The sequence below is a fragment of the Periplaneta americana genome, chromosome 3, assembly GCF_040183065.1.
Source record: "Periplaneta americana isolate PAMFEO1 chromosome 3, P.americana_PAMFEO1_priV1, whole genome shotgun sequence".
Lineage (NCBI taxonomy): Eukaryota > Metazoa > Arthropoda > Insecta > Blattodea > Blattidae > Periplaneta > Periplaneta americana.
In genome coordinates, this window is record NC_091119.1 from 69,950,538 (window position 1) to 70,238,895 (window position 288,358).

At 35.9% G+C, this 288,358-nt stretch overlaps 5 protein-coding genes and 2 long non-coding RNA genes across 13 annotated transcripts; 3 read left to right on the forward strand and 4 right to left on the reverse strand.

Moving 5' to 3' along the window:
- Window positions 1-326: 326 nt before the first annotated feature.
- On the reverse strand, window positions 327-88,535 carry LOC138696147 (structure-specific endonuclease subunit SLX4-like). Of its 7 annotated transcripts, none has more exons than XM_069820710.1 (11): window positions 88,261-88,531; window positions 80,541-80,997; window positions 67,194-68,115; window positions 56,656-56,878; window positions 46,967-47,166; window positions 34,582-34,740; window positions 29,982-32,615; window positions 24,515-24,837; window positions 12,928-13,013; window positions 4,813-4,985; window positions 327-600 (listed from the first exon to the last, which is right to left on the reverse strand). In XM_069820710.1, the coding sequence occupies exons 2-11, from the start codon at window positions 80,723-80,725 to the stop codon at window positions 433-435; spliced, it is 5,073 nt and encodes a 1,690-aa protein (XP_069676811.1). In that variant the 5' UTR covers window positions 80,726-80,997; window positions 88,261-88,531; the 3' UTR covers window positions 327-432. The 7 variants fall into 7 exon arrangements, with proteins under 7 accessions (XP_069676811.1, XP_069676813.1, XP_069676810.1 ...); XM_069820712.1 differs by having other exon boundaries at window positions 56,665-56,878; window positions 87,966-88,530; XM_069820709.1 differs by having other exon boundaries at window positions 87,966-88,530.
- A 57-nt stretch (window positions 88,536-88,592) lies between these two features.
- Window positions 88,593-91,300, forward strand: LOC138696148 (fibroblast growth factor receptor substrate 2). Its single transcript, XM_069820717.1, has 3 exons — window positions 88,593-88,752; window positions 88,928-88,995; window positions 89,080-91,300. The coding sequence occupies exons 2-3, from the start codon at window positions 88,939-88,941 to the stop codon at window positions 90,628-90,630; spliced, it is 1,608 nt and encodes a 535-aa protein (XP_069676818.1). The 5' UTR covers window positions 88,593-88,752; window positions 88,928-88,938; the 3' UTR covers window positions 90,631-91,300.
- A 17,343-nt stretch (window positions 91,301-108,643) lies between these two features.
- On the reverse strand, window positions 108,644-111,387 carry LOC138696149 (uncharacterized). Its single transcript, XR_011331258.1, has 2 exons — window positions 111,339-111,387; window positions 108,644-110,933 (listed from the first exon to the last, which is right to left on the reverse strand). It is a non-coding gene; the product is annotated as an uncharacterized lncRNA (long non-coding RNA).
- Window positions 111,388-119,954: 8,567 nt separating this feature from the next.
- Window positions 119,955-123,973, reverse strand: LOC138696150 (uncharacterized). Its single transcript, XR_011331259.1, has 4 exons — window positions 123,818-123,973; window positions 123,256-123,373; window positions 122,671-122,800; window positions 119,955-121,579 (listed from the first exon to the last, which is right to left on the reverse strand). It is a non-coding gene; the product is annotated as an uncharacterized lncRNA (long non-coding RNA).
- Window positions 123,974-140,602: 16,629 nt separating this feature from the next.
- Window positions 140,603-185,471, forward strand: LOC138696151 (serine/arginine-rich splicing factor 7-like). Its single transcript, XM_069820718.1, has 6 exons — window positions 140,603-140,757; window positions 140,879-140,942; window positions 149,789-149,942; window positions 153,220-153,414; window positions 154,603-154,893; window positions 184,537-185,471. Exons 2-6 carry the CDS (start codon window positions 140,885-140,887, stop codon window positions 184,589-184,591), a joined length of 753 nt encoding a protein of 250 aa, XP_069676819.1. The 5' UTR covers window positions 140,603-140,757; window positions 140,879-140,884; the 3' UTR covers window positions 184,592-185,471.
- Window positions 185,472-227,249: 41,778 nt separating this feature from the next.
- Window positions 227,250-260,287, forward strand: LOC138696152 (chitotriosidase-1-like). Its single transcript, XM_069820720.1, has 9 exons — window positions 227,250-227,407; window positions 233,433-233,624; window positions 242,262-242,359; window positions 242,436-242,567; window positions 246,548-246,675; window positions 253,225-253,327; window positions 255,382-255,567; window positions 256,850-256,963; window positions 260,016-260,287. The coding sequence occupies exons 1-9, from the start codon at window positions 227,335-227,337 to the stop codon at window positions 260,145-260,147; spliced, it is 1,158 nt and encodes a 385-aa protein (XP_069676821.1). The 5' UTR covers window positions 227,250-227,334; the 3' UTR covers window positions 260,148-260,287.
- A 9,226-nt stretch (window positions 260,288-269,513) lies between these two features.
- LOC138697113 (uncharacterized) lies at window positions 269,514-274,460 on the reverse strand. Its single transcript, XM_069822700.1, has 2 exons — window positions 274,028-274,460; window positions 269,514-270,264 (listed from the first exon to the last, which is right to left on the reverse strand). Exons 1-2 carry the CDS (start codon window positions 274,167-274,169, stop codon window positions 269,624-269,626), a joined length of 783 nt encoding a protein of 260 aa, XP_069678801.1. The 5' UTR covers window positions 274,170-274,460; the 3' UTR covers window positions 269,514-269,623.
- Between the last annotated feature and the right edge of the window lie 13,898 nt (window positions 274,461-288,358).

Sequence of the window (288,358 nt, forward strand, 5' to 3'; positions counted from 1 at the left end):
ACCAGATCTGAACCTAGGCCCACTTGTTTCACAGTCAGACATGTCCACAGCAGTGGACACAATAAGTATTTAAAATTGGAATATAATATAATTATGATCTATGTAGTAAACAACTTATTCTTTAAGACAAAATGCTTGCATTGCAGCATTAGCATACTTCAAATGTAGTCACATAGGTGACATTAAGAATGAAGTTTATTTTTATACTAATACGTAAGAAAATAAAAAAATTAATAATTTGTAAATGTGTTACTGCTTAGAATTGCATTGTGTAAATTTGTTATGATAAAGGGAAGAGGGGGAACAAAGTACTGGATGCTTTAAAAAACGAGATATAAAAGTATATTTATTTCATGAGCATAAAATTATATCTTATATATACAGAAATCAGTTGTTTTAAAATTATGGAGCCACATTAGTAGCTACTGCAAATCAATTACTAGAATAACTGCTATTTGCTGGTGAACTAGACGTTGATTTGCTACCAATTACATTTCCCTTTCTCTTTTTCTTCCTGGAAGCATTTTGCTTTTTAGCATCTCGTTTCTGCTTTTTCTTCTGCCTATTCCTTTGTCCTTGAGAAGAACGGAATGTAATGCACTGTAAATGAGGAAAATTCAACAGGTTAGTAATGACAGAAGAAATACACAATTAGTATTGGTAATGTTATGGTAATGCTCTCCTTCTCCTATATTGATCCTAAAGGAAACCATAATTCTTTACACACTGCCTGAATTTTGTTGTGTAACATCTATATTCGACTTACATCAAAAGAAAAAATTAAGGGGTTTGGTGGAACAGAAATTACTCTGACATTATTCATCTTCAATTGCCATTAAAATGTTTACATCATATATGATAAACTCAACAATTTGAATGAGTCCACCCATATGCATAAGGGGAGTCCACATACATATATACGTACATAATTTACTTTTGGAAGAATTTATTATAATCCATGAGGGGTTGCAATTTACTTAAAAAAATGTTATTCAATTGTGTTTTGACATGGACATGAAAGAGACGCAATCACAATACATGTGGGCTATTCCACACAAAATAGGAGAATGACAATTCTTTATATTTTATTTTAAATTGAAAGGTATGCTCATACAGAATGCAAAAAATTACTAATTTATTTATTACTGATAATTTTCATATTATAAGTATACTGTGTTAGGGTAACTTTGAAAATAAATAATAGAAACCGAAACAGTATTAGTAGTATCTATTGCCCAGGCACTTGGAAGTTCTCCATTCGCCTTCTAGCTTCCCAGTATAATTTAGAGTCCGAATCCAAAAGATTTGATGCCAAAGCTGGACATTTTCGTAAATGTTCTTGATTCATCAAAGAGTCTTCTAGGTTATACAGGATGCATTTTGGTGAACCAAAAATTCCAATTTTAAATAGGTGTGCTGCTAAACAGATATGAAATTTTGCTACTGCTTCATATCGAGGAGAATCAAGTATATGTTCTTTTTCAGTGAGCAATACTGACCAAGATTTATTATTACTAAAACCCGGATTTCTAAGCAAAATGCATATACTTTTCCACACTTTTAAAGGTAAGCAGAAAGGTTATACTTCGTAAGACACACCTAAATAAGCAGTTTTAACTGTCTGTTAGTGCTTATAAATGCTTATATTGCAGGAAAACGTTTTTGCTTACTTTACGATTTTTAATTAAAAAAGCATATTTTACTCAAAACTGTAATTTTAAAAGTGCATATTTCACTCTTTTATCACTGATTCCCTGTTTTTTATTGGCTAATAAAAAATTAACTTCAGTCGAATGCGTAAGAAAACAATGCTAGGGTATGACCCAGGATGTTGTGAAATAATACTGCGTAGTTCTAATTAGGAGAGAACCTTGGGATGTCCCGCCAAGCTTCTGCACCTAGGCAAGTCAATTGATTATCGCACTTATCACATTATCGGAATAATGTCATGTGCATAGATGGTGAATCCCCGAGTTCCAAGCTGCAGTGTGCAAGTTGTGCAAAACACGTTGGTTCAATAAGGTGTGTGAGATTGCTCGCTGTTGTAGTTAAGGAATGCCACCCACAAAAACCTCTCAATCAGCATTCTTACGCAAATGCGTAAATGAGTTTGGAAGTAATATTTTCAGTGAGGACGACAGTGTCTTATTTTGTTTGGTGTGTGAAAAGAGTGTTTCTACAAAGAAAAAATATGACATTGTGCAGCATATTAATACACCGTGGCATGAAGAGAGGTTTAAGAATAAATATAAGTTAAACCAGCAACTGATTAAAGCAATGTGGGTGAACAATCGAGTTCTAGTGATACATTTTTCAAAGACTTGTGTTTAGGATTAGCGGGTTCCGACATTCCATTGTGGAAATTGAATAATGTGCAGCTTTGGGTATTTTTAGAAAAACACACAAACAAAAGGGTGCCGGACAAATCTACATTGCGCAAAAACTGTATGCCACAGTGTTTTCAAGAAGTCATTTTTAATATTCGGGATAAACTGAAGCACAAAAACATACGGATTTCTATTGCTGAAATCACAGATGCAATGGGACAGTGCGTATGTAGTGCTGTAGTTGGTGCTATGAAAGCAGGAAACAGATAATTTCTTCTTAATATACAAATACTTGACCGAGTAAATCATTCCACTGTTGCAAAATTTCTCAACAATTCATTACTTTACTTGTGGCCAGAAGGGGTTCGGTTTCCATGTATTCAATTTTGCTTATTTTGGTGGTTATTTTCACCATTTTTCGTGCTTATTTGCTTGCTTATTTTACTGTTTGATTGTGCTTAGAAATCCGGGCTTTAATTATTACTGTTTTCTTGAAATTTCTTTGGAATTTTGATTTTAAATTGTGTTTGTATGAACAATTTGGCACTGTGATATCTTTTTCAAGGGTACTTGTAATATTTTAGTTCCTTTCTTTGCCAAACAATGTGCAATCTCATTGCCCATAATACCACAATGGGCAGGGATCCATTGGAGATACAGGTTTTTATTTTGTTGTGCCAGTATGTATATGGATGATTGAATTTCTGCGATTTTGGAATTTATAGGAATATTGATTGAAGCTATGGCTTGGATTGCTGAAATTGAGTTGCTAAACATAACAGCATTTTTGAACATATTAATCTGATAAATAAGTTGTTGTAATGCCCTGTTGATTGCTGCAATTTCTCCATCAAAGTGAGTAGAAGAACTCCCTGTAGACAAATAAAAACTGAATAATTTGGAATATATTCCAGCCCCAGCTGGTTCATCATTTTGATATTTGGCCGTCTGTATAAATGTGTAACCAATCTGTGTCAGGGTAGAATGTATTTATAGTTTCAAAAGCAATCTGTTTTAATTCAAGTGTAGACGATTCTTCTCTCTTCAAATCCTTAATTAAATTCGTATCATAATCATATTGTCATATTGTAATGGTGATTTAGGTAACAGAAACGTTTCTGGTTTTAAATTAAAATTAAATATACCTCTTATAGAAACCGAAATAATATTAATCAAAAAGCTTTTCACTGGCAGTTTTAAAAAAAATCACTTCATTTTAAGGAGTTGACACTGTAAGTAACTTAAAATCATAATTTTGCAGTCACTTTAAAAATCTGAAAAAGTTTATAACAATGCTCTACATTTGAAGCCTGCATCCGAACAAGGGTCTATGTTATATTAAAGTGGTTCCGAGATAAATGCATTTGAACCAGGACACGAAAACATCAGTCATGCGACCAAAGTCCACAACAAATACCCTTATTTGGCTGCACATTCATAATAAGTTTTCGAGTTTAATGGCTTGAAAAAGAATGTCTGTAGTAGACCTAATAACAAATGTTTGTTATCTCTATACTATTTACCTTTATTATGTTCAAATTAATTCTAAACGAATATACTTAATGAATGTTACAGTACACGCATGAAGCCAAAAAAAAAATAAATAAATAAATAAAAAATAATAATAATAAATAACTGTACTCCTACCACAGCAAATTGTAACAATTTAACGAAAAGAATGTGTCTTTCATCTTATTGATACAGCTTACATTATTATCATATCTCATACCCAGAGGCATCATTTAGGAGGACTGAGGGTGAAATTTTCTCCCTAAGTTCAAAATAAAAAAATAATTGAGTAGTATTACTAAAATGTGAGAACTGTACTTTAATACTAAAATATTCCACTTTAATAAATGCTTAAGGAATAAGACAAGCTTAATGACTTTGCTCAATGAAACCAAGACATTACTCATACATTAGTTGTTTGTTACCTATAGTAAATAAAATTGTTGTTTAGTCAACTGTTCGAAGACAGGTTTGAACCTCATAAGTGGCACCAATAAGGCATCACTCATCAGGCAAGTAAGCCAGGATATAATGGAGTAGGGTGGCCAGTTCCTTTCTCCCTTCAATGCATGCATCACTGACTAGATACATATTACATTAATCAGACTTCAAATGTATGCAAACAATAATGTTCTTCCTCTGACGCATATTGTCAAGTGAGATGTACTGCCTGATAAGTGATAATAGATGTACATATCAGACAACCAGACAGAACCTTAATCAGATGTTAAAATACAATTATCATATTTAACTGAAATTAAAATTTATTTATCAATAAAATTGTGTGCCTTCATTTGTTCGCACCTACACGATATTAACAGCAAGTGCATGTAAATTATGTATCGTATAAGTAAGATAAAGAGTTAAAACTAGGTCTACGCATGAAAACTGGAAATTTACTGTAAAATAGGAGTAAGCTTCACTATAATATATATATATATATATATGAGACAGAGAGAAGTATACTTTTCCTTACTTGTTCATCAAGGTAATCCATCAACTGGTCTATTTTGAATTTGAAATTGTTTGCTTTCAAACTGGAATGCAACTCTTCTAACCAAATTGGCTCATAAAGCAGAACTTTCTGATAAATTTCCGGATCAGATGTGATGAAATTGTGGACTACAGATGGCAAATGATCTGATGATGCTAAAAAATAATTACAATATGTGTATCACTGGTAATGTAACATACAACAAAGGCAATGTAAAGTATATATTTTTACAGTTCACCTGGCCAAACAGAGAGAAGGTTGATAAAAATTATATTATTATCATCATCATCATCATCATCAATAGCAGTTATCTTACAATATTGGGATTATATGCACCACAAGATGGAAGAAATGAAGGGATAATTTCTATGAATAACTATATTATGAGGAAAAAGAAATCAATAAAAATGATTATCTCTTGTTGATGGGTGATATGAATGCAAAAAATTTGTACCATAACAATATCAAACATCATTGGAACAAATGGAGAAGCCACAGTTAAGAATAACGCAAAAAAAAAAAAAAAAAAAAAAAAAAAAAAAAAAAAAAAAAAAACCTTCTGTTTGAAAATAATGAACAGTTTCTTCAAATATAAAGAAATCCATAAATGTACACGGAGCTCAAGAGGGACATAATCAATAATAAATTGACTATGTCATAGCAAATAAATTTTCCATTATGTACAAAACTGTCATTCCAACAAGATAGAAGAACAAGAAAAACAATCTGAGAATGTAATTATAAAAACAAGATTAACAACAATAATAAGTCTCAGGAACATTACAAAACTAAGTTACATAAAGACGAAAAAATAAACTGGCTATACAATAATTTAATTTACCTAACTACTAGTCTAACTTGACTAAGTATATTTAACAAAATGTAATAATTTTAAATAATGAAACAAGAACATAAATATAATTTAAATATACAGTCTGATCCGTTTGGGTATGAATAATATTAATTTATTATTATAAAGCTATTACGATAGTAGGAACAATTTCTTGCTGGTTATATTATGATTAAAAGATGGGAGTTTCTATATATGACAATCATATGCATAATCTGAAAGGACAAATGAAAATTGTAGATGATTAAAATGGCTACTAAAAATCAACAGCAGGCACAATGTGTTCTTTGGTATGCTAAATTTGAGAGCATTAAAAGAGTTCAAAGGAATTTCAACTTGAGTATGGTGTGCGTAACGTACCTAAATATGATTCCATAATGTTGTGGTATCGAACATATGTAGAAACAGGTTAACCCGAACTCCCCAGATCTAACCTCTCCTGACTCCTTCGTGTGGGATTTTTCCGACTTTTTTTAACCAATTCATTATTTGGAAGAACAATGTATAATTATTAGAGGGCAGATCTGTGTGCAGTTTGAAAACGAAACAGGTTAGACGTGATATGAGCAATAGGAACAAAGTCCAAGCATACGATGCAAGCAGTAGCAACACAGTCCATGCATACTAACCTGGACAACACACACAGTTCTGCTCTCTAATAATTATTACGGATAACGCAAATTATCAATTCAGTAATAAGATTCTGAACACCTCATCCAGAAAAAACGAACTTCAAGAATGGTACAATAAAAAGGAATTAATTTCTCACAACCATAAATTAAATCTGAATTGTTCCAACATGTACTGACATTCAAAAGACAGCAAAGAATGTATGAACTGGACTAATTTGCTAATGAAAGAGATCTCCAAATAATATGATTACTCTGTACCACTGTCAATGAGCCTGTGTGGGCTCAAGTAAAGTGTCAAGTTGCCAGGAGAAACAGTACATTTAAAATTGTGGACACTGAAAGACTTGTTCACAGAGGACTTGTCATTGTAATGCAAGGACAAGCCTATGTAAAACACGCAGAACAATTACAGGAAGACAATTTCGTAAAAGAGATAAGATGGGACGACATTTCAGAACCAATTATAATAAATTTAAAAGGCAGTGACACAGAGGACGAAAGCAATGCAGTTAGTTACAATGATGACAGTAATGAGACATGGAGTCCCTATTGTCCGCGAAACTTATCTGGGTAGTTAAAAGAGAGAGACGTGGGGAGCAGAGAGGTAGCTTCTAGAGGCAGCGGGGTAGGAGAGGGGAGGACAGTCTATGAGACAGGTAAAATACATTTGCTTGCTTATTGCTTACTGCGAAAGATACCTAAGCAAGAATAAAGACGTGTATATAGTATTTGTGGACCTAGAAAAAGAGTTTCACAGAGTGGATTGAAATAAACTGATGGGGATCCTAAAGAAAATTGGCGTGGGTTGGAAACAGAGGAGGCTGTTCAGTAATCTTTATATGAAACGAGTCAAAGTCAAGATATGAGAAGAAATGTCAGAAGGAAGTGAAATAGGGAGAGGAGTACAAGGATGTCCTTTATAACCTATCCTGTTCAACATCTACTTGGAGAATTTAGTGAAAAACTGTTTTCAGAACATGGGAGAAGTTATAGTAGGAGGAAGAAGAATAAATTGTATAAGATTTGCTGATAATATGGCGTTGTTAGCAGAAGAGGAGACGATACTAAAGGATATGCTACCAGAGCTAAATGACAGCTGTGAGCATTATGGAATGAAGATAAATGCCAACAATGTTAATGTTAATGTTATGTTTTATTAATGGTGCTTGCTACTGCTGAGATTATATCAGCGTTGCTGGTGTGCCAGAATTTTGTCCCGCAGTAGTTCTTTTACATGCCAGTAATTCTACTGACATAAGCCTATCGCATTTAAGCACACTTAAGTGCCATCCACCTGGCCCGGGATCGAACCCGCAACCTCAGGCATAGAAGGCCAGTACTATACCAACTCCACCAACCGGGCCGACTAAATGCCAACAAGATGAAGACCATGGTCATAGGAAGAAAAATACAGAAGGTAAATTTGCGAATTTTAAATGAAGCAGTAGAGCAAGTGGACAGCTTCAGATACTTGGAGGATGTACTATAAGCAGTAACATGAGCTGCTGCCAAGAAATCAAAAGGAGAATAGCAATGGGAAAGGAAGCTTTTAATAGATAGATATTTATTTGTCATCAACATTTATATCAGTTATGGTGTACCACAACTTACGTATATGGGTTTCATTATAACTTTCTATTACATATACCTACAATTAGCATGCAATCCTGACAGCCTGTTAAACTAATAACTCTTCTACTCTCGTTATTAACTTAACTCCAAACAGTCAATTCCTTCCTACTGATCTTAAATGTCCACCATCTGTTCGTTAAAGCAAGCTTTTAATAGAAAAGGAGCATCTTCTGCAGAACTCTGAAAAAAGAACTAAGAGGCTAGGGAAGTGCTCTATGTGGAGTGTAGCATTGTATGGGGGCAGAAACATGGTCATTACGACAAAGTGAAGGGAAGTGACTAAAAGCATTTCAAATGTGGATATGGATAAGGATGGTGTATGAAGTGGACAGACAGAGCAAAAAACGATGCTGTGTTGGAAAGAGCGGATGAAGAAAGAATGATGCTGAAACTGATTAGAAAGAGGAAAAAGAATTGGCTGGGTCATTGGTTCAGAAGAAACTGCTTTCTGAAAGATGCACTGGAAGGAATGGTGAACAGGAGAAGAGTTCAGGGCAAAGAAGATGTCAGATGATAGACGACATTAAGATATATGGATCATATGAGGAGACAAACAGGAAGGCAGAAAATAGAAAAGACTGGAGAATGCTGCCCTTGGGCAGAACACTATGAATGAATGTACACAGACGAAGACGAATGCGATTTATTTATATTTTTGTGGATCCATACACCTTCATATCCAATGGAATGCAATGAAAATAAATACCGAACGATGTTTTTGTAACTGTACATATAACTGCAGCATAGACGGTCAGGTAGCTACGGGGCAGCGAGAGAGCACTAGGAGACCCAGCTGCCTAGATAAGTTGCGCGAACAGTAGCAGTCCCTCTGGAGTAATCATGGTCAAGTATGTTTATTTTATATATTCCCATTAACAGATTAATACAATAACTTATAAACTACATGACTCATTACATCATTAGAGATGCTGTCATACAACAAAACAGGGAACTGATTTCTCTCTCCCTGCATATCTCTGTCTTTCTCTTGCACGAAACAGCAATATTACAACAATGCAGCAATCTACTATTGATTTTCATGATATACAGCATATAACTGGAATTATATCAACTTTAACTGTAAACTGCTATTAGGCCTATCTCTACAAATAATTTCTATTAGAACTGATTTTTATTTATATGCATTAAAGTTTAGAACATTTCCACTAGGAACAGAAATTATCACATCTTAAATAGTACTAGTATTTAGAATGAGGTTTGTCGTAATCAGTACTTCGAAAATGTGTCCTTTTTTTTTGCTTTTAAAATTATGGTAACCCTACCTTAAAGAAAACTAAATAATGAATGTAAATAAAACTTAAAGTGATGGTGATTATTGTTGATGTTTATCCCATAATCAACTAGAAGAGAGTTTTCTTTTTGTAACAACTTCGAAGAGGTTCTGTGACAAGTCTTCTTTCTTGAGATGAAGGCATTGTGTGGCATGCTGAAATAAGACCTGTCATTATTGACAGTTAATGCAAAAGAATTTTGTTCCTTCTAAATGTTCATACGTCTTATATGTCCAATTAATATTGTAGTTTTTTGTCTCAACTGTCTGCCTGTTTCACTAGCTTCTTCATTTTTCTTTCCATGTGTCAAAAGAATCTGCTTGAATTGTAATGATATATTTAATTCTGAACAAATAATTTGAGAGGTGATGTCTTTTATGACATGACAATTGTTCGCTGCTTTAGAGCTCTAAACTATTAAACAGAATCCATCTCAATGATACATTCCATAGATATTGAACATTTATGGATAGCTTCTAGACATACGCTGAAATCAAAGCAATCACTTGAAATTATTTTGGTGACTATTTTGAAAATCCTATTGGAGTGACCGCGACTTTTTTCATGCCTCTGATCTGTCAATCTGCTGACACCAAATGATTAAGATGCTATCAATATATTCTGGATGACATGACTATGTTAGGAGGAAATCCACAATGATTAGGGAAAACACGGGAATTTTATTTGAAGCAAGTAAACAGGTTTGAAAGTAAATCCCGAATAGACAAAGTAGATTATGTCTCGTGACTAGAATATTGTACGAAATGGAAATATAAAAACTGGAAATTTATCCTTTGAAGAGGTGGAAAAATTCAAATATCTTGGAGCAACAATAACAAATATAAATGATAAGCGGGAGGAAATTAAATACAAAATAAATATGGGAAATGCGTGTTATTATTCGGTTGAGAAGCTTTCATCATCCAGTCTGCTCTCAAAAAAGCTGAAAGTTAGAATTTATAAAACAATTATATTACCGGTTCTTCTGTATGGTTGCGAAACTTGGACTCTCACTTTGAGAGAGGAACAGAGGTTAAGGGTGTTTGATAATAAGGTGCTTAGGAAAATATTTGGGGCTATGAGAGATGAAGTTACAAGAGAATGGAGAAAGTTACATAATGCAGATCTGCATGCATTTTATTCTTCACCTGACAATTAGGAACATTAAATCCAGAAGATTGAGATGAGCAGGGCATGTAGAATGTATAGGTGAATCCAGAAATGCATATAGAGTGTTAGTTGGGAGGCCAGAGGGAATAAGACCTATGGGAAAGCCAAGATGTAGATGGAGGATAATATTAAAATGGATTTGAGGGAGGTGGGATATGATGGTAGAGATTGGATTAATATTGCACTGGATAGGGATCGATGGTGGACTTATGTGAGGGCAGCAATGAACCTCCGGGTTCCTTAGAAGCCATAAGTAAGTAAGTAAGTACGTAATATATTTTACCATCAATATTATTGATGTTTTGTATATTAAATATGGCCACAGGTTTGGAGTAATGATCAGCATGTCTGATTGCAAAACTAGTAGGCCTGGGATCGAATCCTGGTTGAGATTATTTCCGGGGTTTTCTTTCAACCCATTAAAAGCAAATGCTGGATACTTTTCGGCATCAGACTCTGGGTTCATTTTACTGTCATTATCATCTTCATCTACCCTGCCTACTTCCATACTAATATGTCATCCTACCATATGGGGCTAACAGAATCAAAACTAATGTGTGCCCCAACCTTAGGGCTAACAGAATCCAACCTAATGTGTGTCCCAACCTTAGAACAGGATTCTTCATCACAATCGCCAAAAAAAAAAAAAAAAAAAGTAGGCAGAGGTGCAAATGCTACAGAAATCTTTAAGTATAATTTTGCCTTCAAAAACCTTCATTTTTAAGTCTTTACATTTCATTTTTTCATTAAGTGTGAATGAACTCAACCCATGACTCTCACAAATATCCAGATGTATAAAAGACCAGATGGTAATTTCTTACTGCTATAATTATATTACTATATATACGCAAATACTCCGTGCATATCTTTTCTGGAATTTAATGAAGTAAAATTGGGTGCGTGCATTATTTTAAATAAGGTTGGTGTTGTCCAGCCTTGCGCCTCGGTTTGTGTGGTGTCAGTAGCATGTTAGAAATGAAGTGTGAACCATGTGTTAAGAATGGCTACAAGTTCTCATTATCACTCGTCCATGGCTAAAGAAGAGCTTAGCATTAATGAAGATGCAGAGAACATTAGAAACTGCGCAGCTGGAAGGAAGTATGTCAGTGAAAGTTGTATTCGTGACTGGTGAAAAAAACCAACACGACTTCTAAAAATAAACTGTAATCACCAGGCATTTCACGGCCAAAAAGCAAAGCACCCAAACTTCGATGATGATGAATAGAGGTAAGGGAGCACGTAGTACTGACATTAATATTTAATTGCACATATTAACATTAAATTGATGAAAATTGTAATTCACATTTTTTTTTTTTTTTTTTTTTTTTTTGTAAGGTAGAGTTCCAGATGCTTCTGAAACAGCATGTGTAGATTATGACATCTTTCTTAAAATCATCATCATTATCATCCGTCACGAATTAGGGCCCATCTAGCAGTCTTCTAAAGAGTCTTCCTAATCGTCGATGTCCTCTGGGTTGATATTACATCATCATTTTGGAGATTCTTGAATTGTCCATTCGTTTTACATGGTGTAGCCAATTTAGTTTGTATCTGTTTATTTTTTCTTCTACTGACTCTACTGTTGTTCTGTATGGTTGTGAAACTTGGACTCTCACTTTGAGAGAGGAACAGAGATTAAGGATGTTTGAGAATAAGGTTCTTAGGAAAATATTTGGGGCTAAGAGGGATGAAGTTACAGGAGAATGGAGAAAGTTACACAACGCAGAGCTGCACACATTGTATACTTCACCTGACATAATTAGGAATATAAAATCCAGACGTTTGAGGTGGGCAGGAATGTAGCACGTATGGGTGAATCCAGAAATGCATATAGAGTGTTAGTTGGGAGGCCGGAGGGAAAAAGACCTTTGGGGAGGCCAAGACGTAGATGGGAAGATAATATTAAAATGGATTTGAGGGAGGTAGGATATGATGGTAGAGACTGGATTAATCTTGCTCAGGATAGGGACCAATGGCGGGCTTAAGTGAGGGCGCCAATGAACCTCCGGGTTCCTTAAAAGCCAGTAAGTAAGTACTGACTCTACTTCTAATTGTTTCAATATTTCTTCATTCCTTTTTCGATCTAAAAGAGTAGGCCTATATCCTGCTGTCCGTCTGAGAAATTTCATTTCCGTTGCTTTGATTCTACTCATATCTCTTTTCCTTAATGTCCAAATCTCACTTTCGTATAAAAGGGAGGGTAATGCTAGAGTATTATATATTTTTATTCTTGTGGATTTTTGTACTAATTTAGCTTCTAATGTATTATTTATTATTCCTAAAATTTGTGTAAATTTGGTGATTTCTTAAAATAAATTGATATTTTATTTAGTTTTGGATTATATCATTATGAAGGGTTAATTTCTTGTAAATAAAACACAAATTACAGCCTTTTTTTCTCTCTCTCTTAAAATTAGGATGTGTAGATTATTTGATGGCGCCGAGTATTCACATATATACAGTGTATGTTTTTCGTACATCTTTCTCATGTATTTCTATTATGTTAAGAATTAATACAAACCATTCTGAGACAAAGGAATATCTGATTGACTACAAATGTCTTCACACATCAATTCTTCTATAACACCAACTGCACCACTTGATGAGCTGGAAAGAAATGAAAACATAAACAATATTAAAGTTTTGTACATTATATATTTCACGAAATAACAAGTAAAGCAAGACTTATTCAAAATGGAAAACACTCCAACACTCTATCCTTGCACCCTACAACTATTATAGGAATAGATGATGACTAGCTAAAGTGAATGTTTCTACAGGAGCATTAAAAAAAACAGCAGTATTTTTAAATGCAAATATCTTCCTACATATTGTATTTATATGAACGATTTTGGTATCATGCAACATCAGAGACCTGGGATTTTTTTTATTCAAATTACATTTTCAATGTCTGATCCTTCTGTGCCGAACACCTTTTGCAGAGTGTACCAAAGTTTGTTTATTACTAAACCTAGTATTTCTTCAGAGATGTAACAGCGTTTTTCAGATCTTTAATCATGTGTGAATTATTCCTGTATGTATCATTCAAGAAAAGCCAGAGGAAATTATCTCAAGGATTAAAGTATGTTGATACAGCAGCCAGGATCATTCACATCCATCAAATTGTTGAGGATAACAATTGGAGAGTATTCCGTAATGAAAAGGTTCATTCAAGTTATGCAAGACATCCCTGTATGTGGGCTTGCTCCATCTTGTTTGAAAAATGCTTTTCCCATATTTATTTCCATACCTAAAAACACAGTCACTGAATTACAGACAGTGCAGTGCAATAATTGTATCATTCAAGAAGAACAGTCCAATGACTCCAGCTAACGAAACAGTGTACCACACTATACATTTTTGAGGATGTAAAGGCACCTCAATAACTGAATGTGAAATCTCAAAGCCTCAGATATGTATATTTTGTTTATCTCTTAGAGCTCTAAATCAACTACATGAATGGAACACATAAAATTTGATGACACTCAACTTAAGCAAAAGTAACTACCATATATTTTCACTTGGTAAAAAAGAACGAGAATTTAATATCCAATACAATGGCCAACACCTTCCTAGAACTTATGAATCCAAATATCTTGGGAGTTATTTTCGATAGTAAGTTAACATGGAGCAACCACTTGAAATATATTTCTGAAAAAGCTTGTAAAAGATTCTCCCTTCTGGAAAGACTAGCAGGAAAGAAATGGGGATGCTCTAGAATTATTTTGAACACTACATACAAAATGTTTATACAGCCAGTGCTGACATACTGCGAAGAAATTTTAATTACTTCACCTTTCTTAAACGAAATAGAATATGTTCAAAACCAAGCTCTGAGGCTCATTACTGGTGAAATCAAAACAACTCCAATAGATTCTATGAGATTCCTCACTGATATTAACAGCATCAAAATGACAATAGAAGAAAAAGCACGATCCAATATGAAAAACTTATCAGATTACCAGGAAACAATTGGCATTCATACAGTCCTCTCTGTAGATTAAAAATTCAAAAAAGTTTCATATCCATAGTTCAAGAATTAAAACAGAAAATCAACATCCCGAATTTAAAAGAAACTTACGAATTAAACCAAACCCTTTAACTCTATTAAATATAGAGCATAATCTAAATTTAACAGAAGAAATACTGAAATCAGAAGTAAACACTGAAATAATGAAACAATTGTCTTTAGAGACAATTAATATTAAATACCCTCCACATAACTGACTTCACTTATACACCGACGGATTCTTGATCTCCAGGGAACAAGGTGCAGCTGCAGGTGTTACGTGCTGTCTCTTCTCACTTTATCTATCTTCATAGTGTATCCAGCTATTTGCTGACAACACGTGTTCCACTATGTTTCATTATGAATTTCCTCTTACAAATGATGGGTAAAAAGCACGATGCTTGTTGTATATTTCAGCAGCCACATTCCAAAGATGAGGTGTATTCAATATGTATTGGAGAGAATTGTCCAAGGTTACAAAGTTTGCAGATTTTAGATTAGTTCTATGGATGTTTGTGACAGGGCAGTTTAAGAGGATATGTTCCAAATCTTCATTGTTATTGTTGCACCAGCAACAACTACTAGAGATATTGTTTTAACGTATCGAAGTACATATGATATTTCCATGCAGACATTCTGTGTCATCATACGATGAAAGAGTAATGGAATGGTACGTTAAAACAATATATATGATATGCGTAAATCACATCGTGATTTAAGACGGCACTTATTCCGTCGGATCCCGGCCAACTAGTCACTCATAACGAGTGAACCTCAGCACATGTGTGGACTTCGGTCCTACGTTCATAGACATCTATGACGTAGTACAGAGGGCAGCCACTAGAGGGAACCCAAGAGTTGGAGTTTAATCTGAGACGATTCTGTCCGACGCCGGGGTGGTATCCGGTGTGGCTTAGTGGATAAACCATCAGCATGTACAGCTGAAAACCCTGGTTCAAATCCCGGTGCCGGAGAGAATTTTTCTCCGTTCCATTACTCTTTCATCGAACAACTACTAGAGTCAACAAGATTAAAACGGTGAAGATACTTCTGAGTGATAATATGGCCTGTCCTGGCTCTTGCTAAGAAAGTTTGTATGTGTCTGGGAATGTTGCGGAACATTTGTAAATCATTAGGTTTCTTTTGAATGTTTTGAAGTGCTTGGCCTTTATCAGAATAAAGCCATAATTCGACCCATAAATTTGTGAACCCATTAGTGCATAAAGTTGGATTATGTATTTCAAAGAATTTTTTTCGTAAAAATTTGCTGTTTAGCATCAGTTGAACACATATTAAGCAATAAAACTTTTTACTTTTTTCTTGTTTGAGAAATACAGGCCATCCGAAAAATCGGACGCTATGCACACTGATCAGTTACATTGCTGTTTCTTGTTTTAGGTATTTTATACAATAAGATCCCTTTAATCACTCAAAATCACTTCTTGCCACGTATTTAATTTACTTTAGGTAACAATTGTCATATATTTATTACTGGTTGTGGTATTCTGTGAAACATTTACGGTGAAGAGATATCTTACATTTGCAACATATAAATTTGGGTTTGTCCTTGCACTTAGCTACATCTTCTCTTTGAACCAGTGGTTCAGTCCATATAACCACACATCCTTAATATTCGTAGGTGCACTTTTTCCTTGACATGTTGGTTGTCCGTATGCTTTTAGCAGTGCTATTTAAAAAAAAAAAAAAACGTCGAAATTGTTGAAGTTTTTTCCAGTATTTTGTTTCCTGTAGGGTAACCACGCATTTACTACACTGTCGTCCGAGATGTATGCGAATATTGGCTATCATAATTTCTTCTGACCATTCTGGATCTGTATGAAGTCACATACTAATCGATCTAATGTACTCCTACCATTCCTTTGTTGTTCGAAGAAAATAGTATAGGCTGAAAAATGGAAACTTTACATTATTTTTCACTTCACCATCTAGATTTAGTGGATATAGACATGTTTTCAAAGTTGGTGGCTGCTGTAACAACGCTGTTACCATTCTTTCGAACAATAAGGACGTTATTACAGGTTCTGAAGTTATGTGAATCTGCCACTTTTTGTCTTGAATTCTGAGAGGACAGTTTTCAGTTCTGTTTTCCTGTCAAGTTCCCGTAGTGCAAATCCCTTTTTTCAGCGAACTGCATAAACAATTTCACAGATGTAAAGTAGTTATCAAGAAGGCACTTTATATGCTCCATGATCGGGAATTCCAACTGCAGCATTGATTAGGAAGCGAGATCTGGGCTGTAGGGTGGATGTTGAAATACCTCCCAGCAGAAGAGCTGTTATGCACTGAGCCGTAAAAGGTTGAGCGATTACCATCTTTCTTATACCTCAACAAATTCCTATCCGATCAGTATTTTCACAGCATCAGAGAGGAGAGAGGTGCAGGTGGTTGTCACACAATGGTTCCGATCCCGTAGCGCAAATCCCTTTTTTCATCGAGATGCATAAAGAATTTCACAGATGTAAAGTAGTTATCAAAAAGGCACTTTATATCTTCCATGCTCGGGAATTCCAACCGTATTGATTAGGGAACGAGATCTGGGCTGTAGGGTGGATGTTGACACACCTCCAGGCAGAAGAGCTGTTATGCACAGAGCCGTAAGAGGTTGAGCGATTACCATCTTTCTTACACCTCAACAAACTCCTGTCTGGTCAGCATTTCCAAAGTGTCAGGGAGGAGAGAGGTGCAGGCGGCTGTCACACATTGGTTCCGATCTCAGACGACAAACTTCTATGACACAGGCGTATAAAAGTTGATCCCACGGAAAAATGGCTCAAAAGTTGCTTTATCTGTTCCAATAAATCTTTCCGTGAAAGAAATTGTTTCTTTCCCTAAACGACCCCAGGGAAACTTACTTTCTGGACGTGCCTCATATTGAAAAAACACCATCACTGTCCTTACAAGCAGTCAGTAATTCACAAGCACTAATAAGCATTTTTCTGCCAAGCTGATTGACATTGGCTTCGTGTTCATCAGATTTGTGGCTGTCTGTATGTGTCCAACCCATCGTCTGGTGAGATAACATAATAAAATATGAGCTCCTCTTATGCAATTTTGTCTTTATTTTCAATTATTTCAATATCTCGTTCACATTTAGGCTGAAAAATGGGTAACGAAAATATCATAACAGCATTCATATTACAACTTCCATTGTAACTGTATCCAGAGCATAGTGTCCGTTTTTTCGGACGCTGACATTTACACTTCGTTAACAACAAACCTTTTAACAGAATGGAGATTTTTATGTGCTGGTTCAATAATGGAAGTATTAACAACAGTATAAACCTAGTATCAAAAAATGACAATGTTATAAGATATATTAATTTATAAATTTAATTACCCCTTGCGCACAACATCGTACTGCTTGGTTGCTATCTTAACAATATGTGTTCTCTAACACTGAAAATTCAAGCTGAAAAGCAGAAACTGCTAAAATCAATATAGCTACTACATTGAGGAAGTAATATAGCATATTTTAAACAAATTAGCTCGAGCACTGTAAGCTGTACAACAAAATTCTTTTGTATCGATTTTTCGGACACTATGCACTAATGGGTTAAATGAGAATTAACTGCAGAATATGTGCAGGTTAAAGAAGTTGTTTGCATAGGTTTGGGCCCCAAAGATGTTGCCTGTTTAGCAATATTATCTACAATCTCATTTCCAGTAATGCCGCAATGACTAGGTATCCATCTTCTCACTTTACAGATCTCTTGGATATGGAACAAGTTTTGATGGAGAAATCATTGCAATAAGTGAAAGTATCAGGAATCTTCAATTCCACATCAATAAATTTCAAGAAATGGATTCGGAACACCTCAAAATCTGTGCTTCATTGGCTGGTCATGATAATATTGGAGTGCAAGAGGTCAAACGCCTGGCATTAGAAAACAACATCAATAAATTTAAAAATGCAGTTATATTGTCAAACTCCAAAGCAGCTATTCTATCAATAGTCCCTAGACACACACCTTCATCTCAAACAGCACAAATAACTAAAATGCTCTCTCAATTAATAGCACTCCATAAAAGAACTGGATTCCAATAGATACCACTCCATTGTGGAATCCTGGAAAATGAGAATGCAGATGCTTTAGCAAAGAAGGGCAGCACTGCTACTTACAGACCTGTTACTAAATCTACGTATTACTCTGTAAAAAGATTTATTAAATCTACATACTTAGACTTCAACAAACAAAATTTGATAACAATCTCAAGGGAAAAAATGGAACTCTCTGCATCAAAATCCACAGTTAATTCCCGATTTACCACGAAAATCGTCTGTAGCTGCATTTAGATTGGCAACATGACTGTTTGGCCAAACACCTGCATAGAATTGGAATATATCAGTCCCCTAACTGCCCATTGTGCAACTCAAACCAAGAAATGGATTCGGAACACCTCAAAATCTGTGCTTCAGTGACTGACCATGATAATATCTTTGAAAAATATTGACCATGATAATATCTTTGAAAAATATTGGAGTGTAAGAGGTCAAATGACTTTATTGTCAAACGCCTGGCATTAGAAAACAACAGTAACATATTTTGTTTATTAAAGTAGCTATTTAGGTGAACATTAGCCTTATCACAAAATCAAATGTGTCTTTTGATGCAGTATTCTCCTCCATAAAATAAATTGACTAAATGATTCACAAGAGAGAACACTTCTTTGTTTTTTTCATTTCCAGTTAGTGCTTGCCTCAATATAACTTTATATAGAACACTTTTTAAGTCTTTTCGGAATATTTTTAAAGTGAATGATTGTTTTAATCAAACAGTTGCTACAGACACTTGAAAGATTTTTCAGGACTACCAGTAGGTGCTTGCAGTATGCGTGCAATGTTTTGAGATGTTCTAATGAACTTCAGCTTGGCAACAAAATTGTTTTTTTGTTATCCAAGACGGAATCAGTTTCTTCCAATTTCTTCACTGATCTTTCAATTGTCGATTGTCATGAAACTTTTATGCATTGAAATTTCACTCTAAACTCACGTTGTATCACAAGACTTCCACATTGATGAAAACATTTTACATATAACGCTCTCAGTTCGATAGTGCACGCCATTTTGTTTACTAGCAGTTGTTGAATGTGTCAATGTTACACAATCGAAACTTCAATGTCTAGGTGCAATGAATAGAAATGTATTGGCGTTTAATAATTGAATAGTAAATTGAACTGTTGTGTTATGAATTTGTGAACTGTGATAGATCTACTTATCGGAGAGCAATATTCATGTAACAATAAACTGTGATATTATTATGGGAGAGGAGTGAATAATTATTGCGTTTGGTGTTGTGAATTATGTGAGAGTAAATATTTATCAGTACAATCTACAAAATTAATTGTGCTATGTGTTGCCATCTGATTCGGAAGGAACTGGCGTGTTGTCTGATAGCAACTAAGTTATTCATGTAAGTTCTATGATTTTGATTTAGCCTAATTATCTTAACCTGCTATCATCATATTCAAAATATAATATACAGTATGCTATTAATAAAATAGGCTAATATGTTGACAATAATTAAATAGTGAAACATTTTTTTTACTAATGGTGACTATTTTACTATTCTTCACCTGAAATAATTAGGAACATTAAATCCAGACATTTGAAATGGGCAGGGCATGTAGCATGTATAGGCAAATCCAGAAATGTATATAGTGTGTTAGTTGGGAGGCCGGAGGGAAAAAGATCTTTGGGGAGGCTGAGACATAGATGGGAGGATAATATTAAAATGGATTTGAGAGAGGTGAGTTATGATGATAGAGACTGGATTAATCTCGCACAGGATAGGGACCGATGGCGGGCTTATGTGAGGGCGGCAATGAACCTCCGGGTTCCTTAAAAGCCATTTGTAAGTTGTAAGTAATTGTGCATACTTGACTTCGTCATTCATCACATCAAACCAGTCGTGTAGAGACCATTTATCAAAAGAGTCATTGTCATTATCCGCCATAGGAGAACTCAATCATAATAATGATTAATGAATAATTTATAACTTCATATTTGTATTTATAATTTACAATTTTTTTACTTCTACCATAATTATATTTATTAGGTCTATATTATTTTTAAATGCACGTCCATTTTCAATACTGACCTGCTTATACTGTGCTGTGCGTTACCACGCCCAAAAATGTTACGCATGAACGAACCACCAATAATATATCACAAACGACCACATGCATTAGTTGATACAGAATAGCAGTGCTCGATGCACCTATGCAACACAATGAAGAAATGAATATGGAACATCTTAAAAGATATGCAGCTGTAGAGAAAGAATATAACTTGGTGCAAAAGTATTGGAGTGCAAGAAGATTAATGGCATCATTGCCAAATGTCTAGGCATTGAACATGCACACACTTTGTAATGTTAAGTGAGGAGTTTATTAAAATTATTATCAAATACGTTTTATTGTTATCATCATTAACATTATGTATGTATGTAATGCTCAACCAGATAGATTCAACATCATTTAGTTCCTGGCACACCAGTACAAAGTCCCCATAGGGGATTTAAAATTTACAAATTTTTTACAAACATTTAAATGTTTCCAATTCATAATAGAATTTTCCTCATTACAAATGACACACTGAGATGATGGTAAAATACCCAGTTTATATAAATTTCCACCGGGCATTCATGTCCTGTGGCAATCCTTATGGCAGCTACAGTCTCTTTACAGGCATGATCAGGAAGTATCTCGACTTGTCAACAAGACCAGCTCATTTCTTGCCATCACTCTTTATTTGAAGATCTGAGAGAAACTCATTCTTAAATGAGTGGTTAACTAATCGTTTCAAGTTGTGATACAAAAGTTGGGAGGTCGTCCGTAACAATATTTCAGTTCCTTTTTTTGCTAGGGAGTCCGCAATCTCATTCCCTGAAATACCAACATGCGAAGGTATCCACTGGAGGACAATGACGACTTCTAATACTTTGAGTGAGGCAAGGGATTTTCTGATCTCGACAACTCTTGATGTTACACGATGACGGAGAGATGCCACTGCTAAAATGGCAGATTGAGAGTCACAGAGAATGACAACATGACTGTGGCAAGTCAGTCTTCCAAGCAATTGCTTTAAGACAAGGTTTATGGCCTCCAATTTGCCATCGAAGTGCGACTGATACTGCTCTAGCGACTTGTAGAAGCTAAAGGCTTTACTGTAGGTTCATTAACATAATTAATAACAAAATATTATCATTATGTGCTCCAACATTTATTTGACATCAGTTTCATCAACGAAATAGTTATGGATTGTGCAAATTTGTGAACTGTGAGGGAAGGGGAGGGGATGGTGGGTGGTTAGTAAATGTACAGTATGTGCTTTGAAACTGGGCTCACCACTTCGAAAATTGTATGCTGTGGCTCATTAGCCCGAAGTAGTTGGTCATTACTGATGTAAAAGATCTACGAAATTATATTTATAACCTTGAATCAGAGTGGGTAGAAGAGAAAGTGACGCAACTTCCTCTAGTTCAATGGTTTGTCGCCAAGTGGCACTAGCTGTGTTCTTCGACTGCAGTTTCAGAATCGCTATTCGAACGAATGCAAAAGGTTTTAAAAATAACCATTAGATAAAAATGTAATGTAGAGTACTTTATCACAATATTTTACTTATTTAAAAAATGTTGTTGTTGTCTAGTGTCTTGCATTTGGTAATGAAGCCATTAGCAGTCGTGCTTTCCAATACTTTTGAACTGTAGTTTCTTCTGATCTTAATGCTTCACAGGTCTTCATTCATTTCTGCTGGATCGTTACACAGGACACATATGGGTGAAGCTGAGATACTTGTTAGACAGTCATGATTTGTCAATAGTCTGAAAGCTGCAACTGCTGTTTTCCTTGGTCTCTGGGGGATTATATCTGGGTTGGAAAGTAGTGTAATCCATTTTTTGTCTTTAGCATTTGATTCTATTTCTTGTAGGTATGAATGAGAAAATTTTGTAGTGATCAAGCGTTTTATTGAGGAAATGTTTAATTGTGAGCTATATAATACATCTCTGAATAGTGAATATAATAATTAACTGAAAATTGGAACATTATGCAGGTTTCAACCAGAAATACGCAAAAAAGAAATACAGCTTCGCAAAAATGAACATTTTATGGGATAATAAAATAAGCATTGCTATGAAATTATGTTTTTTATACACAAGAAAGAATGTAATATAATAAAGGAGACACTTCATTTTCACCAATAGTTTTTATCTACTATTTACTCATTAGTTGCAGTTGTATCTGGTTTATACGTAATTCAGGGGGAACAAAAAATATTACTGCAACTCAGACTTACAAATTAAGCTTCAATATTATATCTATGATAATGCAAGTTCCGATCTTTTGAAATATCTAGGTTATTTTGTGTTCTATAAAATTAAAACAATTTAGTAGCACTGTATTAAGTAGCTGTATGCTACTTATTGGAGAATATTAAATTAACGACTTTTCCATGAGACCTATTACTTTCTCATATGGTTGATCAGAAATCTCTTATGATGTGAAAACGTAATAAACAAATGTAATAAAATTGTAAATCAGATTAAGCTGTAACCTACATACAAAGCAGCATTATACTGTATTTTTGTTACTGAAATAACCTTTTCGTTAATTACGACTGAAGTGCTATTATTAAAAATAAAATAATCAATAATTAAACATGTATATTTAATGAAGTAGAAGCTAGGTGCTTGGGTTCAATTAGGGATTCACAATTAGCATTTGCATACAGCACATTTTTTAACTGGCCCAGAGACAGAAAAATATTCAGATGTAGAAAGTCTATGGTGATCGTCACAAGATAATCATTTTCTAATTCCGAAATGTCGCTCTAGAGTATCCTGGTTAAATTTTTTTCTGTCAGAATATATTTAAATCTGCTATCCCACAAGAATGAATATATTTTGTGAGTGCTCTGAATTGGCACTCTAAATAATTCAAGTGTTCTTTCTTAGGCAAATGTGCTCTTTGTATTGCCAATTACGTGTAATATATTTTCTAAAATCGTGTAATGCTAGAATCCTTTGTACAGGGCACAGGAGGGAGTCTTTGAGTTCATTGTATCTGCAAGGCCTTTCATTCACCTTGTGAATTTTTTGTATTTTCACTTCCCTCGAACCCATCACAGTTCATGGCTCTAAAAATGTATTGATTTTGAAAACTCGCACTAAACATCTGAAATGCTGGTCTGGCGTTCATTCACTGGAAGAGATGACAGTCAAAGTAACTAGACAATTTTGGACATCCAGGTGTGGTGTAATGGCACATACATGCACACAAGCGCAAGATCAGCTAAGGTGTTGTTCTGATTTTCGGGTGTCATGTCCAATTCTTTTTTTTTACTTGGTTATTTAACGATGCTGTATCAACTATTGGGTTATATAGCGTCAATGGAATTGGTCATAGTCAGATGGTATTTGGTAAGGGTGCATTGTTATGAGAAAGGATTGAGTGGAGATTTTCTCTTCTTTTAATTTTTTAAGGTATCAAGGCAAGTTCGGGAAAATATGTGGCATGGCATCCAGTTTTGGTTACCAGTTCTTCCGTGGAAGTCCTACCTCCTCTTTACCGTCAATAATAAATTTATCGGCTCTTACTATCAAAACCGTAAAAAAATGGATGTTACAGATATAAGAACGAGCATACAATTTTCTGTCTCTGTAGAATTGCTCTACACCACTTCTGAAAAATAGCCTAGCCTTTGGGTGGAAAAAAGAAACGTCTTACTTCCTTACAGATTATATAACTGGATTTACACCAAGAACAAAAAATTAGGCATATTACTACTCGCTCACATAAACGGCACAATAAAAATCACCCGAACACCATAAGAAATATCTCCTTAATTCCATACCAGAGCGAGTTCTACCTGCTCTGTCCACAGTATTAAGAGGAAAACTGAAGTCTTAAAACTATTGCCACGTCAATGTTTCGCTCAGTTGCCATGGCGACACTAGGGGGTTTAAAAGTCCCATTAGACTCTTGCCGAGTTACCACACTTTCTATTCTAAATGCTCTGCTTGAATGTTCTATGTGTCACATTTTAAATTACATTTGTCTGTAATGTGTGTATGCTTACCTTTCCTGTGACGACAACTCATCAGATTCTGATTCTGCATCACTTTTAAAGTCTGTCTGCTTTCCTTTGTCTGACAAAGTACAAGTGTCTCTAGTATTTTTCTTTGCTGGACTGGCTGAAAGCCTTTTGGTTGGACTCTTCGGAATGTGGATACCAGATTCTGGTTTTTTGAAGACAGAGGATCCTTCCTCTGAGTCCTCTACTGCGTCATCTGATTCACTAGCTGTAATGTATGGATGCAGCTGATCATATATATATCTCAGCATTTTCTTTGCTTGTTTCTTTGTCAGTGATGGCTTCAAACCAAATTTCCTAAGCTCTTTCTGTAAAAAGAAAGAAAGAGGAGAACATTCTTGATAATTTATACTCTTATGTATGTTAACATGTCTGATGTCCGATAAATGCATCTTGTGAGAAGTTTCTATGTATTACTACTAATATGACAAGGTTACTCTTAGTGGGTGTATTGTTACTAACAAGCGAAGTCCAGAGGTTTAGATACTGATTTTGTTGAACTTTCATGAGGTCAACCTACATAGAAGGTAAAACAATATCCATCCGAAAATTCTGTCTAGCAGGCGTTCATTTTGAATCTCCTTGTAGCTCTTATAAGATGTAAAGTAAGATGTGTAGCTATGTCGGTCCAGTAATGTAGTGGATAAGGAGCCGAACTACTAATCATAAGATTGATGGTGCAAGCATACCTGTTACCAATATGACAGTCCGTTTTTATTAAACTTTTAATTTTTTTTACTGCCATTTTTTCTTTCAATACAAGACTACTCCAGAAAAGAAGAGTTCCAGAATTTTTTCGAACAATCCATTCTAACAGGTTCTGTATAAATAAGGGAGAGAGAGAGATGCTGAGAACTGCTAGTTCTGTGATAAGTAAATCAACAGTTAAGAAGCATGATGGCAGCAAGTCAAGGACACGCTGAAGACAGAGCTTCAATGAGTGGTGAGCAATTGAAGACCTTCCTGGAATAAGGATGTAACCAACAAAACTAAAAATTTTCAGGAGAAGGAAAATAATTTCAGAGGTCTATTTCATTATATTTATTAGCACAATCATTTGACTAATGAAACATACAAGTTTATTCAGTTATTGAATGCAATAATTTGATAGAAATTAATGCTTTAAAATTACATTTTCTGCCTAAATCACAATAATTTGATGTTATATTCTTTTTCCGGGGAGCTCTTCAATTAGAAACCAGTGGTGACAAAAGGAATGATAAAACAAGATATTATGGATGATATGGAAATATGATCCAATCAGAGGTATTTCTTAACTCTTTATAATATATTACTTTCATTTCATATGTTCAAAAAAGGTTTTCTGCACAACTTGCACTTATTTGATATTGTAAGGATTCCTACAGTGAAACGAATATAAGAATAAAAAAAATAAAGATATTTAAAAAATATAAAAAAAAACATTATGGTGAGAGGAAGATTCGAACATCAGTCCAGCATTCTCTCCACTATGCTACAAAACCACTCCTAACTTGTAAGGACTGTAAGGAAATTCAAAAGCTAATAACTCGAAAATTAGGGCATATTCGACAAGATTTTCAGATAGGTATTGTTTTTCCATTTGTGTAAACGGACCTCACGAAAATTCAACATAATTGGTGTCTGGAATACTGTAAGCTGCCTTGTAAGCTGCCATTATATCTGAGGTTCGTAGGTTAAAATCTGAGGGCAATGGACTTCTATACTTACTTACTGGCTTTTAAGGAACCCGAAGGTTCATTGCCACCCTCATATAAGCCCGCCATAGGTCCCTATCGTGAGCAAGATCAATCCAGTCTCTATCATCATATCCCACCTCCCTCAAATCCATTTTAATATTATCTTCCCATCTACGCCTCGGCCTCCCCAAAGGTCTTCTGCCCTCAGGCCTCCCAACTAACACTCTATATGCATTTCTGGATTCGCCCATACGTGCTACATGTCCTGCCCATCTCAAACGTCTGGATTTAATGTTCCTAATTATGTCAGGTGAAGAGTACAATGCGTGCAGTTCTGCATTGTGTAACTTTCTCCATTCTCCTGTAACTTCATCCCTTTTAGCCCCAAATATTTTCCTAAGCACCTTATTCTCAAACACCCTTAACCTATGTTCCTCTCTCAAAGTGAGAGTCCAAGTTTCACAACCATAAAGAACAACTGGTAATACGAGGGGGATCCAGGAAATAACGACCGTTCGCACATACCCGCCGCGCAGCTGACTCCCCTTCCTTGTTTGAAGGTCAACTGGCTTCCTTAACATGTGTTCTCATAATGTTGTGAGTACTGGTTGCAACAAGTCGCCATTGTGCATTTTGTGTTACTTCAAAATGAACGACGTGATTGATAATCCCGCAGACTGTGAGGTGAGGAGTGTGATTCGATTTTTGAATGCCCGACATCTGAAACCTGCAGAAATTTACCGGCAATTGAAAGAAGTGTATGGTGATACTGTAATGAATGAAAGAAATGTGAGAAAATGGTGCGAAATGTTCAACAATGGGCGAACAAATGTCCACGATGAAACTCGCACCATTTTCTCACATTTCTTTCATCATTACAGTATCACCATACACTTCTTTCAATTGCCGGTAAATTTCTGCAGGTTTCAAATGTCGGGCATTCAAAAATCGAATCACACTCCTCACCTCACAGTCGGCGGGATTATCAATCACGTCGTTCATTTTGAAGTAACACAAAATGCACAATGGCGACTTATTGCAACCAGTACTCACAACATTATGAGAACACATGTTAAGGAAGCCAGTTGACCTTCAAACAAGGAAAGGGAGTCAGTTGCGTGGCGGGTATGCGCGAACGGTCGTTATTTCCTGGATCCCCCTCGTATAACTGTTTTATAAATTCTAACGTTCAGATTTTTTGACAGCAGACTGGGTGATAAAAGCTTCTCAACCGAATAATAACAGGCATTTCCCATATTTATTCTGTGTTTAATTTCCTCCCGAGTATCATTTATATTTGTTACTGTTGCTCCCAGGTATTTGAATTTTTCCACCTCTTCAAAGGATAAATTTCCATTTTTTATATTTCCATTTCATACAATATTCTTGTCACGAGACGTAATCATATTCTTTGTCTTTTCGGGATTTACTTCCAAACCTATCTCTTTATTTGCTTCAAGTAAAATTCCCGTGTTTTCCCTAATTGTTTGTGGATTTTCTCCTAACATATTCACGTCATCTGCATAGACAAACAGCTGATGTAACCCATTCAATTACAAACCCTCTCTGTTATCCTGGACTTTCCTAATGGCATACTCTAGAGCAAAGTTAAAAAGTAAAGGTGATAATGCATCTCCTTGCTTTAGCCCACAGTGAATTGGAAATGCATCTGACAGAAATTGACCTATACAGACTCTGCTGCACGTTTCACTGAGACACATTTTAATTAATCGAACTAGTTTCTTGGGAATACCAAATTCAATAAGAATATCATATAAAACTTCTCTCTTAATAACCTTAATGGACTTCTATAGATGTTAAAAATCATTCACAAGGAAAGTAGAGTTAGATGTCCCATAATATGGATTTTCAGACATAAAGAACCCCGTCCTAGACAAAATTTACAAGTAATTTCTTATCCATATTAAAATTCAACTCTGTCAGTCATCATCAGCTGTCTTTTTTTTTTAACCAATGCCACCAAGTTGTCTTTTCGACATTTCTGGTCTTCTCTCCTGGCATTGGCTTAGTTGTAACCCACTTCTGAGGTTGGGGCGCTTGGAAGGTGGGGTTACATTACCTCGATGATATGATAGGATGATTATGATTATGATGTGCCAGGAGAGGTCTTAAATCTAAACTTAACCTAAATTCCAGACCACAGACGAATACAGGAATAATCCCCTTTACGGAAAAATTCCTGTGCTCTAACCGGGAATTGAATCTGGGCCTCATGAACTATATCCAGAACCTCTGACCACTAGACCATGAGGCTGGTCTCAGCTGTCTTCTTATCACTGGACATGATGAATTTTACCTTACAGGTATCCACTTCTCACAAGGGAAGCTTGCTAATGGCAAACAGAATATTTTAAACATTGAATAACAGATTGAAACTAACTAGGATATAGGCAGAGATGACTGATCAGCCATTTCTACAAAAAATACCTTTTTAAAAGAGTGTCAACATTAGTATTCCAAACTACACATCAATTGCAGTTAGTATTTCGTCAGGAGACCTTCTGAGTGTTTCCACTTTATTTATTTTTATTTACTGATAAGAATATTTCTGAGATAAACACAAGTTTTCTAAGCAAAAAAATACAATCTTCTTTTTCTAAATGTCATGATTAAAATTTAAATAATTAAACTAATACGAGGGTTGGGGTATAAGTCATGGCAACTATTTTTTTTTGTGAGAATTCGAGCGTGAGTGGAAAATGTGAAATATACAGATGAAAGGACAAGGAATGGACGAAATGTATGGACATTTAACAACACGCCAACATTTTGCTTCTCATGTTTATTATGGTTGTTGCCATAACATTACAGGGTTCCTGTGCCAGAATCATTACAGCACACATACCCGTTCTAAAGGCCCTCAAAGTAGCAACTCATATTGCGACTGTCTGGTATGGAAGGGCATTATTTCCGACAGCTTCTACCAACCAACTGTGACATTCTCTGGCATTCCTCCCACAGAAAACGGCTATTTTGATATACAAGCATTGTTTAACACGAGTTACATCCATCCTGCACAGTGCTACACTGACAACTGATTTAACATTACTCTTTGTTCTATTACAGACAAGCACAGACCTATCTTGTGTTGTTATAACATGCCCTTACCTTTGAAAAAAAAAATAGTTGCCATAACTTATGCCCCAACCCTCATATCAGACAAAATAGGCTGATGTCTTTCTTGTCAAGCATTTTGCATAGGAAACCAATCAGACTTTTTTTTCTTTTCTTTGCATAAATCATTCCAATAAGAGAAAACGGAAATCCCTCATCTTTCATACCTTACTGCAATTATTATCTATCTGTTCATAGGAACTTCATTATTGTGAATAGATGGCAAAGTGAACTCGGGCCAATTACACAAATCCACTGTGCTGCCTCTATAACATACTGTAGTATGACATGGATGAGAAATGACAGGCAAACATTTCCTGTAGTTCTCTCTTTTAGGATAGGTCTTTTAAATGACGTGTAGTAAATCTATGACACGAGTCTTTCAGCTTTATCTCCCTTCCAAAGGAAGAAGTGCTAAGTATTTCTACTGCCCTTAGAAATTTATCACCCTCAGCTAGCTTTGAAATCACGAATCTTAGGTCTAATGGCAGGCATGATAACCACTACAGAATGGATTTATTTATACATTACTTTCGATCTCACTCCACCTATCCCTCATTTCCTCGCCTGCTTTTAAAGTTAGTACAGTATAAGCTTCCCCCCAAAAATTATCTGCTAATAATTGGCGTTTTACATACCTTTAATTGTGGTGTTTTCATTGCGCTGTAGTTTGCAGGTGGGGTGACTTGTTCTGAATATCTACATCCCTTCTGATTCTGTGTTGGTGTTCTGACATTCGTGTCATTGTCACAGTTTGTTTGTGCTACTTCTCCTAAAGATGAATTCATTGCAGGAGCATTTTCATCCCTCCAAAGTATAGATTCATTTAGATATGCTAATAAGGAATCTTCTAACCCAGGCTCCAGCGCAGAACTTCTCTGGATATTGGAAGACTTTTCCCTACAATTTGAAACTTTATTCAATTTATCATTTTTGGATCTTTTATATGAAAATGACTGACTTGAGCTTCGTTTTTTAAGGGGAGATTTCTGAGCAGGAGCCAAGAGCCTATTATTTTCCACTTTTGATGGACTTCTGACTGTCAGAGACTTTTTTGTCGAAATTAGATCTGATAGGCACTGTGAAAATATTTGTGGCTCAGCTGCACTGCACATTTCATCATATTCATCCCAATCATTATTTCTATATATTTTATCAGATTTTTCGTCTTTCTTCTTCTCTCTGATCACAGTGTGTTCTTCCGAAGAGCAATGTTTTATTTCCACTGTATTTCCATTTTCAGAAGTAATTTTTCTTTTGCTTCTAGTAATGCTTTCGGGCACTTCTTCAGCAATATTTTTAGAACTGTAACATTCTAATCCATCTTCTTTAGCCTTTATTGAATTCTGAGTTAAATCTGACTCACTGCTTGTTTGAGTTAAATCCAAGACTTCAACTTCATCATCAAGTATTCTGGATGTATCAAGTTCATCAATAGGCAAAATTTTCTCAGAAGACAACTGAAATATCTCATCTCCTACCTTCTCCCTACATACTTTCTTGTTACTGAAATTACAGTCATCATTTGCAGAATCATTTCCAGAGTGTCTTCTTTTCAAGTCCATTGTTTCTTCATCACGATTTCCACTTTCTGTTTTAGTGGAGTCTGATATTAAACTTTCAAGAAAGTCAAACCTATTAAACGATGATTCAGAATTAATACTCGTCTCTCTTATTAATTCTCCTGGTTCATTATGTACATCAAACGTGATTGTCTCAGCATTTTCAGTATCGGCGCATAAAATATCTTCTAGCGATTCATCTTTTACTGGCGTTGATATTTCAGAAAAGGTCAGAGATTTATTTTTCATTGGGGTTGAAATTTCTGAAAATTTTGGAGATTTTTTTGGTGTTGATTTATTCTTTACTGGAGTTGATATTTCTGAAAATGTTGGAGATTTTTCTGGTGTTGATTTTGATTTATTCTTTACTGGAGTTGGTATTTCTGAAAATGTTGGCGATTTTTCTGGTGTTGATTTTGATTTAATTTTTACTGGAGTTGATATTTCTGAAAACGGAGATTTTTCTGGTGTTGATTTATTCTTTACTGGAGTTGATATTTCTGTACATGTGGGAGATATTTTTGACATGACTGTATCTTCAGTACCATAATTTTCCTCACAAATTAAATTACTTTCAAGCTGCAGATGTTGACTTTTGTGTAAATTATTCAAAGAATTCGTGCAACTGTCACTTTCTTTGCAATTAGTAACTTCAAAAGACAACTCTTTACTCTTTTGCACCCTTGGAGATGGATGACTGTAATTTTTGGAAGTAGATGCGATTGAGAATTTAACTGCATTCTTAGTCTGTGAGACAGATTGCGTCTGCGAAGGATTTTCTATCATATGTAAAAGTAAATCCATGTTACTTTTGTTTTCTTGTGATAATTTTTCCAAGTCATGACATTCATCAGTTTGTTCCATATTATCTAAAAATAAGTCTGGTGACACATTCCTACAGAATTTTAATTCTTTAGATTTTTGGAATTGTGAATTATTGGGACTTACAGTCTGAGTGGAACATGAGCCATTTTCAAGAAACTCTGCTGACAAATTTCGGGAAACAGTTGTTTCTTTCATGATCATTTGTTCTGGGGAAGGGACTGTGGAAGAATACTTCTGCGAAGAAGTATTCTTTCGTCTTCTGACATTCTTATGAGGCGTCCATTCCTGAGACGAAGATTTAGGACTCATGTCTTTCTTCTTGCTAAGTCTTCCTCTTACACTACTTACAACTTTGAGATGCTCTAAAAGCTCTGTAACTCTGTACCTTTGAGCTAGTCTCCTTACACGCAAAAAGTCTTCTTCATCAAGATGAAGAATCTTACTACTAAGACCACAGTATAAAAACTGAAGAAAAGCTAGCGCTGCTTTGTGCGAAACATCAATCCACAACAACATATCTGAAACTCTTTTACAGTTTTCAAGAGGCATCTCAGAGACAACGTCATTTAGTATTGCTTTACAACGAACATACAGCACCAGTTTATGAGCTGGTATCTCTATATCTTTCTCTACGTGGATTGTTAGATCACTCATGATCTTCTTATTCAGAATTGATTTCCAATCACTAATAAGTGTTTCTGCAATGGAATTCTTATCTTTACCAACATTTTCATCTGCCAACACACCATGTGGTGCACTGTAGCTTATAGATTGCTTCAATTTGATGCCTTTATCTTTTGCAGCAGTAGTCTTCAATCGAGGCTCTTGGTCTCTCAGTCCAGGTGAATAAGATTCTTGCAGAATAGGTGCTGCATGAGTTTTTTCCTGTAAATAGTTAAAAACAATCTTAAAAGATGCTATGCTCAACTATACTTGATTGAATGATTTCACTTTCATATATAATATTTTTATTTTTCATTGTTTGGTACACTCCTTTAACACTTGTATAATCACTGATTAAAGTTATAACTTCTTTACTGAGTTAATATTGTAACAATTACCTGGCAGACTAGTTCAATGTGGTGTCCGTCAAGCCTAGACTTCTTCAGTTGAAGTTATTTTGTTTTTAGTTTCTCATTATATGAAGAATTTAGTTGATTATAATAACGATTTTCTAGTGTTAATATGACAAACTAAGTGGTATATTATCTAGTTGACTAGTTTTGACTTTCGTTTCACTCATCCTCTGAATTAGTGAGGTTCTCATTTCTTCAGTTGTTTTGCTGGGAGGTGCATTTGTGTTTGTTAATGTGGAGTCAAATAGGGTGTGTGTTCTGAAATTTAATTAAGTTATGTGTTGAAGATGTGTATACATCACATTAACATACGAAAACAGAAACGTACATAAGATCGCATCTTCATTCAGAAAATTAAATGACAACATTGCATACAGAACACAAAACATGCTACAAAAATATCTCAACACACAAACAAGACAAACAAACAAGTATAATCTAACAGGAGTACTGTATTCAAATTAATATGCAACAGTTGTAACAATTTCTACATTGGACAGACTGGGAGATTATTTCAAACATGAAGCCATAACAGAACAACTTCACATATGCAGAACACATCACAAATACCAACCACAGATACAGCTACACAAAAACAGACATGGAAATTCTACACATTCAACCAAAAAACCAAAAATTAAATACACTAGAGCAGTACGAAATATACAGACACATAAAAACACACCCACAACACATCCTCAACACACAACTAAATTTCGGAACACACACTCAATTTGACCCCACACTACCAAACACAAATGCACCCCGCAACAAAACAATTGAAGAAACTGGGAGAAGCGAGAACCTCACCAGTTCTCAGGATGACTGAAACAAAAGTCGAAACTAGTCAACTAGATAATATTTTCAGATTAACACTAGAAAATCGTTATTATAATTAACTACATACTTAAGTGATGCAAGGTGTTAGAAGTGTGTAATCAAGATGTATAATAAAGAGAAAATACTGATACTGAAAAAATTTGATTTCGAGATTTTCAAGGGAGAAAATATACGTTTTCAGCCAGCATTCTTCACATCCTGCCATCTGTATATGTACAGTGACAATATTTGACAAATTTTGTTTAGTCAGTATCTATGAGTCAATTCATCTGGGAATGATGTACATAAAATAAATTTTACTAAAAGATAAGTGGTTCTTCATTTGAAATGAATAACAAAAAATGTTAATTTCTTAAAAACTAGTTCAAATTGTTTTCTTCTTAAGTTTTACAAAAGTCAAATTTTTGTACAATAGGCTACATCTGCGTGAGTACGACCATTGCCTTAGTGAGAGTACAGTAGCTGTCTGGTTTAGCTTTTGTTGCGTAGTATACATGATCTCCATGAAAGGAAAATAGGCAAAAATTGGAAGAATAGGGAGTCCCAGTCATGTCATTCAAATTAAAAATGCAAGATTGGGAGACGAAAATTTCACAGAAACTGTATTCTTGGGGTAACTGACGTGGTAACAAATAAGCTGAAGACAGATGTCCCAGCAATAAAAACAGCAAATGACGAAAGAAATAGCATAGAGACTAAGAAAATCCATCTAAAATTTCACTTGCACTTGCCAGAATAGGAACAGTGCAGAAACAAGATGTTACTTGGTTAACAATGTACCAAATCTTCATTCATCAGTCAAATTATTCCTTTATTGAACAAATGTATGAGTGAATTACAATCAATTTTTAATTGATATAAGATTGGAATTGTAAACGAACACATAGTATATACTGTACATGTGTAGAATATTTAGCAGGTTAATTTATACTTACTGGAGTTTCATTTCTCCCCGGTATTTGTGACAGATGTTTCAGTTTATCACCAGCTTTTACCTTGCATGGTGAAATGAATTTGGAAAGATCACTGACATAATATGAATCGCCCTCCTTTTCCAAATCCGCAAATGAAACCATATCCCACAGCATGTGAGTCTGTATATGCACAAAAAACAATAATAATAATAATAATAATAATAATAATAATAATAATAATAAATTAAGAGCTTAAGGCAATAATAACAGTGAAATTTTAAGTCATACTACAATATCATATAATTTTTTACTTAAAGGCCCCCTCTGATATATTTCAATTGGAGGATGTCAGAAAGAATGTATAAAATTAATTAACGAGAAAAAAATCCGAACTCTCTGCATGGTCTAGTTCCCGAGAAATCCCCGAGTTTTATGCATGTCTTATTTGATTGTGATGTCATGCTTGCCCATTGTCGAGTTACTGTTATTGCTTAACACATTTCTTATAGCTTCTTCCATGTTTCTCACTTCCAAAATGTATAGATATTATAATTATTATAACTAGAGACGAGAATTCCATGCAAATGTATGTTTTTACAGGAACTTAGAACATAGCTCAAACTTAGAACTTATCCATTTCATTACTTTCTGGTTCCAAATATGTGTACTTTTTCCGTGCATATTTTCATGTTTTGGCCTTTTTGGGGATAAAAACATGCATAATGCATATTTAGACAATTTTTAGCTTAATCATGCATATAATATACATTATATTCAGTTTAAATGCATGTTTTAAGGGGTTTTGAGTGGACACCTCAGTTTCTCGATTTTTAAGACCCTCATTTTAGCTTCACCAATCAGAACTGAAAAGGAAAAGAAAATAAAACTAAATAACAGAAAAAGGTTCATTCAAGTTTGCACCCATACTTTCTTGCGATGTAGAGAAGCCATTCTCTACCTATAAAAACATATTAACTGACAAGTGCAGGAACCTCATAGAAACAAATTTAGAAATCCTGTTTTTTGTTAACTGTGAAAAAAAAAAATAAATAAATAAAATAAAATAAAATAAAAATAAAAAATAAATAAAATAAGAAATTTGGAACGAAAATGAAAGTGCATATTTTTATGTATTTTTCGCTTGATCGTGCATGTTTCATAGTTTGATAGAGCATGAATGCATGCATATTTTCGGATTTTATAGTCTCTAATTATAACTAAGAAGTGTGGGAACAATGAAAGAGTTAACTTTCCATTGCATGTCATATATCTGACAGATACTCTTCTCCAAAGAACAACAACAGCAGCAGCAACAGCAATAAAAAAAAAATAATAATAATACTAAACCAACTTGTTCCTATAGCCAAAATAATCCACTTCTTTATCAGGAACCCTTATAAAGTTAACATAATATTCTCCATCATATTCAAGATACTCTTTTCTGATTCTGCTCACGACACAGGTAGGAATCTCCCCCCCCCCCCTCAGAGGAGTTCAAGAATTCATCCAATACACAAATTTTCTCTATGCTGCATAACAAAAATGTCTGTTTATGTTTTTAATTAAATTTTTTAGAAATCAATATTGCCCTCACAATCATTAATTTGATTAGTAGTATTTAAAGTGTCTAAATTCAACACAATTGTTTCGAACAAATCATGGGACGTTGTGTACTCTGCACTACTACTTACATTTTTTTTATTATTTCACTTTCGTGACAACAACGACATTCCTCGTTTGTTGATATTATTTCGCACTGACCACACTGACACCATATGCCTATGGCTTTTGAATCTACATTATCAAATCTTTATTATTATCTTTTTTTGCTTTTCTGCAGTTCGAACTTGAATGGCTTAATCCCAGATTGACTGGCGTGAATTGAGGCAATACAGCAGATACAAGTCACTGAATAGAAATGTTAATTGTATACACTTGAATCAAGTTGGGCAAACATAACATCATACACTTCAAAGATATATACACACAGCTGAAACTTCATCTCTAATTATTCCAGTAATCTGCAATTTCACCATTATTCACAGGAAAATGGAGACTACTGTAATAAACAATATTATCAATACATGATTTTTCATCAGAGTGGTCTTTTAATTGAAAATGACACTGAAATAGGCAAAAAAATAACAAAGGTGAGATGAGGATGACAGTGAAGTGGTGGTAGTGGAAGCAGAGAGAGAGCAAGGACACTGGTGGCAATGGAGGGGATGATGGCAGAGGGGATAGGCAGGAATCATTGTGACATGAAGGTGGTGCTGGTGATGTAATACAGTAATTATACATGTAACATAAAAATGTAAAAGTGACTTCAAACACCTTGCGCATATTTTTACACGTGTTTAATATTAGTTTTTGTTCTAAGTGCCTAAAAATTAAGATCTTCAGAAATCACACAATGCACCATGTATGAGAAAAATCCTCTATCAAAGGTATTGTTTGCAATATGTAAAGTCCGTTTTAATTTTTGCATAATAATCAATTATAATTTAGTATAGGATTATTAATGTGGTGTGATACTGAGTGATTTATTTTGTACAGTTTTCAATATACCTGATTTTTAAACAATTTTCTTCTGAATGTTTCAACAATTTTTTTTTTAATAAATTTACTGAGGATTTATTCAATGCCATATTTAATATACGGAGTGCTTCAGAATTCAACCAAACAAATTTAAGAGGTTGTGTGGGGCCCTAGGTAGTATTTTGAAATAAGGAAACTACAGGTCTGCGGGTTCAGAGTTGAGGCAGCTAATGGCGTGAAATATTTTTTGGACCAGTATGCCACTGACTGAATCTGCACATGGCATAGTGGTACATTTGAAAATGTGTCGAATACAATATTGCTATGTCTTTGTAACACAATCAGTAAACACTGAAGGTGGTTTCTATCAGAGGATAAGATTGAACGTTCAAACTTCAGCAGGTACTTCTTTTAACTTAGGTTATGTAACTTTAAACTTGTTTTGTAACATTGAAAAGCCAGCTCTAGTTATTTTGTAATGTACATAATAATGGCAATAATTGTTCAGAAGGGTGAAGAAATGTCATATTTTTAGAAATGGATATCAATTACTCTGGACAAATTATGAATTCCATGCAACTTAAACATTAAAATGGGACAAAAAAGCATGAAAATAATAACACAGAATGCAAAAAGTCATGAATTCGTCACCTTCACAACCAAAGGCCAGCATGTTTCCAACAAATACCTAACTGAGCTCCATAGAAGTCCAATACAACTGACTTGTTCTCAAGTGAACTGTAATGAACCAATAGGGCATGCTGAATAAAAAAAAAAAGAAAAATCTATATATATATATATATATATATATATATATATATATATATATATATATATGTATCATTTGAACTGGTAATGGAAATTATGGGAAAACGACTGAATGGACTTTAATGAATGACCCGTTATTTTGTAGCTTGGCATCCAAGGATTTTCAGAAAAATAGTAACTTTCAGTGAAGCGTTAGTTTTCCTACATAATTTTCCTATTTTCCAAAATTCATCCTTCGTCAGTTTTGAGAACTAAGTGCATTTCAGAATAAAACAAAACACACACTACAATAAACAATAGGCTATTACACGAAGGCCATGACCTGCAGGATTGCTGGCATATTTAGAGCTCAAATTCAATTGGTTAGTAAAAGCTTCAAGGTTTACTAAAAATAATTCAAAGGTCTGATTCTGCGGTGTGTAATTTTCTGAGTACAGCTGTGTATTGGATATTAATATCTACAAATCTTGATGTGGTTTGATGACATTATTACCATTAGAAATTAATATTATCATAGTTAATGCCATGATGTGACTATTTTTAATTAATTATACATATTAATGCTATATTAATGATATGAAAGTGAAACGTTTTGAGATTATATAAGTAAGTTAGATGTAGAAATATATGAAATTAGATCTTCATTTCTATAATTTATTGAGTGGCGGCTATGTACAAAAGTTACGTAAGATAATAATATTGTTATTAAAAATGAAATATTTTACAGTTATTAATCAAGTGGTGTTGTGTCTTTTTTATATATTTAATGGCGGTGTGGTGTAGATATTTATATGCGTCATTCTCTTCAGTATTGATTGACTCGAGAGAGCACAAAAATTACAGTTCCTAAGGAAAGACCAAAAGGTATTACTTACTCATAAAATAAGAGGCCTACAAAATTTTGTAGTCTCTTGATCATTGCAGCAAGATCTCTTAGTAGGATAAAATGATTTTACTCTGTACATTTCAAGCTCTCCATGCAGCAGCTATACAAAGACGCTATGTCTATGGTTCGAAACTGTAACAAACCTGACATTTTCTTAACTTTCGCCTACAATCCACATTGACCTGAAATAGCTATTGCTTTACTCCCACATGAAAAACCCACTCATCGTCCTGACATTGTTACTTGCGTTTTCGCGTTGAAACTCAAAAACTGAAGGTGGATAGGTTCAAGAAAAAGTATTTGGCATAAAGAAAACCATTCAGAGGGAATATATTTCACTATTATGGAAGCAAATAACTTTCAAAATGTCTGGTATTCTTCATTGAAAATAAATATGAAAAATTTTTATTTGAACGTCTAATGGACTTAGTTTGCAGCATTTGCTGCATAAGCTACTAGTCAGAGCCATCTTCCGTTACAAACTGGAGCATGGTTTGGCAACTGAGTCATTCCACGTCAAATCGCACAAAATTATACAAATTTTGACCTTCATATTTCTGATTGCGTTTATATTTTTTTTACCAACTCTATGGGTCTCATAAACCAACAAGTGTATTTTTATTTCCTCCTAAGTCCACATGTTTTTAAAATATTACATGTTAAAAATTCGTTAAAAATGTCGCACAATGCAACATTTAAAGCGTCATATTTCTGACGATATTGATGTTAAAATTTTTTTTTTAATGCATTTAAAAGCTTAAAGTACTGTCTTTTATTAAATATTTACTAACTAATTTTAATATAATTATTTCAAATATTTTCTTATAATTCAATTTTTAAAACATATACATCAATGTGAAATAGCCCTATTAAAAATCTAAAAAAATGCCTACTAGGTGCACTGAAGTATTCTTAATAATTCCAGAAAAAATCAGAATGGGATCTCCAATAGTTTAATGGAAATTTAATTACTTATGACAGAATGTGTAGCGGTCGGCGCAGCAGCAGTGGACGGGAAGCGATAAAGCGCGCTAAGAGGTTTATCGGCGCTGGATAACTGACTGAACGTTGCAACATTACACCCAGTACAGATCAAGTTACTCGAGGAAACACTGCTAATTTACTTATTATGATATCTTCAAATAATTGTACATTATGCTTTTCAAATGTTTCTTTTCATTCACATTTTAAATTTTCATTCACCTACCTTCTTTCTTGAAAGAAAATTGTTTTACTAAATCTTCAGTTTTTGACAACGGAATGAAAGAATATAATTTTAATGTACCAGTTATTGGTTTTAGATTATGGTATCTGGCCTGCAAATTTTCAGTGTGGTTTTTGTGCTTATTGAATGGACAAAATATAAATGACACGTTAGAAATGTTTTTTGTGACTAATCAAACAATTTTTTTTTTGTGTTGTTATAGGGAAAAAAAATGTTAAAAAAATGTTATGTTTTATTTAACGACGCTCACAACTGCAGAGGTTATATCAGCGTCACCGGATGTGCTGGAATTTTGTCCCGCAGGAGTGCTTTTACATGCCAGTAAATCTACTGACATGAGCCTGTCGCATTTAAGCACACTTAAATGCCATCGACCTGGCCCGGGATCGAACCCGCAACCTTGGGCATAGAAGGCCAGCGCTATACCAACTCGCCAACCAGGTCGACTTGTTATAGGATCTTGTACAGGCTAACTCTGCAAGTCTTGTAACAGTATCTCCAATGCCAACACATGGACCTTTACCATGCGACATTGCAAAGAAATGTCATTCAGCACTAATTCCATAATCGTCTTCATGTAAGCAATTATTTTTTAAATTCTTTTTTTTTTTGTATTGTGAACTTGATCCATTAGAAAAGTAGATGATTTTTTTTTCATATCGTTGAATTCTTGCTTTAAGAAATTGATTGCTTTGGATTGAAAAAAGTGAAAGGCATCGGTGTCATGTTTCATGGTTTCTGAGATGACATTACTTTTTTAACGAATTTCTGTATCTCCTTTGAAATATACTACGAAAGGATTTATTTATTTAAATATACAGAATAAAGAATATAATTACAAATAAGAGAAATAGAAATAAAATAATACAATCAATTTAAAAAAAGGAGATGCAGTAGTATTAACAAAATTTGAGACCGAATGAGCAGCGCTCGTGTTCGGTCACAGTTCAGATATAATATTAATAGGCCTATAAGAGAATATAAGATAAAATAAAGTAGGAAGTAAAATTAAAATTGTACTGTATTGTGGCTTGGCATATGTTCCAATGCACACCTTGTATTAAATCTTGTATTACAAATGAATAATTTTCAGAAAAGTCTGCAATAACTATGTAATTTTCAGGTTGTACTTTCTTTGCATTCCATCAAAAATAAAATATGGCTGACTTTTGAATGGATGATGATGCATCTTCTACATGAAAAACTTAACATGCTAGGGAGCCTTTTACTTTTGAAACTTTTCACGGGGGTATCGTTTTGTTGTATCTTTCTTTTCTTGATAGGGGATTCTATTGACATCAAACTCTTGTTTAATTCCTCAATATTACTGATTTCTAGCACTGTATCCATAGAACTGCTAGAAGAAATACTGGGATAATCACTTTCTCTGTCTGCACTTTCATTTGATTCATGTTTATTAATATCACAAGAACTACCGGCTTCACATATAATTTCACCTGACCTATGCGGAAATTGATTGATTTTTATGGAACAAATCACATATTTGCACACTCAAAGACTCCTTTAAATTGAGCTTTATCAATAAGTCGCGACTTACGCGTCTTAGTGTACTTTTCTTTTTAAAAGCGTGATTAGGAAGGTAAATGGATTTAAACACTTGTTATATATTATGCGATCTTTACCATTACTCGTGTTGTATAGAAGTCACGTCACTGCGCGAAATTCAAACCCAAACTGATTATTTTTCTCTCATGCCATCTGTTTACTGCCATAAAGTTTACTGCCTTGCCCAGTCTTGCTATCATCAAACACTTGGCTATATTACAGTATAAACTGTGAAGGGCTTCCCCCTGAGCTGACAATAATAAAATAATTTTAGATAAGATATTTACTGTTCCTTAAGGTATTAATCACTTGATGATTAGTATGGTAACATCAGATGCAACGGGAAATTTCCACGGGCAGCCTTCTAGCCTATGGCTGCAAGCAGTTCATTAGCTAGGCATCGCGAGCGTGTGCATGCCTCCGGAAAATAAATTGATACAAATGTATGGGTGCCGATCCCATATTTATAAATGCAGTAGTTTACAGATAATACATCAGCGAACAAGTCTATATTTTTTTCAGATTTTTAACTTGGCTATTTAATATAATAATTTTGCTTTGAAAAAGAAATGATTAAAAAAATAGGCCAAATTTTAAATTTATTTGTGATAGGCCTAAAGTAATAAAAAGTGTTGTATTTCGTCTTTCCAATGCGCCAAACCGCAAATCTCAATTATATGTAGACACAAAGTTCCAAGCGAGTTTATGTAACAGTGCGCGCATAATTTGCGTAACTTCAAATATTCATAACTACACAAATAATTAATAATTATGAAAATAAAAAAATATGGGTCTCCTTATTTGATGTCTGGAATTCATGAAAAAAATTCGATCATTTCCGAGAAGGTCGTGTTTTATTGCTGTGCGATTTGACGTGGAATGACCCAACTCTGAGTGGAGGCGAAATAAAGGCATGACGTTTGATGTTTTAGTGCTTTGATTTGTTGTCACATGTACATTTTCAACATTAATTGATACAAAACTAAGTGCATATGATCAAGATTCAGTGTATTTATGTACGTACTTTATTACGGAATCCGACATGGTGTTTTATTTGAGTTTCAGAATACCGCGTAAGTACTTGCATATGGTCACTTATAACTTAAAAAAATTAAAAGCATACGTGTTTTTTTATTGATGGTACAAGGGAAAATAAATAAATACTTAAAGAAATGTTATTTGTACCAAAAATACTGTAAATAAAATAACGATGTATTTTCGCAGTACCCTATTCCAATCAATTAACCATTATGCGGGTAGTAAATTGACAATGTTTTGCCGCTTTATGTTGTTTCACCTTTGACATGAAAGGTCTAGATATCATATACATTTTAATTTCATGTGATTATCTGTCGTGCTTTTCTATAAATATTTCAGATGCCCAGGACACTAGTTTTAGTTTCAACCTCACCAGTCACCATAACAATACTGTTATCCTAAATTATTTGTTACAAATTTTCTAAAATATAATTTTAAATAGGCAAAGGCCAAGTATAAATATCTATGAAAAAATGAAGAAACATACTTTCAACATAATAAGTAACAAAACACATCATTATCTATTAAGTATGTGCCAATTGGCGTAAACTCGGTGAACTTTAAATCCTGTAAATACGAAGTGAAAAGAAACATGTTTATAACTAATTTATTACAAAAGAAATAAACAAATCTTGAAAACCAACAAAAGTGAATGCATGCATCTACAAATATAGACAGTTCTGACGTATAGCAGGCATTCCGAATCTTCAACAAAACTGCAACATTTATGGGATCACAAAACAGCTGTTTACAATGAACTTGAAAATCAACAGCGTAACTTTATTGATATAGCAGGCAAGACCCAACAATTTGGCTAGAATTCTGATACACCACAAACCACAAGTAAGACTATAAACATATAGTTTGTACAATATTTAGGCCTAATATTTAGAAGAATTTTTCAATCATTTTGTCATTAATAATAACCGTAAAAATTGCCAAAGACTGCAGCCATATTTTCATTTATTGTCTTGTTTTTATCGCCAACAAGCACTTAGTTTATAATACATCAACAATAAACGTTTGGTACAACCACGAACATAATTCCATCGACACACACTTATATTGTAACATTAATTTACATTGAAAATCGACATTAGCACAAACACGTGTTCTGGATAGTAGTCCTCCATTTGACAGTTAATTACAGTGTTGCCGACACATGGCTCTGGCTTGTAACTGGAGAAGGCTCTGCCCTAGTATAATATGTATTTCGGTTGCTCAAAAAAGAAAGAATTCAGAGATCTCATCAATATAATAAAAAACAGTAGAATGTATTGGGATTTAAAGAACTATCACAGTGGGACTCCAACGTACTACATTTTGAGCTGGGGGCTGATGTGTTACCACAGCTTCATGCCAAAAATTCTCTTCTAAAATAGGCACAATAAGGAAAATGAATGAGGGTAAACAAAAAGAGTGCAGGGGCATACTGTCTTATTATTTGCCGGAAATTTTACAGATTCCGTAGAAGCTAAATCTTGAAAACATGGTTGATTATTTCTTAACAGCTGGGCTTCATCCAATCTGTTATAAGGTCCGAAATCATCCCATGCCATTTCAGAGTCCTATTTCATTTTAATATTGAACTGTGACTATTAAACATAAACAACTTTAAGAACTGGTAACTCAGATATTTTTCGTCAAAGACCATGGGTTCTCTATTTCAAATTGTTTGTCTACAACCAGATAAATTTCTTCGGTTGAATTCTGAAACACCCTTTATATTTCATGTCATCAATATGCATACAAGTTATGGTGTACCTTCACATTTCTATATTCTAATTTATATTAACATCTGATTACTCTTATTACAGATACTGTCTTGTAAGTAATGTCGGCTTTGGAACAGAATTTAAGTGGATTGTGTTGTAACAATAAATTAACCTAATCTTCAAATTAAAGGTCATTATCTAATGGTGTTTAGTCACCTTTGAGCTAGAATTGTTATCCCACGATGGAACCAGTTTCTGGTTTTTGATGAGAAGAATTCAGTGATACCCATTTCAATGGTTTTCAAGTTTTGGACATTTCTTCCACACAGGAAGTGGGCCATGGATCGAAACAGATGGTAATTGGAAGATACAAGATCAAAGTTATATGACGGATGTGGCAGCAGTCCAAATTTTTTTTCAATTCCTTGATTTTTTCTAGGGTTGTTCGAGCAGTATGGGTTCTCACATTGTTCTGTTGCAAGAATTCTATTTCGATTAACTAATACTGGGTACCTCTCTTTCAAAACTTCATGAACTCGTTCTAAGTGTTGAGAATAAAGATCCACACTGACTGCACGTCCATTTGGAAAAAAACTCCAAGTGAATCCACCTTCAAAATTCCACCAGACACATAATATTACTTTGGAGCCGAACTGGTTTTGTCTAACATTCAATAACTTTGACAGTGATAAGCTGACGACAGATATCCATCTGTGTCAATTCATGAGGAACAGATCTACAAGTTCTGTATGATTACTAAGTGCGTTAATGTGGCAATATGTTGTATCTTTTGAAGAACCAAGTTCTGACAACCTATGAGTACTTTTTTTTTTATTTTCTTTCAAAACTACGTGTATTCTCAATATTCCATACCTTATGTCTTCCAGGATGTTGTATATCTTTAATGTCTACTTCTTCATTATTGAAAAACTGGAATCATCGTTATATTACATGCTCACTAACGACACCTTCACTCTCGCCTTCACATATTCTTTGAGCTGTGGCATCAGTTTTATAATCTTGTTTCCTTTAGTACATTAAAAAGCCTCATCTCACTTTATAACATCCATTTTATGTTCTTTGCATTAACAATTGACAACTGTCACATGCTCACAAAATGCAATAATAATCGTAACTGGAGCCTGGATTTTATGTAATATGAAAATAAGAAATATGTAGCTAAAAATGGCAAAATATGTAGATAAGTAATAAATAAAAAATATGTAATTTAAAATTTAAGCTTTATTAGATATACTTTTGCACACTGAAAAAAAATTACAGATGCACATGTGATTCAACCTCATTTAATTATTGTTTGGAAGCGCAATAAATAATTAAATATTTTTCCATATTTTCTGCAGACATTGACTGTCTCGTCAACAGCAACCCATACATAGGAATCACCAAATTCAACCTAATCGTTTCCTTGTGTCAGTGTAGCAGGAGTTCAAATAATTTTTCCAGAGTGTTGATTCATCTGGAATATTGAAGTTGCAATATTTGCGTAAGAATGTTTGAAACTTTGGCACTCCAAGTTTATACCATGGTATGTTTACAGCAACCACTGCCATGCATAAATCTTTATTAATTTCACTGGTAGAAGACGAAGAAGGTTCCAGCATCACTTGTGTACGAAGAATTTGTTTTTTCGACAGAGCAAGTTTTTTATTTGGACATGAAGTTCAGTTTTTAAATGCGTTTGTCACACACTTTGCATAGCACGATTTTTCTGTCATTAGTAAAGGCATTGCCAATTGAAATACAGTCTTTTTAACTTGGATGCGAGTGCCATAGCAGTAGACTAGCTAGTTGTATCACCTGATGTCACAATAAGTTTCTCAAGAAACTACTGTTTTCTTTCAGAGCAACTGATTGGGGGTGTTTGTGCCAAACTGTCACACCCACAGGGTAATTTTCACTCTTTCCTTCACCGCGGTAGTAGTACAATGACCCGACCCACCCTTTGCATTGGTATATGTTCCTACTTTACCGTTACTTCTTAAGGGATACACAAAATGTTAGCATGGCAAAAGGATGTCCATTTTTTGACAGAATATGTTATTCATTCATTCATTCATTCATTCATAGGTTCTGACCAAGGGTAGGTCTTTCACTGAAAACCCAGAATTCTCCAGTCTTTCCTATTTTCTGCCTTCCTCTTTGTCTCCTCATATGATCCATATATCTTAATATCATCTATCAGTTGATATCTTCTTATGCCACGAACTCTTCTCCCATTTACCATTCCTTCCATATGTTATTATTTTCAATTATTAAATTATTTTTATGCATTAGAGATAAAGGGACAAGCTTTATAAACAATTTTAAAACGTCTAACTTATGAATTAAGTCGAGGGAAAAATTGGTGAAAAAAAAATTAGACTCTTTCAAAATATCTAATATATGCCAAAATATTATTATGCACCAAATTATGTAAAAATATGTAACTTAAAACTTCGGAATAATGATCCCTTTGGTGTTATTCGCTGACATTTCAGCTTTTCTTATAGTTACATATATCTACAGAAACAGAATATGTAATTACATAAAATCCGGGCTCTACTCATAACAATGTATATACTGTGTATGTAACTATCACTTCTAAAATCTTTCGATTCTGAATTGCTTAAGTAACTTATATAAATCAATGGTCATATTTCTTCCACTTACCTTGCTTTGATACTTATGTAGCTTCGGAGTTACGTCAATGATACTGTGATTTGTTTCACTGTTCGAAGACGAATCTGTTACAGAATGTGATTTATTCTCATCTTCCATAAGAATGATGGCAACTTTCTCTGTTACAAGTCTCTCCCTGTCTTCCTTAGTTCTGCTCATGAGTGGTGGAACATAATTCTTGTTTTTGCTACCTGAAATACAGAAGATGTTACATAATACATAAACTATACCAACAAGGAAACTATCAGTGAGCCCAAGTCAAAATCTACTTAAGACAAATATACAAAATTAGCTGATCATACTACTGCTGGCTGGTTGCTTGCTGATACCCTGCTTGTTGAAGCTCTCTCATTCGCTATCTTGCATCCCAGGTCTGTTCTGTGTAATGCTGTGTACTGTAGTAAACATTCTCTATCCATCACCGAGTCCTGTTGACTACAGAGTACATAATTTGGAGAGGTATAAATGTTGAGTTTGTGTAGATTTGCAGACACAAGTCCTGCATACAGTCTGAAAAGTGTAATGGCATTTGTTCTGGTACAGTCTGGAAAAAGATTCTTCTCTTTAAGGAGAAGATTTCACCTTATGTTTTCAACTTCTTTGTAAATTTCACTGTTTATTTTTTGTTGAATGGTTTTATTAATAAGTAATTTTGAGGAGTGAAATGGTAATTTGTTGTAGCTAGTCTGCTGCATTTTGTGCCATTTTTGGCCAATTAAGACTGTTCATTGCCTTGTACACCACAATGTGAGAGAATCCACTGCAGTGTTAATTTCTTCAGTAAGTTCTGCTGATGAATTTCTATAAAGCATCTGCTTGTAGGGTTGCTGACTGTGACTGCTTGTATACCTGATGTATAGTTACTTAACAATAACAGCATTGTTGAAAGTTTTAAAGTGGTCAAAGAGCTATTTTAGGGCTGAGTCAATGGCTTCCAATTCGCCATCAAAGTGTGTGGAGTTTATGCTAGAGATATGTATGAACAAAATAATCTGCTAGATATTCCTGCACCTGTAGGGTGACCAGACATCCTCTTTTGTCCAGACATGTCCTCCTTTCTAAGCCTTTGTCCGGGTCTGGAAGATTTAAAAAAATCAAGAAATGTTCTCCTTTTCGTAACTTGTACGCCTGATATTTTGAAATTATCTGATTTCATGTCTTCCTCAAGCAATTTGCCTGTTGGTAGCAGCAGCATCAACAGAATATACTCTTTATCAACAACCATATTTCTCTTTGCTCCTACTTGTTATGGTCGTTGCTTTCATATGTAGCTAACTGTAAAATCATTTTACATTATTAAGTTTTATTATAATTATTTTGTAATAAAAGATATATTAATATACTTTTAAGTATGATATAAGCCTAAATCTGTACTGTAAATATTTTGTAATAAAATAGATATTGACGTAATTTAAAATATAATAAGCCTAAATCTAAATACATACTCCTGGTTGAGTGTTAGAGAAGGCCGTATGGCCTTAACTCTGCCAGGTTAAATAAATCATTATTATTATTATTATTATTATATTTTCTGTCTTCTTTTTTCGAACAATGTACTCCTTTTTGAAGCATTTTGTGCCCTCTTTTTTATCAATGTGAATCTGGTCACCTTGTGCACCTGCATAATTGTTAGGCCAGGTTCACATGAGCAGAATGTTAGCAGAATGGTGGCCCTGCGTGGAGACCGCATCATTTTCTTAGGCACACTAATTTAAATGTAACAATTCACACAGGACAAAAAATTTATGGCAGCGGAACATCTCTGCATGTCAGCCGCATCGCCCATAGCGGAATGTAGGCTGCACAGTGATTGGATGTTTGCTATGGAGTATTGCACCGTATTGCATCAATCACATGAGTGAACTTGGCAGTTGGGTAGCGAGTGTTCAGACGACATATCACTAAGGAGTGAATTTTTATGTACTAAAAATGCAATTTATTTATTTTTATGTGGTAAAAATACAAAAATATAGTCAAAACATTGAAAATATGTAGCAAGGATTTGGCTCAAGTACTTCCTCTTTTATAAAAGAAAGGTAGACTAAATTCTATTACAGTAGAATCCCTCTTAACTTGCACCAAAGGGACCAGGCTAGTTCCGGATACGAGATTTTGTCAGATAATTGAATAAATACTAGTATGTAAAAAAAAAAAAAAAAAAAAAAAAATTTCGTATTTCATGGTGCCAAATGTTGAAATTGCAGCCATGTGAAGCTTATTTCTCTATCACTTGCTTATAACTGAATAAACATAAAAACTGGGTGGGTTTTCCTTATTAAGACACATCACACAAAACACACAATTCTAGGTTCGAATATTCACTGAAAATGAAAGATCGTGCGAACTTCCTAATGTGGCAACACTGACGGCCCAGACTGTGGCAATCTGACAGCTTTAAATTTTTTTTTTTGTCCAGCCAAAAGTGCCGTTGTTTTGGTATTGCCGGTTATTTGGGTGCTGGTTACGAGGAATTTTACTGTATTCACCAAAAATTGGAAGACATTAGTTGCTGGTAGTTTCAATACAGGGTGCAGTATTTACAAGAAATGCCATCTCCAAATTCTCGAATTTTAAATGTATGTGATTATGATGAGCCTCATACCGGGTCATTCCATGAAATGAAGGACAATAGCACTGATTTTAAAATAATAATTTTATCTGAAACTTCCATATTTCCTTGAAGTACATTAAGTGAACTTTCACAGCATTAATATACAGAGCAATAAAATTACAAATGATTCATCTGGTTTTAAGTGGCTGCATAAAGAAAAATATAACACTTAGAATAATGTATGGCACATCAAAGTAAACAGAAACTGTCCACGTTTCGGACACACCTTCACAAGTGTTCGATGTGGCTTCCATTGGAGTTCGTCCCATATGCACAGTAGCATATCCCTGGTAATAGTCGTAAATGCATCTGTAATGCAATCCTTGAGCTCAACCAAAGTTGCTCGTAGTGGTGACACATACACTGTATCGTTTACACACCCCCAGAGAAAAAAAATCACAGACCGTTAGGTTGGGGGATCTAGGAGGCCACTGTAACAACGCTATGTCATCTTCCGCGCATTGCCCAATTCAACAGCAAGGGAGTTGTGTGTTCAGGTAGTGACGCACTTCAGTGTGCCAATGGGGCAGCACCTCATCAAGCTGGAATATGAAGTTATTGAAATGCTCAGTTACTTGAGGAAACAACCATAGCTGCAGCATATCGAGGAATGACATACGGGTCACAGTTGTCTCCATGAAAAAAAAAAAAAAAAAAAAAAAAAAAAAAAAAAAAAAAAAAAAAAAACGGGCCTACACTTTTGATTTAGATACTCCAGCAAACACATTCACTTTTGGAAAATCTCGTTCATGTTGCACTGTCAAACGTGGTTTTCAGATGTGTACATTATGGCGATTAACTTTACCACTCAAGTGAAATGTGGCCTCGTCACTGAACACCAGAAGGTCCTCAAAACCATCATTCTCCTCCATAGCAACCTGGATGGAATTACAAAATTCATATTGTTTGACGAGGTCTTCCGGTTTCAGCTTTTGCAGTAACTGTATGTGGTACGGTTTCATTCACAATCGGGTTCGTAAAATTTTCCACGCAGTCGGTTGTAGAATATCAAGTTCCTGACTGACGTGGTATGTTGATTTCTGAGGGCTGCGAATGAAACTCGCCCTCATTCGCTCCATTGTTTCATTAGAAACACTTAGGCATCTACTGTTTTTACCTTTACTCACGGTACCAGTTGCCTTAAACTGACAATGCCATCACAGAATGCTTTAGCAAACCTGGCAGTGAAGTTCCAGGGTCTATATGTGCCAGAGTTACAGCAATGGAAAAGTCAACTTTCAGAGTTTTTTTCGATTCATGATTAGTACGAACATATTGCATTCATAGTTTTCGCAAATATTTGACTTAAAACCTGACGAATCAATTGTAATTGTCCTGTATTTTCTTCTGGAAATGCGTTATTCTTGAATTTTCCCGCAAGTTAGTTTAGTCATTAATAGTGCTTGCTGCACCTGTTTACATACAACTCTTTCAGTGTACAAATTGTCTGGATTGGACTTTTATATTATATACATATTATTACAAACAGAGAGACAGTGGTATAAGGTAAGTTATGATATGTTTAGACTTGAATATTACTTGTCCATTTTGCTTACAAGGAGAGTTAAATACAACCATGTGTTGCGTAACGTGAGTTACGAAAATAATCTCTTTCTTTTTATAGATGTGTTAATAATAATATTTATCTCTTAAACTGTTTAGTCCTCTTAATATTCATCCTTATCTTCAATCATAGCTAAAAAAATGCATTGTTGGTATTACACAAGAGTCTACTTTGAAATCTGAAAATGTGTAACGTGAGTTACGCACATGTAATGTTGGTTACGACATGTAGATGAAATTTTCCTTAAATACTGTACTGCAATTAATGAGATGTTAAAATTCTATAAATTAGAAAGCAAGAAACAAAATTACTTCCACTGTGTGTCAGCCACTAAGTTTTTAGGTTTCACCTAACGTCTGCCTTTGAGTTTGCTTCAATGCTTCATAGCAAACTCAATAAAATTTAAGTATGATGTTTAAAAGTGCCCCCAATCATAAAAGGGATAGATCTAACACAAGTACACTGCATTAAGTTACCATATATATGAAGAAAAATTTGCTACCTTTTTTTTAAGCAAGGATATGATTATCAGACAGGTATCAGCCCTTTGACTTCATGTCTGTTTCTAAGAATTCTTTGGTGCATGGTACAGACACTGATGAGTCAGCAGATAGAGTTTCTTTCAAGGAAAGGGGTGAATTATTGTCTATGGATATTGAAATAGGAACTTTTTTATTAGTCAAATTTGATGATAGTATAACCCAAGTTTCAGAAATGTTGCGAAGTTCTGAAGATGAAGTTAAAATAATGTGTCTCAAGCGTGCTGCAGTTAGGGTTGCTTTTTAAAATCAATGAAGAAGACATACAGTATCATATGTGAAAATGAACCAGATTTTATCCACGCTATCTACAGCAGCTGTTGAAATGAAAGGGGAAAGAATGTTTATAAATTCGATAAGAAAATTGATATTAAAGAAGTGTAATTGGATTTATATTACATGTAACATCTTTGAATTTAATGAATCAGATGGCCTAAACCTCTCCAGGCGTAAATAATAAGAGTTTCATAAAAATTAAGACCTTCAGTATATTAGTATGTATTTAAAATTTCACGTAAGTAACCGAACATCACCCCACCCTCTTCCAACACTTTTGTTGGCAGCACGCTGATCGGAGCAGCATCAAAATTCTTTGTTGTATTGAAAATTGTGTGGAAATTGCTCAATTTCGTCAGCTATGACGCCAGTGAGTGTGTGCGTGAGTGTGAGTGGTAGATGAAGGGAGGAGGAGGGGATATCTTTCTCTCTCTCTCTCTCTCTCTCTCTCTCTCTCTCAGCACATAGTTAATCCTGTCAAAGAGCACCAAGGAAGCTGATAGGCTTGAAGTCCCCATCCAACAGATGAATAACTATCAACAGTGATATTCCACGTCACAGGATGCCAGCCTTGCAGTATTTAAGGAGCAAAAGGTCACAAACACTCACACCGTCAATTTCACTTATATATTTGCACCTTCCAAAACTTAAGCAATTTTACACTTCGTTTTTACATATCCACTGTGTTTTTAAATGATTTGGAATTTGTTTTTAGCATATGTAATTTGAACCTGCTACTGAATTCAGTTTTTTTGCAAATGGCCCACACCTCCCTGACTATTTTGCAGAGATTTCTAGTTTTTTTTTAATGTGACAAAATATCTTACATTTACAGATATGAGAGTCTAATCATTTTTATAACAATCGCCTTTCGGTAAATCTTAAATGACCTCAATCGTTTGTACATTGTTTCTAATTTATTCACAACAAATGCAGAACTTTCAAAATGCTTGCCATAATATGTTACGGCATTTAGCTGTGTTACTATGTGTAGAGAAGAAAGAGGAATTTCGGAATTTTCCAATCAATTTTTCAAGGTGTTTTAATGAATACTTTTTCTCATTTGGCACTAATCTATCCATGTTGGCACAAACAGGATTCGGATATTTTTCTCGCAGTCTGTGTTGAGCATGAACCACACATGCAACGTGTATTATTTTTGAAAGCTTACTGAAAGATCTTTGGCTGCTTTTTTCATTTAGGCCTATATGGCACCATCTGTAACGATCAAAAATTAAATTGCTATGTTTTACATCCTTTGGCAATAGTACATGCATAGTTTCATTGAAGAGCCTAGCAATTATGATATGATTTTCTGCATATAGTTCTTTACACATTAGCAAGAGTGAATGTTATCAAGCATTTTCATCAATTTTCAGCACACTGATAACGTTTCCTATTTTCCTACACTACAATGGTGGTTTCGTTAATACAACCTTTTTTTTTTTTTTTTAATTTTCACAAAATGGTCTAATTTCTTTTGTCAAGTTTCTTCGTAGCATTTTGGGAGATAGTTCTTTCATAATGTCGATTCATCAGGAAGATCAATATCAATGTACTTATTTGGGAACCTAACTTCTGTGTTATTTAATTTCTTAAGTGAGATGTCAGCTGCAACAAATAATTTACACAAATCTAAACACTTTGACTGCAATTCGTTTGAAGAAGATGATTCATCACTTAGAACATGTCGCAAACTCACAGCAGCAGTGTGCTTATTTCCAGCCAAATGTTGGGTTATTTGAGAACACTGATCGACTTTTACTCTTTTACCACATGGCTGGCAAACAATACCTTCCCATCGGTGGTTGTATTTATTGAAGTTAGTATTCATTAAATTTAGGTACATGTAAACATGTAACAATTAAAACAAATATACATGTACTACAATGAAATGAATGCAAAGAAAAATAAGATAGTAATAAGTCAAATTCTACTTTCTTGTCATACCAATTTACCTGAAACACATAAAACAATTAGGGAGAATACCCCTAATCCGTAAATCTGACACAGTTCTTTCCCTTTCATCCAAGCTTGTGAAGAACTCAAAATCTTCCACTGCAAAATTATTTTCAATTCGGTGACAATCTCTGGCCCATACAAATTGTGTAAAAAACAACACGCCTTAGTGACATCAATAGCAAAATCCACATTCACATTCTTAGCTCAATGGAACACGTGCCATTTGTTAAGATAGTATTCCAAAGGTACATTCAATATACCTAAGAGCCTGCGGCAAATGGTAGTTGCAGTCTGAGTACACTAATGCTGCATGGCAGAGCATCCATGGTGGCTGGCCACCTCAAAAAATCTTTCCTTCCGTCTTTCTTCCACTCATGTGGCAGCAGAACAATGTGGCAGCCACACGGCCATTTCATTTTTAGTTCCAGATGGTGATGAAAACACAGTCAAAGTGTGCAAACAAACCTTTCTTTGCCATTATTTTTTTTTTAAGTAGGTTATTTTATGACGCTTTATCAACATCTTAGGTTATTTAGCGTCTGAATGAGATGAAGGTGATAGTGCCGATGAAATGAGTCCGGGGTCCAGCACCGAAAGTTACCCAGCATTTGCTCATATTGGGTTGAGGGAAAACCCCGGAAAAAACCTCAACCAGGTAACTTGCCCCAACCGGGAATCGAACCCGGGCCACCTGGTTTCGCAGCCAGACGCGCTGACCGTTACTCCACAGGTGTGGACTCTTTGCCATTACAAAAGGGTTGTGGAGACTTATATTCACTACAAAAAGCTTGACAAAGCCACATATTCAGAACAGCAAGGAAACAAAGGTCATAATGCAAAGTACACAAATGAAGATGTTGATCGTGTTTTTTTCACATGTGGATTCCATTCCACAATAAGAGGCATATATATAGTCATGCAAGAACCGGCAAGCAGTACTTAAGCCAAGATCGGACAGTACGACTGATAAATGCCTTCAATGAAAAATATCCAGATAATCAAGTCTCTATTCTATTTACATGCTTTTAAGGACAAGTTTCCAAATCTGTCTTTCCATTAACCAAGAAGTGACACTTGCACCACATCTAATAGGTCAACTGTGTCAATTAAAAATAACAAGACTATTCATGGAAATTGGAGCTTCACTATCACAAAGCCAATAGTGCAAAATCAAAGATGAAGGAAGATCACATCAACTCTCAACTTCTCACAAGTAACATCTGCACATTGAGCACAGACCTCCAGTAAGTAAGTATTATCTATTTCAACATAGGCACATAGACACATAGCACTATGTACTATTTATGGCAGCTCTCCTGCTACGATTTTAGTATACACATGGGTGACAACGTAGTTTCATGATCTTATAGAACTACCAGTTCTGTTCGAAGTTATAATCTAAAGAAATTCATTATAATGTGGCTAGGTTTTACTTTCAGAATGAATTGTTGTTGTAATATGGGTTTAAATGATTCAATTATCATTTCGTTAACCACTGCAGCTTTATGGAACAAATTAACAGCAATCAAAGCTCTATTGTGCACTAATAAAGCATTTCCAGCATGTTCATCTTGGCAGGGATGTCAAGAAAAATGCTCCTTCAACATAAACCACACACACAAGTCTACACACTGCATAAGTCATCATGAGACTTCAGCAAACTATATTTTCTCTGTCCTTTTAGAGTTCCATATATATTTGAATCCTCAAAAAGATGCCATGCATGGAAAGTATTACATTATTGATGATCACTGAACTGAACTGAACTGAATTGAATTTGCGGGAGGCAGGCACTATGGCCCAGCACTGTGACCTGTTACGGTCTATTGTGCTAACCCTCAAGCTAGGCACATTCCCATACCCACTACACTAAGGTTCGCTGCATACCCAGGTGTCGAGCAGGCAACCCTCCTCGTCCCTAGGCCAGCCCCCTCCATGCATCACCAGCCAGCGATCGGGGAATGCTATGGAATGATGACGAAATGAAGAAATGGAGATGGAATGATGTAAATGCCTAAAATGGGGAAAAACGGGAGAACCTCGAGAAAAACCCCAACTGCGATCTCGTCCGCCACAAGTGTCACTATGGATTTTTTATTGAAAAATCCTAGACCTGACCGGGACTCGAACCCGGGCTGCCTGCATGACAGGTCAGAGGTCTGACCACTCAACCACCGCATTGATGATGATGATTATTATTATTATTATTATTATTATTATTATTATTATTATTATTATTATTATTATGAGAATGATGAGATTGATGATGGTGATAAAAATGGAAAAGGAGAACATAATGAATGGTATCACACAGACATACATACTGAATTTCCGTCTGATGAAAGGTGGTGGACATGGATGAAGACTAACTATACTATGTTGAAAATTAGCGAATTGGTAATAAGAATGAGGAATGATGATATTAGGGTATTTTCAAAACAAGGTAAGAAAGAGGAAAAAATGTGTTGCACTATTTTCTGTGAAGTCTGACTAATGTAATATATAGCTAATTGGCAATGTATGCATTGGAGGGGGAAAGGAACTGGCCAACCTACCCCATTATCTCCTGGCCTAGTTGCCTCATAAGTGGAGCCTTCCTGGTATCACTTATGAGGTTCAGACCTGTCTTCAGACAGTTGACTAAACAACAACAATAACTATAACTATTTTCTGAGACACTCGCTATCTCTTCCTATATCATCACAATCTAGTATTAATTTATGCTTACCTCCTTTACTTTTGGGATTGGTAGTAACTGGAAATGATGGACGGGAGCTAGTGAAACCAAATCTTTCCAACATTGTTGTCTGCCGTTCTACAACTTCATCACCAAGGCCAGCTTCTATCAAGCATTCATCATTCTGTAGCTGCACGTGTTCTTCTGCTTCTTGTATTGATGCTGACAGTGCCAATGCAAGCTGCAAGTTTGGATCGTTGCCACTATTCACAGTCTGGAAACAAAAGACAAAGTATTAAACTATTCATTTCTTTATACAAATTTGGCTTTCAGGCATAGCTACCTGTAAAGCCAACCTGAACAATTTCAAGAGAAAAATTATTCCAGGGCCAGGAAACAAACCCGGAACCTTTAGCTGAGTGTGCCAACACTCTACCAACTGAGCTACCCAGGATCTATACCAGACCCCGACTCAATTATTCCCCTTATATCCGCATAGTGAATTGACAGAACATCAGAGCCTAGCATTAAGTGCACACTTTCTGTGATTTAATTTTGTGGTTTTCTGTTAACAAATAGTACCAGATTTTTATAATACACTGTTCAGGATTACTCATTCCCAATAGTGACTGGATTTCTTGACAATCTCAGTCTGTTAATATTAGAGAAAAATTCGCTCCGGCACCGGGGACCGAACCCAGGTCTTGGTTCTACGTACCAAGCGCTTTCACCATTGAGCTAAGCCGAAGTCCAATCCATAGCACCGGATCGAACTCCCCTCCTCTAGTGTTTTTCCCTTTGTGGCCTGACTCCAAGTTGGGCATGTATGTTGACATTTTATTAAGTCAACTGCCATTATACAAGGAGTGCACTCAGTTGAGTGACTTGGTGGCCGGGATTCCACAGTAATATGTTAATATGCACAGTAATCTGTACAGAAATATGCACTGTTGCGAGAAGAATTGACTAAATATTATTATTTTATTGGTCCTACAGAATATATCTGTTATGGTAACAATTAATACGAGGCGCATCCAGAAAGTAAGTTTCCCGATTTTTTCCCCTTGAAAGTAAACGTAATTAGCCGTGTCAATTGCGCTTGCGTAACAGATCTATGATGTATCAATCATATGCCAGCCGGACAGATCCCGCCTGGTGCCAGTACCGTGGCAGCAGTGGTCCGAAATGGAAGCTCTTATTCCTTCTCCCACCGCCTGCGAGGTTCGGTCGGTGATAAAGTTCTTTAATGCACAAAGCACTGTGCCAATTGAAATTCATCGGCAGCTCTGTCAGGTCTATGGTCTGAACATCATGAGTAAGCAGATGATGCGTCGCTGGTGTAGGCAGTTTTCCGAAGGTCGTCAAAGTGTCCATGATGAAGAGCGCAGTGGGCGACTGTCCCTCATCAATGATGATCGTGTTGAGCTGGTGCGGCAGTGCATTATGGAGAACCGTCGCTTCATGATTATGGAGCTGAGCAGCCATTTTCCGCAGATATCGCGATCCTTGTTGCATGAGATTGTCACTAAGCACTTGCTGTTCAAAAAAGTGTGTGCCAGGTGGGTGCCAAAAAACCTGACACCCGAACACAAAATGCAACGTTTAGGAGCAGCACTGACATTTCTGCAACAGTATCACGATGACGGCGACGAGTTCCTCGACAGGATCGTCACGGGCGATGTGACTTGGATTTCGCACTTTACCACGGAAACCAAGCAGCAGTCAATGCATTGGCGGCATAGTGGATCTCCAGTCAGGACGAAATTCAAACAGATGCTGTCGGTATGGAAAGTGATGTGCACGGTGTTCTGGGACAGGAAGGGCATTTTGCTCATTGACTTCCTTCCAAGAGGTGAAACAGTGAACGCTGACCGTTACTGTGAAACACTGCGAAAATTGCGACGTGCCATTCAAAACTAGAAGCGTGGAATGTTTACTGCAGATGTTGTGCTCCTCCATGACAATGCTCGTCCACATACGGCTCGGCGCACAGCAGCTGTTTTGACGGAATTTGGCTGGGAGTTGTTTCATCACCCACCCTACAGTCCTGATCTTGCTCCCAGCGATTTTCACATTTTCTTGCACCTCAAGAAATTCCTGTCCTCCGGTGAGCGTTCTGGCAATGACGAAGAGCTGAAGATGTCTGTCACACGCTGGTTCCATTCACAGGCGGCAGAGTTCTACAACAGAGGGATACAAAAGTTGATCCCACAATATGACAAGTGTCTCAATTCTGATGGTGGCTATGTTGAAAAATAGCTGAAACATAGCTGTACCTGTTGCCAATAAATGTTTTCCTGAAAGTGTGTGTTTTTAAAAAAAAATAGGGAAACTTACTTTCTGGATGCGCCTCATATTAGAGGAGAAAAATTCGCTCTGGCACCGGGGATCGAACCTGGGTCCTTGGTTCTACGTACCAAGCACTTTCACCATTGAGCTACACTGAAGTCCAATCCACAGCACTGGATCGAACTCCCCTCCTCCAGTGTTTTTTCCCTTTGTGGCCTGAGTCCAAGTTGGGCATGTATGTTGACATTTTATTAAGTCAACTGCCATTATAAAAGGAGCACACTCAGTTTAGTGACTTGGTGGCCGGGATTCCACAGTAATATGCACAGTAATCTGTACAGAAATATGCACTGTTGCGAGAAGAATTTACTAAAGATTATTATTGGACATCGGCGTAGCTCAATGGTAAGAGTGCTTGGTAGGCAGAGCCGGGTTCGATTCCCAGTGCCGGAGCGAATTTTTCTCCTCTAATATTGTTACCATAACAGATATATTCTGTAGGACTAATAAAATAATCTTTAGTAAAAAGATCTCAGTCTGGTCGAACAGGATCCTGTGCTCATTTTCTATGCTGTTGAGCCACGGCGAATTTTTCAGTGTAATGTAGTTTGAGGAGTCTCATGCCTTCTTTCAGTCTGTTGTCTATAGTGCGACCAGTCTGCCCATGTATGTTTGTCTGCATTCACATGGGATCTTGTAGATTCCTGGTGTTCTGAAGCCCTGGTTGTCTTTTACTGGGTGTAGCTGGCTCTTAATAGTGTTGAGTGGTTTGTGGGTTGTTTTGACATCATGTTTCTGAATTGAATTAGAAATGAACAACTTCAATAGGGATGGTGGCCTGCAACTCAGCAAAGCATGAATCCTGGCCTTGAACAAACTAAAGCACTCAGGAGATCCTACACTGAGTACCGAGGACCAGCACCTAGCTCAGCCAGCCGTCCGCCAACATCACAAGTGGAACCCTGGTAGGGGCGGAGCTTATGAGCACACACAATTCTTAGCCCCAGATTGGTCCCACCACTAGCCAATCCCACATCATCTGACTGAACCATTTTATATATAAGGTGAGATTCAGACAACGGTATCATCAGTTCTCTGATGATGGCTACAGAGTCAGTAGCCAAAAGCTTGGAGTATTCCACAACTTTAACTTGGCTGATAGCCTGTGAATCCATCATTATGAATCAATCCCGAGAAAGCCTGAAGTCATACATTTAACTCTTCTTTCCTTAAAAGCTCTTACAACACCCAATTCCTCGATTTAATTTTGGCCACAAAGTGAGGTTCATTGTATAAATTATAAACCCCTCTATTATACAGTTTTCTCCAGTATATTTTTTTAGTTGGTTATTTAACGACTCTGTATCAACTACGTGATTATTTAGTGTCAATGAGATTGGTGACAGCGAGATGAGGCAGAGGATTCGCCATAGTTTACCTGGCATTTACCTTACAGTTGGGGAAAACCTCGGAAAAAACCCAAACAGGTAATCAGCCCAAGCGGGGATCGAACCTATGCCCAAGTGCAACTTCAGACCAGCAGGCAAGCACCTTAACCGACTGAGCCACGCCGGTGGCTCTCCAGTCTAAAATATCTGTATTGATACCTGTATTCTACATCTTTCTCAAACTTTTCTTTTCAACATTTTAAATTTGTTCCCATTCATTTTTGTTTTTCCATGTCTCATAGGCTTAAACTGTAATAGGTATAATTAAAGTTTTACTTTTATACATATGTAAGGTTGCTTTTTTAAAAGTTGATTTGCTCTTTAATATACTTGATAATGCAAAACATTTCCTTTTTTAAATGGGCATTAATTTCTTCTTTTACATTACTGTCACGTGTAATCAAAGTTTCTAGATAGTTTTATAACTATTCACTTTTTCCAATGTGTCTATACCAAATTTTTTATTTTATTATTCACATTTAAGTCGCGAGTGAACACAAAATATTTGGTTTTGTCAATATTTACTTTAAAACCAGTTTCCTGTGAAGCATTGTATAACACTAAAATGAGCATTTGAATTTAAATTTTCATCTAGTAAAACTGTATCACCTGCATACACTAATATATTAATTTTGTTCTCCAATTTTGTATCAAATTGGAAGCCTTTATGATGTGAATTATTTTTTTCAATAACTGTATTAAACAAAATAAGCGACGTGGGTGTCCCTATTTGACTACCGGAATAACATTGAAATTACTGGATAAGCAAGTCTATATTTTAACAGTACATAAAAAGAGAAGTGGTGACGGGATTTTTCTCGTTGCCAAACTTCCAAAACAGCCCCGAGGTTCACTCAGCCTCCTATAAAATTGAGTACCGGGTCTTTCCCGGGGGTAAAAGGCAGTCAGAGCGTGGTGCCGACCACACCACCTCATTCTAGTGCCGAGGTCATGGAAAGCATGGGGCTCTACCTCCATGTCCCCCCCCCCCCCCGAAGTGCCTTCATGGTGTGTGACGGGGATACCTTTTACATAAAAAGAGATCTACCAAATTCCAGAATATCATGCAGGAAGCAATGAACAAACTACACGAATGGGGCACTGATAACCTCATGACCATAAACAATGAAAAACTAATTACAAGATGTTCTCCCTTGGCTGGAAGGAAAGGAACATAGATCTTAAATATAATGGAAATCAGCTAAAGAAAACATATAACTCAAAATACTTAGGAATCATATTTGGCATCAAACTCTCATGGAACAAACCAGAAATGGCATGTAAGATGCATCCAAAAGATTTAATATTCTTAAGAGATTATGTAACACTAAATGGAGCTGCTCAATAAAAACCCTCTGTACCACCTGTAACACATATGTAAAACCAGTAATGCAGTATTGTGGAGAAATTCTCATCACCTCACCAGCCAACCTAGAAAAATTTGAGAAGATGCAAGACCAGGCACGAGAGTTATAACTGAAGGGTAAAATCAACCCAGTTGAGGTCATGCAAACTCTAACAAAAATTTATTCCATGAACTTAAAGTTACAATAATAAGCAATGTGAAAAACTGCCGAGACTTCCTGAAACCAAATGGAAACATAGGAATGTACCACCTAACAAACTACGCACACAAACAAGAATATAGGGAAAGTGTCAGAATTGTCGAAACATACGAAGTCAGCAAATACAGAGAACCCTTACTGCCTAAAGAAAAACCACTTGAATATGTCAATGTCCAGCATCATTTGGAGTTCATCAACAAAAATTCTGGAACCAATCCTGACACTCTAAAATCTTTAGCCCTAGAAACAATTCATAGCAGATATCCATCTAATGAGTGGCTATATATTTACACAGATGGCTCCCTAACAGACTTTCAAACTGGAGCAGAAGATGGTGGATCATGTCTAATCTTCTCATTCTAATGTCATGCAGAATCTCACACAACCAACATTGATGAAGAAATACTTGCTATAAATTCACCCCTAAGACACTTAACCTACTACACAGACAAGTTCAACAAAGATTCCAGAGCTGCCATTCAATCAATCTTAAATGCAACATTCACGGAAACAAAAGAATGCTGTCAAATCATCTCTCATCTCCAGACCATAGGTAAACAATTGCTATACAGTAGATACCATCACGTTCACCATTGTGACTGAGGGGTTAGTGAGTCTAACTCTGAACCCAGCGGGCCTGGGTTCGATTCCCGGTTGGGACAAGTTGCCTGGGTGAGGTTTTTTTGGGGTTTTTCTCTCACTCGTATGGATGAATATCAGGTAACTTTATACCGCGATTGGAACCCCACTCATCTTCGCCACTTCCTGTCCTTCCCTATCATCCTTTCATTCATCATCCCGTTACTTCTTCTGATTTTCAGATCGCTCTACAGGCAGCCCTCCAAAGCTGCTGGCTCTCTCGACCGGCCTCCGTGGATTGTATTCAAGTGATGATGGATAGTTTCTGCAACAGAACCCAGGGCAGACCTTCTCAGGGGAGGACTTCCACCTCGGACCGTTACGGGAGCTTGGAGGAGGGGTTGCCAAAGCAGGAGTGGTACATGAACTCTGTTGGCTATAGGGACTGGTCATTAAGAGGGTCAAATGGTTAGGTCGGTGCACATAGAGGATTGATGGGCACGCAACTCATCCCATATCGGGGGGGGGGGGGAGGTGTACAATAGACTTCAGGTCATAGTGCGTGGGATGTTCCCTCGCTCCCTCTTAACAAGAAAAAAAAAAAAAAAAGATACCATCACATGCAATATCATAGGGAATGATAAAGCAGTCTATATTGCAGAAAGAGGCTCAAACATTCTCCAAACTCAACATAGGACCATCCCATATTCTGCAATCAAACAACATATAAGAAAAACAAGTAAAGTTCTCAACGAAAGCAGAATTGCAGACACAATGCAGCATAAAAAATGAAAATCACCCTAGAGAACCAAGAACATTTCAACACCAAGAGAAGAACTGCAGTTGCCATGACTGCCTTGCATGCCATCTCAACAAACTTAAAATTCTGCCATCACCACTATGTCCTATGCAGCAACAATGAGGAAATGGATGAGAAACATCTACAAGTCTGTACTGCAGTGTCTTGAGAAGGTAACATTGTTTGCAAAAACTGGAAGACTAGACTGCTAATGGCTTCACTGCCAAATGCAGTGCATTAGACACCAACCAACCACCCACCCAACCCAACCATAATTTAATGGTTGTCTAATGGCAGATCTTTGGATTTATTCTACTAATCTTTTGGTATCCCTGTAAAGCTTCAGCAAAGTCTTTAACTCTTGGTAGATATGATTTAATTTCGGACACACAAATTGAAGATATTTGTCCATTATTAATTTTAAAATTTGAATTCATCATGTACATTTTCACCAGGTTTATTAACTTCTGGGAGATGTCAAATTCTTCCATTCTAAAGGTAATCTCTATAAATGTTATCTAAAAACATACTGAAAATGAATGAACAGCATATGTACATTTTGTGCTAATACTTTTTTATTTCTTGGATGAAACAGGATTGAACATGTAACCATTTGAAATCAATGGAATTCGCACTAATAACTACAATGATCAAAGGCACTTGAAGAAGATAATGAGGTGGAGAGTAAGCAGAAAAGCAAGAGGAAATGAGGCACATAACATCTTAGGTATTACAAAAAGGCGTATGTGAAGAAATGAAAATAGCAGAAGTAACTCAGATAAAAATAGGAGTATTTGCCAAAAGTCATGTGCTCAATGACATCACAATCAACACAGAAGGTCCAAAGGAACATACTTATAGAGCCCACTCTGACATCCTGCAGGCAATAATGCACAGTAGACTATACTGGACAGGATTGTTGGTATCCCAAAAAGTGACTTTATTCTGGATATCTCAGTCGAAACATAGGTCACATACAGGGTTTTTCAGTTAGTTCCCAGCATGTGAAGGTGAAACTACATCACGCACATGGAAAATTCTCAGTAGCTATGTCTCATACATTCAATCATTGCAATATTTCTTTAAAAAGCGTGTAATATGGCTGAGTTTGGATGATCTTTATAACATTAATATTGTATGTTCATATACGAATCTTACATATTATGCAGTCTACTTGTCAAATTCAAAGGCTATTTGCAGAAACAGTTCTTGGTGTGAAGGTTCCAGTTCGTGAAAAAAGGGTTTTGATGGAAAAAAACCGTTAGACGACAATGACTTGGAAAATTCCCCTTAAAAAGTCTATTGGACAGTTGCCCATCATGCAGAAATTTCTAGTTTTTCTGTGCATAGAGCTACAAAGTTGTTGAAAATCAAATCATACAAAATCATTGTGTCTCATCATAAGCTACAACTGGGCGATCCTGGAAAATGGCATTTTTTTTTTTTTATATTGTGAATGAGTTGTGAATAACGTGCATGATGGAGAAATAGACCCATACCATATTTTCTTCTATAACAAGGCTTAGTTCCTTCTCTATGGCTATGTAAATTCACAAAATTACCGCTACTGGTTCACTGAGAAATCAGATAATATTCACAAGGTTTCGCTATATGACAAGAAAGAAAGTTGCTATATGGTATGCCATGAGTGAGAAAATACTTGTTGTGCCATTTTTTTTTCAATACACAATTGGTGCTGATAGATATATGAATCTGATTTTACACGCCCTTTTTCAAGAGGTGACAGACACAGAATCAAATTACACATTTTTTTTAACACAATTCTGCCAACTCTCATACAGCAAACGTTTTCTTATAAAAAATTAATCGTGTTCCAGGACAGAATCTAAGCTAAAGTTACAGGACAAACTGACGGACCTTACAAGATCTGAAGCATAATATCCATCAGAAGATTGCCTCTATTTCTAGACGGAAACTAGACTTTATGATGGATGCCAAAAATATAAAGAAAAGGACATGTTCTTGGTTAAATTGAGTGACTGTAGGTTAGCATTCACCAATAGTACAGCAGGTATCAAACGAATCACACTATTTATATGGAGTGCGTTCACTGATCAGCATCAGCATCATCCGCATCGCATGCACGTATGCACCGAATTTTCTGGTACAGGTGCAATGGATGACGGCACACTTATTACAATTATTAAAAATTATGAAGAATTATTTAATCTAAAACACATAGCTTACAGAAATCATCAACATAGGGTTGAAGAGATAGGAGAATAATGAAGCAATTACTAAAAGTGTTTTATTTCTAAACCTCACAAAGCTGAGGCTCTTCGGAGAGGACATACAGTGTAATATATTGTTGGTTACATACAGAACTGATAATAACTAGCCCTACAAATTTATTTGATTATTATAATCTTGATTATTTTCACAATTGTCAACATCTTAACTGCTGACAACAATAATCTGTGAAAATAATTACAATAATAATTAAGATTATAATCAAATGACTCTGTAAGGGTCTAGATAAAAATAAAACATTTTTAAAATTCATGCGGTTGCTTCATTATTGCTCCAATCTATTCCTATAGATTGTTCCTATGTTGATGATTGCTATAATCTGCTGTTTTTTCTTCATAATTTTGAACAATTGTGATAAGCATATCGTCATCCATTGCACCAGTCAGCTTGCCAGTGAGAAATCCTGTAATTGAAGAACAAAATGCAAATGCATGATTCTTGTGATATCATTCACCAACCAAAATTCGGCTATGACGTCATCAGCAAGTGCAGAAAGAGTTGCTCTGCCAAGGAGATTCTGTCTGCATTATCCAAGAGGCGCTTCTTGTGATGCGCGCCAGTGAAGGCATATCTATTTAAAATAATGAAAATGCGATTCATGCAGCTCTTGCAGCATGTGTGGATCAGTGAATGCTTACCTTATATAGCACATTACGAGTATAAACCCATCATATCACATAGTGTACCATTGCTATGCATACAAAAGTCGCCAAGAAAACAGACCACTATAGACTGAGACATCCGGTATATGATGTATATGATTCAGTATGCAACCAAAGAGATGGCAGTCCAATGTTCTCAGATGCAGACTGTATGGTGGATGTCTGCAGAAGACTTTCTGTGCAGATATGTGCAGTGAGGTAATGCACTATCATGAGAAATGAAGTTTTCCCTACTCTAAATGTCTAACATGTAATGCAGTTATTGTATTTATGTCAAAATGTTCCAAAAACCTAAACCTACATCATGTATTGACTAATAACAAACGTCCAGAGAAAGAAATAAAAATAGTTTTCCATCATAGTTACACATGATCTCACTTTGCAGATTTTTGTGTAGAGGTAATCAAGGAATATTCCTGAAAATATTATAGAAATAAGTTGAACTTTCTATCACCATAAATTCGTGTGTAACTCTTTCTTCGAGCATTACTCTGACCTCTAAGTGATCCTAACAAATTTAAAGACTGAAAAGCAAAGAGGAGATTTGTTTAACCAAAATGGATATTACTACATTAGTGACTGAAATATATGTTGTTGTTGTTTTCTAATGCCAGGTGTTTGGCAATAAAGTCATTTGACCTCTTGCACTCCAATATTTTTCAAAGATATTGTCATGGTCAGCCACTGAAGCACAGATTTTGAGGTGTTCTGAATCCAGACTGAAATATATACCGTGTAGTTAAATGAGCGTTATGAACGAACGAACCTGGAGTCCGATATCCAATGCTTGGAAGAGTAGAAAAACTGGGAAAGATTATTGTAACTAAATCATACTTTTTATTTCAGAGAATACTTCATTTAAAATATTAATTTTGGGGATTTCTGAAAAGATAAAATATCTTTTCCCTGAAGTTTTAAAAGGTGTTCTTTAGTGGAAAGGTGAAGGAGGACAGTGGATTTGTAATCTGACTCTTACCTTTCGTGAAACAGATTTCTTCACTTGCTGAGCTGTAGGTACACCTGGCAGACCCAAAGCTTTTCTCTCTGCTATTTGTCGTTTTTGCAATTCAACAGCATTCAGAAGCTGTCGTGTTGTTATATTGTGTCTGGTTGCACATGCTTTCGTGTGCATTAGTTGTTTTTCATTACTGTTTAAGATTTTAAAGCATAAAGGACAAGTGAAGTGTTCTCTAGTCTCATCATTTTCACCACCACACACATTATCACAAGATTTATTAGTTCTGTCACCACAAGGTGAACTGTTATTGCATAAAGGAATGTTGGAATTGTTAATTTCATTCTCGCAAGCACTTCTACTGGAATTACTTGTTACATCACATACATTGGAGACAGACTTAATAGTATTTTGATCCCAGACCAGGCTATTGCAATCATTGGTTGAACTGCACACTTTTGAAACAGGCTGTATACTATTATCAGAATTGGAACACTCTACTTTTTCCAATAGCTCATTGTTTTTTATTTTAACACAATCGTTACTATCCCTCCTTCTCTTTGAACAGCGAACTGCACATTCTCTGCCATTTACATATTCCTTTTCACATTCCTGTAAAGATATGTCGTTTGTGTATAATGAATTTTCAACATTTTTTTCAAGTAACAATTCACCTATACTGTCACATGATTTTCCATGAAATTCAGAGACTGAGAGACGTTCATGTGTTATTGGAGTAATAATCTCTTTGTTTTCACAACTCTCCGCTTCCTGTAGAAGGGGCATGAATGATTCTGCAACAGTAACTTCAGATTGTCTACTCAATGCTAGACTTTCATAATTTTCCAACAAATCATCCTTATTGCTATGAGACTCCTGAGAAGTGTCATCTTGTCCACTATCGATTGTAATTTCTAGGATTTTCTTCTCAAATCTTGAGCGTCTGAAAATAAATGTACGTACATATGTATACCAGCAAAGCATGGGTAGGAATTACAAAGTAAACAATTATATTATGCAGAGAAAGCTAATCTTACCATAACAGAGCTCGAGCAGCAATTTTCTCCCAACATAAGTAATGGTGAATTTGCTGACATACATCATCAAATACAAGCCATCGTTTCTGCAGTACTGAACAAAATTGCTGACTCACATCTTCCATTAACTACACCCAATGCTATCAAAAGGATTATTAGAAAAAAGCTTCTGATGGTGACAAAATTACTAGTGGATCCTAAAAAGTATACATAAAAATGTTTTAACATACTTTACTAAACTGTTAAAGTGTCTCCAGCTTTGCCATTTCCCAATATGCTGGAAAATGTCCATTGTTATTCTGACACTCAAACCCAGGAAAGACCGCTCACAAGTCTTAAAATATAGGCCAATCAATCTTCTCAGCGTTCTAGGTAAAAGTTACGAGAGAATAATCCTCGAGAGACTATTAAATGAAACCCAAAATGTAATACCATTACAACAGTATGCATTCCTTCCTGTCGATCAACAACAATTCAACTGTTACGAGTAACTCAAGATATCACTGCAGGATTTAATAAGAAAGCAAGCACAGTGGTCCTATTACTTGAAGTTCAAAAAGCCTTTGACAAAGTGTAGCATGACTGCTTACTTTGTAAGTTATTATAATTCAACTTCTCCCGTTCTATGTTAAAAATCCTTCATAATTACTTAGTCATCAGATCATTCCATGTTAAAGTTCACAGTGTCCTTTCCTCAACTACTGAAAATATTATAGCAGGCATACCTCAAGGATTAGTTCTTGGACCCATATTATACAACCTGTATACAACAGATCTGTATTTCAAAATCACCTTTTCTGTTCTCTTGCCTTATTTGCAGATGATATTCTTTACAATAGAAACAGGAATCCATATTGTGCAATCTATACACTTAGAGGTATGTTATTGTAATAGAAAAATGGTTTAAAAAATGGCGGATTGTTATAAACTCAAAAATCTAGTGTTATTACCTTCTCCAGACAAAAAACACACACAATGTACTGAGTTCATGGATTACAACATTTCACATTCAGATACTGTGAAATACTTAGACATCATTTTTTATTGCAAGCTAACATGAAGGCAACACATTAACCCTTGAGAGCTCGCGCACGGTCTTTTCGACCGGGTGTGATAAACGTTTAGCTTCTGCTTCAAGGTCACTTGAGTTCTGCCGCTCACCCCTTCAGTACCTTTCATTCGACTCTTCCAGAATAAGATGTGATTGTTGTCATGCACTTTGCTATTGGTCAATTTGATTTGAAACTGTTGTTATACAGACCTGGTCGTTTCAACCGTGTGCGAGTCATTACGCAACTTCATATTGTTTCACTTGGTGTATAAGTATAATGTAGTTTTTTCTTGTATTTATAACTTTTCACATATACGTACGTTTTTGTCAGTGTAATACTTTATTTTCACTACTGATCCCCATACATTGCCGTGTAGAAATATGGATGAAGAGGGAGAAAGGATAAGGAACCTTATTGATAGTGTAGAAAAGGAAATGGCCCGGGAAGAAGAAACAAGAAGGGAAGCTGGTGCAGTCAGAAGACAATTGTTCCGTGAAGAAGAAATTATCAGACCAATTGATAGCATTGAATCGGACGTTGAAGAAGAAGATATGGTTGAAGAAATCGATCATAACACAGACTTGCTCAATCAGCAGATGAGGAAGTAGACCTTGTTCCAGGTCCAGTTTATACAGGGAAAGATGGAGTAACAACATGGGAAATGCACTGTCCACCACGTAACAGACGTGTTGGCGAACGTAATATAGTAAGGTTTATACCTGGTGTAAAACAGGTAGTAAGGAGCGCATCGACTCCATTCCAGTGTTGGAAGTTATTTTTTACTGACACTATCATTGATGAAATTGTGAGACATACAAATGAAAAAATTGAAAAAGTGCGTCCAAATTACAGCTGCCCAAGAGATGCACACAATACAACGAAAACTGAAATGGAAGCTTTTATAGGACTTTTATATGGCTGGAGTTTTGAGAGCATCTCATCTGAACCTGTTCGACCTTTGGTCTGCTGATGGGACAGGTGTTCCTTATTTCAGAACTTGTATGAACCGGATACGATTCAAGTTCCTGGTGATAGTTTTAAGATTTGATGATTCAAATACTCGACAAGAGAGCAGAAGTGTTGGTAAGCTTGCTCCTATTCGATCTCTCTTTGAGCAAATTGTTCAAAAATGCTCCGAGAATTTTACTGTTAGCGAATACGTCACTATCGACGAGATGTTGGAATCTTTTAGGGGAAGGTGCAGTTTCAAACAATTCATAAAAACAAAACCGGCAAGATATGGAATAAAGGTATTCTCTCTGGCATGTGCAAAAACCTTTTATACACTGAATATGGAAGTCTACGCTGGTAAGCAGCCTGAAGGGCCTTACCAAGTTGATAACTCTGCTAAATGTGTTGTGAACAGGATGGTGCAGCCAATCAGTGGATCCAGGAGAAATGTCACCACTGACAACTGGTTCACTTCAGTGCCGCTTGTTGATGAACTTCTAACAACTCACAAGTTAACATTAGTTGGAACGCTGAGAAAAAATAAGAGGGAGGTGCCCCCTTTATTTTTGCAAAGTCGTTCAATGGAAAATAGCAGTGTTTTCGGGTTCACCAAGGACAAGATCCTTCTGTCCTACTGTCCGAAAAAGAAGAAGGTGGTGTTGCTGTTATCCACCATGCATCATACCGATGAAATTGATCGAGACTCTGAAGAATCTAGAAAACCTTACATGTTGACATTTTATAATTCAACGAAAGGAGGGGTGGACATGGTGGACGAGTACAAGGCTAGGTATTCAGTTGCAAGAACCAGTAACTGCTGGCCTCTAACTCTGTTCTTTACACTACTGAACATAGCAGTCATCAATAGTTTCATTATACTGAAACACAATATTCGCCAATTTGACATGTTTCGAAGAAAATTCCTACAGACACTCAGCAAGGAGTTGTCTAGAAATTATCTACTTGAAAGACTGCAACTAGAAAATCTGCCGAGGCAAATGAAGAGAAACATCAGAGAAATTACTGGAACTGCCGAAGAAAGAAATCCACCTCCATCTGGAGAAGATGAGGGTCCAGGAAGGTGCCATCTCTGCGATTGGAAGAAAAATCGTAAGTCTAAGACGAGGTGTAATGTATGCCGCCACTTCATCTGCAAAGAACATACACAGTCAACTTGTACTTTTTGTGCTAATCCTGAAGAAAGTGCCGATGGTGTTAGTCATGAAGATATGTAATACATGTGAGGTCATGTGACTAAGTGAGTTCATCTTCTAATATTATTTTCTTCCATGTTTGTTGAATTTAGGCCTATTTCACACCGATAATGACTATAATGAATAGGACAAGTGGAAATACCGTCATATTTTTGTGTTACTCCTATACCAGGCCATGACGTTGATGAAAATATTTAACATATAATGTGATTTATATATTTTTCACAGTATAAAGAACACTCAAGGTTACTTGGATATTGGCATGTTCATCTTCTTTTTAATACATAATAACAGTGATGTTAATGAATAAAATACAGTTAAATAATGTTTTTGTAACTTTTGTGCTAACAGATATTAGCAAAAAAATATAGATTCCGCCATGACGTAAAGTTTAGAGGCGCGAGCTCTCAAGGGTTAAATATATCACCAACAAAGCAACTGCAGCTATGGTTCAACTACATTCATTGTTAAAGTCACCTTTCCTTAGTGTTCAGCAAAAAGTTACTATATGCAGAATGATCATACAACCACATCTGTTATGCAATTTCAGCCTGGGGATTTGTTGCTAAAACAAATATGAGGAAACTTCAGACTCTACAAAATAAGGTGGCTCGTATTATATACAGTGGTGACTACTCTGTTAGTAATGTCAGATACATGAAGACTTCAACCTTCCATCAGTTATGCAAGTACTGTACAAATTGGCTAGAGTGACCTACATATTTTGTGCATGCTCAAGTAACAATGCACTTATATGTGACAGTGTACATCCACCACTAATGAAGAGGACCCCCAGTGTAAGAAAGCCGCACCATCTAATCTACTACAACAGTGTGCTTCATACTGAGGAATTTTCAAGGAACATTTAATTTTTTTCAACATAATTAAGTTCCTCTATAATTTTTGTATTCAAGTACCTCCTTTCTTCTGGTCTTACAGAAGTAAGGAAAGCGTTATGAAGAGACATAGTTCCACTATTTATTATACAGAGGCGAAGGGTCATAAGATTATTATTTCAGTATCAGGTCCTACAATGAATGGATGGAACTGTAATCCAATTTAGAGTGGCCAATCTGTTATAGTAGGCTTATGTGATCAGGGACATAACCGACCAGTGATTAAGAATTCTTGATAAACAGATTCTCAGAGCCAACCATCTTGTTTTAGAAAGATTTATTAACTTTAGATGTCTAACTCTCATAAATGGCTGTAAATCCTTCAGAATATTTTGTCGTTCAGGACTTCGGCACAAAATATGTAAGAATAAAACAATAGTAATGTTGAGTAATGACTCAACATTTTTAGAAAGACATTCTAATGCAGCACTGACAAACAAATTAGGATAATAGAAAATGGACTCAACAACAACTGCATTATTTTCGTGAAGAAGAGATACATAAACATTGTGCCCACTCATCATGCCATAGGCATTATCGTCATTAACCAATAACGTTTCCAATCGACAAATCATATGCTACTTTGACAACAATATTTAAACACACAGGGAAGATTTTCAGTTTTGCAATTTTAATTTTCAAATAGTGTAAGAGAAAAGTTTATCGTGACTAACAGACTTGGTCATAATACATGGATTTTTGTCATTTCTTATAACTTTACTTTAATCAATCAAAACAGAAAATACTTTCTCTTTCAACATGTTCATATTTATTTGTCTGGCTGCTCTAATGATTACATTAAATAATACGTTACTGCAAATGACAAACTTTGACATTTATTAATTGAATAAACATAATATTACAATAGAATATGCATAACATTATTATACAAAAGGAAATTTAAAAAATTCACAAATTCTCTTTTCTTTAAAACTACCAAGTCATCACTACTGTCCGTGTTTCTAGAATGTTTTATAAATTAAATTCTCCTTTGTTTTTGTACTTATAATTTTTTATTTTCTCATCCAATGAAATATACATTCAACATGCATCTGTTGCAGAGCTTCTAAATCCAACATTGAAATATTTTCTGAAAATGTGCCGAAAGTGTGAGGGCTTAACATTTTTCTCAACAGGTGTTTTAGACTGATACATTCACCAAATATTCTTGATGTTAAGATCTGAATCTAGGTACTGCACTTCTAGAAAAGTCTTATTCCTGCAATAGTTATTTTCTGTTACATTAAATTTATTAATAAAATCAATTACAGACTGCTTCTTTGTCTCATAAAGCTTTATTTTTCTAACCCCCTACCCTTCTTCATTAAGCATTTCACCTGACTCACAATGTTGATGGGAAACAATGCCTCTAAAGTCGTAAGGTATCTAAAACAGCTTTAGTACAATACAACAAAATAACCTTTTACTAAAAATGCACTCGAATTGCTGCATATTTTGAGGTAGTTGCTTTTGCACCTAACCCAACATTTCACTGTTCATTCTAATGGAGATATTACCAATTTTGGCATTCAGCTCTTCACAGATCAATGGGGAAAGATGAAGATATAGTAAATTCGGCATTAACGTATTTTGAGGAATAAATGGATTTAGATTACTTTGAAACTAGATGATGCAGTACTTTGTTAAATAGACGCCTAGAAAATTGTAAAGAAATTTTAATCCTTGTGACAAAGTTATGTGGATCTATAAATACTTTAACCTCTGTAGAAATCTGTCACCAAAACTACCTTCGGGAGGGAGGTGGCCTAGATTTAGGCAGACACTGTGGAGTTCGTTAAACCTTTTTTCCTAAGGGTTAAGTTTTAATGAGATTTTCAGGGTATGTCTAAAATATATTGAGAAGTAAGGGCACTAAGTTTCGAGTTTCTATGATGAAAAGTTTTAAATAATTTTTTATTTTAAAAATTTTGGGAGTTAGTCTGATCCCAATTTTTTAAGAAAATATTAACTGAAATTTATGGGCTTTAGATATTTTTCAAAGTAAAGTCAGGTAAACAATTCCAGGTATTTATCTTTTTCATATACGAAGTTGCATCACAGACATTCAATTTTGAGTTCTGGCGTATTAAATTCATTTACATTTTAAATTAAAAAAATTGTAAATCTGATATTATTGACTTTCTTTTTTTAAAAACAATGATAATTTTGACAGATTTGAAAACGGGTCCAACACTTCTTTCGCAAATGTACTCTGTTTCAATTAGTAGGATGAGCTGACCTTTCGTGAACATGCCATCCCCTCTATAATATGCAAGATGATCTTCTTGTGACATAGAAAATGCCTTCTCCAAATATCATGCATTCTTCCATGATAGCCCGACATCAATTTGTGATGGAAAATTTAGAGCATTAAAAATCCACTGCAACAACTATGTCTCATAATTGGGTGAGTAATAGTATTTACTTTATATATAAAAATAACTCGATGTAATATTGAATGAAAATACTTTTAAAATATTGATAAACAATTTTATAATCTAGGACATAAAAAATACATATTTTAAAGTTTTTTTGGCACCTACAAACCCGTTAGCTAGTCATAACTCTAATTACTATAATTTCGAGGATAAGAAATCAACTAAATATGGTGTTATAAAACATTTTATGTCATATCAAATAAATTCTTATTTATTATCAGATTTTACATATAATTTATTTCTGAACTTAACATAAATTATACGCGATTGAAGGAATTTAACATTTTCTTTTATTTCAACTAACAACTGCTTTATACCCAAACATTTTTTTTTATAATTCCATAGTTACTGATCTACAGAAAATAAAGTTTCGCACTTTGAAGGAGAATCGTTAATTTTTCTTTGCAGTATTGGACGAAGGAGGCTAGGTTGACACCATTGCAGGCCATGTGATCACATCACTTCCAACTGCAAAACCTAAATGTAAAGATCTCTCTATTGGCAATGCTGCCTGATTTGCTGTCCTCTTCTTCCTTGTGGATCTGTAACAATCTGAGTTCAATGTTTGCCTTCAAACTTTGCTCGTCTCTCAGTGATGAAGTATGAATAATTTTATTTCCTTCGGCAAGCTAATCTTTCCATTCAAAGTAGCACTTGAATGGATTGTTAGTTCATAATTGAGGCAGTGGTGGTCTATTTCTTCATTCGATCTGAGTGACTCCGGCTTCACCAGTTTCTCCAATGCTTCGTTGCTGCTTAAATTTTTTTGAGCTCCAGATTCTGCTTCAGGAAATAACACGCTAACTACATCAAGTATTTCATTCTGATCTCGTACCATTTCTTCCTGTTTCACTCTTTTATTTTCCTTATAATCTTTTAGCTTTGGGAGAGATCTGCATTTGATATACAAGTCCTCTTTATCTATTTTTTTCACATTTTCTTTTATAACTTTCATAATATAGCCTTATCATGGTTCATCGTTCCAACATTTACATGCTTGTTCAGTTCATTCGGGTTTCTATAGACTTTTATTCTTTCCCTTCTAGTTCAAGTTGGGGATAGATTACATCAAGAAACTGAAGCGACTGGTGCATTGTGAAATTTCCCCCACAACTGAAACATGCAATTCTCTGAATTTACCATTTCACCCTTATCGAATTCATGCCCTTTCAATTCAGCTTTAAAAACATATCCAAATGTTTTCCCACCATAAAATTGTTGTTTTGGGAGGTTCTCGGTTTTCTTAAATACTATTTTATACACAAATCTCTCACTTGAGCTTAATTTATGATTAGGATCTCAAACGGTTGTCTACTACATTTCTAAACTCACAGATTACAAAGCCAAGAGCTGTATATTATTTCCACGTTCATGTGAATTATGACAATTGGTGATAAAGCCATATGTAATTAGAGGCCTTTATTTTCAAATACAAACTTCAGGAACTTCAGGTCTTTTTCTCTTCCACTCCTTTCTGAGAGGCACAAACAGCAAACTGCTTCAATTTTTAATTAAGATTTATCTTATTTTTATTAACACTTTGGACCTCTGGTGACTGCTTCTAGAAATAACATGCCAACTATATCAAATATTTTATTCTGATCTCGTACCATTTCTTTCTGCTTCACTCTTTTTTTTTTTCCTCACGTTGTTTTAGCTCTGGAAGAAGTCTGTGTTTGGTAAACAAGTTCCCTTTATCCATTTTCCTCACACTTTCTTATATGACTTTCATAAATCCATCATGGTGCATATTCCGTTTATATATACATGTGTCAATTCCTAACATAATCTCTAACAGTGGCGTATGCAGAATTGTGTCAAACCCTCCCTTCCCAGTCATTATTCAAATTGTTTAAATTTACATTATCGGTATTTAAAATTTTGTTTTTATTATTATTATTATTATTATTTAAAATTTGAACTGTCAAATGCACAAAGTGTTAAACGAACGTTTCACAATAAAGTCAGAGCTCAAAACTAACAAATGGGTGAAAATTTGCTTTTAAATTATTTTATATGTAAGTTTTTGCGTGATTTAGTTATTTTTATCTTAATGATTATTTGATTTGTAATTTGTTCGCAGTAATAACTTTTGTAAACTTATGGAAATTTGATTTGATAATTTTGATTTATTTATTGCTCTTAAAATGAGTTTAAAATCGACAATACACAATATTTAACATCTGCACTGGAGAACTGTCAAAAGAACCTTTTCAATATATTTCATAAGTTAAATTTCATATAGTGTTGGCTTCATTTTATTACAAGGTCAGTATTATGCGGTAGGCCTCTCTATAATAAAGATAGCATTGTTATAATTCGAACTTGCCACAGCACTAAGCACAGGGATTATATTGAAAGAGAGGTACAAGGTCTATGCCTTATGTCGATGTAGATTTTGTTACAGTGAAAAATTAGAGAAAGGAAAATGATTATGGATAAAAAAATATTCAAATCTAAATATGTAATTTCTTTTTAAAGTTCAAGTGGTGCTTCAAACCCAGTTACCCGCTCCCTTGCATACGTCCCTGACCTTTAGTATGTTACATTATTTATTAATATTCTTACATTAAGTTAATATGTATTTAAATTAGCGATACAACTCCCATTCTATTAAAGTACTTTCAATGTCACATAATTTGTAAAAACAAATCATTCTATTTTATAACAAGTGCCAACAATTGATTGTATTAATAGGCCTAACCCAAAAATACATCATAGCCTATCTGAAAACATTTGAGAGTTAGCAGTAATACTAGGAAAATAATTACAGTAAAAGCCCAACGTAGTGTGTTCTGATTTGCCACAGGGAAGTATGTCTACCCAATAAAAATAAAAATAAAAAAATATACTATACATTTAGTAGAAATGAACCTTTAAAAAAATCAGTGTAAAAGATAATACTGCATAGAGCTTTTCTGCAATATAAAGTGCTGCATCAGCAAGTATATGGACAGCCCTTAGTGGACAATTACCTTTTCTTTGGGGTTGTAAAACTGCATTCCAAGAGACTGTGCAGGCATAACAGGAAACAATTTGTGCCTTAACAAGTCATGAATGCATGTTTATATTAGTTTTCTCACATCTTGCAAAGTGAAAGTTATACTGTACTGTGTTTTAGTCTGTATCACACGTTCTGAGTGTTAAGTTGTTCAGTTTCAGTATGTGTCATACGTTCTGAGTCTTAATTAAGACTTAACGCTTAATTAAATTTAATTAAACATTAAGAGCAGTAATGTCGCAAAAATAAAAAGCATATTTAGTGAGTGAAGCTTAAAATAATTGATTGTGTAAAAAGAGGAGAAACAAAGGCAAACTTGTCACAGGAATGAAGCATTCCAGAAAGTACAGGTGAATCTATTGAGCCGTGCCTACTACCACGGCCGTTTACCTAGTACGTCACTTCATCCGTCAGACGCTCTCAGACGTCACAAAATAGATAGCGCTATCAATCCCTTCATTTGTTCTTTCCAAATAATCCTATTGGCAGGGTCATTACGTCTCACGAGGATAGAGGGGGAGAGAGTTTACCTGTTTTAACGGAGATACACGGAACGTCACTTGGGTTCCGGTACGCGGCAGATACACGTAACAAGATTTAGGCTCTCGTATGAGGGAGATATTCGGAAACACTTGGCTCAGATTCAAGCTCTCGTACGCAACAGAAACTTTTGACAAGACTTAGCATTTTGGTATGCGGCAGATATAGACAACGTGACTCGGGCTTTGTACGTGCTGGAGATAGATCAGTGGAGTAGTTATATTGCGTCGTGTGTGTTTGGGATTTTAGTGGATCGTAGTTTGATATATCGCTTGCTAGTGATACGTCTTGGGGGCAAGTTTTAGTATTTGCATCGAGTAACATATTTGTGAGATATATGTGTTTGAGGTAAATTGTATTGGGAATTATGTAAGGAGATATGATTTGAAATGTGAGTTCATGTTCCGAGACGGTTAGAGTGATAAGGCAGCGATTACGGTCTCACATATGGTTTTAATGTTTTCCCTGCTCCATTTTGATTGTTGCTTTCCTTTGCCGCTATTCTCTTATCATGTGCGTCGAGTTTAGTTGCTATTTAAATGATCCTTGAAATTGGAATTATCGTCCGTTACTTATTACGTGCATCTGTCTCCATCCCTCTCTCTCTCTCCGTTGGGTATTTATTTTTGTAAAGTGCAGAGATTTGTGTTAGTGCTATTTGCACAGTTTATGTGAGCAATATGTGCAATGGGTAATGTATAGTGATCTGCCATGTAATGCCTTATGCTGGGTAGAGATTGTCTCTTATTGAGTGTACATGTATTTTTAGTTTGGTTAGTCAGACTGAGTGGTATCTATGGTCGAATGGATCATGTATTAAGTTAATGTGCTGGCTGGGTGTTGTGTTCAGATTCATACTCAGATAGTTAATATATATATATATATAGAGAAAGTGGTTCATGAACATATGGTTAATAGGTTAGTCACTGATGGTCGAGAGACGGCCATATTAGATGGTTTTATCACTTATAAGTGTGTTGGCCTCAGCCTTGTGATACTTACATGATTTACATATCCTGGGGATATCATTTCAGATTAGTTTGTCCTATTTTCACTCATCTATTTCATGTTTATTGTTATTTCATTTTTCATTTATGTACATTGTTACTTATTATTGTTAATTATATTTGTTTTACAAATTCACACTATTCATTTCTAAAAGTCTTCCACTGCGCACACCCAATCCTTTCAATGTGCCGTCCACCTGGCGAAAGCAGCCAATATAAGAAAGATAAAGAGGAGGAGTGGATGATCGTACCACCGCCCCTTAACACTATCATAAATGTTATATGGAATGAACATAGTGATCAAAATGAAGGAAATGGCTATGAAGATAGCAGTGATGAAAATATGAAAATGTTGTAGAAGAGAGAGACAATAGAGTATTACTGAAGTGATATTTCATCTAAATAATGTAATGTCTTGGTTGCAAAAGCAAAGTGAACCAAACAGTGTTCATCTCCTCCATCTTGCTAATAACGCAGAGAAGAAATTAAGTGATTTGGTCCACCAAACAAAACTTACGGACTTTTTTAATTCAGTGTAAAATCAGGATTGTTTATAAACAGTGAAGTGAACTATTGCTAAAAACAATACAATAATGAGTTTTATGGAATAAACTGCATAACTGGTGAGTGTTTTGTTTATATTACAGTACATATTACATTATTTAAATTCATGTATAGTGTTACAGTGCATTAAATTACCAGCTTTACCCATCTCCATGTGACTTGTCATTTCCTTAACACATGGACTAATCACTTCTGATATATTGCGATTCAGCTATAATGCGGGGTTAAATATGTCCCCCAACAACAGCGATATTTCAGGCTTTTACTGTATGTTTAGAGTGATACAACATACTAGCCTATCTTGAATTTTTTCAATATACCACAGATCCAGAAACACGGGCCATAAAGTTTTGAGTTACATAACCTGCCACAGCTTGGTAACAGATCCAAGAAATTGGTTCCACTTTACTCCATTTCATGTGTAAATTCATAATAACATTTACAATGGCTATTATGTATGGGGCAGAAACAATCCATTTTACTAATTAGCAAATGAAGTTACTACAATTTCAAAATTGTTTTGGTTACTTTAGAAAACCTCCAATTACACATATTTATACGCGAATGTTCACAATAACATCCTATAATTCAATCTCTTTTCCTCCAAGCTCCTTACAAATAAGAAAAACTCAAACAAAAACATAATTGAATTAAAACAAATTTACTACCTTGTGAAAGAACACGAGACAGGGCTGAAAAGGTCATCAACATCGCAGTTCTTCTTGCTGTTTCTTTCTTGTTCACTATCCTGCGTCTTAAATTTGTTTTTGCTTGACAGTTTGTTTCTTGTTTTAAGGAGTGAATGGGACCCTTGCTTATTTGGCTTTAAATCAACATTATTTGGTTCCATCATGTAACATAATTAAAACACAGGACACAAAAGAGTATGGTAACTAATAATATTTAATCTCTATTAGACATGGCTAAAATTCCACACACATTTCATCCAGTAGACTACATTAGTGTGATTCCATATCCTTTTTCTCTTCAATTAATTTCTCAATTGTTTCTCCTCTTTGTTTTAACACTACTGACATTAAACCCTTTCTATCCAGTTCCTCTTCTGTTGCAGCAAATTTCCCTTTCTTCACAGATTCTAAGAGAGTTTGGGCAGGACTGGAATAGCTGCAAATAAAAGGTTGTATGACATAAAACAGTTTCATAAAAGTGGCAGAAAATTCTGGTAATTCTTTACAATTGCGTTACCAAATAAGACAGATATACATCCATACCCAGCGATCAGCCAAAATTCCTATATGCAAGACATATCAAAAGCCAACCGTTAAAGTTGATAATTAGGTACAGCAATTAACAATCATGACATTATGATGATAGCCAACTGCAACTAAGTATACAATGTCGCCAACATATGGGCATGATGTTTATCTGTAGCGTTGTTGCTAACACAAATTTGGTTTTTTATCTCTCCCTCTGTCATTCTTAATATTACTGAGAGATAGCAACACTGTTTGAGACAGGTATGGTTTGATGAGATATATTAGTGTCAATTAGACGCACTGTTAGTGTTAAGGTTAGACAGGGTTTGATGAGGGGATACATTAGCGACAAGTAGGCACACTGTCAGTGACAAGGTTAGGTAGGGCTTTGTGAGGAATATATTAGCAACTATTTTTTTTTAGTTGGTTATTTAAAGACGCTGTATCAACTACTAGGTTATTTAGCGTCGAGATTGGTGATAGCGAGATGAGGCCGAGGATTCGCCATAGATTACCTTGCATTCACATTACTGTTGGGGAAAACCTCAGAAAAAACCCAACCAGGTAATCAGCCCATGTTATGTCTATTATTCCTTTGATATATAACTTAATATTTTCGTTTCTCAAATTAGTCCATTTCCCATGTCATATTTCTCCATTTTGCTGTGATAAAGTGTTACATCTTCGAAAACAATAATTTTCTTTTACTGCATAAAAAATTCCCCCTTATACTCTGTAAAACTTGCACTTGACTAATTCAATGATTTCTTAAAGAATGCATGCAGCATTGGCATGATTTTCCCGGACCCAAAAAAACAATGCATTTTTGACTGAGAGTGGGTTTTTGTTTTTTAAACTTGCATAAAAAAGTGTTCTAATAAAGCTGCAAGTGATATAAAATGCCTAAGTATTATTTCTTAAATATTTAGTTGAACAATCCACCAAAAATTCTTAGCATTTACAGAATAGTAGCCAATGCAGCCAGAATCATGAATAATGTATATTATGATGAATACAAATACCAGAAATAATAACTATTGTTATAATTGTGAACTATAATCGTTACTGACATGATCTAACCCAGAGGTAATCAGCACAGAGCACGCTGGGGCTAGTCTCTGTTACCCGCGGAAAATGCAGTGCACTAGGGAGCACTCCGTAGCTGCTAGCGGGTATGTTCTCTATCTCTCCCTGTTGCACGACAGTGCACACGGAACAGCACCGCATACCCTTTGCACATTTCAGCGAGTGGTGAAGACCACTGATCTAACCTATATAAACGGCTACTAAATATGTATTTATACATTTTATTCACGGTTATGTAGTTGTTTAAGTTTATTAACTTAAATGGTGCAAAGTGAAAACTAATTTCATATTATTTTAACTTCTCAATGGTATCCATAAATCAGATTTCTCTTTTGTGAATTTGTGATATGCTATTAACTTGTTTGAATTTATGTGCAAAAAAAATTCGAGTATCTAGGAGCAAGTATATGAGTTCATTCATAGTGTTCTGCCCAGGGGCAGGTCTTTCACTGCAAACCCAATATTTTCTAGTCTTTCCTATTTTCTGCCTTCCTCTTAGCCTCTGCATATTATCCATATATCTTAATGTCATCTATCATCTGATATCTTCTTCTGCCCCAAACTCTTCTCCCATTCACCATTCCTATAGTGCATCCTTCACAGGGCAGTTTCTTCTCAACAAGTGACCCAGCCAATTCTTTTCTCTTTCTGATCAGTTTCAGCTTCGTATGACTTGAGGCTTTCCCGGCGTTTGATGTAGAATAAGTCTTCTTGGGTTCTCAGCCGGGTGAGATGGAGAGTTGCTTCCAAACTTTCGATGGCTAGCTCTGCCATCTTCTTCAGGGAATGAAGTGATATGGGATCATGTCTGGCCGGTATATATGCAATAGTAGGGCTTCCCGTTGTGGGCCAATCAGGAGCTAGTTCCTAGTCCCGACCGCCAGGCGCATTCTGGTTGGTGGAAGCAGTGGCCAATCAGGAGCTAGTTGCTGGTCCCGACTGTCTGCCGTGTGCTGGTGGTCTAAGCATATTGATGGCAGGTTTCCATGCCGTACTCAGCTGTAGACCCCCGTCTCTGTTGAAATTATTGCCATCTAGCTGGATTTCGATGGCTTCCTTGATAACCAAGTCCCAGTAACATGTCTTGTCCAAGATGGTGGTGGCGCCGAAATCTATCTTGTGACCCATTTCTAGGCTGTGTTGGGCTACTGCAGACTTATCGGGGTAATACAGTCTTATGCTGCGTTGATGTTCCTTGCAGCGTTCCATAATGGTGCATCCCGTCTGCCCGATGTAGCATTTCCCACACTCACAAGGAATTTTGTAGATACCAAGTGTCCTAAGACCAAGGTTGTCCTTCACTGGTCTCAGCAAGTTCTGGGTCTTTGTGGGCAGCTTATCGATGGTCTTAATCCCGTGTTTTCTTAGCAGTCTGCTAATCTTGCCCGAGATGGAGCCATAGAACGTGATGTATGCCATGCCCTTCATCTCCTCTTGTTCCTCGGCGGGTGGTTTGTCCGAAAAGGCCCTTCTAAGGGACAAACCGACTTCCCTGTTGCCAAAGTTGTTCTGTTGGAACATCTTACGTAGGTGACGGATCTCAGAAGGGAGACTCTCTTTGTCTGTAATCCCTCTCGCAGAAGAGTCGACAGGACCATTCGTTTCTGTGCCGGGTGGTGGTGGCTGCGTCCATTCAGGTATAGATCGGTATGCGTAGGTTTCCTGTATATGCTGTGATCCAGTGTGCCATCCGACTTCCTAGAGATGAGAATGTCTAAGAAGGGGAGACATCCGTCTTTTTCCACTTCTTTCGTGAACTGGATGTTTGGGTGGATATAGTTCAGGTATTCTTGGAATTCCTGAAGTTTTGCTTCTCCATGAGGCCAAATCACCAAAGTGTCATCTACATAGCAGTAGAAGTGAGCTGGTTTCACTTCACATCACTTCATTCCTTGAAGAAGATGGCAGAGCTAGCCATCGAAAGCTTGGAAGCAAATCTCCAACTCACCTGGCTTAGAAACCGAGAAGACTTATTCTACAGTTTCAGCTTCGTTCTTTCTTCACTCACTTTTTCTAACACAACTTCGTTTCTTATCCTGACTGTCCATTTCGCATGCTCCATCCTTCTATCCACATTTCAAATGTTTCTAGTCACTTCTCTTCACTTCGCTGTAATTTCCATGTTTGTGCCCCATACAATACCACATTTCACAAAAAGCACTTCACTATTCTTTTCCTTTTCTTTCTCCAGAGGTCCGCAGAAGGTGCTACTTAAGTACTAAAACATGATATAAACTAGAGACAGCTATTTTAGCACACTGTCATATCTCTCTAAACGATTCTTGCTATCACTATGAAGTATGAAGGTTGGTTTCAAACTCTTCCCTCTTATAGGTAGAACCCCACTTTGACTCTAACAAAGCAGGGGAGGGGAACCCCAGGACTCTGCACCTGTACTCCAGCAGAGGTAATCAGATAAATCCCCTGGAATAAATTGAATGAGGGAATCTCCTTGAAGGAATTCCCAGATTCAGTTCTCAGTGGAATCCCCTTACTATGAAATAGCCTATGGTTTGTTAAAGTAAAACCTACTTTGGGTTTGGGTAGACCTATAAAATTTAGAAGTGTATATATATATATATGTTTAACCAAACACTAAAATCCGCTAAACTGGAGAATTTGCTGTGGTAGCTTTGAACTGTGCCGTTACGGTTACGACCAAATTTAACTGACTACACAATGTCGCCAACATAAGGACATGATGTTGAACTGCGGTGTTGTTAGAAGGAGAATTTTTTTTTCTTTCTACCTCCATTCTGAAATTACTGAGACATAGCAGCACTGTTAGCAACAAGATGTATTTGCGTAAATATTGCGTGTAGATTATGTTTCTTAAATGAGAGGCTCGCTACAGGAACAGTTTTGCTGTGGTTCATGCACGGACCTCTCATGCAGTGGCAGCCTGATCCTTACTTCAATTTATTTTCGTGTGTTCATTCCAGATCAAATCAAGAGGATTCCTTCTTGCTCCAGATACACATCTTCCATATTCGAAGGTTAGATTTGGTTAGTTTAGGTTTTTATTAACCAAGTCAGTGCATACGCAGACAGCCAAGATGATCATGTCTGTCGTGGCCTTTATGATAGTTTTTGTTTCGTAATATTCATAAATAATAATATGATGAAAGCGGTGAATAATTTAATGGCCGCTAAATGTTTTCTTCGTAAAGGATGAGGTATTTTCTCTAGACCACAAATAAAACGGCAACGTGGTCATAATTATGTACTTAATGCTTTGGGGAACATTAACCGGAAATTTACTTTCCTTCATTTTAATGATAGGACTATTCCCTAAAACATACCTTTTCCCCCCCCCCCCTTTATTTCAGTGTGATAACTTACTTTATGATATTACTGCCTCTGCATTTTCTTTTGGTGCATTCAAAACACTGCCGTTGTACTGCACAAACCTTGCACTTGACAATGAAGTGAATTATTTAAGAATATAGTCGCGAATTTTACTACCACCATTTCGATTGTCTTTTATGTGACACGACTCGGTACGGCCCGGTGACAAGTGGCCAGCAAGCAACGTCGACTGCTAATGTTGGTGTGCTGTGCGTATTATCCAGTTGTTCCCTAAAAATTAATTTTTACCAACATTTTTACGAGGATAAATGTAAAAAATGGTAATTTTTTCTAAAACCCAAAAACTCTCGACAGATGGTTTTAAAAAAAAACCTGGGTTTCTGTCAACCCTGCATGCATGTTACCATAGTCGATTCTCTTTTGATTGACATGGCTTGGTACAGCCTTGTAACTGGCGAGCATAGCTGCCACTTGTTCCATCAAACCTAACCTATGGCTAATTCTCGATCTTAATACGAAAACTCGCTATCTCCATCTACCAAAAAGCTAACATGCAAGGCATGTGATCCTGCTTCTCCACCAGCTACCACTTTCATAGCAACTTTCCAACTTCTTTTTCGTGCAAAATTGATGTCGGCACTCAATTTTTCTCTTGTTTATGCTATATAGCCTATGACTCGACTAGAAGAAAACTACATAAAAAAATTCGTATCTTACCATGATAACGCAATAGTACACATTTTGAGGAAAATACTTTAACAGAAGTATTCTTTTCCGATTATGAATGTAATAATTCCTTTATCAAAGCATTGAGCTTCTTATAGGGTATTGCACATTTCTACTAGCCTAGTTTCATAAATGGAACTTATCTGTTTACATCATCTTATTCTAATCCCGACAGTGAATTTGAGATAATATGTACTCAGACATCTTGAAGTCATTTGATTAATAAAATTATATCTTCTCTCACTATTCAAATTGGCAGTACCAGTAATTATTTTTTTAGTAGGTTATTTTACGACGCTTTATCAACAGCTTAGGTTATTTAGCGTCTGAATGAGATGAAGGTGATAATGCCGGTGAGATGAGTCCAGGGTCCAGCACAGAAAGTTACCCAGCATTTGCCCATATTGGGTTGAGGGAAAACCCCGGAAAAAACCTCAACCAGGTAACTTGCCCCGACCGGGAATCGAACCCAGGCCACTTGGTTTCGCGGCCAGACGCGCTAGCCGTTACTCCACAGGTGTGGACAGTACTTATTTTATTTTAGTGATAATGTACATGGAAATAATTAAAGACATAGTGAACGACATAATAAACGTTGAGAACGTCATAGAAAGTAAATAAAAACAGTTTTAATTGAGGCAAATATTATACACCGCCAAAAAAAAAAAAGTCGAGAAAGTGTGGGTGCAAGGTTCCAGGGCGAACATAACCTAAACTATCCTGACTTCCAGAGAGTGAAGGGTAGTCTAAAGCAACTGTATTCAATCTATGGTACGTGTACCTCTGGGGGTACGCGGGGTTGTCTCAAGTGGTATGTATCCCACTGATTACTTATGTAAAAATGCTGACATATTTTATTATACTTGTTGATAAATTGCTTTGTATTATAGTTTCTTTTGCAATATCAACTCTTGTTTTTCCTTACAGTTTACGTAGTAAGTCATTACTGTTATTATTGCATCAACAACTGTATAATAATAATAATAATAATAATAATAATAATAATGATAATGATAATAATAATAATAATTTATTTTTAGTACATTATAGTCTTTCGTTAATTTTTATATAATTGCAATGCAGTTTGAAGGTATAAATATATTTTGGGGGTACGCTAGCAAAAAAGATTGAATACCACTAGTCTAAAGCATAGGTGGATGGAAATCACACAAGGTAGAGAATAGTGGATACGAACGGTAGCGCTAAGTAAATAATTACGAAATCGACTTCTGGATGCTGATCTAGAAACGAATTTAGGGGAGAATCTTAAAGACTGGTAAGTTATTTACGAGGTGTCAAATGCGCATACTATAGGGAGTGGGTGACGGGAACCGCCCGCTACACAGTTCTTTCAGATTATAGGAGATTTTATTTCTCCTAAAAATACAGAGTTATCGAAATATTTTACCTTTTTAAGAATAGAGGCATATTTTCCACCTTGCCTTAAAATATACTGTACGTTACAGCTAGGTTACGAATGAAAAAAAAAAGTACCCTTTTTAATGTTGTATGAGTGTTATAACCTGTCACAGATTTGTATATGCAAGGTCTATAACCGGAGTACGAAGAGAACTACCTCAGCGCTAGTTTAGCCGTTATTTCTTTACAGTGGGCCTACACTGTTTGTGCTGTAAAGGTTGTGTATTATAGTGATATAAAGTAGTTGTGCAGGCCTATACTCGAATTTATCAATTAATAAACATTTTAAGTGATAGGCCTACAAATGTATTATTAAGTAAACTGAATTATACATACTGAAAAATTAATCCATACACTGTCCCGATAGCAAGAACACCCAATGCAAAATAATTTCGTGTCCTATGTGCTACAGTGCCCTTCGTGCGTCTTGGTTTTGGAATACGTTCCGCCATTCTATTTTTTTTTTTCTGCACTTCAGCTGTCTTAAGTGATGTGGACGTTACATTAACATTGTTATAATAGCTGTTACCACAACCGACTTTCGGTTTTCTTAAATTTTGTCAAAGAACTGTGATTTTTTTTTATTGACAGAGAAATATTATTTCCCAATTCACAATAAGCTAACACATACACATAACAATACTTTCTTCCTTCTTCGTGAATAGCGCCATCTAAACCATAGAGTCATAGACAAATAACACACTACCAACGCATGGGCACCAATATTACAGAAACTCTTTTTTGTGGAGGATTATTTGTCTTTCATAAATTGGTGTTGCTGTGTATATAACTATAATAATGCTATTAACTCATTAAAGTTAATGCGTAATACTACATTTTTGGGACTATATAAGCAATATTTATATAGTAATACTTTAAAAATGTATATTGTAATTAATTTATGTTGTAGCTAATGTTATAAATGTAAGTTTGATTGTTAATATTCTCATAATTGTTTACAGCTGTTCGACAGATGACATTCGGGAAACTTGATTGGTTGTCTGCAATTGGCTACCATCTTTGTCCAGTTTGTTGTTGTTGCTGATGTTTGTGCGTCATTTAATATCCGGCAGTAGTAATTACATGCAATAAATATGGAAATGGATCGGATATGTATACTCTGGTATGTGTAAACTGAGTATTTTAAGTATTAAGTACGTTTAATAAGTATGCTATTAGATAATACAATTTCAAAGGGAGTGTTTAGAGTTGCCCGGATGTTATTTTATTAACATTCCAAATTCAGATATGCGATTGTAGCTCAACATTTCATTGTTCTTTTTTTGATTCACTTGCAGAACACAGCACAATGGGGTGTATTTCCAGCAAGACAGATATTAATGACCTTCATTCTAACATCTTCCAGGTAGGATGATAATATTATTTGTGAAAGAAGCTTATGATAGGCTATTTGAAAGAATCTCTTTTAATTATCGTTATTTGTTATTAGGTGATGAATGTTGATGAACTAGGGAATCGGCTGAGTCCAGGACAATTGGAAATAACTGAAACAGACCTAGTCCTATATCAGCGAAAGAAGGCACCAGTAAAATGGCCATTACGATGTCTACGTCGTTACGGGTTCGATGCAGAATTGTTTAGTTTTGAGTCTGGCCGTCGTTGTCCAACAGGTCCAGGCATATATGCTTTTCGTTGTCAGCGAGCAGAACAATTATTTAACCTCCTACAGACTCACATTCAGGTTCGTAACAATAGTGGCGAAGACGCCGTCTCTCGAGAGTTTCCAATACCTACAGCCCCAGTTGCGTCTCGTATAAGTGCTACTGGGGATGCTAATTATCTAGAACCCTCAACATTATGGTCAGGCATTCGAGTTAATGCTCCGAATAATATCCGCTTAACCCAAAATGGAGGTGGGCCTACAAGAGTGGGAAGTGTTGGGAGCAGTAGCAATGGTCCTATGAGTCCTCAGGGAACTGCATCACCCTCTCCACCGCCTGCCACCATCCCAGCTGCTCCATCTCTGCCTGTAGCGGGTAGTAACAATCCTAATATGTATTACGCCAACGAGGAATTATTTTTACCATCAAATACTGTAGCAGTTGCAGCAACATCAGAATCTAATGAAAGCAGTATACAGCAACAGAATCAGCGACCATTCTGGCAACCGTATCTTAATAGTGAAACTGTTCCTGGTACAGTAGCACCCCCTGTTCCAGTGGACGTTGGGAACAAACCATGTCGACATAGTGTTGGAAGTGGTGATGGAATCACAACAAACGTCTCTGCTGAAACCACAACTTGTGCTCAGACTTTTACAACGTCTTCTTACATTAATGTAGATCTCAATACAGGACCTTTGTCTCCAACATATAGTCTCGATGGAGAGTCAACCTATGCCCGTCTTGAACTGACAAATGACTCCCAACAGTGTCACCTGTATATGAACGTCATCCCTGGCCCTGAAAATGGTGCATCAGCAGCTCCGGATAAACCGTCCACCAACATCCGGCCTAAACCGGCACTGCCTTGTTTTGGCATGCAGCAGCAAGAATGGGAAGTAGAAGAACCACGTCACTGTTACGCGAATTTAGAACCAGGTGAAATTGAAGTGATGAGAAGCCATCTTCCAAAGAGGTTACCGTGTGGAGACAGAGTGCCTCCTCTTCCATTGCTGTCATCGACATCTCAATCACAACAGAATCCATTGACGTCTCCACCAGGAATGCTTCGGACAGTGAATTACATTGTGTTGGACCTAGACCAAAACAAAACAGACTCCACAGGTAATGCCAGTTCTTCTCAGCAGCCTACTTCTCCTGTGGGCTCTGTACCTCCTTCCACGCTCTCTCTTCCACCAGAATCGCCAAGTCGAGCGACAGATGGTTATGCAACAATTGATTTTGATAAGACAGTGGCTCTCTCACATTCAGTGAATCCAAATGTAGACAACGATAGTGAAGGTTCTCGTAAGACCAGACACAACTCTACTATCAATGACCTTGTTAGTCCCTCCACAAGACTCAGCTCTTCTGAGTGAAGGGAATGTTTCACCATGACGCAACAAAGACTGATTTTTTGGTAAAAATATGTAACTAACTGTAAGCAAGTTTGGCAGCAGAGTTTTTCTTTCGACTGCAATGTTGTGAATTTTGTTTCACTCCCATTGCAAAATACACATCGAACTGTTTATAATGTACAGTTAGTACTTTTGCATGTTCCCTCAATTGTATATAATAACCAAAGCTGAGGGAGATATTAGAATACTGTGCAATTATTAGTCTGTTAACACAGACGGAAAATAGATTTTTAAATTTATTGTTTTAAAGATATTATTTGTAAATAGTAATTATTATATGTTGACAAATGCGTGCCTGACATATATTTTGTGTGATTAAGTATATACACATAGTAGAATAAAATAAAAGATATATTGTATAATCATACAATTTATTTTACCTAATTTACCTTTGGTTTCCTGCAAAATGAAGAAAGTGAGCAGGTTTAACTAACATTTTGGTGCTTCCCCATGTAGGCTTAATATGTCTTTATCAGTTTAAAGCATCAATTGTCAAGAGGTAATTTAGATCAAAATCATGGATTCAGAAATTAATTTCAGTGGGAACATTTTATGAACCGAGAATAATTTGTGCTATTTGTTTACAAATAAATGGTTAAATGTGTTGGTGAATAATGCAGCTAACTATGCCTAAGTGCGAAATTGTTTTACAAATTTTGTCTCTCATGAGTATTAAATTTGATTTTGCTATAATATGATCTTGATTATTGGTGTATATGGGATGCTAGTGTGGGTACGATACCCAATGAAGTCTCCGGTGCCAAATTATTGTTTTAACTTGTAATAATTTTATTCTCCTTTCCATATCCTATCAGTGCACATCTCATGATTGTATGAAGTGTTTCACATTCTTCCTTCTATTACATAAATGGTTTAGAATTTCGTCAGGTAGCTTTTTTAATTGCCTTGTTTCGTATTTTAAAGTATTAATTACTTGCCAGTTTTTCTCTTCTAAAAGAAATAGCGAAAACTTATTTTCTGTACTTTGCTTGCTGAAATAATAACTTTGGTAGATCCTTTGAAGGTGATGAGAGAAAGTTTCAGAACATCAAAATCCTATTCATTACAGGGTTTTATTTGTGGTACCGGTATCAATTCTCCAGTGTAACATTTTTATAGAACAGAATATGCAGAGTAAGCCTATAATGTGCTGCATATGTCTTGGGAAAAGCTTGTTTTTTTCCTGTTGCTGATTTGAATTACAGTATCATGTACAGTATGTGTGTAGGTAACTATAGTCAGTTGCTGTTATTTCTGGCATGACTCCTCCACTTTGCTTACGTCTTAGGAAGTGAAGTCTCTATAAAGTCTAGGTAGGTAGTATTGTTCACCATTTTTGTTCTTTCATTACCGAGCTACCAGATGAGGAATCTATTTGCCGCACCTTTAAGCATTATCATGTCGTAGCTCCTATGATAAATCAAACACACTGTAATTGACCAAATAATTGAGTGCAAGTAGCGTTGTGTGCTTTCTGCAAATGCCAACGAAAGAACCAAAACGGTGGGTGATTATATTAAGTATTTATCGAGCCTTAGGAAGTGCATAATGTCATCAACAGCGATTGACAAGACGCACACGTTTAAATGTAGCCAACCTGAAACGTGAAATAAGAGCAATGGAACTAGAGATAATACTATATTTGCCCGAATGTAAGTCGATCCTGAATCTAAGACAATCCCTCTATTTTGAAAAGACTTCAAAGAATTTTCTTTATTCACTTACCAGTACTATTCCTTTACTTGGCAGCTCGGATATATATTATGCAATGTAAAAAGGTTGATTTTGAGTGGGCATAATGATATTCCTTAATCTGCAATTTTAAGATGACTCCAGATTTTTGGATTCGAGAATTCAGGAAAAAAAAAAACCTCTTCTTACATTTGAATAAATACGGTAATTTCTTCTTAGGCATGAGGCTAGTATAAAGCTTGGCTGTTGATGCTGACTAGTGCTTGTTGACAACTGCGTGGAGAACTTGTCAGAAGCTATTCTCCTTGGAGTACCAGTGTAACATAACACTGATTGTCACTCATACTTGCTACTTAAAGTGTAAAATTAGTAGAGTTGTATCTGCCTTCCATCAGAACTGAGTAGGCCTACCCTTTGTTTCCTCAAGCAGCAGCTTTATTCATTGCACACTATAATATGTAGTTATGTATACAGGGAATTTATTTGCACTTGTCTATCATTTGTGCATAATTTTGGTTGACTTAATACTGAACACTTCGAAAGGTTTCATTTTTTAAACATTACGAAGAAAGTTGGAAATTAAAATTATTAACCAAATGAAAAATATCAAGTCACAAATAAAATAAAACATCAGAAGTGGACTGTGAAGGTTTCAGCAAACCAGATTACAAGCAAGGCAACACTATTCTACATCTGACAGTCTAAAATGAAGTGGTCCACATGTGATGGTACTAACTTCTATTTAACTAGAGTGGTACAATATGACTCAAATTTTCATCTGTCACGTAAATGTTCTCACTATCAGTGTGTATTGATGCTGCTAATTGATCATGTCTAAGGCCACTGCAAAAGTAATCCACAGGCTTTTAAAATTATCTTGCATTCTGTGGCACTGCTCTTTGCACTATGTATTGGTATATTTTCTATGAATAGGGAGTGATTTTCATATGTGATTCCTATCTCTTTCAACAAACACATTTAATCTCAGAACAAAGACATCTGTACCTCTAGACCACTGCTTTTTAGTCAGGTTTACAGTTACATCAAGGGAGTCATCTTCAAATTTTGTTTCACAAATGTGTTCTGAGTGTACCAAACACATAATGTGATTGTGCGAAATCAGGACTTTGAAATTTCTCTGTATGGTACATTTCACTTAAAATCCAGTCTGAAAATACCCAACAACAGAAAGAAACTCCAAATAAAAAAAAAAAAACCCACTAGATTTTAAACAGCTCAACTACACTTCACAGCTAACAGAGGAAGTAAATAAATCAGAAATACCCACAGATGTAATGAAAGATCTAGCCCTCGAAACAATCAACACAAAATATCCCCCAAACGAATGGTTACATATTTTTACAGACGGATCTTCTAAAGACCACCGAACTGGAGCTGGAATCTCGTGTTCACTATTCTCATTTTATCAAGCAACAGGTCTTAACACCACAAACTATGACGGAGAAATAATGGCAATACACATAGCTCTACAGCAATTAATGAATCTCCCAATTAATAAGTACAATAAAGCAGTAATCCTCTCATATTCCAAAGCTGCAATTCAAGCAATTTGCTCAAACACCACAAAAAATCAGAGAATATAAAGGATTGCTACAACATGTTAGTTCAATCAGGACGAATAGAAGAAATAGTGTACGCACTCTGTGAGTTTACATGGATCCGCTGCAACGTGGCACTGTTACTGCTATGAGCCTGACTCGGAAGGAGTTCACAGTACTTGTTATGTTGAATGTAGTCCTTTTTAAAAGCAAATTTCTTCCATTTAATCCGGCTATTTCGTAACTTAAGAAATACCTTTAGAGTCTCTTATTCACAATTAATAGTCTTCTATCAGGTAATACTATCATGAACATTCGTAACAGAAAGTACACTGGGATCTGAAACGTTGTAAAAGCAATATTATAAGTTCAGCATTTAAATAATCTTTTCGTAACAAGCTGCGAATTCAGGGACAGAAAACCCTACAAAATGTTAATAAATAAAGAGTTGAATGATATTTTACGTGCCTATAAATTAATTAAATTACTCACCATGATTAGTTGCCTGCTACCTTTGAGAGTTTGCGAGATGGCTTGGCAGATTTACGAGCTTGTAATTATCTTCGAATTTCCTTTGTCCTGAAGAAGAACCGGCACTTTAAATAGTGGTAGACTAATTTAGTAATAATATCCATGATGTGTTTTCTGCATCAACCTGTTTCCGAAGACTGGATCGAAAGAGTGTCAATGGTGTCAAGATAGAAGATGTCATCCTACATTGCACTTGCTGAGCTAATCTATTCTTTAATTTTCAGTTCTGTTTGAATAAGTACGTCATACACAGCTTGGGAGGGATTGGTTAAAAAACTGACGTTCCTACCGGATCGGTAGTCTTCGATTTGGGTGAGAGCTGGACAATGCTTAGATCTATTACATTCCTGTCGAAGGGCACAGAGAGTACATGCAATAAAATTAGAGGAATGATTTACGACATAACAGGCCACATAATACACCAAACATCTGTCAATCAACGCAGGAGGAGTGGTATTCATCAACTCGAACACAGCATTTTCCCAGTCTTGACCATGCATTTTTTCATGAATAACATTTTTTTTCTTTTATACAAGTTTCTACAAACTTCTTAATTGTCTTGTCGCGTAATTCCACATTTCACTCTAATGTTTTGCATTTGATTCACAAACGATGTGAGTAGTTCATGAGAATTTCCAGCAATACTCTGCAAGGTTACTACTAAGCATTGCTGTAGCAGACGCAAATGTGTTGGTTGTAGTTGTGAGAAACTGAAGAAAATCAGTAAGGAATTTGTGATCAGAAGAGTCTTTATAAAGAGCAAGAGCCTTAGCAGAAATGTGTGAATTTAATGCGCTGACAATACAGTTTAAATGCCTTGTAAATACTTCAGTGCCCTCACTGCCTTCGAAACCCGATGACCCTATTTCCTGATAAGATTTGAGGCCTTTGTCGACACTGTTGCTGAAGAGTTGGAATGTGAGTCCAGAATCCATCCTCTAAAAGGACGAAGGATCTAAATGAGCTGTTGTCGACTTGGGACAAACCCTAAGACCGGCACATCCAAATAAATCTTCCTTAAAAAGTCTCCTATAAAAACTGAAATTGATGTTTTTCTCTTTGCAAGAGAGTTCAATTTTATCATGGAAATAATTATTTCTTATGCATTTCAGTATGTGCACAATATCTGAGAATGCCTGTATCTTTCTTTTTTTATAGTCGAACGAATTAGGAATATACATAATATTATGCTTAAATTTTTTTCCACTGATTTCTAAGACTTCCAGGCCTTTCTATTTGTTTGACTGCCATCGCAAGTGAAACCGACTACTCTCGTCCCAACTGCTTCTAATTGTAGTATAACTTGTATAAGAATTTAGCGAGAATATCACCTTGAGTAGCGTTTCTGCTAGTGTAAATAGCAATTGGTTGAATCCAATCTTGCATAAATGGCATAAACATCAATACTAATGCATGATTTGGTAATTGATTTTTTTTGGACATCAGTCGTGAGATCTCCGAAATCAACAAATACGTCCATTTTAAGGGAATAATTATTAAATTGAATGTCTTCTCTGAGTTTGACTTCATCGAATATTACCGCTCTGCAACGTTTATTTTCATATATTTAATCATTTCGGTAAATTAGGGAAAATGTGAGATAGAGCTCCTGCTTGTAATTTTCAACACACTCGTGGTATTGCTGTCTTATGACTTTTTATATTAAAACAGTCTGATTGGTTATTTACCGAAAGCTGCCTATTTTTCCGCTAAATTGCTCTGACCCATTTCCCAAACTTATTTTTTTTCTTTGGGAGATGAAAAGAAATGCCTTGTTACACTATTTCTACTGTATTCCGATCTACAACCCGGAACGAAACAGTACGGAATTTTTGTAATTATTTAAACCACCATACTATATTCTTTTGTCACTGGTTACTTCAAAGCACAACAAATTGAAGACATCTACATAACTCTCAGCAACAATGCATATTAACAACCCTTAGAAACTTTCATCATTTAACGCGCGAGAAATATATTTTCGAGGTATCTGACTTCAGACAACAGATGGACCCTAGTGATCGAAGCGCCACTAGTTGTCAGGTCCGCCACCGACAATGAGAAAGCATAGAAGTGTGTACACTATTTCTTCTATTCGTCCTGGTTCAACTTCAAAATCTTAACAAAACAATTCACATACAGTGGGTCCCGGCACACTGTGGGATCAAGGGCAACGAACTGGCAAATACACTTGCCAAGAAAGGCACAACAATACAGAAAATGAAAATGACAAATCTGCCAATGACTTCAGTAAAATGCCTGATCAATTCTAAATTTTCACACCTTCATATTGAGGAAAAAAAAATACATGCCTAAAACAAAAAATGGAACACCCTAATTTTGAACCCAGAGGTAATCCCATAAGGACCACGGAAAACTGCAGTTGCAGACTTCAGGCTGCTTACAGGACACGATTGCTTGGCAAGCCATTTACATAAACTACAAATTCTAAATTCACCATTGTGTCCCCTGTGGAACAGTCAAGAGGAGATGAACAAGAGCCACTTGAAGACCTATCTGCAGAAGACACTGTAGCCCAGAAGTATTGTAGAGCACGAATGCAAATGGCTTCATTGCTAGATGCAAGGCATTGAAACAACAACAACACATTTCAAATTGGTAATCATCTGTACATACAGACTGATATGTAACTGGATATTAGTGACAAAAATTTTCCCATTATTATTATTATTATTATTATTATTATTATTATTATTATTATTATTATTATTGCGTCCTGATTTTGCTGCCAAGTTTTGTAATTACCATTTACTGGGATATAATTATCTTCTTTTTCTTCAATGGCATCAGGCTGGTGCATATCAAGGTTAGATGGGAATGGCATATCACAATAGGAGATCACTTGTATTATGGGGAAGGAAACAATCAATTAATCACCAATTAGGAACAGGATTCTTCATTCATAAAAGAATAAAATCAGCAGTAAAAAAGGTTGAATTTATCGTATCATTTAGTACTTAAATTAGATGGTGCGATATCGTAGTTATAAATGCTCCAACCCCTACAGAAGAGAAAGACGACTATATAAAGGATAGCTTCTATGAAAAATCTTCATCAAACCATGATTTCCTTTTTTTAGTTTCATAATAGCCTATGCTCTGCTCAGCTGCAATTTTGATATTATCTCTGATATTTTCTCACACACTATTAACATCTAACTCTTCACCTTTGCCGGAACTTCCTAAAGCGGGAAACTTATTGGAAATTTCGACCTAATAGGCCTAATGTTGCTTAGTTAGAAAGACTCCAGTATCAATCAATCAGTCAAAGGACATTATGGAGCATGTCGACTCCATGTCGATTTCACAGAATGCTTCCACTCTGTTCTGTCTTATGCTAGTTCCTCCCAGTTGGTAATCCCTATTTCCATGCATTCCTTCTGAATTTCATCTTTCCTTCTACTTCGAGGTCTTCCCAGTGGCCTTGTGTTGTCAAAGGTGTTCATATATACTGTATGTGTTTTGCGCTGCTGTAGTCATCCATATGTATAACGTGTCCTGCCCAATTTAATCTTCTGGTCCATATTACATCTAATATTGACGACTGAGTATAAAGTTTGTGAATATCATTATTATGTCGAATTTTCCACTTGTTTTCAAGTAGGTTAAAGATTGGGCCAAAAATTTTCCTCAACACTTTGTTTTCAGAAACTATTAATTTGTGTTTTTCCTTTTTAGTTAAGCTCCATGTTCCTGATCCATATAATAGTACAGGTTGGATTAGTGTTTTGTACAAAATGATTTTTAAATTTCTGATTAAAAGATCAGTCTTAAACAAGCAGCCGAATGTGGAGGTTCTTTTGTACAAGTCAGTGGAAGTAAACGTAGTAGAGGCATGGACCTGTGTAATAAGTGAAAGAAGTTGGAGTGAAATAGAGGATATTAAAATGAAACAAGATTTAGTAACATTGAAAGACACCATAGCAGAGATGAGGAAGAAGATGGAAGAAATCCAACACGAAAATGAATATCTGAAAAGCAAATGGGAGCACTTAGAGGAGGAAGAACTTGATATTTTTTGGAGTAGAAGAAAAGGAAAAGGAACATAGTGGTAAAACATACGAGAAGATAATAGGAGTGTGTTGGGAGTGTTTTGGAATGGATTTGAGCGATGAACAAATTGTGGATGTGTTTAGAATAGAGAGAAGAAATCTAAATCGTAATCCAGATCAAGTTAGGCCTATACTAGTGAAATTCAAGAGCATGATAATGAAGGATAAGATCTTGAGAAACAGAAGGCTGCTAAGGAACACTTCCATCAGAATGGACAATGACTGGAGTTATGAAGTAAGGAGCAGAAGACGAGTTTTGGTCCCATTCCTGAAAGAAGCTAGGAAAAGTGGTCAGTTTGAGAAACTGTGTAGAGACAAATTAAAGATCAACAATTTGATCTTAAGTGTAGAAAAATGTCTCAAAAGCGTTAAGGAGTTGGAAGTAGATTCGGAAGAAATGGAGAGGAATAGAAGAATCCTGAAGGAGAAAATTAGGGGATTAGTGTCGAGGAGCATTGGAAATCATATCAGCTTGGGCAACATTAATGAAAATAGCAAGGTAAGCACGACACAGAGTTCATCAGACAGACATGGAATACAGACAGAAGCAACTTTAAATGATCGAGAGAAGCCTATGACGTCATCTGAGGAGGAAATATCAACACGTAGCAGAAATCTGCAAATGCGTCAAAATTCGTGTAGTCAACATTTTGAGGTGATTCCAAGGCGAGTACATTATTTGTGGAGTCAGGTAAAAATAATGATAAGGCAAGCAAAGAAAAATGGAACGGATCCAAGGAACAGTGATGAAGGAATAAAGGTGAATAGTAAAAAGAAACGTTATGATTTAAGAAGTTGGTATACTGGGGAAGTAGTGGGGGAAAATACAAGAAAAAAGTAGATAGTAGGGGTGTCAAGAATATCAATAGGAAGTGAAGTGAAGTGAGGGGAGGATATAAGTGTGGGGGACAGTCAGGGGCGTATATTGCTGGTGTTCAAGGTGTGCGCTGGACACTCTGTAAATTCTATAATCTCATTTTTTTTTATTTTAAGTTTTCTTATACAGGGTGTCCATAAAATAAGTAACTATTTTCATGAAAACGATATAGTTCATAATATTTGTATTCATAAGACGATTGTACACTACAAACTCACTCATACACACACATTGGCTCCTTTCGACATGTCAACCATTGATGTCCCTGCACAATTCCCATCTGGACACAGGCCGACAAACCTCCAACAGATTTCATTGAGCATATCAGAGACAGTCCAAAGATCAATGTGTGGTTGGGAATCACACAGACAAAGATCTATGGACCATTTTTTTTTTTTTTCAGAGAGAAGACCATTACTGGTGACTGTTACTTGAATGTGCTGACAGAGTTTCTGCAGCCACAATTGGAACAAGATGGTATCGTAGAGACACTGTTGTTTACCAACAAGAAAAGTGTCTAACATTGATGACTTGAAACAAAGAATTCATTAAGCAGTGTCACTAATCACACCACAGTTTCTGAGAAATGCATTCAATGAAACCGTGTCCAGATGGGAATTGTGCAGGGACATCAATGGATGACATGTCGAAAGGAACCAATGAGTGTGTATGAGTGAGTTTGTAGTGTACAATCGTCTTATGAATACAAATATCATGAACTATATAGTTTTCATGAAAATAGTTACTTATTTTATGGACACTCTGTATAATACAACAATAATTTTAATTTATCACAATTTAAATGCGTGGTAATCTCATTGGAAGTTGACGTATAAAGATCAAAACTAATTTTGATTTATTACCATTTAAATATTTTAAATGCCTGCTGATTGTATGTAGACACCATCACCAGAATGGCTTTTGTTTTATAACGTACGCTCTGCCTGACAAAGTGGAACGAGGTATCTGGTCTGGATGTCCTGCCCATCCAAAAGAACATCCTCGGTTGAGAGTTACTGCTATAATTCTCTGTGCGCACACAGTGCTGTGGTGGGGATACTTGCTTCTCTCAAGCTCTCAGGTCGTTCTGTATAAAGGCAGCTCAGCTTGTCAATTGTAGCATTATAAAGTATTGAGTTTGATGTGTGTGTTTCACTGTTTGTGTGAATGAATTTACTGTGTTTAAGTTTTATAAGAGTTCATAGTTGTGTGCCAGCACAGGTGAACAATTTAAATTACTTATTTAATGATAATAGCACTTGGAAATGTATACTGTAAAAGATTTTTTGCAAAAACCATTCTCTTTTAGCCCACTAGAAGAGAAATTACATATGGTGAATAAAAGTAGACCTACCCCGCCAATTCCGAATTCAGTGCAACAATATAAAACAAAAAGCGAACAATATAGGCTACTAGGCATTTTTCTATTTCGCATTATGAAAATATAGAATGGTTAGCGGATTGTGAAACTTCAAACTAATTTACTAGCATGCTTATTGTTTTCTAACAAAAATGAGGTTTGGAGTAAGCATGGATTTGCTGACTTAAATCACTTGTCTAATGCTCTGCAAAATTATTCAAGATCTCAAACTCATGTACACTTTTTCCTAAAATCAAACTTTTCGGCAAACAGTGAATTAATACTTTACTTGATGATCAATGAAGAACTGATACCAGTAAACACAATGAAAAGGTAAAGAAAAAAAGAGCTGTATTGATACAAATCATTGATGCTGTTTGTCTTAGCTAACCAGGAGTTCCCTCTATGGGGACATGACAGTTCTTTGAACAAAGGAAATTTTTTAGAATTTTTTAATGTGTTAAAAAAATATGATTTACTTTTAGAAAACCATCTAAATTCGTACACAGTGTTTTAAGGAACTTCTCCATTGATTCAAAATATCGTCAGAGCTATTGATGTAGCAAAAGAAGAAATAAAAAATGAAATTGATTCAGTCTCATTTGTAGCTATAATGCTTGATACTTCTGATATTGAGAAATTTCAACTATTTATAGTTCTCCACTATGTAAAGGGCGAACTGTATATGAAAGATTCTTGTGCTCTGTAGATGTTAGTGCTGATAGAACAGCAGATGGTTTATTTACTCATGTAGAACGAGTAATTAATGAATTTAAAATTTCTATTAAACTCGTGGGTCTTGTCTGACTAGTGTAATATGTAGCTAGTCGGTGATGTAGGCAATGGAGGGGGAAAGAACTGGCCATCCTACCCCATTATCTCCTAGCCCAGTTGCCTCATAAGTGGTGCCTTGTTGGTATCGTTGGTAACTCCCATTTTCTCCTCAGCTCTTAGGCACGTGGCAGAAATAAAATATGACAATGACTTCAAGAATTGGCAACTGAGGTAAGTGTTTATTTCTTTCTCGTTCCTACAGTTAAGTGGTGAAGAGTGTGAGGGAAGGCCGTCATGTTTTGGAGCAAAGTTATAAATGTAAAGGTGTCGTCTTTACATGCAATGAAGGAGTTTTGAGGCCAACAAGGTAGAACTCCATGCCCGAGTTACCTCCCATACGTAGTGAGAAGAAAGTAACTAGGGGATTGTAAATAGACATAATTAAATAACATTATTTCATGATATGAATACTTCACTTGAGGTTGTTCCACATTAATTGAGAAAGTAGCTGCAATAAGTGCCCATAGCCCCATAAGCCCATTTTCCGGAGAATGTATAAATCGATCCTCCATAGTTTCTTTGTTATATCCATAAAGTTTCATTGAGAAATTTTGAACAACAATGCTATTTGTTTTTTTAATGTTATGATTTATTTAGCGACACTCGCAACTGCCGAAGTTATATTAGCCTCGCCGGTGTGCCGGAATTTTGTCCCGCAGGAGTTCTTTTACATGCCAGTAAATCTACTGACATAAGCCTGTCGCATTTAAGCATACTTAAATGCCATAGACCTGGCCCGGGATCGAACCCGCACCTCGGGTATAGAAGACTAGCGCTATAACAACTGAGACAACCAGGCCGACAACAACAATGCTAGTAAACCTGTTTATTTTAATATATGTTATAGGCCCTTTATCTATAGAACATGTTTGTACAAGAAAAACTGCTCAGGCGCGCTTCCGAACAGGGGCAGCGGCATTTCCCCTAAAGTTAGAGCTCAGTTTAGGTGTGTGTGTGTGTATTAATCGAAAATTAGGCGCTAGAAAATATTAAAAATAGGACGCATGTTTATATGACATTTTTTTTCGATTAATACACACACATCTAAATTGGACTCTAACCTTATGGGAAATGCCGCTGCCCCTGTTCGGAAGCGTGCCCAACTGCTCTCCAAGACTGGATCTTCAATCAGCATTTCTAGCTCCACTGAAGAAAAGTGAAGTTAAGAATGTCAGAGACTTATTTCCATATGTAAAAAGGAAAGCCGCTCATTTTATGAGTCTCTTTTCCAATCGTCCGAGACTATGGAAGATGAAGAAGAGAGTGAAAGTGATGACAGAGATGAGGAGGGAAATCGTGTGGAAAATATGGATATGGAATGAACAAAAATAATGTTCTACCTTGTTTGAAAAACATTTTTTACCATTCAACAAGTTCATGATGTGTTGCCTTGTTTCATAACTTCTATTTCTTATTTTGCTTTGAAAACATTTTTAACTTTTCAAAATGTTCGTGATTTGTTATGTTGTGTGGAAAAAATGTCATAAAGTCTAAATATTCATGATTCGTTATTTTGTTTTGAAAACATTTCTAACTTTTCGAAATGTTCGTTATTTGCTGTGTTATGTGGAACATATCTCAACTTCTAAAAATGTTAATGAAAGTCTAACTCTTCTGGTGACAACATGTGCCATTGAACGCTCATTTAGTACGTTACATCACGTCAAAATTTGGAATCGATCTACAATGGGTGACGAGAGGCTAAGTGGGTTGTGGATGCTCAGCATTCATAGTGCAAGAGGACACTGAATTTATCGACAATGTAACAAATGAATTGGACTGCAGCCAAGACGACTTAGAGCTTTAAGAGCAGAATTTTGAATTTTGTCTCTATGTCTGTGAGATGCGGAAATCCACAAAACTACTGTGAGATGCGGAAATCCACAAAACTATATCATCTGCAAATAGTGCTGTTTTCATGTTCGATTCTTCTAATAGGGAAAGTAAGTCATTTATACAGGATGATTCACGAGGATTTGCCGTCCCTTATACTACAAAAATCATAGACAAATAAATAAAGATAAAAATAGTGGCAGACCACCAACGAGTTAGAAAGAGAAGAATATAGAGTGGCCATGTTGTGCTGTACAGCGCTCTTTGCGGTGCCACCATGAAACACAGCAGATATGAACCATGGATAAATATATAATACCAACCAACATCTTGTTGCACTGAAAGTTTATATGACCGGAGATCAAGCTGACTTCCTTTTGACTCCTCCTCTAATTTATAACACTTTGAAATTGTTCATTCTAGTTCTTCAGTCCTTGATGTTAATCCATGATGAATTTATAAAAGATATAGCTGGTATAACTTGGGTTTTATTGTTTATGCTTGATGATTAAACTTCTGTAGTTGAGGATTTGGATGATTTTTCAATGTTTGTATAAATTTGAGCTTTAAATTTTCCGAAAACTCTTCAATTGATGCTATGTCGAAAACGAAAACTCTTCAATTGATGCTATGTCCAAAACTCCATGTAAAAATTTATTGGATGTTGTGTAATCAGCTCCAGCAATTGTGCGCAGAACTGTTCTTTGTACACCACGCAGTCTTCTCATTAGAGACCCATTGACAGATGACCAAGCTGGATATGCATATAAGAGGCTAGCTCTGATTATTGTTATATAGAAAGTTTTCTTAGTCCACAAACTCAGCGATGGCGACGTGAATAAAGGATACAAATGTTGAAACATAGCATATCCTTTGGCAGCAATTTTATTCATGTGAGGCTTAAAAGAAAGTCTATGGTCCAAAAGTGTTCCCAAATAAGTTGTTTCTTTTTGATTTGGAATTACTACATCAAAAAGTTTCAGTTCAAATGGTTCTTGTGGTCTTCTTTTAGTGAAAATTACTACGGAACTCTTAGAGGCATTGATTTTTATTTTCCAATTTATGAGCCAATTTTCTATCTTGTTTAAGTAATCCTGTAAATTATTATATGCAATGTGAATATCCATGTCTGAAGTGAATATAACAGTGTCATCGGCATATTGGGCGAAGCGACAGTTGTTGTGGCGAGGGAAATCCACTGTATAGATATTAAAAAGTGTAGGTGATAAAACTGCACCTTGAGGAACACCTGCATTTATTGTTTTTTCGGAAGAGAATGTGTTATTAATTTTCATTTTGAAGGTTCTTTCTGTTAGGAAGCTGTTCATGATATGAACATAGGTATCAGGTAGGTCAGACGTTATCAATTTTATAAGAAAACCTTGAGGCCATACAGTATCGAATGCTTTTTCAACATCTAGGAAGACACAAACTGTGTGTGACCACTAATTATAGTGGAATTTATGTGATTACATAAACAATAGAGTTGATGTGTTGTACTGTGGTGTTCTCTGAGTCGAAACTGTTCATTAGGTATGTAACATTTTTGTTGTGAAATAAATTTTAAGATGATTCTTTCCAGGATTTTACTCATAGTATTTAATAAAGTAATTGGTCTTAAATTTTCCGGATATAATGGGCTCTTTCCTGGTTTTGGGAGTGCAATAACAACTCCTTTCTTCCATTCATAGGGAAAGTAATTTAATCGAAGACAAGAGTTGAAAATCTTTGTGATATGTGTTACAGCTGGTAAAGGAAGATTTTGTAATAATTGATTATGAACATGATCAGGACCAGGTGATTTCGTAGGGTTTAGATCTTTTATTATGTTTCTTACTTCTGAAGGACAAATAATTTCTGGTGAACTTTCTGGATGTTTACTGAAATAGTATGTATTCTACATCACGAGTGAAATTATCATTATATTTTGCAAGACTGTTTGTTTGAACCCTTGATTGTAAATCTCTGGCAATAATATCTGCTTTGCCTTGATCGCTATACACTACTGTTCCATCACAGTTCTTCAGCGCATGGTTTTCAGGTCTGGTTCTTTTCCCTGTCAAGGCACGACTAATTTTCCACAATTTTGAAGGCTCTGATTCACAAAGAAGAAGTTTTTCATCAAAATTATCCTCTCTGAGTTCCGTAAGTAAGTTCTTGACTTCTTTTTGAATTTTGTTCAGTGCAGTTTTATCTGCACGAATCTTGTATTTCTGCCATCTTCTTCTGAGTGCCCTTTTACGACTTAGAATTGATTCAAGTTCTATATTTTTATATTGCACTTGTTTATATGGCTTGTAATGAGTAACTCTTTCGAAGGCATCTTTAATTGTATATGTGTATATTTGTTGTTGTTGTTTTCTAATGCCAGGCGTTTGACAATAAAGTCATTTGACCTCTTGCACTCCAATATTTTTCAAAGATATTATCATGACCAGCCAATGAAGCACAGATTTTGAGGTGTTCCGAATCCATTTCTTGGTTTGAGTTGCACAATGGGCAGTTAGGGGACTGATATATTCCAATTCTATGCAGGTGTTTGGCCAAACAATCATGGCCTGTTGCCAATCTAAATGCAGCTACAGACGATTTTCGTGGTAAATCGGGAATTAACTGTAGATTTTGATGCAGAGAGTTCCATTTTTTCCCTTGGGATTGAGTTATCAAATTTCGTTTGTTGAAGTCTAAGTATGTAGATTTAATAAATCTTTTCACAGAGTAATACGTAGATTTAGTAACAGGTTTGTAAGTAGCAGTGCTGCCCTTATTTGCTAAAGCATCTGCATTCTCGTTTCCCAGGATTCCACAATGGGATAGTATCCATTGGAATACAATTCTTTTATTGAGTGATATTAATTGAGAGAGCATTTTAGTTATTTCTGCTGTTTGAGATGAAGGTGTGTATTTAGAGACGATTGATAGAATAGCTGCTTTGGAGTCTGACAATATAACTGCATTCCTAAATTTATTGATGTGGCATAGAAGATTCCTGAGACATTCACTTATTGCAATGATTTCACCATCAAAACTTGTTGTTCCATATCCAAGAGATCTATAAAGTGAGAAGAGACAGCACGTAACACCTGCACCGGCACCTTGTTCTCTGGAGATCAAGGATCCGTCGGTGTATAAATGAAGCCAGTTTTGTAGAGGGTACCTAATATGAATTATCTTTAAAGAAAACTGTTTCAGTATTTCAGTGTTTACTTCTGATTTCAGTATTTCTTCTGTTAAATTTAGACTATATTCTAGATTATGTGCATATTTGTATAGCTGTATCTATATCACTTTTAGTTTGAATTGTTGGATTTCCAGGGATATTGGTAAGAATTTCTTTGTATAAATCCCAATCTGTAATTCTTTCACTCCTCGTGAAAAGTGTGTGACCTTCGCTCGAATCAATGGTTAATAGTACAGGATTGTGATCAGAATTTAAGTCAGCTGTTGTTGTAACAGACAGTATGTTTGCAGTATGATGAAATAGGGCCACATCTAGAATATCAGGTGCAGATCTAGCATTATGAGGGTAAAATGTTGGGATGTCAGGAGTTACAATTGCATAATTATTTTGAGTACTGTGAATCTGTAAGACTTTCCCTCTTGAGTTCTGAGTTAAGGAGTTCCAACTTTGATGTTTAGCATTTAAATCTCCTAAAATAATGAAATTTTTGGTAGTATGTATGAGCTTATCTAAGTTTGATAAGAGCAAAGGTTTTGTAGGTTGGTTATACACAGCTGCTATTGTTGTTTCACAATGATTGAGCAATACAGTTATGGCAGTACATTCAACATTTTCCAGTATCGATATTTTAATAGGATTGTGAGAAATAGTTTTCTTAATTAGTATTGCAGTTCCACCACTTGGTTTATTTTCCCTATCAGTTCTGTAGATTTTATAATTCTTGATTTTTATATTGTCTGTTCGATTTAAATGTGTTTCATTTACACAAGCAATGTCAACAGTGTTGTCTTGCAAGAACTTTGTAAATTCTAATAGTTGATTTTTCAGTCCGTTTGCATTGAAGTTTAAAATAATAAGTGGTTTGGAAATTACTGATTTAGGGTGTGCAGCCATCTGCAGTTGAGAAGGTCAGTACACTTTCTATCAGAATAATAATTTTAGACTATGTGTCATTACATTGTCCAAGCTTTTGTGAAACTTCACTTAATTTTTTTTTAAATTTGTTGTAGGTTTATGTTTTTGAAAATATTCAGAATAGATTTCAAATCCTCCATGGGGAACGAATTATTTGATGTGTACATGTAGATGCACCGGTAGCTGACACTTTAAGAATTTTTCCCACTTAATTCAGATATAAAATATTTGCTTTAGAAGTCATGCATTAAATAAATATGTCAAGAAGTAGTTCTCTTTATGCTTAACACAGCAAATCTAAAGAAAATGTTCAAGTTAAAAAAATTATCCTTGACAATTAAATTTCAAAATGAGTGCATATGTACCTGTGGCTGACATCTATTTTTTGCTCCGTTCCTAATGTTGACACTTTTTGTACCTATAGCTGACATAGGTTAAAATATATAAAATAGCAATAGGAATTACACTTTATACAGTCAATAAACTTTTATTAAGGTACAGAGTAAAGAGTTACAAATATTCAGCATTATTTAATAGTATTTATGTAACAAACTTATGTAGATAGGCTAATGGTTTTGTTATCAAGATTCAAATGTTTAAATTCACAAAGGTTAGAAATATTCTAAAGTTTAATATATGACAGACATTTATACTGTATAGAAATTAAATAACATTTAGACAAACATATTTTGATTGGAAGCATCTGGGAACTCTGATACTACTCTTTTAAATAATTAAGATATAACTATATTATTACTGGTAAGTCATTCTAACATAAAACAATGGATATTCTTTTATAATTACTGTATCCTTATAATGGGTCTATCTACTTAGTCCTACTTTTACTGGCCAGAGAGATAATCTTCTATTTCCTTAACTCTACAAACTCTTCTTGAATTTGTGACACTAGGTGGAGTTATTTTTTTTAAACTCTTTTTTCCTCGTACCGAACTGTATCTTTTTTCTCTGGCCAACGCCATCCAGCAGGTCCACTTTTTACCATCACTGACACCAGATATTCCTGTTCATTTTCTAAAAGTCTGATTCCCTCTATCTGCCCTGGAAAGTACTCAGAATCATATTCAACTATCACATAGTCCTTCTGTTGGAAATTTCTGCTTTTGCAGCTTTCTCCATCGCTCACAGATTCAGAATAGACTGACATATCAGAATCAGATGAGCTAGTATCTGAATCAATACGGTGAACTTTTTTGTTTTTCTTGGTAGCTTTCTTCTGCATTTCTTCCATTTTCTTTTGCTGTTTCATTTCCCTTTGCTTTTTTCTTTCATCCAATTCTTCTTGTTTCCTTTTCTTCTCATCTGTTTTCTTTCTATGATATTCTTGCCAAAGGTCTGATGTTAAGACTGATGGTATTTTCTCTTTTTTTTCTGCATTTCTTCTCTTCTTTTTCTTCGGGCCAGAACAGCGCCCTTTTGAAAGGATATGGTATATTAGCTTTGGATGACTTAGGTGTACTGCTGACAATAGATGATGTAGAAGGAATAGCTTCTTCTGGATTGCTTAATTCCTTCTTTGAGACTGGTGATACAAGGTTGGAAATAGTAGGGGAAATATTTTGAAGGCTCTCTAATATTGGTGATGTTGGAGTTATGGTGGGTGTAACAGGAGTGATGTCTGGAAATAGCTGAACAGATGCATCAGTAACAGGTAAGTCTATCTCACAAGGCAGTTCCAAACCTGCAAAAATGGAATCTTCTTGAACACTAACTATCAAACTATCATTTGCGTTACACTGGGCCTGCATCCTTTTCCAAATATTAAAAAGAGAAGTGTCTGCAATTGGTCCAGGCCAATTTTCATGTTCAGCATTGACATTAAACAAAGCAAGGGTGTCCTTGTCAATGAATGTTTCAAGAGCTTTCAGATGTTCTGCCATTGTGTTTGACGAATACTTTGATGCTTTGGTATCAGCAATAGGTTTCATATTATTAGCTATAAAGTGTTCATCAACAGCAGATGGATCCCAGGGATATAACCCACTTTTTCTAAAACCATTTTCTAGGATGTCTGGTGTTATCCTTGCTTCAATAGTCGAATTCAGTAAAGAAGCAAACTGTGCTCGAGTGATAGTCCCTGAATGATTCTCCAATCTGCATGAGAATACACTCTCCCTCCATCCTGCCTTTAAGGTACGGAACACAGATACATCCATCAGTTGCATTATGTGGGTAGAATTTGGATAAAGTGCAATCAAAATAATACCCTTTTCCTGGCAGAAATTACTGAGATGTAAAGACATATGAGATGAGTGACCATCCACAAAAAGAAGAATGGGAAAAGGAACAAGCTCTTTCGCCCATGGGTAAAACACTAGTGATATAATTGTAAAACGTGTCACATGTCATCCACCCTGACTCTGAACAGCCTACGCCCCAATGGTTAGGAATGCCTTTGCATATTTCAGCTGGTAACCGTTTATAGCGAAACAAAATCATAGGAGGTGCTATTGTACCAGCTGCACTGCCACAGAACAGAACAGTGAGGCATTTGTAATCTTCATCTTACGATGTTTGGTGACGTATATACGTCCGTTGATGTGACAGACGCTATGGACAGTACTCTATAACAGAGTCGCCAGTATGAAAGGATAATTCCGAGCCTTTGGCATGAGACGAACTCGATAGCTCAGTGGTAGAGCGCCTAACCGGAGACCAGGAAGTCGCAGGTTCGATTCCCGCTCGAGGTTGTGAAAATTTTTCTTTCATACCATGGCATGATTGTGACTATAATAGTATTTAATTCATTAGTGAGGCATTCTTTTTCATTATTGCTGATAGCGGAATATAAAGTTCTATCACCCTTCATAGCTAATACTTTTGAACATTTCGCATTTAGAAAGAAAGCAGACTCATCACAATTAAAAATTCTATTGGGATTCTTTAATACGTCTGAAAAACTGTTTTGAGAAAGGTATAGCTCTACTTCTTCAAACCAGTTTTTCAGTTTTAAAGCTGTCACTTCAGAGCAGCTTTTGGTTAAGTTCTGAGATGTGCGCAAAGTTATTTCCGGGTTCCTTCGAAGAAAACTGTCATACCATTTTCTACTTGGCTTGCTGTTTTTAAATTCCTTATTCAGGTCTGATGCCAACTGGGCAACACTGTTCATGAAATTTTCTTTTGTAATGCGAAAACCTGCTTTGGCCATTGTCTGTATCCACTTTACAAGTAAGCGTTCTTCTTCTATAGAAAAAACAGTAGCTGGTCCCATTTTTCTGGAAACTGGATACTTCCCTTTAACTTTATATAAGAGGGTAGTTTTTGGTACTCCATATTTTGAGGCTGCTGTCTTTACCGGCATACCCTGTTTCACTTCAACCAGTGCAGCAGCCATAGCTGATTGTGGATACTTGAGTATTTTGCTTGGCTGTGGTGCCATCTCCGATAATCACCTGAAAGACAGGTGTGGCAGAAAAAACGAAAAGAAATAGGGTGTCAGCTTCAGGTTACTTTTCATGCTAGTTGCCTATACCTGACACAGAGGGGTCAGCTATAGGTTCCCTTTATTGGAGGATAAAATGGAAAGAGTATACCCTCTAGTAGATAAATATTAAACTTTCGAAAGGTAAAATGGTCCAAAACAGTTTTGCTCCTAAGGCTGACAGTCTGTCAGCTATAAGTACAATGTTTATTATGGTGTACCATTAGCTGACCCACCATTTTTCAGGAGAAATTTAGTAAATGTCACTAAAAATACTTTGAAATATCGACATTTATACATTAAACTTTCAATTAAACATTAATTTTATTTTTAAAAGTCAATAAACAAAACACAAAACCTTATTTAGTATTACTACCTGCTTATAAAAGTTGCTAAGCTTTCTTCTTCAAGCTTTGTGTAAACCACCGCCGTCTGGATTGTAATATATTACAATCCAGACGGCGGTGGTGTAAACCAGCACATCTCAAACAAAGAAGTCAGAGAGATCAGTATAGCTTACAGCATTACCAACTTAGTTTTCTTTCCAAAGAGCAACATTTTAACTATGAACTAGTGCAAAGAGAAATAAATTAGGAGTGGAGATTCTCTTATTTTTTACCACGGCCGACTTGATGTCCCTTCGCTTTTTTTGTATACGGCCTTGACAATAGTAATGTTTTCTTGAAATTGGATAATTTCTCAATTCCACCACGAGGCGCTGTCTGCCAAGCTCTGGTGTCCACAGAAGAAATACTGAATATGAATTAAAATAAATGATTAAAGAGTAATAATAACACTTATAAATAATAAATAAGAAAATAAAAGTGTTATTAGTTAGTTCTGTTAATTATGGTAAAAGCGTGAGTTTAAAAGCAGGGAAGATAACACATAGTAACCTTTTCAGTTTAAGTAACATGATGGCAGAGGTGTAATTTTGTAGTTCATTCGCTGAGTAGCACCCCTAGCCTGCCTAAACTGCGATGTTTCTAAATAATCACTTAGGGTAAATATTTACCATAACTTGTACTAAGTTTTATAATTTCACTCACTGCACTGGTACATTCCACTTGATATTGCAGATTCAAGAATCATAGTTTCAAGATTTTGCGACTCAGTGGATTATAAGCCACATTCTTCGAAGGAACAAGCTTTTCAGTTAAAGCTGCTGCAATGTTATTTAGAAGTGGCCTAACAAATTTCACAGTAATGATATTAGCAAGTCGTTTTTGGCCGTCTTCGTCACAAATTGGGCATTGCAAGAGAGGGCATCTACACAGTAACAGCTCAATTTCCGAACACAAATTTTCTAATATATTCTTGTTTGGTATGAATGGTACTGCCCGTTCAAGAAAACGATGAATGACTGATAACACTGAAACAAAGGTAGGTTTCGGATATCGCAGAGCTCCTAAATCTTGATTTGCAATAAGACTCATCAATGGAGAGCTATTAGTGTTTTCAGCTATACAATCTAAGCATGCCACGCAGGAGACCCTTTCTTCCACTATTCGTACTATATAGCCACTAATGTATGTCAAACTTGCTGTTTTCATTGTTGGTAATGGTATGTCTGTAAAAAAAATCCATTCCTTGTTTACAAAAAAATTGCAATAATAAATAATAAAAACCACAGAAAATTTTAATGAAACAATGTAACAATTACTAGTAGATCAAACAACTACCGGTAATTGTCATTGAATATGCCTATAGCTTATCTGATTGGTTTAGTAGCTGTTGCAGGATGTTTAAAACTGACTCAGGAATACTATATGGTGCAGCAGCGGTATCTGGCATATCTACTTCTTGAATAGGTCGTCCATCTGTGATGTCAGATGCATGGTTCTCTACATTGCTAAAGTTTGACATGCACAAAATACCCGTTTTCAATATCTTTTGTAAACTGAAGTTCACTGCCCTTGCATCCAACATGTCATTTGTTCCGGACATACGGCGCAATTTACTAAAGAGCGACTCAACAGGATCACTTGAAAATGCTCTAGTAAGAACATAATGGTACCCATTTTCTAAAAGATATTTAATGCAGAGAACAGTTGATTTTGTTGTCAACGTGATAGCTTCATATGTCTCGTTAGTTAGGAAATCTTTTTGACGTGTGCTACTTGCACACTTCGTTGTATGGAGATAAGAAAGGAAATAATTTTCTAGCCAGTCTAGACGATAATCATCCAAAGAGAAGAACTGTTACTTATCATGATTTCTACTTTCCACATGATAATGTGTATTGCTAATATCATGCATTGCGAACCACTTGATGATATTTTCCATAAAAGTCAATGTCGCATCAGAATCTTTGAATTTGTGGGCTTCAGGGCGTGAGCTTGCATTTTCTTTCAATGTTCTGATAGCAGCAATTAAACATGGAGAAAATGTTTCTTTTGCCCTACGAATGTTCATTTTTTCAAATACAGTAGGCTCAACGTGTTTTTTCGTGAGATATCTGACAGGTTTCACTGTATCATCTTTTTGGAGTTTGTGTAACAATTTCACATATGAAGGGTCCTGGGGAAAAACCTGTGAAGTCCAAAATTATTAATTTTTGGTTTTGGATGTCATGTATTACCTCAGGCCGTAGAGATTTCAGTCGTTTAATTGTACGGAGTAAAAACGTGATTAAGCCAGAAATATTTGAAAAGTGATAACTCAGAGGCAATAGAATGTAATAGACCTTGAAACTTTAAACTTGCTCTCCTATAAAAACAGTAAAATGTGACTTAGCAAGTTCTTCCCCTGGACCCTTCATATTTCCCTGAGATTGTTCCAGTAAGTTACCATCAGACATTTCGCGTTCCAGGAATTGGGTTCTGATATTTTTCAATATGTGGCACTGGTCAAAACTTAGAAATAACTTTCTGTTTCCATCACAAGGGTGTGTGGTCACGGGTTTCAATAAACCACCTGAAAGATGCTTCATCATTGTACTATTGCTTTTATGGTTGTCAGAAACAATTCTAATAACTTATAAAACCACATTTCTCGACTTCACTAATCACTTGCAATGTTAGTATATGTAACTCTTGCCCTGATAATTGTTTCGTGAAGAAAAATGCACATGGTATACGGTAGCTGGTTGAGAGTCCCCTTAAAACAAAACACAAGACTCGATTAGCCACTACTTCTTTCTTGGGAATATCAAGTATTTCATCCTCATTTCTTTGTGCTTCTGTTGTTTCCTTATAGCCAAAAAAAGTATCAAGCTTGCGATCGTATATTATCTTGGGGTTGATTGCAGCCTCGTCTACAATAAGTGATGAAAACCACTCAACTACAGTCAGGTTTTTTGCCTCTAAGACCAACCTTTCTTTAATCAAAGGAGTGACACCAGACGAGCAATCAGTAGGGCCAGAATATCTCGTGAGTGTTCTCTTAGAAGGCAGTTTAAAAAAACCTCTTGATCGTATATGGGAATAACCTTTAGGAGATATGTTTTGCAGTATTATGCATTCTCTGATTGTCTCACTATTCCACCTTGGTATTCTCTTTCGATGATTAAGCAGCTGATCTAGGATAAATTTTGCATGAATACTGCCTTCATCTGCCTCTTTCTTTACATTTTCCATTTCCTTATGTAACGGATCTCTTTCAATTAGTTGAAGTTTTTCGGTTGTTTTCGTTATCTCATCTTGCTTCTCTTGTAACACCCGATTAAGTCGTGTAATTTTCATACGCAATCTGTTAATATTTATTTTTAGCTCGTCAATGTTGACAGCGTCTGTTTGCGTGGCTTTATGGTCATTTTCAACTGGCAAGAAGGAAATGTCACTAACTGGTGTTGAGCCACTCGGGACATCTTGTTCAAATAGTGAAAAACCAATATTACTAAAAGATTTGCGTTTATTTGGTGGAGGGAGATCAGTTTCAGTAATCGTTCATCTTGGTCTTTTGATATTTGACACTTTATACCTAGGATAATGATGGAATATTGTTGGCACAGCATTTGGTTTTAATCGTCTAAATTATCCATTATTAGAATGATCTTCTTCCTTGAAATGTAAACTACAAACGACTGAAGATGGGGAGTTGCTGTTTGGAACGAAGTCTTGGCGTGAAGTCACTTGAAGCCATTTTTTGCATCTTTCTCTATCACTCGGAAATTCGTGGAATGATATTGTTCCTCCGAAGTACACAATGGTACACAACAATTCGTCATTTTGAAACACGTCACAATAAACTCACTTACCAGTAGAAATAAGCACAATATTTTAGTATAATCGCACAAGAAACCATACACATATTCCTCAGCAAACCTTGGCAGCTAATGCCATCTGGCGGAAATTTCACATTTTCTCGATTACAGCTTTAACACAGGGATCAACATGAATTGTGAAGGCCGGTAAGGAAGAAGCAAAGCGAGCATCAAGTCGGCCGTGTTTTTACGTTTCAAGTTGAAGTGTCAGCTATTGGTACAGGGTCAGGCATAGGTGCATCTACCTTAGGGTGTGCAGCCATCTGCAGTTGAGAAGGTCAGTACACTTTCTATCAGAATAATAATTTTAGATCATGTGTCATTACATTGTCCAAGCTGTTGTGAAACTTCACTTAATTTTTTTTTAAATTGTTGCAGGTTTATGTTTTTGAAAATATTCAGAATAGATTTCAAATCCTCCATGGGGGATGAATTATTTGATGTGTACATATTTTGTTGGCTTTGAGGGAACCTTCTCTTTGGCAGTGGAGACGTTCACGAGGAAGTTCATTGTATTGCTGATGGTGGAAGCAATCGTAGGATCGATATCATAGCTATAAATAGGAATAAGCAGACAGCCGAAATAATTGATCCTACCATCAGATTTGAAATCTAAGCCACTCAACCATCTGAAGTGAACAAAGAGAAAAAGAAAATCTACGAGCCCACGATTCAGTACCTATCGGCGAAATACAACATAGAAAAAATCACAATTACCGGTCTCTTCTTCGGAGCGAGAGGCACCATCCCGAAAGCCTTTGTAAAGTGGAGGGAAAAATACAAGCTGACGAGAGATCTTCAAGATGCCATCGTCACCACCATAATAAAATTTTCTGTAGCGATATTTCGTCAGCATCTTTATGGTGTACATTCAATTTAAATTACACTTGGTTCTATTTTTTTTTTCTTATGTCTTATTCACTTTTGCCTGAAACCTGTTTATATAATTTTTCATTTTAAATTTTATTGTGAGCTATTCTGTGTCGCAGGGCAAACCCAAAATACTGGGTCAGACAACTAAATTAAAAAAATGAGTGTAGGCGGCATTGATTGTTGTACAGGCTTACTTGATAATCTCATATTGAAAAGGTCAATATGTTTTTTAAAAAACTGGACATTCTCTGTAGTTTGAGGTGTGCTCTCCCTGGCAGTTTGTACATTTAGGGGTATAATCAGGCCCTTTGAATGGACAATGTGCTATTAAATGTTTGTCCCTACATTTTAAGCATCTTGATTCTCGTTTACAACCTGAAAATACATGTCGAAAAGATTGCCAATTATGACATTCACGTAAACGAGGTTGAGGGTTATAAGCCTCGACTTTAATGATGATGTTGTTTATGCTGTTTAATTGCAATATTTCTCTTGATTTTGGATTATTTTCCAATTTAATTTGAAAGATGGGTAATCTGTAAGAATAATTCTCATCATTTTTGTTTTGTATCCATTGTTGAACATTCAATACTGGAAAGTTGAGAGACTTAACTTCGTCTGAAATTTCCGCTTCTGTGATATTGGGTGGAAGATTTTTAATCAGAACTCTTATCGGACGATTGTTGGTCAAAGTAAAAGAATAAAATTCATATTTGTTAGCACTGAAAATATCCAAGAGTCTATTGTAATCTTTATCATTATCGCACAAATATTTGATATCTTCATTGGAATAAGCAAGTCTTAGGTTGCCCTGTAGGTTAGTGCGGAATTTCTGATTTTCGGAGAAGAAATTGGGTAGTTTTGTAGTTAAAACAATGGGTGGAGGTTTCTTTGTTTTTGATTGTACAGAGTTTGACGTTGTAGACATTTGTGGATTTGAATTGACATTTGGTGAATTTATCTCTGTTGTTTTTACTACATCTATACTATCAGAGTTTGACGCCATTGAAGAGACAGTGGCTAGTACTTGAAATTTATTGTTAGTGGGTATGCTTGTTTTTACCATTGATTTAGCTATGTTGTTTGCTGAATAAAAGCGTAATAGTCTGTTTGGATGTAAATACTCATCATCATCGCTGTCATTTGGTTCTTTCCTCACCTTCAATTGTTTCATTGTTGATTCTGCAGATATGTGTTGAAAATTATTTATTGCATTATTCGAAGTTTGAGAGGTTTCCATTTCTTCATTTATAGTTTCACTTGGATAGAGGGATTTCTGATTCTGAATTGAGATGCATGGTAAGCCTGTGTGTAAATCAAATTGTTCATTAACTAATGTAGTGCCCATGCTTGAGGATCAAGATCACTCGAAACACTCGCACAAAACAAGAATATATATATTATTCAGAAAGAAAATAAGTATTAGTGAACAATAATAAAATGTAAAATAGTAACACTAAGTATTAACACAATTGGAACACTTCACTTTAACTCGTCAAAATATGACAAACTATTTGTGTACTCATCAAATTACACCAACACAATCACGTAATTTGAATCGTCCGCCATTCCCTCAATATATATATATATATATATATATATATATATATATATATATATATATATATAATAGGATGCGAAACACTTGCGTCTAGAGCCTAACCTGTCAAAAGCTTCCACTTGAGGAAGTAGTTATAATTTCATTCGCCAGGTGACGCGACATAGTTGCCTAACCGACACGATAAAAGTCACCCTCGGCTCCCTTTATCGAGCATGCGCTATCGGTGAAGAAATTCCGCTTCCGGTGTGACGCTGAGCCCCGTTGTAAGCATAAAAATGTTTTATTTACCGCAGTAATTGTGAACTGGATTTCTTTTACTTTCATTCGAGATTGATGGATTAGTTTTCAAACTTCTGTAATAATGCCTGTGGTATGCAAACATTGCAGTACCATATTTAGTAAACAGTCGAATTTAAACAGACATTTAAGACATGTACATAAAATAGAGCACGTGAACATGATATCGTATTAGTAATATTATATCTTTCTCTTGTAAAATTTCTAGTTTTGGAATTACAAGGTTTTGATCGCCACCCGACGATGAGCCATTAGTTTCACTGTCATTAATAAAACCCAATTTATCATTGTATTCCCGTTCACTGCACTTTCAGTGGGGACAATTTTCTTTATTTATCATTTATTCATTATCAGTAGTTATATAGCCGTTGCTAATCAATTAACGAGCACACACCTACGACGACGATCATAACAAAAAAAAATCAACCTAAAAACGAGTGTTGATAATGGTTAGTTTTAAATTTTGGGTAATTAAGTAGTAATCATCAGCCAGGCCATCTTCCCGTAATAGAGATCCAGGATAGATACATTACCAAGTATATACATATATTTTAATAATTGTGTAGAAACAAACCATCGACAGGTCATATTGGCCAGGCCATCATCTTACTACAACAGAGATCCAAGGTGTAAAGTGGATACTAGATGACAAGTTAATCATATACAAACGAAATTTAATAAAAGAAAATACATATGATAACGAAGGTGCCCTGGACCTCTATTGCGGGAATATGGAGGCCTGGCCGATTATTACTACATAATTACCATACACTGTTAATTAACTGTTAGCTCTGTGTTATTTCCGCTTGGTAAGACTTAGGACCATTACTGTTCGATCCCAATAGTTCATAGATTTGAACTGAACTACAAAAATGTGGATCATGGATAGAGAAGTGGAGTCACTCTGTTGCATGTGTGAAGATTCACCGATCTCAAATTCAGGAAAGATAGCGGCATTGTGAATTGCTTTACTAACATGTTCGACAGCTGACCTCCTCTATCAGTGATTTAGATGGATAAAAACATCTAGGGCCTACAGGAACTCATAAAGTTAGTGGTATGTTTCCTAATTTACCATGATATTTAAAATACTATTGTTCTAAGGGTGTCCCGATTTGTTCTTTTGGATGGTTCCTTGTCCATTTTGTTACTCAACTGTGGAATAATAAATAATAATGAATATAGGTCTATTCCTGTAATAATAAAAAAATATATATATCTTCTTTTTTCCGAGATGTTCCAGTCGAACCAAACCACTACTCTCTATAGAGTTCAAATAATAATCTTTGGCCTATAACCTACTTCATCTTTCAAACAAATTAATTCAATTTTTGGCTAAACCATAGACAAATAAATAGAAAGACCCCCAACTCAATGCATTACCTTCGACACGCTATTGACGCGACGTCGAGACACTTGGCGGCAAAACATCGGAACTACATCTCGTTACACATAGTGGCAGAATGCGGAACTACATCCCTTGCTACACGGCCCGATCGGTATTACAGGTATCCGTTATGCCAACATTAGAGCATGATCGGTACTGCAGGTACCTATTATACCAACACATACTGGTATCTTTCATATCGCCAAAGGAGTGTGTAATGGTTTATCAGTTTAAATAACATGTTTAACCACAAAATTTATATCACATTTTTGTTTTAACATGTGAATATAAATATAATGGTTGAACATGAAACTGAAAACCATTAACACACTCCCTCTTTTAACACCGTCATTTAACCCTTTTATTAAATTGATTTATCAAATTTGACTAATAAAAGTTTTTGCATCTTCTAGATCAAATATGTAATTGAGATACAGGATGCGAATAGGATAGGATACTTCTCTCCAAAACACTTAAGCACTATTTTTAAATAATGTTATGTATCATGTATTGGAAGATGAAAACAAAGATTGACTTTGGAATATTGACTTCGAAGTTATTATTGGTCAGTTATATAATTATACTTCGCTCTTAATTTTATTATGTCAAACATTAGCTTGAATATAGTCATAAGATGTTTTGCTGTGACATAGTACAACGCACATTCATAAACATTTATAAAACACCACTTTATTTCTTTTACACCGTCAGAGCTGAACATCTATTTCTAAAAGTAACTGCCATTAGTTTAATATATGGATATTAAAAATCTAAGTAATCAATAATCACCACTGATAAAGAATACAAAGAAAACTATTTGTCTACAACAGACATAAAATTAACTTAGACTTTTAATAAAAACACCATTAAGAAATAAAAGTAAAAAAATTATTTTTCATTCTCTGATGTATAGTTGATTCAAAACACTGAACATATTAGAAAAAATGCAATACAATTTATTAGAGATAAGTCTATACTTCGCAACATTTCCTAATTTTGAGCTTTGATACTGAATGTTTGATTTGGTTGTGGCCCCATTGCTCAAAATATGTTGTTGTTGTATTCTAATGCCAGGGGTTTGACAAAGTCATTTGACCTCTTGCACTCCAATATTTTTGGAATATATCAGTCTCCTAACTGTCCATTGTGCTACTCAAACTAAGAAATGGATTCGGAACACCTCAAAATCTGTGCTTCAGTGGCTGACCATGACAATAATTTTGAAAAATACTGGAGTGCAAGAGGTCAAATGACTTTATTGTGAAATGCCTGGCATTAGAAAACATCAACATATTTACTCTGGTCATGATAATATCTTTGAAAAATATTGGAGTGCAAGAGGTCAAATGACTTTATTGTCAAACACCTGACATTAGAAAACAACAACATATTTACTCTCTAAAAATTCTAAATAATGCACCAAAATCTCACCAGTTTCAGAAGCTGCAGATTCGTATCGCTGCCACTGGACTCCGTCCTATGCCCTATAGATGACACAACTGAAATGCTCATCGTACTAGTAATTATTATTTGTATTTATATTACTATGTAATGTTAACTTAGGGTCTTAAAGATCGTTAGATTTATCATTGCCCTATATATTACAAAAATTATATTGCTCATAATGTAGAAGTCAAGTACTCTACTTTTTTTTTTCAGATGAATGAATGAATTCCCCTTATTTTCCTTCAATTAACTGAAGAAATCTACACATTAAACGAATGAGATAACAATGATGATGATAATAATAATAATAATAATAATAATAATAATAATAATAATAATAATAATAATAATTCATTCTAGTACCGAGGTCATGGAAAGCATGGGGCTCTACCTCCATGCCCCCCAAATGCCTTCTTGGCATGTTACGGGGATACCTTTACTTTTTACCTTTAATAATAATAATAATAATAATAATAATAATAATAATAATAATAATGAAGTCCATTACCATACCCTTGTCAACAAAATTAAACACAATTTTGTTAAAAGATAAAGACAATGAATGAATCACTCAATGAAAGAGAATACAGGTTCAAATTGATGCCACAGTGAAGTGCAATGAATGAAGCAATTATGTTAGGTGGTGAAAAAGGTTAATGTAAGTAGGCTGGTGATGAAGTGGGTCGTAGTTCTTGAGTGGGATACCAAGCATCCCTTGATGGAATGGCCCCTCTTAGTAAGTTATATCTGAAGTCACCGTTATACTGATTACTGCGAAAATGGCTTGCACATATATAGGCCCTTCTGTAAGGATGAGGATTTTCTGCCACAGCTGCCCACATGTGGTACCTGTTACAATCAAAATTCTATTATTATCTTTAAAAAAAAATACACAAACCAGGGTTGGTATTAATTTAAATTAATGATTTAATCATGATGTAAATAAAATGATTTTCATTTTATTTACATCAAATAATTGTTACTACTTAAATCATAGATTAAAATTATATGCACCTAACATGATTAAGATGAGAAATTAACTTCCTGAAAAAAAATATATAAACGTTTTTACATATGACTGTTCTGCTGCTTCTTAAAACTATTAGCAATATATATGAGTAGCAAACTTGCATCTCTGCAATGAACAAAATATTTTCTATGGTGAAATATATTTTTCTTCCTATGAATTCATATAAAATTTCACCACAGAAAAATCTTTGTTTATTACAGACATATAATTCTAGAATTTTCTGAAGAAATGGACAGGTTTTGAAAGTTTGCTTCTCATATGTCTTTTCCCAACTCCTAATTAAGGAGCAACAGAACACATGGTACAGGTAGTCAAGTAGAGTTTACTTTCGGAATCACCACCTAATTAAAGCACAGTATGATGCTGAGGATTGAAATGAATAGTTGTAGCTCATAACAATATTCAAAGCAAAAGTTGCACAATGCCAAATGGACTACGTAATTATTCTGAAAACACACAATGCTAAGCTCTTCTGATAAATTTATTTGTAAATATTAATCTCCCTAAATAGTTGAATTCTTTTCTAATGAATAACAAACTGAGCATAATATCTTGCCTAAGTCTAAGCTAATTATTATTATCATTAAATGCAGGTTATTAGTGCTGTAACTCTTTATGTATTAATAATGAGGCCTATGTGTAAACATAGTAAATTATTTTTGAAGCGATGTTGTTAATTACTTAAAATAACACATTAACAAAATACACAATTATGTAGGAACTAATGCACAAATGAAGTTTAAATGAATTACAAAAGAAGGCAAAAACTCATTTTAATAAAAAGAAATATGAATTTGACAAATAATTCTTACTTAAATTTAAAAATCACTACAGTTTACCAACCCTGACTATTTACTGATGATATATAAGGATATCTTTGCATTGAGCTTATGCCAATGCCATTGCTTACCTTTTAAGCTGTGCTGCATTACTTGGCACAGGAAACAGGAATAACCAGGTCTTCTCATTACTATCCGATTTCTGACAGTACACTGCAGCACATTCACAGTGTAAAACTCCGCCATTTGTCTTTCTATTAACTGAAACAAACCAGCAGTAGCCTAGTATCATATAATGCATTAATAACACTACATTTCATAGAACAATTGAAGGATTGCAGTATAATCAACGTTTGTGAAATATTCCTGGAAGAATTCTATCCACGAGTCTATAAAAATAATAAATATCTCCGGCAATTTAACTCTTTTTATTTTATCAAAATTATTCCAGTAAAGGTACTACTGTTAACTGTAAAGTCAAATTTCTAAAATATATCTTTTCGGGAAGAACACTTCTTTACTATTGCGTTGCCAAGCTAAGGTACCCCGCCATCCTTTGGTAACGCAACTGTAAAGAATTACACCGGGAACAACATATTTAGTCATATCAGATTCTGTCCCAAGAATTTTAAGATGTCTGACCAACTTAACTTAGCTATATACAAAAATAAGATGTTCGTTCATACCCAGAGTGTATATTAACTCTGTTAGCTTACCTTTAAAGCTCTTGGCGTAATTGCAGTTAGGCCTAATACACTGTTGTAATTCAACACAGAAGTCAGTTCATCATGTGGTAGTGGTAGAAGGAAGGTAATCGCGTTCTGAAGTTTATCCCTGAAAACAATTACAGATCTCAGTTTAATAAACGTTAAAGATATGATGGAAGAATTCAGTTTAAATGAGAAAACATGACGGTGCAGTTTAGCTGCATCTACACGGTTCAGTTTTTCATGCTCGTACGCACGCAGTCTGGGAAGAATATTGAAAGAATCAAGTTTAAAGCGCATGTTGAATTAAGATACATTAAGATTTTCTATTTACAAGGTACGCCATATTAATATTAAAATACCAAAATACCATGTGATGGAGTGTAAAAACCGATTATAGTTTCACTGACCAAGTTCTGCAGCAGCGAAAGCTAAAATAATATATTATCCTGCACATTGTGTGCACTTCCGTTATTATTAAATACCAATCTTGCAGGCATTGCTTGAATGTGTGAAGTTGAAGGAAAAGTTGAACCGTGTAGATGTAATCTCAAACATATTTCTTTCTTACCTTTAACGTTGCGAATTATTTCTTGTTGCAGGAAAGCACCAGTAACTTCTCAATTAACTCGATCTGTTCAAATTTCTTCCTTAAGCAGCCATGTTCGTCCATTCCATAATTTATACAAGATTTAAACAGAATAGGAATGCCAACATCCAACAATTGATCAACTGAGCAAATGAGGTTAATAGGTCATACACAGTACACTAATATGGCTACTTTGTCCTCTAATGAAAATGCAAATTAGCTATATAGTAATAGTAATAATAATCCGAATATTATAAAACTGACACATTCTGTGAATAATGGCTATTAATAATATCTGTTTAAAACTGTCATATTGGCAAAACTTATACCAAAGAACTTTCGAAACCAAAAAGTTTTGTACTGCTAATTTTACAAACTCTGTGATCGAAATACAGCCAGCGCTGTCCTGACCACATGCGGCAAACTATGGAACGTCTATGAGCATCCAACATCTATCATTTGAGTTAACCCCCCCCTGGCTAAACTAGTGCTGAAGTAGTTCCCCGCTTATATACATGTTGCATATACGAATCTGTGACAGGTTAGATTTGGTTAGTTTAGGGTTTTGTTACGTCATGCATATATTTGTCTATGATGCATATACGATCAACTGTATCTACATAAAAAGAAACCCTTATAAATTCAACAATTTTCACTTCCGAAATCACCAGAACTACTTCAGCGCTAGTTTCGCCGCTTTATTTACATAGGAATATCTCTTCGAATTGTTAACAAGGTTGAGATCACTCTTAATTTTACTGGATGTGATGCCCCTGGTTTTATAAATTTGGACATAAAGTGTCTTGCAGCCCCTCTAAAGTTGGCACCTACGTTTGGTGATATTTATTTGCATATCACGAGATTCGTAAGTTGGTTTACAGTTGAAATATCCAGAACTACCTCAGCGCTAGTTCTTGCCGCCCCTCTGAAGTTGTAGATGGAATATTGTGTTAGCAAGTTTAATATCAATACTACTAACAGAAATTAAGGTTAAACGAGCGTTGAGCGGATTCTGCCGATTTTGGAATAGACACCGACGCACTTAGGTTAGGTTAGGTTAGGTTAGTTTAGGCTTTTATTATCCCGTCAAGATGAAGGTGAAAGCGATTGAGTGTGATTTTTTGTTTTCTATGTTGGCATTTCAAGTACGTCGGTGTCTATTCCAAAATCGGCGGAATCCGCTCAACGCTCGAAATTAATTCTTAATACATATAGCCTATCAAGACTTATGAGGAAATATTCTGGAATACAATTATACGAAAATAACGTTTGACTTGGATAACAGGAGCTGGAGTAATAATTGTGAAATCTATCAATGCACTATTATTATAATTACGTAACTTGTATCACCGAAATGTAAATAATATATGATCGTGACGAAGGTGAATCTAGAATGCGGTGAATAAAACAATTTTTATGCTTACAACGAGGCCCAGCATCACATCGGAAGCGGAAATACTACACCGATGGCGCATGCGCAAAAAGAGAGCCGAGGGTGACTTTTATCGTCTCGTGTTGCCTAAGCAACAAACAAACATGGCATATGAAGAATCAGACCTGGAGTCCATTCACAACATGTTTGAAGATAACAGTGATGCTGACAAAGATTATCAACCCAATTATGGTGATCTGACTTCACCAGGTAAGTTATTTTTGTAATAAGTGTATTTTAATGGATGATTTCTTATTTTTAATTGTATTTTTTGCAAAGTTTATATAATGTGACGCTTAGGCAAGTTTGTCTCTTACATTTTTTCAAAACCCATAAGAAATGCAGAGGGTTAGGCACTATTTTTGATGGATATTTTCGTTTATATTTTCAATTAATATTTTATAATGTAAGCAAGTTTAGCTCTATTTGCATGCGTATGAAACATAATTAAAGGTAGTATTTTACGAAATCAAATCTATTAAAATCCCTTGATGAGGTTGGTTAGGCAAGTTTAGTGCTAAGTACGAATAATTGTTGTTGTTTGGCTAAAATTTACAGCTTATGTCACCACATGTACCATTTTATTTTGTCATCTTTGATGATTATGGAGTTCGGAATGGCATGGCTTCTCAGTCATATCAACAATTTTCTCCCACAGACAACCAAAGTTCTTACACTCTATAGTGACAGTTGTGGAGGGCAGAATCGTAATATTAAAACAGCTCTCTTCTTATCTTACGCATTGCAAAACCATCCAACCCTTGAAGTGATCAATCAAAAATGTTTCATTCCTGGCCACAGTTTTGATATCTGTGACATAGACTTTGGAGTCATCGAGAGGTCTAAACACTATCACGAAGAAGTATATGTTCCTGAAAAGTGGGAAAGAGTAATAGCTGATGTGAAGAAAAGAAATCCAAAATTTCAGGTCCATCGTATGACTAGCGAACTATTCTATAGTTGAGATACTTTAGAAAATGAAATAACAAACAGAAAGATATCAGGGTCATTCCATAGTGACACACGTAACTTAACATTTATTAAGTACCTAACTATGATCTTCACAGGATATTTAATTAAATACTTAGTAATTCATGAAAAAGACATTACTGTCTTTTAACATAAGCATTCCTAAATATAAACACAAATTCTTAATGAAAAGGAATAATTAATAATGCAAAAAATATTAAATATTGTATGGTGTGACACACGAACATTTTCTTGCCACTAGATTTATTACCAAAATGGAAAATGTTCATATTATTGTGCCAAATGACATAAATGCATTCAGTTGTTTTCCAAACAATTAAGACACTTGTGTAGTACATGTAACTGCTAAATCACGAACTTAAAAAAAAAATTAACAGTGCCATTAAGAAATAAAATATTGCAAATATGTTGTGACACACGAACATTTCTGTCATGTTGGTTACCTACTAATTGTTTTAAATGCACTATAAATACATCACTTAAGGCCCATTCACAATGAAAATTAAACATAAACATAACGTAAGCATGAAACCTTGTGTCCATGTTATTTAATGAAAGCATTCACAATGAATTACATAAGCATAAACTTAATCTTAATCATAAGACGTTAACAGGATCGATTAATTATTATAAATTACATTAACACAGATATAGGTAACTACATGAGGGTTTGGGGGCGAATCCCCCAACAGGGGTTTTTAGGGGACAGAGGCCCCTAAAGCAAACAAAAAACACATTGTAAAATACAAGCCGCATCTTCAAATATTTTGTTTGTCACCACTACTTTCACTGTAAATGATTTTCGTGTCAATAAAATCTTTCAGGCTACACTATTTCTTCTACTTCGTTTGCTGTCATACCGACTTTCCCTAGTCCTGGATAGACCAGTGAAATATCTTCCCAAAATGGAAGGAACATTGTTGGTGCCGAATGATTTCCTTTTTTGTGTCGATAGATGAATTCGGACAGGTAAAGAAAACCATGATTGTGCGGACGACCATGTTTTCTCACAGTTTCCTTTACAGATCTCCAAATTCTTTCAACGTTTTGTGTGTGTACACTGCGGTCTTCTGCATTCACAAATTCTAGACTGTGATTCACAGTAGAGTGCTGGAAATTGTGTTCACTTATTTCTTTGTAAGCCTTCCACTGGTCGCTCATAATTCTCGTGCCTGGTTTTATCCGCTTTATAATCAGGGGTAACAGTGTTGCGGTGTCTCTCTTTTCAACGTTAACTATAAAACAGTCTTTGGTGTTCCTGTCAATTCCTCCGAAAACCCATATTTGTTCCCTTTCAGGAAGCAGAAGACGCCCGTGGTTATACTTTCGAGTTCGAATATGACTCTCATCGATTTCCACAATGTGTCCAGTTCCACCAATTTTTTTTGAGTTATTACTGATATATATATATATATATATATATATATATATATATATATATATATATATATAAAACAAATTTCGCGGCAGAAAGTATACCAGTCGACAAAGGTGTTTTCATTAACTTCTGCCTCCATAGCACATTGTTCAATGGTAGTTTTAGCTAGAAAATTGTAAACAATTCATAGACTCTGCCATAGCCATATCTTGGAACCTTCAAAGAAAGTATTTGCTCTTGGAGAGACACTGTATTTACATATATTACACCTCAGTCGATGTGGGTTTGACAAAGTCATTTGACCTCTTGCACTCCAATATTTTTGGAATATATCAGTCTCCTAACTGTCCATTGTGCTACTCAAACTAAGAAATGGATTCGGAACACCTCAAAATCTGTGCTTCAGTGGCTGACCATGACAATAATTTTGAAAAATACTGGAGTGCAAGAGGTCAAATGACTTTATTGTGAAATGCCTGGCATTAGAAAACATCAACATATTTACTCTGGTCATGATAATATCTTTGAAAAATATTGGAGTGCAAGAGGTCAAATGACTTTATTGTCAAACACCTGACATTAGAAAACAACAACATATTTACTCTCTTGTCTTGTCACGATCAGATATCCACACAAGGCTTCGTTCACCGTTGCACCTTACACAATTCTTTGCATCCTTATTCAGGATTAAATTGTGAGCTATACAAAATTGTAGAGATTTATTTTCGTCGGATGTTTCCAACGTAAGTTTTCTGTTGTTAAAAATCACCAGTTCTGTCATTTTTACGTTTCGGAAGTTCAGAAATGACCATTTGCTTATAAAAGTTGAATGTCGCGCGTAAGAATGACAGTGACTTGACAAGAATATATAATTCTTTAAAATAGGTTAATTTCTAATTATTTCTTTTTTGAACACACTGATTTCATCATTTTTTGATTCAAGGAATATTCTGGAAGTATTTTTTTTTTTTTTACATTTTTAATGCCAATAAAGTAATATGTTGTACGTAGCAAGATCGATTATTCAATTGATAGGATATTTTATGAGGTTGTCGCGACTGAGATATCTATTGTCAATTCCTTTTATTTATCAGGAGGCCTTGACTGACGGGTATATAAGGACTGGCGCTCTTAGGAGTGGAGGTCGGGGTTTGGGATGGCTCACAAGCAACAAGTTATACTAAATATGTTAAACATAAAAACGACCTATGTAACGAGTACCGGGTACTAGGAAATTACCTATTTCTGTGAATTACTCCTGTATTTGTACCTACAGAGAGTAATATCGCAACGTTTTTTGGGTGAGTTTTTTTTATATGCAAAAACCTAACCTAACATTTAAACACGTGCTTAGCTGTGCAATATTGCAATAGTCAAACATGTTTTGTGATAATAACAATATCAATAGTAGTTGCCCAGATCAGCTACACCAAATAAAGTGCAATCTACTATTGCTTCACAGGTTTCCGTGAGGTTTATAATTATATTTTATATTTATTTATATAATGTAAAACACTGGGTTTTAGTTTGCAGCCACAAATGAAGGGTACACGGGAAAAACGAACAATGTCACAATGCTGTTAAGGGTGATGTCATTATCTAATTCACTGTATTACTGCAAACTTTAGTGTTATTTTTACCAATAGTGGTAAAGGAGAATCAAAACCTCGTATACACACATCAATTAATTCATTTCAAGTAGAAACATCAATAAATTTTGCAGTAATATACTGAAATAAATCACTATCTGACCTTTAATGCAAATGTGACATTGTTCGTTTTTCCCGTGTACCCTTCAAATACTTTCAGTATAAAAATCGTTTAATGCTTACCTGTACGGTATATTCTAATGCATTGTTGTAGCCCCTCTCTCCATTTCTTTCAAATATAACACTAGAGAGTTTAAGGACGCAATACTAGAGAAATAGACAATTTCCCTAGTAACATAATTAAGTCTGGCCTCTCGCATGTTATGTTGCTAATAAATTAGTAACATTGTAACAAATACGGGGGTGGGAGCTACAACAATACGTAAGTATAAAGAGATATCATAGGATTTTTATTTTGAAATTATTTGTGAGTGGAAACTAAAATCACATGTTTATGACTATATAAATCACACAGAATCCAGTGAAACAAGAGGAAACTGTGTCTTCTTTGGTGTAGCTTTTCAGGAAAAATACCATATTTAATATAAAAAAGGGTCACTGTCGGTAGACAACCCTACTTGAAATGAAAGTATCTGAGAATGCGCAACAGTTATTTTGCATTTGCATGTTCAAACTTGGACTACTCCCGTTTCACAAATTGTTGTTGAAAACAAAGCCGGGATTGTGTGTGTAAAATTTCTAAGCAGTGTGTTACTTCGTACTTTGCCTAGGACTTTCAGGCATTGTCAAAAATGCCTAGAAATTCTACAAAGTAACTACCTAATTGCATACTTTGCTAGTAACATAATCATAGACCTAGAAAGAGATTCGATCTGTATGATACATGAATTTAGAGTTTCGAACAGTATCATAAAATTCGTAGTTCTTAAATGCCCCAGAATATATGTAGACCCAAGGTTGTGCGATACTAGAGTAGGCCAATTCTATTTACTGGTAATTCTAATTAATATTTCTACATTTTACAGGGCTGTACATTGAACAGAAAGTATAGGTGTATGGATCCGCCGGTTGTTTAAATTGATGCCTCAATGCCTGTGACATTTCAACATATCACTGGGTTGCAGCTGTTCCCGGCCACCCGGAATGTGGCGAATCACACAGGTTCTCGCGGCCGTCTATGAAGAGATGTTGCTATGGTCCATACAGTCTTCACTGTACATGCCACACATGTCCCTGTGAATTTCACTCAGGTTATGTCCTTTAGCCCACAAAAATCCCACAACACTTCACTGCTCTTCACAAGTTGACGACAGTAACATGTGCGCCATCTTTGTTGCGTAGTTCATGCTTCTCTTGCTAGAGCTTTTTTTTTTTTTTAATATGTTTAATATTGGTCGACCAGCATACTTGCTATACAGACCACTGTTAAATTATGGAATATTACATGCAGAATATCATGCTGAGGTTGGCTCTAAAGGCTCCTCTAATTAATTTTAATCAATTAATTAAACATTTTTGTGAATTACGTGAACAAAAATATGCTGATTTCTGTGTTAAATTATGAAGAGTCGTCAGTATCACTAAGAAGGATGTCTTGAGGGAGTTTCCTTTTAAGTCGAGATGGCTGACAAGATCTTGCTCCAATGTTATATGTCACAGCTCCAAGAACACCAGGAAGTTTGTTGAAGAAAGATTTTGACATTGAATGGATGTACTGTTCTAGTGGAAGAATTCCCATCTTGCTAGAGCTGCACATGCAAAACAAATTGTGTCTGTAGCGAAAACTTCAAACAATATCTCGGTGAAATGTCAGCAATACCAATGCAGAAAAAAATTATTGTGCGTTACTTTCTGCTCTACCTCGTATATATAATTGTAAGAAAATAGCAATTCATACATAGGCTAGATAAATCAATTTTCTAGCAATATAATCCCTAATTGATCTGTTTAATCGACAATGTACTGTGTATTTCTGATATTAATAGAAGTATGTAAACGTAAAAGAATCACTACAGAGACTCACAGAGTGTGCAGATGCTGTGATCCACATTTTAAGTACCGGTATGTTCTATTCAAAAATGGCCCTATTAGTGCATGAATAAAGTGGCTTTTAAAAGCCAGACGAATGCATAATAGTAATAATGATCACTGAGAGTTGTTCCTTATTATTTTGATAATTTAGTAATAATACCTGTACAATATATTTTGTGTTCTTTGTGCTTCTTCCACATTCTTTTATGTTACTTTACAAATAAATATTTCTGTAACAGTATTGTGACTATTGTATTCATTTGTAACTACGCTTGCTCAGCTCGATACATATTGTGCTGTAGAGGAGGAGGCGGCTGTGAGAAATATGAGGGTAGTATGGATCTGTGGAGGGAAATGAGTGAAATTTTGGTTAAATTTCGAGAAAAAATACAATTTGTAGTTTCACAATTACAAACTGATTTTTGTTATGGTAGTCATTCTCGCATTTTACTTTTACTCCATTTCCTGATTCAAATAATACAGCCTTCAACAGATTTCATGCTAAAATGTCGACATTTTTACAGCATATTCTGCCAAGTATGGTTAACAACACTGCTAAGACTTTTTTGGGTAAAGTAAATATTTTCAAAATTAATAAGTGAAATATATAGTCAGACACAAAAATTGAATTAAAGATTTTCAACTCGCTGCATTCTGGTCACCCATATATTCGAAATTCAAATGATGGTTCTGCTGTTAAATTATATGCATGTCAATTTTTTGTCAGACCAGTAACTTCTATTTTGTGGCAATAGATACGTTTTAAAATAGGTGAAAATAAAATAATGGACTCTAAACTTTTCAACTGGCACTGATGGAACTTAGGGACATTAATACTAATAACAAGAGGTTCCTGTATGCAGAAATTAAGTCGCTAGCTTAAAAAAAGTAGAAGAAGGAAATTTAAATCCCTAAAGGTTCCTTTCCATTCCTTCCCAAACTGAAATACCAAGCTGAGAACTATTGATTATTGTTACAGGTGGGTGGGCTGGGAAAGGAGGATAAAGTTATAATCAAAATGCAATATAAATAGTGCTGTACATTGTTGTGACTTTTTTTTTTCAAATGGACCTCTGCCTTTTGCAAGGTATATATGTAATATTGTATATCATACAAAATGAAAAACAATAAAATTTGCATACAAACATTTTCACCAAAAGTGAAGTGTTTGAAAAGAAATAATTCATTCTGTACCTTCTAGTAAATAGAATGGGCTGGTATAGTAGTAAATGCAGTTACCGACAGAGCTGTTGAGGTGGGTGGTAAAAATTATGTTACCGATTTTGTTTACACAAGACTACAGATGGCTCTACGGTCGTCCTGGCAGCCTAAGTTGGCATCGTTTTAGCATTGAACTGCAGATCTTTCTGTTATTTGTCTATGAGTTGGAGCAACGATAAACTATAAAAGAAGCAGCGATGCTATATCAGAGAGAATAGGGATATTCTGAACTAGCACCAACAGATAGCGCACGTGTACTATGAGGGATGCGCTTTGCGTGTGCATTCGTTTTTCGGTATATAAACATTAACGGTCTTACTAATAAAAACTCTATATACAGACGTTTAACTGCCTTATACTTATACAATGAGTAGCTCGTTTATAAGTCGTGTGTAAATTCCTTACTAATAATCACTACATACATCTATTTATTTGTCTATGCTACATACGTCGTGTATAACCAATGACGTTATAGTTACCTACCTAGACGCACAGCGAGCGCTGCTGTGCTGTACAAAATTGAAACCCTTCGCGCATCGACATCATTGTGGCAAGTGTGGCATTTAACAGGTAGTTGTGATAGTGACTGTGAGTATATCCAGTGTGCATTTGATGAATATATCATGATGCATTTTTGTAAGGCTTATAACTGCACAAATCGCTTCAGGAAAGGCTACAGCATCACTTTTATTGCGTAAATAACGATATTTAAATGCATCTAATAGTTTAAGGTGCAATTAATGCAGGCAATAAATAGCACTTTTATGTAGATTGAATTATTCTGTTACCTTACACTAAAACTATTTCGGTAAACATATTGCTGCTATTTTTTATAATAATATAGAAACATTATTATAAAAGCAGAACTACTGTTGCGATTGGTTGTCTCCCATTAGAAGAGATAATTTTATTTGAACAAATTATCACAACATAAATAGTATTCTGAACATTTCACAGAAGATTGCTTCCGGAAATCACATGAAAAAAGGAAAGTCACGCAGTTTCATTCCTCTTTAATTTTTCGGAATATCTAATGCTGATAGGTTCATTGTTGAAACAAGTGAAGTTCACATAGACCTAATTTCCATTGGCTTGAACTTCATCATTTGAAATTATAGGCTATTTAGTATAATTTCTTTTTTTCGTGGTATAATATTATTTTTAGGTAGGAAAACATCCAATGAGGATTCTGAAAAGTACTGGAGTCTAAGAACCAGACAATGTAACTGCTATTGCGAATTGTTCACACGTCCCTGATACTATTAGTGCGGAACACAATTATATGCTCAGTCTAAAAAAAATTGAGATTAATGGAAAAGGTGAGTTATAGAAAAAGAATGAACAGATTAGGAGTTTGAAAAATGAAAATCTGGCTTGTAAAAGAAAATGTGACAGATTGTTGTTTAGTCAACTGTCCGAAGACAGGTCTGAACATCAGAAGTGATACCAAGACGGCTCCACTTATAAGGCACCTAGGTCAGGAGATAATGGGGTAGGGTGGCCAGTTTATTTTCCCCTCCATTGCATACATCGCCGACTAGCTACATATTACACTAGTCAGATTTCAGATGCATACAAACAATTGTTCTTCCTCTGACACATATCGTCAAGTGAGATGTACTGCCTCATAATAGATGTAGGCCTACGTATCAGCCAGAACCTCAATCAGAGGAGTGACAGAAATGTAACTATAATATCAAACTTAAGAAGCTTGACTAAGAAACTGAAGAAAAAATAGCCCGATTAACGAAAATTTGCATGACATTGTAAACAGAAAAATTTTTCAGATCTGACGCTTGATTTAATAAAGAGACCTACAATATCCCATAATAATAATATAAATAATAATAATAATAATAATAATAATAATAATAATAGTAGTAGTAGTAGTAGTAGTAGTAGTAGTAATAACAATTTAATATAATAGCTCTCAATTATTATTATTATTATTATTATTATTATTATTATTATTATTATTATTATTATTATTATTATTATTATTATTATTATTATTGAGATTCCAAATTAATGCATTTTGAAGTAAGATTTAGTGGATTGATTAATAGCACTCAACATAATAAAGTCCCTTTACTTTTTTTAGGATAAATAGTAGGTATACATTTTCTCCATTCCTGTGCGTTTTTATTGTCACTTTGTTCGTCACAATAACACTTGTATAGTATTTAATATATGAATATCAAGAGGATTGTTAGTTTTGAAAAAAATAATATAATTATAGAGCGTATACTGTAAAGGTAAAAGGTAAAAGGTAAAGGTATCCCCGTAACATGCCATGAAGGCACTTGGGGGGCATGGAGGTAGAGCCCCATGCTTTCCATGACCTCGGCACTAGAATGAGGTGGTGTGGTCGGCACCACGCTCTGACCGCCTTTTACCCCCGGGAAAGACCCGGTACTCAATTTTATAGAAGGCTGAGTGAACCTTGGGGCCGTTCTGAAAGTTTGGCAACGAGAAAAAATCCTGTCACCACCTGGGATCGAACCCCGGACCTTTCAGTCCGTAGCCAGCTGCTCTACCAACTGAGCTACCCGGCCGCCAGAGCGTATACTGCAGGTACTTTATTTCTTCAAAAGCAGTAGGCAGGCCTTCGTAAGAAACATTATTGACGGAATGTAATCCAGTTATATTGGTTTTATAAATCGTATTGTATACTTACTATTTCAGTATAGTAAGGTTAAAAATAATTTCACATTTTATCATATTTTGATGTATTATTAAGGGTCCGGATACTTATATTTGAGATATTTGTGGCTAGAAACTTAATAGCCTGCTAGCTTAAGCTGCCACAGTAATGCGTCGTGCACACCGTTCTATTTTTTTTTATGTTTAATATTGGTCGACCAGCTAACTTGCTATACAGACCACTGTTAAATGATGGAATATCATGTTGAGGTTGGCTCTAAAGGCTCCTCTAATTAATTTAAATTAATTAATTAAACATTTTTGTGAATTATGTAACAAAAATATGATGATTTTCTGTGTTAAATTTATGAAGAGCCGTCAGTATCACTAAGAAGGATGTCTTGAGGGAGTTTCCTTTTAAGTCGAGATGGCTGACAAGATCTTGCTCCAATGTTATATGTCACAGCTCCAGGAACACCAGGAAGTTTGTTGAAGAAAGATTTTGACATTGAATGGATGTACTGTTCTAGTGGAAGAATTCCCAATTCTTGATGTAGTTGTTGATTTCTTACAAACCAGAGGGCATTTGTTGCAGTACGCAGGAACTTGTTCTGGAGAACTTGTAGGCGATGCATGTGTGTCTTATTTGCTGTCCCCCACACTGGCGCTGCATAAGTTAAAAGAGGTCGTACGAGTGAGGTGTAAAGTAGCATTGAACAGTCCAATCCAATTTGTGAACGTCTATTAACCAAAGGGTATAATTTTCGAATTCTAGAAGAGGTTAGTGTAACAATGCGAGTTATATGGGCATTCCATGTAAGTTTCGTGTCTAATAGTATTCCCAAATACTTGACAGATTCTTGACTAGAGAGCCATGTAACTTGTTCATTTAGAAGAACCAAAGGGGGTGGATTATGAATACGCCTTAAAGAGAAGATTTTTAGCTTCTGTCTTGGTAATGTTGAGTAGTAATTTCCAGTCAGAGAACCATTTAGACACCTCCTGTAAGGATGTCTGAAGAGTGCTGATTGCAGTATTTAGGTTACTATGAGAATAAAAGAGAACTGTATCGTCAGCATATATAGCTATGTGTGACGGTTGTAAACATGGAATGTCATATGTGAAGATATTGAAGAGAAGTGGTGACAGTATAGATCCTTGTGGTACTCCGGCTAAAACTGGACGAAACGTTGATCTAATGCCATCTATACGTACTGAGAACTGACGCTCAGATAAAAGACTTTTCACAATGCGTGTGAGATAGTCAGGTAAACCAATTCTATATAATTTTAGCATTAGACCATCATGCCAAACAGTATCAAATGCTTGGGCGATATCCAGAAACGCAGTGGCAGTATACTGTTTTTCTTCAAAGCCTTTTATAATGGATTCAGTGACTCTTTGCAGTTGGTGTGTTGTAGAATGTTTTGGACGAAAGCCAAACTGAAAATCTGGTATTATCTTGTTTTGGAACGTAAATTTACAAATGCGATGATGAATAACCTTCTCAAACAATTTCGATAGCGTGGGCAGTAAGCTAATAGGTCGATAACTTGATGACAAGTGCTTAGGTTTGTTAGGCTTATGAAAAACAATGATTTCAGCAAGCTTCCAGGCTCGAGGAAAGTACCCAATTAAAAGGGCAGCATTGAAAATTATCGTCAAGTAAGTGAGAACTTTGTTGGTGAGCTTCTTTAGTACAATGTTGGGTATAAGATCATGGCCTGGAGATTTTTTATTTGGAAGCCTTTGAATGAAGTGAGACAATTCTTGTGGAGTAGTATAGGAAATTTTCTCTGGCACAGTCGGTTTATTAAAATTTTCTATAAGTTCTTTTTCTAATTCAGAGGTAGTCTGTTCATTTTTATTCTCGTTTGGGGTGAATACATGTTGAAAATGAGATGCAAGCAAGTTAAATTTCGACTCTGTGTCTGTGGCTATTTGAGAGCCTAACTGAAGTGTCGGGATGACTGTTGGCTCGCGTAGGATACGCTTTGTAGCGTACCAAAGAGTATTATCAGCTTCAGATAGAGATGATAATTAAGATTGATATGACTGCAGGCGATGTTGTTCAAGATTTGTCTTGACTAATCGTATGAGATGATTCAGCTTCTTCCGCTGCCATGGTTGCCTCTCTCGTTGCCATTGTCTACGAATACGATGTTTTTCCTTAATTAATTGGAGCATGGAAGATGGTAAGTAGTAGCGCGTTAATGGCAGCTTGGAGCACATTGTAGAATAATTTACACATGAGCATATTGTGTCCGTAAAATGTTGAACATCATTGTCAATATCTGTTGCTGTTAGTGGATTATATTCTGTGACTAACATTGAGTCTAGAGTCAACTGAAATTTATCCCAATCAACAAAACCATTAATAAGGCGTTGCACTTTAGGTGTTACATTAGGAGACAATTGGAAAGTAATCAACACTGGACAATGATCTGAATCAAGTGCTGTTAATGATGAAATATAAGTTGGTAAATGCATATTCTTTTGAATTCCGATGTCAAGAATATCTGGAAGATTAGCGGGATTATATGGATAGTGTGTTGGTTCAGTTGGTGCGAGAATATGGAGACCAAGGTTGTTAATGCAGTTGTAAAGGCGATGTCCATTTGGGTTCGTTACTCTGCATCCCCATGATTTGTGTTTACAGTTTAGATCGCCCACAAGAAGTGTTGAACCGACTGAGGGAAATAAAAGAGCAAGGTATGCAGTATTTAGCAGATATTTTGGGGGCTTATAAGCACAAAATAAAACAAAATCATGGTTATTTTGACACTTAATTTTGATTCCGACTGTTTCTATATCAGACGTATAAGGAGGAAGGACGTGATGATGTGTAATATTTCGCTTAATTAAAATGGCAACACCACCAGATGCAGTTGAAGCATTCCTATCTTATCTATATATTTTATATCCTGAAACAGTGAAGACTTCGTTTGGAAGAAGGTGAGTTTCTGTGGTGCAGGCTATCATAATATTATGTGTTGACAAAAAGGCAATCAGAGAAGATCGTTTCATTCTAATACCATCAGCATTCCAATTGATTATAGTGAGTTGATGAATAGAAATTTTATTTGCTGCCATTCTGGAAGTAAGATGACGGAGAAGAGATAAAGGAATCTTTAATTTATGACAAGAATGGAGTCAATAAAGTGATAAAGTGCGGAATAACCTTAGAGAGTAGATCGGTTAAGAGAGATGAAGTGGAAGATTCTGGAGCAGGTTGACTTATAGGGCGACGGTGACTCTGCTCAAGGGATCCTTTCACGGCATTTGCATACGTCTTAGATCGAGAATGAACTCAGGGATCAACATGAATTGTCAAGGCCGATAAGGAAGAAGCAAGGCGAGCATCAAGTCGGCCGTGTCCTATTGAAGCATATATTTTCACTGAGGTGTGCATATTGGAGTAACGATTAAAGCGAAGATACACGATAAAAGCGACGAAATTGAAAAGTACCATTTTCTTCGCTCTTGTTGTTCTTATATGATCTCTGATTAAGCTAATATTAATCTGTATAATTAACGGTGGTTATCAATATATCCGAATATTAATCGATTTATTATTATTTCGGCGTATTAAATTAATTTTTGTAGATATTGGCGAATTGATCTGTTGTGTATTTATTCGTCAAATGTTATGTGATCACAAGAACCATTCACAACACAATGAATTTATACTATCTTTGGGATGAGAAACTGTTTTAATTTTGTACGTATTTAAGTTATATTAACCTTGAACTTAGCAGCTGATATTTCCTGTATACCTTATTGCATTAAGTGGATGCATAGAATATCTTCTACTGATAAATCAAAATGTTCTCTTCTCGCGTCCTCGTTACTCCGATATGAACACTTGATTCTTTGATAATACCAACTCAGTCTACTATATACAGTCGCGAAGCTTGAGGTGTTTTTTTGCAAATCTCGTGATAAAGCGCTCCAAGCGGTTAGCAACTAGAAACAATAGACTATCCATGGTCGACTTTGGACTGTGTCGTGCTTGCTCGTTGCGTATTTCACATTGATGCTTGTGAAATGTTCGTTATTGGTTGTAATGAAAATGTTAATGGCTAAAATATAATTGGAATAATTATATGGGACAAGGAGGAGACGTTTGTAGTGCTTAAATTGTAGCAACAGTAAGAGAAAGAGGTCAGAGTTATCCTTTGTCCGATTTCCGAAAGATTCAGAAAGGTTCCTGGGTTTCCACAAGAATGCTGTGCAGAAACAAAACTCTTAATTCTGAAGTTCTTTGTGACTATTAGAATACATTATATCCTTAAATTTCACAGTGAAACGTTTCAGTCTAACCGAAAGGACATTAGATACCGGTTAATGTTCTGTCACTTAGGCTGCTAAATTTCCAGAGAAATAAAGGTTAGGTCTACTTTTTTTTTTTCAGAGGATATATTTTTAATTGTAGCTATTAATTTTGTTATTATTTTTATGTGTTATTTTATTAAATACGTAGAAAAATTAAGTTTGTTTTAATGAAATTTATTGATCACGTTTTATTTTCAATTCTGGTGGGATTATTATTGCTTAGGCCTATTTTTGTTCAAAGGATATGTTTTTGATTATAGGTGTTAATTTTGTTGTTATTTTTATTTGTTGCTTTACTAGAGACGTAGTAAAAGTCTGTTACAATAAAATTTATTGATCACGTTTTATTTCCAATTCTGGTGTGATTATTATTGCTTAACCTCATCCCACTTTGTTAACTACGTAAGCCTACACAACAAGTAACGGTACGCGTAAGTTACTCCATTAATTCATATTTCCATTATTATTGTTGTAAAGGGAAATGCACATTAATATTTTATTGGTTTCATAGTTAATTATCACTATAATCTTGAATGACTGAAGCTATTATAGTAAATTTCAGTTCGTTTTGCACGAACAAAAATTATATTACTTATTTCTTGCAGGTATCTTCGAGTTTATGGTGGAATTTAACATAGGCCCTACTTCATTAAAATAATAAATTAATTTTATGCATTTAGTATTTCAATAATGGAAGGAAGGTGTTAATTTTTTCAAAAGAACACAACGAAGGTGTAACATACTGTATTTTGTCGTCTGCTAGGAGAGAGATCTGTGATGATGAGGCGATAGATAGTAGCGATCTTAGTGGTGGGCAACTACCCATGTTTGCATTTTTACTACATATTGAGCTTCGCGTCTGTATATAGTAGACTGTGATACCAAAGCGTCGCTAGCTCATTTCTTTTTATCGTTTATCGTTGCTCCAATATGTACGTATAGAACGAAGTCACTGGTGGAATATAGTAAAGAGAAGTAACTCATACCAAACTAAATTGCACGTTTGTGCACACTTCTTTCTCAATTAATATGTACGTACTGTAATCGTTGATTCTAAACCCTCTGACTGATTTTTAATCGTTGAATGTGAGCCTATGTGTGCTCAGAAGTTGTTCCAGAACGTGGACTATGTTTCCCGCCCATTACCCATCATTCCTATAGCGTCTCTCCGTTTTCCGTTGTATGTTTTGGCCATCTTGATATGACTGAAATTTCAGTTTTGTGTGTAGAGTAATGTGTTTGAGTTTGATGCATTAGTTATTGTAGTTTGTGTTTGTATAGGGTAAGTTTTTCTTGTGGAGACAATTGTATATTCATGGGGCATGTGAATTATCATGTTTCATTAGAATTACAGGTTTAACGAAATACCGACGCTTAATCAATGATGCCTTGCATTTTTACAGGGAATAATGTCGCGTTATAGGGATTCCGGATCTTCTGACTGCAAGTTGTATGTTGGTGATTTGGGTAAGAAATAAACAATTTCCTTTTGCAATATCAGAATTCATAGCTAAACTTCTGAATATGACGTAAATAAAATGTTAATTTTGTGTGATTAGATCCTGCCGGGTACTTCATGTGGTCGATAGTTTTGTTGATAATACTAGAATGCTTCGCTACTGTACGCTAATGCATGCGTTTTGGACGAAATGTCGATAACTATACGTGCTTCAGAGGTCTTTTGTAGGGCAATTTACCTGAATGCAAAGAATTGATTATTTGTTCAATTTGTGCCGCTTAGGGCAAAAAACTGCGTACCTGTATTTTATATGATTTTTTTTTTTGTTATAAATATAGTTTTGTGTTTGTGAGAGGTTAAAGTTTATTAGTAATGCCTTTGTCTCATGTGTAATAGACACAATTAAGTTATATTTTTAAGTGAATGAAGTTTAAATTATATTTTCTCTTCACCATTTTAACATTCAATATAGGCATTTTAATAAAAAAAAAAACAAATTATTCCAGAAATCCCACGTAAATCTGCAGTAGCAAAATTCGGTAATTTCATAGAAGACGGGCACTTGGTTGAATATAGTACGTATTACCAACTTTTTTTATTTCAGAGTTAAATGTTAGTGATCTTTTAGTGACTTTTACATGTTAGTACTAGGTTTTTTATACTAGGTGCCGCCGTGATTTTCTTTTAATTTGATTGGTTATAGTTGTCATTTGTTCTAGAATTTTCGTTAATTTTGAATGGATAATGACGTTATCAGTTGTTCTTGGTTGTTTGACGTGAGTGGTGTTATGTTGTGTCTGATGGCTAAAGCTATTGAAAGTTTGTCATTTTATGATTTTCTTTCGATTTGATTGGTTATAGTTGTAATTTATTCTAGAATTTTCATTAATTTTGAATGGATAATGACGTCAGTTGTTCCTGGTTGTTTGACGTGAGTGATGTTACATTGTATGTTGTTGTATGATGTATTGAATGTTGAGGAGAAAACTGTTTTTTCTGTGGTTTAAAGAAATTTTTCTGTGGTTTAAAGAAATTACTTACTGAATTTTCTGTAGATGTTATGGTGTAATAAGTGTTCGAAGAGAATTTCATTTAGTGTAAAGACGTGGTTTATTTATGCACAGTTGACTGTACGACAAAGTGTTAGTTTAGTTCTTTGTTGCTTGCATTGTTTAAGTTTAGATTGCCTTAAAGCCTGTGTCATTTATATTGGAAGTGAAGTGGTTGTCGATGAAGACGTCAATGAGAATTGAATTTTATTTGATAAGGTGATAAATTATTATGTTTTGTGTTTTTGTAATTTTTGGGGATAAAGTGCGGACGAAAACTACCAGAAAAGTACTACCAACTATGAAGTTCGAAAGTGCGGACGAAAACTACCAGAAAAGTACTACCAACTATGAAGTTCGAATGCCACGAAACGCCAAAAAAAAAATCAAAGGCGAAAAATTAAATATATTTTCATTTTTTGGAGGGCTTGTTCTTCTTTAAAAATACGAATATATATTTGATTTTTCATCTTTGATTTTGCGATGTTTGGTGACATTTGTACTTCATAGTTGGCAGAACGGTTTTGGTAGTTTTCGTCAGCCATGTTGGATTTTGCCCGTCTTCTAGGAAATTACCCAAATTCATACTGCTTACAGAACACGATTATTTGGCCAAACACTTGAATAAAATAGGAATTTACACAAATCCAAATTTCCCTCTATGCAACAAAGAAGAAATGACTGAAGATCATCTCATAACCTGTGAAGTTCTACCTGATGGATCCACCACAGAGAAATATTGGAGAGCAAGAACGCTAATGGCTTCGTTGCCAAAGCCCGGCATTAGATAACAACATTCAATATAGGCTACAACGTTCTTTTGATTGTGTCACGGCGATTCAGTTTTTCAACTAACTACAGTATCAAAAATTCATTACAAACCATTGGAAACCGAATTACAATCTCTCATTGCTCTACAAATTTTAGCGATATGACAATTTTAATTTGCTGTGTTTTGATTGGGACGGGTTTGCCTAAAACTTCATGCTAGAAACATGAAGATGCAACTTTAAAAAGTATGAGTACATTTGAGGGGCTTAAAACAAAAAGCAGGTGAGTGACATTATTAAAAAAATGACTAAGTGCGTGTTGTGATAGCCCAAAAGGATGTTTCTTTGGGATAAAATCAGGTAAGTGATCACACTATGCAGTGCTGCTATATGGGCATCATTTCACCAAACTGCTCTATAATATTTCATTGCATGTAGAACTTTAACTGTAAATTCCTCAAAACTAGGTTTCCGTCACTTACCTGCTTTTTGTTCTAAGCCACTCATTTGGCGATTAATAAATTAAGGCCAATCTTATAGAGCTCGCCACACCACACACAGAAGTGACGTTTGATTTGCATTTCGTTCTGGGTTAGGTGGGTTAAATGAGGGGATAACTAAATGACATGAGGCCGATTATGTGACAAGGTTAGTGGGTTAGTTGAGGGGATATTTAAGGGACTTAAGACCGAGGAATGTGAAAACTTTAAAATGATTTCAGTTTTCTCTCCCCGTGTAGTGTGGGGGGAGATCTGGGTTGTAGTGAATCTTGGTGTAATCAGCTGTTGTGGGTTCGAGAATGTGCCTAGCTTTAGTGCAGTAGATCTTGGAAGATCGGAGTGCTGAGTCAGTGCCTTCCTCCTCTTCCTGAAAGTCCATTCAATTCCATTCCAATATTCATTGGAAATGTGGCAACAGGAATTAAATCAAATTTGGACGCTTTGAGCTCTCCATTAATCTGACAAATAACTTTTATTTCTAGAAAGTTTAAGTAATTAAAATCGACATTTTGCGCCATGTGTTGGGACACTAATTGAGGAGCAGTTTTGCTAAACTCGGTAGATGCAAAATTTTGCGAAAATTAGTTACATATTACAATCATATGATGTTTAGCTTCTGTGGGACTCTTTTATTATAGGATACCGTTTAATTTTCGTCAAGTTTGACAAACGATGACGTCACATGGTAGTTATAGTGGCCACGTTCAATTAGTAGGCTAGCAGTGTCAAAGAGGTCGGAAGCTTTGTAGTTTCAATAATTTTAATTACCTATGTCGCGCTGTCCATTGTCAAGTCTTTTGAATGCCGCTCCAATACTCCACGCAGAGTGTATGGACGGAAGCTTTGTAGTTTCATTAATTTTAATTATGTGGCGCTGTCCATTGTCAAGTCTTTTGAAGGCCGCTCCAATACTCCATGTTATATTAATATATAGCAGCAACAAACAAGATGTGACAACGTCGCATTTTCATTTTATTATCGGTGCAGGCAATAAAGACCTACAAATCTTAAAAGGAATGCCGCTGCCTAATAATTAAACGAGGCTACTTTACGTCATAACGCAGTGACGTCACAACATGGCCGACGTAAACCAACACGACGAGTAAATAAAACTATCTAAAAAGAATAATCACACAAATTGACGATATCCCATTCTGGAACAGAGCCCATCCGCTCTTATCCAAAATAGGATATCAGCAAAACAATTTCACAACATTCCATTCTGGAATACAACCTATCCGCTCTTATTCAAAATAGGATATCAACACGATCCCATTATCTAAAAAGCAATAATCACACAAGTTGACGATATCCCATTCTGGGACAGAGCCCATCCGCTCTTATCCAAAATAGGATATCAGCAAAACAATTTCACAACATCCCATTCTGGAATACAACCCATCCATTCTTATTCAAAATAGGATATCATCAACACGATCCCATTGGTGAAATTTTGGCAATTAGACACTATACACGGCAGAGAAAACGCACTTATATCATTGAATTCACAGTATTCGACCTCATGTCACTTAGATATCACCTCAACTAACCTTCTTTCTCACATACGTCGACCTCGTGTCACTGAGATATCACCTCAACTAACCCACTAACCTTCTCACATACGTCGACCTCATGTCACTGAGATATCACCTCAACTAACCCACTAACCTTCTGACATACGTCGACCTCATGTCACTGAGATATCACCTCAACTAACCCACTAACCTTCTCACATATGTCGACCTCATGTCACTGAGACATCACCTCAACTAACCCACTAACCTTCTCACATATGTCGACCTCATGTCACTGAAATATCACTTCAACTAACCCTCTAACCTTCTCACATACGTCGACCTTGTTCAGCCCTCCGTTTCACTCCTCTTGGGCCAGCAACACACTCCATAGTCAAACAAATCACCAGTAGCACAACTGCTCACGAATTGAACAAATAATAGAATGATTTACACACCATCCAAACACATGCTTTACCGGTACGCCATTCAAACCTCATCAGTACCAACCACCAATAAAATTTACACTTATACCAACCTAACCACTGGAATTCACAGCAACCCCTATATTTACCCGTAAACACAAAATGTAACCCTACTGACCGATGACATCAATCTTATGACATCACCCCATTCCCCAATCTAGCCAACATATATTCTCATAAACATACTACCGATATCCTATAGTCATATAGACCCAGCTTCTGTATCATCCTATGCAGTCAGATTTTGCATAACTCGGTACACACCATGCATAGAGGATGATTAGAAATATCTCCTTCCCACAACATAAACTGTGTAGGATACAATAAAACTCGTTTTCTGAGAAAAGTAGTTTTGTGTATCTGTTGAGTTTAGCAAAAATGCTTCTCAATTGTTGAATGGGAGATGACATGTTTGGCACTCACTTTGCCATACGTACATAGCTACAGTAAGCCTTTGCCGTCAATTGTCCGAAATGACCTCAAATTCCATGCATACATGGGCACAGATTTCTTGGTTATCAGTTCCTGCGACGATTTGGATACACGGTTCACATAGTCACTTCGAATTTTGTGATTTGCAATGCATGGATGATGGGAAATATATGAGGAACCAGTCAAACCAATTGCATGAGCATACATTACCTGCATACCGGATAACTTACAAAATTAAATTATTTTCCACTTCTGTCAAATGCAGATTTAAAAACTGTTCCAATGGTAATTTTTAAATTTCTATCCAGCTCTGTTTTAAATTATCTAGCAGCAATTTTCTCCTTCACTGTTTTTTCTCTAGAGAGACTGTATTTTAGCATGTAGGCTTTCACTACCGGTGTCTGTGATGAAAGTTTTCTGGACTGAGATGCCATGATCTATCAGTCTTACCAGTAGACTATGGCATCTCAGCTCGGAAAACCTTAATCACAGAGACTGTATTTTATTTTTGATGTACCATTATTTATTTGGACTCATCTTGAGAAAACAAATAAAAAACTAAAACAAAAACTTTTGGAGCAGTAGCTGATCGTTGATCAAATTGCATATGCAAGCACAAGCCCGCACAAACTCAATAATGGATAATAGAGGAAACTTGAGTTCGAAGCTTTGATACCAGCACAGCAAAAACTGCTTTGCAAGCAGCCTGGCTGGCCCACGCAGTGATGTTACGGGCTCGTTCTGTCTGAGACTGCGAAGCCCAGTGTGGTCTAGTGCAGAAGCAGTCCATGGGCTAAGGTCTCTGCCTCAATCCCACTCTAAGCATGCCACATTCATCTGTCTCCTGTCACTTGGCTATTTCCTCAACAAATCCAACCAACCTTGTCACATTCCTTGGCCTCATGTCACTTACCTATCCCTTCATCGAACCCACTCTTATCTTCTCACATCCCTTGCTCTTGTTCTAGTCCCTCATTTAACCCACGTAACATCAACTAGCAATATTTACGTAAGTACATACTGGCGGGAAATAAAACAATCGAACATGCTCTTTATTAATAAGAAAACAACAGTTTTTAATTTCAACGTACATATACCCTATTTCAAAATGTAAATAAAGTACAAACAATTCTAACGAATTTACTTCAAAATATTAATAAGAACAATAATGAGAGTATATTTCAAAATGTTCACTGCCAATGCGTCTAATTTAGACTAATATATATCATGAAACCTTAACCTTGTTGCTAACAATGGCATTACCTCTTAAGTAATGTTTAGAACTGAGGCAGAGAGAAAAAAAATTTCTCTTGGTAACGTCACAGGCAAACGTCATATCATTTATGTTGGCGACATTGTGTATTTGATTTAATTTGGTTATTATTGTAATGGCATGGTTGAAAGCTGCATTACCTTGAGTTTAGTGCACAAAGTTCATGTTCAATCTGTTTTGACCCATGGTGCTCTTAATTCATTTTTAATCCTTTCCAGTTTTGAAAATGAACATTCTTCACTACAGTTGGTAAACACGAGTGATAGATGCACAAATAATTTTTTACACTTCGAAAACTACATTCTAAAGAATTGTTAGTTATGAAATGGTACCAGTGGTGACTTGAGTTAAAAGATAGTGTACACCTGAAATATACCTTAAAAATAAGTCATGCTTAAGCTTGCCTTGTCATTTCGTTTCTTGTAGATCAATTGTCCTACTTTTGGCTGAAATGAATTTCTCTATTACTTGCTTATGGAAAGGGCAAGTATTTCACTAACCCATTTATCAAAATTCGCACTGTTCATCTGTCCTTGATAGTCTCCAGTGGATGTCCCAGCTTTGTAAATTAGGGCATTTTGTAAAAAATTCGTATTCACTGCCCACATGGAAGTCGGTCAATCTCATCATATGCCAGATCGGCCCAGATGGTTGTGGGGGGGGGGGGGGAGGATTAGGCCTAATGTCCCCATCTTTAAAATCGGCATGAGTGTCAGTCTTACATGGAAATGGCCCTGGCTTTTATTTCTGTTAAAGGCTGAGTAAACCCCAGGGCTGGAAGGATTGGATCAATGTAGAAAATACATGATTCCATTGGGAATCGAACCCACGAGCTTCCGGCTTTGCAGCATTACGTTTTAACCCTATGCTACAATGTGTCCCATCATTGTCTGCATGGATTATTATTAATCTTTTGCTTACATTACAGTTTATTTGGACTCTTAATTCTTCTTCATTGTGCCAGAACTTTCCGAAAGTTAAATTGCTGTCAATCCAAGTTTCGCCTAAGAAGAAAATTTTATATTCCACTTTGCCTTACATCTTGCATATTTATTAGGTAATCCTATCTCCAAGCTATGATGTGAGCTCTGTCTATCAAATTCTTTCTTCGATTTTGACATTTTTTTTCCATTTAAATTCTAGCTCTTTATCAGTCGAAGCAAACTCTCAAACCTCACGAAAATTTTTTTTTTTTTTAATTATAGGTAATAATTTGCGTCTTTTTGGGACCTGCTCTTCGTGTATGATACTGTGTATAATGCACATACTAGTCTACACAAACGAAGGTATTTTCCAGTCTAGTTTTCCTTTTTCCTGGAATAGACAGGACACTAGTTTTTTTGAAAGATGGGACATGACAGTTAAGCAGCCGAGCTTGTAACTACAGTCCTATGTTGCCAATATGGACTACCATGCTGTCAGCTGATGGAAGCTAGCAATTGACGTTAAGATGGCTGATGTTAAAACATTCATTGTCAATTGACGCGAAGTAAGAAAACAATATAAAAATTGCCAGAGAAAGATGAAACGTGCCATTGCTAACATTATGTGCACAATAAATGTAGCCAAGAGAACTATTAAGCACTCACCAGGTGGGAACATAAGTTTGGCAACTCAACCGTTACCATAGCAAGAGGCCTGTAAGGCTATGTGACATTTAGTTGTTTTTCTGATCGCAACACTCCTGTCATGTCCCATCTTTCAAAAAAAGCAGGTATAGTTCCACTACTTCAATTAAAATCCGTTTTACCCTTTTGAATTCGATTTAACAAACGATTCTGTAACAGTGTAATCAACTCTTTTTGTGACTTTATTAACCGAGAATTTGTAACATTTGTTCTAGCTTCCTGATCACACTTATTAAGGATACTTTCTAATGAACTCACATCCCTTAGAATGGGCTTAATTTTTTTACACTATCATGTGTGTTGCTTGCTACAGAGAGAGTTACTATGAGCTGAAGTGAACTGCAATAGATTGCAGCCATTACAAATGCTTGTTGCACTGAAATTGCAGTTGCTTAAAATTGAAAGGCTTGTTAGCGGATATCATAGGAATATGTGGAATAAAAACATCTTTCGTTTTGCCAGTTAATATTGTCACTTCTGTTATGTTTTGCAGAATTTTTTTTCACACCAGTTTTTGTTCCATTGTTTTGGTGATAATATTATTTGTGATTCAATATCAATAAATTATGTGATGACAGCCCTTGTGCTTTCAAAGAATTCAAGAATTCAGTTGGATGAAACACTGCGCACTATCTAAAACTGTATTGAGAAACTTGTAATACGGTTCTGGACTGCGTAAAGATACTTATTGTCTAGATTTTGGCCTTCATGGTGTATCAACAATGTTATTTTTTCCACAGCCTCGTGAAAATCGATATTGAATACAACAGAAAATAATACAGAACAATTGACTGAAGAAGATTGCATTTTAATATTATGTATGAATGTTGATCGTATTTAGCCTATTTCTATTTCTTTAATTAATTTAACGTCCAATTTGTCCAGTTTTAATATAGCCTATGTTTTTCTCCTGGTTATGAAGATTGGCAAACTTTGGCAAATATCTGTCAACGTATGTAGATTTGTATAGAGAACATACATACATGCATTGTGTACATACATACCCACATTCCCTGTTATATATTAGAAGACTGAATTATGAAACTACATATGACCCTACTTGAATTATGAAACTAAATGTAGAACCCACATCTTTCAGATCTGTAGTATAATATCTTTTTCAGTTGCTTTTTTTAACTTCGTAGTTTTTGGGGTGTTCTGAATGTTATTTTAACCTCTTCTTTTTTTCTACCTTCCCTATAGGTTCTGCAGCTTCCAAACAAGAGCTTGAGGAATCATTTTCATATTATGGACCGCTTCGAAATGTATGGGTTGCCAGAAATCCTCCAGGATTTGCTTTTGTTGAATATGAAGATCCTCGAGATGCTGAAGATGCTGTAAGAGGCCTAGATGGAAGGTAAGTGATAAAAAAATTTTAAATGTTATTTTTAAAATGTCTTTGTCCTTGAAAAATGTTTTCTGAAGTTGCTCATTATGAATTTTTAAAAGAGCTACAGTGAACCACGGTAATGTGTACTGAATTTCCGCATAAATATTGTTACTAAGCAACAGATGGCTTGGAAGCAAGTGTGATGTAGGTCTAGTAGGCAGTCTACATTACTGCTCAAATGGTAATAATGGCTAAAAGATAGCCAGGTAATTTTTTTTTTATTTTATTTTATTTTATTTTTTTTTAGCTATAAAGCTTATTATGGTGACTCTCACCCCTGGTTCTTTGAAAACACATCAACTGCACATAACATCCCTATAAATATTCTTTAACACTAGAAAGATGGAGTCATTTTGACCCCTTTTCCATATTTATAAGCACATTACTCCTATGCTACATGTCATATCCAGTTGTTACTCTGACATTTCTTGATTTTAGCAAGATATTGTTCACCTGAACTCTGGATGTTGAAACTGTTATAGAAGTGGAGATATTAAAAGGAATAGTACCTAGAAAGACTGAAGGGTCAAATTGATATCAGTCGTTATTATCAGTATGTATATAAAGTAAAGTCAACAGCCAGAAGACTGGTCTGAACCTCACAAGTGATCCCAATAAGGCATCACTTACGAGGCAGCTAAGCCGGAAGATAATGGTGTAGGGTGGCCAGTTGCTTTCCTCCTCCAGTCCATACATCACCGACTAGGATATATAGTACACTAATTAGATGTAATTATCAGTAGTGAAGTGTAATATTATTCAATTAGTGACTAGTTTTGAACTCAGTCCTATGCTTTCATATGTGAAATACATAAAACGAGGAAATTTCTGCATATGAGAATCATGGAGTAGCGGCACATTCGTAAACACTCCTCTGATACTATAGATTTTTACAGAATTTTTTTTAGTGACTGTACTTTAGTGATTGAGAATAGTTCTTACAATTGTTGGAAAAAAATATTAACGAAAATATTACTTACTAAAAAAGACAATAACTTCAATCCATAACACTATAATATTTAGAATCTTACTGTTTTGAGCTACCTATTGCATTTTTATACTGACTGTACTTCTGTTGTGAAGAGCCATCATGATGCTTAAAAATATATTTGCTAACACATTACATTACACATCCAAATCATTTTTCGTATATATTAAGACAGTATAAAACAAGGGGTCAGAATGACCCCTCACATGACAGTCTTTCTATGTGTCACCATATTCAGTCTTCTAGTGTTAGCAAATCAGCCGCACATAAGATATGAATAATCCTCACAAATTCTTTAAAAGCACATCACCTGCACAAATATCGAAAAAATGTTTACTCCATTTTTATCGTATGTTTGGTTCAGGGAAAATACTCTTTTGCGAAGATACTAGTCTTTTTTTCGTTGATCTATAGTACCAAGCATAAACAACAACTGTAGCTGACTGAAGGATAGTGCAACATGTGAAGAGAAACGGTACCAGAAAGAAACGAGACACAGAACAAAAATAAATAAAAAATTGATCATGTCATGCAAATTGTGATACAAATTGTCATTATTATTTGTTTTTGTGCTAGTAACCACCATTAGTTTACCACTTTTTTGGGAGGAGATTGGTGTACAATACACACAACTACCACATTATTCCAAAGTTAGATGATTAATTTTGGCCACGATTATAAACATTTTATGAACTGCAAATCAAGCTTTCAGGTATAACTCCCTGTAAAGTTGACTTGAATTATTTTCGAGGAAAAATTGTTCTGGGGCCAGGCATCGAACGTTGGTACGTTTAACCAAAGGTCCCGGGTTCGATGCCCGGCTCTGGAACAGTTTTTTCCTCGAAATTATTCAAATCAACTTTACAGGGAGTTATACCTGAAAGCTTGATTTGCATAATACATGTCACTGTACGTTACAGAAAACCACAATTTAAGTCACACAGAGTTAGTGTGCACTCAGTGTTGGTTCCTTGACAGTTGTCAGCCCACTTTGAGGTGTTTGGCTATAGAGAGAAAAATTGGATCGGTGTATGGTCATTGTAGGCAATAGCTTCCAATACCAGGGAGTTGGTTCTGTATGTTGCTGCCATATACATTATGGTCGTTGCCGCTCTCTTGGTCGATGCCACACTTGCAAACGACTGTCACTGGTGTCAAGGCAGAATCTGCACTCATCACTAATCACAACTCCGCGCCATTCATCCCTCTAGTTGCGTTTTTTGCGGCACCAACCAAGGTGGACTGCATGATGTTGAGATGTGAAAGGAATCCTGGTGAGTGGCACCCTTGATCATAACCCTAGATCATATATACCCAGATTGTTCGGCCGTATAGACTTTGACGGTAACAACTTTTGTCGGGTTTACTATGCTGCCATCTAGTTGTTACATAGGGAATCACGTCATAACTCCCATTTGAATTGCATTGGCGACTGTACTGCCATCTTGTGTTCGTTTACGGTGGATGGGTGACGATTCTGGCAGTTGCTGCCGATTTTAACATAGGGATGAGCAATCTGTTATATATGTGATCTGGGTCATAACCAGCTATCTGTTGCTGATCGTTGTAGTGACACCCTGGGTGTGCTGCGGTTGCCATGCGATAAGCAATGATTGCTTGTCTGATACAGCAGTCCAGGCATGAATCAATATGCCACTGCCATCCGAAACCAGGATGACGTGCATCTGCACAATTGTTGGATCACCGGCACCAACAATGATACACAGCAGACACTTCACTTCCAACGTGTTGGGCAGTTCTTCAGGAGGACCATCCAGCCTCCTGCAGGCTCACAATACGACCTTGCTCAAATTCAGTTAATTGCACAAATTATGTTCGTCTACGCCATCCTGGCATGTCTACAATGTTGACTAGACATTCAGCTACAGTTATGGGCTGAGTTTTCATGCATTTACTGCCCTCTGTCAATGCCCCATGCGAATATGGTGTTTCTACGTCACTTCTGTAGTTCTATAGAGGTGTTCATTTTTCAATTTCAACTAGTGTAATAACTATTCGAATTTACAGCCACTTACAACTGAAACAAACACAATTTTGTCAATAGTACTGCACTTCTTCATGAAAGATTTTCTTTTGTGTGTTGCAGATTTACAATCAGCTTCCTTCTGAAGGAAACTTGTAGATTAGATTTGTTCCTAAAATTTCATCCTTCAACCTCAGATCCATTTTCAAGCATGATGACTACTCGATCATAGAGGATCATATAGTTACAATTAATTTGCACTTTACTTTTAGGACTATCTGTGGAAGACGTGTTAGAGTGGAAATGTCAAATGGCATGGGAGGTAAGGGAGGAAGTCGTTTCCGTGGACCACCACCACGTCGTGGAAGACCATTTCATCCAGAAGATCGCTGCTATGAGTGTGGTGAACGTGGGCATTATGCTAGAGATTGCTATCGTTACAGAAGTAGCCGTGGGGGAAGGCGCAGGTATGTGTGCTGAGTTTTTTTTCTCAAGTTCATTTCTTTTTTAAAAGCTCATCATTTTGAAAGGGTAGAGTATTTATTTAATTTTTATCAATTACATTTGGGTTTTAACTTTTGTATTCAATCTTAATTTCAAAAGTATTATAATAAGAGAAACAATGGTGGACTAAATAGTGATAATGTATTCCTAACATTTTTTAGGAAATACGGCTGAAAAATAAGATCACAATACACAACCTCCTTCCTTCGACTGAGAGTCTAAAGTCGACATATCGGGCTGAACTACTGCCACTCCTATGAATTCTTCAGAGACGAGGGCACACACCCACCCATCCACCACGCGAGAGTTAGAAAAAATCATCCTGACCCGTCGTAGTAAATTAGCTGAGACTTCGTAGCACGACTGGTCCATCGACCGCTCCGTCTGTCCTGCCTTTTGTATTTGTCTTCAGAGCTTCTGAGAATCGACAGGCTTGAGCCTGGATTAGAGTCTGCAGTAAAATTGCTACAAGTCTACGCAGGCTACAAGCGTTAATTGTCTCCCCCTTCACATCTGCTACAAGCCAGTTTTTCTGTCGAGTCTTCGGGTTCTGCATAGAGTCGCCACTGCACCACACACGCCCAGATTTATATGACACGCACGACTTGAGTTGCTTCAGCGTAGCTTCTCCGATTGTCCACTAGAGCTCGCCAGTGGTTCTTAATTGAATCACTGTTCATTATAATACGTGAGTTCTGTAATGGTACAAGGGAAACAACTTAATATGGGTTCATATTAAAATTACTCTCAGTGTAAATAAAAGAAGGAAAAAAATCATCCATTTTATCAAATTCCGAATATTTTTAATTTGATAAATCTTGCATGAAATTAGCCTTTTTTTGAGTGAAATACATAATAAATTCGGATATCGATGTACCATACTGGGATAGAACACGTATTTTAGAAATTGTTCGCATTTAAATGACACATTGCTGTAATACTCAAATTTGAGTAACCAATAAAAGTTACTTGATAAAATTTGTGGCAAGAGTTTTTAAATCTTTAATTCTAACGTGTGATTTACAGTTAAATATTGCCACTGATAAAATAGACGTAAATTTAAAATTATTAAAAGGTAGGCTGTAATTACTGCTTTAAAATTTTTAATGTTATTTTTATTTATTTATTTTTTTTTGCTGGTGGCTGTTCAGGTCCTACTCACGATCCCGCTCGAGGTCCCGTTCTCGTTCACGGGATCGTCGCACCAGGTCACGAAGTGGTTCACGCAGCCGTTCACGTTCGCGCTCTCCAAGAGACCGATCTCCAAAAGACAGGTCCTCTAGGGACAGGTCCAGAGATCGTGATAGGTCACCAAAGGACAGATCAAGATCAAGGGACAGAAGTCCCAAGGATAGATCTCGCTCGAGGGATCGTGGGCGTTCACGCTCGCCTCCAAACCGCTCTAAAAGCCGCTCCCGTTCCAGGTCTCGGTCAAGGAGCAGGTAAGATTGCTGCTTCATGGGGAGGGAATGCTTCTGCACATGTGCAGGTTGAAGAAGTGGAATAAAAAGGAGTTGATCACACATTGCATTTTAAGTTTTTCATTTGCAGTAATTGCTTGTTTGATGTTTTGTACCAGTGTTTTAATAATCTGTAGTAACTCCATTGTAGCAATTTTGTGCTTGTGTTCATGTGAAACCAATTATGGGTGAGGGAATTGTGAATTTTTCTGTAACCTGCTTTATGTGCACTTCAGTTTAATTGAAGCAGAACTCGCTATTTGCAATGTAATATCTTTAAATGTTATTTGAAGCAGATTTTTACAATATCATGAAGACCTTAGATACGTAAAAGCCATCATGCACAAAGTTAATTCCTATCCTGAAGCGCATTAGAAAGTGCTTTAATGAAGATGTATACAGTGAACCTTCTTTGTTTTGTTTGAAATAGAATGTTAAGGAATTCTCTTGGATATGCTGGAAAAATTGTCTGTATGTGGGTGTACAGTTCGTTGGTAAATAGTGCTTTTCTGCATATTAAACATAACATTGTTTGCCATATACACTACATTTTTAATTTTACGCAAATCTATTTTCTTCTGGTGTAAATTAAATTGTAACTGCCTAAACTAGGACTTTTTCAAGAAGTTTCACTTGTACTAATGGGATATGATTTGATGATTTACGTGGATTTAAGAAGTAATGTAAGTTTATGGAAGCATGCTTATGGAAACATCTTGTGTAACCTTACTATTTTGCATTAAAATGGTTTCATATTAATGTAGGATTCATGAACAGTAATAAATTTGTTTAAATGAGAATGAGCATACTGAGATACTAATGGAAAAAAAAAAAACATCAAAATTTGAATGTTACCCTCTGACCTATATTATCCTTTGCAGCATCTATATCTTGTCACACCCATGTTCACCATCCTGATAAAATTTTTTATTTTTCCTTTGTGGTGATATACAGGAAATCCTGGTGTTTTGCATTCTACTTGTAAATGATTTCAGTCTTTCACGTTTTTTAAATAACTGACGTTTGTAGGTTGTGAGATTTGAGATAAGATTTATCACTGAATCTAGTAATTGCACAGTTGATTTGTATAAGTATCATGTAGCGAACATATTCTTCTTTCGTGTCCACTTTATGAAAGTAGAAGAAAGGGAGTTTGTCTCTCTGACCCTGCTGTGGCAATGGAAGAGCTAATGTGTCAGAGTATGGTAGGTAGTTTGAGGATAAACAAAGAGAAATATTGTTCTTCTTTGTCAACGCTGAGACAGTTGGAGAAATAACAGAACAGAGAATGGTTTCAGAAATGGGTTTTACCAGGCAATCTTCCCATGAGCATTTGTGATTGATAATGTACATTGTTGTTCAAAAATCTTTGGAATTCAGAACCTGGATCTTTGTATTAACGTGATTGTACTAAATTCCTAATACAATGGTAAGTTACCTATATTGAAGTGAACATAATAATAATAATGTCTAATATGAGGATGTATATATTCTTTATATTTTGCTCTTAAAGTGGAATGGGATCTTATATTAGAGGGGAGTCTAATAAGCAAGTAATTAGGGTAAGCTGACACATAGGAAATTAGCCATTGTGTAATGATACCAGACTGAAATAGAAGTGCGTGCAACTCTCTCTCCCATCAACTGAAATCAGCCTTTGGTATTCTGTGCCACAGAAGAAGTCAACCTAAGTTCCCAGCATTCTTATTGGCCCACGAAGTTGCTTTTTAATGGGCTACATGGTGGACTTTCCTGTAGTTCCCTTAAATCTAGCAAAGGGCACTATGAGTGGGTTTTATCATTTATTCTAACTTGAAGATACAATTTTGCTGGCACTTTACATAGTCTCGATCATTTATTGGACTACATTGAGAAATGCGTATTTTTGTCCATGGTTAGATCTGCAGTATAGCAATATCTCAAACATATCTACTGAATTAAATTGCACTAGTTAAGTTCTAGTGTTATTCAATTTATGAATCACAGACACCATACAGTTGGTAGAGCAGCTGGCTACGGACTGAAAGGTTCGGGGTTCGATCCCAGGTGGTGGCAGGATTTTTTCTCGTCAAACTTTCAGAACGGTCCCGAGGTTCACTCAACCTCCTATAAAATTGAGTACCGGGTCTTTCCTGGGGGGTAAAAGGCGACCAGAGCGTGGTACTGACCACACCAGCTCATTCTAGTGCCAAGGTAATGGAAAGCATGGGGCTCTACCTCCATGCCCCCCCAAGTGCCTTCATGGCATGTTATGGGGATACCTTTACCTTTTTTTTTTAGACACCATACAGTTGTGGAACTTGAGAAATTTCAAACCCCTTACCACAGATTATTACACTATGTTCAACTCTTGTGCTAGATGACTGGAGTTTTTTTACTGGACTTAACTTCATCTCACATTCCTCTTCAAGTGATCTGTTGCGCCAAAACTTGAGTTAACATAACTCTTATAACTTCTTCAATAGATGTCAACAAGGAAAATGCGTCGTTGTACAGTTCTTTTATTATATCTCTGCCTGCTGGTGACCAGTAAATTTCAAATGGCTTATCTTGGTCGCAGGTGTCAAAGCATTAAAAAAACATTGCAAACTCTGTCTGTTATATCCCTTTCTCCCTACTGCAAATGTGACATTGCACATAGGCAGAGATATAATACGAGACCTGCACTGTGTATCTAAGCATATTTACTACCAATATATTTCTGAATACAGTTTAGAACACTGGCTGAGATTGACAATAGTGCCAGTTGAATTTTGTTGCCGGTGTAGTACAACTGATTAAAAAAAAATACTCATTGTATCCTTTGCCATGCTTAAAGCAACTACTTTGCTTGGTAATGTCAGTAACTTAGGTTTGGCTAGCTCTGTATGTAGTAGATAGTATTGTCACCAGCTTTAGAAATAAAATCATTAAAACAACTGCCTTGCTAGCTTATTTGACAGAGCATTAAATTACAATCACTACAGATTTGGTTTTGTACCCTGGTGTTGGAGTTGTATTTGTAATGGACAAAGCCAAGGTTCCTGAGGGTTTTTCTTAGGGTTCTTCCATTTCCCTCCATCGCACTGTCATTTTCCATTTCATTATTTATTGTCGTAATTTAAAGTAGCAGTAACCAAAAATGTTGTCAATTTGATGTAATATTGTGACTGGTAACAGATGACATAGTCTTGAGGAGCATAGTAAGCTTTCGGGAGAGTGGTGGTGGTGAAAGTGTACTGTAGTGGGACTTAACTGAACTTTAAACCCCTACATGACAATCAAAAGATGCCACCACATAGAAGAGTTATATCTACTAAGAAAGTGGCCATTCTGACTGCAGCAATCATTAATAAGAAAAGTGTAGCGAGGCAGAGTACTGTTCTCCAACCAGGAGATAAACCGTGAAAGGAATGTGCTTACTATTGCGTCATCTATTGGAGCGAAGTAGATAGATAATATTAAAGTTATAACGTCCATTTAAAAATCATGCGCTCTCCTGCATATGTTATTTCCTGTATGGAGGGATTAAAAGACCAAGAGATTAACAGTGATGATCTAATTTTGTAACTAGGGTAGTATAAAAATGTGTATATCAGTGTTATGGTTTGTGCTTTGAGAGATAACCAATACGAGTACCCACGTGTGTGACCTTATGACGTCTTATGACATCAACATTCATTCACAGCATCACCCAGCTTTGTTTCATTCCCTGGAAACTTTCTCGTGGTTGGAGTACAGTAGTCCCTTTGAGGCTATGGGGAGAAAATATATAATTTTCGTTGTAATGCTCGTATTTTGATTAATTTTTAGATCTACCTGATTGTCATTGTCCAGTTAAATATTTTTATTAGCAATTCTAAATGAAATACTTTGTCACTGAACAGTATGTTAGATACAGTAAAACGAAAATGCAAAAAAGTGGACATGTGGGGTTTCTCAATATTTTCATTCAATTATAGATTCATCACTGCACTCCATAAACACTGTTACACCATCATCCACAGACACACACACCATTTTATTGTAGCACTGTCCACATTATCTGAAACTGCTGTCTTCAATCATTTACATGCTGGATCAGATTTGCCTCTCGTAACACTTTCCTCAGTTTCTTTCCTTTTTCTTTAAAGAAAAGTAGCCAATGTAGATTGTGAAAGTCCATATTTTTGTGAACCTGCTGTCTGTTTCATTCCTTCATCCAAATCTTTAAAGCAGCCAATTTAGTTTCCATACTTGTTGATTTCTGTTTAGCAGAAGCCTATTTACTTCCACTTCGTCACATATACATCAAGAAATAACTAGGAAGACTGGTTATATGTCTATTCCTTTGTAGAAATTTCCACTCGTGTAAATAAGACCAAGCTGCTGATTTACGAAAAATCTTGAAGTTAAAAATATATATCTTTGTGACAGAGTGTTTCTAAAATTGCTTCACTGCTGTAGTGAGCTATTTTTTAACATTATTTATGTAGGAAATTTGCCGGGACCATGGAAAAATATCATTTCATCCTAGTTTATCATTATATTGATCTTTGTTGTACGGAGGTTTGACTATTTGTTTATTGAGGCACATATGCTTAAGACACATGATCATGTAGCATATTAGTTGTATTTGTAGTTTGATTTAGGGCAGTAATGTTTAAATGCGTGACTCTATAAAAGAATGTGAATATAGTATTATAATATTGAACGTTAAAACAAATATTAAATAGAGAAGTGCGAATTTGAATATTCAGTCCTTAGATTTTAACACATACTAAGCTGCAATGTAATCCACTCATAAATGCCAGCTTGGAGTACAACCTGTAACTAATAGGATAGGAAACCTAATTAATGATGGTGTTATAAAAGTAACTTGGGATAATTTATTGCGTATGTATATACCTAGGTGTGTTAGAATGTACTACTTTCGATAAATAATTTTAATGTTTTTGAAAACCCAATAGTTATTTTTTTAAATTGTGTAACATTTTTCAGAATTTTTTTTGGCCGGGCAGAGTTTCAATGATAAAATACTCAAATTTTTTTATTTTGATGTAAATCTTCTTTTGATCTATTTTTAATCAGGGTTTAAGCCACAGTCGCATTTGTCGCGTTTTGCTACTTCTAAAAATGCAACAGACTTTCAATATAAATATGTAAAAATGCGAACCACATTGGGCTTCTTACAAAGATGGTAACTGAGAAACTGAAATCAGAGATATGTATGAACTAATTAGTTCTCGAGAATGTGAATTTAAATCAAATGCTGATGGAATGGGCAATGTTCAAAAAGGTATTGAGCAATAGATGTTCAAGAATGGATTTGAAAGAGTTGGTACAATTTATGTAAGTTAAGTGAAAAATTCCATTGAATACTGTAAATTGTGAGGGAGGATTTAGATGGATGAATCTTGTAAAAACTGAAATTAGAAACTACTTTCAGTAAGAAGAGTTAGCACTCCACTGACAATAAATCTTGAAGGGCCTACTCGTAAAGAATTTCAATGTTTAGAGTGCCCATAAAATAATGTATTTTAATGTGATGTAAATTCAGCAGTAATTGATTCTAAACATACTCGTACATTCCTACGTCTAATGATTTACTTACATGAGTAGACTATATGTAGTATGTGGTAAGATGGATTGAAAATAATAAAACTCCAAGAAACAAATTACATAACTTTTTGTTTCTGCATATCTTATTAATTTCATCTTTCTGTACAATTATTTAGTCCACATCTGTGGAGTAATGGCTAGCGCATCTGGTCGCGAAACCAGGTGGCCCAGGTTCGATTCCTGGTCGGGGCAAGTTACCTGGTTGAGGTTTTTTCTGAGGTTTTCCCTTAACCCAATATGGGCAAATGCTCTGTAACTTTCGGTGCTGGATCCCAGACTCATTTCACCGGCATTATGACCTTAATCTCATTCAGACGCTAAATAACCTGAGATGTCGTAAAATAACCTACTAAAATAAAAAAAAATACTATTATGTAGAATATTGCATAAGGTTTTCGCAGTTTGCACAAATATAATTTTTCATTTGTGCATTTTTCCGACAATTATTTATTTTCTAGCTTAAACCCTGTTTTTTAATAAATGTGTCTACAATATATACTAAAATCTCTTAACGTGTTTTTGAAATATTCGTAATTTTTAAATTTCGTTTTATACCGATTTATTTTCAAAAAATTTTGATAAATATTATTAAAAAAAATAAACTTCATTCTGTATGTTGTTCACATGAGAGAACATTACATGCATACGAAGTTTCATTAAGATATCTTAAGTACGTTTTGGGTTTTATCATTTAAATTCTGCCTGGCTAAAAAAAAAAAAAGGGATAAATTTTTCACAGTTAAAAAAAAAACCTATTGGGTTCTCAAAAACATTAAAATTATTTACTGATGTACAGATGGTATATATAGGGTGGAAGTGAATTAGCTTAGCAGATTTTCAGAACGAATAGCTCATTTTGTATGTATAAAAAAAAACTATAATATCATATTGGTGGAGAGTTGATAGTTTAAAAAAAAGTTTTTTTCTCTTATATTTAACAACCTCTTATTCGGTAACTATTGCGAGTAGGATCGTGATTTTGGTCCATATTGACAGGAAAACTAATAAAGAATGGGCGTATTTCAATATTGTGGTCTGTTTTCATGTAAATTTAATTTTAAAAACCTCTAAATCCAAGTCGCTGTGTGCTGCAAGTTGATTGCAACACAGTGTCAGAGAACATCTCAACTAGTGAGACACACCGTGTTACAGAGTTCGTTGATCACTTACATCTGTACCACGAGACGAGTGTGTTAGCGGTGGCAATGTTGTCAGACTGCTGAAACTTTAAACTTAATTTTCTAATTAACCGTGCATTTAATCACAAAACATAATATAGGTTTTCTACTCATTTTAGTGTACCCTATCGTCCCTTTCAATCTGTAAGGATATTTCACTTCCACCCTGTATTAAGCATGCTAATTTTTGTTTCCAGAGGACCTATAGATTCAGAGGGGAAAAGAAATGTTGAAATACAGTAAAATTATACTAGTGAAAGGTGTACCTCTCCTCTTAAGTACACATTTTGCTGCATGTACGTTTTTGCCATAACTTATCAATGAAAACTGTCCAGAACAAAAATGAATTTAATCTCATATCTCCTTTTATTCATTGGACTTGTGAATTAAAATGGGAAAGAACGTAAAACTTACACGTATTTTGCAGCTTTTATTTTCTGGTAAGAACTCAGTCATTAGTCTTGTAAATGATAAAGGATGCTGAATTTACTTATGCATAGGAAGAGAGTACAAAATACCCCACAGTAGAGGACGTTCAATTCTGCTGAAGAAGCACTGCTGCTGCTTTTACAGCTTTTGTGCTTCTGGAATGGTACTCAATTTTGAATGTACATACTGCTCAGAAACTTCGAGAGAATTTTATTTGCATATGTACACAGAAAACCTAACTGTTTTAAAGATATGTTAAATTACATGTTACGTAGCCTGGAAGTAGGTCTTGATCTTATTTATGGAATAATGACTATAGACTACCATACATAATATATCTGCCAAATATACGAAATGTGGCATAATGAAATAAAAGAAAACAGACTGTCATATGATAAATAAATTAAGACAACTAATTGCAAATACTATGTTCAACTTTTCATACTGTATTTATTGTACATTGAGTTTCTGTCATGAGTAATTTACTTTGCCATTCCTTCCCCCCCCCCCCTCCTTTTTAGCTATATGTGCTTGAATTTTACGTAATTAAATATTAGGTAACATCATTTTGCAAAATTATATTGAAAAATTCTTCTGTAAGAAGGGGACATGTTATGAAATTCGAGAAATCTTCACTGGGGATGTAATAATTGAGTGACTAGTGAAGATGGAAAAGAGTGCAAGTGCCAAAAAGATATTTTCTCAGGAGAGCCAAGAAAGATTGACAACCACAATGCAGTACTACAAACTTTAAAATAAGTTCATTCATAAAGTAAAACTTCCCAAAATTGACGAACTATGTTTAATTTATTATTTATTAAAAAAAAATACATTTTGTTGAAAAGGGGTAATGTTCCCTTTGTACAACTAACTGTAGGATGTAAATGCTCTGGTCAATAATGTGTATGAAAATTAAAGAAAGATCTGTGCTGTCACGCTGAACATCCAGAAAGCCCTGAGTAAGAACTTGAGAAATTTCTGTTAAAAAGGGTAGAAATTATTTGTAATAGTTTTTAATGTAAGCATGAAATTCAAAATAAATGTCTTTTACATACACTTTGCATTTACAGAAACACAGTTGTTTTGGACTATTCACAAAAAACATAAAAATCTAGATATTTAGGCTATAATGAAATGAATGTATTCTCTTTCATAATGAACGCTTGGGAAGTCCTGAGTAAGAACTTAGTAAAGGTGTTGAAAGATTCCCATGGCTCCAGTTAATTAAAAGTTCGGTGTAGATTGTGCTGAGATATGCAGCAATATCACGATTTGAGCATGCCATGCTCTAGCTCTAACTGCAGTGATGTATTGATTTGAATTTGCAAGGGTTGTACAAACTGGATGGAGTGAGTTTGGGTTAATTGTAAATTTATTGAAGGAATTAACAGTAATTTGTGATAATTATATTAATTTACAAAACAACTAAATTCTGCAGAATACAATCTTCCTATTTCTTATAGTTTAACAGAAAATAACATAAATTAACGAAACATGATTATACAGTGAAACCTCTCATTTACGGACATCGAAGGGACATAACAATCTGTCCGCATCTGGGAGGTGTCCTTTATTGTATCCCTTCACGCTTTAAATAAAATGTGTTACTGTAGTTTAATTCTAAATACAGTACACTACAGTAAATTCTTTGCAACTTTGAAGTACAGTAGATAAGACCAAAAGAGAAAAACACAGTACTATGCCATGCATTTTTATTCTAGGTCTACAGTTATGCAGTACTGTAATTTACAGTTTTCAACTTAACCTTTATGTTCAGGTGCCATGTCTATTGAAACAGAACAACTGATTGAAGTGAAGAGAATAATCCTACTAACCCTATCATGTGTCGAATACAATTTCACGATTGCGGAAACCTTGGACCTATCAGACAGGTTAAATTTGATGACTGTTTATCCACCTGCTTCCAGCTAACAAGGGATAGCCGGTTGGGCTAGTGGTAGCCTACGAGACTCTTACTGTCTTCTTTAATGTTAAGAAATTTCTGTAGAGTTCTCAAAACTAAATTTTCCATTTTTGTAACACATTTGGTCTTGAAATCCAAGTTCTGTCCTTGTTCAGGAGGTAAAGCAAGCTTTCGGATTTGAAACAGCTGTCCATGTCCATGTCTGAGTGTGTCCATAAACGAGAGTTAAATCTATCATTTCTATATTATTTCAGTTGGGACATAAAAATCTGTCTGTATATGAGGAGTGTTTGTAAGAGGAAGTTTCACTGTAAATGATAATGTAGTAATAAAAATGAAATTTTATTTATCTCTTCCAATTAAAATGAAATGAGTTTCTTAGTTGTATTTGTGGGTCCAGACCCATTGGGTTTTGTTTTCTTTAAAATTATGTAACCAGTGTTAGGGGTAATGATTTTACTGTAAGCCTTAAAATTGAATTTAAATTACAATCTGTCGGCCTGTTTCTTAAATTGCTCTAATTAACTAACATAGAAAAAAAACATTTGTACGAGGTCGTGCGTATTTGCTTGCTTTCCGCACAAAACCAATACGCGGTAAGTGTGAAATACCACATTCAGTATTCCCAACGTAACACACATAACAATTTCCCTATTCTTACCGCTTAAGCGTCATATTCATTTAGGCTTTTAAGATATTATTTTTAAAGATGTTCAATATAGTAATAGTTATAAATTTGAAACTTACCACTGCAATTTCACCTAAATTGCACTGTTAATTATTGTTTTTAAATATTTGCAAAAATTAAGTAAACTCTACAACACCACAAAAGTTCCTGCATTTGTAATGCAAGTAAATTTAAGGAAGCCGTGAAAAAATCAAGATTCCAGACTACTCATAGACTGGGGGGAAAAAAAAAGACAGATGTATATCCTGGAGTATAGTAAACACAGAAAACAAATTATAGGAACAATGTTGAAGATAGATATATTTGTTTTTCAAAGTTGCCGTCATTGAACAGAAACCAAGATGGAGTTTTCATTGCAACTAATTAGAAATTCCTCTTTCAGGTATGTAATAAACGATCTTCGCACAAAATAATGTACGATACACGAGCGGTATGTTTGTTTTCATGTTCTCGGAAATTAAAAAAGCTCAACTACGTTTTGCTTTTTCAATCTTTTCCTCGAACATGAAAATGTCAACATACCGCTCTTGTAACGCATATTACTATTGTGCTTACATGTGCTATCAAACAGATATAATTTCTGTCACTAACTTCAAAAGGTTTGGAAATGTATAAAATGATATTAAATCAGTGTGTCTACAAGGCCTCTTGTACGTGAATATTGTTCTTATATTTATCAGCTTAAGCTCTAAATATGTTGACACTGTTGCTGGATCAATGGGAAAGGGAAGACAGAATAAATAAAATTCATATTTCGTTGATTAAAAGTAACTAAATCTGCAATTATATTTAAAAGATTAAAAATAACTAGGGAGTGATGCCTTATTGGTGTCACTTATGAGGGTCAAACCTGTCTTTGGACAGTTGATTAAACAATAAAATAACTAAATCTGCAGTCAAAACTTGCAATAACGTCTCTCAAGACTGTACAATACTTCTTAATTTCCATTGTAGAATTTAAATCTTCACTGTAGATTTCAAGGGCATTAAAGAAGGGAAATTATACAAATTGTGTGAAGAAAGATGAGGATGACTGGTACAAAATGTTTTCTTTTAAAACAGTGACTATCATTCATCTGAAATATCAGTTTATCATGACCTTGCAGTTTTAAGTTGAAATTACTTAGGTGGTGTGTAATGACAGTCAAAAATGCTAGATCCTCAATCCAAATGGGGTAATTTAGTTCTTGTGTTTCTTTACTATTTCCTAACATGAACTTTGCAATATACCCCCTCAGCTGGAAGAACCTTTCTAAGGTTTTATCCTGGCTCAATCAGCACACATCACAAAAATGTGGACTCATTAAATTCACAGTCACCTTGAGTGTAAGAATTCTTTAAATTGCCTATGGTTGAAAATAATCGTATCATGTATATTATAATAATGTATATTTTATATTTCTGCTGATATATATATATATATATATATATACGAGCGCACACACACAACACACTTCACAGCCATTGTGACAGGTCACGGGAAAAATAATTCATATTTGCACCGATTCCACCCCAAAGATGATCCAACCTGCTCATGCTACAGAGGACAACAAACAGTGAACCACCTAATCTACGAATGTCTGAATATGATAAATCAAAGAACGATTCTCATAAATGAGATCACAAAATGGAGGAACCTGGCCAGTCACTAATCAACAATTAACATTCAGGCACATACGAGCATTTCGAAAATATATTCAATCCATGAACATCTAATTGGAACAAACCATCACACCATTATTGTAAATAACTTAGCACATAACTCTCCAAACAGTTCCAATATAAATCTAATATACATAATTACCAAGAAACTCTTGTCAGAAATAGAATCACACCCTGCGATAATAGTGTACTAAATGGAAAAGATAAAAAATAATAAACAACCATAAAATACTAAGTAATCCAAAACAATTGTATTCTACAAATAGTGTCACAAACGTATGTATTAATTATATAATCTGAATTTTAGAAATCAAATTGTACATTTTGTAATGGTTGCATGTAATGTTACTGCTGTAACGGGGCATGCAGATGTCTTCTCAGTTAAAAAAAAAAAACCGCACACAGACACAGCCCTCCCCAAAAGGTCTTTTTGCACAAGCAAACTCTGATTTTCTACTTTGCTAGGAATCATTGCCTTCATGTTCCTCTTTTCTTTATAAAGCCAAAGTCCCTTTCACAGGACAGATAACTGCTCAGAGGAGGAATTTCATGTCAATAATGCTGAATACTTCAGTAACTACAAAATAAATAAGTGAACATAATCATTCTGGTCTTATTCTGCCTGGTATAATTGTTGCATCGCACAGTTAATTTGTTTTTGGCAGTGATTGGCATCCTAATCAGCTTCATCAAGCATGAGCTATCTCATTTCCTCTACAACCTGCTATTTATGCTAGGTTCTGATATAGCTGCCATCGTTATCTCCGAGGTGATTACATAAATTGTATGTGGAAAGTTGGTGGGAATAAAACACGTTAGTGTGTGTCAACATTGGAACATAGATTACCTGCTGCAAATCCATAGCTGTTGTAAAATCACTAGCAGATAGTTGGGAGTCATTCATATTGGTCTTCAGCAAATATAGTGCATATTCTGCTTTCCAGTTTAATTCAAGGCATAATTTAGCTGTAGTCTTTTCACTTTCATTGTCCAAAGCTTTAATACTGACACCCAACTTGTCACACATTCGACAAGTCAGTACAGGATGTACCAAATCATAATGTGGAAAAGTGTTCATGGAAAATTGACTGGTAAAAATGGCAAGTAATTTTTGTATCTGGGTACTTATTTTTGAAAACGAGATAGTCTGTTTATATTCAAATCCGAACTTAAATACTCTTTTGAAGTTTTTTTTCCCCCCACTATAGTGGCTGTCCTGCCTAGGAATTGAGTTAACAAGATCCTTGAACATATTGCTGTCTACATCTGTAAATTTGGTCTTGTGTAAATGGCTCTTAGCATTTGTGTCCTGTGGTTACCTTTGTAAACATAATCATTTTGTTTCAGTTTCATTATAAAGTATGTAGTTTCTTGTAAGTTTATAAATGTGTTTATGCTCGACCATGCCGAAATGTAGTAATTATACTCCTGGTAGCAGTCCTTTGATGCATGTCATTAAAGTTCAGGTTTTCGATTATTCTCGGATATGCAATCGAAAGACAATGAGGGAAACGTCATGGAGGCTGGAAATCCAATACTGTCGCAGAAGGTTATGTTCTGTTACTATAATAATTAGCATTAATTGTAAATAATCATATAAATTCAATTTGTCATCTCGTTTTTCAATTCTAAATCAATTTCCAGGTTATATCAAAATTAGTTCATGTTATTCTCTAAATTATATCAAGGTCAATGACATTATTGTTCCTCGGAAAAAATCAATACTTTCGCGTCTGCGCACATCTCACAATTTACGATCTTGCACAAGGTCACTTCTGCTCTTCAGTGAGATGCGAATAAAATTAATGCTCCTGAATAATTTCAAGTTAGAAATATGGTCGAGCATAAAAAGTCGTATGAAACTTGCCAATAATGGTAATTAAGACGCTTGTATGAAAATTATGAAACTCGCTTGTGCTCGATTCATAAACATACTCGCGTCTTAATTACTATCATTATAGGCTCGTTGCATAATGTAATATTTAATGTTTTAGAGCACACACATTTACACTGTACTTCGGAAAATTGTTCAGGATCACTAGTCTTTTGTAGGTTAGGCCTCACTTTGCACCTGATGTAGCAGTATTTGTGACTTCTCATCCTTTTCTGGGGCATACTTTCACTCTCTATAATGTAACACTTAGTTACTATATCTCTTATGGAAGATGAATTAACATGCAGCATTAAAATATTTATGAACATTATTATTTTCACATAGTACTGCTGATTTGGAGTTTCACTTGGGTGTGGGTTCGATTCCTACTAGGACTAATTACCTGGTTGGGGTTTTTCTGACGTTTTCCCCAAACATAAGAAGAATGTCAGATAATCTGTGGCGAATCCTTGGCCTCATCTCGCCAACACCAATTCCATCAACACTAAATAACCCAGTAGTTGATACAGCGTCATTAAATAACCAAGTAAATAAAATGCAACACGAGGGTTGCAACTGATGTAACCTCACTGGATGCTTAACTTCTCACACACTGGCAGGCTGTGGGCCTCTCCTACATAAAGACAATGGGAACATTCATGGCACGCAATCTCTCTAATAAGGGAATCATCCCAGGTCGTGTAGCTTGAATTTAATGAAAAATGCATATTTAAGCTAATTTTCGTTCGTTCAGAAACATGGTGATGGTCGTTCATTTCGCTCTTTCTCGTTTACAAATATGACTTGAAAATCGATACTACTTATGCCGCTTCTTGCGCGCACTCAGATCCTCATAGTTACGCGACACTGTATCACAGGTCTCACATTAATGCTTCAGTTTATTTTCTTTTTCTCTTAACTCACATTAATACAATACCCTTGCTGAAATACAAATTCAGTTTGAATTTAAAATATATATTAATTTTGTGACTCACCTTAAATATGATAGTGGGATTCGAAATGAAGTGGTCGAAACAAACAGCCATTGAACAGTACAAAAATGTTATATAGGCTGGTTTTTCACACTCCTCCCTAACACACATTCCAACATGCAACATTGTTGCAAGAACGTTATCAAACTTTCTCACGTTTCTCTGTCACATATACATGCCTCTGCCACGCGTAATTTAGCATGTCTTTGAGGACAGGTGAATGAAACTATTGTTACACAACAGAATGCAATATCATTATGAAGCCCCTATCGTTCAGTGTGTTTGCTGGGATGTTTTCAGAGATAATTTTGTCTGAAATACTCTCCTAGCCTTTGAATTCTAATTTTCTATTGCCTAAAAAAAATACACATCCAAGGGTTGCACAAATCTTGTAGTTTTTGGAGGGATAATTTCTTTTAATTGTCTTAACCATGTAAAGTATTGTTTACTTCTTCAAAAGTTAATATAGTTCCATCTATCTGATCACTCCAGGAATCCAGAAGTAATACTATTAGTGTGCCTTTCTTAACATCCGGGAGAAATACATTTCTTAACCATCTCACGAATTTTTATTGTCAATATACCGGAATTACTTACATGAACCACGACATTAAATGGTTTATCATGTCTACACGTTGTTTTACTGTAGGTCCAAATTTCCCTTTTGATTCTGGAAAGCATAGTATATACAGTCGTGTTCCTAGACTTACAGCTGCATGCCTATGGATTTGGATGGTGTACGAATGAGTGAAAGATGCCTTGGATTGCACTACTACTTTATTAATGTGAGTTAAAAGAAAACAAATTGAGAGCATGAATGCGAGAGCTGTGATACAGTGTTGCGGAGCTATGAGGTTTTGAGTACGAGCAAGAAGCAGTATAAGTAACAACGATTTTCATGTCATTATATTTCATAAACGAGGAAAAAGCAAAACGAAAGACTATCACCACTTTTCTTAATGAATAAAAATTACCGTAAATTTGCAGTTTCATTTAATTCAAGCTACACAATCTGGGATGATTTCCTTGTAAGAAGAATTTGAACATTGTTCTTACCATGTTATGCCAGATTGTCCGGTATCCGATTCCATGAAAAAAATATAAAAAAAATTTGCCTGTATGGCACTTCTGGACTTTCTCATTTTCACTCTTCATTGCCATTATGGCATCGGAAATGTTCTGATATCGCTGTAAAATTTGACAAGTCCTGACAAGAGTACTTGGAATAGTATCATACATGTAGCCATTTGGCTTTGTTCTTTTCATATTTTTGTTAATGTGCAGACACATGTTAGAAGAAATGGAACATACCTACTTATCCTTCCAGTCAGAAAAACTGATTATAACGGTAATGAAAGATAGTGCTGCAAATTGACAAACCTAACACAAAGAGAGCATTACACTATCGTCATTCTTGTGTGATCCAGAGCATTACTTAGATTGTGTGCATAGTAATTATATTTAACAAGGAGTCATCCTGAGTGGTATAGTTCGTATAGCGCTGGCCTACTGTGCCCGAGGTTGTGGGTTCAATTCTGACCCAGTCGATGACATTTAAGCGTGCTTAAATACGACAGGCTCATGTCACTAGATTTAGTGGCATGTAAAAGAACTCCTGCGAGACAAAATTCTGGCACACCGGTGATGCTGATATAACCTCGGCAGTTGCAAGTGTCGTAAAATAAACCATATTTTTTTTTTTTTTTTTTTTTTAACAAGGAGTTCTCTCTTCGAGAATTGGATGTATTTTACTACTAGAGAATGGTGGACGTATTATCAGTGCTTCATTAAAGTATTTGATGACAATGCAATTCTAATACAAGTTATTTGTTTGCATTATGAGACTGAGTCGCATGCTGTAGCATCTTGATTTAAGGCATGATGTATAGGACTCGCATTATGGGGTGTGCGCTGGTTCGAGCCCTCAAGGGGAAGGAATTTTCTGCCAGTGTATGGGACTGGTGCCCACCCAGCATCGTGTTGAATTTGGGGAGCTATGATAGGTTACAAAATCCGGTTATGGAAACCAGCTATAATGGCTGGGAAGAGCATTGTGCTAACCAAACAATACCTCCATTCTGGTTGGGTGATTGTTCATCTCTGCTGAGACAAATGGATGTGAGGCTAGGAGCGGGCTGGTCGTCCTTGGCTCTTCATGGGCTGTCACACCACAGATGTAATTTTTCTTTTTAAAGAACTGAGAGCGATGACACTTTTTCAAATAGTGGAATACTTATATATTGCACCAAGTTGTCAAGAATGGTGTAGCTATTTATGTCTCATCCACTTGTATAGATTACGAAAGAAGGAATTAGAAATCTTTTATATGAATGACATGGTAATAGAATTCGTATGTGTGTGTATAGACCACCATTTGCTATGTGTAAATTATTTTATGAAAATCATTCACAAATATTTATGTGCCACTGAAAACTTACATTCATAATGCTTGCATCCACATCATCGAAATGGAAGAAAATTACATTAAATTCATTCGATATAGTAGGCTAGCTAGATATTGTTATTGACTAGCTATTTCGTATTTTCATATCTGTAATGAACAATCTTTTTGAAATACATCAAGAATTCAAGATTTTTTGTTATAGCTGTAATACATTTTTATTTCTGTTCTCTTAAGTGATGTTACACTTTTCTAAATTTATATGATTAGTTTGGAATATTTTAATGGTGGTATTCATTATACAAAGGTAAAGTAGATTATATGTAGATTTTGATCAGTGGCAAAAAAAAAATAATTCGGTGAAATGTAGGCAGTTTTCCAAATGACATATACTTCATATATAAAATGAAAGTCTTGGATGAGCCATTTTATTGATGACTTATGGGCATTAACTTTTTTAAATTTTTTTTCGCAATTAAGGATTATACACCATGTTTCAGAATTATGCTTATGCTTTCATATGATGATTATATTATTAGGAAAGTATTAATGATTCAATAACTTGGTGTACAGTATATAATTTAAGAAATTCTCAAAGATTTATTAAAATGTTACACTCATTGTGAGAACCTCTTGTTACATGACATACATGTATACGATAGTGAAATTCTAGTCACTGTATCTCCAACTTATCTGCTTATGGATGCAATAACAGCAGTGGTCCAATGTCTTACTTCTTCAGGGTTCTGGGGTAGAGGTCGCACATAAACTGCAGCCTTCACATACCCCAAAGAAGTCACATGGTGTCGAGTCTGGTGATCAGGTAGGACAAGGGTAATAGGCTAGATCAGCAGTGATAGCATGACCAATGATGTGGTTGGTCAATTCGGAAATGTCTACAAAACAACCTTTGTACCATTGTTACTGAATTTATATTCACAAGCGGCAGAATGCAAAACTATTTATGTTGTGGAGTTGCTATTTTTCAACAGTGTATCCCATGGCAACAGACATACATTTTCTGAAACTTGAAACTAAGAACTTCGAGATTTTTGCTATCAAATGGCTGTACCATGTTAATTTCTCATTAATACTTCATAATAATCATATGAAAGTATACCATCAATATGAAACACAGTGTATTTAATGTATTTCTGTAGCTTTCACTGTTACGTGTTTATTCATAAAATTTGACATAAGACTTCTGTAAACTGTGTATGTTATGTGATTGTAATACTGTAGATGGCAGAATAAAAATAGAAGTATGTTGTGGAGGTGCTGGGAACATAGCTGTAATTTCATACTGTGTAATAATATTAAAGTTGTAGCTTCATCACGTATGTAACCATTAGTGTAAGAAGTGTCAAGTAGTAAGCAAATACAGTTTGTATGATCAAGTGTTATGATCATAATGTTAGAAGAATTGTAAACTTTATAAAATGTGAATACTTCGCCGTTCTGTTGATGTTGGTTTTTTTTCTTTGACTACACTTTGACTACAGCACAGATTGATTTGTTACTCAACAAGAAAGTCTGTTCTATTAGTATGTTCATAGCTAAATCATCATTTGTTTTATTCATCACATGTGAATGAGATAGCTGCAAATAAGAGAGTGTAAGAAATTTGGTTGACCACAAGCCTATCACTAGCAGAATTTTTTTTGACATCCCATTCCTTCATAGTCACTGTGCATGTTACTTGGCTTTACACTTTAATACAGAGATAATGTTTCAGTGCGAGAACACTATGTATGTTTATTCTTTAGCACTCGCCTTATTATTTCTTGCAGTAATTCTGAATGGAAAACAGTTATCTCTTTCTTCCCTACAGGGGAATGAATTCTTCTCTTCTCCCAGTCTTAATCAGCATGAATGTTTTGCTTCATACTGTCATGGCTTTATGGTGCGAAGTTCAATGTAGCTTGCATAAGATGTACATAAGATTTTTCGTGGAAAAAAATTGAGATTGACTTCTGTTCTGTGTGGAAATTTGTTACAGTAAAACTTGTTCAAAGTAGAATCATAAGGGACTGAAACTTTTTTCCAGAAGTTTCCGCATTATACAATATCTGGAAATATAGGATTACTTTATTACATACGGTTTCATGGAGGAAGTTGGTCATTCTGGCTGTTGTACGTAAGTGGTATAATTCACTTTTTCAGTATACTATATTTGTCTATTTCACTACAGTATTAACAGAACGAATAGAAGTAAATAGTGTTCTGACTCACTGTTAACACATGGGATCGCCGCAGCGTGGTGCTTGTGTACTTTCAGGTTGTTAAAACAACTGATGATGACATTCTTGGTGTTTACACTAATGTACGCTATCATCCTCCATTTGGTCTGATTGATTGGTTTCTTCCAAGGTTTTCCCCAGCTGTGGGACTGATGCCGGGTGGTCTCTGGCAAGTCCTCTGTCTCACTTCACTTCACTCTTGTTTGGTCTGATTACCTGGTTGGGTTTGTTTCTAGGTTTTTCCCAACCATGAGGCAAATGCCAGGTAATCTGTTGGCGAATCCTCAGCCTCACCTCATCTAACTACATTTTGCAATCAATCAATGTTCTTAATGTATGCAGCTGTTGCTGACAACATAAAGTCCACTATAGTCTATTCAGTTGTTGTGGTGTACCTGGAAACGAGAAAGTCAATAATACTGCAAAACAGGCAACATATTTGCAACCAAGACCTCTTCAAGTGATATCTCTATCCAGTGCTTTTGCTTCAGGAAAGTCTCATTTTATAAACCTATGGATCAACAATTGGCTATCTTCTGACAAAGGAAAAATTTTACAGTCTGTACAAAAGAAACCAAATGACCTGGAAATATACAAAAACTTGCCCAGACATGTTAAAACATTTTTAACAAGAGCTAGAACAGGTCATACTGTCACACAATTGTACCTACACCGATTTCACATTTCTGATACATATCGCCAAAAAATTGTAATTGTAATCTTGTAAAATTTTGTTTTGTTCCACATGTTAAAGCTTCATTGCTAATGTAAGATCTATGGAATACAATAAATGAAATGAAAATGAAAAATTGTAAGTTTTAGCTATTTGCGAATGATGGAAAAATGTAAAAAAGTTTCCATAACAATAATATTAATAACTAATAATAATAATAATGGTAATTATTCACCTCAGACTACTTGTGTGAAATTTTCTAAAGTTTCCTTGTTGACTTCGTTGACTTTGAAGCTTGCAGTTCTCTGCGAATTTCTTTCACTCGGAAGAAGAATCTGTACTTCATGTAATGAAGTAATAGTTTTGGAATTGCATCTTTTATATCTTCCAAAGTGCAACCTACTTTAGAAGGCCGAATCACAATATTGTCTAAGCACTCAAGAAAAAAGTCACTCCACATTTCACTTTCAGACTGCAGCTTTTCTTTTATTTTTATTTCAATCTGAAGAAAAACTTCATAAACACTGGGATGGTCTAGTTAGAAAGGAAATACCCCTATTGGAGCCAGAATCTCTTATTTCAGTAAGAATGGACTCACTTGAGGGCAGCTGACTTTGTTCACGAAAGAACTGGGCACATAGTTTACAACGAATAAATTGAGTAGAATGTTTTAGAACGTATCCAGCCAAATGGTAAACTAAACATCTCTCACTAGTATCAAGTTCAACAGTAGGTATTTCTAATTCAGGGATATGACTCAATCTTGGTATTGTGGATCCGATTCCTGAATTATAATCTTATCTTTCAGTGATGATTCCACATATCTTATTAAGTCCTTACTACAATCTCTTCTTTTCTAGCAAGTAGTTTGATTTGATTTACATAAGAAGTGAGTGGAGTATCAACTCTAAATTCACAGTTCCCTCCAGATGACAAAGCTTGCTTAATAGGGATGTAAATACACTGCAGTAAATGTAACTTAAGAGTCTATTACAGCTGGATAGTTGTCACAAGTGAAAGATCACAGAATCCCAAAATGATGTTCCAAGGGATCTTGGCTAATTTAGAGGTCAAAATATATTTGTACCCTTTGTCCCATAGCTGCAAAGTACTCTGAATGGATACTAGAAGCGATTCCATTGTTCTAGATGATGTGAAACTATTGTCTGTAGTTTTTAGAAGGTGTAGAAAATTACATAGAATATTGTGTGAGTCACCATTCTTATACAATGCTTTTGATGGTATGCGTGGATTTAATGCATCTGAAACATTGTTTAAATCTTTTGTGAATTTTTCAGTTTGTCAGAACTCTCAAAATCCATCGACTCGGTTTGTCGAAAAAATCTTATTCCATCGGCAACACTTTGACTAAAGAGTTGAAATGCAAGCCTTGCATTAATTTTCTGGAATGAAGAAGGATCTAAATGAGATTTCGTTAACTTTGGGTAGACTCTAAGACCAGCTGCTTTGTAAACTTTTTCCATAGAAATTGAAATTTATATTTTCACTTTGATATTGAAGCTCGACCTTATCATGGAAATAATTCCTTATACACTTTAAAAGTGTACAAAATCCGAAAATGCCCATATTTTCCTTGTATCATCTCTGGGTTGGCTATGAAACTTTGTTTTGAGCTTTTTCCCCAGGGATTTCCATGTATTTTTATTTATCTGGCTCCCATCCCAACTACTCATGCGCCAACAGCTTCTAATTGTAAAATTACCTGGACAAGAATTTTTTCGAGAATATCTGCAGGTGTCTCATTTCTACAGCCATAAATAGCCACTGGTTGGACTCAATTGTGCAGAAAAGGAACAAACATAAATACTAATGCATTATTGGCTATTTGATTTTTCTGAGAAGATGGAGATAGATCACCCATGTCAACAAACCTGTCTAATTGAAGTGAACAGTTATTAAAATGAAGCTCTTCCCTCAATTTCATAAAAAATTACTATCCCATATTTTTTTTTATTTTCATCATTTTTGTCTTCGTAATATTCTGAAATAGCCTTCAGTGCATGCAAGTTTAGCCCCCTAAGAACATTTAAGTCCTTTACAAAGGTTCCTTAAATGACTTTCTGACGGGAGAGGTAACAATCTATACTTAAGCCAGTGTCTTGTTTTCTTTTGGGGATTTTATTTTTAGTAGCAAACTCTCTAAAATGAAATCACTATATCTCATGCCACGGGAACCTTTTACTTGGCATTTCTTAATCATATCATCAATAATCATTTTTTGTTTTTTACTGAGGTTTTTATTATTTGAGCATTGACAATTACTTGATTTCAATTGTTGTTCAAGTAAATTAATCCTAGCATTGGCTATACTGAGATTAATTTTAGTTCGAGTTAGTGTCCGTTTAAGATTTATAATTTTGTCTTTTTAAAAATGCATTTTCCTTCAAAGAGTCTATTTTAATTAAACTTCATTTGTTCAAAGAAGTAGGTTCAGTTGTTAAATAGTTCTCCTCACCTGAATGAGATATGAGGCTTGTTGTGTCATTTGGTATGCTCTTATCTTCATTCTTCCTCCTTTTTCTGGGCACTTCATGTCGTATCACTGGTCTTCTTCGGGACTTAATTGGAGCTGACAAATATTTAGGCAAATTAGTGAATGTATGAGGAGCTGCTTCTGGTTTCAGTTTCCAATTATCCCTGGTTATTTCCATCTTTTCATCTCTTACACTGAAAGAATCTGTTTTAATTATAAACTCTTCGCTAAAATGTAAATCACACACCCTATCTTTATCTGAAAGCTGCATATCTTTTCGAGGACTCACTCTAACCCATTTTGAAATATCATCTGTGTCTTTCGGTGTCCTGAAAAAACTTCTATTATTGATCATTTCATAACCTGACTTACAGCCTGGGACAAAACATGTTGGCATATTGGCATCCCCTTTGCATATTCTATCATAACTTACAGATGTTAGTTTAGGCTAACACTAATAAATATAACTTCTCTTCCACTTTTTAACAGTTAAATGTAATGCAATTGTGCTGTGGTACTTCTCTTCACTCGCTATTTATTCTACCATGAACTACTAAGATTCAAGCGCCTATTACGATCATCACGCCTTTAGTTCAGCAGTCCACCACGAACAATGGGTTTATACGGAAGTCAGGACATTATCTATTTCTATTCGTTCTGGTATTAACATTAAATATTTCACTACACTATTAAGTATTTAGCTACACATTTGAAAGTGTTTACCATGAGCTTTTTTTCAGAGAGCTATTGACTTGTTTCCATTAAATTTGTGGTCATATTCTTTCCATTATAGTTCACGAAGACCGGAAGAGTTTGAATCAGTGGTAAACTGCATGACATCACTAATATACTGAATATGTGTGTATATTACTTTGAGTTTCCTTTCCGACTCTTTCTGTTTCTTTCTTCTTTTTCGACATTTCTTGCAGCTGGAAGAGCTGTGGGTGGTTCAAAATTGTAATGTGTAGTAAGACTCGTCATTTCGAATGAAGTTCTCTACATTGCCTCCAAATCTTCTGCAAAATGTGGATATTGCTCTTCAGTGGTGAAGCTAAGGTGTAAATACTGGTAGGCTGGAAAAAATCTGCTTACCTTGTATCTTTTTGTACAGCTTCTCGATTTTTATATCAAAATTTTTTTACAACGCAGACCCCCACAAGAAGATGACCATTCATTTTCACCTCCAAACAGAATGCAGGCATAACAATATAACTTGTGTATCTCAGAGCACCCTGTTAGCCAAGGATATTTCTTATACTATGAAAATTGAAAATTTCTGTTGTCTTCTTCCATCTGCTATTTTAATATGTAAATTTAATATCGATCTCCCATCTTTGTAAGCACATTTGTTTCATATGTCCAACTTGAAAACGGTTCTCTTTTAATTCTACAAATAATGACAATGTTCTCTCAGTATGAGCCATTTTGCACAAAATTAATATGTAAAAAACACACACACACACACTTTTGATTAAATTAACATTCGACAATGCAGCGCATTGATAGAACATCAATAGAGCACGACGTATTATTGTCAGAAGGCTAGCCTCATTTCGTATGGAGTTGTGAATTGATTCCCCCTTTCCAGTCCCCTCTCAAGTTTGCGAGTTAAGGTCGTAGCCATGCCTTTAAAGACTTCTGACACAAGCCTTGTACTGAACTCTACATACTGAAATGACTGCCAACAGTGAAGTTAAGATATGGAAGGATCAGAGTCAAAGTGTTGTAATACATCGTTATTTCTAGGGGGCGGATGTTGATGACCTAAAAATCTACTTAAAATGATCATTAAAACGCCCTTAAATTAATGGAAAAATGACATAAAATTAAAAGAAAATTACATTTAAATATTATTCACTGTACTCGCACCGCAACTTCTTAAAAATTAGTCACCTTGTTTCAATGACTGCCCTGCAAATCTCGGAGAGGAGGCAACTTCCTGGAATTTGGCTGAGTTAAAGAAAAAGAACATGCAACAAAATGAAGTTAAGGGAAAACTGTAGATTTTAATGAGGGTTTACAATGTGTTTCAATCAGGGGTGGTCCATGTCAGTGCCTTCATTCCGTCTCCTCCTTCCGCACTTCACTTTTGTTACCAGATGAGGGAGTGTGAATGACAAAAATTGTGGGCGCAGTGTGCATTCTTGCAATCTTTGTGTTAAAAATACTGTCTACTACAGTAGACATCCCTTCCGAACCATGTTGAGGACACAATGTCCTGTCCAGGACAGGGTGAAAGTTTCACCCCTTCCAAACATAAATTCTAAAGACACCCTTGTACTGACAAAAGAACAATAGTGGTCAAAGCCCTCACTTAAACTAAGCTGTTGTCAAGCATTTTATATTACTTCCATTGTGTGAAATGAAGCCTTCAGTGGAATGAGGGATGGACTTTAGAGTCTGTTCCAAACTATAAAACTCAAATTTCACTTGTATTCACTTATTCAGGAGGTAATTACAACTGACCTATTTGCTTAGAGAAAATGATTTAACAGACCTATCAGTAAAGAAGAAATTAAAATGCATTCCAAAGTATTAAAAATTACCAAAAAATATAAAAACGACCTACTAGTTCAAAAACGTAAAAAAATGCAATATAAGAAATTATTTTTTTACGTTGGCATAGAAAGGATTTCTGTATTAATAGGCATTGTCCTAATGTGAAAAATAAGATGATGACTTTTCATCAACATCCGCCCCCTAGTTATTACGAACTTATAGGCCTACTGTTACTAGGTAAAATAACTCAAATTGTTTTGGTAGACTAATCCTCAAAAACCTCTCAAGAGCTTTGCCACTGTTGCTGTTATGTTTTCACTTCTTGCATTTCATCTGCATCATCACCTTCCCCAAATCCTGCTTTAGCAAAGCACCTAATCATAGTTTCCACTTCAACTTGCTTTACAACCAACCCAATCCAATTCACAGCATTCAGAACTGATACTGATCATGTCAAAGCATAAGAACTGTCGGCTTTTTCCACATTTGCGATTAAAGATTGCATAAACAAGCTCCTTCAGTATAACTTCAATGTGTAAATCACACTCATGTCCATTGGCTGTAGTATATTTGTTGCATTAGGTGGAAACCAGACAAGTTTTACATTTGAAATTACCATTTTATAGTGACAGCATTGTCTAAGAAAGAACCTTTCGATTGCTTTCTTCATTTTTACATTAAAGCCATTTACCCACTCTTCCATTGTTGCAGGAATCTTCCAAGTCTTTTCATTGTTTCTCCAAGTTACTGGGAGATTATCCATCTTCAGGTTCTTGAAATATCTCGGTTTCGTCAACTTTCCAATTATGAGAGGTTTTTTTTTCCATTTTTCCCTTCAAATATCCACACAATTGAAATTTAGAAATCCCACCTTTCGTGAGCTGCCGCAAGGGACAAAGAGTACTTAAGCATATAAATGTTTACAAGTTCATTGAATCATTGATTTTGTTTTGACAAATGAAACTCGTACACGTACAAAGCTGCAAATACGTTTTAAGATTAATTAATTTACCTAGTTTTAGAGAGAGAGATAAGTATTACGAAAAAGTAAAGACTTCTAATGAACTTAGTTTCATTTTGAATGTAGGTGATGCTTGATTCTTTTAATGTAGCTAAGGTTACAGTCAGAATAATAGACGTAGGTATTTCAAGCCTCTTAAACACATTTTTCGTGAAGAGAGTAGTGGTACATCTTGCTCCAACCAGAAGTCCGATTACTTTTGGAGGTAATAGGGAATGGTGGGATTGTAGATATTCTTTTTTTCCTTATCCACTTCAGCTGGCTGTTCCTCATTCATTTAGAAACACACAGTGGGATCAATTATGAATCCAGATTTTGTAGATTCCTTGAAAGCTATTATATCTATGTGTCGTGTACTGCCAGTGACGGAGAGACTATGTAGTTCTTCAAAGGTGTTGTAATCGGCATCTTTAAGGCCAGTGGTTATAATTGATCATGCTTGGTGGTGTGTAGCGTTTCACAGAGCTTCACTGTGTGGACAGGATTTCAGGATGTGTGCAAGAGTTTCAACCTCTTTGTGACAATGCCTACAACAATTGTCCTGAGATCTTCTTGGCACAGCATGTACTGCAGCAACATTTCCGTCCATTTTAATGCCATCGTGCCGTTCACTGTTGGAGAGTCTTTCGTGTTTGCAAATCCATTTGTTTGCAGCAGGATATTGTTTAAACAAAACTACGCCTTTCCCTTTCTGTGGATGACGACACCAAATATCAAGTTCTCTGTTCCTCAGAAGGTTACAAATCTTTGTAGCATTAAAAAGAATGGTTATTCTTGTGAAATAAGGCGTCTTTTGGAACAATGTTCAGGGATTGGGCACATCCTCATGAACCTGATGTGTTTATATGACATGGATTTTGAGATTTGTGTAAACATCATAGGGCATTAATTTGTTGTAATAGTGCTTCCCATTTTGTTCGAAAAATTCCTATTTCTTTGTACTTCCTGGGACTACAGACCATTGTATCAGGAATGTCTGTAGGTAGGTTCAGTACCTCTTTCAGGCTCTTTTTATTAATTTGTCGACATCGTCCAAGAACTTTAAGCCTCTCCTTAGACATTCTCCCCCCCCCCCCTTTCCCCCGGCACACTTTTGTCCCTTTGCCACAAACAATTCTGTTGGCAGTGCATGAAGAAATAATTTTATGTGCATTGCGTTTTTATGTTTGTAGCCCGAAATCAAGTCTAGCAATTTGGTTTCCCTTCGAACGCTACACTTTCATCCACGTCCTTTGATTCCCTTCGATTTGATACAATATTATCTCTCGAAACTGTCAAAGTTGTGGTTTTGCATTGATTTCTTTAGCCAAGTATGTTAGTATTTTATTTATAAGTCGAGATTTGGCTACTGCAAAGATCTTCATTTTGAAGTATTGGACCGGATATATATGTTTCACTATAATTTCTTGCATGGAAATCTTTCTCGTTGGCTTCGATCACTTCGACTTATTCATTCAATAATATCACATACGATTTTGCCATGTTTCACACTTGAGATGCAAACCACTGGAAGAGGAGCTCCAGTTAACTTTAATTTCAACATGTATTTAGGTCTGCTACCTGCAGATCTTTATGATAAGGAAAAACTTTATCACAGGAGATAACATTATCAATCTTTTCTGAAACTTTATCAGTACTTGACTCCCGGTTTCTTTATCATCCTCTATAAATTTTTTAGAAAACCCCAAGCTTCTAACAGGAAAAGATGTCTTTGTGTATATTATTTAATTATCCTTATCCAGTACCATCAAGAGAAAGGATCTGTACCTGGCACAAACATTCGTTTGTTTGCTATGAAGCTAATTGTCCTGAACAAAATTTGCAGTAACAGACTAAACAGTAAAAGTTGGAGATGTACAAATCTATTTGTTAGGGATGTACAAACCTATTTGCTAGGGATGTACGAACATATAATGTGTTATTTATGATAAATGCTCGCATTATAAAAGTATATATATATATATATATATATATATATATATATATATAAAGGGTACACGGGAAAAACAATGAATGTCACAATTCTGTCAAGGGTGATACCATTATCTAATTTAAAAGATTACTGTAAAATTTAGTGTTGTTCTCACTAAAACTGATAAGGAGGATTATCATCACGGATAGTCATCCTTTTCTTAATTTATAATACTTGCAGCAATAAATTTTTCAGTATTGTACTGAATTTGATTATCTCACCCTTAACAGAAACGTGACATTCATTATTTTACCCCTGTACCCTTCATATATAAGTTCCTAAACATGCTTCCTGTTTCAGCATTGGACAGATTCCACATTATACAGAATAACACTATAATGCCTCTTCTATCCTCCAGGATCAAAACATTTGTCTATATTGGACAAGTTTCTGTCTTATTCATGTTCTGCCGCGAACAAGTTTTATTGTGTTTTGTATTGAAAGTAGGTGTTATATGATGTTTTGGTTATGGTTTAAATCTTCATTATGGAGTGTACAGACCAATTATTTAGTCCTGACAGTTCAGCGACACGAAAGAGGGGAAGTAATAGGAGTAGTGGGGAGAGTTTCAGAGTAGAGATAAAGGTGAGTGGTCGATAAAGGAATGCAATAGAACTTAATTGTACTGGAAACACAATGCTATACCCCATGCGTGATAGCTGATCACTCTGCAGGTGACAGACTAACCTGAACATTCCTTGGCGTAACTTAATGGACTCGCCTGACCCAGGTGCACATTGCTGATGACTGTTAGGACTAAATAATCGTACTTTATTTCCTTTACAAGCAATTGTAGAGGAAGCAAGTTTGAAAGTTAAGGATCTTTGTTATATTAACAATATTGATTGTATTCTCACTTTGGAAGAACAAAATGCAATATTTTTCATTTTCAAATACTATAAAATTTTGTAGGCTATATAATTTGATTTTGGTAATGTCTACAGGATTATTTTATTTACTTATTTTTTTTGTGCTAGTCAGGAATTTTGTTCTACCAGTGCTGTAAATTGAAAAGTGATAAAAAGCCATTAAAATATGTGAATATTTGTAAATTGGAAGAAAATCGATTGATATGAAATGTGTCCATATATATAATATATAGTAAAAAACATGACATTGTTAACATTCAAGATTTATTGCTCTAAATGTCGAACCAAAATTAAATATTTAGTGTCAGTTGTGTGAAAGTGGCTAGTTTCAAGGCAAAGAGTGTCATAGTTTTCTTGGCTGTTTTATTGCTTATAGAAGCTACTCACTACTATTGTTGGTAGCAGTGAAAGAATTTGAATGAGCAACTGCTTTAAATTTGAGTATTGTTGTGAATTGTATATCCTATTTGTTTAGTTCCCTATCCTTCAAAGAAATGAACAGTGCTCAAAATTTAATAAAAATATTCTGGAAACATTTTCATATTAATTACGAAAAAATAATTCTCAGATTTTTTCGTTTTTCTTCCATCTATTTTAGAGTTCTATGTACTCTACCATTACTTTTCTGTTGACAAACCTTTCCGTTTGCACATACTTGGGTACTTATCCATATTCATCTAATTTTGTGACAGTGTTCTACTTATTCTTGTAGTGGTAAGAGTTATTCTGTGTTCGAGCATTGGTAAATAGGAAGATATTTGGGTGGACATGGTCATTGGCTCCTTTGAGACACTGTACTGGAATTTGCGTGAACATATTGAGGAAAGCTGTGAAGTACCTCAACATAGTATGCCTTAGATTGAAACCTGCACCTTGCAAATCTGAAGGCAGCATAATAATAATAATAATAATAATAATAATAATAATAATAATGATATTTCTAGAGCTAGCCTCTGCTTAAATGGTTTATAAAGTGTGATAGATATTTTTAAACATTGTAATGTTTTGCGATTTATTTTTAATATCTTTTCTCGAAATCCAAATTAAAAGATTGTTCAACCACAACATGAACAAAAGTTATGATGTCGTCAGATATTCAAAGGTTGATAGCATTGTTCTCTCACTTTCAGGGGTCGCGATTCCACGGACAGGAATGGCAACACCCAGAATGATGCTCGCGACTAGCGAAACAAGCACTCCTTTATTTTGTGAGTGTGCACTGCAACAAGTCAGTTCCCTGTTGCTTCCCTTTCTTTGTCAGTTCCCATTGATGTTCCAGGTGTTAGGCTGTTTGGTGTTTTTATTATGGAATCAAATATTGCTAAAGTACAACACAAGTGATTTATGTTCAGTCTCTTTAACACGCCACAGTTAAGTGATTTACATGTGGTTTATTGACTCAAAGAAAAAAAATTGATGTCTGTTTATTCTGAATGTTGGCATAACTGTGTTGCTCTATATGCCACTTCCACTTAACAAAAATTGCTTTCTTTTTTTCATTCCTAGTGCACACTGGTGTAAAATGCACTAAGTAATACCATAATTCATTCTGATATAAGTATCTTTTTTTTTTTTTTATATGCCCTTTTGAGGTATTTGCAATGTATTTTTTTTTTTTAGCCTCTTTAAAAACTGCAGTAGAGTAACGGTAATTGTCTCTAAGCTGTATTGTTAAAATGCTATTGGTGAATGTTTACGTTTAGTCATAAAACATTTATGTAAGTGCATTTTGATTTCAGTTAATTTTTTTTCCAAAACATTGTAGAGATTTCTTGACACTTTCTTTTTCCAAAATTCATTCTAGAAATGATGTAAATTTGCTTCCACAGTTCACAATTGCAGTGCAGTATCATTTGTTAAAATGTGGTTTTGTTGCTGAGACTTTTTCAGTTTCCTTTTAATGTACAATTGGCTATTCTCCGTGGACATGGAGGAGAAATCTCAGCATCTTCATCACAGTTATACTTTGCAATGAAATAACATTGAATTTATCAGTTTGCTCAGATAAAATTGTTTCTTGTAGTGTAGATTATTTCAAATATCAAATAAAGAATCTTGATCATGATTGGTAATATCTTTATGCTGTACAGATGTATGTATTTTGTGAAATATGATAAGTGAAGGAAGGAAGTATTTGACAAAATAAGTCATCTGGTTCACAAATTAGTCCTTTCAGCTCTGTAATTAAATATCTGTTCCGGTACTGTCCTAATCCCAGTACACCAATTTCCCATTGTCTCACTTGCTCAGACTCTGGCTAGTTGAGTCATTTCCTTTATTATCTTTTATAGGAGTCGATATTGTTATTTTGAATGTCTTTATGTGTTTGAACCAAGTAATTCTTCGGAAATTATATAATATTCAAATTGTTGGTTGGACCAATAATTTCTTGTGCAGATCTAGGAATTTCGTATGTGTGACTTTTATTTTATTACCTGTATGTAGAATAAAGTGGCACATAAGACGAAATTCGTATCAACGGAGAAAATAAATTGAATGAGTATAGGAACCTAATCCTTATCTCTGCTTTTTCTCATGTTCAGAGATATGGAATTATAGCATTAATTTTTTGTAATAGCATTTATTAGATAAGATCTATTTCATTTTCTGTACGAAGGACATTCCAAAAGTAAGTTTACAAGGCATATTTTTTAATATTCATATTTTATTTTGCACATAAAACACAGCACATTGTGCTCTACACTTAACACTTTACTTTTCGACATAATCTCCATGGCGATTATGGCATTTGTCTAACCGTTGGACGAGCTTGTTGATGCCACTCTCGTAAAATGTGGTGTCCTTTGTGTTGAACCAGCGTTTCACCGCTGTTTTGACGTCTTCATCACTTTTGAATCTGTGCCTTCCAAGATGTTCTTTCAAGGCAGGGAAGAGATCACTTGGTGCGAGATCAGGGTTGTATGGTGGATGTTCCAAAGTCTCCCACCGAAAAAGTCGCAACAGTTCTTGAGTGGCATTGGCAGTTTGTGGCCGAGCATTATCGTGAAGGAGTAGCACACCCTTTGAGAGCAGTCCAGGATGTTTACGTCTAATGGCGGCTCACAAACAATTCAAATATTGCACTGTATACAGCTGCATTTATTGGTGCTCCCTTCTCCAAGAAATCGACGTAGCCATCACTTTGCCAGCTGACTTTACGATCTTGAATTTCTTGGTTTGTGAGGAACCTGGATGCTTCCACTCCATTGCGTGCTTTTTTTTGTTTTTGAGGTATGGTGGTGAACTCATGACTCGTCATCAGTGACAGTATGCTGAAGAAAATCTTGGCTGCCAATGGCATATCACTGCAAGAATGATAAGGCACAAGCCATTCTCTGAGTTTTGTGATCTTCAGAAAGGTTTTGTGGAACCCATTGTGAAATCCCAACTGCTCAATACTGCGGCTAACTGTTCCACTTGACAGATCCAAGTCATGCGTAAATTCTGTGATGATGATTCTCCTGTTTTCCAATATTGCATGCTCGTATGTTTTGTTCTCTGCCGTGCCAACTGTTGTGGGTCTGCCACTCTCCATACAGTCAACTGCTATCACTCTCCTGGTTCGAAATTTGGTGCACCATTTTGCCACACACTGATGACTCATCATGCTTTCACCATAGACGTCCACAAACTGACAATGAATCTCTGCAGCTGACATCATCTTTGCATTGAGAAATTGAATTACAGCAAGAACGTACTGTTGGGATCATTATTCCAGTCAACCCTCCATCTTTAACTGCCTCTTGTCAGCAAATGCTAGTGCACAATGCTACCAACTGATATGATGTTACCAAATGAGGGGCTTAGAACAAAAAGCAGGTAAGTGACATAAACCTAGTTTTGTTTCATTTGAGGGGCTTAGAACAAAAAGCAGGTAAGTGACATAAACCTAGTTTTGTTTCATTTGAGGGGCTTAGAACAAAAAGCAGGTAAGTGACATTATTAAAAAAAAAATGAGGTAAGAGCGTGTTGTGATAGCCCAAAAGGATGTTTCTTTGGGATAAAATCAGGTAAATGATCGCACTGTGCAGTGCTGCTATATGGGCATCATTTCACCAAACTAGTGTACAATATTTCATTGCATGTAGAACTTTAACTGTACGTGCTGTTATTGAGTTCCGATGCTGTGAGAACGAGAGTGGGAAACATTCACAAGAGGTTGAAAAAGTGTATGGAGATGCATGCAGCTGTCGATGGCAGTACAGTTAGTTGGTAGGCAAGCAGATTATCTGGTGAAAGAGGTACGCCAATATTCAGGATACTTCTCGCAGTGGCAGACCCTGCACTACACTAAGTCCTGACAGTGTGCAGTGAGTTAACAATAGAGTTTGGTCGATTCGTGAACAAATCGTTCATTCGAATGACTAATAATAAAGAATCGTAAGAATCGATTCGTGGTATCAACGAATCGTCATCCAAAAGAATAGTAACGAATTGACATGGTATCGTAACCCACGATTCTATTTACTTGTTTGATGTAACCTGTCAACGGACATTTCCGAACAGTGCCGAATGCTCCCGAGCGAGAGTGAAATCAAAATACTGCATTTGTTAAGTATGGAAAATAATGAACACAAACCTGAAATTTGCATTGTTAAATAGAGATGTAATGCAAAAAATGTACTTCATAATAAAGTTCAGCTGATAAATTATAATTTAGAAACATTATCTTGGGTAATTTTGTAGACTAATTGAGGTCATGCTGAATGGTTCCAGCCAATGAGAAAGAGACAATCCAATGTCTCACCTCTTATGCCATCTATGCGAGAGATGTAGAACGTTTTTATTCTACGCGTGGTTTGCAAAGGAAAGTGTCCTGCGAGTCGTTCGTTGACGATTCAAAAGAATAGTTGGAATCGCAGACTGGGAAGAATCATGAACTTGTTGACGATTCAAAAGAAGAATAGTTGGAATCGCAGACTGAGAAGAATCGTGAACGAATTGTTAGAATCGATTCGTAATGTATGATTGAATCGTTGGAATCGACTTCTGAAAAAGAATCATGTTGCCCAACTCTAGTTAACAACATGGTTGTGGCTGACAAACGCATAACAGTGAAAGAATTGTCACTCCAAGTTGGAATAAGAGAAGCAAGTGTGTGCAGAATGTTGAAACAGTTGAGGTTAAAAAAGGATGTTGACAGAAGATTACAAAGAAACCCGAAAAACAGTGTGCAACGAACTTTTGGATCAGTATGAGAATAGTGGAAATGACTTTCTTGCAAGAATTTTGACTGAGATGAAACATGGCTCCATCATTCTGAACCGCCAGGCAATGGATTGACATCATGCAAATTCACCAAAGAAAAAGAAATTCAAAACTGCGTCTTCGGCAGGAAAAGTTATGGCTACTGTGTTTTTCGATTCAGAAAGACTCATGCCACACGGAACCACTATTAATTCTGACGTGTATGTGGCAACTCAAGATACTTCAAGCTTGACTGAGTTGTGTTCGACAACATTGGGAGGAGCAGGGTGTTCTGCTATTGCACAACACAATGCCACATGTCAGTCACAAGGTCACAGACCAGATCAGAAAACTTGGATGGACAACACTGAAGCATCCGCCTTAGAGTCCTGATCTGGTACCATGCAATTACCATCACTTTGGTAAATTGAAGCAATCCCTTCACGAAACGAGGTTTGAAGATTATGACTCCCTTGTGGACGCTATTAAAGAGTGACTCAGACATGTTGGTCCAGACTTATCATGTAGGTATATAGGCCCTCATTCCAAAGTGGTATAAGACCATTGAAAGGGATGGAGATTATTTATAAAAGTGACATTTTGTTCCTAAAGGATGTATTTACATTCTGTGAAAATAACAAAGCTGTAGGATAAAAATGTAATTTTTAAATGTGCATTTCTTCTGGAATGACCCTGGTACATATAGTGCAGAAACTTCGACTTAAAGGATGTAAGATGGAGTCTGCAGAAATGTGTTTTCTGAGATCGGTGGTCGGAGTCTTCCTACCAGAGCAGAGAAGTCAAGACATCAGAAACAATCTACAAAATATTTAATCTAGGCCTTAAACGATGAGGTAAAAAAAAAAAAAACAATTGGTCACAGCATCTGGAAACATGGGAGGTTATTGAATTCCAAAAATAATGTTAACTATAAACCGATAGGACAAAGAAATATGGGAAGGCAGAGACTTAGATGGATAGATCAAGACTAGAATCACATAAGATATTACAAATTTCTAAGGAAAGGAAAATGGGTTGACTGGCCCATGCCATGATAGATCATTGAACAAATGTTGAAAAGGATTGATTATAAATGGTGTTGAAAAGAATGGATTGATTATATATAAATGGAAGAAGTGTCGATATAAGAGAGAAATACTTCTTGATAGGGCTGAGATTGTTGCCTGCTGCCATCATCATCTGAAAAAGATAGAACAATTTTGTAATGGAGGAAGAGAAATTGTGTATCTTGGAACGTGTGTGGATAGCAATTTAACTTCTAAAAATGCTGGTTGCTTGTTGATGTTGAGCTTGGAATACAGATAAACCACAGTATAGGAAAGTGTCCTACATGCAGGCAACAGAAATAGTTCCTGCACTAATGCAGAACTCGTGTACAAAGCTGGTTTGGCAAATGGTGATTACCATGGACAGATGAACCAAATTAATTTCGAAAAGTGAGTTAATGAGAAATTCATAATCTTCCTTCTTCATTAGTCATGGTAATGAACAATCACCCTACCACTGTTCAGATTGATTGCCTCCACAGGAGTATGTGCCATGAGACATGATAGAATGGCTAAGAAGAAAGAGAGTTGAATTTAATGAAAAGCTTAATAAAATTTACCTTTTGCTCTAATCGAGCACAGGCCTCAAGAAAAGACTTTCAGAATTGACCACATTCAGCGTATTCCGAATCTCACCAGACTGGTGAACATCAATGACGTCATGCTGCAGCGAAATAGTAACAAAACCGCTCGAAGGTTCATTGGTTATCATGGTGGCTGTACAAGTTGTTGTATGTGCTATGCTAGCAAGATTTTGCGAAATTTCCATACTGTCATTTCGTTCAAAGAAATAAACTGTTTATGCTCCATAAACAGTTTATTTCTTGAACCAATAGTAATAACTGGTCCGTTGACATGTTTGTTCATAAGCCATTAACATTTTTTTTTACACTGTGCTCATTACAAACAATACAGCAGAACACACCGCCATGACAACAGTGCACGATGTAATTTGTTAATGATTTAATTGGAATATATGAGAAATAATTTATAGAATTAAATAATATAAATATAATGGAGAAAAATAAAAATATTATTAATCATCTTAGAGGTATTATTTGTGGAATAGAAAATTATTCATATGAATAATTTTATCTTGACAGGATAATATTATTTAACTAAATTTTCTCATCAGAAGTAATTGCTAAATTACTATAATTTGGTTTAAGAGACCATTACTTGCTTTCAGTCATCTGATGACTCGTTTATTTTTAGGATTCAATTAATAAAACCATTTGTTGGGATACTTTTAATTATGATGGGTATAAATCTGTGGTGCTAATTCCCGCCCTATACGAGAACCAATCAGGTTCACTGATGGATACTGCCACCACTTCTGCAAGCTGATGGAACCGGTGTGACAGCAGTGAAGCATCAGTGATGTTATCGTTGAAATTCGGAACACCATGATGATGCCATCAGATTGCTCAGTGCTGAGATTCAGTATACAGTCATTGTTGAGACTTCCATCTTACATGTGTGTTCTGTCCTCAATTGATTCAGTGGAGGCAAAGATGGAACATGAAATGAGGGAAAACAAAGTGACAGGGAACTTGTTAGGAAAGTTGAAAGAATATAAAATGCTTAAAGAGGGTTTTTTCTTTCGTTTCTGAGGAGGGCCCAAAGGCTTGTACCACTGCCTGAGGCTTACTGTGCCAACATCCTTATTGTGGGATGATTGTTGCAAGTTCTTAGGACTACATTCCTGTGAGGACATGATAAACTCCTTGGTGCTATCTTATCGATTTTGGTACAGCATCCAGGTCTCATGGAGTCTCCCTGTTAATATCCTGCATCCTCAGATCAGTGGCATCTGTTCGCAAATCGTGTACTACGTCCTGTTGCATCTTGTATTTACCATATCACTGCTGTAGATACCGCGGCCCACCATGGTGCCATCCATCCCAGGCAGCTGCATGTCAACTAGATCCTGCTCTGCTGTAGTCCACTTTGAAAACCCCTTAGGCTTTCTGGGATCTATGCAGCTCCACCAGGCAGCCGACACCTGTAGATGAATTACTGTACCATATCTACTGAATCCCCTGGTAGACCTGAAACTACAGTACTGAAGATCTCAGATGAAGTTGAAATTAACCCTTCTACTACCATGGGGTCAATGATGACCCCAGGCATTAAACAAATTGTATCTCCTTCAAAAAATTTTAATTTCCCCCCCCCCCTTTTTGACTTATTTATTTTAGGTTAATGACACTCCTGTAAAATATTTCTCGTCTACCATTTTCAGTTTCTGAAATATTGATTTAATTTCATCTAGTACCGCGGGGTCAACATTGACCCCAAAACGACATTTTGTGTACTTTATAATTTATTGTGGACAAACCACTCGTAATTAACTCTAATGCTACCTAGTGGCAGACTATGACACTCTTTAGTCCAGTTCTTAATTTTTTCGGTAAGATTTCACTAATACTTCAGCAATTAACTGCCTTTGTGTTGCGGTCTGATGAGCAACTACACTACGGCTGCTGTAGGTCTAAATCTGATCTATCATGAAGTATGAAAATTTTGTTAGAACAAAATGATGCGATTGTAATGCTTCAGTGTTGACGAACGATAACCAGAACCTTTCTGATGACGATGAGGAGGTTGACGCAATCGAAATTCTTGAAGACTGTGATGCTTCGAATAGTTATTGTGCATCCAGTATCGAGTCCTCGTCTGACGGTGAGGATGAGAATTTTGACTGCTGCTGTCTAACGCATTTTCATGTCATGGTCACTGGCGTAGCTCAGGTGGTAGTGCGTTTGGCTGCTGATCCGGAGTTGCGCTCGGGCGTTGGTTCGATTGCCGCTTGCGCTGATAACCTGGTTGGGTTCTTTCCGAGGTTTTCCCCAAACCTAAGGAGAATGTCAGGTAATCTATGTCGAATCCTCTGTCTCATCTCGCCAAATATCGTTTCGCTGTCTCCAGTTTCATCGACGCTAGATAACCCAGTAGTTGAATAATTTCAAGGAAGATTGTTTCGGGGCTGGGTATGGAACCCAGGACCTTTGGCTAAACGCAACACGTTCTACCAACTGAACTACACAGGAACTCTATTGAGTCGGTATCTGGTAGAGTTCCTGGGTAGCTTAGTTAGTGCGTTTAGCCAAAGGTCCCGAGTTCGTTACCTGGTCCCGGAACAATTTTTACCTTGAAATTATTCAAATCATCTTCACAGGAAGCTATACTTGAAAGTTGGGTTTGCATAATATACGTCGTTAACAGAAAATCACAGTAAGTCACACAGTTTGTCTGCAGTCAATGTTGGTTGCTTGACGTTTGTCAGTCCACTTTGAGGTCTGTGGATATAAAGCATAGGCGGAGAGAGAACAGTTTCCTTGGCGGGGGGGAGGGGGTCAAATCAAAACCATAGAATCCCCATATAACGGGGTTATGGGGGACATTTACCTCCCCCTCCCATAAGTTGAACGTGGTACAGTACAATATATCGGAATATGATCATTTAATGAAGGTATTTTCGGGGGACATGTTTCTTACAGTGTTACATCCATATCCGCGATGTTTCGGATCGAATTATTTAGGGCTTGAACTATAGATCTACTACAAATTGTAATAGGGAATAATTGAAGAGTCCAGTGCAAGAATGATGGATGTCATTTGGAGTATATTTTGCAGGAGAAGCAATTGAAAGTTTGAAATGCTTAGCGCTCAAAGCTTAACTGTGATTTTCCGATCATTACTGGACAATGACTATCAGTGTTAATGCCATATAACTCTCTATGTACATTCAATATGTCTTAAGCTATGCATTGACAGTCTTGGTTCATTTTCGACAAGACAGTGACATCCATAATTCTTGCAGTGGACTCTTCAATTCAAACAACCTCTTTTTCTCTCTTGTACATATGAAATAGGAAAAGCCTGAAATCCCATAAGGGCAACAATCTCCTACAGGAGTGTAGGGTGAGCGTATATATCAATAGAACTACGTAACAGTGCTAACAGAAACTTTTTATAGTAAGCTTTCCTGAAGATATCATATGAAATGTAAACTCTAATTCAGTGGCGGTTCCTCGGGGGAGGGAAGGGAGGAACGTCCTCCTCACATTTTTCTTCTTTTGAAAGTAAATACCAAATAAAATATGTGCCTGGAAATTCGAGGAAGATTCGATAATTTTTAAGTTCACAGCTATAAGAAAACCTCGATTGATCGAGTTTTAAACGATGCGCGCTCATGTGCTGCTAGAAAACTGTGAGAAAGATGCGAGATTATTTGTGTGGAGGAAAGTCAATCCATTCCTCCTTTACTGCAGTAAGCACACATAGATAACAGCGCACTAGCGGCCAGAGAAAGAAGCAGAGTTTTAAAGCGAGTAAATGAATGGATAGGGAGGAGATCCTCCTCTGAATCAGTCATGGGCGGGAAATAGAAACCGACTGGTCGTACAGCAAGCTCGCTACCGCTGCCATCTAACGATGGTGCATTCAACCAGACTATAACACATCTAGGAGGAAGCACAATAAAAACAGTTTTAACGCAACGCTATGAAAGACACCATATAAACTTTTTTTTAATTATAAATCAAAAATATTATTCATTGCACTTTACATAGGCTGCTATTCATGTTTTGAAACTTTCAAGGATATTTGAAAGTTAAAGTCGGGTTTATATAAAACAAAGAGGAAGTAGTTCTACGTTAGTATCGCAGATCTTTTTGGCCCCTGAAATTCACTTCCATTCATTGTGTACTAGACAGGGCAACAGCCAAGTTGTCAGTTTTGTACAAATATATTTGAAATTGAAAGTAGGTACTCCAAACTACATCATTTTTAACATAAAAAATTAATCGGCCACCGGCAGCTTTGAATAATAATGGTAGTATGACTTTACAAGAACTGACATTCTTCAAAAGCATGTGATACTGAACTTGTAAAATGTACATGTGGCAACACAGACCACATGGGTGGGTGCAGTGTTCTCGTTTTCATCAGATTATTTCCCATTCCCATTTCCGTAAAACGGTTCCGATTACGTGTTAGTAGCTATAGTCTCTTCCAACACGTGTGATCCTGTAGTGTGCGCGAAAAATGCTGCGAGGTTGTGAATTTCCTTGTAATTGTTAATTTGTGCAATTATTCAACAATGAATGGAAGTGAAAACATGATATATTTCGGAAAATTTAGGAAACTCAGTTTACAAGAACAGATTATTGCTATACAGAAGGGAAGGCCAACCCCAACACTACCTGGTCTTACATGTATGCATGTTGGCTAATTTGTAGCATGTTTCATTCAAGAAGGTGTCATTTCGTGCTGTTAACTTCTTTCCTCCTCTTAAGAAATACGCAGGAGCCGCCACTGCTCTAATTGTTTTATTTAATCTCGTCTTACAAATTATACTGGGATCGCTTTTCTTCTTTCTGCGTTGTTTTGCAGTATGTTATTCATATTTCTCCAAAGGGCGGCCTGAACACCTGCAAACTTCTAACACATGAGTACAGGCCGTTACTAAAGAAACGTTACAGTGCTTCCATTCCTCAAATGAGATATAGAAATTCTTATAGGCTACATTCAAAAATTTAAAATAAATATTATAGTCCAGACACATCATCTGAAGACAATTTGTCAATTTAAGCACAGAAACTTGATCATAAACAAAAGCAAAAAAAAAAAAATTTGAATTCAAGATTTTCTAACGTTAATATAAAAGAAATGAGTTCAGACAAGTTTGGGGGGGGCAGTGCCCACCCATGCTCCCCCCCCATAACTCTGCCTATGATATAAAGGGAGAAATTGAGTCCGTGTGTGTGGTAGAATTCCTGGGTAGATCTATTGGTAGAGCGTTGGTGCGTTTAGCCAAAGGCCCCGGAACAATTCTTCCCTTGAAATTATTCGAATCAGCTTCCCAGGGAGCTATAACTGCAAGTTAGATTTGCAACCCAGTAGTTGATAAAGCATCGTTAAATAACCTAGTACGAAAAGGTAAGTTATATTTTTTACTGTATAATGTCCTAAAACAGAATAAAGCCTTCCAGTTCATCAACGCTAGCGCGTGTCCCTATCACTAGGTGCTCTCGGGTTCAATTCCCAGTTTTGACTGAAATAATAATTGTGGTGGATAAAATCGGAAGATTAGGACTTCTATCGGGGAAGTTCTGTCGACCGAAAACATCCAAGCAAGTGCTCAAGTTATGCAAAGATTACATGTCAAGACCATTTGATATGCAAACAATATAGTAATTGATTGGAGAAGTCCTTCGAAGCACATATGAAAAATGTTTGAAAAAATGTATTACTTCTCTACACATCAGTATCAATAACTGCATAAAAATGTTAATATTGTATTTAAATAATTATTTTATGAATAAATTATGATGAAAACAATGGCTGAAGATTAATTTTGTGCATAAATGTCGGTATTGAAAGTATTTTTTTTCCAATTTTTTTAATACTAGGGTCAGATTGACTCAATGGTAATCAGTGTCACAAAAATATCTGGTAGTACACGGGTTAATGAAGGCAAAATGAGTCCGAGGTTCAACACCGAAAGCTAACCCACCAATTCTGCTTCAAGTGGTTGAGGGGGGAAAACTCAGGAAAACCCCAATCAAGTAAATTGTTCCAACCGAAATTTGAACCCGGGTCTGCTCATTTCATGGTCAGACATGCTAACCATTACTTCACAACTTTGAGAAAACCTAAAAGGAAAAGGATACCAGCAGTGCCGGATTTAGGCCTAGGCAACCTAGGCAGTTATCTGGGGCGGCGTTTTCTCTCTCTTCCTCTTCCCCCTTTTTTTTTATTTATTTTTTTTACAGTGAAATTTGTTTTTAAAACACGTGTTGGTAAATATTTTCTGAAATTTGTTCTTGAACGCCATGTGGAAGTCGGATATAGTTTTGTTATCGCATTGTCGTGATCGTGGCGAGAGTAAAAGCAAAGTGTGCAGCTGCATAGTTATATTGTAATGCCGGTATCACATTATTATACTATGAAAAAGCTTGTATAAACAAGAATGCATTGTTGAAAATCAAATTGGATGTGTGTTTATTATATTATCGCTATGGATAGTAACCAGAACTCTCAATTAAATTTTCAATATATTACATCGTCAACAATAGGCCTACTATTTAATCACTTTCTAGCATATGCACTATATAATTCGATATGAAAGGTTTATTCCGCAAAGAATTGGAATTTATTTTTCAATTTACTTTATACTTCTTATCGAAGTAAGAAATACTAGTAATAATTATACCAACAAAAAAACAATGCTTAAAAATTAAACTACAGCTTGCCTTTCACAAACCAATTTTGTTTCAACAATGAATAAGTCTGAATATATTTCTTTGCATCGAGTCTGATGTGCTACGTCAGAACAACTTTGTTGACATCAATGCTTTCTCTGTGAAGAAGTGCGAAGGAAATCTTTATAATTCACAAGTAAGATAAATGTAGATATTTTGATTCCAGTAATTTGTTTTCTAAATTGTAACATTTCATTTAAAACTAATTTAAACGAAACATGACTGCTCATAAACTGTTTGTGAGAGTTAGAGGGGGAGGGCGGCAAATGTTAGCACTGCCTAGGGGCAGCACTATACCTAAATTCGGCCCTGGATACTAGATGGAGTTCAAATTTAAAATTGTGAAAGGAGTTGCAGAAGAATGGGATGATTTGAAAGTGGTCTTTGAGGCAATAGCTAATGATTTTAAATCAGATTAAACAGCATTTAGACTCTCAAATGGGTTCCTTAATTGTATGAAGGATTTTGAATTTGCATTTCTTGTTATTGTTTTCAATTAAATCTTTTAGATCACTAGCATTTTATTTTATGTCCTTCAAAAGAAATAATGGACATTATTTTTTTGTGAGAAACAAGTAAATAAAACTTATCATTTGATCAAAAAAAAAAAATAATAAAATAAAATTTTTGTCAGTTTTTTTTAAAGGCTAACCAAAGAGTGAATTTTCAGAACGGAAATACTGTCAGAAGGTGAACTTTTTCAGAAGTACAAGCAATTATTGTTTTAACGTCATTTTGATACAAGTTAACACTAGATTTCAAGACATTGAACAGGTTGAGGAAAACGTTGACGGTACATCCTTTTTGCCTCACTTGAATTAGACGACTTTCTCCATAAATTAATAACATATGATATTCGTAAACTGTGAATGACACAGTAAATTGTTTATCGAATATCCTGTACTGAACTGCTATCTGCTCGGCAGTAGAGCAACGGACAGGGGCCTGTGTTTCTCAAAACTCATGGACTAGTAATACTAGTCTGTACAGTAGTAATATTAGTTTATTTTACAAGTCTGTGTTTCTAGAAACTACAAGGGTATACTTGGCTCGGAAACATGACGGCCTCTCTTCTTGGAATTGGTAATCTCTCATAAACCCCCATCCTCTACTCAACCCCTAGTCGCGTGGCAGAAATACAATAGATCCCAGCATTGCCAAATCTAGTAGTCATTGCCTCTACCTGTTGGGTTTCATCCATTCTAAGTGTCTTTGTCGACGTGTTGTTTTATACCGTTGTGCGCTTCAATATGTCTAATTTATTCCGGCCATGATTAATGAGTGTTGGAGCAGATGATCCGCAGCCAGGCCTCCTGATACACCTGAAGATCCAGGACCATCACGACAAGAACAACAAATAACACCGTCGAAGAAAACAGAATATCTTATTTGCAGAGGAGCGTAGCTAAGAAAGTGCTGAAAAGCTTGGAGTCAGCCTTGTAGCGTACTTGGTGTAGTGCTGGCCTTCTATAGAAGTCATGCATTATTAGCAAAGCTTCAAATACAAATTGCTCTACAAATTGGGATGTTGATTATTTTCCAATGCCATCAGGTCTTTCTATCCTATGCCAGCAACACATGCAGAATATTTTCCTAATAATCTAATACCAATTCATGAACTGCTGTGAATTTTGCTGGCTTTCCTCCTTCACTGCCAGTTCTTCTGGCATTGTCAACTTTAGCCTACAAATTATATATAAAACGACACTAATTTATGAATAGATCAAATGTAAAACTGAAAAAAAAATTAGCCAATTTTTCATTAAGTTATAAGTGGCATTCATGTCGGCAGTAGACCCACTAGCTACATAATGTGTTTATATTATGATACCACAGTCTAGTATATAGCCTACAGTCACGAAGCTCAATATGTAGTAAATATGCATCCATAGATAGTTGCTAACCACTAGGATCACTAATATCGCCTCATTACATACAATGCGAAATAGTACCGGCACAGACTATTGTTCCTAGCACCCTCACAACTCAAGCTTCGTGACTGTATATACTAGACTGTGATGATACTGTGAACTTGAATTGGTACTCATCAAAGTTGCTTTCTTAATATTGGGCCAATAAGTGTCCCTAATGTATGCATAATCTTTGTTCTGAGGTATCAGTTCCATAGCCTCACACATTAAGCTACAACATTTTTTGTCCATTCGTTTACTTTATAACTTTATCTTATTATGCTTGAAAAAGCACCGAATAGTATATCAATAGTATATCCTTTGATCATTATTCATATTGAGTATAGTTAATTTTCTTTCAATTGATGGAATTTTAACCGAGAAGAGAAATCAAAACCAAAACACAAAAAACTTAGCCTTCTAACCTCAAATAACAATACATACCAATGACTATAAACAAATGAACTCAATCAGCTGACTAGTGAAAGAGATCATGTGACTAGTGAAAAATTGTCACAAGTTACTAGACTGGTAAAATAGTTTGAGAAACAGAATCTACTAGAGCTGGTGAAATATACTCTGGTAACTAGTAACTGGTGAACTACTAAACTAGTATTTTTGAGAAACAGGCCCCAGGGAGCTTGAACTTAATTGACTCGTACTTACATCTGTGCAGAATACTGCCTGCTGAACATGTTGCCACGTCTCTCACGCCAGAATATTAACATATTTAAGCATGCATTTTTATTTAATTTCACGAAAACGTAATAGAACATACATATTTATTTAAATTAATATTAACTTTGCTAGATATACCTACTGATGTAATTGTTTTCGTAATTTTAACGCAAATAAAATAAGAAAAGAAATATTCTTTTTTTCTGGGAAAACTATCAAGTTTTGACCCTATGTTGTATGGATATTTTTTGATCCTGTACACCGTCCCAGACGACTGTGAAAAGGACGGCACTTATACCCCTTACACCCTATATAAGGAGACGGAACAGCACAAGTTCACTTATGTAGAGTCCACACCTGTGGAGTAACGGTTAGCGCGTCTGGCCGCGAAACTAAGTGGCCCGGGTTCGATTTCCGGTCGCGGCAAGTTACCTGGTTGAGGTTTTTCGGGGGTTTTCCTTCAATCCAATATGAGCAAATGCTGGGTAACTTTCGGTGCTGGACCCCGGACTGATTTCACCGGCATTATCACCTTGATTTTATTTTATTTTATTGGGTTATTTTACGACGCTGTATCAACATCTCATGTTATTTAGCGTCTGAATGAAATGAAGGTGATAATGCCGGTGAAATGAATCCGGAGTCCAACACCGAAAATTACCCAGCATTTTCTCGTATTGGGTTGAGGGAAAACCCCGGAAAAAACCTCAACCAGGTAACTTGCCCCGACCGGGATTCGAACCCGGGCCACCTGGTTTCGCAGCCAGACGCGCTGACCGTTACTCCACAGGTGTGGACTTATCACCTTCATCTCAGTCAGACGCTAAATAACCTAAGATGTTGATAAAGCGTCGTAAAATAACCTACAAAAATAAATAATAAATAACTTATGTAGACCTAAGGTAATTTCTTGTCATTTTAAGTGTAACTTATCTGTCATCCATGGTATTACAGTAACATGAAGTGGAAAGGATCAGAACACAATATCTTTACAATATCTTTAAAACACATTGAATTATAAATTAACATTTCCAAAGGTATGGTATATGCAGTCTTTAACTCGGCATTTTTTCTTTTCGGAGGGAAAGGGGAAATTATGTCATTTTCAAAATGACCGCAAAATTTATCACATTCTGAATGGGTCTCTCTATATGGGGAAGTTACTTTCTGCCAATATGAACGTAATATTAACAGTAGGCCTAGTGTCCGTATATTTCCATGGATTTGAGCTATTTTACAAGCATGAAGTTACCATCAGATTGTCGTTAATTTGATCCGTGATTTCCAATAATCTCCTAGTTCGGTCACAGGAAGGAATTTCTTCTTAAATTTCTAAAATTAGATGGTCCACTTCGTCCAAAATAGGCCTAACTCTTTTGCCCCCAGCACTTCCTGGTTTACGTCTATTATCGACTCCTGAGGTGGCTGAGTGGTCAGCTCTTCATCCTGCCAGGCGGTTCGGGTTCGAGTCTCGGTCACTGAGAAATCCATAGTGACACTTGTGGCAGATAAGGTCGCAGTTGGTTTTTTCTCGAGATTCTCCCGTTTCTCGTATTAGACATTTAGGCCTACATCATTTGGTCAATATTTCTTCATTCTGTCATCATCCCATAGCATTCCCCTAACGCATGGCCTACAGATGATTGGGATTGTGTGCTCGAAATCTGGGTACGAAGCGAACCTTAGTGTAGTCAGCCAATGTGGATTGGGAATGCGCCTCGCTTGAGTGTTAGCTCAATAGATCTTGAAAGACCGCAGTACTACGTCGTAGTTAAATTGAATTGAATTTAATATCTTTTGCCCCGTTTTTCCTGAAAAAAGAAGAAATTATTTGATATTGCACACAACATGAAGCCCCGTTTCGATTTATGTTCGTAAGATAACACTCTTTATTTACAATGGTTTTTACGTCTCTTTCTTGCTATGTTGTGTCTCCTAGATATCTACAGTCTCTTATGAAGATCCCAATAGCTTCAACTTTCTGAATAAAAATTGATTGATGTAATAATAATATAATACGAGGCGCATCCAGAAAGTAAGTTTCCCGATTTTTTCCTCTTGAAAGTAAACGTAATTAGCCGTGTCAACTGCGCATGCGTAACAGATCTATGACGTATCAATCATATGCCAGCCGGACAGGTCCCGCCTGGTGCCAGTAGCGTGGCAGCAGTGGTCCGAAATGGGAGCTCTTATTTCTTCTCCCGCCGCCTGCGAGGTTCGGTCGGTGATAAAATTCTTTAATGCACAAAGCATTGCGGCAATTGAAATTCATTGGCAGCTCTGTCAGGTCTATGGGCCGAACATCATGAGTAAGCAGATGGTGCGTCGCTGGTGTAGGCAGTTTTCCGAAGGTTGTCAAAGTGTCCATGATGAAGAGCGCAGTGGGCGACCGTCCTCATCAATGATGATCGTGTTGAGCTGGTGCGGCAGTGCATCATGGAGAACCGTCACTTCACGATTACGGAGCTGAGCAGCCATTTTCCGCAGATATCGCGATACTTGTTGCATGAGATTGTCACTAAGCACCTGCTGTTCAAAAAAGTGTGTGCCAGGTGGGTGCCGAAAAACCTGACACCCGAACACAAAATGCAACGTTTAGGAGCAGCACTGACATTTCTGCAACGGTATCACGATGACGGCGACGAGTTCCTCGACAGATCGTCACGGGCGATGAGACTTGGATTTCGCACTTCACCCCGAAAACCAAGCAGCAGTCAATGCATTGGCGGCATAGTGGATCTCCGGTCAGGACGAAATTCAAACAGACGCTGTCGGTACGGAAAGTGATGTGCAGGTGTTCTGGGACAGGAAGGGCATTCTGCTCATCGATTTCCTTCCAAGAGGTGAAACAGTGAACGCTGACCGTTACTGTGAAACACTGCGAAAATTGCGACGTGCCATTCAAAACAAGAGGCGTGGAATGCTTACTGCAGGTGTTGTGCTCCTCCATGACAATGCTCGTCCACGTACGGCTCGGCGCACAGTAGCTGTTTTGACGGAATTTGGCTGGGAGTTGTTTGATAATCCACCCTACAGTCCTGATCTTGCTCCCAGCAATCTTCACGTTTTCTTGCACCTCAAGAAATTCCTGTCCTCCGGTGAGCGTTTTGGTAACGACGAAGAGCTGAAGACGTCTGTCACACGCTGGTTCCATTCACAGGCGGCAGAGTTCTACGACAAAGGGATACAAAAGTTGATCCCACTATACAAGTGTCTCAATTCTGATGGTGGCTATGTTGAAAAATAGCTGAAACATTGCTGTACCTGTTGCCAATAAATGTTTTCCTGAAAGTGTGTGTTCTTTAAAAAAAATAGGGAAACTTACTTTCTGGATGCGCCTCGTATAATATAATATAATATAATATAATATAATATAATATAATATAATATAATATAATATAATATAATCCATGTATTGTGGGTCCCTATCACCACGGCATGGCGCGTCCTCAGGTTGCGAATCGAGGAGATGGCCTCCAGATATGGAGGGTAGCTGTGAATAAGGTAGGTGTCCCTGATATGGCCATGCTAAGGTTTGAGAATTTTTCTAGCCGCCATTTTGAAAAAAAATGCAAACCACTTTTTTCTTACTCGTTCTCAGTCTAATAGACTTTCTTAAAACAATTTCCTTTTCCCATAAAAAAAAGCTTTAATTGTCCAAAAAGTCCCAAATTCCAAAAGTCTACCTAGTGGCCATATCAGAAACATGTGCACATGATATGGCCACCCTTGGTCCATGTTCTATAAATCGTGATTATTTTCAGTTTGATAGCGCAGTTGTGCTAAAATTAAATAATTTTGGTGTAAAATGAATAAACATGACACTTAATAATCTTTTTTATAATTCAAAAGTGTAGTCAAAACAGGTTTTTCCATAAAAAATTAAGTTGTTTTTCTTAAAATACAAAATTTTTGCGTAATCCCAGCTATAAGGCATGTAAATTTGTCAGGTGAAAAAATAAAAGTGAAATGAACTTGATATGGCCATGGTGCATTTGATATGGCCATATCAGGAGCAGGTAAGCCTTCACGAAAATCGTTTGATTATGAACAACTCGTAAAAGATACGCCATCAACGACAACACCAATCAACAGAACATTAAAAACTGAATGGAATACTATGGTTTTCATGAAACAAGTCTTTGAAAAACATGCATAAAACAAAGGAGACTTACCAGAGAAAAATAAGAAGAGGTCACATGAAAACCGCAAAACAGGCAACTGACGCCATATTGCTCAACCTGACTGGATGAAAAACGATCAAGTGATGTACCAGGATGTCGTTTCACTGGATGCTGTTGCAATTTAGCGGATTTTTTGGTTAACTAACTCACAATAGGGGGTGGCCATATCAGAAAAATGGCTATAACAGGAGCACCCACCTTATATTGAATAAACAGTCGCCGACGAGGGGTGGTCCTCCAGCTTGGGGGTTGGGCGAAGGGCTAACAACCCATCACCGTAAAAAACAGCTTGTTACGTATCCTTCAAATAAGCCTCGGAATGGGACTGATTCTCTGGCACGACCACAGCAAAGGAATAATGTTTTGAGATTTGGTACTTGGAATGTTACAAGTCTATATAGAACAGGAGGGGTAACATTAGTAGCAAAAGTACTAGCTAGATATAGAATAGACTTCGTGGGAGTATAGTAAGTTAGGTTAGATGGGAACGGCATAACACAAATAGGAGATTATTTGTTATATTATGGGGAAGGAAACGATAATCACCAATTAGGAACAGGATTCTTTATTCATAAAAGAATAAAATCAGCAGTAAAAAAGGTCGAATTTATCAGTGATAGGTTATCGTATTTAGTACTTAAGGGTAGATGGTGCGATATCGTAGTTATAAATGCTCATGCCCCTACAGAAGAGAAAGACGACCATATAAAGGATAGCTTCTATGAGGAATTGGAACATACTTTTGATCAGTTCCCTAGATATCACATGAAAATTTTATTGGGGGATTTCAACGCTAAAGTAGGACGGAAGGATATTTTTCAACCGACTATAGGTACCGTGCAAGCTCCTCTGGTGGCGACTGTTACTAACTGCGGGACAGCAGCGATAGAGTTGTGCTTGAAGCGTATGAATATACTTAACATCTCAGGTTAAATGATTAGAAATATGGATGATCCTAAAATGCGGAAAGGTAATGCAAATTGTTGTGTTCTTGAGTGTAGTAATGCTTATAGGAACACACCAACCGATATTGATTTTATTCATTCACAAAACAGAAAACTGAAGCGCAACGACGCTAATATTGTGGATCCATGCAGTACGCAGACTAAAGTAAATAAGGCTACACTGCTTGTAATCATAGTATTATTATATACTAGGCCTGATATAAAAATAGAATGTATATAGTATTATGTTTATCAATAACCATTAAGTTAACAACAACAGAAATTTATCATTTAAATTTCAAAAAGTACATAATTACTGAATAATAATATACCTATTTTTAAATGTATTCATATCAATTTGTTTTTTTATAGTATTGTTGCTATTACTATAATAATTGTTGATAAATTGTTGATTTCAAGTGCTGATGGTTCACCTTGGAAACCAACACCCGCAGCATGAATTTGCGGAATTCATTTTATTGGGAACGAGATCAGAACACCCCCAAAACTAGCATACCGTTCCCAGTATTTATATAAAAGATTACAAGAAAAAGACTGCCTCATCTCAACTAGCTCCGGAAAGGTACGAAAGAGACGCATAAAGAAGAAGAAAATATGAAAATTTAAGTTTTATGGAAGGCGAATGCTCAACAAATGTTATTTCGAAAAATGAAGTAGCCATACAGGCAGAAGAAAATGAAACCATTCTTAGTGATTTTGTTTTTTCTTTCACAATTGAATTGTGTGAATTGTTTACTCAAGTGTCTATTGGCGCAGACGTGGGCATCAGTAGTACATTTCGCACGGAGTCGAACGTAGCCACGTGACTTCCCTCCCTCCATACCCCTAGCTGTTTACCAGTCCGACTGGTCTGAGGTAACGGAAGTCAGCGGTGGATTTCGCTAAAATAATGTCGCTCTCTAAGGAAGCTCCTGAAGTAAAAAAGTCGAAAAAATATTACTTCCACAAAGAATGGGAAAATGAATTCTTTTGTTGCGAAGAAGGAGAAAGTGTTTGGTGCTTATTATGCTACAAAATTTTACTAGCAGTCAAGAAGAGCAACGTTCAGCGACATTATGAAAGCTGTCATAACGAACACAGACAAATTAAAGGCAAGTGTTTGATTTCAATATTTATAGTATATTAATTTTAAGCATTCATATGATTTTATGGAGTTTATTCTTCTTCTGCTTGTTCACTCTTCTTCCATGAGGTTTGGTAATCGTTTTTTATTCTGTAACAATATTGTATTTTTTCAGGTTGTGATCGTACAAAACAGTTAGTAGAGTTGAAAGAGAAATATCAGGCTAGAGACAAATCCAACACAGAGAAAAGCTTAGGTAGTGAAATTTTATCGAAAAGAATTGTTCAGGCGAGTTATCGGATAGCTTGGGAGATCGCGAAAGCTAAAAAATGTTACACAGAAGGGGAATTTATAAAGAAATGTCTGAATGAGGCTGTTGGATTAATATGTCCAGAACAAAAAAATATGTTTGAAAAACTGAAACTTTCCCGTCGAACAATAGGTAGAAGAGTTGTGAATATTTCAAATGATATTCAAAAACAATTGGAAGTTAAAGTGGGACAGTTTATGGCGTACTCCATTGCCATAGATGAGAGCACGGACATAACAGATACGGCACAATTAGTATTATTCATCCGAGGAGTGGATGAGAAGCTTGTTATTAATGAATATCTATTGGACTTAATCCCATTGATGGATACTACCACAGGTGACGATATTTTCAAAGCGTTCTGTTCATCCGTAGAAAAACGAAATCTAGACTGGTCGAAATTAATATCTGTCACAACTGACGGAGCACCATGCATGGCTGGTGAGAAAAAAGGATTCGTCGGCAGGTTAAAATCTTATTTGACTGCACGGGGAAGATCTGATACTATTTACAGTTTTCACTGTATAATACATCAACAGGTTTTAAGCTCGAAAATTGCTAACGTCGAAAGTGTTATGAACGTTGTAGTGAAAACAATTAATAAAATAAAATCGAAATCACTGAAACATAGACAATTCAGGCAATTGTTGAAAGAGATGGGTGATGGATATGAAGACATGGCATACTACACACAAGTGAGATGGCTCAGTCGTGGGAAAATGTTGAAGAGGTTTTTTGATCTGCGGAACACCATAAGTGATTTCTTTAACAAGCAGGTACAGTTTGCATTTCAGTAATTAAACTTAAAATAATGCAACTACTGTAACTTAAAAAAAATAATAGTAATAATAAACAGTAATAATAGTGTCGGCCTGAATGACGGAGTCGGTAGAGTGATGGCCTTCTGTGCCCGCGGTTGCGGGTTCGATCCCGGCCAAGGTCGATGGCATTAAGTGTGCTTAAATGCGACAGGCTCATGTCAGTAGATTTAGTGGCATATAAAAGAACTTCTGCGGGAAAAATTCCGGCACACCGGCGACGCTGATATAACCTTGGCAGTTGTGGCGTCGTTTTAATAGAACATAATTTTTTATTTTTTTAAATTATAGTAATAGTAGGAGTAGAAATAGGAGTAGGAGTGGTGGTGGTGGTGTGTAGTAAGTAGTAGTAGTAAGTAATAGTAACGTAGTAACATCGTCGGTTTACAAGCAAAACACATTAAGTCAAAAATATTACTTCTGAAAAAAAGACTATTTTATTCCGACAAAACTGAATCCTCAAAATATGATTAATTTGAGTAAGTTATTTCTTTTTAATTGTATTTTATTTTCCAATTCTAAGTTTATACATAAGCAGTATGTACAGTGCAAATGCCTTTTGCTCAGAAGTAATATTCCTCACTTAATGTGTTTTGCTTGTAAACCGACTATATAATCATTATGCGTTTCCTTTTCAGGGTGAAACGATAAATGAATTGACAGACGAGAGGTGGATCATTGATTTGGCTTTTCTGTGCGACATAACCAGCACTCTTAACGATTTCAACATTTCTCTTCAAGGAAAAGATAAAAATATCGTACATATGTACGATGAATTAAAGCTGTTTGTGTCACAACTGCGTCTATTTCTGATGCAGTTAAATCAGAGAGAATTTTATCATTTTCCTTCTTTAAAATCGCTTAATCTATCACCTGATGTTAACATTAGCCACTTGTATCAAATATTGGAAAATGTAATAAGTGAATTCCAGACAAAAGATTCAGTGATTTTAAGAAATTAGAGAATGAATTTCTATTATTTGCTAATCCATTCTCCATTAATGATCAATGTGTAAGATTAGACCTTCAGTTAGAAGTTCTTCGACTGAAAAATGACACATTTACCAAGTGCAAATGCACAAATATGACTGGTTTAGATATATATAAACAACTTTGCCAAGTAAAATATCCACATCTTCGGAATTTTGTTATGAAAATTGCTTCTATGTTTGGCTCAACCTATATTTGCGAACAGTTTTTTCCTCAGTTGGCCATTGTAAATTCCAAACCAAGATCACGTATTTCAGACGAAAATTTATTCCATCAGCTCATAATTGCAATGTCTGACATAACTCCAAATTTTGAAAAACTTGCCGATTTACGTGACGTAGAAGACTAAATGAATCCCTTCTTTTAAGGGGATGAGTCAATTGACGTAAATTGACAAAAACAAGAAAGAACTACAGTAAGAGGTTTAAAAAATAGCGTAATTGTTTTTTCTGTTTCTTAGTGATGTGATTGATAGTTTCTAAGAATCTATTTTTCATAGGTTGCTTAATTTTATTTTCAAATGATGCAAATTAGAAATACAGTTATGTTTCAGCTTTTTGTAAAATAGTTTGTATTTGTTTTGGAAAATATTACAAGTGAAGTGAGAATGGTTGTTACATCCCTGAATTTTTTCATTGCTACACCCCTGAGAGAGGTATTTCGTTATCAAATATGACGTAAGAAAGGTCAGCAGTAGTGAACTTGCGTTTCCTGCGGGAGAGATTACATCAAGAGTTCAGGTGACCTTCAAACATCGAGTAAGCAACAATGCTAGATATCCTACATAATTATGATGATAGTGAACTAACTCATAACTATGGTGCAACAATAAATTATGACTCAAAGACACATCCAGTGTGGAACTATTATGCAAACATGTCACTTGAATGCAATTTGTGTACTATAATATATTTCATTATTAATATTTATATTTAATACGTTCCGTTATGCGTAACATATCCATTCTCATTACTGTAATAACTGAAAACAATATATTTCTTAACATTTAAATCTAATTGCAATGTTTAAACCTTGTCTGTAAACAAAAACAAATGTGGATTACCATTGTAATCCAGGTGAGTACTGGTGTTACGAAATTTAACGCGAGTAACGAAAGGTTAATTAACGTTCCGTGTTTCAATACTTCACGCGATCCACCACTGAGTATTACGTTAACAAGTGATGCGTGTTGCAGCAATCAGAGTAGTACGGCGCATCACTTTAAATGCCCACGTCTGCGAGTGAGTATTCCATTATATGCCGAACTGAAGTCACATAAGAAATGTTATGACAAGCGTTCAGGAACAGATGATATATTTAATGAAATGCAAGGTTTCCGAAATTATTCTACAATAAAATATGAGACAGAACTACCAGACTTAATGGGAGTGACTTTTGTGGTTTCGAATATATTGTTAAAATTGCTGCCAATTGAAACACAATCATACCCGTAGAATCATAAGAAATATTTCCAATTCTATCATTTAACCCAAAAATAGCTACCATAGATAGTCGAAACGTCCCAAGATGTAGATCATACATATTATTTTTGCCATTTTTATTAGTGAATTTCACATCGAAAGCTTTCGAAAAATTCTGTCCAAGAGTAAGATTAGTAAAAAAAATCGTCTACTTATATTTTCCAATTAAAATGAAAACTGGATTGTCGTATTCTGCTATGAGGGTAATGCTCGGAGTTAATCGTACAATTATAATTATAATGTATTTTACCGCCACTTTAATGTTGTTGACATCCACAATGGTTACTGTAATTTTTGGTTTTGGCCTAGCAGAGAAAGTATTCAGGAAACAATGCCTGCAATATTGAAAAATGTAGAGTGACAATTAATTGTTCAGAAGTGGAACAGCCACCCAATGTGGATCAGATGGTGGCCTTCAAATCTAAATGCTACCTAGGCAGATCGAGTGACACATTCATAACTGATTGCGGATTATTGACGGTGGTGATGAAGTCAGGTTTTCCCGGAATAATAACAAACCTCTCCGATAAAGGGATCATTGTTGTTACTCCACCTTATCTGCATGATGGCAAATTAACAGCTGAAGTCGAAACTACTTACAGCGTTGCTAGTGTTTGAATTCATATTGAAAAGTGCATTCAGCGAATTAAAATATACAGTATAATATTTTACACAAACTATCAATTGAACTGCTTCCGCATGTTGATCTTGTTGTTTATTCAACTGTCCAAAGAGAAGTCTGAACCTCACAAGTGATACCAACAAGGCACCACTTATGAGGCAACTAGGCCAGAATATCATGGGGTAGAGTGGCCAGTTCCTTTTCCCTTCCATTGCATATATCGCCGACTAGCTAGAAATTACACTAGTCAGACTTCATATGCCTACAAACAATATTGTTCTTCCTCTGACACATATCGTCAAGTGAGATGTACAGCCTGATAAAGTGAAATGTACAGCCTGATAACAGATGTACATATCAGCCAGAATCTCAATCAGAGGTAGTATGTTGATGAAAATGTTCATTACGTGTTGTGTTTTAGAGAATTTGTAGTCGCCCATTATTCAGGAAGTGTAATTAAGAATACTTTTAGAATTAAATCACATTAAAATACGTAATTTATAGAGACATTATATACACAAATATTACACATGTCATGACATCAAATAGGCCTATAAGTATATCAATGTTTCCGTAATATCACTGTTCACCCTCATTCATTGGTCTGAAATCTGATTTAAATGCCAAACAACTTCACTGATATTTCAGGAACTTTGTAGTTACATATCTACACTCCTCTAGCAGTACTGAACTTTCCACTGAGTCTATAAAATAATTAAAGACTGTAGATTGCTGGGTTTGCAGTGAAAGACCTGCCCTTGGGCAGAACACTATGAATCAATGAACCCATTCTTACTAATATTACAACTTTTTATCGGCAGAAAGCCGCATGTAATTTCTATATCACACATTACTACTGAATGACTGCGAGCCTATAGATAATTAGGAATTTAGACACTGCGCGGCGCCACCAGTACGATTTTGAGACCCATGCACGGTGCCTATTGGAAAAGAGAGCCTACGCATAACTAGTAATGACAATGAAGTTGGGTTAGTCAACTTTGCCACATCAGAAAATTTAATTGTCAAAAGTACAACATTCCCCCATAAGGATAGGCTATACATAAATATACTTGGACTTCTCCAGATGGATTGACACATAACCAGATAGATCACATCTTGATAGATAAAAGAAGACATACTAGTATAGTAGACATTCGAACCTTCAGGGGGGCAGACTGTAATTCTGACCATTATTTGGTAATTGGAGAATTAAGAGAAATACTATCAGTAGCCAAGCGAGTAGAGCAACAAGTTAATATTAGAAGATTCAATATTCAGAAATTAAAGGTCGAGGAAACTAAGCAACATTATCAAGTCGAAATTTCAAATAGGTTTGCCGTATTAGCAAGTCCCGACGAAGTTGAGGAAGAGTTAGATGTTAATAGCATGTGGGAAAAATATCCGAGATAATATCAAAATTGCAGCTGAACAGAGCATAGGTTATTATGAAACTAAGAAAAAGAAACCGTGATTTGATTGAGATTGTTGCATGGTAGTAGAAAGAAGGAAACAGGCAAAATTGAAATTCTTACAGGATCCAATTGAGGCGAATAGAGATAATTATTTCAATAAAAGACGGGAAGCAAATCGTACGCTTAGGAATAAAAAGAGAGATTACTTGAAGGAAAAACTGAATGAGGTAGAAACAAATAGTAAAAATGAAAATATTAGAGATTTATATAAGGGCATAAAGGAATTCAAGAATGGATATCAGGTTAGGGTAAACGTGATCAAGGATGAGAATGGTGACTTGCTTGCAGACGCTCATTCAATCCTGAACAGATGGAAAAACTATTTTGGACAACTACTAAATATACATAGGCCAAATAGAAATGATCGGGACGAAATTGAAATACAAACTGCTGAGCCATTTATACCCGAACCCACATTTTCAGAAGTCGAAATTGCGATAGAAAATCTGAAAAATTATAAGTCTCCAGGTATTGATCAAATTCCAGCAGAATTAGTACAAGAGGGTGGAAGCGCATTATCTAACGGAATTTATAAGCTTGTACTTGCTATTTGGAAAAAGGAAATTGTACCAGAACAATGGAAGGAGTCCATAATCGTACCTATCTTTACGAAGGGGGGCAAGACTAACTGTAGTAAGTTTCGAGGAATATCACTTTTGTTGACGTCGTACAAAATGTTGTCCAATATTCTTTTGAGAAGATTAACTCCATATGTAGATGAAATCATTGGGTCCACACCTGTGGAGTAACGGTTAGCGCGTCTAGCCGCGAAACCAGGTGGCCCGGGTTCGATTCCCGGTCGGGGAAAGTTACCTGGTTGAGGTTTTTTCCAGGGTTTTCCCTCAACCCAATATGAGCAAATGCTGGGTAACTTTCGGTGTTGAACCCCGGACTCATTTCACCGGCATTATCACCTTCATCTCATTCAGACGCTAAATAACCTAAGCTGTTGATAAAGCGTCGTAAAATAACCTACTAAAATAAATAAAATGAAATCATTGGGGATCATCAGTGTGGTTTTAGGCGTAATAGATCAACTATTGACCAGATATTTTGTATTCGACAGATAGTGGAGAAAAAATGGGAGTATAAGAGTACAGAGCATCAGTTATTCATAGATTTCAAAAAGGCATATAATTCGGTTAAGAGAGAAGTTTATATGATATTCTTATTGAATTTGGTATTCCCAAGAAACTAGTTCGATTAATTAAAATGTGTCTCAGTGAAACGTACAGCAGAGTTCGTATAGGTCAGTTTCTGTCAGATGCGTTTCCAATTCACTGTGGGCTAAAGCAAGGAGATGCACTATCACCTTTACTTTTTAACTTTGCTCTAGAGCAGTGGTCGTCAGCACTCGCTGAAATGTGCAATGGGTACGCGGTGCTGTCCCCCGTGCACTGTCGTGCAACAGGGAGAGATAGAGAACATACCCGCTAGCAGCTACGGAGTGCACCCTAGTGCACAGCGTTTTCCGCGGGTAAGAGAGACAAGCCCCAGCGTGCTCTGTGCTGACGACCCCTGCTCTAGAGTATGCCATTAGGAAAGTCCAGGATAACAGAGAGGGTTTGGAATTGAACGGGTTACATCAGCTGCTTGTCTATGCGGATGACGTGAATATGTTAGGAGAAAATCCACAAACGATTAGGGAAAACACGGGAATTTTACTGGAAGCAAGTAAAGAGATAGGTTTGGAAGAAAAATCTCGAAAAGACAAAGTATATGATTATGTCTCGTGACGAGAATATTGTACGAAATGGAAATATAAAAATTGGAAATTTATCTTCTGAAGAGGTGGAGAAGTTCAAATATCTTGGAGCAACAGTAACAAATATAAATTATACTCGGGAGGAAATTAAACACAGAATAAATATGGGAAATGCCTGTTATTATTCGGTTGAGAAGCTTTTATCATCCAGTCTGCTGTCAAAAAATCTGAAAGTTAGAATTTATAAAACAGTTATATTACCGGTTGTTCTTTATGGTTGTAAAATTTGGACTCTGACTTTGAGAGAGGAACATAGGTTAAGGGTATTTGAGAATAAGTTGCTTAGGAAAATATTAGGGGCTAAGAGGGATGAAGTTACAGGAGAATGGAGAAAGTTACACAACACAGAACTACACGCATTGTATTCTTCACCTGACATAATTAGGAACATTAAATCCAGACGTTTGAGATGGGCAGGGCATGTAGCACGTATGGGCGAATTCAGAAATGCATATAGAGTGTTAGTTGGGAGGCCGGAGGGAAAAAGGCCTTTAGGGAGGCCGAGACGTAGATGGGAAGATAATATTAAAATGGATTTGAGGGAGGTGGGATATGATGATAGAGAATGGATTAATATTGCTCAGGATAGGGACCAATGGCGGGCTTATGTGAAGGCGGCAATGAACCTCCGGGTTCCTTAAAAGCCAGTAAGTAAGTAGTATAATACAATATAATATAATATAATATAATATAATATAATATAATATAATATAATATAATATAATATAATATAATAATAATAATAATAATAATAATAATAATAATAATAATAATAATAATAATAATGGTTTATATAATTGGCAGAGTTAAGGCCATACGGCCTTCTCTCTAACACTCATCCGTGAGTAAAACCTTAGATCATATATACCCCAGATATGTCGGCCTTATAGGCTTTGACTTTAATAACTTTTGTCAGGTTTACTACGCTTTCATCTAGTTGTTACATAAGGAGTCACGTCATAATTCCCATTTGAATTGCATTAGCGACTGTACTGCCATCTCGCGTTCGTTTACGTGTTCGTGGCGATCGTGGCGGTTGTTCTCTTCAAAGTGCAAACGATTTTAACATAGCATGACCTATCTGTTACACATATGATCTAAGGTAAAACTGTGATACAAGAAACACTACAAATGTACAAAATACAGCACGCACACAAAAAACTGAAGTAGATAATCCTAATATAATGTAAACAAGAAGCCAGTAGAGAAATGAGACGTAGGCTAATATAAGTTATAACACAGAGAAAGAAAGGAAAAGCATTATAAAATGTGTAAACATAAAGAGACATATAAAGTATAAACATATGAGACTAATAATAATGATAAAGTACAAAGCATACAATGAACACAAGACACATAGCAAGGACAATTATGATTATAAATACAGCTCAAGTTATCACATGATAGGCAACATTATCGAGAAATATGATGAAACAAAAACAGATAAAACGAAATAAATATCACTAGAATATATAAAAAAAATGTAGTGAGTACGTGAAAACATGTAATACAACACTTGTCATAACAGTAAGTTAGCTTGGCAACTCGTTATAAGATAATTTTCTAACTTGGATTTGAAAGGTTTCAAGGTTCGGCAGCCCTTGACTTCAGGCGGCAGAGAGTTCCAGTCACGAGAAGTAGCAACAGTGAAGGATGGGGAATGCGGAGATGATGTGTGGACTCCACTGTGGAGTGGAATTTCTAGTGTGTTATCGCTTTGTGATCGAATATTTATATTATGATAGCGAGAGAGAGTGTGGAAACTGGCGAATAAATAAGAAGGGAATGAAGTGTGTATAATTTGATATGAGAGCAAGCGAGTGCAGATTTCTTCTTTCATGTAACCTAAGCCATGATAACTTGTCGAAAGAAGTGAGATATGCTCATAGTATCGAACATTACAAACGAAACGGACGCACGCGTTATGAACACGCCGTAGTTTCTGGGAGGAATAAATCCTGAGATCACTGAACAAAACGTCGCAATAATCGAAGTGAGGTAGAATGAGTGTCTGTACCAGCGTCTGTTTTAATTTAGGTGGGATAATAATATAATGTTTTTAATGAATGGAGAATAGAGAATGCCTTCTTACATGAATGATTAGTATGTACATCCCTATTGAGATTAGATTCGAAATGTACTCCGAGGTTTTTTACTGTCGAGATAAACGGGATAATTGTTTTATTCAGTTTCACAGGTGGAATATTCAGGTCATTGACATCAGGAATTAATCTATGGTTTGCGAACAGAATAGCCAGTGATTTATATGCGTTTAGGTTAAATCCAAATTGTTGAGACCAGGAAGAGCTAGAGTCCAGATCTTCAATAAGACTATTAATGGTGTCACTCTGTGCAGCAGGACGAGCTGAAGTATACAATATCTACAGTGCTTCAGTGATTTAGAAATTCCGTTTATATAAATAGAAAAAGAGCAAGCGGTCTAATACTGAACTCTGAGAACTCCTGTGTCTACAGTCCTCCAGGATGAAAAACTATTTGGCGGCCAGTAAGATAGGAGTGCATCCTGGTGATAACACTTGTCAGAAAGATATAGCGTGTGTAGTTTAGTCAGTAGTAGATTGAAGTCTACAGAATCAAGGGCTTTGCTATAATCCAATAAAGCTAGTATAGTAGCCTGTCGTTTGTCCATGGCTGCGGGTATGTCCTCAGTAACATTCAACAAAGTAATAGAAATGCTATGGCCATATTTTCTGAATGCTGATTGTAAAGGATCTTTAAGATTAAATTCGATTAGATAGTCTGACAACTGCTTATGAATGATGAGTTCCAGGGCTTTAGATAAAACAGGAAGAATGGAGATCGGCCTTTAGTCTTTGGCAGAAGTAGGTGAATTTGCCTTAGAAAGTGGACGTACCAAGACTGTTTTCCAGAGTTTCGGATAAACAGACGTGATAATGGAAGAATTATAATATGAGTTATTACAGGAAACACTACATCAATTAACTCATTGATAAAGACTGTACTTAGAGTAAACAGTTAAATAATTCATTACTTCTTTCTGCTTTGTCATCTGTATGGCACCAAACATGGAAAAGATCGTTCTACGATACCTCTTCTGAGAGAGAGAGAGAGAGAGAGAGAGGGGGGGAGGGAGAGAGGGAGGAGTGGAGGGGAAGGGGGGAAGGGGGGGGAGAGAGAGAGTTGCAAACAGTAGCAGCTAGGTCTTATATAATTATAGAAGAAAGAATAAGGTGGAAAAATTCAAATACCTGGGAGCAACAGTAACAAATATAAATGATACTCGAGAGGAAATTAAACACAGAATAAATATTTATTATAAGACCTTATTCTCAAACAGCCTTAACCTATGTTCCTCTCTCAAAGTGAGAGTCCAAGTTTCACAATCATGAAGAACAACCGGTAATAACTTTCAGATTTTTTGACAGCAGACTGGATGATAAAAGCTTCTCAATCGAATAATAACAGAATAAGGTTCTTAGGAAAATATTTGGGACTAAGAGGAATGAAGTTACATGAGAATGGAGAAAGTTACACAACACAGAACTGCACGCATTGCATTCTTCACCTGACATAATTAGGAACATTAAATCCAGACGTTTGAGATGTGCAGGGCATGTAGCACGTATGGGCGAATCCAGAAATGCGTATAGAATGTTAGTTGGGAGGCCGGAGGGAAAAAGACCTTTGGGGAGATCGAGACATAGATGGGAAGATAATATAAAAATGGATTTGAGAGAGGTGGGATATGATGATAGAGACTGGATTAATCTTGCACAGGATAGGGACCAATGGCGGGTTTATGCGACGGCGGCAATGAACCTCCGGGTTCCTTAAAAGTAAGTAAGTAAGTAAGTAAGTAAGTAAGTAAGTAAGTAAGTAAGTAAGTAAGTAAAGAGAAAGAATAAAGTATTGGCTTTAGTCTTATGAACAATATTTGACCAGTGGTTGGCAATTCAAATTTGCGGGTGTAAAAATACTCAATACTACTGGGTGTTCATTTCAAAGTGTGTCATGACGTCACTGTTGTGAGTCAGCGATTTGAAGCGAGTTTCAGCTTTTATGTCAGAGAAGTTGCCTATTATTCAAAGGGTTCAATCTGAACTTCAGAACGTGTACGCTATAACTTGACGTCGTAGCAACAGATGGCGGTCTGTACGGTCTGTGTGCTACCATAACCTCTTTCGAACTGTGTACGCAGGGTATTTGTTATCATCGGTTGCGTACGGCAACATTCCACAACACAAATCAAATGCTCCGTGTCCATGTTGACCGTCCAAGTTAATGACAACAAATACGTAAGTAATCGTCTTAACCCTCTCGCCATATCCCGACAGACAGAAAAAAAACTCACCTCAGTACGTGTTTCCAAACAGTTCACATTCCTGCCACTACCGGCGTTACCGTAGGTATCGGTACGTACTCTTCAGAATGAACGCCGTACTTGCTAGGCAACTTCTCTGGCACATAGGTAATACGACTTTGCGGAAGTGTAGGAAGATTGAATTCTCTAGGCTCATCGGCTAGCCACATGACGGCATACGACGAGCCATGACACACTTTGAACTGAACACGCAGTAGAAGTTAAAATAGTAATAATTTCTCAATTTTCAAGCAAATTTAACTTTAAAGTAGTAAGTTCTGTGGGATTTTAAAAATATCACAAATATAGCACATACCTTGGTCTCCTATATCCACCAGTAACCGATGAACATTGTCGAAAAAGTACGTCTTTTCAAGCACAGTTATCGAACATAAAAATTATGAGCTCGGCTTCAGACCGAGGATGCGATAAGAAACACTATACTTCTGATTTCTTTTGCAACGCAAGGGCTGCACAAATCTCATATCCTTGAATATTATAGTAATTAAAAACTCCATAAAACATGTAAATATGTGATACTCAATTTCTGTATTTTGCGCGGCCACAGAGAGAACAAGGATCACTGTGTGTCGCTCTGCGCTAATACTGTATTTTCTCATTAGTACGATGAGATGCGGTGCGGCACAGAGGGGCTGGACAAAATGGATTGTTTGTTTCTCACTTGTAGTGTTTTCTAGAGCGTGTTACTAATTTTCCTCCAGGTATTATGACTTATGTTATTATTTTAATAGTATTTCTGGCTTTTGTCATAAAGAAATGAGTATTTCTCCACCAAATCAATCAGATTTGCACAATCCATTTCAGTTCCTAACCTATAAGGAAGTTAAAATGCACAGATAGACTATATAAAAGCAGCGGCGAAACTCTTTAGAGGCTTTTGAGGCTTAGCCTTCCCAAAAAATTTGAGTTATTATTTCAAGTAACATTAGACCTATAAGTTTGTAATAAGTACATATCGTAACACTTCGTTGTACTCTGATCCTTCCATATATTAAGTTCACTGTTGGCAGCCATTCGAGTATGGAGAGAGCAGTGCGAGCAGCGAGGCTCAAGACAAAAAGCCTCTAAAGGCATGGCTACGACCTTGACTCGCAAGCTTGAGGGGGGACCGGGAAGGGGGTATCGATTCGCTACATTTCCGTAAGGGACGAGGCTAGCCTTCTGTCACAACATTACTTCACCCTATATTGGTGTTCTCTGAAAGCGCTGCGTTGTTGAGTTTAGTTTAATCAAAATTGCATGCATATGTGTGTTACATATTAATTTTGTGTAAAATGGCTTATACTGAGAGAACATTGAAATCATTATTTGTAGAATTAAAAGAAAAACAGTTTTCAAGTTGGACGTATGAAACAAAATGTGCTTACAACGACAGAAGATCGACACAACATTTATATATTAGAATAGCGGGTGGTGGAAGACAGAACAGAAATTTTCAGTTTTCATGGCACAAGAATTATTCTTGTCTAACAAGGTGCTTTGAGACAAATAAGTTATATTATGTTACCTGTATTCTGTTTGGGAGTGAACAAATGAGTGGTGAATATTCTTGTGGAGTCTGTGTCACAAAAGAAATTGATAAAAAAAAGCCGATAAACATCTGCTGTATAGAAAGATACAAGGTAAGCAGATTTTTTTTTTCAACCTACCCAGTATTTACACCTTAGCTTTGCCAGTGATACTGATAAAAAGACAGCCGACTATTGTTATGTCAACAATTCAACTCCAAATACAAACGGAAAAACCCGAGCGTCCACTCGAGAACTTCCGATTGTGACGCGCCATCGAAAATAAAATTATTCTTCCGGATGAATACGATCGCGCCGCACCGCATCGCTCCGCAGTGTAGAAGCATTTTAAAGTCAACCTCAAACATCTGCGCATGGGTCAGCAGATTAGATTCCCATTTCCTGCTCTTAATCGAGAACCAATATCACTCGTTGCGAACGAGTTCCAAAGCACGTTGGAACAGGAAACTAACCACCGGTGTAGCTCAGTTGGTTAAGGAGCTATCCTCCCGATCAGGAGTTGTGGTCGGGCTCGGGTTCGATTCCCGCTTGAGCTGAGTACCTGGTTGGGTCCTTTCCGAGGTTTTCCCCAACTGTAAGCAAATGTCAGGTAATCTATGACGAATCCTCGACAACATGAATATATTATTTTGAAATATTACACACTCTGTTCCTTTATTAGTTACATGGATTTTATTAGAACATATGAGGCGTTCAGAAGTCAACATGATTAACTCCTTTTCCAAAGATTTTGAGATATTCAAGGTTAAAGTTGAATACACACAATTGATTCTGTGTTGCAGTCAAGAATAATATTGCATTCTGTGGGCTTTTTACTGAACTATGGAGTTAATCACTTTGACCACTGAAATATGGTCAATTTAATACATTGCCAACTTAGAAACTATGAAATAACCAAAAGTGGAGTTAATCATGTTGACTTCTGAACGCCTCATATGTCGTATTCTGCGATTGTTGCAGAGGTAGCTGAGCACTGTAAACACGTAAGTCTTTGTGGCACTGGGATGTTACAAGAGGACTTATAAGTCCTCTTGCTCTTTACTGCAACAATCGCAGAATACGACATCCCCATGTATTCTAATACAATCCTTTCCTTTAATCCACTATGCAAAGAGTACACTTTGGAACCTTTAATTGGAGGCATATTACAACCACATTAACATACGCAAACAGAATAAACAAACACATTAACCACTTACGAGGTTCACACACTGCAAATATAGTTTAGCGAATGATTCCAATTTTAGAAGAATCTAAATCGCTGCTAGTACTGGAAAAGGGAGAGAGAGAGTGTTTACAACCTTTCTGAAAGAGGGTGGTTTTGACTAAATTGTCGACAGTTTCCTTGAACCCTCTATATTTCCTCTCTATTCTCTATTCTCAAAATATCCAACGTAATAAATCCATTTATGACACGCAGTCTCTAGAGGGTTATCGGTAAAGTGTTGTAAAAGTGAACTTCCGTCCAGTGAAACATCTTATTGTGAAAATCTTAATATTTTATTTCATTTTCCTGTTATTTAGTTTTTTTCTTTTCCTTCGTCAATTCTACTTATAAAGTGTCTTCCTAACCGTCGATGTCCTCTGGGTTGATATTGCATCATCATTTTGGGGATTCTTAAATTGTCCAATCGTTTTACATGGTGTAGCCAATTTAGTTTGTATCTGTTTATTTTTTTCTTCTACTGACTCTACTTCTAATTGTTCCAATATTTCTTCATTCCTTTTTCTATCTAAAAGAGTATAAGGGACATAAAAATCGGGAAACTGAGATGTCCACTCACAATCATAAAAACATGCATTTAAACTGAATATAATGTATATTATATGCAAGATTAAGCTAAAAAATTTTAAATATGCAGTATGCATGTTTTTACCCCCAAAAAGGCCAAAACATGCAAATATGCACGGAAAAAGTACACATATTTGGAACCGGAAAGTAAAGAAATGGATAAGTACTTAGTTAGAGCTATGTCCTATGTTGCTATGAAACATGCATTTGCATGGAATTCTCGTCTCTAGTGATCAGCATAGAGCAAAATTATCGTTTAAGATAGAACGGAACAAACTGAAACGAGTGACACACAGCCAGTATCAATGGAAAATATAAATGTTTCACTTTTCTACCAGAAGAGAACTCAAGTCTGTTGGATTTATTCAGTGGAGCCACCACAGATGTTTATATTATTAGGTAAAATTAACCATAAGAGAGAAAGCCATATCATAATCGAGTTTCTAAACTCAGTTTCAAGGATTGTGGAAAAAGAATAACAAATTGTCGTCAGCTCAAATAAGTACCTGAGTTGCTACAATAATGACGGTTTTCCTCTGTGGAAGCAGATGTTAAGTGTGTAATGATGTTAATGGCGGAGTTTAGTTTTTGTCATAAATGTAGGATGTACAAGTTATCCCAGGCTTGATTTCTTTTCCGAACATAGACGCCTATGGACCCGAAGTCTTACGTCAACGGATGTTTTCAGTTGGAAATCTAATGGAAACAAGATAACCACTCGTCAGTTTCACTCCATATCTAATCTTCGTCTCACAATGACTATTTTCGTTAGACTCGAGTGGCATAGTACTCGCACTTCGATAAACCTGCAGATTTGCTCTGTGTGAAGTTTCACTACTCTCTGTTATAAAAACATTAGATTCACTGTCACTAACTACAGTACATTAATATTAAAACTAATTGAAACATATAATAGTTAATGTATACTAAAGGATGGAGCGCGGGAACGGAATATTTCGAATCGATTAGTGCAAAGTTATACTTGATGTTGGTAAGACTGTGATATCGCCATCCTGTTCCTTAGACACAGTGTTGCCAACAGGACGGAAATTCCGTCAAAAGTGACGGAATTTCAACGTAATGGACGGCTAAAGAATGGCTTTAACGGGTGACGGATTTTATGAAAGAAATTACTGTTTACTGTACATCGTCTTTTGACTTTTTTAGCTGCTGTCATTTTTAATTGCTTAATTTTGGGGGGAACGCAGACCAACCCAGCTGCAGAACTAGAGGCAGATGATGTGGATGAATTATTATTTCAATAAAGATTGGTAGGGAAGTTGTGTTAAAATTTGCTTTTTGTTTGTGAATAGATATGGATGGATATTTTCTTTTATCTTGACGGATTCTGACAGATTTTTCGGGTGTTAGACTGCCGGGGATACAATTTATGTGTTGGCAACACTGGTTAGACAATGTACCCTTGAGGCAGTGGACGGGAGAGCTTTGTGCATCTGTAGTAAGAGCAATTGAAGGGCTGATAGCAAAAACCGGACAAATCCAAAAATTCCAATTTTCAGTATAGTACAGTTCTTTTCACTTCATTTCAAGCGGCATCTATTGATATAACAAGTTTCTATAAAAACCGGATTTGTGCCATTGAAATAAGTGTTTGAAAATGTAGCGTTTCTGCAAAAAGCGGATTAGTCCAACGTCTTTTTAGCAAAAAACGGAGAAGTCACAAACTTATCCGGCTCTTGCTAGAAAATATAACGAAGATGGCATTAGTGTTGATTTCTTTTGTTTCATCGCCATATTAGCTGTTATCGGTGTTATTGGTTAAATATTTCGTTTCACAAATGAATGATCATCAAAGTGAACCAGATCCAAAAAAAAAAAAAAACAAAAAAAAAAACAAGTCATTAAAATGAGGAAAATGTTGAGGTGACAGAAGATGACAATACCACTGGGTGTGATGAGTGAAAACAGGTATAATAATAATAATAATAATAATAATAATAATAATAATAATAATAATAATAAAATAATAATAACAATAATAATAATAATGGCTTTATTTAACCTGTAAGAGTTAAGGCCGTAGGGCCTTCTCTTACACCCAACCAGGATTAAAACTTGCTTACATAGTTGAACATACAACTGGATCGGGTTTAAGTAATTATATACTGATACGATTTACATAGGCCTAATGATATCAGATGAGGTAATTAAATAAAAATTTATCTAATAAAATAAAAATAAACATAGTGGAATACATATTAATGTTGTTAGAATCATGAAATCAGAAGCCGATAATTCAATAAAATATATACGAAGAAACAATAATAAAGAAGTTGGAATACATATTGGTATTACATTACAAGCAAGTAGGATTCACATAATTAAACCAGAAACCGACAATTGAATATGTACACAATAATAATAATAATAATAATAATAATAATAATAATAATAATAATAATAATAATAATAATAAATGTATATAGTGGAATACATATTGGGATTGAGTGATAAATGAACACGATTTACATAATAAAGTCATAAACAGAGTTATGAATAAAGAATACATAAAAATGAACACTGCGGTAAACATATGAGCATTAAATTATAAGAAAATACTATTAACATAATAACACTATAAAGACGATTGAATTAAGTGTACACAATAAAAATAAGAAACAAAAAATAAAAATAAACACAGTGGAATACATTGCATTAAATATCTGCAACGCATTAGGTCTGGCAACTCATCATAAGATATTCTTCTAACTTATATTTTTAAAAGAAATTAAAGTTCGGCAGAGAATTCCAGTGACGAGAAGTAGCAACAGTGACAGTTGTCGAATACAGAGATGGTGTGTGTAATGGAATTTCTAACGTGTTATCATGTTGTGACCGAGTATTTAAATTGACACATATATTTCAATCACTTAAATGTCTTTAGAGAATTCAGATTTAGAATGGGTTACAAACAATTAAAGGTCAGACGCGTAGCGTGGCAGACACGACAATATTCTTTAATGCGTTATGTACGGAGCTTTCGTATCTAGCGTAGTGTAGCTGCACAGACACGTAGGCTACAGACCAAAGAAGTTATAAAGTATTGTATAGTATATAGTCTGTCACGCTACGCGTCTGACACGTTCAACGTCTGCAGATGTGAACGGACCTTTATAGTTCTATAATATACAAATGTCCGACAATAAGAAATGGCTGTATCTATGTGTATTTTTTTCTCTCTCTATGAGGTCGGGAGGGGAACGTCCCTATGCTCCGCGATCTGAGGTCTATTGTGCGCTCCTGGGATGAGTTGTAACCCAACGACCGCACCTACGCCGAACCGACCTAACCCCAAACACCCTAACGACCAGTCCCGCCATCCCTCTAAGTCCGTGTACCATTCCATCCTAACAGCCCCCCCCCCCGCCCCGGCGTGGCTCAGTCGGTTGAGGCGCTTGTCTGCCGATCTGAAGTTGCGCTCGGGCGCGGGTTCGATCCTCCCTTGGGCTGATTACCTGGTTTTACGAGGTTTTCTCCAACCGTAAGGTGAATGCCAGGTAATCTATGGCGAATCCTCGGCCTCATCTCGCCAAATACCATCTCGCTATCACCAATCTCATCGACGCTAAATAACCTAGTAGTTGATAAAGCGTCGTTAAGTAACCAACTAAAAAAATAATAAAAAACAGCCCCCCCCCCAAATTTCCCCCTCAAATGGTCTGAGATGTACGCCACCCCTCCCGTGTGGCCAACGGTCTGAGGTGTAGGCCATCCCTCCCGTCAGGAGGGGAGTGGGTTCCGCTGCTGGGTCACCAACTACCATGCTTTGGCATATCCATGAAGGCCGGCCGAGAGCGTGGCGCGATCTGAAAACCAAGAAAGACAACGGGAATGATGAGAAAAGGATGATGCGGGGAAAGGAAGTGGCGAGAATGAGTGGGGTTCCATACGCCTGGTAAAGTTACCTGATATTCATCCATAGGAGTTAGGGAAAAACCAAGCGGGGAATCGAACCCCGGCCCGCTGGGTTCGGGAGTGAACGCGCTACCACGACACCATTACTCGTTACAATGCCATTCTGACTGCAGTAAAATTCTTAACATAGTTGATAGAGCGTTAGCTAAGAGTTCGTGAATTTGCAAATTCAAATTTTCATGGAATTACTAAACTTTTTTTTTGTTGCCTTTTAAAAGCATCAGTGAAAATATAACAGGTTTTCGCCATTTTTTTAATCCTTAGAATACTTGTCGTTTTATTATTTTTTTCGTGTTGATAGAAACTTTTGACGCTAGATGGAAGTAACAATAAAGGAGACAATTAGGGGTTTTCATATTAAAATGCTGTGTTAATTATTTTATTAATCCGTACTGCTTTACACTCTATTGCCTAAGGAACATTCAATAAATATGTTGACGGTTAAATAATTGGGAATAATTAATTTGCAAGTTGTGTTACGGGGAATATGATTATTACAGTATACTAATCTAAATCCGTGCCTAAACGTAGTAATTGTAAACAAGAAGAAAAACCATAATTCTGACGACAAAATATATCCTGATTTTCTGGAATTATAATTATAATCATAAATTTTCATCAATTTTGTAATTATCTGTAAGAAAGAAAATTAACATAAGCAAAATTAACACTAAAAAGAGTTGTAGAAAATAAAATAAAGGACAAAACAAACATTCTCTACGGAAATTCTAATCATGCTGTGGAGGTAGCCTAAGTCAGCGCCATGTATTATGGAGTTAACTAAAGCGGCGCACGGAGGTTTATGGTAGTGAACTGCGCGCTCACCCGAAGGGGACTTATAAATTCTCACTGCTCAAGAGACCGGCCACTTTCATTTTGACCAAGTGCACACCTATCGTTTAGAATCGGGACCGAAAATCCGCTGTCTGATATTGGGGGTGATTTTGTCTTATTTATTTTTAGACTTTTACTGGAGGAATTCCCAGGACGAGAGGTTGGAACGGGGAAAGATTCCCATTTACCTCTGTAACTTGATAATTTTTTACATAATACGAGTACAAAGAAAATTTTAAAATTCTTTCTAATATAATTATTTCTTATTCATTTAGTCTAAAACAACCCGAAACACTTCTTAACTGTCGTCTCATCTGATTTCATTCTATCTTTTTCAATTTTATTTAATTCCAGTTGGCATATTTTCTAGTTTTTTTATTTGAAACTGAAGTTTCACTACCATAGGGCAATACTAGTACCAAGATTGAGACAGTTAATTGTGGGCTGTCATATCATCAGGATGGAAATAACTAACACATACAGCCGTTTAAGGGGTTAGGTACAGCTTACAGCAGTAATTTGTGGAAATATTCAACATTTTTTCCTCAATTACTGTATCTTATACAATAATGAAAATTGGTATGTGTAAAAAACAGTCCTTCTGCTATATGAAAAAAATAGACTACTTTTACGGTTTAAAAAAATATTTTATTTCATCTTATTTTTCAAAATTCAAAATGATGGCAGTTTACTGTGCAGTGATGAAGCGTTTCCCTCATAATTTATAAACTCGTTAACTTCTTCATGTTCTCTCTCTTTTATTTTATTGCTGAAACTCATGTTTACAATACATTCTTTAATAAATAATATTTTTCTTATTTTGTATTAGAAGAAAATACTGATATTTGCCCATTTTTTAAATGATTTTTTTTATCAGACAATCTATTAAAGGTAGAGAAATGATTTTGCACCATATTATAGATATGCCATGCATAAATACGCACAAACAATTTCATCACAGAATGTTGGCTAGTTTTTGAGTTATAAGGGAAAACTTCATCACTGCACAATGAACTGTCACCATTATGAATTAAAATAAATAAATAAATAAATAAATATATATATATATACATCTATATATAAATCTTTTTTTAACCGTAAAAATATTTTTATCATATAGCAGAAGGACAGTGTTTTACACATACTAATTTTCATTATTGTACAAGATACATTAATGGAGGAAAAAATGTTGAATATTTCTAAAATTTTACTGTTGTAAGCTGTACCTAACCCCTTACGTCATGTTGTTCAAACTTGAGAACCGTCCACACCAGGCGACAGCAATACTAAAATTATCAGAATACTGCTCAAGACACTTCGGTACCGAAGGCTCGAAATTTATTTAGGTTTGGGGATACAGGTAGGAACTGAATGAATATTAAAGCCTAAAGTTTACGAGCATGGTAATAATATGACGTAGGGAAAGGCTGAGTTTGTTACATTACAGAATCTGTTTGAGATGCTTTCAACACATCTTTTTATCGGTGGATGAAAGTTCAAATGGCATACTTAATTACTATTTCCGTTCTTGATACCGGTACTTGTTTGCGACTTCGACAGATATATAACGTAACCTATAAGTGCATTATCAGTGTCTGATTATCTACAATAATTTGTTGAGTGGTTTGTAGATATCTCATTTGTATATATGCTCCGACGCATAGGTTTTTCGATACAGATCGAGAACAATGGCGTCTATCTGCAGCTTCTCTCTAATCTGCTTCATAGCGATTTTTAGTACCAGTTTCCAGGGATCTGAAGGTTAGTAGTGTTATACATTTTTTAGATAGCTTTTCATAAAGGTAAAAGGTATCCCCGTAACATGCCATTGGGGGGCATGGAGGTAGAGCCCCATGATTTCCATGACCTCGTCACTAGAATGAGGTGGTGTGGTCGGCACCACGCTCTGACCGCCTTTAACCCCCGGTACTCAATTTTATAGGAGGCTGAGTGAACCTCGGGGCCGTTCTGAAAGTTTGGCAACGAGAAAAAATCCTGTCACCACCTGGGACCGAACCCCGGACCTTCCAGTCCGTAGTCAGCTGCTCTACCCACTGAGCTACCCGGCCGCCCTAGCTTTTCATAAAACCTAGGCAAGCGTACGTTAGCTTGCGAGAAGTACTTCTGACACTGACTTTCAACTGTTTGCGCCAATTATCAATTTTTTCCCTTGTTTCCCAGCAGCTGTCAAACTGAAACTATCGCAACTAGAGTTCCTCGATATTAAAGTCTATCTCGGATAACCTAACAGGGAAACAAAACATTTATACCCCCTCCTTGTAACCTCTTCGTGTCTCCAGCGCCTCCTCCAGTGTCTCCTCTTACCGCGTTCTGCCCCCTTGCTTCGCCATAATTCACTTACTTTTAAAAAGTAGGCCTACAGATTTTGAACTGTAATCTTCATAATACGAGTATAGATAATATAGATAAAAGTGTTTAGATGTCCTTTTCTCCATCACATAAGTGAAATAAATACATAATAGCCTTAATTTTAATTAATTATGTTTTCTTTATTTAAACTTCGAGGGGGGAGGTATGAGAAAACTTAGGAATGCGGTAGCTCCCCTAGAGTTGTGGTAACTATCCTTGAAGAAAACATTGTGTTTCTGCAGTCGAACGTGTTCGCGAAGTAATTTTTCCCAACTGTTTGCGTAAGCTATATAATAATAAATTGTATAAGTTTAATGGGTGTGTACCGTATATAGTGTATATAGTTTTATTAGTAATATAAATATATTACCGAATTGTAGTGTTAATAGTGCAGTTTAAACAGTAAAGTAGGCCTATAAGAGGCCTAGCGAGTAAGATTTATAATAGCAGAAAACTCGATTGTAAAACATAAGCTCGATAAAGCGTTAAGAAGTGAGAGAAGAGATGCATTTTAAATGTGTCTAAGTCTTTGAAGGAACAATATCCTACTATGACTCTTGAAGAACTGGCACAAATAACGGGAAAACAGACTGGAGTGGGACAGGCAACCGTTAATATTCGTAGAATGAGACGAGAAGCTAGACTTAATGAAAATAAACTAAAGAGCTCGAAAAAGACTGACAAAACGACTAAACTTGAGGACAAATAAGACGATTTCACGAAATCGACGATTTGGTCCAAAGTTAATATTTTTTCTTTCGAAATGAGCTATTGATGTTAGTGATTGAAAAGGTACGTAGACCTAGTTATTAAATATAAATATCCCTTCTGTATTTTTTTAAATGCTGATTTTTCATCTGTAGGCTATATTTTTATCTTGGTTAGAGTAATTCAACTTCCGTACATGGAACATATACGTACTTCTCACATCCTTATTTTTCTACTTTAGTATTACTGTTTTTACAGTATAGTGGAAGGTACACACTACAGAGTAATGAATTCATATGGACAATGTTTTTGAAATAGTCCGTAGTGTCCTCCCCTCTGCTGGTAGCAAAGCGAAGGAGTCCCTGTCAAGTTATCTGGGATAGACTCTAATAATTATTGAAATGTGCGGTCCCAAGACTCGCTCAGTTCATTTGGCCATTTTTATGATATATATATAATTTTTGAGACCTCTTTTCATCCAAAACAGCGCCAAACCTTGTCTAAAAATTTATGTTACTGTGCATCTCACTTGAAAACTCGCTCAGTCCATAGACCAGTGAATAAAAAAACTAGCCCAGTCTTTTCATAAAAATGGACTGAAAGCGTTTTGGGATCATACTTTTCAATTGAATACACAGGATCCAAACATCTTCTACATTGTTGCGTAATTCAGTAAGCACTTAAACGGCTTTGCTTCTAGTAATTACAAGTTAACAGGTTTTCCTTATTCCTCAGTGATAAACTAGTTGTAACAATAATTTTTATTTATTATATATAATAAAATAATAATATAATATCGTCGTTGTTCCTGCAATAACTCCTATGTGACATATTTATCGATTTTCAGATTTTTGCTCTATTAAATAATTTAAATAGTGATACAGCAAATAATAAAATCTCCTACATGTATTTATATTTATTTCTTTCGGAAATATAAGAATTCACAATCTCCCATGTACCACTGCCATAGAGTAAATAGATGCGTTTTTTATTCCTACTGAAAAAATTTTATATTTTGCACATAAGAGTTATTGCAGGAACAACGACGATATATTATAAAAGCATGTAACAGATTTGTTTAATATCTATTTACAATATATAGGTATATAGTTTTACTACTTATAGGAGATTTGTTTTTTTCATTTTCGGTCCCATCATATCATTAAACACATTTTAATTCAGAGACCTTACAATGTCTCCTCTCATTACAAAGGGACTCTAAGAGTCTAGACGTTGCAGCTAATACGATATTTATTATTTCTTCGGCCCAATGTATTTTATTTGAGCACATATGTGTACCTATATTTATTAAGAGTATGTTAATGAAAGTCATGGTTGGATCCACAGTCTAGTATATACAGTCACGAATCTTGAGTTGTTGAGGGTACTAGGAACAATAGACTGTGCCGGTACTATTTCGCATTGTCTGTGATGAGGCGATAGTAGTGATTCTAGTGGTTAGCAACTATCTATGGATGCATATTCCCTTTGTATTGAGCTTCGTGTCTGTATATACTAGACTGGATCCAACCAATCAGAAGGAGTAGCTCATTGTCTCAACTAACATTCAATAATAATATCGTGGGACTTTAAAATCTCAACCTATTAATAAAGCAGTTCGAACAATGTCAGGTCTTATCTTAAAAATGACTGTTTTTTATGTAAAAAAGTACACAAATTAAATAATTATTGCTTCAACACATATTATATTAACTGCAGTATAAGAATTAATTAATGTAATTATAATAATATCAGGAAGACCTTTTGATGTGCAGCGGAATGCTCACCATGGAGACATGGTAGCGCTAGATTTTAATGTGATAAAGTCTAGCAATTATAGTGAGCGGGGACTCGAGTACTACTTCAGTGGAGATGGCGGGGAGAATAAAATTGTCTCTATATCAGCACGTACGAACGGCTGTCTAAAAGATAATGAACGACACACATATTGTAAAATTGAAAATGATTTTACTTTGCCCGCAGGTTTAGCTTCATTCAACCTGCGGCCTCGTTTCGCAAACATCCCTTTCACAAAATAATATGTCATTTTTAACACTTCCATCGTAAATAATTATCATTTGTTATATTTTCTCATATGAAGTATACATACATATAGTATTCTGCCAAGTAACAACTCTTTCACTGCAAACTCAGCATTTTCCAATCTTTTCTATTTTCTACCTTTCTCTTAGTCTCCGCATATCTCGTCTATCATATCTTCTTCTGCCCCGAACTCTTCTACCGTTCACTATTACTTCAAGTGCATCCCAGCGTATAGATAATTATACAGTATGGACACTTCGCGTCGGTACCTTTGATATAGCAGGACTGATTTCGATGACCTTCAAACCAGTTTGAGCGTGAGATTCTGCTTTCTCCCTGGAGTTGGCACTGACATCACACCAGCTAGCAGTCGACACAGCGGAAATATAACACATACAATTAATACATCTAGGTACATTATGTACTCAAATAAAATAAATTGGACCGATGAAATAATAAATCCGTCATTAACTGTAATGTCCAGACTCTAGAGTTCCTTTATAATGAGAGTTGAGACGTTGATCCCCAACAACAATTAAAATATGTAATGATTTGATAGCGCTGAAAATTGAAAAAACAAAACTCCTATGAGAAGTAAAACCATATACTTATATTATATTGTATACAAATATTAAACGAAATTTGATACATAATTTTATAATGCATTCATATATGAAGAGTCCACTGCAAGAATGATGGATGTCACTTTCTTGTCGAAAATGAACCAAGACTGTCAATGCATAGCTTAAGACATATAGAATGTGCATACAGAGTTATATGGCATTAACAATGATAGTCATTGTCCAGTAATGATCGGAAAATCACAGTTAAGCTTTGAGCGCTAAGCATTTCAAACTTTCAATTGCTTCTCCTGCAAAATGTATTCCAAATAACATCCATCATTCTTGCAGTGGACTCTTCATATCTATATTATATTGCATTCAGATATTAAACGAATTTGATACATAATTTTATAATGCATTATGTTATTTTATGATATAATTTAATTATTATATATAAAATATAAAAAAAATTATTATTACAACTAGGTTGTCACTGAGAAATAAGGAAAAGCTGTTAAGTTGAATTTATTTGAAGCAAAGCTTTACTGGATTATGCAATAAGGTAGGCGATGTTTGGATCCTGTGTCTCAACTCTATTCTCAATAATTATTATCTTAGCGTGTGCTCGATTATACTAACCTCTAGCGCTTGAAAGTGGAACTAAACGCCGGCGCATAGAGAAACAAAACACAGGAAAATTCACTCAGTGTCCGTTCTTTGTAATCCCTATTCGCCGTGCATCCTTTAGTAGGCAGTTTATTTTCAGCCAGAGACCCAACCAATTCCTTATTCTTTTTCTGTTCAGTTTCAGCATCATTCTTTCTTCATCCACTCTTTTCAACACAGCATAAAGAGAAAGTATCTTCATGCAGCCAGAAATGATAGATTTCACAGTTTTTACGGATGTACTGTACCTGCGTCTTATGTACCTATCAAACGAGCATTTCTTGTGTGCATTATCTAAGAACGAATTGTTACATGAACCAACACCTGAAATGCAGTATAACTGGATTTTTTAGATAGTAGATAATTATGATTAACATGAAATTGGTTCTAGCGGATTTTTTTATTTTTTATTTATTTATTTTTTTAATTTTATAAATGAAACAAAATATCTCTAGAATATTTCGCTACAAATACATTAATTATTATTATCTATATAGTTACTTATGTCTCCAATAGAAATAACTTAGTAGGCCTAGTGCACTTTTAGACAATACACGTGTTATATAAATCTTTCGATTGATTTGATTTCGTTTCCCAAAGCTCTCGGATTGTACTTTGTGACACAAATTAACGTGCTAAGTATCTATGAAATCAATGTTATTTAATACTGTGTACGTGAAGTACGAAGCGTTCAATAGGACATACCGGTACTCAAATTTTAAGAGACTATTTGGATGCAACTGAGAGAACGCATCATGTTCTAGAGACAACCTAAACACCACAATTAGCGTAGAGAACACAATACAGGAAACTGTATTTCGTTGTCAGAGTTGTAATAATTAAGCCATTTTCATTTAACCACTCGTTGTACTGCAACCTGAAACCCTCAGCACTTTACAACAAGTTGTTGTGGGACATTCTCACAACGCTACTGTCTACTACCGTCGTCCTGTAAAGAGGTCTTATTTCCCGTGGATAGGTAAAGCCTTGGTTTTTCTGAACTGTCGCATGTGACGTGCGGTGTGCGAGGCCAGCCTCTGGACTACACGAGAGATAGTAACTGTGAAATGCGAGGTCTGCGCAGCTCGCAACTTTAGAAACTACTCACTATCTCTCGTGTAGTCCGGATTTGTGCGAGGCGGGCCTCGCACCCCGAACGTCGCATGCGTCGGTTCAGAAAAACCAAGGCTTAATTGTTGCGTTTATGATCATCGATCGTCAGATATGCGAACACTTCATGCCGACATTATGATTTCCCATTTCTGTTTCGTTTTATAGTGAATAGAGACATGACGAAATAATGGCAACAACAACGAGAGTACCGTCTTCGTCCAGTATAAATTCCAGTTGTACTTAACGGGATACGAACAGTAATAATAAAAACTGTTTCGTACTTACAATGTAGGGATATATTATAAATATAACTCTGTTTGCAGCTGCCTCAGACAAGTCCGTGTTCTGCTACTTCGGGTCCTGGGCTACTTACCGATGGGGAATCGCCTTGTTCGAAGTGTCTAATATCGACACTACCCTGTGCACACACATGGTGTACATGTACACAGGACTTAAAAATGGAGAAATAGCTTCTCTCGACGAGTACAACGACTATGAAGAAAACTTCGGAAAGGGTGAGTCTAAACTTAATTTCTTGGCTTGATTTGACTTTTCGAGGACTGGATCCAGAACGGTTCGTACACTTAGGCACGGCTTGGCTGTTATATGCGATGAATATCCAAGTTCTACAGGTAGCCTAAGTGGCATTAGTGAATCCCACGCTGACAGGAGGGCCATCTTGCCTATGTACCTGATAGAACCAGTTTTACAGGCATATTATATAAGTGCCGATAAGCTAAGGATATAGAAGTTTATTAAGTGTCAGCCGACACTGACAGGCGGGCCATCCTGACTTAACCCCTGATAGAGCCAGGTCCCAGGTCGCATAAGCCTTAGGGCTCCTGAGGCCCAAGCCCTTCCTATATCACCATAGGAAACTCGTACTACCCCCAAGATTTTACCCCAGTCCATTTTTACTATTGCGGATGATAGATGAAATGAGGGAGGAGGTGGTGAGTGTTGTTGCAGTGATAGAGGGAAACGGGAATATCCCGAGAAGAAACCTCTGCAACGTCTGTTATGTCCATCACAAATTCTATTACGACCTGGCCGGGGATCGAACCCGGTGCTTCTGGATGGAAGTCCACTTGAACCAAAGCTGCGGCAAAACTTCATATCAGTAAAGATTAATTTTTAAATCTACAGAATATATCTGATATGGTAATAACTGTTATTAGAGGAGAAAAATTCGCTCCGGCGCCTGGGATCGAACCCGGGTTCTTGGTTCTACGTACCAAGCGCTCTAACCATTGAGCTACGCCGAAGTTCAATCCACGGCACCGGATCAAATCCCTCTCCTCTAGTATTTTTCCCTTTGTGGCCTGACTCCATGTTCGACGTATATGTTGACAATTATTGTTACCATAACGATATATTCTGTAGGTCCAAAAATTAATCTTTACGTATATTCGCCCAACAGTACATATACTGTGAAATCCCGGCCACCAAGTCACTCAATTGAATGTGCTCCTTGTATAATGGCAGTTGACTCAATATAGGCCTACATATGTCAACATATATGTCGAACATGGAGTAAAGCCATAAAGGGAAAAACACTAGAGGAGAGGGATTCGATCCGGTGCTGTGGATTGAACTTCGACGTAGCTCAATGGTTAGAGCGCTTGGTACGTAGAACCAAGAACCCGGGTTCGATCCCCGGCGCCGGAGCGAATTTTTCTCCTCTAATAACAATTCATATCAGTAAGATGCTGTTAGATTTATGCCCGCTTCCTGAGTCATCTCAATTCATAGTCACTTTCATAAATGTCCTTACAAATTTAACTGCACTGATAACTTTCAAGAGTTTTCGAGAACTTATATCTACATTTATCAGCGCTTGTAACAGAGAGTTCCATAGATGTCTCAACTAATATTTCCCCTGTGGCATCATCATCATCATCATCATCATCATCAACACGGGTATAGCATAGACCAGCCTCCTATGTCGCACCCTGGGCAACGACTCTGTCGGTAAATTGGTCTGCATAATTGGCTTCATATGGGTGAATGACGAACAGTCAAGAACTCGTCATTAGTTAAAAAAATATTTTTTTTTTTGTTAATGATTTTTACTTTAATACAGTTACTGTAGGCCTACCTCTGTTTGCACAAGTTTTCTGTAATAAATGGCTGATAGTGCAAGGCTTTCCAACTTCAGAACCTTGAGGTACGTGTTTATGTGCGTAACTGCACAATCACTAAGTATCTAAGTCGAACTTTAATCTCGTCGTCATTGCAGATTTCAGTCCAAATAAGTCGCATGTAATGATGATTCTGTAATATTTACTTTGCAAAGCCTGAGTTAATGAAATTGAACTTTTTGCAATTCATAAGTACTCAAGTGTTACTTATGTGGTGAAGTAAGTTAACTTTAGCGCGCCATCATTTACTTAAAGCCCCTTGCATAAAGGCAATCCGAACTAATTCTGAGAACTTACTCGGCTAGCGCATGCTTCGAAAGAAGTTTGATATTAGTTCGTAACGCGTTCTGAATTGCTTGCGGGAACAAACCTAACAAATCAATGTTAGAATCTGAAGCGCAAATAAAACCTACAACACTCTTTCCGTATTTCAAAAAGTAGAATGATTTCTAGGAAATCTAAGATACATAATTGGAAATCTTTAATACAGCCTGTTTTAACATATACACACGGAACATAAACAATAAAAATAAATACACAAAGACTAAACATATTTAAAAGTAAAATTTCATGAAATATTTTTGAGGCGGTGAAGGACTATTACTGAGGATTTTAGAATTATTCAAAAAAGATTACCGGTAATTCATTACATATTCAAAGACCCAGACATACTGTAGTAACTGTCAGATAAGACCGAACAACAAATTTTTACTTTTTGTCTGCTCCGAAATAAAAATAGGCGAATATTACTAATGTGTGCCCTAAATCTGAATTTAAAATCTAAATTACCCCATTACGTGCCATTTTCCGGAGAAAATAGATTGAAATTTTTTATGACAAAACTTATTTGTTTTTAATTTTTCACTGCTACTGATAAAATTACACACACTAGAGATTCAAAATTCCTCATAATACTTGAAAAAATGGGTACTGGATACAAAAATGATGTTACATAGTTTAAAACACAACAATAAAAATATTTAATGCGTATAATGAGAAAAATCTCGGAATTTGAACTTACCATTAAAAAAAAAATTCTGGATGACTTCTGTTTATAACTACACCCGGGACTATCTTTTACAAGCAACCAACAATAGTCTGCAAGCATGCTGAATGATGATCTTCCTTTATATCGCCTTTCTATTTCAGATATTTATTGATGAAATCTTTCCCCATGCTCGTCGCCTACCGCTTCGAGGTTAGGAGAAAAGAAATCCAAGTGAGAATGTAAAAAGTACATAATATTACACCCTATTTTGTCAAATGCACTTAATATGGTTTCCACAACACATTCTATGTAGTTGTTTGCCCTAGAATTTCCAAGGAAATTTGAGCAAACATCGCGCGCCATGCCATTCTTTCTGTAAGGGAAAGTTTTTCCTCAAACAAAGAGTCAGCCGTAACTTTGTGAACTTGTGGACCGATGAAAATGCCCTCTTTTAATTTTCCTTCACTCAAACTGGTAAACTTTTCTTTTAAATACTGAAAACCACACCCTGGTTTGTTCATTGCGTAGACCTTACTCTGAACTGTTATGAAATTTACTTAGGCCTACTGTTTATTTATTAGAAGTACAAAAGAACATGAAAACAACCGTAAGAAACCGGAAATAAGTCATAAACTCATAAAATGCATTAGCGTTTGTTTTGGTTTATAATCCCCAACCCGCGACAGATGTTTCCTGGTGGAGCGTTTATCGAAAAGTGAAATCACAGTATATCTTAAAAACCTGACGTGATACGAAGAAAAGAGGTGCATTTTCGGATTCAGCACACATCAAACCGTAAGTGACACATTGTTTTAAGTCGGAGAAAAATTCTTGTTGTTCAGTGTAATCTATGGCGAATCTTCGGCCTCACCTCGCCAAAAACCATTCTCTATCACCAATCTCATAGGCGCTAAATGACCTAGTAGTTGATACACCGTCGTTAAATAACAAAATAATAAAAAAACCTAGCTTTGGCGATGCTTCACCCTCGGCCAGGGTGGGGGCTGTTGTGTGCGGCGGTAGTCGCTGTCTATGCTGTTGCGGGTGACTTAATTGTAGTCTACTGCCACTTAGCGTTCCTTACCAGGGGTGTTCAACCTTATGAATACTGCGGGCCAATATTTAAAAAAAATGTTCTTTTGGAGGGCCGCAGACATTCTCCAATAATGAATACAATTTACATAAATGTCTCGCTAATTGGCGATTACTGTAATTTATAGTAATTAATAATACAGGTCTGTTCAAATAAGTTTGAAACTTAAACTTATCGGGCCGCAGCAAACATAGTGGCGGGCGCATGAGGCTCGCGGGCCGCAGGTTGTGCACCGCTGTTCTATAGCTACTTCACGGGGTTTCCCCTTTCAAAATTTACGTTACTAATAGGACGGTGCGGATGAAGTGAGACAAGTGGCCCTTAGGTTAGGAGCTCACGTAAGTATTGTTAAGATGAGTACCAAGAGCCCTTGCAATAACATGCACTCATGTACAGTACTTTCAGCTTACACTCCTTTTCTCCCTCATTAATTTATTGATCCATTGTGGTTGGCTTCCATGAAATCCTCTTCTAGTGTATCTAAATGGAGGCATACAGTATATCACATTTAGCTCTTCACGTGCTCTTCATATCAAACAGATAACACATGACGTCGGCTCACTAAAGTGTCATTAAGTGATTAAATTGAAATGAAAAAATTCTCACTTTAAAGAAACCAGGACAAGCTAAAATTAGTGTGGTCTTAACCCACTGACATTATAAAGAAAACAATTGCTTTTCACGTGACAAATCTCTTGAGAAAAGTAGATAATCTATTGAGAAATAGGACACATCATCCGACTACTTGACGACTGATGCTATCTTAAGTATATCATCACAACAAAAGCAGTGTCAACAGTAGTATCTGAATTGATATGGGCAGCTGAAATTATAAATTATGTACTGGAAACAAACAAATCGTTACGCAAACTCATGTCTCATTTTCCCGCTTTATATTATGAGAATAATAGGGTATGCTACTGGAATAGTATATTTAAGATTTTATTAGCGACAAACTTTGTGAACAGGTTTGATACTGAGATAGAGTAGTATTTCAATATCCGGTTTGCTCTTGCAAAGTATTTGACAGTTTTATCAATGTCCAATATTTGCAAGAGCAGTGAACTTGATTTATTCGCTTACCCTCAGCTGTGCTATTACTTTCCTCACGCTGTTTGCGCAGGATTGATATAACAATAAAATAACATATGACACACAGAAGCAGGCCTCGCCATTTTCGACCCACTGCCGTATAGTTTATGATACATTTACCATAGCGTTTCAAATTCCGGAAACGTGGCAGGAACAGGAGGGCGCATAAGTAATGCAATGCAGGCCTACACATCGCAGGACAACTGAATGCGTAAACAAATAGACCCAATACAACATGCACTTTATCTAACTACAAGTTGTACCTGAAATAAGTGCGGTTTGTAATTTGCAATATCAAATAGCATTAAGATCTGCATGTTCATACTGTGCAATTGTATATGTTTAAAGAACAGGATACATTGTATTTACTTAGCTCAGCTGTACGATTGAGCACATTATAGAGAGGATTTAATATGTTAGACATTACAGGGAAATAATAATAAAATTGTTGTTCTTTATATAACGTTTCCGTTATTAAATTGGTAAACATTTAATTTAAAATCGAATTGCAGTTAATTTTGTATGTAAATAAGTAATTATTTATTTATTTACTTATTTACGTATTTCTTATTTATTTATTTATTTATTTATTTATTTATTTATTTATTTATTTCATTTGGAATCGGCATGTAGTAATTATAAATAGCCAACATCTAGCACGTAGGCTAGCCATTTTTGTAGTCATTTCATTAACTCTATATTTGACTTACAGTGGATACAAAAAGTATTTGCACACCCTTGTTTTTTTATGTTTAAAGAAATAATAACGATGATTTTGTGAATACAATTTTAATAAGTAACAGCATGGAAAGAACGACTTATATAATCAAGAAAAATTGCTTCTACTGTAGTTACAAAATAAAATTACAAACTAAAAACTGCGCTTTTAGATGTCAAAAAATGTATTTGCACAGCCAGTAAATGAAATAATAAATTCATGCAAACTAGAGAAGTATCATTTAGTATTTTTTGTGCAATCCATTGGCTTCAACCACGGCTTCTAGTCTTCGTGACATGTAGTGCACTAACTTTCTTGTTGTATCGGGAGGAATTTTAGTCCATTCTTCCATAAGAGCATTATGAAGGTCTGTCTTGTTTGATATGCGGTGTTTTCTGATTTCTTTGCCCAATAAGTGCCACAAATTCTCAATTAGACTGAGATCAGGTGATTGAGGTACGGCCACAAGTCTTCTGGGTATGTTATACAACAACCATATCTTTGTTATTTGAGCAGTGTGCTTGGGGTCGTTGTCTTGTTGGAAATAATAATTTTCACTGACACTCAATTTTTCTGCGCTAGAGGTAAATTATGGCGCAACAGCTCGATTCTGAAATGCATTATTCCATCAGTTGTTGCTAAATTTCCCACCCCTGAGGATCCCATGCAACCCCCAAACAAAGATATGACCGCCACCGTGTTTTACTGTGACTGTAAGATTTTCCTTTTTCAGTTCCTGATTAGGTCTTCGCCACACTGACTTTCTTCCATCAGAACTCAGAACTAGATTGTAGTTGCTCTCGTCGGAAAAATAACCTTGTCTCAAAATTTCAGGGGCTTATCTTTGTATTCTTTAGCGAATACTAACCGTTTCTTCCTATTAGTTTCACCAATGTAGGACTTTTTTCTCGGAGTTAGGCCATGGAATTTAGTACTATGCAAAACAATCCTGAAGTCTGAGGACTAACCTCTTTGTCCGACGTTGTAGAAATGTCAGCAGCTAAGGATACAGCGCTTCGGAATGGATCTTTGATGACAGTCTGGATTATTTGACGTCTCTCCCTAATTTACGTCTTTTCACGGTGAGGCATGCAAACTGTTACTCCACAGCGGTGGACTTCTCAGTTATTTGCCTGTGTAACAACCAGTGTCTGTTTCTATGTACTCATTAATTTCCCCCGACAAGTGCAACGAAACTTTGCAGAGAGTTTCCCATGTGTCAAAGCTCTTAGTCGTTCTACAGTACATAACAAAGAAACTGAGAGACTGAACGAGTACAAGGCAAAAGCGTAGGGTAGAGGATTGGTTTTACCCAGGAAGCTTTAAACGATGTAACGCTTTGTATAAAACATTTTAAAACTGAAGCTACATATTTTATTTATATTTTGAATGTAGGGATAATAATAATTCAGTTTTAGTGATGATTGACTGTCTAAGATATTTTTTGTGACTACAATGCGGGCTGGATAACGGAAACTGGTAATGCATCCAGTGGTATGAAGATAAATTTCTTCATCATTCACGCCAGGAATAGAATCCGGGTTGCCTGAACAGGAAATACAAACCACTGATCCACTATGGCGAACATTCTACACTGGTATTACGAGCGATGTATCTCAACAGCATGGTAAAAATCCTGGATTCTGTTATTCTTTGTGTTACACAAAGCAGATAATATGAAACTAAATATTTGTGTTTTGTTATTAACAGAGAAAAATTCGCTCCAGCGCCTAGTATCGAACCTGGGTCTCCCAGTTCTACGTATTGGACGCTCTAACCACTGAGCTACGCCGAAGTTCAACCCACCGCACCGGATAGAATCTTTCTCCTTTGGTTCTTTTCCCTTAGTAGCCTTACTCCGTGTTCGACTTACATAATATGTTGACATATATATTAAATAAACAGTCATCACACAGGAGCGCACTCAATTGAGTGACTTGGCTGCCGGGACTCCTACGGTATATGCACTGTTAGGCGAATAATCTATGTAAAATTAATTTTTGGTTCTACAGAATTATCTGTCACAGTTACTCTTTTGTTATTAACGATCCGGTGCGGTGGGTTGAATTTCGGCATAGCTCAGTGGTTAGAGCATCCAGTGCGTAGAACTGCGAGACCAGGGTTTGATCCTAAGCGCCAGAGCGAATTTTTCTCAATTAATAACAAAATGGTAACCATCACAGGTAGTTTTGTAGGACCAAAAATTAACCCCTACATAAATATTCGTGATTCACATCCGCTCTTTTCTAAAGCTTACAGATATGGAGTTTAACAAGAAGAAACAGGTATAGAATAAAGGTTTGTGTTGAAAATGCAGCAAAAGTATTCTAACCATTTTCATTGGGATACACTTTTGTGAAAAATGAGTATTTTTAAAAGTGAATAGGCCTGCATCTACTCGCAGAGAATATCCAGTGAACAAATAAAGTGCTGACATCTGTGCACTGTGATAATTTGTACACATACTTGTAACATTGAAAAGTTTGGGTATTTTTGCTACAAAATATGTCAATAACCTCATTTCTTGAAAAGTGGAGTTATACCACTTGTGCTCTGACCTCCTCATTTGAAATATCGAACACAGGACTGGGGTGTGAGGAATGCAAGATGCAGTGATACCAGTGCGAGATCTAAAATGAAGGTGGGCACCAACACATGCATTTCCTCATTATTTCGTCGTTTGATGTGTAATTTCGAGCAGTTTCATTTAATTAGAATCTATCGAATGGGAGTACTTACAGGGCTATCTTGACCGCAGCGCTCTCCTCGAGGAATAACGCGGCAAAGCTGTAGATCTTTTTGACATCTTGAGCACAAAGTGCTGGTGGATCTAGATTGCATCAGAGTAATAGTGATGATGATAATGATGATAACGACAATAATGATAATGTTAACGATGATCAGTGATGAGATGCTGAATTTAAGAGGATATACCTTATAAAAATTTATTCTCATCACAATTTTTGTTGAACACAAATTCCATTTGAACTCGCCGGCATCTGAATACCTATCTCCAGGAAAACCGACGCTCTGTCTAGTCATATAAAGGTGCTTCCAGAACTAAAATATCTAACATCTGATCTGATTTTACCTCTTTAACTCTTGGTAAATCTTTCACAGGCAACATTAAGAAATTCGTCACTCTGGCTAAGAACGGTGGTGTCAAGGCTCTGGTGGGGATTGGCGGCTGGAATGAAGGCTCAGTGAAGTATTCGCTGGTAAGAAACAGCAGTTTTTAGTACTGATTCTAGGACAACACTACGGGTTGATCACTTAAAATCTATTCACATGCAGATGGCCGCGTCGGCTGCCGGTCGGGAAACCTTCGCGGACAGCGCAGTGGCTTTCATCCAGAAGTTCGGTTTCGACGGTTTGGAGCTGGACTGGGAATATCCAGCTTCGAATGGCGGAGGCGCTAGCGATAAGGTGAGAATATCTACTTCTAATATTAACAATCTGCATGATTGCACCGATTTTCTCCCTGCGTGAATTCCATCTACCATAATGGACTCTATAGATATTATGTTGACAATGATCATTTGAGTCAACTTCATTTTGTTGTGTTATGTTAGTTATTGAGAGAAGATTAAATTTGTAGCGTTAAATAATACGTGTAATTCACTAGCCATGAGACCAATAGAATTATCTGTTTAATAGGTATCAAGTTTGTACATACGATACAGTTCAGAATAAGTTTGCAACGTAGTCAGACTTTATTCTAACATTTAGTAACGCGCAAACGCTATCACAGTACGCGCACAGAAGTAGTTCAGGATGTTGCTTGTTGAAACACTTATACAGGGCGTTTCCGGGCTGGTGTTACTAACTTTCAGGGATGATGGGGAAGGGCACATATATCAATTTGAGATAAGGAACCCTGGTCCGGAAATGACTGAGTCGAAAGTTATAAGCAAAAATAGTTGTGTGAAAATGAAATTGTAATTTGGCATCACGTGCCCTCCTTTCCTTAACCTTTGGAACAGACGTGGAAATATGGTATGGGCCGGATGTCTCCTAAGTGGGTACTTGGCCCGATACAATCTGTGAGCTTGTCTACTGTTCCCATTGGCTCATCCGTATTCGAAAATCAGGTCTGCACATTCCGCTCTCGTATACTCTTCCATTTCACTAGGACTGATCGACTGGACACTCCAACTTATACACAGACGTGTATATCAGGACCGACCATGTCCGTTACACATTACGCTATCTGCATTGCTTTAGTGTAGCTTCCTGTCTTCACCCCTCAGACAGCGCACTGAATGGAATACTGTAAGTAGACAACGTAAACAACGTGAGATGAATACAGTATGTGTAAAATGTACAGGTAAATACACTTAAATAAGGTGTACAGAGGAATAAAATTATTTAATTTCCACACAACTATTTTTGCTTATAACTTTCGACTCGGTCATTTCCGGGCCAGGGTTCCTTATCTCAAATTGATACATGTGCCCTTCCCCATCATATCTAAAAGTAATAACACTAGCCCGGAAACACCTGTATTTTAAAGCTCTTCTTCCTTTCACGTTAAGCCTGCATCTTGTTGTGTCCATTCATCAATGCTGTGTAAACGTATCTTTCCATCTCAGTTTTGAGCGTCCTAAACTTCTCTTTCCGTTGTTTTCAATCTCTAATTTCTTCACTCATCTGGTGTCCTTCATACGATCCACATGTTCACTCTATTTAATTTTCTCACCTTTAACCAATTATTCACAGGTTCAATTCTGCACTCATCTCTTAATTATGTTGCTTCTGATTTTATTTCTTAATGATTTTGTGTAATTCTTCTTAAACACTTCATTTCTGTTGTTTCATCCACTTCGTTTTTTGTGTTATAGCTCTGAATTCACACACATAATTAAGTTCAGGTATTACAAGTGATTTATATATCCTAGTTTTGGTTTCCTTTTTAAAATTTTTATTATACAGGGTCTTTCATGAGTAACGAGTCTGTCGAAAAATAAATTATTTTGGATAATTTTTTGAAATGATGTTCATCCTCACGAGAAAGAACACTTCCCGGTGCCGTACAGTCGATTTGGAAACAAAAACCCTCTCCTCTTGCCGTCAGAGCTATTAAACGAAAGAATGATTAGTTTTTAAAAATTTACTAAAACACATAAACGTAAAAACAGTTTCAATTGTTGACAAATTATGTTATACAATTTTCAAAATGTCTTCTGTTCTGTTGAATGCACAAATGTAAGCGACGTATCAACTCTTCATGGACTTTGATGAGCATGCCAGGCATAACCATTTGTATCATGTGTTGTTCAATTAGTTCCACTAACTCAGGAATGGTACGTGGCTTAGTCGCATAGACCGATCCTTAATGAATCCCCAGAAAAAGAAGTCCAGGGGAGTCAAATCAGGTGATCGCGGAGGCCAATTAATTGGGCCTGTGCGACCGATCCACCTGCCTGGAAACACTTCGTCTACAGAATAAACGCTTAATTTGAGCGACAGTGTTTCCAAATTCAAACCAGACAGCAATTTTTTCTCTTCTGCAATAACGTTAAGCGGCTGTGTGGCATTTTATCATTCTAGTCTATCACAACAATGTGTATAGGCATGGCCGTGTGACATTAACCTTGGCGTATAGAAGGCAATGTTCCAGGTTATTTCAAGTCCTTGGCGTATAGAAGGCCATGCTCCAGGTCATTTTAAGTTGGCATCAAATGCACATTACACATAGATAAGTAGCTTCCTCTGGCGGCGGGGGGAGGGGGTGTTTGTTTCCAAATCGACTGTACGGCACCGGGAAAGGTTGTTTATCGTGGGGCTGAACATCATTAAAAAAATATCCAAAATAGTTGATTTTTCGATAGACTCGTTACTTATGAAAGACTTTGTACTATATCGTAGTATAAAGATAATCTTCAATTTCGTTAACAGTGTTGACTTGATGTATTACTTTTTCATTTATTGTGTTCGTGCTATTAATATCAGTGACTAGATATTTATTGAATTGCTTCATAAGCTCGTAGCGTTATTCTGTACTTTCATTTATTTAATAATATTATAGTGACACATCTACCATAGGAACGAAAAACGCTACAAATTTATGCACCAGCACAATAAATTTAATTATTCGTTCTATTATTTTACCATTTATTTCCAATTTTATTCTTCTAGGTTTTTTGATACTGCTAATGCTTTTGTTTTCTTTACTAACATTTGCATATTATAGCATATTCCCTTGTTATTTGTTTAAATTTATGGAGTATTATTTGTAAATTATCTTCAAAATGTGATAAAAGCATAATGCCGTCTGCATAACTGATCAGTAAGATTCGGAAAAGTAGCTGTATCAGGATAGGGTGTATAGCTCTATAGAATAGGGCCTTGACTTGCTTCAGAAGACTACCCCCTTCCACTAGCTAAAACTCTACCTGCTGGGAAAGCCGCTCCCCACTCCCTAGCTAAAACATCAGTGAACTGGCTGGGGACACCGACAACTAAAGTCTCGTCGCTGTTATTTCCGGCGTGACTCCTCCTCTTTGCTTACGCCTTAGGAAGTGAGGGCTCTATAAATTGTAGGTAGGTAGTATCGTTCGCCATTTTTGTTCTTTCGTTGCCGAGCTACCAGACGAGAAATCTATTTGCCGCACCGTTAAACATTATCATGTCGTAGCTCCTATAATAGTAAATCAAACGCACTCTAATTGAGCAAATAATTGAGCGGCAAATAACGTCCTCGTGTGCTTTCTGCGAACGCCAACGAAAGAACTAAAATGGCGGGCGATTATATTAAATATTCATCTAGCCTTAGGAAGTGCATAACGTCATCAGCAGCCAATGACAAGACTCACACGTTTAAAGGTAGCCGACCTGCAATGTGATTGGCTGCCGGAAATAAGAGCGACGGGACTAAAGTTAATGTTTGTAAACAAAACGCAAGGATCAAGGATGTCTATTCTGATACAGATACTTTATCCGAACCATACTGATCAAGTTAAAATTTTTGTTATTAATCTGAATTCCATTTTTTACTGTTTTATTTAATTTTCTTGTAATTTCATCCATAACGAGATTAAAGAGGCCAGGGCTTGAGGAATCTCTTTGCCTTATTACATTTTTGATTAAAATTTCTTTAGAAATACAGTCTTTTTTGTCTTAATTACTTCGTATTATCTTGTATATTTCTTTCATGATGATCACATTTCATGAAAGATATCTTTTTTCTAAAATATTAAGTACATCCTCTAAAATTAAAGTAATGATTAAAATGGTTGCTCATCCACTAGTTAGACCTACTGTTAATACAATGGATTGGTCGTCTAATGGATATAAGCTAATATAATTACTTCGTCTGATAGAAGATAATTTTGTGAATATTATATCTACAGTTTTTACGCTGTCAAGATCCTATTCACATATTTGACTGTTGGTGACTCTTCCAGGCAAACTACGTGCTCTTACTCCAGACGCTAAGCGAGAAGTTTGCTGAGAACAATCTTATCCTGTCTGTTGCCGTTTCTGCTTCAGCCGAAGTCGCAGAGGCAGCTTACGAGTTTGTAGACGTGGCGAAGTATGTATTTAACAGCACAATATCTTAAAGACTTTCGAGATCACATCTTCACTCTATCAGAAAATAATAATGATAAATTAATAATAATAATAATAATAATAATAATAATAATAGTAATTATTATTATTATTATTATTATTATTATTATGTTGATAATGATAACAATAATAATAATCATCATCATCGTCACATCTTTAAAAATTGAGCTGCAGGTCTACTGTCGGAATTCTATTAATACTGAGTTTAACTGTTATTATATAGTTCCATGTCCCCTTAGTATTCATATACTAAATAACATTTTGAATAGTTCTTTAATATCGCAATATCGAACTCAATTCTTATTATGCGTATAGTTTCAAAATCATCTAACATTCAGTAAAATCCTCAGCACTCTCTCCTCAGCTGTTCCAGGGAGAACTCAAGAAAATAACCACTGTAGGCGATGCCACAGTGAGGCTGAAACTTTGGCTCATGTCTTGGGTTCACACCCATTTGGCGAAACTCTTCGTAACAGCAGACATCACAAGATGAGGTCTGTAATCGCAACATGCCCTAAGTCCAATGGCTACACTATCTATGAAGAAGTCCATGGAATAGCGGATACCGGAAGTCATAGGCGTATTGATATTATAACATTTAAACCTGGAGCGACAAAAGGTTATATTCTGGATCCGACCATCAGATTCGAGACGCATCAGAATCAACCCGAGGAGGTTAATTTAGAGAAAAGGACAATTTATGAACCAACTATCCCTTATTACAAAACATCATATAAACTCAGGGATATAGAAGTCATCGGATTAATGGTGGGCGCTAGAAGGACCATAACAAAACAATTCGTGTCATTCTGTCATAAATTTGGAGTCCCAACAACAACAATTAAGGAAATTTCTGTGATAGCCTTGGAGGGTTCTCTGCAGATTTTACGGCGACACTTGTATTTCAATTCAAATTGAATTTTCTCATTTTATTTTTTACCTGTATTTTTTATTTTATTGCAAATTTTCATTATGTGAAATATTATCTATTATAAATTTTAGTTTATTGTAAACGAATTTCTTGTAAGACATTTTTAATGTCATCTTAAATGTTCCTGTTTAACATTCTTTGTCTATGAAACCTCACCAAGTTGAGGAAGATTTTATATATATATATATATATATATATATATAAAATACCTGTTGAATTAGATTATTTCAACATTGAATTTAACTGTGAACCTTTACATCTGAAGGTAGAAGTGAATCGTCTGATGAAAGTTAGTAGAGTTTAACTAATATTATTTTATATAGTTACATAACTTACTTACTTACTTACAAATGGCTTTTAAGGAACCCGAAGGTTCATTGCCGCCCTCACATAAGCCCGCCAGCGGTCCCTATCCTGTGCAAGATTAATCCAGTCTCTATCATCATATCCCACCTCCCTCAAATCCATTTTAATATTATCCTCCCATCTACGTCTCGGCCTCCCTAAAGGTCTTTTTCCCTCCGGTCTCCCAACTAACACTCTATATGCATTTCTGGATTCGCCCATACGTGCTACATGCCCTGCCCATCTCAAACGTCTGGATTTAATGTTCCTAATTATGTCAGGTGAAGAATACAATGCGTGCAGTTCTGTGTTGTGTAACTTTCTCCATTCTCCTGTAACTTCATCCCGCTTAGCCCCAAATATTTTCCTAAGCACCTTATTCTCAAACACCCTGAACCTATGTTCCTCTCTCAGAGTGAGAGTCCAAGTTATATAGTTACATAATATTCTCCTAATACTAACATGAACTCTCAGAAACTCGCATAGTCAAATTATTCAAGTTTTAAGTTTAACTGTCAATTCCTATAGTTGGAAACTACAATGCTGTTCAGCTAAATTCCATAATTTCCCAATATTGAATTTCACTTTCATTATCTCATTATCTCGTATAGTTCGAAACTCTTATTGAACATTAATCTAGATTATCAGAATCTTGCATTGTTCCACAATCTTCCATTGAAGAGTGTGATCCCAAAACTCACTCAGTCCATTTGGCTATTTTCATTATATATCTTACACTGTTGAACAATCTCCGAATATTGAATTAAACATTCATTATCTCGTAATTTGAATCTCTTCTTACATTCAGCAAAATTCTTAATATCTTGCATAGTTCTAAAAATCTTGCAATATTACATGTAACTTTCATGATTTCGTAGAGTTTGAAGCTCTAATGACATTCAACTAAACTCCGAATATTGAATGTAGTTAGAAACTTCTAATATTCAGCTAAATTCTCAGTAGCTTTCGTGATTTCATAATCTCCTAATATCGAGTCGTAATGTTAAATATAAGTTTCATTATCACTTAATGTTGGGAACTCATAAAATTCAGATGGATTCTCATTATCTTAAATTCCACAATCTCCCAATATTGAATTTAACTTCCTTTATCTGATATAGTTTAAATTCTTCTTACATTCAGCTAAATTCTCAGCGTCTTGCATACTTCCAAATCTCCCAATTTTGCATTTAAATTTTATTATCTTGTATAGTTGGAATCTGTTCTAACATTCAGCTAATTTCTCAGTATCTCGCATAGTTCCAAAACCTTTCAATATTACATTTAACTTTCATTATCTCGTATAATTTCGAAATCTACAATATTGAAATTAACTCCCAATATTAAATTTAAGTGCTCTCATCTCATATAGATAGTTGGAAAATTTTCTAACATTCTATTAAATTCTCTTTATCTTTATTACTTCCATAATCTCCCAATGTTGCTTTTAAGTTCGAAACTCTACTAACATTCAACTGACGCTCAATATTTAATTTAAATTTCATTAACTTGTATAGTTGGAAACTTTTCTCATTTCAAGTAAATGCTCAGTATCTTCTATAATTTCAAAACCTACTAATATTGCATTTAATTTTCGTTATCTCGTAGAGCTCGAAAAACTTGTAGCATATTACTTAACTCTAATTATTGAATTTAAATTTTATTTTTTTATATAGTTGCAAAAAATGATAACTTTTAGCTAAGTTGTCAGTATCTTGCATAGTTACATAATTTCCCAGTATTGAATTTAACTTTCATTACAGTCTCGCATATTTACAAACTCTTCTAACATTCAGATAAATTGCATAGTTCCAAAACTTCCCAATTTTACACTGAACTATAATGATCTCATAAAGTTCAAAATTCTATTAACATTTAACTTAAATCCCAATATTGATTTCAACTTTCATTTTTTCATATAGTTGGAACATATTATAACACTCAGTTTAATTTTTAATATCTTTCATGGTTCCATGATCTCCCAATATTGAATTTAATTGTCATTATCTTGTAGTCTATAGTTCGAAATTCTGTTATCATTAAACGAAGCTTGCATAGCTGCGAAATCTACCAATGTTTAACTTTTATTGTCTCATGTAATTTTAATCTCTTTTAACATCAAACTAAACTTTTAGTATCTTGCATATTCTAAACTTTCCCATTGCTTATTGATTTATACTATTAGCTCATATAGTTCGAAATTGTGTTATCATTAAACGAAACTCTCAGTAGCTTACATAGTTGTGAAATCTCCCAATGTTTAACTTTCATTATCTTCTATAATTTTAATCTCTTGTAACATCAAACTAAACTTCTAGTATCTTGAATATTCTAAAGTTTTCCATTGCTTATTGATTTATACTATCAGCTCATAAATTTCGAAATTCTACTAATATTAATTTAGATTGTGATTTTTTCGGCAATTTTTGGGAACAGTAATCAACTTCGTTGTCACACTTATGATCATTTTCTTAAATGTCATAACCATTAATTTTGTTTGCAGTTGTTTGCGTTTTCAAAAAAAGTAGTGCGAGTTTTCTGTGGTTATCCTTTGGGACATGACATCAGAACATAATTATTAATATTGTACATTGATCATGATGATCATATAAGAGACACTTCACAGTTGCCATATGATATTCGTCTGTGCTTTTCGATAAAATGATGAAGGTTACTGTAACGGTAATGATAATGTTGATGATAATGGTGATGGTGGTGATGATGGTGATCGTACTGTATTGTGAAACATGCTAGAAGGGTGTATTCCTAGGAAAGCCGCTTAATTTTTCTGCTTCTAAAATTTTGAAGTAGGCCTATACAGAGTGTTTCAAAAATACGGGACATAATTTCAGGTATGTATTTCCCACATGTAGACAATCAAAATAGTTCATTACAACAAGTGTCCGGAAATGCTTTATTTCCGAGTTATGGCCTTCACAACATTGAAATTCTTTCCGCAGGTCGTTGCCGTTAAAGGAGACATTAAGAGGGCACTCTGACAGTTCATTCCGAGGTGAAGGTTACATTCAGTGTTGTGTAGGCGTTAGACTGTGCGACATGTATTCAAATCAAGAGATGGCAGAGATACACTTCATGTACGGTAAGGCGGACGACAATGCTGCGCTGGCTCGTCGTTTGTACCAGGAGAGGTACCCACAGCGACAATGTCCAGATCGGAAGACATTTGTACGTCTCCATTACCGTCTGTGCGAGTATGGAAAATTTAACTCTCCTGGTTTGGGAAGGGGACGACCAAGATCTACAACTCCAGAAGTACAGGAGGAGATTCTGGAGGCTGTGAACATGAATCCTTCTATCAGCACACGAAAGGTAGCGTTGCAAGTCAATGTTCCTCATACGACTGTCTGGAGACTGTTGAAAGAGTATCAATTGTATCCTTATCATTTGCAACGTGTACAGGCCCTGTCACCAGCAGATTACCCTGCACGAGTTAGGTTCTGTCAGTGGTTCTTGCAGCAGTGTGGTGTAAATCCGAACTTTCCTGCCTTAGTATTAGTTACAGATGGAGCACAGTTCACACGAGATGGCATAACAAATTTCCACAATCAGCATGTATGGGCGTATGAAAACCCACGTGCAACTGTTCCATCTCATCACCAGGTGCGGTTCTCCTGGAGTTTGGGATCGTGTTCGCAGGTCAATGAGACATCGATGTGAGGTCTGTATTCAAGCAGGAGGTGGACATTTTGAACATCTTCTGTAATGACAACGACCTGCGGAAAGAAAAACGTTCCGTTCCGGTGAATTTCAATGTTGTGAAGGCCATAACTCGGAAATGAAGCATTTCCGGACACATGTTGTAATGAACTATTTTGATTGTCTACATGTGGGAAATACATACCTGAAATTATGCCCCGTATTTTTGAAACACTCTGTATAGTAGCGCAGATTTTGCTACTTGATGCAGATTCTGTACCGTATACTTGAGTGTTTCGAGTATGGGCAGGCGCTCATTTACCGGAACGGATTCGATCGGCGCGTTCCGATTTTTATGCTTTGCATTATTATAAATGGATCATAACTCACTTAGCTGTATCGCGTTTGTCCGTAAACGGATTTCCGTACGGTTTAAGATCGATATAAAGAATGTCATGGTAAGTATATTGATTACAAGGCCTCCAATCGCGTTAATATTGAAGGTATAAATGAAATGGATGACGCGAAGATTATTTTCTTAGTCTGACAGTATAAAGAGCTTCACAATTTATCAAATTAGATTTATAGCAATGTAATATGCAAAGAGAATATATATGAGATGAAATTAGGAAAATATTGAATCAACCAGGTATGTTCTTCATAGTTTAAGTTACAGAGCTGTTCATTTTATTTCCACGTTCAGTCCAGAACACTACATGAAATAATGCGCTCTAGCGGTAAATTACAATACTATTTGATGATTAATTCGGAAATGAGGACAAGTAAAAATCCGAACGCACCGAACGAATTTTTTCCTGTAAGTGAGCACCTGCCTCAATGACATGCTCGAGGCTTTTTGTTGTTTTCTGTACCTTTCGAGAAATTCTATTATCATCATTTTTGGCAGATCGTGTACCTGTATCGATACATTCTTCCTGGATGATTAACATTAGTACAACAACAATACTACTACTACTACTACTACTACTACTACTACTACTGCTACTACTACTACTACTACTACTACTACTAATAATAATAATAATAATAATAATAATAATAATAATAATAATATACTAATAATAAGTTAATAATAATAATAATAATAATAATAATAATAATAATAATAATAATAATAATAATAATAATAGTTATAATATCGATGGTTGTTAATAGATTGCAAGCGTAATAATAATAATAATAATAATAATAATAATAATAATAATAATAATAATAATAATGTTTTATTTTCGCTGGCAGAGTTAAGGCCATAAGGCCTTCTCTTCCACTCAACCAGCCTTAATCAATACAATACATAAATTTAAATTACAAATATTTACACTACACTTAAAAAGGTTCTCCAGCAATATTCTTCACTACACATTTATTTAAATTTAGATAAATCTATAAGGTAAAGTAGTAACTTAATTTATGAGCTAATTTAATTCAATGAATTATAATTAATTTAATATTTGAGATAGCTAGTAAAATGATGAAAATTAATTTAATATAAGCTTACTAGGACTATGTATGAGGTATGAACATTGAATATGACAAAAATGTTTGAACATGTTACAGATTCGCAGATCACATTATTCTATTCAGCTATGACTACCATTCGTTTTATGATGGAGTTACCGCCGTCAGTTCTCCTCTGACAGGAGATGACAAACTAAATGTGGTAAGTAGAGGTTGCATTATTTTTAAGACATAAATTATAAGGTGGTGGACTTTACTGATATTCTGAAAATTTATATACCGGTATGGAATTTTCAATTTGTACATCATTCTGCATCATTCTGATATTCTTTTTTTTACTTTATTTGTAGTCTTTTACAGAAATAGATGTTATATTTTCGAATGTTATATATATTGTAAATTTTTATACTGAACAACAATGTAATTTTATTATCTCAACAATAGGATTTGCTTTGCACACAGTAACACAGTATTCGTTAGTGTACTCCACAGACGACAATGACAATTTACTTGGCCTATTACGAACAACAATGAACTGTTAATCTTAACTGATATTCACAAGCACTATTTACAACACAGAACTGTCAGTTCTCAGTTCACAGCTCGTTTCTCTTGGCTAGTTCTTCTAGCTCAGTCACTCGCGTTCACAGAATCTCGAACCCCAGACCTTCAGAGACGATCCGCTGAACTTCGAACTCAGGTCCCCCAACTGCGGTCCACTGCACTCGAACTCCGGGCTTCAGGCTCCACAGTTACGGACACAACTCAAGTCGCGCTCTGGTCTCGAAGCTGGCTTCACTGCTACACAAGACTAACTCGCTTACTGTCCAACACTGACTTACTGACGGGCTGACTGACCCGCGTTCACTTGTGCGTTGTATTTATAACTAAGCCATAGTTTCTGGAGAGTTCGCGGTCGGTCGACAGATGCCTAGAAGATAACGGCTATCCAGACTTCTCTGGATCTTTCTCCTCAGTCACCAGCTGCTTTACTTTCCTCTCTCTGCCGCGGAACAGCGTGTCGCAACCTCCTCTCTCCTCTCCACGCCGCGCGGCGTCCCCCAGTGCTCCGTGGAGCCCGTGTCGACTCACGCGCGACCTGCTCTCTTGCGGGACGCGTGATCGAGTCTCGATGTGGCTGTCACAATATAGTATATGAGAATGAACAATATGACATGATCGAACAAAAGTTTTAAAATATTTTGTGATTTTATAGGCCTACAGGACAAGTCAGGAGGAAAGGTACATGGTGTGAGGGGTGATAATATTGGCGATTCTGAACAAAAAAGTTTGTATGAACATATGCCCTGTTCTTAACAGTATCTGACATACAGCTGTTTGAAGATCACGGGCGTCAGTCTCATGTAATTCATCAGCACTCACATGCGGACGCAACAAAAACATTAGGTTGTAGTACGATCAATGAAACTATCCTGAGCGTTGGATTCGTCGCGATGGAGTCATTTATTGGCCACCGAGGTCACCCGACCTTACTCCATTGGATTACTGTGTATGGGGTTGGCTTAAGAGCGAAGTCTACAAGCGCAAAGTGGAAACAATGGAGGAACTTCTCGCTCGCATTTTACATGTTTGTGCTCAAGCTAAGGGTTATCCGAATCAGCTCAGATCGCAACACAGCAGCTGTCTACAAGAGCTGCAAAGTGCATTCAAGTGGACTTTTTGAACATGTTCTGTAAAGAAAAGTACTCAATTAAACAGAACATAAGGTAACAATTTTTTAATGTACTATCACCTAAACTTTTCCCGTTCCTCATTGTTTCCATTAATTTTCTCCGAAACCGTTAAGAACAGGACAATGTTCATATAAATTTTTTTGTTCAGAATCACAAATATTATTACCCCTCAAACCATGTACCTTTCCTCCTGACTCACTCTGTATAAAATGAAAGCAGAATTGGAGTGTTTAATTTTAATTCTCATATTTTTGTCGTAGATGGCAATCATTATAGTAAGTATTTTTATTATTTATGTCTATGGAAATCTGTCTCTCCTCATAAAAGGAATGTGTGCGTGCTTTTTATCTCCTCTCTCATTCCAGCCAGCGCCCTTGACCATTCATACCACTTGACGCTACTCACAACTACGTAGTTTGGAAATCCCTACAAAAGTGATTGATCCTTTGATTTTTATGATGATGTTCATGATGATGATGATGATGATGATGATGATGATGATGATGTGATCAGTTTTGTTACATTCTAATCAAAGACAAATCCATTATATATATTATTGCAGAATTACAGTGTACATCAGTGGCTTGATGCTGGTGTGCCTTCAAACAAAATAGTCATCGGTGTACCTTTATACGGTCGTACATACCACCTCGCAGATCCAAGCAAACATGGTCTGGGTGCCGCCGTCACTGGACCCGGAACTGCTGGACAATTCACGCAGGAAGCTGGACTCCTCACTTATCTCGAGGTAGGCCTAATGCGAGCTTATGATCTTATTATCAAACTTAAAAAGTTAGATAAGTCAAAACTGGAATGAAATCAATTATGTCTTCGTATAAGTGTCCAAATATTAAGGGCACACTCCAGGAATGTTGAGAGTGATTTCTGAAGAAGCCTTTGAAGTGAATATAGAGTTTTACATTCTGTCACTTTTCTCCCGTCGCGTGGAGTTACAAAACTTGGCGGTCATTTCTCACCACGTTGAATTTTGACAATGAATGATTAAGACAACTCTTTCCTTAACAGTACCCGAATCCTGAACTTCGTAGTCTGAGCACAAGCATTCTAGCATAGAGCTATTGAAATGCTTGCGATGAAGTGTCGTATTGGGGATTGTTGTACTGTGGCGTGATTGTTATGTAATGCCTAGGGCTCGGAAGTTGATGACCTAAAATCACAGAAAAATTACATATAAAATGATCTTAAATTTCTGAAAATATAACATTAAAATATAAAAAATGACCATGATTTTAATGGTAAAATATAAAAATAGTATACTTCCATCAGTGGAAAAAAAATTGTCATCAAACTCAGTCACTAACTGTCGCAAAAAACTTTGCTTTGTTTTACTTTCGGAATTTTTACGTCTTCACTTGTGAGATACAATATACTGACTGCGGGCACTGCGGCTGCAGTATTTGTTCTGTTGCGTTTAATGGGGGGAAGCACGTAACACACGTGATCAGAAATCAAGGCTGATGTAACCATAAGTAACATTCCTGCAAGACGCAATGGAATTGCGTAAGCAATCTGCAATAGGTTTTCGAATATGACTGCACTGTAAAAAATGTCTGTTCATAAGCAGAAAAGGGTGAACATGCAACAAAAATTAGAACATTTTCCTAAAAAATGACCAATAGACAATAAAATATCGAATAATGCAAAGAAATGCAAAATAAAGATGGGATATATTAGTTTGTGTTGAAGTGAAACGGGTTTGTATTTCATCCTCCATTGTCTGTGATGTCTCAGAAAAAAAGATGATATTTCACCAACTTCCGAGCCCTAGATCTCTTAGAAATTAGTTTGATCAAATTTTCATATTAATTTTGTGCGTTTGGCATTATTTGTGAAATACTATTGAAGTAATATTGGATTGAAAACCGTTGTTAATTCGTTGTAGTGTGAATAGTGCTCTGTCTTTGATGTCGAGAACCTCAGTTGCCTTGCATTGTTAACCACACAATCGCCGAATAGAGGCTCATTATATTACAAGTCACATTTTTGTGAAAATATTTTCTTCGTTACAGTACTGTACATCTGCAACGTGGACTGTTGTACAAAGTGACGACCCTCTGTACACTTACGCATACCACGACTCTGAATGGATCAGTTATGATGACCCTCAAACCATTGAAGGAAAGGTAAATGTGAATTTAAGAATGTTATTTACAATATTAATAGCTTTTACTGATAGTAATAACTTTGAGAACTCAGTTTTATATCTTATTCTGCATACACTAAAGCTTAATGTGGGAATAAGTACAGGTGTAAAATGTAATGTCGATGTGGGTGTTTAGTGTATGGGTGATTTCTAATGTTTTGGGCATAGGGTCCGAATGTAGCTTCTTCTTATTCTCCTTCGTCTTCCATTGAATTGGTTCTATCCTGTTCCGATTTCACATTTCTGTCTTACATTTTCTGGAAAGACAAATAAATTTGATACCTTCCAATATCTGTTTTCAGTAATAAGCTATTTTGTATGACCGAATTCTCATCGAATACGTACCTATATATTTAAATCGATCCAGCCCTATGCAGCAGTTTGTTGGTTGTAAAAGTGCCTATATAATGATTTTATTTGAAAACGTTAAACTTGTTGTTTAATCGGAACGAAGATGTTTCCACCGTCGTAGTAGGTATCTCTATCCACTAACGCAGTGGTTCCCAAAGTGGAGGGGGTCATGAGATAATTTATAAAATAAAGAAACGCCTTATTAACGTTAATTTATTTTGTATTTAGAAACGTAAACTTAAACAACATTAAACATAAAACTAAAATGTTTCAGTAGATATAGAGCAAAACATAAATGTGATAAATGTGCCTGTTTTCCAGAAAGTAGCTTCTGAAATCTGGACAAGTATTCGATGCATGCATAGTGATATAATTTCAAGTTCAAGGATAAAAAAATTAAGAGATCCTTTGAAAACTTGAGGCATTATTTTGATACAAAACTTGTCTATTTTCTGCAAAAAGAGAACATAGTTTCAACATTCCATCAGTAGGTATCTATATATTTCAATGAGTTTTCCCGTCACATACATATATACATAGGGTAGTTAGGGTAAGTTAGGGTCTGTTGGACAGTCGGGCATGTTGGACACTTTGTACTTCAACGTGTTACATCGCCACTTGTGGGCACCACATTCTGCTAGAAGTCAATGGCGGAAGTAGCCACTAGTGGGGCTACTTCCGCCATTGACTTCTAGCAGAATGTGGTGCCCACAAGTGGCGATGAGGGGCTACTTCCGCCATTGACTTCTAGCAGAATGTGGTGCCCACAAGTGGCGATGTAACACGTTGAAGTACAAAGTGTCCAACATGCCCGACTGTCCAACAGACCCTAATTTACCCTATATACAGAGTGTTTCATAATTCCTACTACAAACTTCTAGGGGTTGTAGAGGGGACTGAGTAGACAAAGTTTTGATTGGGAACCCATGTCCGGAAATGTATCGTTTCGATGCAAAATAAGTTTGAAGATCGAATCGATTTCACATCTCCCACTTCACTAGAACAATGCAAATCTTCCTCCGACTCTACAGGAGTCTCATAAACAAGTTTCTTCATGTGGCTCCAAAAGAAAAAGTCGAGAGGAGTTAAATCTGGCGACCATGGTTGTCAAGGAGTTTGACACCTCGACCTATCCACCGAATGTTTGGTGGAGAAGTTCGCGGATGGCAAGTGAAAAGTGCGCGGGTGCGCCATCATGCTGGAACCACATTTGCTAACGTAGTGCCAGTGGAAAATCTTCACATAACTCTACCAGTACCTCTTTTAGGAAGGTCAAGTACCTGGGACCCGTTAGGCGGTACGTGGAACCACTCTCGTAATGCACACTGGCTCTAGTGAAGTGGGAGATGTGAAATCGATTTGATCTTCAAACTTATTTTGCATCGAAACGATACATTTCCGGACATGGGTTCCTAATCAAAACTTTATCTACTTAGTCCCCTCTACAACCCCTAGATGTGTGTAATAGGAATTATGAAACAACCTGTATATAGCAGAAGAGGAGATGATACTAAGGGATATGCTACTGGCGCTAAGTGACAGCTGTGAGCAGTATGGAATGAAGATAAATGCCAACAAGACGAAGACCATGGTCATAGGAAAAAAGTAAAGAAAGTAAACTTGCGAATTCTAAATGAGGCAGTAGAGTAAGTGAATAGCTTCAAATACTTGGGGTGTACTATAAGCAGTAACATGAGCTGCTGCCAGGAAGTCAAAGTGAGGATAGCAATGGCAAAGGAAGCTTTTAATAGAAAAAGGAGCATCTCCTGCGGACCTTTGGAGAAAGAACTAAGGAAGAGACTAGTGAAGTGCTTTGTGTGGAGTGTAGCATTGTATGGAGCAGAAACATGGACATTATGACGAAGTGAAGAGAAGCGAATAGAAGCATTTGAAATGTGGATATGGAGAAGGACGGAGCGTGTGAAATGGACAGAGTAAGAAACGAAGCTGTGTTGGAAAAAGTGGATGAAGAAAGAATGATGCTGAAACTGATCAGAAAGAGGAAAAGAAATTGGCTGGCTCACTGGTTGAGAAGAAAGTGCCTTCTGAAGGATGAAATGGTGAACAGGAGAAGAGTTCAGGGCAGAAGAAGATATCAGATAATAGACAACATTAAGATATATGGATCATACGCGGAGACAAAGAGAAAGGCAGAAAATAGGAAAGACTGGAGAATGCTGGATTTTCAGTGAAAGATCTGCCCTTGGGCAGAACACTATGAATGATTTTATTTATATGTATTATTTCAGATAGTTGAACGCAACTGTCTAAAAACGGATTCAGTATCCATCTATGTCTGCCGTAATTTTTTTTACTTTTTTCCTAAGAATGGTTTAAAAGCCGTTGTTTAGAATCATATTTTGGATGCAATCCACTGGTTTTTGGTAATTTTGCAAAGTTGTTTGCAATTTTACAGGGATTTGTATTTTTCGAATGGGGTCAGAACCACTTCAGTAGCAAGGGGGAGGGTCTCAAACGGAAGTCTGGCCCCAAAGTGAGTTGCGCCTTCAGAAAGTTTGGGAACCACTGCACTAACGTTTTTTTATTGTGTATTATATATACCTATGTTAAGTTGCTCGCAAAGCCTGTTTTGAGTTTTCACTCACATGTTCGGTAATAGATATATCTATACATATAGTTTATATGAAGGTAGACAATTAAAATGCTATGTATTGTTGCAGGCACAGTATGTTATCAGTAACGAGTTGGGAGGAATGATGGTGTTCTCGCTGGAGTCTGATGACTTTGGTGGCAATTGTGGTCCTGCTTATCCACTGCTTAATGCTGTAAACACAGGACTTGGGCGACTTTAATATCTTATTTTTCGAAAAAAAAAAACTATTTAAAACTATTAATGAGAACTGTATAACACTCACACTTGATTTGAGTTTTCTCGCCACTTCAATGTAGATTGGATCATTTAATAGCTGCAATAAATTTAAATAATATCTGATTTCACTAGTAATGAATAACTACTCCTTTCCATTTTCTCGCTTACTGTAAACTGCTTTGTTCTATTACCGCAAGACGTGTTCTGTGTTTATTAACGTAAGTATTATTCTTGTATAGTTTAATGCTGTCATGGTAATTCTTTTCTCGGCCATACGCCCCACCCCTTGTTTTCTCCCTTGAAATATATTTTATTCTCCTCTCTCTATGTCTCCGACTATCATTTAATGATTTTTTGTATTAAAGAAGTAAAGAAATTGTTTTGCTTTATATTTTAATTGTACAAGTTTAATTTAAAGAATACACCATGTAGCACCACCGTAGATGCACACTTTTCTCGATGAATCTTGGAGCGTGTATTTGCAGCACTTCTTGTTTTTCAATCATTATTTTATATAATTATGGATTCCAGTGCTGCAGAGGTGGACAATTCTGGTTTATGAACATCAGAAAAAATACATTAGGAACAGTAAGAGATGATCTAAGATCTGTACAGATCTCCTCGTACAAAACTTAGGCACCCATATGCCGTATGGCTCCATACAGACAAAATTTTCTTTTCTCCATACGATTAATTAAAAAAATTGTAGGGTCCCATACGATATATGGCCCCTATGGCCTCCATGACAGCACTGGTTTGAAGCCATTTATTACGTGAATTTCTATCTTCTGCAGGTATTTGTGTAATATAAGTGGGCATTTTAGTTCCTTTAAAAGCTAGTGTTGAGTTTTTACTCATATTAAGTTAAACGTTTGACACAATTTAATTTAAGACACAATTTAATTATAGAACAGCGGTTCTCAACCTATGGTATGTGTACCACTGGTGGTACGCGAGCCATTGCTGGGTGGTACTTCAAAAAAGTGTGAAATAAAAATAAAAATTATCATAAAATATAAAAATATACTGTTTACCTGTTTCCAAAGTTTAAAACAATGAAAACGTTAAGTAAAATGATTTCAATAATATGTGACTTCAGAATTTTTGGATTAGTGACCCATTTTCTATTGACGATACCTTGCCAAAATCCTTAACTACTTTTGAGAAAGTCGAACTGGTAGACCTCTCTTGTGACGGAAGTCTGAAGCAAGTGATCATCGGCAACTTACCAATAATCAGCAGTGTCATCGGTATCTTACTTATTACCAGCGGTGTTGGACTCACAATCTGTGGTATCATACTGTACTTGTAATCAGCGGAATCATCATCGGATTTTAAAGGGAATCCCTTTTTTATTTCAACACAAAACATGAAATAGTTAATTACGATGTTCAAAACTATCTTCCACCGACCAAATTATGTGGCTTTGACATCCCTTTTTTTCCCTTTTTAGTCCATATTCCCTTCCCCCTTTTTTAAATCTCTTATTTTGACCCTTTTTTGTTAGAATATCGCAAAATTTAGATAATTTTCCTATATTTTTTTCCGATAGGCCTATAACTTCCGAGCAAGCGAAAATAAATATCGTTCTTCTTCTGATTCCAGACACTGAAAAACTAATAAAGTGTGCTGATTTAGAGTTCAGGATAAAAAGGAAATTTTCACCTCTGGTTTTCAGTTGGTGTTGAGCGGATTTTCTGTTTATAAAGACATTCTGCATTCAAAGAGGCAGAATCATATTGAAACATATTGAAATGTTGAATGTGATCAAATACAACACTTTCCTTATGTTGTGAAGCGATAAATGTAAGGTTGTGTGTGCTATGCATATCCATGAATGTGCTGAAGTTTGTTTTCAATTAAAATAGCACCCTTTTGAGGGAGTAATAAAGTCCTTTTTGAAGTCCTTTTTTGACTACATCAAATACAATACTTTCCTTATGTTATGAAGAGATAAATGTAAGATAGTGTGTGCCATGTATATCCAAGAATGTGCTGAAGTGTGTTTTTAATTAAAGTAGCACCCATTTGAGAGAGTAATATAGTCCTTTTTGAAGTCCTTTTTTGACTATATCAAATGCTACACTTTCCTTATGTTATGAAGAGATAAATGTAAGATTGTGTGTGCCATGTATATCCAAGAATGTGCTGAAGTGTGTTTTAGGGAGTAATATAGTCATTTTTCCAGTCCTTTTTGAAGTCCTTTTTTTTGTTATAACTTTCCCTTTTTTTTTGTCCTTTTTTGATGAAACATTTTCCCTTTAAAATCTGGTCTCTAAATTAATCAATAAGATCACAATCTTAGTAAGCATATTGGAAACCATCAAGAACATCTCCACCAGGTTAAATAAATAAATGCTGCTGCTGCTGCTACTGCTACTGCTACTACTACTACTAACATTGTCATTGCCACAGTTAGCCTATACGGGCAAGTCTAAAAGAATGAAACTATTTTACATATTTATTGTGAATAAACTATTAAAGATAGGAGAACGAACATTGCATCAATAAACAGCACAAATCTCAAAGTTTTACTTGTACCACAAAGGTTCACGAACATTAAAGTTGAGAACCTCGTGTCACCAAACATATGTTCAAACGACAGTCGAGTTCTTGTCATATACGAGACAGCATGTCCACTCAATGGTTTCGGTAGCAGTGGCAACACGCTATCGTAACTCTGGCAGATCTTGTGGCAGGGGTGGCACCTACACAGCGTCCATCACTTACCCTGACAGAAAAAATCACAGAAGGTAAGGTCAGATGATCTGGGTGGCCAATTGCGTCATGCCAGATCATTGGCAGTGGCACGGCCAATCCAGCAGCGCGGCAGATGTTCATTCAGGTAACGCCAGAATGCATTGTGATAACGGGGTGGTGCCCCGTCTGGTTGGAACAGGTAGTCAGAGTCCTCATCTAGCTGGGGATTACCCACTGCTGCAGTATGCGAAGACAGGTCATCCCAGTTACGGTGCCTTCTTCGAAGGAGATTGAACCATAGACTTTTCTTCGTGATATGAAGCAAAAAATGTTGAACTTGGGTGAATTTCGGACATTCTCAATGATGGCATGAGGGTTCTTTGTGCCCCATACTCGCACGTTAACATGGAATGTTGCTTCGGCAAAGAAAACTAGGCGGCCTACAAATTCTTCATTCACACAACGCCTTCTCCTAATCACTCGCCATTGTTACACTACACGAAGCATAGCGGCAACATAGCAACATAGGGCGTGCTAAGTACGAATGAAACTTCGAAAGTTGTGCCGTTTATTAGTTATTATCGCAGAAATGTATTCAAAATTATCGTCACCATAATTGTAATTATAGTAGTAGTTATGTGGAATAACGGTTATCCTACCTGACCATGACGCGAGCGGGTCCGGGTTCAAATCTTGGCTAGGACAAGTAACCTTGTTGAGGTTTATTCCTCAAGCCACTAAGAGCAAATGCTGGGTAACTTTCGGCGCTGAACCCCGGACTCATTTCCCTGGCATTATCACCTTCATTTCATTCAGACGCTAGATAAGCATAGCAGTTGATAAAGCGCCGTAAAATAATCAATTTAAAAATATTATAATTATCATCATCGCTGTCAGTAACATTTGTCCTCCGTCATAAGCTGCAATAAGAGTACAGGCAAACAATTATGGTAATTTATTACAAAAAAAAAATATTGTTCGTATGTGCATCGTATGCTTTCGAAAATTGACCCCTTTGAGAGCATTTTCGTTCTCAATTGTTTGAGAATTTTATGAACTACATTGCCTAAGGCCATTTTAAGAGACTGAGAAACTCCTGCGGTGGCTGAGGTATCAGACCTCCAGCTTGTCACACAGGCGGCCGGGTTCGAGTGCCGGTCAGGTCTTGGATTTTTCATTACAAAATTCATAGTTACATTTGTGGCGGTCAAGGTCGCAGTTGGGGTTTTTCTCGGGGTTCTTCAGTTTTTCCCCATATTAGGTATCTAGGGTAAAGTTACCTAATATCGTGATACCCTTAATCCCGTGATACTTTTTTTAAAACTGAGTGTCAGTCAAAGCTTTGTGTTCGATCATAGCGCCAGACATATTTCTCGAAAGAGTGCATCTTTCAACTAATTTTGAGACATCGGTGAACGTCATAGCAAGATACCCAATCCCGTGAAAGTCAGTGCAAAAAACGTATCACAGAATTAGGCAACTTTACCCTGTATCATTCCGTCAACATTTCTCCATTTCGTCATCATTCCATAGCATTACCCAATCGCCGGCTGGCGACGCACGGTGGTGGCTGATCTAGGGACAAGGGGTGTTGCTGCTCGGAACCTGGTACGCAGCGAACCTTAGTGTAGTAAGCCAGTGTGCGTTTGGGAATGCGCCTAGCTTGAGGGTTAGCGCAATAGATCGTAACAGGTCGCAGTGCTGAGCCAAAATGCCCTCCTCCAGTAAACTCCATTCCAATCTTTGAAATTAGTCTTGTCATTCTTTAAAACCGATCACTATTTTTAAAATTTCAATACTGTGCACCCGATTCAATAGAGAGCATGAACTTAACACTTGTTAACATTCTTCCTGCTCTTCCATGAAACGGGATCCCAATCGTGGCTTGGATATCCTCCTGCTAAGGTCAAGATTGTTTATTCTAAAGAAATAAACTAATTTTAAAATCTCAGAATTAAATTTAAGCCCTTAAATATTGGAATGTAACTAGATTAATGAGGAAGGATGAGTGGAAGAGAGAAAAATTCTCTCCGGCACCGGGATTTGAACCCGGGTTTTCAGTCCTACGTGCTGACGCTCTATTCACGAAGCCACACCGGATTCTCATCCCGATGGCGGATTGAATCCTTTCAGTTTATAAGTTCTACCTCTTGAGTTCCTTCTAGTGGCCTACCCTCATGCACTGCGTCATAGATATATGACAGTGGCACAATGTCCATACATGTGCAGAGGTGCACTCGTTATGAGTGACTAAGTGGCCGGGATCCGACGGAGAAAGCGCCATCTTAAATCACTAAGTGATTATTTAACGAGTGCACCTCTGCACATATATGGACATTGTGCCACTGTCATACATCTATGACGCAGTGCATGAGGGTAGACCACTGGAGGGAACCCAAGAGGTGGAACTTAAACTGAGAGGATTCAATCCGACATCGGGACGATAATCCGGTGTGGCTTAGTGGATAGATCGTCAGCATGTAGAACTGAAAACCCGGTTTCAAATCTCCGTGCCGGAGAGAATTTTTCTCTGTTCCACTTATCCTTCATCCTATGATGACGCAGAATTTTTGCACGGAAATATCATATGTACGTCGGTACAACGTAATAGTATAGATCAGTGGCCGGCAGATGCTGCAGTTATGACGTAAGAGCCAGTCAGGCCTCAAGAGCTTGGAAGAGCGAGCAGTTCAGTCGTATTACTGTTATCACGCACCAGCGCAGTGGCGTCAGTGCAGCAATGATACGACAGTTCTTGGAGATAAATTGATGGAATCACATTCCTGTATTTTGCTAGGGAATAACTACTCTGCGGTCATGATGGCAACATTCTTGGCAAATTCCCCGTCATTAAAAGAACGCATGTTCTTTGCAATGGCTAGTGAAATCCTATATCTTAAGCCTTAAGCTTACCATTGATTCACTTACAGTGTGTTCCCTAGCTTCACTTAAAAATTTACCTTTCAATTGCTGCACTAGTACTTGTCGATAATCATTTGTGTGGCATAGAGAATAATGGCATTGTACATTGAATTTCTTTACATGCTGAAACAGCTTGCCACAAATCAAACACTTCGCCATGCCTCCATACTCCATAACACAGTTTGATCTCGACAAAGCATTTAACTTGGGCAAGGTAGTAACACAAAGTGATGGTGTGTTTCAAAAGTTGAAATATACTTTGCATACTACTCACCAAGTTAGGGCCTATATAGTTCAATCTGTATATTGTGTAGGAAAAGTCTGTTAAAAACACTTGAACTGTTTTCAAGTTTCCGAGTAGACAAAGTGTTGTAGTAGGCCTACTGCTTAAATTGTTTATTTCTATATTTGTATATTTATAGCAGTTTCGGAGCCTCATTTACATAATGCGAACTCTTCTGCAGCTGGCTGTATTATGAATTTCATATTATTATAAGTATATTAAATTTGATTACAAACCAAAATATTTTGTTACATTGATTTATCACGGATGTACAGTTTTGTTTTCGTACAAATGTATTGTAATTGTGCTGTTCCCATACTACCTCAGATGAATGGATCGCGCTGTCAGTGCATAGGCGCCGTACCACCACTGTTCAGTTGAACCTTCTCTCCTCGCTGTGCTCAGTATGCAGAGATTGCCGAGCAAAGAGCGTGGCGGCTCCGCGGTATGACGTCACAGAGCACGGAACATGCCGGTCACTGGTATAGATTAATGAGGTTTTTTAAGGCTTTTATTAATCTAAATTAAAATAATTTCAAATTAAAGCAGACGTGCTGAGTAATAATGAAATAGACGGAACAGACATGCAGACCTGATCGTCCTTCGGGCCCGAGAGGACCAGTACTCCGCTCCGGAGCTTCCTCTTTGTGTTCCATTACAATTTTTCTTCTCTCGTCTAATTATTAATTCATGGCGGCCTCTTTTCGCTACTTTTCTCTATTATTTCCATCCTCCAATTTTTATTTTCCCGTCATAACTCTCCTTTTTAATTTATACATTTTGTATTCCCCCTGATTATCTCAACTAGTTTACCAGCACCGGAGAAAAAGAAACTCTGTACTGCGCGCTTTCTCTCTACCGAAAATGTTTCTTCACTCCGGCGCAAACCGTGGCTGGGCGCACATTTATCCAGCAAAACTTTGCTGAAAACATAAACGTTTTCCTGAAACCTAAAACAATTTTGTTTTCCCATAAAGCACTTTACTTTACAACGTTTTTGTTTCGTATTTGCTTTTTCCGAAAATATTAGGGTAATGAAAGACAGTGTGCTTAAATGCGACAGGCTCATGTCAGTAGATTTACTGGCATGTAAAGAACTCCTGCGGGACAAAATTCCGGCACACCGGCGACGTTGATATAACCTCGGCAGTTACAAGCGTCGTTAAATAAAACATAGCCTAACTTTGTATGAAAGACAAGAAGCAGAAACAGAAATCACTCTAGCAATGGCAGTGAAGGATGATGTGGTTGTAGTGTGGAAAATGCTTGTGCAGAAGACAGAGACAAACGTTTGTGAGTGTATCCAATAAATGGGAACTAAGTGAAGAAAACACTTTGCAGAACTTTACCTTTGACGAACTACGGAGTGATGATAATAAATTCCGTAATTTTACAAGAATATTTGTAAATACATTTGATTATATGTTAAATGCGATTAATGACAAAAAAGAAAATCGTCGTTGTTCATGCAATAACTTACTCCTGTGTGACAAATTTATCGATTTTCAGATTTTTGCTCTATTAAATAACTTAAATAGTGATACAGCAAATAATAAAATCTCCTATATGTAATTATATTTCTTTCTTTCGAAAATGTAAGAATTCACAATCCCTTATGTACGGCTGCCATAGGATGAATAAATGTGTTTTTTCTTCCTACTGAAAAATTGTATATTTTGCACATAGGAGTTATTGCAGGAACAACGACGAAATGTAACTCTAGGTTTTGTGGAATTAGAACCTATTCTACCAATACAAGGACTGTTTGTTACTTGAATGGTAACTAATTTATTATAGGCTATTTAAAATAAATATATTTCGCTGTAATTCAGTCATTCTCAACGGGGGGCGGCGGTCTCATAGGAATCCGAAGAGCAGGTAATGGGGGCCGCGAACAGGAAGAATAATAATAACAATAATAATTATCTTATAAGGTGTTCTATGAAAATGTAAACAGATATTAAATATCGCATGACTATGTTCTACATTTTACGCTACATCTTAGCCATTGAGTCGCAGTAAAGTAATGCGAGGAAAAGAGAGACCTCATCGTCAAAAGCATGACAAACACAGCTCTATAAACCAGTATTTTTCAACAATGTCCACCGCTGTAAGGTAATGGTTAGTGTGTCTGAACATGCTTGTCCGGATTCAAATCCTGGCTGGGACAAGTTACCTGGTCGGTTTTTTTCCGAGGTTTTCCCTCAACCAGTTGAAGCAAATTTTCTGGGTAAACTTTCGGCGTTGGACCTCGAACTCATTTTGCCACCATTAATTCAAACGCAATTGTCATCATTACCATAGCCCGGGTTAAGTTCATGGTGCAACGTGTTGTATACATACAAGAGCGTGACATTTTGGCGACAAAATCATTCACAGAACAGCAGTGGTAAGGACAATAAGCCTCATGTACAGTGCAAGTCTTCGGGTCCCTCCTCTGTAAAAAAAAGAATTAACATTTTTTGATGATGAGCAGGCTTCGGCCTAGGGACACAGAGTAACCAGTATGAGGTTTAGAGTACACGGGGTATAAATGACGTCATGACCCGTGTGGAGGGGTGACTGCAAACTGCAACAGCACAAGTGGGGCCGTAATGTGCATTACCGTTGTGTGTATTGCTGCTTGGCTGCGGTACGTGTAGGCTAACAGGCTTCGGCGTAGGGACACCTGAGTAAAGGTTACAACTCACGTTAATACTTTAATGATAGACATTTATTGCCTAAACTACGAATGTACTGTATATACTGCATCTGTACAGATGAAATATATTTTGTGCCGAACTGTGACGACTGTTTACATGTTGAGACACGACCAAAACAACACTATCGCCCGTCCGTTCTGAACTTCATGTATTTCTGTGCCCAGGACCGAAGCCTGATGATGAGGCTCCTCTTTTTCTCACATTACTTGAGTGCGACTTGAACCATCTATTTTGGAGTTGGACAATCAAACGGAAAGAGTGCGACAACTTTTCTAATTGATCCCAACAATGAACGGAAAGCAGATAAATTCATTTTATTGCCCTTCCTATTTCATTATGCTTTAAAGGAAATATGTTGCTTTTGTTAGGAAAGAGGAGAGGAACTTCGTAATCTTTTATTTTGCAATCTTAGCACATGTTCAGACCATTTCATTATTATTATTATTATTATTATTATTATTATTATTATTATTATTATTATTATTATTATTATTATTATTATCATTATCATTATCATTATTATTATTATCATTATTATTATTATTATTATTATTATTATTATTACTATTACTTTCTTTGCGGGCACCATTAACTGCTCTTCGGCCCCAGGTTGAGAATCACTGCTATAATTATATATAAAATAATAATAATAATAATAATAATAATAATGCAGTATTACTATTATTATTATTATTATTATTATTATTATTATTATTATTATTACTATTTTGAAACTCGTAATTCTAAACAAAAATAGATTGATTATTTAGTCCATACAAACACTCGGTGTATTAACAGATAAAATGTTCCCAAGGATTGCTTGTTTGGAGCATATGAACATTTATTTATCCTTTAAGAGGAATGTGAGGACGCTGGTGAGGTGACGTTACTCGAAGTTGTCATAATTTCTTCATTTTCCTGTTCATCCATGTAGGCATTAAGCAAACAATGCACTTTTAACTTAAACTCGCGTTGGCGTCTGGTAGACAGCTTTTCCAAATCTGGCAATAAACTTTCAAAAAATTTCCTGTTCGCGCTAACTGGTTCTGCCGGCTGTGGCTCACTTATAGATTTCAAGAAGTGGATCACTGGATCTGCTACCATTTCACTTGCTGTCATTTTCCTTTTCTTTCTTGCAATTTGAGACTTTGCTTGGAGTCCTTGGGCTTCTGAAGCAGGAAATGGGCGATCAGAAATGTCGTTAGGTGATGTAACAGAAGGGATAGCTTTATCTTCAATGGACTCATTAATTTCCTCTTCATTCATCTCAGAATCATTTTTATCAGCAGAATCGCCCTCAACCATTGCATTGCTTTTTGACTGTCGATGTTGTCCAATGAAATTTCCTAGGAAGGACATACTGTCTGCCAAGTACCATTTTTTCTTGTTTTGAGCTGCTGAACCACTGGGTAGATCTCTAATTTTTTTCACCTCTCTCAAATATCTTGAATATGAACTTCGTAGAACATTCCATTTTGCTTTACACTCAGCACCTTAAATAAACAATAAACGTTTAATGGAGAAGATTGAAAATTTGTATATAAATTGAAGGGTTCAGAGCCATAGTGGGCCAAGCGCCACATATTAAAAACGCAGGAAACAACTGTTAAAATTAAGTGAATACCATAATTCAATGAAACATATAGCAAGTAATATAAAGTATGAATATTAAAGCTAAATGATATGTCAATCTTCATTAAACTATGGTATTCACTTAACTTTAACCCTTGCTTTCTCCGTTTTAATAAATGGCGCTTGGCCCACTATGGCTCTGAACCCTTCAATTATGACTGAATCTTTTAATTAATTATTAAAATGTATTATGAATACTGCGAGTGACTGATTAGCATTTTATTCATTAATGGTATGAAATTATGCATTAATGAATTCAATATTAGGCTAATATTATTATTCATATAATGCAAGACGTGTATTTGAATGATTAAATGTAGGTTATTTTTTTCAGGTTTTTGGTTATGGTTGAGCATTTTCAGTCTCCGCATTATTATTTTAGAATAGGAAAAATGATTAGTGGAAGCATTGTGATTGAAACGTGCAAAGTTATTTGGGAACAACTTGCTGCTTTACACATGAAGATGCCAACTGTATTATAGACGTTTCAGAAACGTTTTACACTCTTCGGAACCCTCAGAGTTTGAGTGCTATTGGTGTAAAATTGATCAAAATTGAGAGTCCACCACAGTCTGGATCTGCTTATTTCAAAAGCCCTTCCTTCCTTCCTTTTAAACGTTCTTCAGGCAATTGAGTCGGTTAGAGTCGTAACTCACTTGTTCCAAAAACGAAAATTTTCACAAATGAGGGAAAACATTTGAAATATTTGGAGCCCATTTTCTTCACAATGAAGGTTAATAAATGAAAGGGCAATGATTAGAAACTACTTATTCGGATTTGTAACCGTATTTATTTATACAGGAGTAAAAGTTATTTAGCTTTTTAAATTATGGATCATACGAGTTTTGACAATGACTTTTGGATCATGAGTGTTCTGAGAGTACTCCGTTTGGAACATGTCAGTTTAGAAAGTGACGAGTTGGGATCATGAGGGATTTGATACTAACAAATTAAAATATTACACAAGAACATTGCCTCAAGCATATTTTTAAATTCAATGTAAAAGAATAGGTGTCCAATTATTAAATTCTTCACACGAGTACAATTTACGAAATAATATAGCACAATATAAATTGAGGAGTCCAGTCAGAGAGAAGGATGTTACAAATCTTTGAATAGGGAAATTAGATATTCTCAGAACAGTCTGAGAATTTATGGTGGAATATTTTAAATTCCGGTGGGCTAAGCATAACAAGGAATAAGTCTCATTGTTGTAAATTATAAATTAGAATTATACATTTCATTGTTGCAAGGTCTGTCACAAGAGAAAAATTAGTGTATTATAGTCGCGTCGCTCTTATTTCCGGCAGCCAATCAAGTTGCAGATCTACTACATTTAAACGTCTGCGTCTTGTCATTCGCTGCTGCAGACATTATGCGCTTCCTAAGGCTCGATAAATACAGGGTATAATCGTTCACCATTTTTGTTCTTTCGTTTCCGTTTGCAGCAAGCAGACGAAAACTCGATGTGATGTGATGTATATAAACATATGTTTCTGTTCGTTTCTTCCAGTATATTAATGTAGGAATACGACAAAATATAATGCAGAAAGATTGCGTTTATGAAATCCCATTAATGACGAAAATAATGACCCAAAACTTGAAAAAATAACCTAAAATGACATATAGCTTTTAAAAATGAATTAAAACCAGAAAATGGCAAAAAAAATGACAATAAAACGACCTATTTATTATATAGATTTTTAGAATGTGGACGTCACAAATGGGATTTATAAACAAACGAACAATGTTTCCGACACAAGGCAAAAAAGATTACGGTCATCAGAATCCGGCCCTGGTAATGAAGTACCGTCATTTTCCATAACTATGGTCCTGGAACATAACTATGGTCCATTCAAATTTTGTACTCCATAACGTAGTACCTCGTTTATCTATATTTTTGCTGTACTGTAGCTTGAAGTCAAGTCACTGCAGCTGTCTACGAAAGGCTTATGTTACTTCTACACTGTTCTTTGAACAGTTGTGTTCCAGGACCATAGTTATGGGAAATGACGGTACCAATCTCAAACAGAAGATTGACTACAGCCTTAACTGTCCGTGAAAAATTTACAAAATTCTTCACTTCACAAGAAGGTGCTATTCCTTGGCAAGGTACTAGGTATGTCTACACAATTGAATGACTCTGTAATGAAGCTTTAGTCTAGTTAATTTATAAACAAACATTGCTGATTTACTTCCATAAAAATCACAATAAATTTAAATTTGACCCTCATGAATACCATACGAGACAAAACTACAATTTCTTTCTAAACACCCCCAAATGCCACACAACTGCTGGATTAAAACACAGCAGAAATTTTGGACCCAGAATATATAATGCATTAATTAGATCTTACCCTGAACTAAGTACACTGAACACACATAAATTTATGAAACAAATTAGATTAATTATTTGTTTTGTATTTCTTTTAAACTAATTGAGTTTAAAATTATAATCTATTACTCGTGTAATTTGTATTCTCTATATTTGTATATGCCACTACATGGTCTGCATTTTACTATATATTAATATTATTGTGCTTAATTAAAACTCTTAATTTTATATAACTAGACTGAACTGCGCCCGAGTACAAGCTTGTGCTCTTTCAGGCTGCAATTCCTAATGTAGTGTAAACCTTGTGCATTAAATAAATAAAGTTGAAATTTGAAGTTAAAATGCTGCTTTGCTCATTTGAAGCTTTAGGACGTAAAACATACTAATAATTTCCCACATCATATGAACATATTTAGAGGGATGAAGAGAAGTGTACTATCACCGTAACACAAACAATAGATATACGAACAAATATCGAGCCTCATTAAATGAGGCAGTAGAGCAAGTGGATAGCTTCAAATACTTGGAGTGTACTATAAGCAGTAACATGAGCTGCTGCCAAGAAGTCAAAAGAAGGATAGCAATGGTCAATGAAGCTTTTAATAGAAAAAGAAGCATCTTCTGCGGACCTTTGGAGAAAGAACTAAGGAATAGACTAGTGAAGTGCTTTGTGTGGAGTGTAGGATTGTATGGGGCAGAAACGTGGACATTACGACGAAGTGAAGAGAAGCGAATAGAAGCATTTGAAATGTGGATATGGAGAAGGATGGAGCGTATGAAATGGACAGACAGAATAAGAAACGAAGCTGTGTTGGAAAGAGTGGGTGGAAAAAGACTGATGCTGAAACTGATGAGGAAGAGGAAAAGGAATTAGATGGGTCACTGGTTGAGAAGAAACTGCCTTCTGAAGGATGCACTGGAAGGAATGATGAACGGGAGAGGAGTTCGGGGCGGAAAATGTATCAGTTGATAGACGACATTAAGATATATGGATCATATGAGGAGACAAAGGGGAAGGCAGAAAATAGGAAGGACTGGAGAATGCTGGGTTTGCAGTGAAAGACCTGCCCTTGGACAGAAGACTATGAATGAATGAATTGTGCAGTTTATCCAGTTTCTGTAGTGTAAATAACTCATAGGACTCATTTAAGCTAAACCAGGTATTCAATATTACTTGGAAAACGTAGTGTATTTGGTTTTATATAGCCTACTTCCATGAAAATATGTCTAGGAAAACTGCATGTCAGTTAGACTATAGGTAATAAATAATAAAATAACCATTTACTTACTTGTAACACCATGTATTTCATTTGCCACTTCTTGCCACAATTGTTCGATCACATTCTTGTTATGGTGATCTCTTAATGTATAATTGTAAATTGAAGGCCTCTGTTCCACCAGGACAATTAATTTTTCAGCATCTATATCCATAGTCACTAAAATTTACTCATTCACTCAAGACACTACTATAACTGCTGTAATAATTTCACACCACACACCACATCAAACCTTGTCGACAGGGACACCTGCATATTGAAAGCGCATGCGCAGGACTACATGTTTTGCCTTCAAACAAGGATCAGTCTTTGTGCTACGAGTATTCCCAGCTCTGCTCAGACTTGCTGTATTCTGCTGCACAGCGTTTTTGCTTTTTGCTCAGTCATGTTTAAACTTGCTTAATCATGCTGTACAGCTTGCTAGTGAGTGTGCGGCATTCCTATCTTAACCTTGAAGTGACGCGTGACGACTGGGTCCGTTCCCGACAGTGGTATGTGACTGCACATTGAGCTATTTAATTATATATTATGTTCTGCTGAGTGTTGCCTAAATTAAATCGGTTTGAATAATTCCACCTTCAATTCCACCGTTGGCTTATTTTTAAAACCTCGTATCTGCATTAGAAGATATTGTACAAGAGAGCGAAATAACTTCTTTATTCTTTTTACTGCCGAGGCAATTGGTTTACCGAGCTATTTTTTTTTTATGTTTTCGGACTCATTATTATAACTTCTTAAGACAAATTTAATGCATTTTTCATTTATTCATTTGTTTAAGTTTTATTTGAAGAACAACAATGTTGTTTGCACACTTTTTACACTTGACACAATAAATATATATTTAATTTCATTCATATTCATTTATTTTATTTTAAAACAACCAAACTATTTTGAACAATTCTTGCGAACGAGTTTTTTCTGAGTGATCCTTGCAAATCCATTCCTATTTCATTACAGTGATTACATTTCCAGTGTGTTTTCCTAGTTTGAACAGTAACAAAGTATTTTAAAATAATAAAAATAGATTAAGCTGTTACTAAGTGGGTTTTTTAAATCATTTAACAAAATACATATGTGAAAAACAAGTTGCTAGATATTATATACAATAAATATTATGAATAAAATATATAACCTGGGTACATCTTGTACCCACTTAGTAACGTAGTAAACGAAGGGTTAATAATAAAAAAGAACATGTTTAAGCATATTTCAACAAACACGTTTTCTCTTAAAACAGTTTTCGTAGATGCGTCTTAGGCTGGGCGTACACTTAAGTGAAACGTTTACAATCTCCTGCAGAAACAACAATTGAGCGGTCCATGAAAGATGCGCATGAACTAAAAATTACTTACTTCATCATCCACTTACTCCCTTGTTCAATCCAGTACAAACTCACTCACTCACTCACTCACTCACTCACTCACTCACTCACTCACAGTACACCGATACTTTATAGTTGTTGATGTATCTTCAGTCGAATTGATACTGTGTCAGCTTTCCAGGCTAGAATAGCGGCTTCAAAAACCGGAAAACCCAAGTGAAATTTGTGATGGATCACAATTATATTCAGGAACGTTTTCTTGGAATACTTCAATTTCTACAACCGAAATTATATCAATTAATTATAAATGATGAAAACATCACAGTGTTTCAGTCATTTTTTTTCATTTCATTTATTATATTCCATAGATCTTACATTAGCAATGAAGCTTTAAGATGTGGAACAAATTTTACAAGATTGTAACTACAATTACAATTTTTACAATTTTGCGAAACAGCTGTAACGATTTTATTAAAAAATTAGTAACAACACTTCTAGTATTCAGCTAATAAGCTGACAGTATGAGATGGAGCGGTGCCTGATATGTGTTATCTCTAAGTTATAAGGTAATATTCTCATGTAGACTATACTGTTATTGCACTGATTGTAATAATGACTGTTATCTGCGAGCCCTAAGGCCAAAAAGAAAAGTGTAGACAAGAGCTGAACATATTCAAAGTTATGTTTATTGTTGTTTATTATTATGAAGATGAATTAATTACTCATTCTGGTCCAATTGAAATGCTAGTGGATGCTAGATATTACAGCCACTTTTTGGAACACCATTGCGGCGGAAGTGCTGAAATCTCAATACTCATCCCATTGTGCTTCACAATGGTGCCTCTCCAAGTGGTTAATTTACTTAACCAATGGAACTTGAGTAATTCTAGAGCATCCTCCGTATTCTCCGAACATAAGTCCTTGCGACTGCGCTACGTTTTCCCTAAGATGAAAGAACCACGGGGGGGGGGGTATGCTTTACAAATATGACAGTTTATTATAACATCTATAGAGCTTAGAGTAAAGTAATACTGTGGATAGCAACCGTCGCTTTCTAGAGGTGTGGCGACGGATATGTGATATTCAATTTAAATTACGGTTTATTTAACGATGCTCGCAACTGCCGAGGTTATATCAGCGTCGCCGGTGTGCCGGAATTTTGTCCCGCAGTTCTTTTACATGCCAGTAAATCTACTGACATGAGCCTGTCGCGTATAAGCACACTTAAATGCCATCGACTTGGGCTGGAATCGAACCCGCAACCTCGAGCACAGACGACCAGCGCTATACCGACTACGCTAATCAGGCCGGCTGGTATGTGATATTGAAGAAGATTACTTTTTAAGAACTCTAAGAATGTCAATTGTGGATAAATAAATATTTGTTCTTATTAAAGTGTTGCCACTAATTTTGGGATGACCCGTATATCTTCCTTTTACTCGAGGTTAAGTGATGAAAAATTAAATTATATAATTAAGAGCTATGCCCCTAAAAATATTTGTCAGAGTAATGATCACATACAGATACGGAAAAGAAATCAGGAGCTATAAGTTTCGCTTATAACATACGGGCATGTGCAGAAAACAAGAGCCCCTGTATATATGCTACTTGTGGACAGTCCTGCAAAATTGTTGCCTACATACAGGTGGACTCCCATCAATACTTACTCCGCTGTTTACGTTCCACATACAAAATGGTCACCTAATATTTAGATAGGCCTATTATTTTTATAGAATATCAAATAAAGTGTTTTTGCTCTAGTTCTGTAAATGATATGATTGTTTTCATTTTACAAAGAAACATTTTTATCTCAAGAGTTTCAGGTTGAGATGTATTTATGTTAGAGTCGTGCATAACCGGTTACGTTAGATAGAAAAGACAGATTGCTACTGAACGCCTGGCGCTATAGACAGTATGCGGAGCTCTTCCGTCTCGCGGAGTAGTCCAATGTTTAACGAATGTCCGAGTTTCACTCGGTTGGACGTCTATGGATCATGAAATACAGATAATATTGAGCCATCCAGGACTTCCAAGAATTGTTACCAGAACGCGATTATCATCGTGTGCCTTTCAAATGATATTTCCTCCTCTCTCCTAAGTGATTGAAGCACGCATCATGAAACTGCAATCATTAGAATTGAGAGTGCTTTTATTTTTATTAATAACGTGTTATCTCCCTAAAAACGATTTATTAGAGAAATAATAGATTCACTTAGAATAATTAAAAGACATAGGCTATATCAACAACTACTCTTTTGGAGGTAACCTACGTATTATGAGTTTACAATATTAAGTGTGTACACATTTCCTCTTCTCTTTTGTAAGTAATTGTAATTTAATTTGTTCTTGTATTTCTTTACACGTCAGATTTCATCTATGCATTACGCTTATTTCCTTTGTTGTTACCAGTGTCCGTTAGTTGCTTTATATATTAGTTATGAAGATAAATGTACCAAGTGTCCAATCAATTATAACCCTAGTTCAAGCTAACTTACTAATCGCTTTTAAGAAACCCCCGGATTCATTGCTACCCTCACATAAGCTTGCCATCGGTCCCTATCCTGTGCAAGATTAACCCAGTCTCTATAATCATATCCCACTTTCCTCAAATTCATTTAATATTATCCTCCCATATACGTCTCGGCCTTCTCAAAGGTTTTTTTCCTTCCAGCCTCCCAGCTAACATTCTATATAGCCTACATTTCTGGATTTACCCATACGTGCTACATGCCCTGCCCATCTCAAACGTCTGGATTTAATGTTCCTAATTATGTCAGGTGAAGAATACAATGCATGCATCTGCGTTGTGTAACTATCTCCATTCTCCTGTAATTTCATCCCACTTAGCCCCAAATATTTTCCTAAGAATTTCAAGCTAACCCTTTTTTAATCAGGAAAAGTAAATTTCCTTGAATTATTGCTCCATTTATGTAGTTACAAAATGTCATCAGAGTTCCTGTATGATGAAATGCGCTTGGTATTCTGTCCTCTATATCTGTAGTTCTGTCTAGCCAAGCGCAACCATTTTCAAGGCCGGATATTGGAACGAATGTCCAACCTCGCCGGTTGATATGCAACCGGTCGAATATAAACCGGTTGTAAGCGCTGTTCTGCAGCACTCTGATTTATGTACAGATACGGAATTAAAATTTGGATAGCGAAACATTTTCTTCAATTATTATCTGTATAATGACGTAAAACCTTATGTGATTGACTGAGTTACAATACAGAAGCATGTTTTAATCTCTTATCTTGTTTTGTATTGTCGTATTAGTTAAGTTATTACTTATTACTATAAAATACATTCCTACATAGGTCTTCTGTCTACAACGAATTTCCGTAAAGACAATAGTACCAAGTGCATTTTCCTGTAATAGAATATTGTGTAGTTATACAGAGCATAATTTTATTTTTACTAACATTTCTAATATTAACCTGGCTATACCTTTGGATTAACGGTTGAGAACCGGAAACACCGTTTGATACCCCCTTCCACGACAAACAACTCACTTTACTAGGTATGGGAGGGAAGAAAAGTAGTTCATACATATACGTGAACTAAGGAATATTGCGATTTTGAGTTTAATAATTTTCATTAGGTTTTTGTTTAATCAAAATACAGTACTGAATTAACAATAAGTGTTTTTATCACGAATTGAGCTATCCATTCGGACGTAGTCATTATGCAGTGTATATTATACTGTCTACAGCACATTAGCGTGCAATATAGATAATGAAGTTAGATTGAAACATTATCATAATATGGTAATTTAAACACATTTTTGAAAATAGTGGCCGTTCATTTCGATACAGGCTTCAGTTCTTTTGTGCATATTATCGCACTATAGACTATTGTACCTAATTCCAATTACCAGTTTCGTCCTTCGTACTAATTGAAATAATTCTGTACTTACTCTGTAAAAGAGTATCTTAAGTACTGTACATTCAGTCTTCTCTTCTGCCCTTTCCGAAAAGATAAAATTACTCAGACATGCTATCTACTGTCACGTGACAGTTAATTACTTAACTTTTATTTAAGTTACTTTTAACAGTTGTATAATATTACGTAGACGTCTAATTCTTAACAGAAATTAATGTTTTCAGAAAAGAGTTAAGACAGCCCAGTCACTAACCTTTACAGAGGGGCGAGCAGAAGCGGGTGAGGAAAACCGGGATGCGACGTAGGCAAACGGACGACAATACCTGTGCGAAAATATGATTCAATATTGAAAGCTCTTTCGTCACTGAAAAATTCGAGCATATTTCTGGAACTACTATACTCACTAAAGTACTGTTTACTATGACCGTAAGGCGACTTACACTGGATACGCGGCCTTGGTTCTGTGTATCGGAAGGTTGGAAGTTTACTAGTAGAGGGGTGGGAGTAAAGTACATTCAAAAACTCAGGTACAATAAAAATTGAAGTAAAAATAAAATGATGTCCCTGTATTACATTTGATAACCAACGTTATAACCTGTAGTCCTATTTCAGTAATAATTAAATATCAATTAGGGTTCTTTGAACGTAAATATAAAATACCTAAACATAAATAACCATTTTCTTTTCTTGGTATGTTATTTATTTACTGAAATTACAGGTTATACATAATATTTCCACATTTATAAGTGTTACTGATCACCAATTCTTTTTAATTCGGGAATGGGTGAGGAGATTGAAAATATTCTTAATTATAGCCTCTAATTTCAATGAAGGTGCAAGATAGTAAATAAACCAATAATTCGTAACAGAATTTAGAATCTTTCTCGTGTTCATGGATCAGAAGTAGAAAAAATGTATGCTATACTGAACATGATTTCAGTTGCACAAAACATATTTGTTGGTAGTTCATCAGATTGGGATCAGTTTCAAGCAAACTTGGTCGTGTCTATTGTAAGTAAAATACTGAAATCAGGTGCCATAGATGTAACTTGGAATAAAGAAGGAAACATACGTAAAAGAAATGGTCGTATGTGAGTGAAAAAGTTAATAATTGTTCGAAGGGAGAATTTAGATACATCTGCGAGAATTCTAAAAGAACTTTCAACAATAGATTCCTACTAATGTTACATATGACAACATACACTTACGATAATCTATTACAACATATGGTATCATTTATATTCAAAAGTTTGATACCGACATAAGAGATGCTTTACTTCCAAAATTGAAATCGGAAATTACATTGGTATATTTAGCATCTGGAAATTATTTTGCTTCATTATAAAATTTTCGTTTTTACGCTGTAAGTATACATATATTTGGTGGCGTGGAAGGACCGTAACACCACCAGAATAAATAAATGTATTATTATTATTATTATTATTATTATTATTATTATTATTATTATTATTATCATTAATCTTTGTATCCTATTCCAAAGTGTAAATTACAATAGGCCTATCAAAGTTCTAGCCAGAAGTTCAGATATCATCTACACTGCACTAAGTAGAACAAGAGGACAGCTTAAAATACTTCGGGGGTACTATGAGTAGTAACATGAGCTGCTGCCAGGAAGTCAAAAGGCAAAGAAAGCCTTTAGAAGAAAATTGAGCATCTTCTGCTGACTCCAGGAAAAAAAACTAGGGAAGACACTAGTGAAGTGCCTTGTGTGGAGTGTGGCATTGTATGGGGCAGAAACATGGACATTACGACGAAGTGAAGAGAAATGACTGGAAACATTTGAAATGTGCATTTGAATAAGAATGGAGCGTGTAACGAAAGAATAATCCTGAAACTGATGAGGAAGAGAAAAGTAATTTGGCCTTGTCACTGGCTAAGAAGAAACTGCGTATTGAAGGATGCACTGGAAGGAATGGTGAACGGGAGAAGAGTTCGGGGCAGAAGAAGATATCAGATGATAGAAATTATTAAGATGTATGGATCATATGCGGAGATTAAGAGGGAGGCGGAAAATAGGGAAGACTGGAGATTGCTGGGTTTGAAGTGAAAGACCTACCCTTAGATAGAAAACTATGAATAAATTAATGAGTATTGTATTTGCATAGATAAATAGCACGCACACACATCAAAATCTTATTTTTCCGTAGATAGCACTTAGCCCCTTTTGAATTTTCAATCTTAAATTGTATATAAATTGTACAAAGTACTCAAAATTTGTGAAGATTGTCTTTCTCTCATTTGAACCACTTGGTGCAAAATCCTATCAGCAGCTGGAAACCATATTACTTTAGGTTTGTTAATATATCTGTCCCAGCATCAGATTTCATCTTATTGTTACTTCCAATACCTCCAGATTATAGACACGCATCTCGTATGAATTGTCATTTTGTTTTCACTTCGGCAATTCCAAATCCATCAATTTTCATTGCCTTTAATATGTTTTCTTAAGCCTCTACTCTGAAATCTCTATTTTCTTTATAAAGTTTAGAGTTCACATCCCACAAACACTGGTGTTTTTCATACACTCAAGAAACTTCATTACTGTCTCAGAATTCCACTTACTCATTCTTATAACAAATTTGTAAAACTTGATGCAAAGGGATCAGTGGACTACTACGTATTGTACAATACTGGTGAGCCGATGAGAAACTACATGTTTACACGTGCAACAGAAATGTCCACTTGCACATGCGTCACCACTGGCGCACTGAAAAGTAAAGGTACGGTCACACGTTGTTACTTTTGCTGCGCAACTTTTGTACTACAGCTGCAAAAGTTGCGTGTCGTGTTCACACGTGAACCGAAAGTAGCGCGCTGCACGCTACTTTTCATGCTGCGCAACGCGAGTGCTGCAGAAGTTGCAACTGAAGGTTGCGAGTCTGTTCACTCTCAATATACAATGTTGACTTCTCAGTATACATTTTGTGGTTATGTTCGCATTATTAAGAAACTCATGCGAAAGCTTACTTATCTATTATTTGCTTTTCTGTAGTAACTAGTATTAAAAAATTGGCACTATTTTTACTATAAAGCTTTTAAAAATGCCTATATACTTAAATGATAAGTGATAACCAACAGCATATTAACGTAATCAATGTTGGCAACCCTCCTGTTTGAAACTACGCTTTGGAAAATAAAAAAAATGAATTATATCGTCAGCAAATATTCTCAGACTGTGTTGTACATTTAGTAACTGTTACAAATCATTTATTTTCATCACATCTAACATTAAAATATATCCAAACAATAAAAGTGTCATTGGCACATTTGGGTGGTAACACTGGTCGCAACCGCAGCAAAAGTTTCAACAAAACCGATATCAAAAATGCTGTGGCTGCAACCCTGAGAATCCTGTTCACACGTCGCTACTTTGCGCGCAGCTTGAAAAAGTAGCGGGCAGCAGGTTCGGCAGCCGCTACTTTTCGGGTTGCACCGTTGTTCACACGTCGCAGTACGATAGTTGCGCAGTTTTTTGTACTGCAGTGCTGCAAAAATAGCGACGTGTGACCGTACCTTTAGAATGCCACTAGCTTTTCCAAATATTGCATGCAGCGCGGCAGTAGCTATTGGTACCAATAAATCCACGCACGTGTAAACCCACCATAATGGAATAAAAGAGAGGGGGGGAGAAGAGATAGCCAACCTAACGATGTTCAAAAACTGTAAGTTCCATTATTTAAATAAGGGGATATAAATAAATAAACATAGAAATAAATAATTCGAAGCATATGCAAACCAAAATCCTGTGCTTTCTAAGATAGTTATTTTTGCTTTACTCAGATATAATTCCCTTAGCGAGATGCAATAATGTTGCTAGAAGAACGATAGTTTTGGTACTACTGTCACATGATCTATTCTCCACCTTAATGCAGTTGGCGATGCTCTGTGAATGATGTAGTGTGTTCTCAGTGGTTTGATTTTTTATACATATTATTGTGAATAGTGGGAATATATGGAACTTGCAAAGAATCTCCTCTCGAGCTGAAAGGTTAGTTTTATTCGTTATTAAGAAGTGCATTTGACTCAATTCTGATCATATTTGTGGAGTTAAAATCTTTCGATACTAATTTACCATAGGACAATTTACATCAACACGAATAGCACACAGTAGGCCTACCGGTATGCCTGTCTTGTACGCTACATTATTGTTTGATAGAAACATACGTCTTAAGTAGTAGCTTGTGAAAGTAACAAACTGTATTTTCACATAGTTTGGGTCGTTTTAATTAATATAGGCCTAATTATGTTTTCTATAACGCACACACTATATTACGTTTTTGGAATGTCGTGCTGATGGATATTCTCCTGGAAAGGAGGCGAGTTGTAAAATTTGTGAAGCTATTTAAACAACTCATAAAACTGATTTTAAAAATCACGTCTTAGTTTACCGAACTTCGTACATAGAGTAAGCATAACAGAATTAAATTTGAGATTTAACTGCAGTACTAGTACATTTATGTTTTTGGTCTTTTATTTGATTATTATTAACGACACTGTATAAACTAGCAGGTTATTCAGCATCGATGGAATTGGTGATAGCGAGATGGTATTTGACGAGATGAGGCCGAGGAATCGCTGTATGTTACCTGACATTTGCTTTAGGTTGGGAAAAAAAACTCACAAAGGAATCAGCCCAAGCGATAATGGAACCCACACCCGAACGTTTTGCATGGGTAGACTTGCAAAAAATAATGAAAAGGGAGTACATTATTTGCAGCTGACTGAAGTACAAGTGCAATAGGAGGAGTAGGCTTAATCGTTCAGATGTGCTGCAGCTCGCGACAAATCTGTGAGTGGGGTTACCGAGAATTATTTATTTACTTACTTATAGCTGGTTTCTGTAAGGATTTCGCTCCTATCATAGCTCCAAGCTCCACAAAAAGATTTCTCCAGTCGTTATAGTTGGTTTCCGTAACCAGTTGGATTTCGCTACCTATCAAGCTCCCCAAATCCATTACCAGCTGAGTAGCACCGGTCCATACACTAGCCAAAATTTTATAATACTAGAACCACAATCTAGTACATACAGTCACGTAGTAAATATGCATCCATAGATACTTGCTAACCACTAGATCGCTACTATCTCCTCATTACAGACAATACGAAATAGTACCTGCACAATCTATTGTTCCTAGTACCTTCACAACTCAAGCTTCGTGACCGTATATACTAGACTGTGACTCGAACCAACGCTCATTCCGTAACGCGAGTCCAGACATGATGTCTTAGACCACGAAGCTACAGTGCAGAACTTATATGTCTATTATTTAATGAAAATCATTCAATATGCATTTAGAAAGTGAATGTGACTTAGTGAAAATTAAGCCTAAAAGTAAAACAACATAATATGATGATTCCTTTAGATAGTCTAACTAGGTAGAAAATCATCTATTTTATTCACTGTGAAATGAATGAGTGAAAATATTATTCTTATTTTTAATCAAAATGTAAGAGCAGCATTATTTGGAAATAATTTATATTTTTTATTTATGTTAATTCTAAATATCACTTAATATGAATAGATAATAAATAGACATAAGTCTATCGGTATTATTATTATTATTATTATTATTATTATTATTATTATTATTATTATTATTACTGCTTTAATGTGAAAAAATTATCTTCCTTACCTTTTTCTCTGCGAAGAATTTTGTCTAAGTTTAATACGAGTAAATTCCAGGTAATTTTCATATTCAATGGACAGAATAAAATTATAAAACTGTTCGAACGTTCTTGCTGAATTAATGCTCTCAAATAATTAATAAAATGCTCATAACAATGGATTTGGCTCATTACTTTAATACGCCAGTAAAAATCTGTGATTTTATTAACACTTTTATTATCGGAAATGTTGATAGCTGTGCACGTTATGTGCTGCAGTTCATAGTTAAATCTTCTTCTCTACAGAGAACATATTTTGGTGATGTATAAATCCCAGTTCTGAGGAGATACACCTCCAAAGACTTGTCTCCAGTTACTAGTCTGAAGATGACCACTGCTGTTCTTTTTGGAGAATTAGGAACCACAGTTTTGTTTTTCTTTTAATTTCGCACCATGAGTTATTTTTAATAATTTTATTATTATTATTATTTATTTATTTATTTATTTACTTACTTACAAATGACTTTTAAGGAACCCGGAGGTTCACTTCCGCCTGAACATAAGTCCTCCGTCGGTCCCTATCCTGAGCAAGATTAATCCAGTCCCTACCATCATATCCCACCTCCCTCAAATCTATGTTAATATTATCCTACCATTTACGTCTCGACCTCCCCAAAGGTCTTTTCCCCTCCGGGCTCCCAACTAACACACTATATGCATTTCTGGATTTGCCCGTACGTGCTACATATCCTGCCCATCTCAAACGTTTGGATTTAATATTCCTAATTATGTCAGGTGAAAAATACAATGCGTGCAGTTCTATATTGCATAACTTTCTCCATTCTCCTGTAACTTCACCCCTCTTAGCCCCAAATATTTTCCTAAGCACCTTATTCTCGAACACCCTTAGCCTCTGTTCCTCTCTCAAAGTGAAAGTCCAAGTTTCAGAACCATACAGAACATCCGGTAATATAATTATTTTATAAATTCCAACGTTCAGGTTTTTTGAGAGTAGATTGGATGACAAAAGCTTCTCAATCAAATAATAACAGGCATTTTCTATATTTATTCTCAGTTTAATTTTCTAATGTATTATTATTATTATTATTATTATTATTATTATTATTATTATTATTATTATTATTATTATTTAATACGTCTGTTTATAATTTTTCGTTGTTAATAATTCTGCTCAATAATACGATATATGAAAATGATATTTTTGTTGGATTGTGGTTCTTTTCTTTGATGTCAGATAAGTTTTAATCGGTTTAAACATGGAAAAATCTTTCTTCTCACGCGACAGTCACGATCCGAAGGGCAATAAAAAATTGGAAATGCAGTACCAGTAAATCTATTGCAAGCGAGAAAGTCAAGCATTTTCATGCGGATTTTAATCTCTGCTGGAAGAATTGATTTTACACCACAAGCATGTAGCCATTTGCATTAGCAACTTTGATATTCACTTATTCATGTTCCTGTTTTACCCTCACATGTCATTGCCACTTCCAGAACTGCTGCACATTTTCGTATAGTATCCACAGACAGGTCCTGACAATAAAAGTCATTGTGATTCGGTAGGGGGCCGCCATAGGCGCGGGGTCCGACTGGGATAAATCGGTCCAATCGGCTTAAAGTCGGCCCTGTCTAGAAATATTTTTCATTTTACTCTAATCGCTGGCAGGCTTCTCTACTTAATATCTCCAAGAATTTCAGCATCCCAATCTAAACGAACTCTTCATCTCATCTTTGAATAAAAATATGGTTTATTTAACGACACTCGCAACTGCAGAGGTTATATCAACGTCGCCGGTGTGCCGGAATTGTGTCCCGCAGGAGTTCTTTTGCATGCCAGTAAATGTACTGCCAGGAGCCTGTCGCATTTAAACACACTTAAATGCTATAGAGCTCGGCCGGGATCGAACCCGCAACCTCGAGCATAGAAGGCCAGCACTATACCAACTTCGCTACCGATGGCGACTCTCGTCTCTTCTTTGATCTCCTCACATTTTCCGATCTATCTCTGACATGTAAATAAACAGACAATTCGCCAATAAAATTATAATTTTTTCCATAACGCAACTATCTCTCTCTTCAAACGTTTGTAACTGTGGATAAGTCCATTCATTATTTCATCATCCTCCTAACTTACGAACCACAGGTCGAATTCGACATCACACCGCGATGTGTCTATGGAGCTGATGATAAAACCAGGATAACATCTATACCATGAAATAATACATCGATTTAATAAGAATGGATTACCACAGAGGATACTGTATCTCAGATAGGTTTTAGATAATGATTTAAACTAATTACGATAAGATTATCTTGTTAGTTGGGAGGCCGGAGGGAAAAAGATCTTTGGGGAGGCCGAGACGTAGATGGGAGGATAATATCAAAATGGATTTGAGAGAAGTGGGATATGATGATAGAGATTGGATTAATCTTGCTCAGGATAGAGACCGATGGCGGGTTTATGTGAGGGCGGCAATGAACATCCAGGTTCCTTAAAACCAATAATGTAGTAAGTAAGTGAAAAGGAGGGGCGGTAATAAATACATAAAAAAATCGTACTCTGACAGGTTTTACTCGCAGTGGCTTTCTTCCAATATTCAAGGTTAAACTTGGGATCGAACTTCGCTTGTGGGGCAAGAAGTCACGTGCTTCTATATTATTTCAACTCGAATAAACTGAAGACCTTCATTTGAAAATATCTATGCCATTCAGTGAGCAGTGTTGAATTTAGACCTTTTCCCCCGAGAGGAGATTTATACTATACCGGGTGGCAGGTGGGATCGACAGCAAAAGAAACAATAATTCAGATTTTATCTAACAACATAGGCAGTCTATGTAAAAAAGAGAACATAGGAAAATGGGTTCAATTAAAGAAACAGTGCTTGCATACGTTTATATTTGTTTTAAATATTACTAAATATTAGGCCTACTATAAATATTACTATTATGACAAGTGTTGTATTGCACGTTTCCACGTATTCACATTTTTTTTATGTTCTAGTGATATTTAACTTATTTTACATTTTTGTTTTCGTATTTTCCGATAATGGTATATCTATAATGTGATAAGTTGAGCTATATATAATCATAATTTTCCTTACTGTGTGTACTTAAAAATATTGTATTCATTGCATGCTTTGTACTGCACTATTTTATTACTATTATTATTATTATTATTATTATTATTAATGTTATTTATTATTACTATTCTCATTTTTATCATTATTATTATTATCAATAATTGTCTTATTTTTTTATACTTTGTATGTCTCATTTAATTTGACCTGCTGTTCACATTTTATTATGCGTTTTCCTTTCTTTCTGTATGTTATATATTATGTCTGATTTCTACATACTTGTTGTTTATATTTTATTATTATTATCTTATCCAGTTTTGTGTGTAAAATTGTAGTGTACTTTGTAAATTTGTAGTGTTTTTTGTAACGCAGTTCTACTCCTGGTTGAGTGCTAGAGAAGGCCGTATGGCTTTAACTCTGCC

What these genes read in the sequence shown, in the direction of transcription:
- LOC138696147 (XM_069820710.1), bottom strand. Translation starts at nt 80,725, where the DNA reads ATGATGGAACCAAATAATGTTGATTTAAAGCCAAATAAGCAAGGGTCC. An exon ending in TACATAAGTATCAAAGCAAG is followed by an intron (nt 34,741 to 46,966) that starts GTAAGTGGAAGA and finishes GTGCATATACAG; the next exon opens with ACTCACATGCTGTGGGATAT. An exon ending in TATTCCTTTGTCTCAGAATG is followed by an intron (nt 4,986 to 12,927) that starts GTTTGTATTAAT and finishes ATTATTTTTTAG; the next exon opens with CATCATCAGATCATTTGCCA.
- LOC138696148 (XM_069820717.1), top strand. Translation starts at nt 88,939, where the DNA reads ATGGGGTGTATTTCCAGCAAGACAGATATTAATGACCTTCATTCTAAC. An exon ending in TTCATTCTAACATCTTCCAG is followed by an intron (nt 88,996 to 89,079) that starts GTAGGATGATAA and finishes ATTTGTTATTAG; the next exon opens with GTGATGAATGTTGATGAACT.
- LOC138696151 (XM_069820718.1), top strand. Translation starts at nt 140,885, where the DNA reads ATGTCGCGTTATAGGGATTCCGGATCTTCTGACTGCAAGTTGTATGTT. An exon ending in GTTGTATGTTGGTGATTTGG is followed by an intron (nt 140,943 to 149,788) that starts GTAAGAAATAAA and finishes CCTTCCCTATAG; the next exon opens with GTTCTGCAGCTTCCAAACAA. An exon ending in AGCCGTGGGGGAAGGCGCAG is followed by an intron (nt 153,415 to 154,602) that starts GTATGTGTGCTG and finishes GTGGCTGTTCAG; the next exon opens with GTCCTACTCACGATCCCGCT.
- LOC138696152 (XM_069820720.1), top strand. Translation starts at nt 227,335, where the DNA reads ATGGCGTCTATCTGCAGCTTCTCTCTAATCTGCTTCATAGCGATTTTT. An exon ending in GCTCAGTGAAGTATTCGCTG is followed by an intron (nt 242,360 to 242,435) that starts GTAAGAAACAGC and finishes ATTCACATGCAG; the next exon opens with ATGGCCGCGTCGGCTGCCGG. An exon ending in CTCAAACCATTGAAGGAAAG is followed by an intron (nt 256,964 to 260,015) that starts GTAAATGTGAAT and finishes GTATTGTTGCAG; the next exon opens with GCACAGTATGTTATCAGTAA.
- LOC138697113 (XM_069822700.1), bottom strand. Translation starts at nt 274,169, where the DNA reads ATGGATATAGATGCTGAAAAATTAATTGTCCTGGTGGAACAGAGGCCT. An exon ending in TGAAATACATGGTGTTACAA is followed by an intron (nt 270,265 to 274,027) that starts GTAAGTAAATGG and finishes TGTTTATTTAAG; the next exon opens with GTGCTGAGTGTAAAGCAAAA.